The sequence below is a fragment of the Pelmatolapia mariae genome, linkage group LG14 (genome assembly GCF_036321145.2).
Source record: "Pelmatolapia mariae isolate MD_Pm_ZW linkage group LG14, Pm_UMD_F_2, whole genome shotgun sequence".
NCBI classification, from domain to species: domain Eukaryota; kingdom Metazoa; phylum Chordata; class Actinopteri; order Cichliformes; family Cichlidae; genus Pelmatolapia; species Pelmatolapia mariae.
Genome location: NC_086239.1, coordinates 14,467,463 through 14,755,820, shown reverse-complemented (window position 1 = coordinate 14,755,820; position 288,358 = coordinate 14,467,463). Strand labels below are relative to the sequence as shown.

Below are 288,358 nucleotides of genomic sequence, written 5' to 3'. Positions count from 1 at the left end.
ACACAAATCCCCTTTGGGGTTGGATCAGGAGGGACGTCCAGCTCAAAAACTGCAAAATCAAACATGCAGAGCTACCCGGTGTGGTAACCTGTTATGAAAGGGGAGCGGTCAAAAGTAGCTTTTAATAATAGCAAACAGCTACTGTATATACCAGGGAAAGGTAATGGTAAAGTAAGGGCATCTTTCACACAAAATGAACACTCCCTATGCATGTATTGTAACTCAAGCTGCCCTGTTGAATATCTCAGTGAATGTTAATAATTGGCTATAAATGCATTTGTGTAGAAGTAAGTGTAAAGATGAATTTGAAAATAAAAAAATACATGGCACACTTGAAAAAACAAAGTATTTTATTCAGGTAATTATCAAATATATATTGAATTAATCTGATTTAATTTCTGTGCTGCGGTGTCTGCCTCTCTCCTCTGCTAACTGTTTTACTGTGTATGTTTCTTCGCTGTGCTCGGCTTCTTCTTTTAGAACACACACACACACACACACACACACACACACACACACACACACACACACACACACACACACACACACACACACACACACACACACACACAGTGAATCAGAGAGCAGGTTGTAGCTGGATGTTTTTTGTCGGTTCTTTTGTGCTTAAGCTTGTCTTTTCCTTTATCTTGTAGCTGTTTAGGATCTGCTCCTGTACACACTTATTTTCTTTTGCCTGGTGCCCTCACTGTTCTCTACTTATTTAATTCCTTCAGCTTTTAGATGTTTTTCATGCTTGTTGATGCATGCTTTCTTGTTTTTCATGCTTCCCCAGACTTGTTTTGCTCTCTGTTTTGCTATGCCGCCCGGAAATAGATGCAGGTTGCATTTAAATGTGAGCGCAGCATGATGCTACGTAAATACAGAGCAAGGACGACAGGAGGGAAGGGCGAAGAGAGGAAGACAACAATAACAAAAAACGAAAGGAAAGAAAGCGAATTGTTTTCTTGTCTTAATCCTGTGTTATTTCCCCTGGCAGCATACTATTGAGTAAGACGTCTGTGCTTCAGGTTAATTATTACTCGGTGCAGGGAAAAACAAAAACCTTCATTACAAGTCTTCTTGGTTTGTCTTGATTATATACTTTTGGTGCATGTTGACTTCTACTAACGCGCCATCTTTTCTAACCTCGTTTTTTCTTTTCTCTCTGGGAGTTCTTAAACTTCTCGCCCCGCATAATCGGTTATCTTGCCAAGTATCGGTTGTGCAGAATGAAAAACAAGAGTCCTGCCACAGTGAACGATTGCACTATAATTGGAGTGAGCACAGGGTGATGATGAATAACCTTAATGACAGTCCTAATCTCAGTTTTTGTTGGCCCCGACTGCCGTTGGCTCTCACAGTCAGCAGCGTTGGAGCTAATTGCACCATTAAAAATGCAGTAGCTTGAATGTGATCAGAAGGGCTTTAGTATGTGAGCTTGTTAGTTTGTCCCCGGAGTCGTCAGGGAGGGGTGATGAGCCGTCAGCAGGTAAGAAAGACTTGAGGAGGCGGGCGGCCTTGTGAGGGTTTAATATATTTATTTATTTATTTTCGATTAGGTCATGACAGAAACTGGAACGACATGAAGAAGAAGCTTCTTTCAAGGCTGCTGTTTCTCTCAAATGTTGCCTTTTTATTTTCTTAGTCTTTTAGTTTTTGACTGGTTTTAGTTTTCAATCTTTTATTCATCATCTTTTCTGGCATTGTCTTTTCATGTAGCTCGGCTAAAAATATTTTGCCAAGCTCTAGATGTTTGACATCAATCTTCTGATAATGTTCTGACTATGTTATCGTCATATTCTGTTGAGAAAAGGTTAAAAAAAATCTTATTTTTGAGATTTCTTTTGGTTTACTTTCTAAAGTCTTTATATGTTTGACATGTCCCTGTCCATCTGCTGTGTTATTCTGGTTTTACTGCACTGTATGTGCCTGAATCTTAGGGGTCACCAGTTTCCATCTCTTCCTGTCCTCTGCTTCTTCCTCATTTACACCACCCACCTGCGAGCCACGGCCACATCATAGTTTTCTTTGGCTTTACTTTTATCCGCTTGTTCTGCAGCTCTGTGTTAGTCCTTGTTTTAATATTTACCAAACCTCTCCTCTGCATAAGTCCAAGCCAGCACAATCTCACCTCTCTACTTTTCCCCTGAACTCTCTGATCTAAGTTGTGTCTCTGTGATATATTGAGTCCTAATAATCCTGTCCATCTTTCCATCTGCCTCCAGCTCCACCTCCTCTCTTTCCATCTGCAACATTATCTCCAACCTATATGCAGCGAGGGCTTAATGTAACTGAACAATGATTTTTGTAATGTAAACCACCACAGTGGGTTTAAACCAGTGCAGACTTTAAGCTTTAAATCAGCTGATTTGACAAAAGTATCCCAATTAACTTTTTCAGAATTACAGCCATTTTTATACATTGTCCTTCATTTTCAGAGGCTCAAAAGTAATTGGACATGGCCAGATGTGGCCCGTTCTGTTCTTATTTCATGACAAATCAGGTAGAGTAAAGATCTGGAGATGTTTGCAAGTGTTGGTAGCTGTTCACCTTGATATCACTTGCTACTCTCCAATTCTACAATCGCAAGAGGCCTTCATGAGGATGCAATCACTTAAAAGAAGGCCAGTTTAGACTTTGCCAGCAAACATCTAAAAGAGTCTGAACAGCTCTGGAAATAACAAAAATATTTGGGCAGATGAAACCAAGATGAACTTTTTCCAGAAGGGTGGGAAGAAAAAGTTAATAAACTGAAGAAAACCACATCATCTGTCAAACATGGTAGAGGAAATGTTATAACTAGGGCATGTGTGACTTACATGCCCTAATAACCGGGTGATTATTTATTTATTTATTTAGTATTTACTGATGATATGACTGCTGATAGAAGCAGCAGGATGAATTATGAAGTGCAGTCTTGAATTGTTTTATTTAAAATCCACTAGCAGTGCAATAAAGTGGCAAAATTACAAAATAGTGTCTTTGTACTCTTGCACTCTTCTCTCACTACAAATCACAAGCATCTATAAATATTACTGATGATGTTTCTCAGCCAGCAACACCGAAATGCAAACGCATGCAAGTTGTTCACTGTCACTCCAGCTGACTGATACGTGTAATAACTGCATTTATCTACAGAGATTGTTCGAGCCATGACCTATGTGATAAACCAAGGCATGGCCATGTACTGGGGGACGTCTCGGTGGACGGCCATGGAGATCATGGTAAGCAGCAAACAGCTTTGAGTATAAGAAATGAAGAAGAATGAAAATGTCCAAATAAATGTTTCCTTTACACATTTGGTAACCGACTACAGATTGTATATAAATGGTGGATATAGTATCAGGGCGTGAACAGTCAAGCCAATGCAGATGTGCCTTTCCAGTGACCAGCATATTCACAGTATTGAAAATGAATGAGTAATTACAGAGCTGATAATTGGAGGGAAGTAGGGGGGAGAAAGTAGTGACTGTAAAAGACTGAGAGTGAAAAGAGGCTTTTTCAGTAAGTGGCACAGGCACAGCGGCTTCTTCTGGCTTTTGTTTTGTTTTCCTGTCAGAGATAATCCACTTCCTGTTTCAACCACTGGTGCATTAATGAATATATACATGAGGCAGAGAGTTATGAAGTGAACACATGCCTGAAGTGACACTCAAGGACGTAGCATCCATCCCCTCTTATCTCTCTTGGTCTCTTTATCACCCTCCTCCTCCCTCTAAGCACACTGCAATGTGTTGACATTCTCCCTCTCTGGCTGTGAAAAAGAAGCAGATATCTTTATAAAGAACAACAGGCCCAAATGAACACTGTGTAATTTAGATAGCATCGCTAATGAAGGTGGCTTTGATTCTCAGCAGTACAGCACGCACACGCAGTTACACGCATGGACGCGCACACAGGCTGGAGGCACATGTCATGGGTTGCAGCGCAGAAGGGCAACTGGTAATTTGTAAGTTGAGTGATGGCAGTGATATTATCCGTGCATCACACAGAATACACTCCCACTTCGACTGTGCTCTCATCCTGACATGTTTTGCACAGCAGGAAACCCACTAAATTAAAGGGTATTTAAAGAAGCAACAATGGCACTGTTTTTCTCTGAGTAGGTGTGTGTGTGTGTGTGTGACTCCTCTGGCATTTGCCTTTAAAGAATCCGTGGAGAAAATAGATAAGGAAATTTGAACATGGTGCCTCCGAGTTGTGATATGAAATATTGATTCGCTGACTTACTGAGAGGCATGCATTTGAATTTGTGCCACGCTCCCACAAGCTGATTAACAACCCTCCCTCTCTCATTTCTTCCCCGAGTTTATCCCAAACCTGCGTGCTTACGTACCAAGTAGCTATATAGCTATAAAATAACAATCTTTTGAACAATATATAAAAGTAAATCCACATGAAACATCGTGATGAGCATCTTTTCTCTGTCTTTATCTCTAGGAGGCTTACTCTGTGGCGAGACAGTTTAATCTGATCCCGCCAGTGTGCGAGCAGGCTGAGTATCATCTTTTCCAGAGGGAGAAAGTAGAAGTGCAACTGCCCGAACTTTACCATAAGATAGGCAAGTGTTTTCTGCGTGTTTGACAACAGCTTGATCAGTCACATGCATCCTTGTGTCACTTCCCTATCCACTCCATCCAACAACCTTTCTGACCAAGTTGCTGTCCTTCTCTGTTGCTCATTTCCACTGCGCTTTAATCACCCTCTCACATTTTCACTTTTTCTGACGCTCTTCTCACACATTACATCTCACTAAAACTCCTCTTCAACTCTCCTGCTGTGTCCATGGTTACAGGAGTCGGTGCGATGACGTGGTCACCGCTGGCATGCGGCATCATCACAGGAAAATATGAAAATGGCATTCCTGAGTCATCCAGGGCCTCCATGAAGGTAAGCGTGAGGGTTCGTCAAAACAAAGCGACAGTGAGAATCAGATTCAATGCAGTGATTCATGACTTGCGCACTTCAGGTGGTGTCGATATCTAAGACGTGAGAGATGAGATCTGGGGAGGGTTTATGGAGGTTTGATTTGGACACGCTGAAACTTAAGGACGTGCATGTGTAATGTTTTTGGTTTAGATGTAACCAGACAAAGTTGTTTCCACTTGCATCTTCACACTAAAGTTAAATATAGTCATGCTTTATTTTTCCAAGCTCATGTTTTGCATCTTTGAGTGCATCTGTGTCCCTGACTTGAGTTGAACAAACAGATCAATACAAGTTGACTTTAATTAATTAAATAAATGATGAAATTAAGGCATGTCTGTAGCACTGTGACTACACCTCTGTGTGTCAATAAATTAAATTATACATCAGCTCTGGAGTCTCCAGGCTCTCAGGCTACACCCTGCGTCTCTTCACTCATTCAGTCTGTGTCTTCTCTGCGCTGTCAGTCCTATCAGTGGTTGAAGGAGAAAATAACAAGTGAGGATGGAAGGAAGCAACAAGCCAAGCTGAAGGAGCTCAACCACATCGCAGAGAAGCTGGGATGTACCCTGCCTCAGCTGGCTGTGGGTAAGACTTCCCTGTCTTTTAGCAAATACAGCAGAAGCAGCTTAAAGCAAAGCTTTTAAACCATAAATGCACAGACCTGTCAGACAGGAGCTGGTTTATGTAAGACGGGCACATTTTTCATCACCTTCGTTGGGTATTTGTTGTCTTTCGTGTTTGATATTTCCTCCAGCTTCCAGTCGACACACCAACGCAAAACTTTTCTGATGCACTTGTGCTTGCACTGCATCCCTGTGGATGTTCAAATAGCTGGGTGTGTTGTGCACTCCCCATGTAATAAATAGATGTCCAGGTTATGTGCAAGAGTGCTGGAACTTCTGGTTTGTTTAAAGACAATAATCAGAAAGTAATAATAAGACGTGTGCCGCTGAATAGTCACTGACTGAGTATCTTCTGCTTTTCTGCAGCTTGGTGTCTAAGAAATGAAGGGGTGAGCTCGGTCCTTCTGGGAACATCCAATCCTGAGCAGCTCACTGAAAACCTCGGGGCCATACAGGTCAGAACAAGCAGACACACATTGCTGTTACCTGTGTTTCTTCACCTGCATCATCTGCTGTCTTCCACTTATATTGATTTCTAGATCAAAAAAGTTGTCCCAAGTCTGTACCTATAATGACTTCAGACTTTCTTCACATTATTCTGCATGTCTTCCTTCCTTCCCTCCTCTCAGGCTTACTCAGCACATCTCTTTCTTTCTTAGGTCCTTCCCAAGATGACCTCCCATGTGGTGTCAGAGATCGACCACATCCTAGGCAACAGACCGTACAGTAAGAAGGACTACCGCTCTTAGACCAGGCAGGTGGACTTCCAAGAGGTCAGCTGTACCTACCTACCTAACCATACTGCTACCTTGGACCCTCCATTCAGTGTTCATGTCCATGGTTCTCTCCTCGGGCCCCACTCAGCTCCAGCCCGCCTCAGCCTGGAACAGACAGCCTTGCTAAATCCAGCGTTGCATACTGTACCTTTGTCTGTTTGAGCCTTGTCCTGATCAGATCAGCTCTACCAGGCTCATCTCAGGTGCCCAGCTCAGCTACGTCATGCTTGAGAAACTCAGCTTTTTGCAGCCTGAAACATAAAACATGATCCACTTCAGTAGTTCTAAACTTTGTGCTCCTCCCAAATCAAAGTGTTGCCACGTGCAGGTAGAACTATGCAGATCTTAAAGTAGAACGTGTAAAAGTTTAGATTCAGGCTTATATTTGAGATCCCACCACATCCCAGTTCAGCTCCATCCAGGGATAGATATACAACTGACCTGATATTTGGATTAAAATTGTATGAAACTACAACTGCAGCGCCTCATTTTTAAAATATATCCAACTTTACACTCACATCCAGTTAGCAGACAAACCAAAAGAAGCAAAGCGGGCGTATTTAAAGTGCCTTCCCGAAGGGCACCTTGATAGTAGCTGCTAAATGAGACGCCTGTGTTACTTATTTATTGGGCTCAGGCCTTCAGGTCTTGAGCCCACCCATTGAAAGCCAAGACCTCCACTCACAAGTAACATAATTTGAGCACAAAATTCATATTGGGCCCATATTTTATTTATGAGTACCACTGTACCACGGCTGAATACATGAATGCAAGAAATCAGAGGTATCTCAGGAAAGTGGACAGTTGTATTGTGAACCCCACCCACCCCCACCCCACTCAGTGCTTTCATTAAATCGCTATGCAGAGCAACGAACAGAATTACCATAAGAGTGTAAAACTCCAACCTCCTGTGTTGGAGGTAAGCAGCAACCAGGTGACTTGCGCATAATACAGAGTTTTATTAACATGAATGAAGCCTCAACAGACCCGATCCCTATTAGCCTGAATTAGCTTTCAAATACCTACCAAGTATATTCTGTCCCGTATTTAGAATAGTTAAGTATTCAGTGGATTATAAAGGCTGCAAATCGTGAGCGTATTTACCACCAGATGCATGTTTCCCTGCTATAGTGTGCCTCTTTCTTCTTTTCAACAAAGCACATAATTAAAGACTAGAAGAGGGTTTGATCAAAAAATCCTGCAAGCTTGTCCCCCCAGCCCCCCAGGTGTGACAGAGTACTGCGGGACTTTGAGTACTCGTACATATTGGACTCTGTTTGAGGAGAGAGTGAAGCATGTCGCCCCCGTGTGTTCTCTCTGAGGAACTGCTGAAGAATCCCACAGAAGAGAAATAAAGCGGACTGCTTTTCTGCCTGTGAACTGAACCTGCATCGCTAGATCGCTCCAGCAAACCTTGAGGATTTTGGACTTAAGCTTACGGTGAATCTATGAAATAAAAGATAAACTCGCCCCTGGTCTTGTCATGTTTAGAACGACTGCTTGTTTAAATGGCACAATGGGGCACAGACTCAAGGTATTTGGGATGTGGCAAAGATTACAGTATTTATTCTAGAGTAGTTAATATATATAAACTTTATTTTGACATTTTGAAATACTGCTTTTGTTTGAAGATGCTAAATGTACATAAGATGTTAAGAAATACTGTGTAACATAAGGAGAAACCCATCGAGGAGCCTCTCGTGCAGACGAGGACTTCACCGCAGTGTATGGCTCACACATAGCAGACGTGTAAATAGAGTCACTTTCCTGCTCCTCTGCAGTATCGCTGCATCAGTTGCAACGTTTAGGCCGCTCTCCAGCCCGTCCTGCTCCTTCCATCCTGACAAAAATGTACTTTTGTCTCCTCAAAGACAAAGAAAGTCAGAACTATTTATAAGGATTAAGATTTAAATTTGTATTTCTCTTTTGGATTCTGCGTCAATAAGAGAATCGTTCTAAAAATGAGCTTCTCTAATGAGACGTGACAAATGTGATTAAAGGTTTCTTAAAGGACTTGAACACTGATCGACCCTTCGGATTTCATGGCTGTCACCTTGACGCATTATTTTTGTTCTCTTTCATGTGGAAAACAAGCCATCTCTTAGATCAGCAGAAATGTTGGCCAGGTTCCGACTGAGTCACTGTCTTGTCCTTGGTGTGCATCTGTTGACTTGCACCACAAATACCACCTATATATGTATCAATCAAGGGAAATCTCATTAGATTACAAGCGCCTACAGTTATCCAGAGCACGCTGTTACCTGTTTTTGGATGAAACACTAAAATCTGTTTGGCTCACAGCTTATTTAAGAAGTCTGGCCTTGGAGGAAAACTAGAGTTGGATCCAAAATGCCTTGAAATCAAGAAAAAACATCATATTTTGCTTATTTCTTATTCTCTATGTGGACACAGCACCATCTTTTCCTACGCAGAATCTATATTTGCTTTATTCACTTATTTGTAGCTTTTGGTGGCAAACACGTGCCACTGAGACACAAAGGTAAACGTTTAAGTTTGCGTGCAAGTCAACAGCTTTCCCATCAGTTTGAGTCTGTTGGACTGTGGCCACCTGGCAGAGTGCCTTGAATTCCTTCGACAGGAATAAATTCAGGGATGTCTTTCACTACAAGTTGGTAAATGGCGTTTGGCTTCTGGCCTACAAGATATGTAAGATTTTAAAACAAATGTATGCAGATGATATTATTTGATTGCCTGTCTCCTGTGTCACTTTAATAGAAAGTTGTAAGCATCAAGCACACAAGGACAGTGTAGCTACAAAAAAGGAAAATGCTGTCTTTAAATTGTTATTATTCTCTATTGAATGATGCGCTTACTGAGCTCCATCGTGCTCCTTAATTTCCCAGGAGCTGATTCTTTAAACTGGTAGCTTCTCCGTAAATGGGACTCGCTTTCAGAGGAATGCAAAACCTACATATTATCAGCTCCACAAACTTCGGGAACAAGCAGTGCAACAGTCCTACAGATATTAGGAAAAGTAATGCAAGATGGGCATTAACCTTCTTGTTGTCTGAGAGAACAGTGACTTGTCTTCGTGGTCTCCTCAATTTCTTACAGACTTAGAAACAACTCTAAAATGCAACAAGCAAGTCATCTGTGGCTTGTTGAAATCCTGTAATGTGCCACATCAACTGTTACCCAAGGTTTCTGGTTTTGGTTTGAGTCCTACCTGATAATCATATCTGAAAACTCAGAGGTCACTGATTCTACGTGTTGTTGGGTGGATGAAAAACACTTGAGAGACATTGAGTTTGGTTCTTGTTGTGTCATTGTATTGTTTCCCCTCCTGATCAGTGGTTTCTCTGTAAATACTCCATATGAAAGTGTGATTAGAAATAAAAGCATTGCCAATGGAAATGGTGTCTAAGCCAATCAATGGACTGTATAATTCAAACAGATTAATAATCACGCGAAATCCTGTTGTTTTCTTAAATTAGCTGTAGAAAAGCAGACTGAACAACACACAAATCAAATGACACAGATGACAAGTAAACAGACTTGCTTTATTTGTTACAAAAACAACAGAAGACAGATCTGTAGAAACACCTCTGGAGATAATTTGATCACGAATTTCATGAAGATGAAATGTCATATTCCGCTTGTAAACCCCGTTCCTAACATGAGTGTACACTTCTTTAGCCCATTTCCTACCCTCCAACCCAATCCCCACCCTTTCTTCCTTTACTTGGAGCCGGTGGAAAGCAAAGCAATGAGTCCTGAAGAGGCACTGATGGACAGAATGTAGTTGCTGGGAAAAGGTGGGTTAAGGTAAAAACTGGTAAGAAAAGTTTGCAGATATGAAGCATACAGTGTTACTTTGGACAGGGAGTTTTCTTTAGTTTTAGTCATAATTTAAACATCAAATTTCTTTTAGTTAACTAAATATTGTAAGATTATCGTAGACTAAAATATAAAGTATAAAAATGTTAGTTTGTAAAGTTGGGCGGGTAGACGGTGTGGACACTCAAAGTTGTAAATGTGGTAACTTAATGTAGGATTTTCAATGTTTAATGTTTCAACCTCTGACCTTATTGCACGAGGAGATTACTTCTGATGGGATCAATTCCAAACTCGTCCTGCCTTTCTACACAACGTGATCAATTCTCAAATCAAATCATTTTATTTGTTGAAAAAAGTGTCAGCACACTTCATCATAGGTTTTGCTCGTTGTGCATTAGTTTTAATAGTTATCGTCATTTACGATCACTATGGCAAAACTAACACTGGTAGCATAAGCCTGAAATAAATGTGCTACAACAAAACGTCTCATACATTTCCAACTTAAATATATTTATGAACTACATACCACCACATACAGACGTGAAAGGATACACGGTGGGGTTGAAGTTCTTGAGCAGGAAGAAAGAGGCGATGATGACGAGAACCAGGAAGAGTGTGTTGTTGTAGAAGATGGAGAAGGTGGTGGCCTCGTAGTCAGCGACCTCGTTCTTCTTCCACAGAATTCTGGACAGGAGATAAAAACCAAATGTCGTCCTTGTTATCTACATGTACCAGGCTAACGCAGACTTTGTTAGAGACAGTGTGTGAACAGAAACAAGGTGGCTGATGTCAAACATGGACTTATACTCAATTTGTGCTCACTGGATTGGTCCATTTAAATGCAAACAGCGACAATGCCACAGCTCCATCAGCATTTATACCAGCGCTGAGGGTGTGAGTACGCCCTGCTGTATTCTCCTGAAGTGTCGCCATTCAGACAAGACCTTTTGCCAGAAAGAGTCTTCTTTTCAAAATGTTGGAACATCTCCCTTTATATAATCTCTGACTCTCTGATCTTCAGTACTGATTTATCATCATACTTTTGACTTTTGATGTACGGTGACGTTCACAAGGGCGAGACCAGTGAAGATAAATGGGTCATTAATGCGACCAGAAGAGACTGGACCTGAGTTTAGCACCTAACGCTGGCAGAAGAGGGTGTTGTTGTGGTATGTTGACATGAGATTATAGTGTAACTATTATGAATATAATACAGACTAAAATACTGTAAACCTGTAAGCTCACATATTAGTGATCTGTCCCACTCTCACCACAAAAGCTGACTGCTGCTTTCATACATTTATTACAGTTATAAAGACTTTCTGCCTGTGTAATTCATTTGCCAGAAAAAATAAAAGTTAAAGATAAAGTTGGTAAAGTTTATAATTTATAATTTCACTTTTAAGATTACTGACACAAACCAGAAATACTCACATCAGTCTGCAGCTTTCCCAGAGACAAAAAAAGGTGTCGCACCACTGAATGAGGTATGTAAAACTATCAGTACAGGCTCAGAGTCAGATTTCTATATAACCTACTTCCACTTGGTTTGAAACACCACCTAAATTGGTGGCCCCTCCACACAGATAAGCAAACGCAAGTGTGTACAGAGCGTGTAGTTGCTGAATTTGAATTGGGCTCACGTGTGCACTACGTTTTACCTCTCGTCTTTCTCCTTGCGGGACATCTTGCGGTTGTCAGCCTCAGACAACTTCCTGGTTACCTCCTTTGAAACAGCATCCTCACGTTTCTGTGCGACCCTGGAGCGTGATGAGTGGAAGATCACAAGCATTAAGACTTTAATCAAATTCAAAACACAACAGCAACTCCCAGTAGATTCAGTTTCTAATAAGAAGTAACAAAATACTTTCTGAACTCAGTCTGTCGATTCTTAATCTGTTTCAAAGTTTCCCCAATGAATAACATCACATCTGTCAATCAAGTTGATCGAATTAAAAAAGCTCTAACTCTGCAGAGACAGTTTGATTCCCTATTTGTGTTCAAACTACTGATGATTATATGTTTGTGTTCTTGTCCCCGTGTAACTGAAGTTAAAAGGTATGAATAAAGTATAATATGAGGCCCATTTAACCAAACATATTAGCAGCATATTAGCACGTGTGGTGGATTTGCCCTTCTTACTTGTGTTTGAGCACAAACTTGACGTTCTTGTAGGCAAAAGCAACCAAGTAGGTGCTGACCAGAGTCATCACAGCATACAGAACTGCAGACTGGACCAGGTCCATATGCCAGATCCTCCAAAACAGCCCTAAAGAGGGGGAAACAAGCACAAAAAGCTGATCAAACTAATTATCTGGGACTGGAGTTTTTCAAGTAAAATCTCCCTAAGCTTTTTTGTGTTTTGATTCATTTGTTACTGCACTTCTCAGCGCACTCCGTGTCACAGCGTTATTACGAGGTCACGTTAGCATTCCTGATCAATATTATTAACTGTCCTATGTGCTATATCTCTGAACATTACGTGAGCTTAAATATGTAAAGTAGCGGCTCTGAAAAGCTCGTTTTTATGAACAGTTTCTCATTTTTCCTCCTCCACTCACTCAGTGTTAGCTAAATTAGCGGTTAGCAGCAGCTAGCTTCCTCAGTCTATGCTGTACTCACAGATGGGGATGGCAGAAACGATGAGTGCATTTCCATAAAACAGAGCTGTGGACTTTGCCGACAAGTTTCTGCTGAAGTCCTGAAGGAGAAGATCTTCTTCTGACTGCTGCTTGTTGCTGCTTTTGGGAGCCATGAATGCTCACTGAACGGCCTGCCTGCTGCTCAGCTCCGGGTAGAAGAAGACTGACACGTCGGTGAATGGAGAAGAAGAGGAAAAGAGAGACGCGTCAGCACTCAGTCTTCTTCTTCTTCTTTGTTTGGATGACGACGGAGACACTGTGGCTTATTGCTGCCCTCCACAGGGCGATAAGGACACAGCACTTGTGCCGTTGCACAGTAGCCTACTTTAACGATATTTTTGTGCACCTTAATATAATGGGCATTTTGACATGAAGAATTAGGTAAACACGTCTGTTTCTGATCACATTAATGAGGGCTGTTTCATGTAGGACCACAAGCCTAACTAAATCTCCAAAAGTTGATTCTGTTCATCTGGACGTAGCGTTTTGTGGGAGAAACGTTCTTCAGTCTCAGCTGACTGCAGGTTTCCCCAAATCTTATAAACAGTACATTTGCATAATGACTGAAACCAGCCCGCTGAAGGAACATTGGGCTGGGAGGTCAGTTTCTTGATCAATAATTATGCAAATTCTCATGACCATTGATCAACAACCACTGACCAAAACCCACTGATCAAAGACCACTGATCAATGGTCATGAGTACCATTCACAGAGAGTTGGGGAATGGCTGCAATCACAGCATTGCAAGATGGCGAAAGATGTACCCTTAGGCCCCCTCCTCGATTCAGAGATGGTCTTTCCCTTTTCACGTAAATGGCCTCCTTGACTCCGCGCTCAAACCAGCGTTCCTCCCTGTCCAGGATGTGTACATCCTCATCATTGAAAGAGTGTCCACTGGCCTGTAGGTGTAAATAGACTGCAGAGTCCTGGCCTGACGAGGTAGCTCTTCTGTGTTGTGCCATCCGCTTCGCCAGAGGTTGTTTGGTTTCCCCGATGTATAAATCCTGGCAATCCTCCTGGCACTTAACAGCGTACACTATGTTACTCTGTTTGTGTCGGGGGACCCGATCCTTGGGGTGGACCAATTTTTGGCGCAGCGTGTTTTGGGGTTTAAAAGCCACAGAGACCCGGTGTTTAGAAAAAATGCGTCTCAACTGCTCCGATACTCCTGACACATATGGGATCACTACAGGTTTTCGCCTGGGCAGCGGTTAATTAATTATTAATTATTTAATTAATTAATTATCGCATTAATTAAAATTGGAATTAATTAATTAATTACATATTTATGACGTATTTAATTAATTAATTATTGACACATTTAATTAATTATTTCATGATGTACTTATTTATTACATTTTAGCAGTCTTGGCCCTAGGGGGGCCTAGACTGCGTCTGGACTTCTTTAAGTTTACGTGAAGACGTTAAAGAAGTCGAGAAGCTTCGCTATGATGACCTGGATGACTGAGAACCTTCACAGACGTGTGATAGACCCGCTGGGCTCGCAAGCGCTCGCTGCAAACAAAGCGTGGATCCCGGTGTCCGGTACACAACTATAATAGCCCCTGCCGACTGTCACCTTGCGGAGGTTAAACAGAGACTTCACTTACATATATCTATCGAGTCTTTATTTCCTGATGTTTGTATGTGCCATACTTGTTTCAGTCGCCAATTCTGAATTATAGCTAATGTCAAAAACATGTTTAAGGAGGAGATAAAGGAAAAAAAATCCAGTTGACATCTGATCTTTGTGCTTTTTGTTCAATAATCAGCGTGACCTGTGTATAAACGCATACACTTTATTAAAAGAGATCACGTCAGTGTTTCCGTCATGTAGTCAGCAGCGGTTTTTGATACGGGCGACACGGGCAGTTGCCCGGGGCGGCATCGTGGTGGGGGGCGGCATCACGGGCATCGGCAAAAGAAAAAAAAGTTGCTCGTACTCATGCTGCCCCTACGTCAGCCAGCGCATATTGGGAATGGCATAGGCACCGATCGGTTTTCTATCGCCCATTTGCTGGGAGTAAGGGCGCCCTCCGTTTGCGAGGTGCGCCTGCTGCTTGCGGCACAGGGAGGAGAGGGCGGGGCGGCGGGGGATTCTCTGGCTGGCTGGAGCAGCATCTAATAACCAACTCGCAAAATAAAACAAAATAAAAACAAAACAACAAACACGAAAACAGCAGACATTTTGACACAGACTTATAATTTGCACCGATGTTTTTTCGAAATTCTATCCGCGAAAAGTGAGCGCGAGAGCCCTCGGTGCTGAAGTCAAAGTAAACTTTATTGTCATCTCCGCTACATACAGTCCAGAGACGAGACGACGAGGCTCCAGTTACAGCAGTGCAAGTAAACAAACAATAAATATAAGAAGAGTAAGAAAATAAATATACACTTTAGGACCAGGGGTAAAGGGATAAATAACAATTTAAAATGTATAATTTACAGTTTGATGATTTAAAGTCTCACACACAACCCGTCGAAAAGGGAGGGGGGGGCGGCTGCTTCCAAATAGAGCACATTTCATTCATAATGATGTAAATCCAAGCCCATTATGTATTCATTATTTGAATCCTGGGTTGTGCGAAATCCCAGAAATTCACCCTAGACAAAGCGAGTCTGTGAACTAAGGTGTAGGTCTATTAGGTTATGTTGTGGCGATCCTCTATATGGGGGATTTGTGTTCATACTGGAGTGCAAAATTAAAACCAATGGAAGATGGACAAGAAAAGTTCAAAGCCATCAGGTGCTCAGTTTAGAAAAAAAATAGAAAAGAAGAGGAGGAGAAACGAGCAAAAGATACAGGTAAGCAGATGTGTCATTGGATAATGGCAGGGCATCCTGAAACAATCAGAATCAGAATACTTTATTAATCCCTAAGGAAATAATGTGGATTACAGTTGCTCCAAAAAGAAATGGTAAAAATAGTAACAGTAACAGACTAAACTCCAAACAATACATTATGTTACAGATTTTAACATCAATTAGTCAATGTCAATTGTTGACGCCAGAGGGAGTGTCCGCCCAGGGCGCCAAACAGGCTAGGACCGCCACTGCATGTAGTAACCATTAGGTTGCTTGTTAGACACTATGAAACACGTACACACCTTACGCTGTTCGACTAATATTTTTATTGTGAATATTGATCATGAGGGTTAACTGGAAGCTCACTTTGCTGCCTCAGAGCCCTGTACACCACGGAGTGAGGTCAGCATATCCAGGTTATCTTCAGTGCTCTAGCACACACTCTGCTCACCTGTCAGCTGTTTAACACTTGTTGCTTATTCAGGAAACACGCCCACGTTACCTGGTGATAGTCACAGTCTAACGTGGGCAGCTGCAGCTCGATATAACACAATGTCGGCGCATTGTTCTGCACAATTTAAGTAAATGTAGATTTTTTTCCCCTGAGCTCAGGGCTGCAGGAGCTTGTGTTTCCCTCAGAGTGACTGACCTGAAAGACGACAAACGGGACTTAAACGGAAAGCGATGGACACCTAGAAAACTACAGAGCACTTTATCAATGGCTGATAGCCAGTCGCCGGCAAACCTCCACTGAGTTTTAGCTCTCAGTGGTTAAACACTGGACTTAATTCACTCAGGTTCTGTCTGTCGGGTCATGTTTACTTCACTGTTTTATTTACCACTGAGCAAATCGGTTTGGCGCAGATTAAAGTTATGTTTCATAACTGCATAGTTTTACTGATAACTTGTTGTTTTGTTGTTGGTCTTCATGTTTCTTCTTTCATCCATTTCTTTACGCGTTTCAACATCCAGGACTGTGACTACTTTAAATCCTTCTCTCTCACTTCTCAGCTCCTCCCACCCTCAGTACTCCCTCTGGGTCTCCCCGCAGATGGCAGGGAGTCAACGTCACCGAGAGTTGCAGCCGGAGGGTGAAGGCTTGTCCACCTTGCCAGTCCGCCGCAGCAGTGGCAGTCCTAGCCTGTTTGGCGCCCTGGGCGAACACTCTCTCTGCCCCCCCCCCCCCCCCCCCCCACACACACACACACATACACATATATGAAGAGAGAGAGAGTATGCATAGTATTCAAACGGCTACTAAACAGACATCATAATTCGTCATACAATGAGAACAGGACAAAACAACAATTGACACTGACTAATTAATATTATATTATTGTATATATTGTTTGGAGTTTAGTCTGTTACTGTTACTATTTTTAATATTTCTTTTTGGAGCAACTGTAACCCACATTATTTCCTTAGGGATTAAGAAAGTATTCTGATTCTGATTGTTTCAGGATGACCTGCCATTATCCAATGACACATCTGCTTACCTGTATCTTTTGCTCGTTTCTCCTTGTAGGAGCCATAATTAAATGTATTGAATTTTAATGATCACTGGGTTTTCATTTGTTTGGTTGCTATGGTGATGTGTAACGGGAGTAACGTGGGTGCTAGCGGTGACATTAAGAGGGCGTTGTCAGTCTGTCTTTCACTGGTTTGATTTTGACAGAGAGCAGGGCTGGGTAGCCGTAGTTTTTGTTGACCGCAGCACAACGAGTTTCTCCTTGTTGCATTAGAGCCTGTGATGTTTTAAGAGTTTGAATCGCGAGCCGATCACATTGCTCTGTAAACTTTTCAAGCACTTTAATAAACAAGCAAGCAATTCCACCTCTCGCATTATTGCGTAAAGTAGACAGCACGTCAGGCAAATAGGCAGGCTCAATCCCCGGCCTCTAGCGACTGTGGAAGTCGCTACACTCCTCTTCTTTTCTCTTTTTTTAAAACTTTAAAAACTGGTTGTGTGTGAGACTTTAAATCAACAAAATATACATTTAAATTGTTATTGATCCCTTTAACCCTAGTCCTAAAGTGCATATTTATTTTTTTACTCTTAAATATTTATTGTTCGTTTACGTGCACTGCTGTAACTGGAGCCTCGTCGTCTCGTCTCTCTATATACTGGACTGTATGTAGCGGAGATGACAATAAAGTTTACTTTGACTTCAGCAGCGAGCAGGCACATCGAGGGCTCTCGCGCTCACTTTTCCCGTATAGAATTTTAAAAAAACATCGGTGCAAATTATAAGCCTGTATCAAAATGTCTGGTGTTTTCGTGTTTGTTGGTTTGTTTTTATTTTGCGAGTTGGTTATTAGATGCTGCTCCAGCCAGCCAGAGAATCCCCGCAGCCCCCTTCCTCTCCTCCCTTTGCTGCAAACGGAGGGCGCCCTTACTCCCAGCAAATGGGCGATAGAAAACCGATCGGTGCCTATGCCATTCCCAATATGCACTGCCATGATGTCGGGGCAGCATGAGTACGAGCAATTTTTTTTTTTGCCGATGCCCGTGATGCCGCCCTCCACCACGATGCCGCCCCGGGCAACCGCCCATGTCGCCTGTATCTAAAACCGCTACTGCGCCGCAGAGACATGGCGTCTCAGTCCTCAAACCGGATAGGCCACCTGCAGCAGGAGAAAGAGATGCTGAGGGAGGAGGTCAAAGCTCAGAATGTGATCAGCCGTTTGGTAATCATAAAACTTTATTGATCCCCGCTGCCACGGAAAATAGTCACAAACACACCGCCTACAGGAGCTGGTGTGGATCCTCCACAAAGCGCTGTAGAAGCGAACCTGCGCCGAGTTTTTGGCAGAGGAGGGCGAGCAGGAATGTCTGTAACTGCTGCGACACCGCGAGCGACAGGCGGCCCACTAAATGACCAGCCCAGATGATGGATGTGTCATGTGATTCAGTGGAAAACTGAGAATTATAGCCAAAAGAAAAAAGTGGAACGCTTGAGGAAGATCACAGAGCAAAGCGCTCATTGAGCGAGAGCGGTAGGCAGGTTGGCATTCTGCACGATTTAGTTAGGTCTCTTCAGAGGTGTGTGTGTGTGTGTGGGGGGGGGGGGGGTTTCAATATTTTCTATTTTTTTTAATTTTGTGCCTCTCGTTTGAACCGTCCTCCTGCCTGTGACCAAGATATGACCACTAAAATCAACTCACTGCAGATTTCTGAATCTGAGACAAATCTTAAGAAAACACTATTAAAAATGTCCCTTTAAGTCCAAATGCATTCTCAAAACGTTCATGTTTAATGAGCTATCAGCTGCTTGCGAAGTCTAAAACATACAATTTCACTCAGTTTTCTGCTGTTGCCGCAGGTTTAAATAGCATTTCGTTATCATTCAAGCAGCTTTTAGCTTCCCGTAGTCTGCTGCTCCTGTGCTGGCATCCTCACACCGTGAGTAGATGATTTTATTTTCCAAATATCTGAACTTTTACATTTTCACTTCATTCAAAGCCACCCAGGACTGCATTGGGACCTCTGGTGGGCCTAATCCGGCCCCTGGGCTGCATGTTTGACTCTGTCAGGGTTTTATTTTAATTGTGTTTTATGTGTGGCGTGCATCGTGACCATATAGCTCAGTCAACTGCTCCACACTGTGGTCACGTATCATATCTCAGGCAGTAAATGGTAAATGGCCTGTATTTTATATAGCGCCTTACTAGTCCCTAAGGACCCCAAAGCGCTTTACATATCCAGTCATCCACCCTGATTTGATGTTACAATTAAAAAAGTGTATCTGTTTTTATCTGAAGAGTATGTGAATATCTGGTTTCAACTGTATATTTGATGATGTTGGTGTTTGGTTTGATTGTCAGCACAGAGAGGGAGAGAGAGGAACAGAGAGGGAGATGGAGAATGAGGACAGAACAGAGATGGAACAAGAGCAGGTGAGACAGACCTGTTAGTCAAATGGTTGTTTGCCAAAAGTATCACCGTATCATAGGTACTCGTGTATCTAGTACCTAGTGTTTCTTTTTAGGTTTGTTATTTTTCTAAGTCTATATTTATTAAGTTATGCAGGCTTGTTTGCACAACAAGGCTAAATAATTATATAAACTTTTCTCAATCTAAATAGTGTACTTTGGTAGAATTAAAAAATAAGTGTAGTGCAGGTCTATGATGATTTTTAGTGCGACTATCATCTAGTTCTGATTCTGGTTCTGTTTTGGTTAAATCCTAAGTAGTCCTGATTTCGAACTGTTGTAGTCCTGTTTTAATTCCGGAGCAGTTCTGGGTTTGGTTGAATTGGGGTTTAGTCCTCGTGTCTTGATACAGCCCTGATTTTGTTCTGCCTTGCTGCTTAATTAAAAAAACTAGTTTAAGGTGTCCTGCATATGTGATATATATTTTTCCCATACCCCCCCCGTCCCACGTGTATCAAATGTCTGCCTCCGCCTCTGCTGCAAACACTTCACAGTGAAACTGTGAAAAATAATATATGAAATCCCCCAAAACCGATTCTGTTCAGTAGCGTTTTCAGTGGGAGAAACGTTTTGTCACTCATCCAAGTGTCTTCTTCATTCTCAGCTGACTGCACGTTTCCCCAACCTTATAAACAGTACCTTTGCACAATGAAACTAGCCCACTGAATGAACAATGGACTGTGAGGTCACTTTCTTGATCAATAATATGCAAATTGTCATGATGCCATTAATCAACAACCGCTGATCAAAGACCGTTGATCAGTGGCCATGAGTACCCTCACAGAAAGTTGGGGAATGGATGCAATCACAGCATTGTAATATGCTCCCTTCTTGATTCAGTTGTTAATACGCTTTAAGCTCTTAAGATATTCTGATGGCCTATAAGAGGTACTTTTTCCTAATCTGCTCTTGCAGTGAGCAGTGTATGCTCATGATTAACTAATGATTAGCACACATTTCACATCATACTAAAGTGAACACAGTGAGACTGCCTCTACCTTCTTTGAATGTATATGAAGTCCTGTTACAAACCTTTTTCATAGCATTATATATATATATAACAGCATAGTAATATAGCAGTGTATTACTATACTAATACTTCCTCCCCTCTGAGAGTCACTACCATATTGTGGTGGAAGTGTGTGTGTGCTCCAGGACTCCCAGGAGCTATATTGTTCTGGGTGAAAGGCCAGATAAAGAAAGCTCCTATGATGACCAAAAGATCAAGGGACCAGTTTATCTTGCCCACAACAGAGCCCAGCGCTGATGTGGAGGGTGTGAATCTAGTGGCTGGTGGCCAGATGCTTAGCCCAAAGCAGCTACATGGGTCCCTCCTCCTATGGGCCCAACACCCAGGGGTGGATTGAGTGACTATTTATCATGAGGTCTGGCAGCTACCTGGAGGCGAATGGACCCTAGTAAAATAAATTATTGTTTCTATTTGGATGTACGCACTTAGTATATAATTCTTGTTTTGTGTACATATATAAACAAAACATCCATTTCTGTACCACTGTTTTTTTGCCTCATGACATCGAGACAAATTTGTAATTCTTTGTGTTTATACTTCGAATAAACGTAATTCTGATTGTGAATTTTTTGGTATGTGTGTCAATTCTGTGACAGTCATCATCAGCCAGCAAATAGCTGATTACAAAATAAAAGAATTAGGCTCTCTATCCTGCTACACCGCATCACAGTGCAGTCACATCAGCATGCCGTGCAGCACACTTTAATATAGTAACAGTTTGTTTTCTAACAGTAAACAGGTCAACAACCCGTTGCTTTAACTACCCTACTTCTCATTTGCAGCATCTCTGCAGCATCTGTCATTTAGAAACATATGCTGTCACATCACCAATCTCATTTGTGATGACATGAAAAATAATTCTTGAGCAATGTCATTCTAAAGCTCCAGTCAAGAGTTCAGCTGCTTGGAATATTTTAAAAGTTCCCCACTAGAGGGCGATATCTATCACTCTATACTCCGTGTGTGTCATTTAAGGTGGCCAAATCTCCAGTCGTTGGTGTAACAGTTGATCTGCAGGTCTCAGATTACTGGGATTTTTATAAACACCCACAGAGAGTAAGACTGTGGCTCACAGTCGCTGCGTTGCCAGAGTATTTCTCACCCTTAAAAATCAGATATTTCAGACTTTATGGAAAAGTACGAGCTGACACTTTTTGAAGGCAATGAGGATAAGTGGATTATAATGCCTTTAAAAGCACCACATCACTTAAATTCTCAGTTTCCATGTATAGGTTAGTAAAATAGGCCTTCTCTTTATTCTACAGGCACATTACTTCACCTCTTGCACATATTTGCAACTCCTCCTCTACACATATTTCTGACACGGAGGCCATAGTCCATGCTGTTCACTTGAGTGTGACCATACAGTCACAGATGCACGGCACATTAGTACACCATGAGCCTTTAACCCCTCTCCTCTTTGTCTCATCATCCAAGCCTGTCACTTCCCAGCCCCTGCAGACATTTTAGGACTGCAGAAAAAACCGGACAGATAGTCTGCTGCTGCAGCCAGCACAGTGCTTAACCCCCCGCTGAGCTATTTTCTTTCTTTCTATGTGTTTGGACAGAGGAAACAGCACGCATGTTTGACTGAGTGCGTGCATTGAGCGGGGGTTGTTGCGTGTGTGTGTGTGCTTGGACGCAATGCAGACAGGCAGGTTTGCGTGATGTCCCTGTCTTTAAATGGGGATAGAGCTTAGGGATTAACCGTGCACTTCAGGGGTGCAGGAGAGAGGCAAAGAGGAGGAGCGGGAGGCAGGCCGTGATGCCAAAAGCCCTGCCAACACAATGCCAGACAAGGCTGTTGATCTCGCTCTCTTTCTCTCTGCCTGTCCTGTGTAAGTGCACATGTTTCTGCTAGATTACCCTGGCTTTGGTGACACCATAGACATAACCGCTACAGCACAGTGGCACATGCAGGACTCCTCCAAGGCAGCTGGCCTGGCAGTGCTGCAGTTGTAGCTCCTTTCTTGTTCTTCCTTAAGGAGAGTTTATGACAGCTCAGCTATCAGCAGTGACAAATTCTTTTTGAGTTATCTTTTCTCACTCGCCTGAAGCTTATAGCTCTAGGAGCATCTGCATTTCTAAAATCTTTATGTAAGCATGAGGTGATGATACCGTGTGGAAATATCAGCGTTGTGTCACCAGCTTTCCAAAGAAATGAGATCAGTATTATAGTCTAAGTGTGTACTTTATCCATGAAGCCAGGTTTCATATATCTTATTGATTATCAGACATGAATGCAGTTAGTTTCACAAAAATACAGTCTAAACTCACTGAACATGAATAATGCATTTTAAAACAAAAGTGGTCACAGAACTAAGTCGCTTTCCACAGCTTTGCACATTATGGAAGTCCCCTGCCACCGCAAGAAATATCGCCCAAATGGTATAAAGTGTGAGTGAGCTGCCGTGTTGTCAGACGACATCCTCTGACTTCAAATGGATGAAAGAGGAACAGCATTTATTAATGTTTCATCACAGACATGTGGCTCTGAAGTGATGGAGTTAGAGGACTCAGAGATGCGGCTTTTAGATTTTGTTTTCCTTTCCTTCAAACTGTTTGGTTTCTAAATAAAGAAAGAGAGAACTCGACAGAGCATTTTTATTCTGTGGATTACAGCTGAAAAGGAGCTGTTTCCATGTACATCATTACTTCTACGGTGTCTCAGAAAAGTGTGAGTATATATTTTAGTTTTAATTCGCTGTCATGTACCACATTTGAGCAAATGTGCTTTGCCAAACAATAAACTGAAAATACTTGAGGCTGAATTGAAAAAGCCAAAAAACAAACAAGAAATCCAGTTGAAAGTCAAATGGAAAAGGCCACAAGCGTTTTCCAACAATGGAATTAAAGAGCAAACTCAGTCCATAGGGTATAGCTGTAAACAGTGGAATTGCCCAAGGGTGGACCTTGGGCAATTCGCCCTAGGAGTGGCATCAGACAAAAAAACTTCTATACTACCAAGGAAGGTCAACAAAGCCATGCTCTCTTAGCCTTAGCTGGCTTGAAAGATCTGGCATTCTGCTCCAGGTGCTTTGTGCATCCACATAAAAGGGGGCATTTCACACGTCCCATCACTTTTATTCTTCTCAAAATGATCCCCGTGAGTGACACCCACTGCGATTAGAGAAATCTATAAAGAACACAAAAACATAACAGCAATTGTTGCTTCTTATATACAGCTGATTATTGGAGCTCTGACAACTTTAGGCTGACAGCTTACTGTCCCATTCCCTAATTAAGAAATGTGGAAATCGCTTTAGTTTGTCAGCAGATTAAGGTGAATTACTTTTATTGATTAAATACATATTCTTGTTGTGTGTCCTGTGCTCTAGTAGCTGCAGTTCCAGCAGTGTAAAAGAGACTAAAAAGAGCAGATTAGAATCAAGCATTAAAAACATGTGCACATTTTCTGCACCACCAGAGAATTGCACGCAAATTCCAGTGACAATGTGATGCACTGTTTGAGCTGCTGTCACTTTACATGCTAGATGTTAATAAGGCACAGCTTAACAAGTTGTGCACACAAAGTATTCCACCAGCAAAGAATCTGTTATACACTTAAAAACCTCCTGTAAATAAAAGACTTTGTGAAAACACTCCAATCCATGCTGATTTTAATCCAAGCTGACCAACATAAGGTACCATGGTGATTTAGCCCGGTAAAAAAAAACAAAACAGAGAGCCACTTGCATGACACAGAAAACCCTGACTTTAAGCTGGACATAGATCATTAACCCAATAATCCCACAGTAGACCTCCTCAGCCTGTAAACATGTTTGTTTCTGGGATAAGTTGGTATTTTAACATCAGAGTCTATGGGGGACTGACTTTTAGAGCCAGCCTCGACCCAGCTGAAAAACTGTTTTGGGCGCTTCATCATTGCTTTTATTTGTCTTTTAACCTCCGGGCTAAGTTGCTGCTTGGGCAGGATCTTTATTGAGTAAAATTATTTGCAGCCCTGACAACGAAATTTCAGAGGAGTAGACATACAAGAAAAAACTTCAAAAGCGCTGCCATGACTAGAACTAGGATGTTATTTTACATTTTTCTTTTATTTAAGTTTGGGTAGAGACGTTTGTTGAAATTGCTGGCTCAAAAGGAATCACTGGGTTTCTCAAAGTGCCCTGAGGTGACTTTTATTGTGCCATTTAGATAAAACTGAACTGGAAATACAGAGTTATCAAAGATCTCTACGCATGTGCTTCATCTGTTAGACAACAGGGGCAGCTGTCCCTCCCCCATCACCCCACCCCCACAGTTGTCCACCAGCTGCAGGTTGTGGAGACGTCACCAAGCCTCTGGCACCGCATTTCCTTCAACATGCCACGTCGCTGTGACAGGCCCTTAATGGTGAGATTTTAAGTTGTTTCTTAAGGCACGGAGACAGTGGCAGCAACATCAGCATCCACTCACCCTCCCTTCCTCCCAGATACACCCAGCAGCCCTTTGACTCCAACTCCCCCACCCGTAATGTCTCTCCCATTCGCAGACATTTACTCAGATGGTTGCGTGTGTTGCTCCTCTCCTCCCTCCTTCGTGTCCTGTGATTTATGTTTCCCCTTCGGCTCAAAGGCACGGAGGAAAATGTGATATGGTGGTGTAGGGAAGGTGGAGGGGAAAGGCTGCGGGTGTGGGGTGGGGATTCCTCAGAGAGAGATTAAGGGAGGAAAAGGAGTGAAATACTTGTCTTTTCAAAGGATGCCAGACATGTGTTTACACTTTCTGCCCACTTTCACCATAAATAGTTTCCTCACACTCAGGGTTGCACTCTCACATGTGAATCTGCATGACTCTGTGTTTATGTGTGTGTGTGTGTGTGCATCTGTTGTTTCTTGCATGATTTTGATTGGTGGTCCTCAAAATTAGTCTCTTATGCAGTTGATTATACATTAACGAGCACTTGCTCTGGAAAAATGACATAACTTTCTTCAAAAATCTCTTGATATCTGCCAATTATGTGAGGATTTTCTTTTGTTTCCACACAGTTACGGCCTGTTTTAAAAATCATTTCTGCATAAAGTACCATTTGTCATTACTGAGGCCCAGTTCTGGGAAATCCATTGAAACTTGAGGCTGATTGGTGTATCCATTTTTTCAAAATCATTTTTCTTGCATTATGTTTATAAGTTTACGAGATGATAATGACAGCGATGCTGTGTGAATCATGTTGTAGGTGTGGAAGTGCAGCTTCGGTCAGACAGACATTATTTATCGGGTCAGCTAGACCCAGGCGCTGCGATTCATAACTATTCGGATCGCGATGACCCAGGCTTAGCTTCCCCTGGCAGAGTTATGGTGACCCTCCAGGCAGAGCTCAGTCCCAAAACAAACGCTTGCACAGTTCCAACCCTTCACTCCAGTAAACCCCAGATTTCACAGCGTATTCACAGAGAAAGCAGATAGATAAGATTGATGTGTTGCAATGTGTGGATGCGCACAGAGAAAGTACGGCGTGGCCCGGCAGTCGTCTGTTTGTAGTGTTTGCTGTTAATGAACTAAGTGGGAATTTATATCCTTAAACAAATCAAAAGAGGAGGTTTTGCACAGGACATTGTGTGCATCATGCGTGTGTATGTGTGTGTGCGTTAGTACTTTGCCAATGTGGAGAGACAAGGAGGCTAACCTGCTGCCAACTCAGTTTTTCTTAGAAGCAAAGAGAGAGCAGAAGATGTTGACATTCTGGCAGTGGAGGGGAGCTGCTGTTCCATCTGCATCTGAAAGGTCACTGCGGTGGGTTTTAGAGCACGATTTGTGTGTGGATGCGTGCACGTGTGTGTGCGCCAGTGTGCCTGCCAAAAGCAATGTGTTTAATGTGTGTGTCTTTCTCATCAATTCTGTGTGAAAGAGCAGAGGAGAGCTATAAACAAAGATGCTGGAAGTGTTGGGCATAGCACAAACAGAATAGTAGGAATCCAACCCCCTACCTCTCTGACACACACACACACACACACACACACACACACACACACACACACACACACACACACACACACACACACGCACACACATATCCTTGCTTTGAAGATGTTTATAGGAAGTATGTGGGAACAGGCTGGCAGCAAAAATTAGACATTTTACAGTAAAAAAAGAAAAAGAAAAAAAGACACAACTGAGTAAAAGAGACAGTTCCTCTGGACTGTGGCGCTGCTTATCCAGTATGGTTAGATCGTAGCTCTAGAGCTTTCTGCCTTTTCTAGAATAATGGAATTAATTGGGACTTGCCTTGCCAAGACACTGTACTTTAAAGAGATCCACACACCTTGTTATGGGATGCTTTCCAGATGGGATTGCATGGTGGATCAAAAGCTGACGGTACTTCTTTTTTTTGTTGTTGTTCAGATGGGCATCTCAGGTCCTGTCAGGTTGTCAGGCTGGATTTTTCCCAGTGTTTTAAGGACATGACTTTTAGGTACTACTCATCTGCTGTAGATCATGTCACTTCTTCTTTTGTCCTCCATTTATCTGGTTTCGAAGGATAGACAACACACCATGCTGAGATATCCCAAGTTTCCAGCTAACAGCTTTGTAAATACCCTTGTTGGTGCAAAAATACTGTTTTATTCCTATTATAGATTTAACAAAAGCAATCAGAACAAATGATTTTTTTTAACAAAGTCCCTAAAGATACAATTTAAAATTGTAGGGACTTTTGATTCTCTGATACATTGTCTGTTATGTGTAGACACAACACTGGTTCATCCCAGTTAGATATGTTTTCATGCTTGAATGATTCATAGGTCTGTGTTAGGCGACTTAACAAAGAGACAAACAAAAAGGAAAAAGAAACATTTTCTGCACATGGTTACACATAAGGATCGGAGTGCAAATGCAGGGGAAAGGAGCCAATGTCCAAAGAAAAACTCAGGAAGACCATTCGAGTCTGGTTCGAGGTGGTTTGAGGCTTTGGCACATGATTGTCATGATTTGTGGAAAGAGCTGCGATTTTGAGTTTTTTAAATCTTAAATTTGATTTTGGTTTAAACTGCCCCTTCAAGTTCAGCTGAAACATGCCTCCACATGTAAATGCACAACAGAAATCTAATAATAAAATAAAATTATTTATAGTCAAGTCGTAGATGTGCTGAAATGTACTTTGGTTCTTTCTTTCATTGATTCTTTCATTCTTCTTGTAATTAATGACAGTCTTTGGCTCTTTGGCTTTTAAAAGTTTCAATATGTTCACCACCTGAAAGCTAACTGCTAATTTGCCTGTCTGCCCTCTGGTGACGGGCAGATTGTGTACTCTGGGTTTAAGCAGAGTTTTTTAGTGAAAATAGATTCCTGCTGTGGCTGAAAAGGATCAATGAGATCGGGGAGGATGAACTCTGCATGCTGCTGTACCAAAACAATGTGCTTAAAGATCCTAAAGCACTCTATAAAGGCCGCTCAACTTTTTAACCTGGTATTATTTTGTTTTGCTGAGCTATTATATTCTTAATTTGTCATTTGCCACACATAGATGCCATCTAACTATGTGAAGCACGTTTGGACAGCTGCTGACAATGACCAGAGAACCTAACTCTCCGCACTTGAAGACATTTGTGCTGTCTGTGGAAAAGTAACACAGTTGTGAGGGCAACTGGTGGGGAGCTGTATCAAATGACCGGAGGGGTTGGGGCTTATAAGCATAAAGGATGCTTCAGGCCCATGTTGGAAATAAAGTATTTCAACTGTCACCTGACAAGACGTTTGGACAGTCAGTCCACTGTTGTGAAAGCAGCTGCGACGAGCGATGGCCAAAATATGATCTGGTATGTAGTCAGCTCATAACTTTGCAGCCTGCAGTACTTCACCGAAAGCAGTTTCATATTTATACCGAACACAGATTCCATCTTGATCATTTAACAACAAAAGGGCTTTTCGCAGCCTTAGAGATAGTACGTGAATAAAGAAAGCTCAGCTGCTAGTGCCAAGATGTTTTAAGATCTGTAAACAGCAAATATATCTCGAGAGACGCATGTGTGGAGGGTGAAAAGCCTCACACTTGGTGCTCTTGGCTTTAAGTCTCTTTCAAGTCGGGTGTCAGATGTGTTGTTTACGATGCTCATGAAATAGATATCAAGATGCCAGAAAAGTGTGGAAAGTATGCAGCGTGGTGTCATTACAGCGGTATGTCTGTTGTTTGCAGATGATTCTCATAAGACTGTGAAATAAGCTGGAGTGATTGGTTCATCTCCAAAGTTCCCGATCAGGTTTAGAGTGTGGAACCAAAGCAAAGGAGTGGTGGCTACAATAAAAAAGGCCTGTAAACTGTTTAGACCTGTAAAAGGTGGACTGTACACTTTTACCAAGCAGAGAGTTCACCTTTGTGAGCAACATATTAAAAAGGGGCAACCTCAGACAAGGCCCAGACTAGAGTCTCTTGATATTGTCCTGAGTTCATCACTAAAACCAGCTTACGACTAAGTGACGGCTGGTTGGTCTTGTCTACTTCCAAAGACATGAGAAATGTTTGAATAAAGGTTTAAATCAGGAATGGGTAAACCTTGATTTATTTAACTTGTGGTGTGCACTGCAGGCTATGGTGTGCACAAGCCCGTGCACAAAGCACCATATGTCGAGTGATCAGACATGTAGCTGGAGAACATATGTGAGATAACAGGATTCTTCTTGGATACACTGTGTGTCTAAACGACTTCATATAAAAGCCAGGATCAAAGCTGCAGGATCGCTGCTGCAGACTGTCTGTCTGATTCAACTACAGTTACCGACCATTTCAAAATCTGTTAAAGGCCCATTTTTTTCCCTCAAGTTTGTGTCCCGGCCCGTCACTTCTTAGAAATTGTTTGTAAATATTTTTTTGTTTCCTGTCTCTTGTTTTATGTATGTATTATGTCTATTATGAATTATCGAGGTGGGTGTAGCTCAAGAGGTAAAGCAGGCCATCTACTAATCTAGAAGCCTGGTGGTTAAATCCCTGGCTCCTCCAGCCTGCCTGCCACAATATCCTTGAACAAGTGCAATATATTGAACCCTGGGCTGTTCCCAATACATTCATCAGAGTCTCGCTGTTCGATGGAAATCATTTAGAAAAAAAGTGAATGGGTGAACAAGGCATGTTGTGTAAAGCACTGCTCAAAATAGAGTAGAAAAGCATTTTTTTTAGCATCATACTTGTAAATGCTTCAGTCTCACACAACAAATATTCCTTAGTAGCACTAATTTGTGGACATTTTTATCTGACCTAAGCCTCCACATTGTTTTTAGCACATAAGAAGCTGTATGTTTTTTGGCCTGACAGACTTTAACAAGTTGTCATGCTTTCTATACTGGGCTATATTGGCTTTGTGTTTATGCAGCAGGCAGCAGTCATGTGAAAAAAAAGGAGTTTTCACAGCACTCTATGCAGTCCTGTAAAAAAAAAAAAACTAAGTGCATCCTGGGTAAGTAGCAAGGATGTGTTACTAATCAATCGCATTTGATTAGCTGGTCATCAGAAAGTGTGAGCACCTCTGTTAAAATGATTGGGAAAGAAATGTTTGAGAAAATATGTCATGTAAGATGCATACAATACAATGCATATAAGTTTCTATAATCTCTCGATAAACAAATTTTTTAAAAAAAGGAAAAAAAAAGTGTGAGCACCTCTATGAAAGCAGAGGTCTTGGCAGTGTGCTTGTCTAGCGCGATAAGGTGTGCGTAAACATGATGTCACGATCTTCCAAGGAGTGAATATTCCCGCAGATTCATCCAAATGGTTGCTTAGAGAAGAGCTGAGCTCTCGCCAAGAGCTGCATCTGATACGCTACAGAACTCAGTTACCATGTTAAATTGCATAAAGCTACAATCAGAAAAAGACTGAACAATTATGGCATCTTCTTTTTATAAAGAAGCGGCTTCTTAATAAAAAGAAAAGCTTAGCATGCTCAAGTTTTCAAAGTTGCATCTGAGCAAACCACAAGACTTGAATAATCCTTTTGACATAGGAGACCAAAATGGAGTTTTGTGTCTTTTCATTTTTAATTTCCATCTTATTTCAGTCTTAAAACTTTAGATAACTTGTTGCAGGATTGTACAGAATTTAACCATAATGCACAGCACCAAGTTTGGAGAAAACCAAACAACTCATCAGCACAAACACCTCATGCCAACTGTCAAGCAGGGGTGATGACTTGGGTTTGTTTTGCAACCACAAGAAGTGTTCCCCTGCAGTCTCTGAGTCAATCATGAACTCCTCTAAACACCAAAGTATTTTAGGGTCAGATGTGAGGTTGTATGACTGGCAATGATGCCAAGCACAGCAACTCTACAACAGAAATGCTGAAAAAGAAAAGAATTAAGGTTTTACAATGATCCCAAGTCCAGACCTCAACCTGATTGAAATGCAGAACCATAAGAGAGCTGTGAATAAATGAATGCCTGCAAACCTCAATGAACTGAAGCAGCATTGTAAAGAAGAGTGGGACAAAACTCCTCCACAACAATGTGAGAGGCTGATAAAGTCATGCAGAAAATGATTACTTCAAGTTATTCCTGCTGAAAGTGTTTCTACAAGCTATTGAAACATGGAGTGTTTTTTTAAACTCCCAGTGTACATGGAGCATAAAAAACGACGTACCTTATTTTTTAAATAATATTTTAGATCATGACACTTTGTTAAACTTGCTAGACTATAACATGAAGGATCTGAGCATAATTGTTTTAAAGCAGACATTAGCTTTTTGTAAAATAAACCCATTAAAAATGTTTCTAATTTGTTTCTTCTTCTCTCAGGTTCAAACCTTTTGCCAGGGTTGCACAGCTAGCTCTGCATCCGCCTGTTTGTCCATCCAGTCTGCCTGCGTTTCTGTCCATGCAAGATCAAAGACATTCCCTCCAAATGAAATCCAGGTCCTGTTACATGCAACTGGCGTGCACCGTTTGCATTCACATTTGTGAGGTCTGCATATTAAACACCACTGGTAGCTAACGTTCGTGTCGAAAAGGAAGAGTGTGCCGAGGCTACTAATGGCATGGTAATAAAAAACACATTTGCATGATACGGCATGTGTGTATCTATCATGCAAAAATATGGAAGTACTTTTCTGGTGTAATCACATGTTCAGGATTGACATATTTGCACAGGATCGTACAAATGCGTGAGTATTTGTGTGCGACTACTTGAGGCAGCGCCCAGGTCTCGTGAGGAAAAGTGCTGTGCATGTGAATGTGTAGGAAGAGCGTATAAACAAGCTAGTGAATCAGATGCTCAGTGAGGAGTGGAAGAGGTGAATGTTGTGTGAGGACTTGTGAGCGTGTGTTTACGTGTGTGAACCGCAATGCTAATGAAATCTGAAATCCCTCCAAGTCACCTCTGTCCTCCACCTCCTGCACTGAATCCAGTCCGCCCCATCTCTCTCTCTTTCGCACACATTAACAGACATGCTTGCGCGGCTCGTGTTAACACGGGACTGTTAGTGTGGAAAGAGGTCGGTCACGTCTCCTTTTTGTTTTCTCCATCCTGTGACGCAATGGCTCTCCCTGGGCATGTTGATAATACAGCTGGCAGTCAGGGAGCCTCCAAGCACACACAAATACACACACACACATGCATTCATGCATGCATGCAGACAAAGGCACGCTAAGCAGGAGGCCATGAAGCTGCTGGCGTGAAGGACAGACACCAGCGTCTGATATTAGAAAAGTAGGGAGCCTTGCTGACATGCACTGGGAGCCATTGTCAGGATAACAATGGCTTGTTTTACTATTAGTGTCTGTGTGGATAGGTTTAGGCAATATAATGTGACAGTATCATGTTCCAGAGTCTGCATATGTGAAGGTATATTTTTTTAATAATTGGTCATTAGCCAAATCTATCCCGAGAAATTGTCTGTCGTAGGCTTGACATAACTGTCTAGCCTCGGATTATTGCGCAGCAGCATTGGGCAGCAGTGACAGCTACAGTTTCTATTTTATTTTTCTAATCAAAATAAAAACACTGGAGCGAAAAAGTAAGGTAGAAACTGTAAACAATCTGTTCTAGAGCAAGTTTCATTGTTAGCTTGTATGGCTATCAAGACCAAGAGAGCAGACACATTATTTTGTGTGTCTACAAATTATGCTAAAAATACCCAGAACATGACTACATACAACCACTGGATGGCAAGGCATCACTTATTAGGCTAACATGAGTAACGCTATAATTAGCTGCTGTATTTTGAGATGTTAACAAACTGATACTCTTACTCATTCCTTTGTCCCATGTGGAAGCATCCAAGGTTATTATTAGCTAAAACTAAACTAAAAACTAGATGTGGAAAAACATTTCAGTAACTAAAGTAAAAATAAAAACCTTAAGAATTAAATGAATTCATCAAAACTCACTGAAACAATTTTGTGAACATGGAATATGTTATTATAATTTATATATTTCTGTACAGAAACTGCTTTCAAAAATATCTCGGTTTTTATACTTGATTTTCCTCAATCTGACGTTTACCCTCGATAAAATAATAATTACAAAGACTAAAAATAAGTCTGAAACTAATAAAAATTTAACTAAAACTAAACATTTTCAGATGTTTCATTTCAAACTAAACTGAATTAAAAACAAAACTGAAAATTAAGATAAAAACGAAACATAAAACGAAACCCTATAATATAATAAATGATATAATAATCTGCTCCAGATGAATGTTATCATCGTCTTGGTGTTTTCAAACGAACGTGGGAGGCTAGTGGCAGGACTGAATGTGAAACCACACGTTCCTTGGCTCACCAATGAGCAAAATTTACAAAAAACATATTACTGTTTCGTTTAGTATGAACTGAAAGCAACTGAGTCCATAAACTCGTAGGACAAGTGTTTACAGAGCTAAAACCAGAGGGACATTTTTTCATAGGATCATAAGTGTTTTTGGTAGCCATGTTGGTTTCATGTTTCAGACATGGAAGCTATGTCCAACTTTAATGCTTTGCATCAGGGATGCCAAATTTTCAATTCATTTTATATTGTGGACCAACCAATTTTTGTTTTTCTCTGTCAGTGTACAGACATGTATCTAAACTATGGATGTTCCTGACGACTAATTTTTTAGTTGATTGACTGTGTAAAAAAAATGTGACTAAACGCATCATTATAAATGATTCACGCTGTTTGAAATTTCTGAAGTCAGGTCAGGCAGGGACAGCAGCAAGGAAGCCCAAACCTCCCTCTCACCACCTCCTCCAGCTTTTCCCAGGAAACATCAAGTCTTTTCCAGGCCAGCCGATAGATATAATCTCTCCAGTCTGGCCGGCCAGAACATTTTACCAAGGAGCCTTAGCTGTCTCTTTTCCCACATGACTGAACTCCTCACCCTATCGCTAAAGGAGAGTCCATCAACCTTTCAGAGAAACCTAATTTCCGCCACTTGTATCGCTAACTCGTTCTCATAGTGTTAACATAACGATCAGACCAAGATTAACAAATTTATGACGTTTCTCAACAATGATGCGCCATCTGGTGGCAGATGGCTGCATAACATTTAGGACACAATAATTTACCAGCATTGGGCATGAAATAAAATTTTAACAATTAGATTAGATGACTAGTAAGTCTGATACAGACTAGTGGCAACAGCAACGATTAGTGAGATGTCTTAGTAAGAAGTGCAATATTAACAATATTTTCTATATCAAAGTTTACAGAAATGGTTCTGGCAGCTGATCGCCCAGACTGATGTATAAAACATAGTTTTGATTAATTGATTATCTTTCTTTTCAACACTGTGAACCCACTATAAAAACTAGAAATTTCTATATTAGATACTGAAAAACAGGAACTGCTCTGTCATTAATTGTTTATATATTACTTAACTAGTTTGATTTTATATGAATGGGAATGGGGGAGGTCTTAATCAGTAGGAAAAGCTTTAAAACGTGTGAAAATATGTTTAAAAGTTCAAAATCTATGCCTTCCTATACATTTTCCAAAGCCTTCCAATGGGCTGGACTGGAGTCTTTGCCAGGCCAATTCTGGGTCCCAGGCCTTATGTCTGACATCCCTGCTGTGTATGAACAGGCTACTTTAAATTACAGTAATAAAGCATGAATAAAATGTGCCTTTCTTGTCAAAGTTAGCATGCTGAGCAGGTAAACAGGATTAGTCTGGGGTAGCATTGCAATTACACAAGCGCTAGCAAATGGATGGGTAATGCTAAGTGGCAGCATGTGTGACCATCTCTCTTAAAATATCCAGTTTTAGTCACAGCCTTTAAACACGATATTATGTAAGTAGCTATCATGTAAATTGCTAAGACACTCAGATGACACAACAGTTGCCTGAGTCAGAAACCTGGAGGAGGCCAACCGCTGTTATTTTTAGCTAATGTTTTAGCTCAGTTAGCTAGCTTAACTTGACATCTTTCCTTTGTTTTTATCACTGTTGCGTTTCATTTTTTTTCCATTGTCTCACATTACAAGTCTTTTGTTATGTCGTACCTTACATTGTTGCTTTTTTTAAATGATTTTAGTATTTTTATTCTTTACCCTGCTGCTGTAACACGCAGTGTTTGAATTTTATCTGACAAAAGCGATAGCCATTAGCAAGAAATTTGTTCTTGAAAATTATTAAGAACTTCAGGCATATCAATACTGTGCAAGTAGAGAAAGCCTGGTGAACAAATTAAGTAACTGAGTGCAGATTTGTCATCTCTCAGTTTACAACACAAATACTGGTTCGTGAATATTAGAAAAATCAGGAGCCCAGTAATAATAATTTATATTTCAGGCCTTTAAATATTAGTCAGGTTCGTTTCCTGTGAACTGATCCAGTGTATTTACTGTAGATGACTGGTGTGAGATGGTTGTCTGAGATAAATCCTTTTTCTCAAGAAAGCTTAAAACCTTTTGCATGTGGTGGCTTTTTTTTCCACACGTAGCTGCACAGACGCTCACATGTGCGCAGGCACGTGTACACAAATGCACACACGCACACACATATGCAGTATACGTGCATCTGTGTTCCAGATGGGTCAGCACTCCTCTGGTGAATCATACAAGCTCTATGACTTAACCATTGCACAAAGACAGTAGTAAGGAGCACATTTTCCATATTACCACCTCCTCCCTTTTGCTTCTTTCCTTCCCACCACTATCTGTGTTTTAGTTTTGCTCTCTAATGTTTGCCCCCCTCTATCTGCCTGACTGTTTAATACTTTCTTTGTCTTCCTCCCTATCTTTCTCTGGTTTCTATTAGTCTCCTCAGTGTTTTTTTTCTATCCCACTGTGCACTGTGTTTATCTTTCCAGTGATGTGTCATCCTTTTACTTCAACAGCCAAAACTTTTGGGTACTTTATTTCTAATTTGTCCTTTTTTCCCCTCAGTGATGTTAAGACAGTTTTCATTTACTGTAATCCCCTTCTCTTGTCTGAAGTTGGAGCCAAGGTATGGGAGCATCAGTAAACATCTACCCTGTTAGTGCAAAAAGGGAAGAAAATGCACTTATTAGTTGGTTTAAACGTAAACTTTTTGAAACAGTAATAAGCACATTAATTCCTATTTGCATGCAAAGGTTGTTGTTTTACATGACGGATCAGGAAATGTCCTTAACCCTCTCAAGCATTCTTTCAGTAGATCTCATGCGGGGCAGCTGAGCAATTTTCAATATCTGCTAAAAGACATTTCTAAGGACAGCATAGTCGTCCCAAAATCTGAGCACAGATGAGCTTTCTCGAGTGTTCTTAGAAAGTTCAGGCCCTTTTGTTCTTTCTTGATGACCCTCCATGAGCTGATGTAATAATGAGAAATCGTCCATTACCCTCAGGAAAGTGAAGCTTCTATAGGCCACAACATGTTCTCCTCAACTGAGAAAGACAGTCCTCATATTGTAGTGGTCAAAGTCTGCCAGCGCATATACAAAGCATCTTCCAGATAGGATGTTCATCCGTTGGGTAGCATCTGGTGATATACAGACAGAAGCTACAATGTCCGTTGTAAACTCCCTGGAGTTGTGGAAGGATTTGGACGTTGTCATCTGAATTTTCAATGAAGTATAGCAGTGACTAGCAATAACAGTAACACAGCACACCAAGGTTAACTTACATACTAGAGCCCTACCAGTTATTGGCCGATGTTAGCTGTTTACATTGGCATTTATAGCAGCTGATAAAATGGGAGAAACACCCTTAAACCTGCTCTGCAACATATCTGTTAGCAGCATGTTTGTAATACATACAATAATCTGTACTGGTCTTAAAAACTCTGTATCTGTCAGGCTCTGCCATATATATTTACACTGCCTGGTAGAAACTTTCTATATGCTCATTTTGTTGTTGTTTCTCATTTTTGTTTTGATTTCTTGAAAGTTTTGCTTTTCCAGCCAGCTGCTGATGTGTCATCTTTTGTGTGAGCTATGTTTAAATCAAATTCCACCAGTTCTTGATGTCCACCGGGATTTTCCAGCTGTATGAAGTATTCCCATTGGTGATCCAACAGAAAATGATTTTATCAACCAGGTAATTTAAATGAATCTTTCTTCTAATCTTGGGAGGATATTCTTTATAGAAACTGTTGGACATTTGTTTATATAGTACATTTCATTACATGTAAACTCAATGGGCATTGCATAAGAAATCAGCTTGCCTTGATTTTATCATACTCATGTAAAGAAAGTGAATAGGCATTTTTTCCAAAACTTCTTCCATTTCATCTGCACAGGTGTACGTGTCTGTATGTGAACAAAGAGAATTAAAAAGGCCATCACAATACCTGCACAGATATGTGCACTGTTGTTGGAAAAGCTGGATTTAGATACAAAAGTCTAGACATTCATATGATGTTTCTGTTCTGTGTCCTGTGTACTGTTTGTTTGTATATGTGTCTTTTTGCTGCTGTTACAACCAAATTTCCCCTTGTGGGACAATTAAAGGATTATTCTATTCTATTCTATTCTATTCGATTTTTGTCTGGTATTTGGACATTTTACATGTAAAATAATTCTAATAAAGTTATGTCCTGTAAATGCATAAACATGCATATGTAGTATTGATCTTGACAGTGTCAGATATGGGATAATGTTCTTAGATCAGACATTAGAAGAGCCATCTGTGTAATGTTATGCTCGTGTTTAGTCTGCTGCAGCAAATGAGTGTGAGATATCTGTAATGAGAAACCCCATGCACATGAATGTTATAGGAAATGGGATTTGTTCCAGACAGAATATCATTATGAATATCTATAATTTCAACTGTGAACAGGTAACATTTGACTGATGATACCTGAATAGGAAGAATTGTATTACAGCAATGTGCAAAATCCGTCTAGTCCATTTTAAAAATGTTAACAGCTTGCACAGACTCCAACCTCTGATTTCCTGTTACGACAGACATTGTTCACACAGAGATCGAGTCATAATGTCACTAAGAAGACACCTTTCTTAAGCCCTCTTTGCTTTTTCAGTATAAGGCATGATGTTTAAAACAGAAGAATCTGTGTCTATAGCCTGTTCCACCATGTTGGCTTTAGTTCTCACACAGAGCTTGATTTTGCTCCTTAAATATGTGCTACTTAAATCTAGACTGAAAATGCACTCCCATTTTGTCGCTACCTTTCACAGAAAACTTTGAACAGGCAGTGTGAAAAAAAAGTAGAAGATGGGGCCAACCCCTGAGGCCTTCAGGCTGGGAGGACTGAGCGGCCTCATAGCCACGTTTCAGCTAAACGTTTGTAAGGCATTTTTTAAAAGCTGATCCTTCCTTAACAGTAACTGAGTCACCTAAATCAGGTTTTGTTTTTTTTTTTTCATTTTCCTTCTTCCTGCCCTGGCATGCAGTGTGTGTATGAAAACAGCAGTCCAGGAGGTGGAGCTAAAGTCTTCATATTTTATTATTGTTTTTGTTTTTTTTATTAGGAGACAAATTAGTTTTGTCATATTATTCACAAAGTGGATTTGGTAGTTAGTGACTTCCTGTGAAGAGACTGTTACAAGGTCTGCTTCCTTTAAAGGAAAGGGTTAGACACAGAGCACCTCCTCTAGAGACCTGGTAGGGATTGAGCTTGTTGCTCAAGGACACTTCAGCAGGGAGTGTGCTTATCCTCAGAAAGGCATGAACTGTGGACAGAGGACAACTTGTTGTTCATTACACCACCTGTTGCAAACACTTCCTGGACTTTTTCGCACAAAAAGATTGTTTCTGTGTTTTTCCTGTGTACTTTTCAACTCATCCTCTCACTACTCCTCTCCTCTCGTGCCACACTGCCCTCTTGCCAGGAAATGAGGCGATTGATTCAGTTTTAAAACCTGCCGCAAAACAAAGGCAACTGCTGCACACATGCTTCCTGTGTAAAATGCACAGGGGATAAAGTTCAGGCCCTGTATGACTCAGTTGTCCTCCAGCGAACACCCACATCCACCAGTGGACTTTCAATTATAGTGCTCCCTTAAAAAAAAGCCCCCCCCCAAACAACCCAAACATGTACACACATGCACGTACGACACACACCAACCTTTCACCTTTTACTCAATTACCCGCAGCTCATCTCTTACACTTATTGCTGGTACTTGTTGCATAACTGTTAACTGTGGTTAACGTGCAAGCTCGAACACACACAGCACAATGTACAGAACATAGCGCGTGCGTGTTTGTGTGTGTGCGCGCTGTGGAGCTCGCTCGGAGCCAGAGGGGAAGCAATAACTGAATACTCCGTCCTGGCAACAAGCTGTTTTCCTGTCAACACTGCTGTATCTGTGCATCAGTGTATGAGCGTCTAACTGACCATTCTGCCAAACTGTTTTTCCACTCAGGAAATGGTGGAGTGTCATTCCTCTATCATCCTCCACCACCCCTCCGGTGAATTTTAACACAAGCCGAGAGCTATCTACCTCTCTTATTCATGTGTTTTTCCCCCCACTGCTTCTCTTTTTATTCCTCTGATGTCTTTGTGTAGCTGTCATTGGGGTAATGGAGAGCCGGTGAGGGAGGAGGAAAAGGAAACATAATATGACAGTAAAAGCAGAAGGTAGGAGTGCAGATTAGTAAGAGAGTGAGGAAACAGGAGAAAGGTTAGAACTGAGAAAAGAAATCCTTTTTTTTTTTTTTCATCTCTGTAACTGGGCAGTGAGTGGGCATTTAAATGGGATGTTGTAGAACAAAGATCAAGGATGCTAAAAAAAAAAAAAAAAGCTCCAATTTCAGAGCCTGCAGTGCTTATCCCATCTTATATAATGATATCATCATAAGCAAATGCGCAATAGGCTCTTTGGATCGATTTATAGATCCACCTTGGGAGCTCAAATGTGTCCAGTCATGTTCGCTGTAATTTAATCATAGATTATGGGATATGTTGTTGTGAAAAGCCGATGTTATGGCATTATCCAAAAGAGTCCAAAGTAGAAGATTTCTTAGATGAGACTATGAGTAGGAAGATGAGTAGGTCAGGAAAATCACTGGGAATGACTCTTTGGGGTGTTTGTGCTAAATTACATGGCAGTCTGGCCAGTAGGCTTTTCATTTCTTTCTCGGGAACAACATTTCTCAGGAACGCAGGGATAGACAGATGGACCAAATGATTAATACTGAAACCCTGAGTCTAGCAGTCACATAAATAAACATTGAGATTCTGAGGAACATCATAAACATGTCTGAGGGAGAAAAAAAGACCAAAAGCTTCCTCTTTTCTAACTGATTTCATGTCATATAGATAAGCAAATATATTCATTTTACAGTTAGTGGTTACTACTACAAGTAGAATGTGGCGAATACCGCAGTTAAGCCAACTACGACCATATATAGTGTTGAAAAAGATGCAAGAAAAGCAGTTGTAGCCACTTCCTAAACAGAATTTGATGTGTATGTTCTCATTTTCTGACTGTTGTCTGAAGCCTCTGGTTTCGGTGGTTGAATCCTATATGCCGGGGGTGGCGCCAGGCGGTCACTGTGTCAAAAAAATGGCACTGCTTGATCTGACACAGTCCTTGTTTAACGGGTGCAGTAGTGTTTCAGGCACAGGCATGGCGGAGACTACTGCCAGTGAGACAGACATCAGGACAGATTCAGAGAGAGGTTGGTATTAATGTCCAAAGCTGTTATTTTAAGCTGCGTTTGACCCAGTCTGCAGATGAGTCTGTGCAGGCGATGATCACATTTAAGGGAAGTGGGAAAATCAAATGCTGACTGCGATCCTGTGAGCTGGTAACGATAATATATATAAAGACATAGGGAGAAGGCTTAATGAAGGGAAGAAGTCGTGCACAAGCATTTGAGAATCGAGTAAATAAAGTGATAAATTTTAATAACTCTGCCTCGAAGGTGATCAGATAACATTCGCTATTCGCAACTCAAGTGGTATGGCAGTGAGTAATATACAAAACAAGTACAGCTAAGCTTAGGACTAAAGCAGAGGCAGAGAATGAAAAGCAAAACTTCCCTCCACCCCACGCTGAAACAGTCACGTGCACAAGAGCCAGTAACACTACAGCAGGCCCAGGGACTGATTAGAGGGAGACGGCGTCCAGAGGCTTCGGCTTGTGAAACTGAAGGTGGGGTCTAGCAGAGAAAGGAAAACGGGAGTCACACCATTCTGCCACGGTGTGACTCACACATCACACACAGGGTTAAAGGTAAGCATGGGATATTTACTGAACTGTGAAAAGGGAAAGGTAACACGAGCTCTCGTAAACAGAAACTCAGAGTAATCATTACCCATCTCTGGGTTTCAAAACATGCAGAGCCACAAGAAAGACAAACACCATCATAAAGGGTAACCGCACGTTCTGAAAAACATGCTGTTACTGCAAATAATGTGTCTGATATTTAACTTAAGAAGAGGCAGGGGTCCTTCTCTCCTGTGCGAGGAAGAAGTAGAAGAGGAAGACAAGGGAACTATCTGTGGCATTCAACCCCTCCAGACCTGCTGGGCTGGTTTCTGGGTCATTAAAATTCCTCCTCTCCTCACTTCTCCTCTCCGAAGCCACAGTTTGTGCCCCAAGCGACATGTTGGCTCATGTCCACCTGCTCGGCCTTGCCTTCAACTCCTCTACCTCTCTCTTTCTCTCTCTCTGTTATCTCACTGCTGCAGACCACACTGCTTTGTCTGTGAGTCAGGAAGACGTTTCTCCAGAAATTTTCTTTGGCTTTCTCTCTGGCTGTCTTGTGCTTCCGTCTCTGTCACTCTTTCTCCCCTTGCTTTTTCTTTTCTGTACCCCGACGTGATCACAACAAATCCACCTAGACGGCACAGATCTAGAAAGTCATCCCTCATCTTTGTCTTCTTTCACTTCCTTCCAAATTCCCCCCTCCTTACCTCACCTTTCTCTCCTCGGTGCCTGCTCCCTCTCTCTCCAGCGAAGCGTGTAAGGCGGTATTCTCTGGAGTGTCACTTCTGCTCAAATCTGAGATGATGAAGCAAACAAAGTAAACGTCAGACCTGCCCAGACTCCTTACCACTAGTCTAAGTATCCCCTGCAACAACAACCGCCACAAAAACAGCCATGACCTGACTAAAATATGTCATGGTAACTTGAGCTTCCCAGCACTTCCAAATGTCACCTACACGGGAAAGAACATGACGACAACAAGTCTTGCAGAAACAGCGATGACTCGACTAGAGAGGCTTTACGTGATTAAATTAAATTGGAAAACATTCTGTGTGTCTGATGCTGACTGAGGACTGCTGTTTATCTGTCATAAAACAGGCTCGTTGTCCCTGCATACCAAGTGCAGATACCAAAGTAGCTACGCTTTTTAATCCAAGTCAAATGGGCCGCCCTATATAAGATACTTTGTTGTAGTTGCCTTTAAGCTATTTGAAGTTTCCATATAGAGAACTAAACAGAATATTAGCGGATGTCTTAATTTTGAATGCATCATGGTGTTTGCGACAGTATGGACCTATATACTCTTATACTCTCATACTTTTTTTATCCTCTTGCATGTAAGGAAGCAAAAGCTAGGCATGCTTGTATACACTGGCTGCAAAGACTACTTAAGATTAACTTAAAAAAACAAAAAAAACAAAAAAACAGAGAAACCCAACAATCGTATGACCCCCCCTATGAAAATGCGCTTTGGTGACAGAGGGAGGAAAAACTCCCTTTTAATAGGAAGAAGCCTCCAGCAGAACCAGGCTTAGGGAGGGGCGGCCATCTGCTGCAACCAGCTGGGGTGATGGGAAGAAAACAGAACGAAGACACACAGGGGAAGAGAGCCAGAGATTAATAGCAACTAACGGTCGCAGCAGATGGCCACCCCTCCCTGAGCCTGGTTCTGCCGGAGGTTTCTTCCTGTTAAAAGGGAGTTTTTCCTTCCCACTGTCGCCAAAGTGCTTGTTCATAGGGGGTCATATGATTGTTGGGCTTCTCTCTGTATCTACTGTACAATACAAAGCGCCTTGAGGCGACTTTTGTTGTGATTTGGCGCTATATAAATAAAATTGAATTGAATTGAATTAATAATTGAATGCAGAGAGGTGTATAAGCACATAGTGAGTGAAAAAGGTGAGTGAAGAAGAAACACCAAGCAGCTTAGGCCTATTGCAGCCTAACTAAGGGAGAATTCAGAGTCACCAGATCCAAAACTAACTCTAAGCTTTATAAAGAGGAAAGTTTTAAGCATAGTCTTAAAAGTTGAGATAGTGTCTGTCTCCCGAATTCAAACTGAAAGCTGGGTCAACAGAGGCCTAGAGGCTGACAGCACTGCCTCACATTCTACTTTTAAATACTCTAGGAACCACAAGTCCAAGAGCAAAGTGCTCTAATGGGGTGATATGATACTATCAGTTCGTTAAGATAAGATGCGGCCTGATTATTCAAGACCTTGTATGTGATTAGCAGGAATTTAAATTTGATTCTGGATTTAACAGGAAGCCGATAAAGAGAAGTCAGTATGGGAGAACTATATTGATTTTTTCTAGTCCTTGTCATTGATCTCCCTGCACTAGTTTGGGATCACCTGAAGGCTTTTGGGGGTGTTTTGATACATCCTGATAATAGTGAATTACAATAATCCAGTCTAGAAGTAATAAAGACATAGGGAGAAGTTTTTCAGCGTCATATGTGCGAGTGTGTGTCTTTTATCATGTCTTCCTCCCATCATAACAAACCGGTGGTGGCAGATTGCTGCCCCTCCCCTGCCAGAGGTGTCTTCCTGTTAAAAGGGAGTTTTTCCTTCCCATCATTGCCAAGTGCTTGCTCATAGTTGGTTATCTGATTGTTTTTGGTTTCTCTGTAATTTTGTAGGGTATTTATTTTACAGCATAAAATGACTTGGGGTGACTGTTGTTGTGATTTGGCGCTATATAAATAAAACTGAATTGAAATGAATTGATGGCTGAGACACCACTATGAACACTGTTTCCGTTTACTTGTTTCCTGTAAATAGACACATTTTCAGAAACAGAATCCATCATGATTAGCATGTCCCTACAACAGATTTTTGGTAAGCTATTTCAGCTGCTTCTTTATTCACAGTGTGTCACCACAGCCAGTAACTGCACATGTTTATTTTGGCAGATTTCTTTTACACAACATGCTATTCCTGATGCAACACCTAAGGGATTTGTGTCCCCTCCTGGGATCAAGCTGGGGATCTTTTTGCTTGTTAGGTGAAGGTGTAAACTGCTACACTGTGGAGCTACTACCCTACACTGTATTTTACATGACTTTAATCATTTAAGGAAATTTCAGAGGAGAATAATTTTCTTCACAGTCAAACAGTAATTATTTTCTCTGGCTCTAGAGTAGCCGCTCCAAGTCTGACCCAAAAATAACCCTGATAATGCCACAATGACGTTGTTTGTATTATCAGGGTCTGGAGTTTATGAGTGAGCTCATTCAGTCATTACAACAGACACTCTGTGTTTCACCAAATAGTGAGCAAGCAAACGGGAATCGTCATTAACTGACACAAAATTCAGTTTTGTATCTATAAGATACATATACATTATTTCATTGTAGGGCTGTTACGTGACAGTGTGATGAATGGTGAACCAAAACCTGTGAAACAAAGTGGATCCTGAAATGCAATGTAAACCACCTGGTGGAAATTTCGGAGATGAAAGAAAACTATATGGACAAAAGTACTGGGTTACCTACAGCTTATCAGCCATGGAAACCCATGCAGTGAACCTCCCAGCATACAGTTTATGACCTGATGTTAATGCCAGAGGAGCTTTGAAACTCTGCAGTTACAGAGTCAGCAGTGTTGGCCCTATATGTGCCTCAGCACTTGCTTACAGTTGATACAGCACCACCCTCAAATTCAGCGAGCGCTTTAGAGCGACCCATCCTTTCACAAATGTTTGTAAAGGCAGACTGCAAGGTGAGGTGTTTAGTCTTGTATACCTGTGCCAATGAGACTGAAGATATTTGCCCATGTGGTGTATGTGAGCTATCTTTGAGTCAGCTGCTGGAATTTCTGTCATTTTTTTTTTTTTTAAATCTGTCTCTTCTTGCCGACTTCCATTTATGAAATACTAAGAAGTCCAGCAGTTGAGGGAGAATGGCATTTATCACTTGCCACCTGTGTTTACTGAAAATAGTTTTAAATGTAATGACTCACTTTCCGTGCCAGTCCTTCCATGATATGTTGGCACTTTGACCAGCAAGCCAAAGACCGAAACGTTCAATAAAGCTCAGCTTTATAACAATATGTGGACTCTGTGCGGCAAGGTGTTGGCCTCAGGCAACAAACCACATTCGTTGTCATTACACTTTCTCTTATTTTTTAATTCATAAATGTATTTATTTAATAACACAAGGCACCTCAGTTTTCAGTCAAATGAGGAGTAAAATAGGGTTTGACCTTTAACCTGGGGGTGGAGCAATCCTTTCAAAAACCAAATCCGCATGGGACACACAGTGCTAGCTAGTGCTAAAAAAAAAAAAAATCTGTTTGCATGTACATGCATATCTGAAGAAGGGTTGGTTGGTTGTTTTGTATGCATCTGGGCAACTTTTCTAAGGGGAATAATGGTTAACCAATGCCTCTAAACTCTGGTCCTTGAGACTAATTGTTTAAGGCTTTCAGGTTTTTGCTATACCCAGCTGATCATTTAAATCAAGTGTGTTGGAGCAGAGATTGAGGTCTCATTTTGAGAGCATTGACTGGTGGGATGTATAACCAATCAAACCAAGCACTAATAGGAACTTGCACTTCACTTACAGGAAATGGGAACAAAAAGTTTTATGGGAGGAAGACATGTCATTGGACAGTTGCAGATCAGTGGTCAGTTAAGGGCCACGTATGATATGTGAAGGTAGGAAATAGTGTGTGCATGCAAATTATGATGTGTGTACACATGTGTACTGTGTGTGCTATTCGCTTGGAGAGAGCTTTGTGAAGGGAGATGTAAGGTACCAAGATGCAACGGTGCTGCAAAAGTCAGATGACAGAAATGTGATATCTGCATGTGATGTATGAAGTTCCACAGAGTCAACGGTCATTGTCAGATCCACTCAGATACACAGAAACACGTGGGATTGGACCTACGGGCTAACCCATGAGCATGAACACACACAGTTATTTGAGTGATTGTGTTTATATGAAAATTAACTTGATACTTGTTAAAAGTAAAAAAAGGATAAACAGCTTTTTTTCTCCTGTACAAACAGAAAACCGTGACATTTTGGTACCTTTATAGGACATTGTTGCTCCGAGGAAGTGAACCAATTCCTGCTGAGTGGGGGTGGGTGGGGGGCTAATTTATCGATTAGTCCCCAAAAAGTAGGTGAAAATATTTTTTTTCTCCCAAAAAATAAAATTCACCCATAGAGCGCTAAGTAAAATTGAATATGTGACTGATCGCTGTATTTTTATGGCAGTCACATTGCTTTCTAACATTGTGTATCTATCACTAAACTATTCTGTAACTGCCAAAGAAAAAAATGTTCCTTCCTTCCTTACTTGAGTGTTCTTCCTAAAGTGTAATCATAAAAGCCGCCCACCACTCTACACTTTGATGAATGGCACACTGTTTTTTTGGGAAATAACCTAAGACCTGCTGACCCACACATTACCACACACACAGTACTCCCTCCTGGGCTAATCTCCTACACTGCTCCCCGACCCTCCAGCTCCATCCCCGGGAGCCAGAGCTTGCCTTTGATCAACACACATTGTCAAAGCGCACTAGGTGACCTGTGTGTGTGTGTGTGTGTGTGTGTGTGTGTGTGTGTGTGTGTGTGTGTGTGTGTGTGTGTGTGTGTGCGTGTGTGTGTGCGTGCGTGCATCTGTTTGAGGGAGAAATACTTCAGACCGGTGGGGCTGGGAGGTCCTAACCTGAAGTGCCGGATATTGTTCCGCTACTTCCTGCCCTTAAGCCTTGACCCGGAGAACCCGAGCCAAAGGGCCTTTTGTTTGGCTGACCCTCAACCTCTCCTGTGCTCCTCCCTGAACAGCTCATGTCCTCCTTCTTTCTTCTTGTCTTCCCTACCCCCTCTCTCTCTCTCCTTGAACCTCAAACATACACTAATGCCGAACTCTTGGAATCGATCATCAAAGAGACCATCAGAGCGCCCTCATACAAACACACACACATACATTCCTGTTATGTTGCCATAGCAGCAGAGAGCCCTGATAGCCTGGTGCTTTGAACCTGTGTGCGAGTAGGTCATTCTCACCTTTAGGGGTCCACTGAGACAGATTGGATATGACACTGAGAAAGGTTAATGTATGGTTAGAAGCCTCAAATGTCTCAGGAGAAGATATCATGTATTATACACCGTCATGATCAGCACTGAGAGAATAGACACAGCGATGTGGGAAAAACACATGGACACATTAGCATGGCAACCACCTGCCATTTCACTGAGTCCGTGTTGACCAGATCTGAGGCAGATTGAGCCACCATGCACGCATAAATGAAGTCTTTTGTTATCCCGTGGAGAGTCTACAGCTCACTGACGTAAGAAAGGTAATACATTCATGGTGATAGACTTGCATGCGTAGAGGAATGTAAGCACAAGATGCACACACATAAAAACATTAAAGCTAGATGGTATTTTAGGAGCTTAGTCCACTTAAACTAACATGCTTGCCATAGCTGTGCTATTTTGGGTTACATACAGCTGCCAGACAGAAAGAGAGAGCAAGGAAGACATTTACAGGTAGCCTGACTGGTTAGATCACAAAGAGAGGGATGTCTTTGTGTTTTGTAGCTCAACGTGAGAGGATAATGCGAGTTAACGTAACACAATTAGCATGCAGAACAATCTTGATCCCCGTTGAAAGACGGTTCAAAAGATGAGAGAAATTTCCTTCATGCTTCAGCAGGGAAGGAAACCTTGTGATAGGTCACAGCAGCACGGGGTTTCCCTCAGCATCTTTGGTCATTAGTTGCCCCATTCAGCCTCTCCCAGTTACATCATCTGGTAAATGGACTGCTTCTTATATAGTGCTTTTCTACTCTACTGGAGCACTCAGAGATCTTTATACAACACAGCATTTTTTCTGTGCTTAAGTGCTTCCTCTCCAACATTCACACACATTCATCTATCGGAAAGCAACCCAGTGTTCAATATTTTGCCCAGACTGCAGACTGGAGCAGCAAAGACCTGAACTACCAGCCCTCCAATTAGTAGATGACCTGCTCTACCTGCTGAGCTACAGCCGCTCTCTACTCAGAAAAACGCACACATCTCTGACAAATGATCATGTATCGAAGCCTTCCTGCAAATAAGATATTATCAGTGCATCCTTTGAACACGAGAGGAAAACCAAGAAGCAATATTTTAGCGCGGATCAGCTGTGCGTGTGGGTGGATGCAGGCTGCAGGTAGCTCGCTGGTGACACTACTCTCTTACAGGCTGGTTGCATTTAAAAATCATCAGTTCACTTTGTTTGACAGGTTGCTGACTAGATATAGTTCACGGAGCAGGCAGACACAAGGTAGGTGTTTCAAAGCACAGATGATAAAAATGTATTCATTTCAGGTGGAAGTATCATGTGGGCATTATTTTTTTCTATTGCTTAGACCTGTAATAACCCCACTGTGACTTTTACACACCTTTCATTTTCTTTTTGGCACTAAACACAATTTGCCATCTGCTGTGTTGTGTCTTTGGCTGGATTAAAAGACTAGCTAATAAAAAATAGGTTACACTATACACAATATATGTAGAAGTACTGATAGGATATTCCAAGTATTTTTAAGTGCAGTTAAAAACCCACCCACAAACTCTGTCTGTCACAAGAAAACAATTAGTCATATGAAAAGGTCACAACAAAGATCAGGTAGTATCAGACACGCAAAACCAGTTTCAGTCTGAAAGAATGGCATAAGCTGAGTCACCGAATCAAAAAAATAAGGCACCTGTTTTGGGCGTTGGAGGTCAGAAATATGTGGAACTTTACTCATATAGAGCACAAACAGTCCTGAGTTCCTCCTCTCTGTCACATCAGAGAAACTTGGGTGTAGGAATTATTCAGATCCCCGAGAATAAAGCCAGAACAGCTCATTAAGAGTCCTGCGTTGAGGAGCTTTGTTTCAGCAAAAGTAATGAGCAGCAGAACTGGAATAACTCATTATGCAGACGCGTAAAATCACTAAAAAGTGATCCATTGTGATTCACATGAAAGACACCGAATTACTGCCCGTAATCACAGCGATTACAAAGTGAGACTTTCATCGTTGTTTACGGCTCCCATTGGTTCCACTGCCAGTCAAATTGCCTCAATAAAATGGATTTCTGCGTTTCCATGACACGAAACAGGCGTGTCGAGGCTGAGACGCTGGCCCCAGTGTTAACTGATCTGCCTCCAGTAATCGTGTTGTGTGCAGGCATGTGAACAGATAAGACTAAGGGTGGAGGGTGAAACATCACCTTTACCCTATTTGTACGTAGAATCGCTTTTACCCTACACTTTATTTTAGACCAAGTGTTTAGCCACCACAGGTTTTAAAACAAATTCAGGTCTGTGTTGTTGCTCCTGACAGACTCCAAACTGCAGCTATGACCTTTCACCTCATTTTTCAGGGAGCCGAGTGTATTTATTTTACGTGTATTTATCCGCGGGGACTGATCAAGAGTCAAAGCAAGAACAATTTCACTTCAAGTCAGAAAGACACTGTACACGTAAACGTAGCCAAATCAGTATTTTTCCTATACTTTCAGTACTCTGTGTTACATTGTGTTATTCTTTTAATCCATGATTATATAACATGCCTGCAATGTTTCTTTAGGCTATTGAGTTATTTCTTAAGAGCATTGCTTCCCAGATGTATTAAACGACCCTCCCTGTGTTTGTTGTTGCATTTGTTCAGTTCACTCGCTGACTTTCTTGAGACAACAAGCAAGACAGATTAGGCAAGCAGGTATCTCCTTTATAGGGCGTCCTCAGAGGCAAGTCGGTACTTGAACAATAGGACGTCGTTGCGCATGTCAGCCAAGGAGGAATGCTCAAGATCTGTCGGTATGCAGCCAGGCAATTATTCTCATATACGTCAGTTGTTAAGTGCCTTCAGAGACAAGCCTATAATTTCCCAATTACTAACCCTCATTGGAATTATTTCGACGCATCGGTGTTTGTCCTGAAGCTGTTGATCTCTTTTTGAACCACAACCTGTGGGACATACACATAACCTCATGGAAAAATCAATAATTCAACAACTTTCCAGGAAGGGTTGACCTTTGACATTTAAGTTCAGGAAGTTAATAAAGGAAGAAGATGAAAGATAAGCAGGTTTGAATGTTGTTGAATGAGTTATTAATAGTTAATTTCAAAAAGAGCTCCTAAAGCGGATATGATGCTTCATTTACTGTTATTTAGAGCAATTTAAAAAACAGACGTGCGAGACGTAATGTTCCACCTCACTGTTACTGTCAGTGAGGCGAAACATGGCGGAGCATTTAGATTTATGGAAAATGATCACCCTCTCCATTGTTTGCATTCTGACACGCAGAGATACGTTGGCAGTTTGAATTTTGTGGTTATTAAATAGCTCCTATTGAGAAATGCACCCTTTAGAAACCAAAGACGGTTTGGCTGAGCAAGCTGGAAGGATGAAACTGAGGCAGGAAGGCAGTGTCACACAGCAGGTTCCTAAAAAACTACTTCTGGTAAAACAGCACAGAGAGGGAAGCTGACTGAATGCAAAGTCAGTAAACATTACACTCCCTTATGGAAACATGACAGATTAGCCACACAGGGCGGCCAAATTTTTCCTGCAATACTTAAAGGGAAACAATATATTCTAGGTAATCATAAAAAAAGTGACTCACCCTCCATATGTGGGTGAATTACATATGCCTCAGCAGGTTTCACACTTAGTCTCATGCGAAAGAAGACAGGATGATAAAATATTTACATAAGACAGGCCTGACAAAATATTGACTTAGCAAATTTCTTGTATGTAAAATTGATTACCATTCCAGTCTATTTAAGTTATGAAATGAGTAGGCTGTATTCTCTCAGGCAGTGTTCTTAAAGCACGTAATCTTTACTGACTGTGTCCTTTATGCAGCTGTCATGTGGCTGCTTCTTCTTCATTTTCATATGTGGCAGCATTGTGCATCTTTACTGTATTACTTTTTTTGGCAATCCGTCCCCCACATATCAGGAACACGTTAAACCCAGGTTCACTGTGTCTCAGTGTGTTTATATGATACTACTTCACGTCCTTTACTTTCTAATCTTTTGGACTTCTTGTGTATTTTCACTGTTCCTCTGTCTAGTTTTAAGATCATCTCTAACAGTCATTACACTGCTGTAAGTTGTCACATTTGCATGTTTCACATCATCAAACAATATTAAACAGAGATGACCCGAGCGATTAAACACTTTATTTGGAAAACTGAGTTCAGTTTCACTAACCACATCAAGGCCTGATTACTAGCAGACCTGTTGAATCAAGAACTCTCTGAACCAGAATCAGATAAAGTGAAAAAAATTAGCACATCATGCCCTGATAAAAAAAAAGAAAGAAAAAGAAATGAGAAACAAATTAATTGAAATCTATCACTTTGGAAAATGTTACAAAGGTATGTTTAAGGCTTTGGGTCTCCAGTGAACCATGGTGAGAACCATTATACACAAATAAAGAAAAATCAGAACAGTGGTGAACCTCTCCAAGAGAGTCTGGCTGACCAAAATCACTCCAAGAGCGCATCAACAACTCTTCCAGAAGGTCACAAAAGAACTCAGAACAACATCTAAAGACCTGCAGGCCTCATTTGTCTCAGTTTCTGTTATGTAAAATTGATTACTATTCTAGTGCATGTAAGTTATGAAATGAGTAGGCTGTGTTCTCTCAGCTAGTGTTGTTAAAGCATGTAATCTTTACTGACTGTGTCCTTTATAAAGCCATCATGTGGCTTCTTCTTCTTCAATTTCTGTTGATCTCTTCTTAAACCACAAGATTTCCATCATCTAAAGACCTTAAGACTTCACTTACCTCAGTTAAGGTCAGAGTTCAAGATTTAATAATAAGAAAGAGACTGGACAAAAATGGTATCCATGGGAGAGGTCCGAGGAGAAATTCACCGCTGACCAAAAAGAACACAAGGGGAACCATCATGTTTGCCAACAAACATACTGATGGTTCCCAAGACTTTTGGAAAAATACTCTGTGGATGGATGAGACACAAACTGAAGTTTCTGGAAGGTTGAGTCCCATTTCATCTGTTGTAAAACTGTATCATATCATCAGTCACACATGGTTCTGGTAGTGTGATGGTCTGGGGCTGCCACAGTTGAAGGAACTATGAATTCTGCTCTCCAGAAAACCCTGAAAGAGAATCTCTGGTCATCAGTTCACACCTTGAAACTCAAGTACACTTGGGTTATTTAGCAGGACAATGATCCAAAACACAGCAACACAGCAGTCCATCTCTGAATAATTTTTTTAAAGAGGGGAAGGGGGGAGGGGGGTGAGTGGCCCATTAAGATGCTTTGGCACTTACTGAAACGGGCTGTTCATGCTCAAAAACCCTCCAATGAGTCTGAGCAATTCTACAAAGATAAGTGGGCCAAAAAGATGTGAAAGACTCATTGCCAGTTATCACAGACGCTTGCATGCAGTTCTTGCTGTGAAAGTTATTGCTGACACAGCCAGTTATTAGGTTTATGGGGCCAGGTTAGTTTGGATACCTTTTTTCTCTTAATAAATTTGTTTGTTGATCTAAAACATGTAAGGGTGATAAATGTGAAGAAAAGACACACACACACACACACACAGTAAGAGAGAATGAAATCAGTGAAATCAGCAAGAGGGAGAATACTATTTCACAGCTGTGGTAATTAAAACAACCGCAAAATAAGTAGAAATAGAAATTTTTTGGTTTGTGGGTTTAGAATATAGCTCCAAAACTCACTACAGCAACCTACCAAAGCACTTTTCATATAGTATATAGTTTTTTACCTAAACCATTAATCTACTGGTTTTACTTGGAATGGATACATCTAAATTATTTAATTATTTTTCCATCAAAGAGCTGCAATTAACTTTAACAGTATGTTAACGCTTGTTTGTTTTTAGAAACCTACTTCCGGGGTCGCTGAGGTTTCCCCACACTCTCATGCAGCGTTTCCTGCCCCGCCTCCGTTCGAGCCGAAGCCCAGCCTTCCTTTGAGGAGACCCCGCCTCTGACAGGTTACGGGGGCGGGGCCAGGTTGTGCAAAGATGGGAGAGAGGGCAGTCAGTTAGAGCGTCTCTCGCCACAGCTGTGCGTTCCTCTCTTCTGTTCTCAGTCGCCTTTTCCTATCCGGCAGAAGGATACAAAGAAAGGGAGACACCATGAAATAGAGACGTAGTATGAACGCGTCGGGGGCAACAGAAGGACGAGAGCAACCGAACCGGACAACAGTCTAGCCCCGGACACGGATACTATTATCCCCGGAGCTTCGCCGATGAGTGCACTGGATTTTACCCACCAAAGAGCGTCGAGACCGGGGGGGAGTGGGGCGGACATTATCGCGCAGGTAGGGTTTTGTCGCCTCGGTGTGAGAGAAGCGGGTCGCTGGGGCTGTCCTGTGGGGAAGCTGGGCATGCTGCAGTGCTTCTCTGTGTGGTTCTCTCACACGGACAGCCCGCAGAGCCCCGGGTCTGCTGACCAAGTGTTTCTGCTTAAAGAACGACGAGAGCTGCCGTTTGTGTAGCGGAGCGCTGAAACAAGTCTCCGGGGTGTCCCGCTTGTCTTTTGTCGCTGCTCGGCGTTTGCGGTGCCGTGTGTGTCTCTGTTTGTGTATATATGGGACTGTGTGTGTGTATTTGTCAGCTGTAAAGCGTACGTGCAAAGTTGCTCGAGCAGCGACGTGTGAGCGGCACGTAGACGGCAGGGGCCGCGTATCGGACTCCCGTGATCAAAATACACCGTCCCGGGAGAGGGAGGTTTTGTTACATTGATGATTTTATCGCTCCCGTTCGGATACGCAGCTGTAATTGCAGGAATGACGTTAGCAGCACACCAAAGAAAGGCACAAGAAGAAAGAGGAGGAGGAAAAAGCATAAGACACTGCAATTATATGTTCTCGTTTTTTATGATTAATCTGAGGCTGGAGCCCAAGTTCCCTGCAGTAGGATTAGGTAATATTTTTCCGCTTCAGTTGGCCTGCTGACTGCACTAAGCTGCTTCACTAACGAGACTCTGTATAACAGGCTGTTTCTGTAATATTCCTATAAGGACTGGGGTTTATAATGACCGCAGATGATGATGATGGTGGTGGTGTAACATGTGCTGGGTCATTCTGGGACCAGAGCAGTTTTGGTCTGCGGAGGGAGGGGGTGAACTGGTTTCGTTTCGGTATATAGAGGGTGAGGGTTTTCCTTTCCAGGAAAGGAAAGATGAGTTTATGATATGGGCTAATACCTCGTCCGAGCGACACAGACTATTAATCATTTCTTTATGCGCTAGGATGACTTCACCTTGGAAACTAGGCTTAAAGGATTATAGGTGTTGTCTTTGATGACTACCTCTTTCTCTTCTCTTTCTCCTTCTCCCAGGACTGACGGGCTTTCACAGAAGCTCATGGACAAAACTTTGCACATTCTCCAGAAATCCGCAGATGGTGTGCCGACCGGGATCACCCTGGATGTGAGTTTGAATATGGACGAAGGGGAAGATTTCACGGAGCAACAGATCGTGGGGCTCTCGGACAAAATACCTCTGGTTAAACCTTATTTCAAGAAGAAACAAAGGAAATTGGATGCCAAATGCCTCCACCGAGCCCTGGAGGATCCTATACTGACTACTTTGCTGAGCACAGATACGCTGGTCTCCGGGGATGGGGTGTTTGTTCCCCGGAACCAGCCGGGGCGGACTCCGGGGAATTTGTGCGCAGCGGCTGTAGTGAAACAGAACTGCATGGGCCAGGTGTGCCTCAAAGACCGGGGCACCGCTGACAATGCCACCGCTGGGGCCGGTGTGCCTGGGTTGATCACCCAGGACGTTGATGTGGAAATAGCCGATACTACTACGGAGCTGGATGAGACTGTTCGGCGAGGGGAGCGACCTAAGATCAGCGATTCTTCCCCCGACTGCTTCCAGCTGAAACCGGGCCTCAGGGAGTCTGGTAGCGCGGTGACAATAACAGCTCCCAGCAGGGATATACCTCCCATAGTTGCACCCCAGGTTCCTCCACACCAGGAGGGGGCAATCAAAAGCAACGACCTCCTAACCTCTGGGGCAACAAATCTTCCAGTCAAAGACTGCACTGGAATCTCGGACCCCCTCCTCCTGCAGCCTGACAAAGGAGTGCTATTTCAGGACAAAAGTGAAGAGGCCTCACTGGATCTGGTTTTTGAGCTGCTCACTCAGCTCCAGTATCACACACACCAGTCAGACTCAGTGGACATTTGTGTGGATTTCCTCCAGGGACTGTGCGTTTATGGCAATGACTGTGCCCACCACCACACCGTCCTGCCCTACCACTGGCAGATCCGCAAGAGCAGCAGCCAGGCCTGGCAGAGCATAGCAGATGACTCCCAGGAACAGCTGGAGAGACTGTACTGCAACCCTGACAATGAGCAAGTCAGGCTAAAGTATCAGTAAGTATCCCACTGTAGTGTTTACTGCAACCTGTACTCTGTGTTAATCAGTAGCATATGTGCTGCAAACTCCCTGGTTAGATACAGGACCCCTGCTACAGAGGGAAGCAGCATCAAAGTATTTCTTTTTTGGTTTTGTTTTTGTTTGTTTTTTTTGGGGGGGGGGGTTGGATCTTTGCCATCTGTGGGTGATGGGACAATTCACTTTGCATTCAGTCAATTGAAAGTAGGAAGTGAAACCACAATTCATGCCCCAAGAGTATCACCCTTCAGCATTTCTCTTTATTCCTGACAATTGTTTTCATATATATTACATTATTTCCGATATAAGTGGACAATTAAACCGTTTCAAGGTTTAACCCAAATCCTCATTCTGTATAAGCGGGGCTGAAATTAGAGAATACTGCCACCACCCCAGTCCATTTGGTGTTGAACATACTGCTGAAAGGACTGTGTGTTAGATCGATGGGTATTTGTGACATAGCAACAATGGTGCAGTAATCTGATAGGCTGCATGCAAGTGATAGTCTAAGCCACTTCTGGTTCAGAGTGTTGGAAACTGTAGACCTGAGTTTCCTCTTTGGTTTTGCCACCGGTGACAAACTGAAAACACTGCACAGCTGTTCTATACATGCGTGGATGATGGACTGCAGACAAGTGACTGCTCCTCCCAATGCTGACTGTTGCTTTCACAGCTTTATAATGCACATGGTCCGTGTGTCCTTCTAGTTAATGTGTCACCTGCATCTACTGTATCTCTTTATTTGAACAGCTATCATGCCCTTGTGTAGGCACGGCCCTGATATCGGTTATCTATTTCCTGCACTTCCCTTCTTCCAAACCCAGATCTGTGATTGGCCAGAAAGCCGTCAAAAGCGAGGCTTTTTCTTTTATTTCTTTTTTTTTTTTTTTATAGCACTCGTTGCAGAAAGCCGTGAACTTGCGTGACCCCCAGCTGCCTTGTGCGGTCAGTGACACAGACGCACTTGGCAGCTTCTCTTCTTCCCTCGGTCATAAGCGTGCACGTCACTGTGTACACTCGCACCCACACTCACACACGCACTGCTTGGCACGCAAACACTCTCACGAATAAACTGCACGGGGAAGCAAAGTGACTCGCAGTGCTCTCACGCTCGCCTTTTAGCAGACGGAGATAAACGTCTTTTTCTCCCTCACTCACACACACAAGATACACAAGCACTTGGCAAGCCCCATTGGGGTGACATAAAGGAGCATCTACTGCTTCCTGTGAAACTGTACTGTATGCAAGTACATTCACACTCTCACACACACAAAGAGTACTTGTACACAGGTTTGACCCTAAGCTTTCAATCTCTTCTGCAGTGTTCGCGAGTTAGAGGCCTCCCCACATTTTCATGTCATTATGTGGCTCTAATTACAAGTGCACTTTATGTCAGTATAGTGTAATCTTAAGGCATTAACCCTATCCACACCCCCACTCACATTTAAAGCCCTTTAAGCACCTATGTGTTTTTCTTTCTTTTTTATGCTTTTGTGGACGCTGCTCTCTCTCTCTCTCACACACACACACACACACACACACACACACACACACACACACACACACACACACACACACACACACACACACACACACACACACACACACACACACACAGGTTTTGAGGTGTACACCAACTTTTGTGTGTGTGTGTCTGTGTGTTTGACTTGTTGACTCATGTTTTCAGCTGAAACTATGCAAAGAGCATATTGCTCCACAAACAGGATATGCACCTGGTGGTGTCAACCCAGATTCTTCAGAGGCCTTTTGAGTGTGTCTCATACAGTAAGACAGGACCATCTGGCTCACTCGACTGAAACTGCAGTGGAAACCAGAAACGCCAGAAATTTTTTACCAGCACATTTTCAATGTGTATATGTGGAAGTTCTGTATCATATGGATAATCCTGTAATGACTGTTTTTTTTTTTTTTTTGTTTTGTTTTGTTTTGTTTTGTTTTTTTCCTTTACATAAAAAAAATACTTTGAGGCATTTCAGTCAGTTTTCTTTTTTTAGTCTGACTCTGGTGTATCTTCTGATACCTGGAGTTTTGTTAAAAGCTAATTCATTAATATATCTTTACATTTTTAAGTGAATATACCCAAGTAGCAAAGGATACATTTTTAGTGTGGCTAAAAAGGAATTCTCCAACCCTGACCCTTAAAACAGGTTTGACTGTTTGTGGATGGTTGAATGAAAACACAACGTAAAACATTTTCACATGATCCCAGATATGTCCTTTTCTTGCGTCTTTAGCTTTTTATCTGCAGGAAGTAAACAGTGGCCAGTTTTTGTTTTTTGGGGGTTTTTTTTGTTTGTTTTGATTTTTTTCTTTTTCTAAGCTGGGCCATTGTAGATTTTATTTACACCACAGGTAAGGACCGTAAATAAGCTCGTCTCTGGCAGATTCGATTATGTGCACTATGGGCAAACTTTAATATCGGTCGGGGGCTCTGAAAGCGGAGCAGCCTGCCGAGTGATGACACACAAACTAGAGGAAAGTCGGTTAGCCGTGCAGCGTCGACACAAATCAGCTCATTCAGCCAACTGCTCAAAGCTTTGTGTAGCGCTGGGTGTGTGTGAGAGCTCTTTTGATCGTCTTTCTTTAGAGATGCAACCCAGCTTGTCTTTTCATGCACGCAAGCAGCCACACGCACACACAGGGTGGAAGGCGTCACCGTGGTTACGGCAGCCAAATGATAACATCGTTAGCAGTATAAAGAGGAGCAGATGACTTAACAAGCTCTGCCGTCGGTATGGAGACGCAGGCCCATTCGGCCTTTGGCCGCGCGTGTGTGTGGCAGGAAAGAAAATGCACGACTGCTTTTGTATATCTCCATCTGATTATGTTTTGCATGGCCTACTACAGGGCGTGTGCGTGTGTGTGATCCATAACACAGGTTAATCCCATCCATATGATAAGCAGGAATGGAAGTCCGGTTAATCCGTCTTAGTCATGAACTCAGCAGTGAGGAGGAATGTCACAGTCATCGCTTCTAAAACTTATACTGTAATAATCCTGCACCGTACAGTTGTTCATTTGTGCTGCCCTGTGTGTGTGAGAGAGAGTGAGGAGTAGTGTTCACTTTTACAAGCTGATTGTGTGACAACTGTTACTTACAACAAAATACAAACTCTTTTTCCTGTAATATCTGTTTAAGGAGGAACTTTAGCACTTGACATCTTGCAGTAAAGGGCACAGTGTGTGTGTGTGTGTGTGTGTGTGTGTGTGTGTGTGTGTGTGTGTGTGTGTGTGTGTGTGTGTGTGTACCATGAAGACAGGCCTCTTTATTGTTAACCAGGTGATAAAAGCTTTGCTTGTCATTAAATGGCATAAAGAGTCACTGAGCGCCAAGGACAGAGCAACCTGACACCAAGGTGTGTGTGTCTTTGTGTGTGAGTGTGTCTTTGTGTTTCTATCACAGGGGATTCTGTGTTACCTTGATGTGTTTCATGAATCTCAGAAAATCAAGGATGATTGTGTCTAAGTGAGCCGTGTTTGTTTGTGAGAGTAGAGGCAGTGTCAAGATAGTCAGACTGGATGTGTGTGTTTGTGTGGATATAATGTGTCAGACAGATCACGCCATGAATCAGAGGGGCGAGGTCTGTGTCGCTCTGCCTCTCATTACTCAAGAGTCTGCCTCCATTTTTTTTTTTTTTTTTTTATTCCAGCTCCACCTCCTTTTATTTTATTTAATTCTTTTTTGTTCATAATAATTCCACACCAGATTTAATTTTTTTGTGTTCTACATTTCCTTGATGTGCCCATTTTCTTCCCTTTTATTCCTCTGTCTCGCTCCTTTTCTTTATTCCTTACTTTTCCCTGAAGGGCCCCAAAGAGGTGGGAGAGATGTCCCAGTGCTCTCAAGCAGAATCCTTTTCCCCGTGATTTCAAACCGTTTTTCTTTCTCTGGTCTTCTCCTCCCTCAAGTGTTAATTAAGTGTTGATTTAAATTCCAAACTCATTTGCTTATCTTCCTCCTTTTTCATCTCCTTTTTTTAAAGCCTCACATTCTTTATAGGCTGGGCACTTTTAATATTTTCAAAAGAGAGGCTTAAAGGACTGAAAGAGGACACCCTGAGCTATGAGCTCAATTATGTGGACAGATACACTCATACTGGAAAAATCCAGGACGTGCAGGTGACGCGAGTGTGCACTTCTTCCTGTTCTGTGTGTGCGTGTGTGTGACTTTGTTGTGTGTTCACTGCCTGTAAAGCTAAAAAACAGGAACAAATGAAGCCTATTTAAATAGATAACCGGAGAGTGAATACAAGGAAATAACACTAGCACATGACATCAAGGTTCTGTGTGTGTGTGTGTGTGTGTGTAAAAGAAGTGTTCGTCAGCAGATTTGCTTGACTGACTGACTTATCTGGGCGTGACTGGATGAAGTTTTGCGTGTACGTACATGAATCTGTCCAAAGAATGTGTGTGTGTGCGCGTACATAGACGAGTGTTCCTCCAGTGTGTGACGTTCACAATAGCATGACTGATGTTGGAATGTGGGTCCTTCGGTGTGTAGTCATGAGAAAGTTTGAAGGTGTGTGTGCTATAGGCATATTGGGGGGAGGGGAGTTTTCTTAACCTTTATTCATGCAGGGAAATATTTTCCTTAGGAGCCACTGTCCTTTTTCCACCGCCTTGCCTGCTTGTAGTGTTGGGAGCTGCTCGGTACAAGTTCCTTTCCTTTTGGGTGCACCTTGGGAGAAAAGTGGGAGAAGCCCCGCATTTCCAGCATGGTCTTTGACTCTGCTAGAGTGGGCGTGCTTTGGGTCACTATCCAACTCTTGATTGGCCTTCTCACCAAATCTCAGTTCACTTAATTTAACTGCTGGAATTTTATTTTTAAAGCGGCACAAACTAGATGGGGAGGAAGGGGCTATGTGAAAGGATTTGGAAATAATCAACTCCGGAGACTCCAGTATTTGTCTGAATGTGCAGCGGCGAGGGAGAGAGTAGGATGTGTGAGAGCTAGATACAGAGGCTACATCCTTTTTTTAAAATTTCCAATCAGTGTTTTATGTTGAAATGACAAGGTTGAAAAAGCAAGGCTGAGGTGGTTTGTGGAGATGGTGGATATATTGGTCGGAGGAGGAAAATAAGACCTCACGGGAGGTTCATGGATGTAGTGAAGTAGGACACATGACATGACACATGGTTGGAAGGGGTAGAGTGAGATGGAGGCAGAACTGGGTCAGAGGCTTTTCAAACAGTCTTTTTAGAGGTCCTAGTAGACCAGGGTAGTGCAGACCTGAGGCGTAAATATAACAAGCATGTTTTTAAATGAAAACATATCAGTAGCGACACTGTGGTAATGAGTGAGGTAGGATGGAAAGCTCAAGTTAATTTTCTCATAACGCTTGTGCATGGTTTGTTAGTCAGCCACACACACGTGTCATCATTACATACCGTCACAGGCGGAAAACATTCTGTTCCGATACCGTGAAAGCATGTCACAGGAGAGCGCACAGGTGCAGGACAGGGTGAAACTGAAGATCAATATCAGTGAAAATCAGATTTATTTATTTTTGTATCATCACTCCCTTGCACCTTTTTTCATTGTTGTTCTGTTTTTCTCTTCCATTTCTGCCTTTCATTTTCACATTAATACAGCTATTCAGTTTTTTTGTTTTGTTTTTTTTCCCCATTTTAAACTGAAATGCGTCTCCGTTAGTTGAGAAGAATTCAGAAAGTCGCAGGGATTATCTGCACCTTCTCTCTTTGTGTTTCTGGTAATCAGGTGATCTGATTATCAGTGACTCACTCTTCAGTTACTGTTTTGTTTCTGCACGTGCTCTCTAAATGAACTCTCATTTCACTTCCTATTCCAGAGATGTGTTCGCGGTATGACTTTGCAGAAATACAGATGTAAATTTAGGGTATGTAACTACCATTTGAGTCAGTGTTTATGCGAGTTTTCAGAAAACGAGACGGGGCTTCTCATTATCACCTTCCTGTGAGACACCGGTGTGTGTGTGCCAGTAACCCCAGCGGCCAGTAACTGCACTTAGTGGATGAAACTGAAGACTTGTTTTCTCTTCGGCCATTGTAATACGAGGTTTCACCGCTTCAGGCTGTTGAACTTATAAGGAGGTTTCAGCGCTACTGCTGCTGCTCCACTTCTGTTTTTCAGTGGGAAACCTCTAAACTGTGTAGTGTACTTTATTTAAAGTAACTCCCACACACACACACACACACACACACACACAGTCTAACATTTTCATGTTATATTCACTTAGCTTCTCACTAATAATCAATGAGACAATTAACATCATCATGCAATGTGCCCGCTTCTATGGCTGTAGTGTCATGTGCATGTTTAGTGTGTTAAATATATGTATAGATAGTGTATATGTGTGTGTGTGTGTGTGTGTCCTTGCCATAGCATGCCAGTGTGTTTGGCCACATTTATGTAAGTGGTGTGTCTGACCCAGAAAGGATTTGCCGGAGGCTCGAGGGAGGACTAATGCAGCACGACTGATGCACATGCACACACTCAGACATGCACGCAACAGGGTTTTGACCTGCGTGTGTTGAGACAGAGAGGGGTTAAGGCGAGGTTGTGTGGACGTGAAAAGATTATGTGTTTCCCCGATTTATTTTTTGGCAGATGGTAACTCTGTGTTTAGATATTCTACTGTACTATGCTGAAGTGCATTCACTGACCACCTACAGCTACTAGATCATTATTCTGCAGGTTAACTTGATTGTTTGCTACTCGAAATAGCAAGGCTTTAGAGCAGGGGCTGGATTATTATCATTATTATCATCATGTCTAGATTATTGTAATTCATTGTTCACTTGTCAAAGCAAAAACTCCCCGAATCGTCTGCAGCTGCACTAACTCCCCACTGAATGCAGAATTCATTTTAAGACTGTGGTTCTGACTTTTAGAGCTCTAGATGGACAAGCACCAGCTTACGTCAGTGAACTTTTACATTCTTACGTCCACAGCAGGTCCCTGAGGTCATGTGATCAGGGCCTGCTGGCTGCGTATCATACGAGGCTGAAAAGGACACAGCTTTTTCAACATCGGCTCTCAGACTCTGTAGCTCTCTCAGAGGGAGAGAGCTACAGAGTCTGAGAGCCTTAGATCTGTGGACTCGGTGATCTCTTTTTAAAAAAACACAGAACAAAACAACTAAAAACTCACATTTTTAAATTTGTGTTTGGTTAACTCTTTTTCTTTTTTTTCTTTTTTTCTTCTTTTTTTTAAATGTTCTGGTATTTTCTTTGTTGATGTTTACTGATGTTTTGATTTGGGAGGGCTAACCTGTCTTTTTATATAATATAAACATTGCCAGGTAGCTATTTGGTTACTTACTGTAAAGATTTGAGAGCAATGTCAACCATCGTTGTACATAATGAGAGAGCTGTTCCATGAGCTGGTTCCATGGGGAAGTCAAAGTAAAGTTAATCCTAGTACCTTGCTCAAGGGCACTTTGAAGCACAGTTGTCATGTATGGCTTTCTGTTTTTCATTTGTAAGTCATTTACTTTAAATTTGCACCCTATGCAGCTCAGTATAAGTGACTAAGTAGAGGTTTGGTCATCCTGCTCCAGGGCACACGGATTAAGTTAACGTTCCATCAACAGCTTCGTGCTTTGTAGCACAGCTTCTAATGGAAATATAAACTGTGACCATTTAACAACAAGGTCATCACTCCACAGCCCTGCGTGCTAGCCGTCCGGGTTAATGTGCATTGCTGACTGCAGCGCTTAGCTACGTAGTTATTCTAATGACTTCAAACCTTGTGTTGCAGGGGTCGAGTGTTTGCCCTAGACTTTGGGACGATGCGAGTGTGCGACCTCGAGTTTGACTGCGTCCGACGACTGAGCACCCCCCCCAGCCCTCTACCCCTGCCTGCGATGAACCCAAACCCCACCCCCAGCTGTCACACAGTGTGGAAGTACTACTGCAGAGACAATTTTGGCTGGAGGGAATACTCCGAGGTGAGCCATTCGGTGCATTTATATGTGTGTGTTCGAGTGCATTCAGGCTCTGCGAACAGGATGCCAGACACATTAGCTTCGCCCACATTAATCAGTTGTCCAGTGATGGGGTGGATTTAGAAAAAAAGCTCTCATGTACACAAACTACTTGCTTTTGTAACACAGCTTTTTATCCATGTGTGACCTTTTATTTATCATCTTTACAATGGCCACATTTGATTTACAGGTAAACTGGAAAAATGCAGAAGTTACCTGCAGAAAATGGTAAACAAATGTGTTTTCCCTCCCTTTCCTTCTGCTCCACAGCCTGTGGTTAAGCTTATAGAGGAGGCGAGTTCGAGAGGTCTTAAGGAGGTGAGGTTCATTACGCTCCAGAACCAGTATATCCTCAACATCAGGGAGGGCTTCCAGCAGAACGCAGTCTTCGGGTTCCGACGTCAGATCAAGAAGCGGCCCATGTTCATGTCCTCCGTGATTCTCACACCACACCTACAGTAAGTAAACACGGCTAATATTAGATCTAACTACAGCTTTGCTTTTGTGGTTAAGAGGTGAGCACTAATAGAGCTATAGCTGGATCCAGAGGTTGAGGTTTTGGCCATGGTGAAGACATGGCTCGAGTAGATAAACAACGACACAGCTGAGATGTCTCCACAGTGACTTAGTGGATTTGCTCTCAGAGCATCGCTTGCAGTAATGTAAGCAGAGACTCGTTTTTGTGAACATGTTACTGTATTCATAGGAACTGTATTGTACTCTGCGCTGGCATTAGGCTTAGTTTAGATTGGGCGGAGTGATACACCCAGTATGGTGGCTGTTCTGAACTACCTAATGTGACGGTTGTTGTGATGCAGACTTTAAATAAAGGACTGCTTCTGAGGCCAAAGCTGTTAATCACATAATGACTATTGCCAAGGTACACCCAGCCTTATAGTAAGTAATGCCAGAAAACGACTTTTTCCAGAGCTTAGTATTGGTACTAATTAATAGTAGCAGTTCTCATTTGAAAGGTAGCAGTCATTAACTAGATTAATAGCTTTGCTTTTCTGTTTTTCCCTGCTGGCTTCCCTTTGTACTTTCCAACAGAGCTGTCTAAATCGTTTAGCACTTAGATCAGAGAACATTTAGTATTTTGCACATGAAGCAACACTGACTTTTAGAACAAAGTTCTGCGTTCAACACAAAAAAAGTCTCTGGCAACATGTGCAAAGTAACTCGCACACAAAGTTGGTTCTTGAGTATCTGACACGCCATCTTCTTGTGGCTCTCTGTGTTCTCTGAGCATCCTGAATTTGTAGTTTGGAGACGCTGCAGGCACACAGAGGTCGGTACATGATGTTAATGTCACAGTCAGCGTTGAATACTGAACACTGTATTCACATTTTATCTTTTCTGCTGCACATTGGCAGCCTGAGCTGAACTCAAACCCCATCTTTACCACTTACCACGGCTCAGATTTTTGGCACGTCAAACAGAGTCACTGGGACACGGGGAGATGTCCTGTGCAGAGCGAAGCAGATGGACAGGAAAATGAGATAAAGGAGGCGAACGAGAACAGACGAGACAGAAGACGAGAGACGGGGGAGAGGCAGAAATCAAGGAAAGGGTGAAAAGAAGCAAAACATTAGCGCTCCAGATCCAACGAACCTTTCCTAATGCGTTTCTTTCCCCTCTTTTTTTTTTTAAAAAAAAATCTTTCTTTAGCTCAGTCAACTTCCTGTCCTTATAGCAGTGAAGTGATCTGGCTCGCAGCGCTCGCAGCACTCGGGTCTTATTTTTGAAACAAGTGATACCAGATTGGAAACAAGTGGAGTCATTTCACCCCATTTGCAGAATCTTTCACTTCCTTTGCCGAGCAGGCTGCTGTAGCGGTGTCCTGCCAGTTTCCCACACAGAGCGAACGCTAGAACGAGCTGTTCCTACCGGGGCCCTGACAGTCAGGGGAAGACAAAATGGAGAGCAGGAGATGGAGGGAGAAAAGGAGAGAAGGAAAAGAGAGAGAGAGAGAGAGAGAGAGGAGGGAGATGGAGAGCACAGCTGAGGAAGTGAATGAGGTCTAAATGGTTTCCAGACTGGGTGCACAGCAGAGTGGAGTTGGTGAGTGAAGGAGTGTGAAATGTTCCTGTGGGGAGCTGGAATTTGGATTGAGGGATTTGTTATGGGACGTTGTCATCCATTTGGGGTGTGTGTGTGAGCTTCAGTTAATTACTTTATCTGATCACAGTCACACAATGGGCACAAAAAAAAGCTTCCAGCCAGGCGATCCAATAAAATGGGAATTTTATTTGTGTAAAGGAATGGCTGTCAGTCCGTCCCGTGTCCTTTCGAGTGACCCGAAACTGTGTGTGTGTGTGTGTGTGTGTGTGTGTGTGTGTGTGTGTGTGTGTGTGTGTGTGTGTGTGTGTGTGTATCTATCTATCAGGAACAATCTGTGCTTGGGCTTGGAGGTTGAGGTCATTAGCTTGATTGGCACTCTCCCCCCTCACTCCCCTCCCCACCGCTCTCCCCCCGCCTTCCTTCTGTCATCTCTTTCTGCTCTGCCGGTGTTATTTTCAGCTATCTCCTCCCCTCTCTCCCTCCCTTGTTATCTGCCCCTAATCTTCCTCCTTTTCTTTTTTCCTCACTCTTTTCTCTCCCCCAAGTCCATCATTCTCGTGTTATCTGTCCCTTTTCATTTCACACTTGTTTTCTGCAGCAGGCTGTCTGTGATCTCTTCAAAGCGCACGGGGAATAGAGACATCGATTTCAGGGAGGAGGGGGGAGAGATCGAGACCGGACAGACAAGATAAGCGAGAGAGAGAGAGAGAAAGGAGATGAGAAAAACTGTCGCACCGACTTAGAGTCACTCTGATCACAGTCTCCTGACAACACGCACACACGCGCGCGCACACACACACTCACTTTCTTATGGCTGATAGCACTAACAGCATTTACACTTGGAGGGCGATAACTTGACAGCCAAACTACTGTTGCCGACTCAAATGCCAGACGTAATAGTTTTCTTTTTTTGTCACTTTTTGACAGCTCCACAATGGGCATTTTATTTTTCCCCCCCTTGTGTCTTGTTCTCGCTCCTGTCTCTGCTTCACTTCGCCTCCCTGTTGTCTTGTTTGGTGTCTGGGTTTCATTTTCGCACAGTCCTGTTGTTTTGTTTGGTCGGTGATGGCTGACGGCTGCTGAGGAGCTGCTCCGCTCCCCTGTGTGGTGATGTCATTGTTGACAGTCAGTGGCAGATGATTTTTAGAGAGCGCGCTCGTGGAAATGCTAGTTCTTTGCGGCGGGCAGTTTTGTTTCACTCTTGGGGATTTTTGGGTGTGTGTGTGTGGGGGGGGTATTGATTGGAGGCATATGGGAGCGCAGCTATAGGAAGGTGGAGAGATGGGGAGTGTGCTGGGGTGCCATTAGGTGATGGTTTGGTTGCTGTAAATTCCTCCAAAGCTGCTCTCACTGACCTTCAGCAGGCATGGATAAAGGCAGATGAAAAGAGATGAGGTTTCAATAAAGGGCAGCAACTATCATCCCTCTGTGAAGCACACTTGATCAGAGTAATCGGTGCTTCTGATCCAGTCACAGTTGTCTGGTCTTTCTGAGCATCATGTGGAGGCCTTTTCATAATGCGGATTCTCAACTATGAGCAGTTTATTGGTATTTTTTGTTGTTGTTTTTGTATTTGTTATTGTCGTCTGCCATTCTTCTTCTTCTTCTCCTTCTCCTCCTCCTCGCTGGCTTGTCTTGTGCTGTTTTTTTTTTTTTGTTTTTTTGTAAACAGACCATACTTCAAAACAATTGAAGTTGGTGAGAGCCCCTCCTCTGTCACATGTTCCTCAGTGGCTTAGGGGCTAAGTTACGTCTCACTCACCTGTCCCTTGTATGTTGAAGGTCGAGGGTTCAAGTACAGCGTGGGATGTTTTTCAGGATGACACTTTTTTATCTATATTATGTAATGCTCATCAACACACTTTACAGGAATCATTTTTATTTTTTATTCTTTTTAACTGTAAATATTTTCCCAAGCATAAAATTATTGCATACTGCAGAGGGACAGCTTTACTACAGCAAGGTAAATGTCCCTGAACAGTGAGGGTGACTACACTTTGAAGACAAAACCAGTATGACAGAAGTTATTATGATCACTCAGAGTAATCCCATTATGTACCAGGTAGCTGCTATCTCAGGTACAGTACACTTGTGGCCCATGTGTTTATGAGCCATCTCTCTTCAACTCTGTTAGCCAACCCCTTTATCTCTGGCTTTTTAGCTGCACCGAAGTCAAGCTACAGATTGAGTCCACTCATAGCAACAATCCCACCACAGTTTCTCCAGAAATTGCGTAGTCTAGTTATTTATAAGATTGCATGCGAGTAAGATCATCTCACTGCCCTCTAATTAGTCCTAACTTACATAATACTTCCTAGTAACATTTTTAATGACTTTATATTGCATGTAAAATGAAATGAATCATACTTTATTCAAGGTGACAGAATTAGCATACAGCTTCAGCTGCTTTCTTATATGTGATTGGTCGGTAGTACTCAGGCTACAAACCGAAAACGTCCCTTTGCCTGCAGATCTGAGTATAGAAATTCGAGCTGCATTGAATATTTTTCATATAAACCTCATCACAACTTTCCAGAGCCATAACTGATGTGTATAAATGTTTGTTTTGTCTGATCAAGCAACTTGCAAATTCATAAAATGTCTTTTATCCCATTCAGTTTGATAATCAAACAGCCTATTGTCAGTAGCTTGGTTTGTCCTGAATATAAATATATATGTCTATATAATGTGCCCTAAATGTGCCCTAATATGCCCTAAATATGCTATTAACATAGGAAATAAGTAACCATTAATGATATTTCTTACACTACTGTCAGAAATCTAACGCTTTCTTTTCTTTCTTTCGTTTTAGGACTTTGAGCGGCCTCTCTCTATCTCCTCTCCCCTGTTCGTCGTCCTCTTCCTCGTCCTGCTCATCATCCTCTTCCTCCTCCTCATTATCATCATCCTCCTCCTCTTTGTCCATGGACCTTCCTGCGTCATATCCCCTCTCGCCAACTACCACCAACCCACCCAGCCTTTTTCCTGAAACGTGGTTGCCGATGACCATGAGCCAGGACTTCCTTCGGGTGCCGGTTTCCCGCGAAGACCGCAGCTACAGGACGGTGTACAGCCTGTTCCACAAGACTGTTTCGGAGACCAAGTTCAGGATCATCAAGATCCTACGTGTGCAGAACCCCTTCCTATGGGAGAAGTATAAGAGGTGAGAGGAGAAGCAGATTATTATAGAGATGTCTTTTAATCACGTATAATTCCTACAAACTTTAACCATAACACCAGGAAACTTTTCTGTCAGTAAGTGTGCTGGCAGGGTTGCATGTATTAATTTCTTTTGCATGTAGCTTTTTTTTTTTTTTCATGCTTTGTGGGAAAGCTGTGGCATCCGAATTTGATGCATATGTGGTTGTGTTGTTGAGCACAGCTCTGCTGAAATAATCAACATCTACGATGTCATGAGAAAGGCACGAGTTTCAAAACTTGTTTTGACAGTCGAGAGATTTGACCTCACTTGAGGACATAAAATAAGTATTGATGTTAAAAGCAACGATCTGTGTTTTATATAATGAATCCATAGTGTTGCTGAAGTTGCACCAGAGTACGGTGGTAGTTTCACATACTTTGCTGTCGCGGTGCAGACTGGATGTTAATCCTTTTTATTCAGATATCTGTTATTGAAGTCTAAAACATTTAAGACTGAAACGATAATCAAAAAAAGGTTTAATGTACACAGAGAAGATAAAAAATGTTAAGAGTGGGGAGGTAAGAAAGAAAGAAAGAAAGAAAGAAAGAAAATAGGCCAAATGGGAGCAGCTGTGTGGGACTTCGTGAGAACGAGTCAGCAGTGGTGTGTGAAAACAGCAGATGGAGAGATGTTTGGTGATGATGATGTTCCTGTCTTCAACACACAAGGCTAACCGCTGTGATTAGTGCAGGGCAAGGCCTATCAGCTGTGACAGTTATACTCTCCCACACGGGTACCACACGGTTTCAAAATGACTGAAGGTGTGTGTTTCTGTGCGTGCGTGTCACTGAATTTGAAAGTGTTGCCCCCCTCTGAATGTCGGTAGATTTCCTCTTCCCACACTCTGGTTATGACAGGAAACCCATAACTGCTTGTTTGCTTGTCTGTTTGTGCGTGTGTGTGTATTTGCATGCAAATGACTTGTGAAATGTTCATGTGAAAAGAGAGCGTTTATCACCTCTTTTCTAAATTTGGAAATTAAGTGTGTGTATGTGTGTGTGTGTGTGTGTGTGTGCACGCACGCGCTTGGATGTGTGTCACTAACAAGCTGAGAGATCATGGGAGGTCATGCCAGGGTCACAGCCTTTCTGGCCTGAAACACTTTCAAAACGAGCAGCGCGTTACAGCGTCACTGTACCGATCGTTGTGCAAGAACCAGATTCAGGGCTGCGTTTTTCCACAGTTTCAGTGCAAACAAGGTTGTGGTCACAGTTAGTGTAAAGTCGTATTTTCTCATCAATACAGTCTGTGTGTTATTTTCTGAAATGAATGAATCGCTGACGAATCCCCTTTCGCCTCCTCTGCTCCGACAGGAAGAAGGAGTACATGTCGCGGCGCATGTCGGAGAGGGACCGGCAGCTGAGCGAGCGTCACCTCTTCCACGGCACCTCGGCCGATGTGGTGGAGGGCATCTGCAAGCACAACTTCGACCCCCGAGTATGTGGCAAACACGCCACCATGTTCGGCCAGGGATCCTACTTTGCCCGTAAAGCTGTCTACTCGCACAACTTCTCCAAACGCTCGCCGAAAGGAGTCCACTGCATGTTCCTGGCCAAAGTCCTCACTGGAAGGTAGGTGTGTGCGTGCATGCGTGTGTGGACACTGATAAGAAAACATCTCCAGTTATGGGTGGAGTTTTATTTATCTGGAGGGGAAAAAATAACACGTCATTTAGGTTAAATTGCTGGGAATATATTGGCTTAATCGTGTGATTTATGTGCCTCTAAAGCAATGGCCCCCACTTATACCACTCACAGTGCTTTGCTTTGTTTAATTGTTCCCCCTTTACATCTTAGCTAGATGTAAATCTGCTTTGGTTTAAAGGAGGTCGGAAAGAACATAGTTTGGTAAATGCTAAATCAAGGCCTTATGTGTCCTGGGTTTATCGCTGGCTTGCGCGGTTTAGCGTCCCTAATGAACCGTTTGCAGTGTTTGACAAGTATGTTCCCTCCAGTGCACGGCTCTGCATAAACAACTTTTCCTTTTTGACCCCCGTCTCTCGCAAACGCTCGAGTACTTCTACATTTCGATTTACAGAACACATCGGCATCAATTTGGATCGTGAGAAACCGGAGGTTCTTTTCCATAAACCATCTTTCATGTCATACTATCGTCATGCTACACCCATTCCTTTTAAAATGCAAGTCAAATGTAGAGCCACACATGTAAAACAGCTGATTTGGCTGTGCCCATCGTACGTTGCAGGCTTTGTTTTGCTGCAGCAGAGAGTGTGTGGTGCACCCGGTGGATTGTGTGGCGGTTTAGGAACAACACTCTGTCTGTAAACCTGGGTCCAATCTGTTCCACGGCATAAGCGTCAGACCCGAACAGCAACACAGACTCCACGTCTCTACCCGCTGCCTTTGTCTTATTTATGATCCCCGAATAAGCAGCACAGAGACTGATGGATGACGGGTCTTTGGGGATTGACATGAATATTTAAGCGAGGAAAAACAACCCGCCTACAGTGCACAGTTTCATTTCATACAGTCGCTACATGCTATATTATATAAAGTGTGGCGAAAGATACGGCAGTCTTGTTATCTTGACATTTTGAAGATTTCTGTGTGGTAAATTATTATCTTGTAACTCCAGAGTCCCAGCTCCTTAACTGAGCTTTTCTGTTGTCCTCTTTGTTTTCACACAGGTATACTGTAGGAAATCCCTCCATGCGACGGCCTCCACCTATCAACCCACGTGACGCCTCTAGCGACCTCTACGACTCCTGCGTGGACAACTGGATGGACCCCCAGATCTTTGTCATCTTCAATGATGACCAGAGCTACCCTTACTTCATCATTCACTATGAGGAGGTGCCCAGTACAGTCGCTGTCTGAGCCCAAGATTGCAACGCGGTGTCTGTATTTGCAAACACTTAATGTGCAGAGTCTGTTCAGGTTGTAGATGAGTGGATGTCTGCCACTTTAAAATAACAATTAAGACCAATTAAAAAGAAAGTATATGTCCACTTTGGTTTAACAGACTCTATTGTAATCGGTTTGTTACACTAAATTTAATCCAACGGAAGGTGAAACCAGTCGAAACAGACTAAAAAATGTTTGCAAATACTCGGCATTCCCGGTCTGTAGTCAGCTGGATCCACCTAGCCTGGACTGCATCAAGGAATAACAGACCGGATTCATCTGGACAAAACTGGACTAGCAAAGGACACACCTGTTTTAATCTAGTGTTCAGAGGTGGATGACAACTGAAAACAGCTGCAACAGACTTGAGTGGACTCGTATAGCACACTTTGTCTGCTGTGGACAGGAGCCCAAGTGATTATCGTCACTTTGGAATAAGAGGAAATGTACTTATTTGGAGCAGATGCAGGTAAAACCAAATCTAGCCCCGCACCCCCACACTTAGCCTAGCCTGGCTGCCCCTCCTTGAACCTGCTTCTGATGGAGGTCCCTTCCTGTTAAAAGGGAGTTCTTCCACCCCGCTGTTGCCAAGTGCTTGCTGACGAGAGCCTGTTGGGTTTCTCTCTGTAATACTGTGGGGTCCTTACCTTACATTATAAAGCGCCTTTGGGATGACTGTTGTTCTGAACCTGCGCTTATATAAATAAATAAATTTAATTGGGTAATTTTGACTTGTACATGATCGTGGTTCCCACTGGACAAACGCTGTAGTAGACAGTTGGCGTCCTCTCAGTACTGTGAATGACCACCTGGCCACATTATTATTTTGAGGAAGCGGCAACAGACCAATCGGAGGCTTCCACAGAGAAGCTGTTGGAAACCCTGACCCTCCTGTTAAAGTGTTTACCCAGCCTCCGGCCCATTTTCAAGTATATGTGCTGCGTGTATGAATCTTTTAAGTTTAATGGACATTTATTTTGTGGCCTCTTCTTACCAGAGGTGGATGTGAGTTTCAGAGGGACTTTCCGCATACTGTTAACCTCATGGCAGAGGATTCACGTGAAGCTAGTGCTGCTCCCGGATGCCGTTTTAGCTGTTGTGCCCACCGCTTAGGCTCCTTTGAGGGGCTGAGGCGTGTACGTCATGCTGAGACATAATGCTGCTGCAACGGCGGCAGCGCTGTAGCGTTCTGTCAACAAACCCCCTTGAAACTCATCTCTCTCGGATCGCTCTGTCGCTCAGAGACGGTAGAATTTCTTTTTGTTTTTGAGACAAGGTGTACAGGCGTTCTTTGTTTATATTTGAACTGTGTGCCTTTTGTTCATAAAAATGTTTATTTATGTTAGTTTAATGTAACATTGGTTAAATAAAAGAATCTAAAAGAGAAAACAACTGACCGGTCAACCTGTGCTTTATTCAAATCGCATCATTCTTTAGTAACTTGTGCTAATGGTGTTTTTATTGGATATTTCTGTATATAACAAAATCTGTATAATTCTAAGAAACTTCAAAACATCAGTTTTAACAAGCGCTCCAACACCCCTGACAGAAATGTAGCCCCAAACCATGACAGAGCCTCCACCGTGTTTTACAGATGGCTGTATCGCTGTCCTGACCTCCGCCCTACATACTGAGGATAAAACCCCAAAGTTTCACATTTAAAGGCATCATTGCATCACATCTTTTGCCACTGATTTTCAGTCCAGTTCTTGTGTAAATTGAGAAACCTCAGCTTTTTAACTCAGTTTCCCTTCCTTAAGAAGGGCTTCTTGACAGCCGTCCTTCCACTGAGATCATTTCTGATGAGGCTTCAATGAACAGCAGATGGATCATCTGAAGGGCCAGATGCATCGCACAGGACCTGTGTCGGGTCTTTGTTTGACATGACATTCAGATTCTGCTCATCTCCTGTAGCTGGTGCCAAGTTTTCAGCTAATAGCTTTTTGGTGCAAGAATACTTTACTTTATTCCTGTCAATATAATTCCTGTCAAACTTTGTTTGGCGTTTTTCATAGATTCAACTAAAGAAATTGGGGAGAAATTATATGTTTGTGTGACAGCTGCTAGTAACAAAGTGTCTCAAGATATCATTTCAAACTGGTTCTTTGCGAAGTTACACCTAACTCAACATTCTTCTAAAAATAGTCAGGTACAAGATCTGGACTGAAAATAAGTGACAAAGCAGCCAAAGAAAAACTCTGAAAGACCTGCAGAAAGCCTGGAGAAACTGTTGCTCAAGACTACTTTAAAAGATGACTCAGTCTGGCTCCTTGGCACATAAATTTAACAAAATAAGGGGTGTTATTCCCAGTATTGTAATATAGGTTTAAATCCTGCTGTATATATAAAATATATATATGAAAATTCTTTCTGCCACAGTAGTTTCTTGCTGACAAATGTCTACACGGCTCTTCTGGGAGCGATGGGAACATCGCTCGATCAGCTCAGAAGCCGACTGCTGACACTTTCAGCAAACTCAGATCTATTCTAAAGTCTAAAGAAAATAAAATAAGATACAAAGACAGTCAAGTGCAGTTGCTGGATTTATTATAAATACACTAAATTCCAGTAAACAAAGTGTGGCTCATGAATAGTGCGCTGTATCTTAAGTCAGAATGCATTGCTTTACATCCACGATGCTTCAGCTTCTTTTCAGTTCAAGGACTTCTTTTCAGTGAAGTCAACAATAATCCTTCTAACTGCCATGGAGAAACACTGGCTTGATGTATTGAGACAAAAGCATTTGTTTTATCTTCTAAAGATACAACATGGCCTGTGCAGCTTTTATTCTGTTATATTTATACTGTTGTATGCTGGTGGATGCACTTTTAAACATGGCAACAATTTGAAGTAATCCCTATGAGCCACAAGCTAACTGTTTAGTTTCAGACTATTATTTTTCTACTGTCGGCTCGATAAAATATGAATGTAGTTATGTTCATCTGGTCCACAGCATCCACATCTATTTGCTTTTCAAACCTGCCAATGAGGGGCAGCCAATCACAAAAGAGGAGGAGCTGCAACAGCTTGCTTCAGTTAGACAAGTAGCAAAGGCTCTGCACAAAGGTGCCCTATAAGATCAATAAGGTTTATTTTGAACTTGGAACCACAGCTAATCTAGCAAATAAAAATATGGAGCTGGAAGTGAACATAATTAGTCCTCCTTAAGGGCACATCTACTTGAGATTGTAGCTGAAGCAGGCTGCCAAGTGTTTTCTATTATGCAACTGGTCAGAAGTCTGCATTAAAGTTTAACCAACAGAGTGTATGAACTCCAGGTGAAAAATTTAATTGGCCACTATCATTAAATTATAGATGAACATTTAATTGTGTAGTTGTAAATCATTTATTATAAACTGCCTCTGCGGTTTATAATAAAGTAAGTCAGAGTTTTCAGCGTGCTCAATGGTGGATTTTTTTTCAGCCTATTCTTATCCTACAGTTTGTTAGCGTGGCATCAATCTTGTCATCTAACTGTTAACAAGAAAGCAAATGAGCCTATTTTACCCAGAAATGTCAACAAATGCTTTAAAGAACACATGCTCTATGAAATACAACGTGGAGATTTAGTTGTAGTATCAATACCTGTTTTTTTCAGGTAGTCTGCATTTCAAAGGGGAATTTTTGTTCTTGCCTTGGTGCAGTGGTAATTAACTCGGAAAACAAAAATCTCCCATGCTCAGGTCTCTCTGTCTCCACCTTCCCTGGATCTCCTTCCCCTCATCCCCACAAGTGTATTATCTAAGCACCATGTCTAATGCAGTCCAGAAGGAGGTTGGCAGAGGCGAGGATCAATCCCAAAATCCTAGAAATCACTCACAGAATATCTCTCCATATCTATTTATCTCATCTGTTGGTGTTTCGGGCTTGTTTGTGAGTTGTATTTGTTTCCAGTGCTACCATTTAGGCCATTGGTGGACATTTATACTGTATATATATCCAGTATCTTTCTGTTCAGCACATTAAACCTGAAGAGTGTTTGAAAGTGTGTGTTTCAACATATAGCAAACACAATCAGTGCTGGTATTTTGCCAGTCAGGATCTAGATACGGTCTCTGGGTAATATGGGGCAGGACGGTGGTGCAGAGGTCAGCACTGTTGTATCAGAAGTCCTGGGTTTGAATCCAGCATCCTCCCAGGCCCTTTCTGTGAGGAGTTTGCATATTCTCCGCACATCTGTGTGGGTTCTCTCTGAGTACTCCGGCTTCCTCCCAGAGTCCAAAGACATGCAATTAGTGGGGTCAGGTTATTTGGTGATTCTATATTGACCATAGAAGTGACTGTGAGTGTAAATGGTTGTGTGTCTCTTTGCGTTAGACTGGCAATCAATCCAAATACCAATAGTATTGATACCAATGCTGGTGTTAATATTGAATCAATACTAGCTGAAGTTCAGTACGTTGCTCCCTGTCATCAGAAAGGAGACATTTTTTCATGTTTTGTGTTCAGCAGAAGTTGATCCAAAGTTCTTTAGAGACAGACACAAGTAATTCCATCCATAATCTGCCTTTATAGGTTCAAAGTATCAGCTTCCGTATTGGTATGAGCAATACTATTTACTTTGTATCAGATCAGTTCTGAAATTTGCAGTATTGCACACCACTACTTGTGACCTTTCACCCAGTGGCAGCTGGGATAGGCACCAGCCCCAAACCCTAGGTGACCCTGAACTAGTAAAAGAAAATAGATAGATTTAGATCAGGTGGCACCGTGCTGTATCAGTTAGCCTCACAACAAGAAGGTCCTGGGTTTGAATCCAGGCAGGGTCTTTGTATGGAGTGTGCATGTTCTCTCTGGATACTCCGGCTTTCCTCCCTCAGTCCGGAAAAATGCATGGGGTTAGGTTAATTGGTGCCAGATTGGCAACCTGTCCACGATGCACCCTGCCCCTCTGTGTGACAGCTGGGATAGGCTCCCATCTATCTGTCAGTAACATTTGGTATGCAGTAATTGACAGGCTATCTGCAAGCGTCCCAGCTATCCTGATGTGGCTATCCTCATCTATCAGCAGCAACCTTTAACTTTCATCTGCTTTGTCTCTCTCTCTAAGTGCATCCTTCTGTGCCGGGCCTGCACTCGGGTTCGGGCCGCTCATGTAAGACTGTCATGCTGGGCTTCACTTTTTTGGCAGAAGAGAGATCAATTGGAGAGACTGAGTGAAAGGAGGGGACGTGGAGAGACAGAGGTATATAGAGAGAGAGGTGGGGGGAGGAAGAGAAGGACTTCTTTTACGCGCTCTCTTCGAGCCTCCTCGCTGAGCTGCTTGCCTGCTTTTCTCATGTGCATGCGAGATCGCGCAGGTTGCCCTCCATTTGCCCCCATCTCCCACTCTCTCTACGTGTCTTTCCTCTCCCACTCTTAATCTCCCTTACCGCCTTTTGCACTCTCAACACTTTTTTTTTTTTACCCCCTATCTCCTTCTGTTCCCTCTCATCGCCTCTTAACAGCTTCATATCTTTTTGCTCTCTCATCTTAATGATTCTACCCCTTTCCTCTCGCTCTGTCTCTGTATCTCTGTGAGTCATGCAGTGGGCACTGCCTGGGTTTGTTTGCCTGACTGCCCTCTAGGAATTGCTGCTGGCACACAGAGAGCACTACTCTGTAGACCTGCTGGCTGCTGGGGTTAGGAGAGGAGAGACGAAAGGAGGGGGAGGGGGAGGAGGAGTGCAGGAGGAGATGAAGATAGGGGATGAGAGGAGAGACGAGATGAGAGAGACAAGGGATGTGTGAGGGCAGAATAAAAAAAAGTGGAAGAGGGACAGAGGAGAGATGAGGCTGCGGAAACACAAACAGGACTCGGTGTGTGTGAGAGAAAGATAAAGTATAGCCATCATAAGAACAACGACAGAACTTTGAATTATTCAAAGGAGTGTGTTGCTTCATGCTGTGTGTGTGTTTATGTCTTAATGTTGCTTGCTCATTTAAAGTAAGACTCTGAATGGAGACCAGGCTTCTAAAACAGATCCAAATCAATTTGGATGGATTTATAATTCATTTGGGTCTCATTGTACATTAGCTTCAAATGTGCACCTACACACACACACACACACACACACAAGCAGACATACACAAAGACACACACACATGCATCAGTTTGATTCCAGCTCATTAAATTTTCCAGTCTAAATTATTCAGTGGGCAAAAAGGGCTTTTCTTTGTAAAGAAATGAGACAGTAAACACTCCCAAACTGATTTGTAACATGTAGCAGTGCGCATGTAAAATTGCCTTTGCTGGTTTTACAGTCGGGGCTTGCATTTCACTCGTTGTGTTATTTTATCATCTTATAGATGACAGTGTAACCAAGACAAGCAGCAGAACAATGGCACGTTTGATCTGCTGCGGGCTGTGTAACAAAGCAGGCAGTTATTTCTTCGTGTGAGATGCAGTTTCAGACGTAACATCTGCATTTGACTCAAGAATTTTAGAGCTGAAACTGTGTATTTTGTTTTCTCACAGCACTCAATAACTGTCACAGCCATTTTTTATTCTATTCAGTTTTATTTATATAGTGCCATATTACAAGAACAGTTGTCTCTGGTAGCTTTATACTGTAAAGGCCGTACAGTAATACAGAGCAAATAAAGAAAACCCAAACAGTCAGATGATGATATGAGCACGAGCTTTGGTGACAGTGGAAAGGAAAATCTCCCTTCCCATGATGCACTGACTGTTCTTCACTCACCTTTTTTTGTTCACTCACTATGTGTTTATACACCCCTCTACATTTAATCACTAGTTATTATTAATCTCTGGCTCTCTTTCACAACGTGTCTTTGTCCTGTCTTCGTCCGGCAGATGGGTGCCCCTCCCTGAGTCTGGTTCTGCCGGAGGTTTCTTCCTGTTAAAAGGGAGTTTTTCCTTGCCAATGTTGCCAGAACTCCATCACTCTCCTTCTTGGTCAAATTGCCTTTGCACAGCCTGGAGGTGTTTTGGGGTCATTGTCCTGTTGAAAAATAAATGATGGTCCAACTAAACACAAACTGGATGGGATGGCATGTCACCGCAGGATGCTGTGGTAACCATAGTATGCCTTCAATATGCCTTCAATTTTGAATAAATTCCCAACAGGTCACCAGCAAAGCACCCCTACACCATCACAGGTCCATGCTTCAAGAAGGTGGAAACCATGCATGTAGAGACCATCCGTTCACCTTTTCTGCGTCGCACAAAGACACGGTGGGTGGAACCAAAGATCTCAAATTTGGACTAATCAGACCAAAGCACAGATTCCCACTGGTCTATTCCTTGTGTTTCTTGGCCCAAACAAATCTCTCTGTTTGTTGTTTTTCCTTAGTAGTGGTTTCTTAGCAGCTATTTAACCATAAAGGTCTGATTCACACAGTCTCCTCTGAACAGTTGATGTAGAGATGTGTCTGCTACTGGGGCTCTGTGTGGTATTTTTCCTGGGTTCTAATCTGAGGTGATGTTAACTTGTGATTTCTGAGGCTGGTGACTCAGATGAATTTATCCTCAGCAGCAGAGGTGACTCTTGGTCTTCCAGTTTCTCCCACGCTACATTCAGATGAACAGAATCAGCTTTTGGGGATTTACTTACCTGGATGATTGAGCATGCTTCCAGTTTTGTCGTAGCGCTTGATGGTTTTTAACATGTTTTTCTGAAAACATTCAAAGTTTTAGCAATTTTCTGGACTGACTAACCTTCAGTTCTTAAAGTAATGATGGCCTGTCGTATCTTTTTACTTATCTGATTGGTTCTTGCCATAATATGAATTCTAACAGTTGATAAATAGGGCTGCCAGCTTTGTACCAACCTGACTTCTGCACAACACAACTGATGGTTCCAATCTGTGAAGTGAAAACCATTTCAAGTGACTACATCATGAAGCTCATTGAGAGAAGGCCAAGGCTTTGCAGCAGTGTCAACAAAGCAAAGGGTGGCTACTTTCAGGAATATAAAATATGATATATTTAGAGTTATCTATCTTTTTTTTTCTTTGCTACATAATTCCATATATGTCGCTTCATATATTTGATATCTTCAGTGTGTACTTACAATGTAGAAAGTAGTAAAATTAAAGAAAAAACACTGAATGACAAAAGTGTGTCCAGACTTTTGACAGGAGGTCTAAAATGATCAGTGATCGAGTCACTGGTGAGGTCAAAACAACACTCGGGTGGGTAAAGCGTTACTATGCCTATATAAGAGTCCCTCTGTCTCTTGTCTGGCTTTCTGGTATCCACAGCAAAAACCATGGACCTGTAACCTCATACTTCTGGCTTAAGCTTTGTTATATTGCTCTAATATCTCAGTCATCCACACACATGCTGCCATGCGTGCAGACACGCAGCGATGCTTCTTTCACACAGACTGTATGTATTTGGAAAAGTCTACTTTTCGCGTCGTATTAGCGCAATATCTCATAACTCTTCTTTCACACGCATGCTGCACAAACATGCTGACATGCGTGCACATATGTATGCACACAGATCTGCAGACGCACAGACGTGCACGCTCTCACTTCCTGCTTTAAGCCCAGGTTCATATTGCTCCAGCGATGCCCAGCTGCAACCAATGAACATTCCAGCTTTCCAGCTTTTTTTTTTCTTCCTCTCCCTCCCTCTCTATCATTTCAAATTTCACTTCTAAGCCTTTAAGAGAGCGAGCAGCCAAATATGGTCGGGCCTGTGTCATGAACTTTGTGCGACCTTCGAGAGCGGCGTAGAGATTGTGACCTTTAAGGCCCAGCCTGAGGCTGAGCTTTAGGCAGCATTTTACACGACCGCAGAAAGAATTTGGGTGTGCATGTGCATATGTATGCTGTCGTGGTTAAATCAGACGGGGAGCTCATTGACTCAGTAATCATTTCTGTCTTTTTAGTGCCTCTTTTTCTCTGTTTTAAGCGTTTTTATAATTATCTCCACCACTTGTTTTCTTTGCTCATTTTTTCTCTGCTACGTTACTTCCTTTTAGTGTACAGCATTTAGTAAGTGGAGCTGCTATGCAAACCATCTTCTCTCATAAGACTGAAGATGAAACTTTCACAAAGACCCAAAAACAAAACAAGAAGTAGCAGTAAACACTTTTGATTATGCTGAGAAGTGGCCTTTTAGGTATATGTATAGCATGTCAGCCGTCTTTCCTGTGCGAATTGACGATGATGCACAAAAGGACCAAACAAATGCAAAAAAAAGCCACCTGACCTAAATAAAATTGCTGCCTCTTCAGCTTCTTCACTGTTAATCAGAGCAGATACAACATCAAGGCTTGCTCCTTTTCTGTCCGACTCTATCTGCCTTTTCCCTTTTTCTTCTTTTATCATCCTCCGCCGTATCTCACTGGCTCCACCAGTCCTGCTGTCAGCTCCCGTTTATCTAATTGGGGTTCAGTCCAGCGAGGAGGAGGGGCAGGAGGCGACACGGAGAGATGTGGGCTCCAGGAACAAGCCCTTTTTAGGAACCCGAGCAGGCGGAAAGACTCACATGAAAGTGAACTAATTTTGCGCCGAAGCTCTGAAGTGCACTTGTCAGAGAGCTTGGACACGGAGGACAAAGACTGACTACAGCTTGGTTCATAGTTTACACAGATCAATCAAGTTGCTATTGTTAATTTCCTCACTATAAATATACTATTTTATGATTTTGTATGCTCGTTACAATCATAGAGAGCAACTAAATGTGCTCTCTTTAGAGTGTTTTGCTAAAAATGTTCTAAGGTTAAACAGGTAGAGTGGGTAAAGTATCTATCCTCACTACATTATCCTTGCTTTGCTCACTCACAGAGGCCTCTACTCTCCCTCTCTCTCTCTCGCCGGTATGCTTTAGCGTTAAAATGTAAGGAACATGACAAACAATTTATTTGTTGATACTATTCGGTATAATGCTATTAATGCTTTTATGGTTGAGGGGAAATTATTTGGAGTTATACCACATTTACAGTATTATGCCTTTCTTTTGCTCAGCCAAAGCGCGCCTGACATGAACAACTACTAACTGTAAAACATACATGTTTTTCATTAATTGTGCATGATTTTCTTCCTTTACCAAGGAGGGACTTTAGATGAGCTATTACCACTGCCATGCTAGCTCTGAATGGAACAGAGCTCCTCGCTACTGTCTGGGACATTGTGCCCTATTTCACTGAAATAACGCCAGTTGTGTAATGGGTCAGACATGCAGTGGATCCGTTGAAATACCAGTTTAAACCCTGTAAATCAAGGAAAACTATACAGGAGAGCAACAGTCCATTTACAGGCTGTAACTGTGTGCAACCAAGTGTGTTGTTACGATGTGTTTTAGCGACTTTTTTGCCTTCATAAATTGTGCTTCTATGAAAAACTTACAATGAAACAATTATTGAAACGTTAAATGCAATGGGCCTCAGGTATAGTCCGCATTAGTTTAATTTTGGGCGTTTACTGTATTTTAATAAGTTATACTGTTTCTAAAAGTGGTGCAAATTTTGCAACAATGTATATGATGAAAAGGTTGTTTCCTTCAAAGACATCCTGTTTGGTTACGCCACAAAACTTTGAAGAGGCGATTGAAAACACAGAAAAAAAGGTCAGTGCCACTCCCAAGAACACGTCAGTCTTTTGTCTCTGCAGCAGTGCATGCGTCTTTATATTTATATATGTCTATATGAAAATCAGGTAGATTCTGCTCTCTTATTAGGAGAACGTATCCAAGACCCAGTTCTCACACAAGGTTGCATGCCTAAGGATGTTCATTTATGACCATGTGGGTCTGTCTGCCTCTTTCTGTCGAAGGTTCAAAAGGTTAATCGTGCCATATGGAGCGTGCGTGCGTGCATGCATGCACGTGTGCCTATGTACGCCAGCATGCACGCAAACCAAGTTCGTCTGTGCCGAGTTCAAAAGGTTATTCATGTCACAGTGCTGTGGATCCTGCCTTAATTATTGAGGCTTAACAAGCACATGTTAAAACATCGCGATTCTCCCCTCACAAACAGTCGTGGCTCAGACATGAGAGCAAGTAAAAGAGCTTGTTTGTCCGAGCTGAATTATTCACCAGTTCATGTGTCCGATGTGAACCCGGAGTGGGCCTATGTCGTGTTATTACTGGGCATTTTACTGTCTGTTTTGTGTACTTTGTATAGATCTTTATAACTGCCAGAGAGGTACCTTATTGGACCAATTCCCTCAGAAACATGAAAACAACCCCTAATGTACAGTTAGATTAATCACAAACTGTCTGCGTGGATGACATACTGCTGTAATAAAGGCAAAGGCGTATGTAGATATGAAAGCATCATCACTTTACATTGAAGGATTGTGTTTAAAAAGGTTGCACAGGAACAAACATACCCACTCGTTTATTAGTCAGCCACCAAAAAACAAAAACATTAATATTATTACATCTTCTTTCAGAGAGGTGTTATATTTCTCATGCTGAGCTCACTTCCAGTGTATGATTACATGATTTTTATCAGCAACTGTTCATATCATGATTAATGGAGCACCTGATTACTGTATAGTCTGCTTAACAGTGATTCACCAACCTGCAGGACAAGTCTGAGACTCAGACAGACTTAAGAAGGAGCCTTGGCAGTATTAACATTTCAAATCTGTCCAGTTCTTCTTTTAGGAAGTGACCATATTAGGTATGATTAGATATAATGATATCGTCAAAGTATTTTGTCCTCACTGGACTATATCCACTGAATAATCTTAAAGAGAATCAATCTAGACATATCCTAAAAGGTGTGTGACACCCAAAACCTTATTACTGATTTTCCCTGCATTTGTGCCAAACTCACTTCAGGTTAAAATAGTTGTAGGTGTTTCACCCCTTCTTGTGTCTTCTGTGTGGCACATTAGGCATCTGAAAAGGCCTTTAAAGTTCCCATTACCTGAGAAAAGTGAGTCCACATTTTACCAATTACACTTCTGAAGATATAACCATCCAAATGTGAGGGAAAGTATCCAAAAGAGACCTGCCCAGTCCTCGTTTTCATCAAAATGAAAAGATTACTTGGCAGCTGAGTGTTGGTGTTTGTGTGTGTGTGTGTGTGTGTGTGTGTGTGTGTGTGTGTGTGTGTGTGTGTGTGTGTGTGTGTGTGTGTGTGTGTGTGTGTGTGTGTGTGTGTGTGTGTGTGTGTGTTTTTGTGGGGAACAAAAGTAGTTTTAGACACTGATATGAAGACATTTTAGCATGTGTGTGCTTAAGATCAGGGCCTCAAAGGTCTAGGTGATGGTTAAGATCAGGGTTGGGGTTAGGCATTTACACGTGATGGTTAAGTTTAAAGTAAGCAGCTGTGCAAAACACCTAGTCCTCATAAACATAGCTATTTAAACGTGTGTGTGTGTGTGTGTGTGTGTGTGTGTGTGTGTGTGTGTGTGTGTGTGTGTGTGTGTGTGTGTGTGTGTGTGTGTGTGTGTGCGTATGAGTGGGCACTGCAGATACACACAATCCAAATGTTCACAGCTGGCAAAACCTCAGCTCTGTGAGCCTCACGCACTGTGCCAGTGCCCATTCCCATGGCAACATTATCAAAAGTTCAGCAGCCATGTGGCAGCTGTCGTATGTGTTCCAGCAAAAATGGCTATTCAGATGTTGATTTGAATAAATATGCTCATCCTATCCATTCAAACTAGGGTAGAGCTGTGGCTGAGAACACAGTGTGCAGCGAGGAACAATGTGGATCAGAAGAGTGCAGACCGGGGAATTTCAGTTAGGGAGGGAGGGAGGCAGCAAGAGCAAGAGCCGGCTTCGGCTCACTCCCAGTGTATACAGGTGGAATTAATGGGAAGCTACAGGAAAAGACTGAATGTGTCTGCACCTTCCTAAGGCCTCAAGGATTACGGCTTGTGTGTACACGCTTACACACACACACGCCAGTCGACTGAGTTTTGCATCTGTCATTCACTCAGACGTGTGCACTCCTTTAATAATTGAAGTACACACTGACTTAACTTAGTGGTTGCCAAACAAGGGCAGGTTATGAATCAGCATACCCATCCCATTTTCATGTTCAGTGCTGCAATGTTTGTTAATAGGATGGGCTGGGACTCTAGCTGCTCCAGACATGATAGATGAACTTGCATTTGTCGTTCATTCATTCAAGTCTGCGACTAAGACTAAAGGTATTAGTGCCTATTTTATGTCTCGGTTCCTCATATGAAAGACTGATTGTGTTCATGTTGACAATTTTACTTTAAGGACATTAAAAACAATAACTGCTTTTTTGACATGTTGCTGTTTCCTTGATATCCTAACAGGAAGCTATCTGTCCAGTTTATTTATATAGCGCCAAATCACAAGAGCAGTCACCTCAAGATGCTTTACCTTGTAAAATAAAGACCCTACAATAATACAGAGGAAATCCCAACATTTAGATGACCTCTAAACAAGCACTTGGTGACAATGGGAAGGAAAAACTCCTTTTTAACAGGAAGAAACCTCTTGGAGAAGACCATGTATCCAACATTTGAGCTCATTATTCATCAGACTTTAAAGCTTAGACCTAAACGTCACAGCGTCTCGTGGAAGATAACCGTGACAATTCAAGTTTGGTGAGCTCACTGCTGTTTAACAAGGGAAATATGTTTTCTATGTGAGCGCTAAGTTATGATTTGTTCTTGGTTTTAATTTGTCTTCACCTTTGCCTCTCACTGCAGATACTTGCGTGATTGCTGCCTCTGTGATTGCTCACCCTACCCTAACGTCTTCCCTCTTGGCGTGTTTTCCCCCTCGCTCTTTGCTCGTATTTATACCGTGTATAAAAGACTGCAGCTGTATTTCTCCCATGTGCCTGACCTCGTCTTTTTTTCAGTATTTCTTTTTTCTTTCTTTCTTTCTTTGTCGGATTGACCTCCTGTTTCTGATCTGGGTGCTGTAAAACTCCTGTGGTAGTTCAGCTTATCGTCTGTGTGCAGGAATAATTAGACGGCACAGAAAATCCATCATGTGGATGATAAATTGAACCAGAGACATTTTGATGTGACCCATCTGTTAAGAAGGATGATCAAAACCCAGCGTTCATTATTCCTTGTCGGAGTGTTTCCTTTAAATGTCCATTACACATGGATTAGTGTGAATTCATAAGTTCTTTAGTTTCTTGTCCCAGCTGCTGCTGTACTCTGTTATCAAGTGGCTCGGTGATGGAGAAGAGGATGCAAGCAGGAAAGAAAGAAAGAAAGTAAGTCACCATTTCCTGTTCTAGGGAGTGTGCTGGAGGAAGAGTGGGCACTTGTGTGGGCGGAGGGACGGGTGGTGGGTGCGTGTTTGAGCTTTGCGAGGCGTGCGTACGTGCAGCATGGTGTGTGAGCCTCGATGGAGGTGGGGATGAAAGAACAGGATGCACAGCCCTTGAGGAATGTGTGCAGCCTGGTGGCAGGTCTGCAAAACTCATCCCTCCCCGCTCCTTCCTCGCCTTCTCGCAGTCTCCTCTCCGTTGTCCCTTCCCTCTCTGTCCGGGACATCAGTCACACAGGGGGAGATCTGTAAACTCAGATAGTGAGGAAAATTAGAGGAGAGAGGATGAGAATGAAAGAGCTTGTGAGTGGCAGAGTGAAGAGAAAGGACCCTTGGGATAGGGGACTTGGCTTTGAAAGGGGAGAGAGAGAAGTGGAAGCAAATGCAATGAAAGGGACAAAATACATTATCCCAAAGCCCCTGCAGTGACTCAGGGTGGGCGATTCCACAGTTTAGTAAGTCACGTCTTGCTGCCACAGCGTGAGTCACGTATACCCTGGGATATCCGGGGAGCTCTGAATGACTGCAGCTTGCAGCTCACGATTCGTGACGTGTCGACCTTTCGGCTTGGCTCTCCTCACAGTGCGCAAACACAAAAATCCCTGAAAGTGTAAAAGTCATGTAAATTCTCCTTAACAGAAACCACAGCCATTAAACATCTGACTGTAGGTTACACTTGCACCTTTACCTCCTATATCGCTTCCGCTCCTATGTGCCAGGCCCGATCCTCTTTTTATTTTTTTTCCTTCCAAGTAGCCTCGGGCATGTTCTCTTCCCATTCATTTCATCCACATTCTTTTCCCATGTAAAATCTCGGCGCTTTGTCTTTTTGCTCTTGTACACCCCATCCCCTTCTCTGCACTGCCACCCCCTTCTCAAAAAAGCAGCTGCTCTCCATTTGTCCTGATTATCCTGGAGACCAGAACAGAACACACCATGTAGCAGAAAGGCGCAGAGTGCATTTTATTCGCTGTGCTGCACGCTGCTTAGCTCTGGATGGCTAACTAGCCACAGCAGGCCTGCATTCCAGGCCTCTGCTGTCAGCCTGCGAACTCTGTACCATCTGCAGCTCGTGACTAAATTGGCTCACCTTTCACAGATCCAACCACGGATTGCGGCTGGTTTTTCAGCTAAATTACCTACTGACCAACGGAATAGCAAACTTATAATGACTGCTTAAAGCAGGGATGTTAGTCATTTTACATCGTGGGACACATACGGCACACTTTGATCTTAAGTTTGTTGGACCGGACCAATGAAATGATGTGATAAATGTGTGAAATTATAGAAAAACGTCTGGTAGTTCATTGCTCAGACTGTCTTTTGATTATAAAATATAAATTTTTAATTTCTTTAATTCACACAAAATTCAAGAAACTGTGGACTCACTGATAAAAAAAAATGCATGACTAAAAATAAACAGACAGTTTTATAGCAGATGGGAAAAAAAACTTTTTTTAAGGCAGGTTTCTCAGAGCTTTCATGTTTGCTTTGTACTGTCGGCTTTGTGGTCATCCCAAAGAGAAGAGATCATATGTGTGTCCTCGTTAATTTGCATGGATGTAATGTCTTTGACATCTTGATTAGTGATGGTGATGACTCTCAAAGCGGAACCAATGAAAACCCAATGAGAATCGATAATAGATATCGATAATAGAATCGCTAAATTCTTATAAATTCATATTTCTAACATTTGACCGATCCAGGTTGTACCCGGCTTGTTGACTTACCTGGAGGAGGCTCTAAATATGAGTATTGTTTTTGGTATGCCGTGATAGTATAATCAATATAGTTGGGTCTGAGGCTCAAACAAAGTACAAGAATAGAATTTGCATTAAGATCTGTCGTTGAATTTATTTTTCTACTTTCAGCATTTTCTCCTGGCAATAAAGACTGTGATAGTGGACAATATTTTGCATTCAGGCCTTTCTCTTTAAATTATTTGGAGTCTCCATTTCTTGGCTCAGCTGGGCTTAGGCAACAAAACTGCTTGATTAGGTTTAGGTCTTACAGTAGCCTGAGGTAAATTAGACCCTTTTAAAATGTTAACCACCTCTTACTAATTCTATCAATGCTTTAATAGAAAGTACTAAAGACAGTCTTCTCCCATGAGCCACGCCTTCACAACAGTGCTGACCTTAAATGACATTAGATCCAGGTGCAGTGCTCTCTGATTGGTGCAGGGAAATGGAAACTGTTTAGAGTGGAAGCAGTGCCAAGCTGGCGATATAAACGGAGATGACATTTCTGTCTGATTTGAGATAAGCAAGTTGGAAGACAAGTTTGTACTGTGCACATGGGCTTTTTTTAGTACTGAAAGAGTAAAAAAAAAATGATATGCATAACGCAGGATGCATCGTTCAACCAGGACGATCAGCTCAGGTGAACGTGAGTTTGTAAACACAGGAAAATCTGTGTCACACTGATGTAGTTCATATTCAAACTTCAATGGAAAACTTCACTGCCCTACAAAAATAGTAACAATATACATTCAAGAGTGTTTCGTTACACAAAACAGGCTGTTTGGCATCACTTTATGTTCAGCTACTAAATGTCTCTAATGTAAATGTAGCAGATGGACATAAGTGCCCATGAAAACACGATTTATTTCAGGTTAAAATAATCAATGGAAGACCTTAAAATTTCCACAGTGTGTGTAGTTAGTGTGATCAATGCTGTGAGTGCAGTCTAAGACGTAGCAGTTTAGTGAAAGAAAACAAACCAACAGGGTGTTCATGGAGAAAAGCCACACAGCAACTAAGCTCTAAGGGCTTTTGTAGAGCTGCGGCGCACTGGGCACAGGTGTTGCCAGTGCTGCTGATTGGAAACAAGCCACGCCTACTCTTCCCAGATGCCTGCGGAAAAAAACTGCCATACAAACAGAATGAAAGGCGGGCAGGGTGGAGTGTGTTGTCACACTTTGAACAAAAAAAAGTGTGTTACTGTAACTCACAGAGGCTACGGTGTAGATGTGTCATTTGTCTGTAGTGTGTTTGGTAAATGTTTGTTGTTATCTTTCCTTCGGTATCCCCGGCAACAAGCCTTGGGGGCGTCATGGTCCCCAATCATCTGAAATTGTTTTGGCAGTCACAATGTCCTGCTTGATTAAACTGCACATATGTGTGTGCAGACACACACACACACAGTTTGACAAGGTGCTGAAGGGGGGCTGCAGGGTATTGGTGGCTCAGAGCTATGGGGTCTGGTACTCTGGTAAATATCCTACACACACACTAAACAACGGAGATGGCGAAAGAGAAACACCAGACCTCGAGGAACAGATCCTCGTATTCACAGGGGCTGGTGGGTTTACCTGTTCTGCTCTGTTTCTGTTCCAAACTCAGTACATTTGTGTTGTGGAGGACACTGGGTGTTTCGGGTCGTTTTCACTGACTCAATCTTTAAGCTGTTTGAACTTACTAGCCAGCTAATGTTTACTGCCAAACACAGCTGCTCGCTGAGATAGGGACTGTGAACCACAGTGGAAAGTAGCGTAAATGGTAGGATTGATATCTTGGTTAGTATCTAATCTAGTTATATTGCTGGACTGCGTGACAATGAAACTGAATGAAAACAGCTTTTCATGTTACATTCATGGAAACTCTGCTTAGGGAAATGCATCTGAAAGCAAGGGCTCAACATTTTTGGAATTAAGCCCATTTCCATTCCTAATATTAATACCACTCCCACACCTGCGCAGTAGATGTAAGGCTCAAACCAAATCATTTATGCTTATCTAAGTTTAAAGACTGGAAACAGTTAGCTGACTAGTTTCCAGAATGGAAATAATGTCTTAGTCTAATGTCTTAGTATTTGCGGACAATAGCCAATACTTAGGGTAGCTGGGACAAGATTTCTTATTCTGTGTGCATATATTTATTTATCAATGCTGATCATTTTTTAACAATCTATGAAAAAAAAAAAGATACATTTTATCAGATGATACCTGATAGGTTTAAGAATACACCTGCTATCCCTCTTAAATGTTTAACTGTTAGCCTGTTGTTAGATATATTTAGAACACCAAAGCAATGAAGTATGATTGGTCTGTACTATTTGGCCTAAAAGTGGACTACAAACATAAACAGTACCAAAAACAGATTGTATCCAGATACCTGTTGGCCTGGCTGTGTGTTAAGGCATCACGAGTGCATTAAATTTGCCAGGAAAGCAACAGAAACTCATAACCAACCAGTCGGGAGTAATGCTGCAACTTATGATTCCTAAATGTTTGTGTTTGCAGAGATTCAGTAGTTTAAAATTTTAATAATATCATCACTTAGCAACAAATTAGGAATGAAAACAGAAATGTAAAAATAAAATATGTAGCTATATTTTACATTTTTAGCCCTTGAGTCACCTTAAATTCCACAACGGAGCCCGATACAAGTTGATGAGTAATTCAAGCTCACTTCTGTCTGATGTCAGTGATACTGAGGTGAGCTGTTGACGATTTCAAAAACTCGTACGTCAGTAAGTGCTGCTGTTTTTGCCACTGTTAGCTGCTGTTAGCTACTATTACTGAAACTTTCCCTGAAGTTAATCTCAGACACTTGTGTCAGCTGCCCAGATATGAGAGAGTCACTTGTCTGATATGCTAAAAATCAATAACTGCCACAATATTTGGAAGAAATATGCATGTTTAAGTACGTTTTTGTGTATTAAGACATTTGCAGAAAACAAACATAAAATATTTAATGCCATCAAGCAATATCGAGCCGGTCCTGATATAAAAAAAAATGGTAAATAGCCTGTACTTGTATAGCGCTTTACTTAGTCCCTAAAGACCCCAAAGCGCTTTACACTACATTCAGTCATCCACCCATTCACACACACATTCACACACTGGTGATGGCAAGCTACATTGTAGCCACAGCCACCCTGGGGCGCACTGACAGAGGCGATATGATATGTCTAAAGATGGAAGAAAGAGAGATTCTGGGTTCATGCGGTTCACACCAGCAAGCAGCAGCAGGGACAATCTGGTTTAAACCTGTATCATGGCCACTTTCATTTCAGGATGTCTGTGGGCAGTTTGAGTTCTTGCTGGCCAAACCATTATCAAGGCAAAGCATGCAATTGACCCGTCGATCCACTGTGTCCATTCCATGCTATGTCTCTCAAAAGTGTCTCACCATGTATCATAGCGTATCACAAGTGTACCATATCATTGTATATTCAGTACCAGTGTGTGTTTTGCGCTGCAAATGCCCTTGTTGCCAAATGACATGTTCTGGTCCGATCTGTTTATCTGCGCCCAAAAACCTGATCCGAGCATATTCCAAAAAAGTAAATGCTGCAAATTCATTCTGCAAAAAGAGAATGGCTACATCAGGAATATTTTTAACGCATGAATTTTACACGGCCTTTAGAGCCCGGACTTATGGAGATGTGAGGCCTGAGGTCAGCAGGAAGAAGGTGAGGTAGAGGAGAGAGAGCAGCGGTGGTGGAGGCAGATTTAGAAGAGGAAGAGGACAAAGACATAATGAGAAATAGACGATGAAATGTCCAAATCTTAAAGCTAGAGCTATTTGTGAAAACTAACAAATACCTGACACTTTACAACAATATTCAGCTATATTTAGGTGTTTATAATGTTCATCAGATTTCACCTTTCTTTCAAAATTCTCTGGATTTTGAATAGATTTCTACTGGGGTATAGAGGGTTATCCTAAGCTAAGCTAACCAGGGGCTGGCTGCATTCTTCTACTCAACGAACAGATAAAAGAGCGGTGTTTATCTTCTCATCCAACTCTTGGCAAGAAAGTGGCTAAAGCTGGATACAAGACGTGACCTCGAAGCTGACCCTCACAGATGAGACATGTTTCTCTCTTCCCTCCCTGTAGACATATCAACACGATCGGCCTACATTTGCTGCTTGACAGGTGAGAGCAGGTGGGAGAGCCGTGGGTGTTGTTAACTCGGAGGTGAAAAGAAAGGCCCGGACTGATGTCGTTCTCCGTCCTCCCTCTGTTCTGATTTCTGCTCCTGCGTTGGTGTGAGTCTGCTCTCGGCTCCAAGGGCAAACAAAAAGGGAAACGGCAGCAGGTTGTCACGGCAACACAGGAGCTACTCATACACACAGGTGAAGTGTTTGCGTGTGTGTGTGGCTAGCTGAGACGTGTGGTAAATACGTCACCATTCTTCTGTTTGCAGCGTGAGGAAGAGCGTCAGTGAGCTGGAGCTGAGGAACCTTTCACGACTTCAGCTGATGAGTGGGCATCTAAAGATGGGAGCATGTCACGAGCTTTATTTATAGTGGGCTGTATCTTTAGTAGCTGGTGGCCTATTTTAACACAGACAGTGATCTATAAGTCTCAGCATGCACCACAACATGCAAAAAATAGAACTTAGAGATTGTACTATTAAATCAACCTTGTTCCTGAAAAGCATGAATGACGTACAACATAGAAATTAAAACAGGTTGTATTTATTTGCAAAGCATTTAAATATTACACTAATGGAAAATATTGCAAAGACAAACATATTAAAGTGGTGAAAGTGAGAAATTTTATCTGTGTTTATGCCGAAACTATAAAAGGCAGATGGGGTGTTGTCATCGCCTGCTGTGGTTTTGAATGCAGTATCTCGAGAACAAGGCAACATAGGATTTTCAAATTCATCCTATAGATGCATCTACCAAAAATCACAGGATCAAATCCTGGGGATCTGGACTTCAAGGTCAGAGGTCATCAAATTTATACCAAAGGCACATCTACTAGGCGGCTGGGGCATAGCAGTGGCAACTGCCAGTATTTTTTGCATTTGCTGTCAGGAACGTGCAGGCTGCTGATGGTGACGTAATGATGTGGGGGATATTTTAAAAAGCCTCTAGCACCTAGAGAGCTGAATCGGTCTATAGCGTTTTGTCAAACTCGGGGACCACAATGCTGGTTTTTGTGTAGCCATTTCCCTCATTTTTTTTTTTTTTTTTTTTTTGGTCTGTCCCATTTGGTTCTTTAGCCGTCAGAATTGTTGTCTGAAGACCAACAAGGATACCAAATGGATTTATTTTGCCAAATGGATCATCATGGCATTGACGTATTGGTCCATTTGATCAACCTTTGTTGTTATTATTTATTTTATTTTCGGTTGTTACAGATGGGACAGACATGACTGGGGGATAGGAAAGAGAGGAAGGAAAAGAAAAACAGAAGGGAAGAGGGACAGTGAGAAAGGGTACTTACAAAGACAAGGAGAAAAAGAAAAAAAAAATCTCCTGGATCACCTGTTGAGAGAAAAAGAAGAGAAAACAAGCAAAAAAAAACAAAGCAACATACTAAACACAACACCATCCCGTTAATCTAGCTAAGTGTGAACAGCAGTAAATACTAAATATTGAATGTTGTTGTGCAGCACACAGGACAGACAGCGCACAATGTGCTTTGAAGTAGCAGCTAAGAAAGGTGTAGTTTATGTCAACGAACAGTGAACACCCGTGTGCACACCTGTGTGGATCAGCGCGCTTGTATACAAAAGGTTTCTCCATGTAACGGTCTGCTAGAGGGTGTGGGGGGCCATAGCCCCGTCCCCCAGGGCATGAAGCAGGCATGGAGAAGATCCAGGCTTCAGACATCCAGAGGCCCCAGAGTGCGAGAGCCCAAGGTGGACCACCGGAGAGCTGAATCGGTCTATAGCGTTTTGTCAAACTCGGGGACCACAATGCTGGTTTTTGTGTAGCCATTTCCCTCATTGCAGAATTTCAAAGATGGCGGTTTTGATTTTTGTGAAGGAGTCGCTCTCATGACTCGTCAAGTGATGCCATTGACTGGTCAATTGGTGGCATGCAGTCTGTTGATGTCCCATTGACTCAGCTCGCTTGGAACCGCCAGGCAGGTCCTACCTGATACAAGATGCTACCACCAAATGAAAAACCCTAAAAACCAAGTCCAGCCAAGTAGAGACTAGTGAAAAAGGGCTATCAGTGCCTGAGTGTTGTTATACAGCTTATCTGGGTACTGTTGCTGACCATGTAAATCCCTTTACGATCACAGTGTACCCATCATCTGATGGATGATTACAGTAGCATAATGCTAATAATTTCACATTTGACTCGTGAACATGACAGTGAGTTCACTGTACTCGGATGGCCTCTACAGTCACCATCATCTCAATCCCACATTTGGGATTTGGTGGAACTAGGGTGACCGCAGCTGAACAAACTAAATGTGGGAAAAACACAGTGTTTGTGTGAGAGCAAGTGGGACAGAATAACAATGCTGGGAGGTTGTCCAGTATGTTATATTTGAATGCAACTTTCCCAACTCTCTAAGTTAAGTAAATACAGTAGGAATAAAAAGAAACTGAAGTTTGTTCTTATGGTCTCATGTTATTATCTTTATATACTCCTGTATTCTCTGTTGTTTAATTTGCTCTTCTGTCTGGTAACAGCCTTTGAGTTTCAGTAAGGATGCACCCATAGATTGGCAAACCTTTTTTGAGGCATATCTGACAACCTTAGCAATTTTTAGTCAGTTATGACGCATGCTTACTGTGCTTCTTCACACCATATATTCTCTAATGTGAATCTCAAAAATACCTCCAGCCCCCCAAAAACAAAGAAAAAACCCCCACTATTTCTTAGAAAACACGGCCACTTCATCTTCTTTCTTGTAGTTTCCATATTCATATTCATCAATATGTGCAAAGCTTATGACTTTTTGGTAACTATGTGCTAGTAATATCTGTTTGAATGTTTTCCTGTGATTATTTTCATGTTCGCTTGAAATAAAATATCTTCCTCTGCCGGTACTTCTGCATGTGTGTACATTCTACGTTTTGGAGAGGCAAAGCATGAAATGGACACGGTGGACTGGCGTGTCTATTACACGCCTTGGGGTGATATCGCGTTGAAATGTGGGACATTGCCTAAAGATGTGGAATAGAGAGACAAGATGCAAAAAATGCCCATTTAAGGAGGGATATCTGATTACCTTTGGTGGAACGGGAGATTTGCATCACAGGTGTGCAGCCAGCCAATCAGCATGATCTGCACTCATTATGGCAATATGGATCAAAATCTCAGAGAATGTTTCCAGTACCTGTTTTTATTCGGAGCAACACATCCTGCCATCAACGCAATGGCTTTTCATTTCAGGGAAGTGTTTCTTGTGTCAGGAAGACAATCACTGCCGAACACACATGTTCTAAAAGCATGGCACTGTAGAAAAAGTCCAGCTCAGTCTGGAAATCTCAAACTGCTGAGCATCTAAAATGCTCTATCATGTAAGAATCTGCTTGTTAAGTAATGAAATATCAACCCTATTAGTTTATATATCTTCAACTAAAAACACAACTTCCAAATGGTCAGAATCAACTTTCTCAACATTAACCCTGTTTGTGGCTCAAGCATCTATTCTGTTGATTGAGGCTGTCGCCTTTTGTATTTGTAATGCTTTGTGTTTTCTTTTACCTAATAGAAACAAGTCACCCAGAAATAATCAGTGCTCACCCTCAGCCTCTCTGCTAAACATCTTTAAGCTAAACTCACAGTGTAACTACAACCCATGTGCACACAGTGTCCCTGACACCAGATATTTGGAGCTTAGGAAAAGATCACTGTGGAAATTAAGGTTTGGATCAGGACTTTTTCCTAGCAAGTAATCCCAACTAGGCAGCATATTAATGACTAACTTTATGCTGTGCTGTTGTTTGTTCATCTCAGATTTTTTGGCTGAAGTTGGGTCCATTTACGGCCTCTTGTTTCTGCCTATCAGGACTCTCATCATGAACTTTACTTGAGAACAGTATAAACTTCATCTTACATCTGTTTTGTGCTAATGCATTTATATTAGCCTAACCATACTGCTATGGCTAGCCACCAGGTAGCACATCAATATATTTCAATTACCTTCCAGACATTACTGCTATTCCGTTTTGCTTTCTTTTTTCTTTTTTTATCATTTTTTTTAAATTGTTTGTCTATGTCCAAAGTGATTGCAGAGACATATGTTTTAGTTTAGTTTCTTTAGAAACATCTTTACGTAGAAACTAGCGTGCTAACGTCTTGCTAACGTCTAGCTTGGCTAAACCATTAAACTTTCCTTTTTTGTGGCCACCTGGACGTTAAACTTTATTGTAACCTGGACGGGAAAGCCAGTTTTCGTTTTATTAACACTGAAAGAATTTTTACAGTTTTCAACTCTCAGTTGATTTTGGGAACTGAAGGAGCGTTTGGACCCAGAAATGGCTAATGGTGTCAGACTTACCAGAATTGCAACAGATTTTGCTTTTGACACCACAACAGTACGTTTTCTCAGTTCCCTAATGCTTTAGGAGTAACATTAAAAGAGGTCCTGGTGCAGTACAGTGTCCCAACCTTTTTGAAAGCTGTTGCTGACATAATGTAAATTATTGTGAATTATATATAGGCTTCAGATGATTTGGAAATCATTTTATTCTGTTTTTAATTACATTTATGCTCCCTGTTTGTTCATGCAGAATACTAGTATGTGTTATTCCATAAATGCTTCTCCTGCTTCCCATTAAGACAACAAGACATTTATCATTAGGATGCTCCTCCTCTTAACCACTCACGAATGTGGCTTTGATAATCTGCCATCTCTCTAGTTTCTTCTTTCTGTCTCGCTTTCTCATGTGTCATTCATGTGTCATTCTCCCCAAGAGCCCAGAGATAGTTTTAATGGCTGGGCGTGTCCATGCTTCACATGCAAATGTGGGTAAAGTAACGACCAGGCAAAATTAAGAGAAAAAAAAATTTCAAAACAAATGCCTAATTAGTAGCTGGGGATTCGAATGGAGCCAAAAGCACCGCAGCCAATATAGCAAACACTTTTGAGAGGGGGAGTAAAGGGGGGTGATGTAAATGTCAGGTTTTAAAGATGTGTTAATGTGCACTTTCTGGTACAGAGAAAGCATTCATTGGCTGGCTTAGGGGGCTTTGTGTGTGGAAGCAAATGCTCACATCAATGTGTGCCGTGTCAGCTCCTTCTTATGTGTGTCTAGCAGTATGTGTTAATTAAAAACGAAACGCAGAAAGCATTACCAAAGGGGAAAAGGATGTGGAATGGCTTAAATGCAAACACCTTGCTTAGCCATGCAAAAGATCAGACTGACACTGTCAAGTTCAGCTTTCACTGGTAGAATTCATGATCAAAGGATTATAATCTGATCCTGGATCGCAGCCTGGCATGAATTAAAGATTAATTTGCCGAACGTTAAATACAAAGAATGGATTGGCGAGGTATAGCTGTGCAAACATACAGAAACAGAGAGATGTGCTTAAACTCAGCCCGGAACAGCTTCTTACACTTTCCAGCGCTGTGCCGAGAACGGAAATTCTATGCCTGCATGCTGGTAGCCCCACCAAAGTCAGTAACAAAACAATATGAGTAGCAAAATTAAAATGGGTGTTTTTTTCTCCTTTTTTTTTTTTTTTTTTTTTTTTTTTTACATAAGCAGGGGGCAAATAACTGAATGCCTTCCAAGATCCCAGTCCTAATAAACTCTCCTCCGGTCCCTGCCAAGTCTAATTTGTTCTCTGCTTGTGTTTCTGTGCAGCAGGATCTTGATTAAGACACACACACCCCTCCACAGGGCCGGACCAACTTCTTATCTTACAGCACGGAAGTGAGGAAGGAACTGTCAACACTGACATAATGGGTGGGCCACTTGCGACGTGAGTCAGCCATGATTTGATTTAAGCACTTTTCCATTAGCTGTGAGGTTTAAAGACTTTGTTTTATTTATGTATCTGGAGAATAGACATTACAACACTGATACAAATTTAGCTAGTGAGAGAGGGATGGTATTAAAACTACTTCTGTCTTAAGACTGTACAAAGGACTGTGAATGTGGGCATCGATTGCAGTGTCACCCACTGGTTTGTGTTGGACCATTTTCATTTGGTCATCGCCATCTCAGCCAGAAGTGGATATCTGGATAATTCTATTCAATCAAATCAAATTTTATTTATATAACACCAAATCACAGCAACAGTCACTTTAACTCACTTTATTTGTTAAGGTAATGAGCAAACTTCAACTATCAGCAAGCACTTGGCGACAGTGGGAAGGAATATGACGATTTTTTACAGAAATAAAAGTGCAGGAGAACCAGGCTCAGGGAGGGGCAGACATCTGCCGTGACCGGCTGTGGGTGAGGGGAGGGAGACAGGACAAAAGACAGACTGTGGAAGAGATAAGAGTGTGTAACTGGTGTGTGTCACTGATTTGAGACACATGCCTCTATTTGAGGTCTTATATCTACCATTAGCATGCTGATCAGACAAACTGAATTCATTCAATAAAAACATAACAATGTGTGGAAAAAGTAAATAGACTTTCAGTAGCTATGAGAGGAATTGGTGCTTTTTGAATGGGAGCATATTGCAGGCAGAGTGGGGAAACAGCCTGCTCAGTCCACTGGTAAAACAAAATGTTTTATACTTCAGCAGATTAAATAAAGAAGATAAAGTGTTAATCAGCGAGCTTCCCCTTGTTTTGAGTCTTTATCTTACACTAAACTAACTTCCCCTGGCTTTAACTGTGGCATGTGAGAATATTATCAGGCTTCTCATCAGTGGCTGAAGACTTCAAGAGAATGGGTCAGGTGTAATCGAGTGATGAAGGAGAAATAAGAGGTAGGAGGATGTGGGCAGAAGGATGTAAAACGTGTGGAGGATGAGAAGTGCTCCTCTGCTGCACGCCTCTTCCTTTCAGCAGGGGTGGTCCTCCTGGTTAGATAACCCCGGGCAGACAGCCGTGGATGATAGAGATCAGATTGAGATGACAGACTGGAGTGTTGCCTAGATACACACACAGATGCACACAAAGTAATGAGGTGAAAGTTAAAAAGTGTGCTCTATTAATGTTTTTTGAGTAAAATTGAGGAAATTAGTTTTCTTTTCTGTCCTCCAGTGCCGGAGACTTTACCCACTTTTATTGCTTTCCACTGCGAGTTGAGGAAACATAAGCAAATCAAGAAAAACACTTTTTAATGCTGTCACAATCGCAGCACCAATGCCAAAGGATACATTGTGTCTATGGATAAGGCACCATCAGCTATGACAAAATGAATCTCAAATTATAGAAGTTCTTTTGTCCTTTTTTGCATAATCTGGCTTTTCTCCAAGGGGAAGCTGACTCATCTCTGGCATAAAATCCAGTGGAGTGCTGCTGTGTTTGGTGTCCTTGAAGTTTCTCCCATCTCTGTATCTCAGTCAGAGTAACCATCCATCCATCCATCTTAATCATCTCTTACTAAATGGGCTAGTTGTTGCTTTTGGGTGGTTGATCAGTAAAAGTGTTGGTTGTTTTTCATTTTTTGCCAATAATGTGCTCATGGTGACCCTTCAGTCCCGATCTAATTGACTTTTACTGCAACTCCACTCAAAAATGTCCAAAAGAAAAGCGAGGCAGATGAGTTAAATTTCAAGTAACGCAGCAAAGTTATATAAATGTGATTTTCTTCTTTAATGAATTTGTAAAAATGTTCTGAAGAAACATAAACTTGTTGGTTATGTGGCAATCCCTTATGAGAGGATATTGCTAGTTAACTAACCATGGTGATCTATCTGGATACATGGTGGTGTTTTTCAATATATCTGTAGTTTTACGTGCTCCACCTGTTGTAAAATTGGTCAATTTATGTTTTGTGTTTGTTTTGTTTTTTACAACTTCCTTTCCTTTTCATGCTGTACATTTATTTATAGACATATAAAGTAGATAGAAACCAAAATGAATGGTTCATATTATAGAACATTCAGGTGTAATTTTGTAGAACAGACGTTGTTTTCCTTGTTCTTTGCTGACTAGGAAAAGAACATTCTGGTGCCCCTCAGGGCTCCATCTTGGGACCCTTTCTTTTCTGCCTGGCCATGTTGCATATTTGGTTCAAGTAACACCAGACGCTTGAATTCACAAATCCCGTGGATTTGTGGATTTTTGTCTAGCTTTTAGCATACCCATGACTTAAGAATGGATCTCTGCTTTTCAAACTGTGTATAAAGAATAATAATGTGAAGCTCACTGTAGATGTTATGATTTGAAAACAATGACATATCTCAATCTGTGAAGATTTACTTCATATTCGTTTAAAAACCACATTTATTTATGTCAAAACAGTACTCCATCTGTTAAAATGTACGTTAGGTCTGTGAATGACAGGTTCCTTTAATCTAAATAGTCATCACAGGCCTAACATCTTTTCATTGCTTCACTGATACTTGAACTTTGTATGCCTCAGGGGTTTGTGAGCTGACACGAGTGACAACAGACTAAAATAATGTATTGTTCCGACTGGAATTTAGAAGCCATTTAAAAATGTTAAGTAGTAAAAAATACATGGTATTTAACTCAAGAAGGATAGCTACACATTTGTAGTGTAGTGTAATGTGTGAGTGTGTAGTGTGAGTGCCTCTCTCTCCCAGAGGTCATTGTCTCTGGGCTCCGAGGGCTCGGACTCGGTTCTCAGTGTGTCTTCACTAATCTGCGTTAATTGTGTCTCGCCGCCAGCTCACTCACAGCCACATATACATGCATACACTCCTCATCTCCCCTACTTGCTCTCTCTTCTCCCCTGCTCTCTTTGACTCTCTGTTTTCTCAGGAGACCATAATCGTAGCCGCCTCAGGGTTGCTGGCTGTGCATGTGTGTTACACGGTGTTACCCACGCTGCTGAGAAAGAGCTCCAAGGACTCCCTTTACAGCTACAGCGCAAACAAAAAACGCCTTCGTGACTTGCAGCAAAAGGGTTTTCCAAAGCAAGAGTCACCTGCCGCACTCATCACACACTTCTCCCCGTTCTACAATTGTGACGCATATCTTCCTTGTGTTTCATCTGTCATCACACGTCAGAGTCTGCAGTGATGCAAGAGCTCAGCGGGCATCCTGAATCCACACTACTTGAACAGGCTCGTAGCGGTTTAGTTTAAAGGTATGGCTGGTCTTCGATTTAACCTTGAGATCTTTTTTTTCTTCTTCTTTTGTAGTAAGCATTTGGCAACAGTGGGAAGGAAAAACTCCCTTTTAACAGGAAAAACCTCCAGCAGAATTAGGCTCAGGGAGGGAGGGGCAGCCATCTGCTGACCAGTTGGGGGTCAGGGGAGGGATAAAATCTTACATTGCCAAAGCACACTCCATCCATACATCCTTCCATCCATTTTCTGTGGCTTATCTGAGTACTGCCTGTCCTCACTGTCTTCATGAAACATAGCCTTATGCCACTCCCTTGGCCCAAAAATGACTTGACAACACATGAAACACTTATTTTTGGTTAAGCTTCAAAATAAGCATTTTTCACAGCACAGTAAATCTAAAGTAGTAACAGTACCACACGGGCAAAAACTGTAATCACAAAGCACGTTAGTGCACATTTATATGGAGCTTTTCCCACAGCTGCAATGCACAGTAAACAACAGTTATGTGACACACACACACACACGACAACCTCAAAAGAAAACTGTCAGCACCGTGGTTCGTTCTTGTGGTAGATTTAAAAATGTCCACTGCAGACTTGTAAGCAGTCATAGGTAGATATGGCAATCACCTTAAATATGAACCTTAGGTTGGCTATTTTTTAAGTGCACTAGAATAGATGCTGTTTGTATCGGCGTGGGCGCTGCATTGCACTCTGTTCATTGTCACTCGCTAGAAACGTCTACTCCAGAAAATAATCTCCTACAGACATGACAATTTTTATAAAAAGAAACTTTATTTCCTTTTGTCTTTTCAAGCTTATTAAGAAAATCAATTTAACATGCGTTTTTAAAGACTGTAGCTAATGGTTATAAAATATGCAGTAGCTGTTGGAATTACACAAGAAAATGAAAGGAAATATCAATCTGAATGACCGAATGGGAGCAGGAAGCAAATGAAACAGGCGTAAAAACGAACCTTTTGTTTAAGCAAACAATCCAAAAATAATTAACTTGATTAAGATCCAGTGTTTAGCTGTCCCCGCCTGCACCCTCTAAAATAACACGTCTATTTTAAATCTCAGGCATCACGACTAAGTGTTTTAAATGACAATTGTGGTCAGTAGTCATTATAATTGCAGTGATGTATGTCAAAGTAAACTCTGTTTAACCCCACGACGGCGTTCATTTATTCAGAAGGCAGGCTGGCCTTACAGGACGAACCTGTTCCTGCCGAAAGGAACTCCGTGGAGTGTTTTGGCCCGTGTGTCACTCTGTGCAAACCCCACTGAGCTCATTAAACTGTTAATATCTGTCTTCCTCCTCACGAAACCTCAAACCTCACAAGATACTGTGCACCACCCTGGACACACACACACACACATATACAGAAGCACTCACTCCTACGCACATACAAAGCCCAGCAAAGCTTTTTCTGGATAAATGCTTGCCTGGCTGCTTGCTTCAATGCACACACACTCACACACAGAGACGCACACATGCGCGGCTGCAGCACAGGCGCTCTTATTTAAACTGATGTGAGTGCTGTCACGACATCCGACCAGTCCTATTTGTTCCACAGAAGCCTTGGCGTGAGAGAGCAGGGTCACCCTACTGGCTCGCATGCAAATCCATTCAGCACACACGCAGACACACACACACACGCACACAGTAAGACGGTCACTTAATAGACCCATAGATAAGCAAAAAGACAGAGAGAAAGACAGGCAAGCTACCAGAAATTCAAGCAGAAAGGGACCAGTAGAGAACCCATTAGGCTGAGAAAGAGCAAGAAACACGCGGGAAGGGCCAAAGACAGACAGACACAGAGGCAAATCAGAATCACACACAGTGAAACTGGTAGATATATAGCTGGACAGATATGTCTACAGCAAACAATGGCTGAGGTAGTCCTTAAAAGATATCCCAAGCTGCTTCTCTCACTGGTGGCTTCAAATGGTAGGATGAGGTACTGCAAGCATCTTTATTAGACTCCTGTGACTTTCAGGAAACTGCCTCGTGCCTCGTGATCGGTGCAGGTCGAGTTGGGTAAAAGGTTCAGCCATTTTTCTCAAAGATATGCTCATGCATGTGGTAGGATGTGTGCCAGTGATGAACCATATCTGAAAGCAAAAGTGTTTATTGTTCTAAGTGGCCAAAAACTCACTGGAGGTGACTTGTGACTAATATAAATATGGGTAAACGGACACTCATCTTTGGTCAATCTCTCACAAAAGGTGTTCACAGTGTTGTCATTTAAATGTTTGAATAAGTGAAAAAGGACAGTTTTATAATAAAGTTCATATCCTTGTACCAAAGCGGAACATGGGAGCCATGGAACCTGAACAGTTTGCCATATGGACAGACACATAGAGCGATACCTGCATTTAAATTTAGATGGAGGTGACTCGTTATGTCACGTATGGATTGCAAATGGTGCCAAGTGCAAAGATGTTGGAGTCAATTATGGAATAAATAAGTGATGGATTACTAATTACTATATATACAGTATATACATGAGGTTTGACTATAAATATATATAAATATAGGGTATAAGGATTTGTGCAACAGAACAGTATAAGGAGCATGCTTTGATTCAACATATGATGTAAAATTTCCATACCTCTCTGAGTTTTAAAGACTGTGTGTGTGTGTGTGTGTGTGTGTGTGTGTGTGTGTGTGTGTGTGTGTGTGTGTGTGTGTGTGTGTGTGTGTGTGAGAGAGAGAGAGAGAGAGAGAGAGAGAGAGACTCTAGGTCTATATCTGGGCCAGAATCTGTCAGGGTTTTGGGATTTTAAGGGACATCATCACCAAATATGAAACTGGTGTACATATTTGGTGTACATATTAGCTGAGTTATAAACAACAAGACAACCAAATGTTAGCCTCTGACTGACAATGGAAGTCAAAGCATCAACTGCCTTAGCTTACAGTAACACCACAGCTAAGACAAGACTATACCCATCTAACAAAGAAGGTGATTTGTTTTCTCTATTACTTTTTGGTAATGTTTTAGTATGACATTCGCCCACTCAGAGTGGGCTTGCTAAAGGAAGATTATTTAAATCAAAACTGGGCTATAACTGCGATTTTCTTTCCGGCTGTCCTATGTGGGGATCTGAAGCCTGATTTGCGCAGGAGCACTTGAATATTTTAAACAACAGGTCTTGCTGCTGTGTGCGTTTGGGGGGGGGGGGGTTAACAAATAAGTGTTCTGCAGATCTTTCGTGAATCACACATGGGGGTTTTCTTCTCTTACTCAAAGAGGAAACAAGTGAGTGGATGGTTGACAAAAATGGGCAGGAGAGCCAGCCACAATGACGCAAGATAACAGGTGGACATGTCTTACGTTTACACGGAGCTGACAATGCGTGATTAAGAGGAACAAAAAAACAAAAAAAACAAGCAAAGCTGCTCACGTCTCCACTGAAAAAAAGTGTGTGGGATGGGAATTTTTGGCTTATCTCACAAAAGTTATATCCCAAAACATGAAAATAAAAGCCTGTGGTTATGTCTGTGGCACATTTGGCCATTTGGCAAGGTCTTTTGGTGAGTTCCACCTGCGTATTTGGCCTCGACATTTAATTTAATTTAATTTATTTATTTATTTGTTGCTGCCTAGCCTAAATATGTCAGGCGTGACAATATTAGTCATTTCGTGCCAAAAAAAGAAGAGTGGGTCATATTCACCCCTCCTCCCTTCTTTACTTGCACGCACAGATAGACGCACACACACGCACTTTCTCCTGTCGCCCCTCCCCCTCCCCTCTCCTTCCTCCCTCACTACACACACACACACACACGTACGCACGCAAGCAGACACTCAGCATGCTTCATTATACACTTGCCCACACAGCATAGCGTGCCGGAAACAGACTCAATAGACGCCAAGCTCCCGGTCCCTGCAGGCTCAGAGCCCCTAAAAACACTGGAAGCACCTTACCGAATTAGGTTAATTTGCCGCAGAGACCGCCTCAAATGCGGTTCAAGGGTAAGCCAGGCAGTTATGACAGGGAATGATTATTAGTCTTATTGTTAATATATTATAAATTACAGCTCTGGCCAGTTAACTTTGGCTGGGTTCAATTAGCAGATCAGCTCCTGTAGATGGACAGTTATGGCAGAGTTTAAATACACGTGAAGCAATAACTCGTGACGTGACAAAGGACTCAGCTGTGGTCACTTTGTGCTCTTGTGCTTATTTTCATGCCCTTGCCATGGGGGGTATTTGGGGATATGGTCAGTAGCAGAGACAAAGAGGAGGGGCGTCTTCTGTCTCCCCATTTTTGTTACGGTAGGGTGAGAGGTTTATTGTCTCTGCTTGAGTACATCCTTTCCCGCTTTTGTCACGATCACCACTCGCCCCCCCCCCCCCCCCCCCCGCCCACTTTCTTTCTGCTGCCGAGGCGGATAAACAGGCACGGAAGGGAGGTAGGCTAGACTTGAGTGGGCGAATGCAATTTGCATCAGAGCGACTGAGTCTGCACGATTCATTGATGGGTCCATAAATAGTGCGGCACGCATCCCAAATAAAATCAGACCAGGGATCTCACCCTGCCTCACGCTCTCAATCTCTATTGGGAGATTCACAATTTTCCATCAGTCACGGGGAAAAAATACAAAGATGATAGCAATGATGTCACAGGAAAAGGCGCAAATGTAGGTCCAATGACATTTGTTAACCATTTACTACTATGAAACAATGTGTCCTGTAAAAGCCGACCCCCTGCGGGAATGTCTGGCCGCTATTTCGCATTAGTTCTGAGGCAATGAATTACATGCACACATCCCAAACAGCGCATGGAGTGTGTGACCTGTGCATGCGAGCAGGAAAAGCTCGGATAATGTGACTTCACGGCACTGTGCGTGTCGCTGTTTTACACACAATAACTCAAATATGTCCTTTAAAAGTGACCCATTACATCTATGGTCTCAGATTAGGCCTACATGAGGGGATCAACGCCAGTGTCGCCTTCCTGTGTGGTGCTAATGAGTGAAGGCAGCTTCGTGTGCTAACTAGGTTAAAGTTTGTAATTGAATCACACAGAGTATCAGTAGTTTTGCTTTATTTTTCTTTCTTTTTGCCAAACTTGCCCATGTGAAACATGACACAGCTGATCTGTTTATGCATTTAACATTTGTGTAGTTTTTATTGTAGTCATACTTGCTTTAGTAATAAACTTGTGTATTATGCTGATATTATTTTATATGAAAATATACCCATGTATACATAATAAGTATGGTTATGGGTAAAACTAACTAAAAGTATCCCATGTGCCTTCAGCACACTCCAGCTGCCCAAAACATGGATGAAGCAGTTGTCTTAAATGTTGCTCAAGAGGTTAAAACAAAGCTGCTATAGCAACAAAGCAAACGGTTTCACAAATAAGTAACCGCTTCAAACGTGGTAGTGCGTGTCAAATGAAACAAAGGTCTCCAAGGTGGCTGCTTTTATTTTGGTAGACGATAGAGTATCCGGTGCTCGCGCTGGCTAACGTCGTGGTGATCTTTGGACGTTCTACGTGTAGTTACGTCGTAGCCATAGCAACAGCCAGCGCGTGGCTCGCGCGGGTTAAGCTTGTTAATACCTTGTTGTCATTTTTACCTATTTTTCAGGCCAGATAATGGGTAGGTAGCAGTTTGTTCTTTACTTCTTTACATAGTCGACACATAAAAAAGTAACAAGGCTGTACATTCGTTTAACCCCAGTGAACTAGACCGAAAAAGAAGCGCACTGATTTGTTTCTAGTGTTAAGAGTTTATTTTTTTCTTTTTTATATTAGCCTTAGTTAATTATTCTCTTTGACTCATGTCCTTCTGTTTTTTTAAATTACACTTTGTGACATACTGAAATTAAAAAGTAGCTGGCTGCATTCTGTACACAGCGGCTAAACACATCGCTAAGCTGATCCAGCGTTTAGATATGTGTCTGCCTTCATTAGTAATGCATACTCAGTGCTGTCCAGTTTTTAATATTTTATTCAGATTCATTATATTATAGACGTTTCTTCGCGCCAGCTGCTGCAGGAATACAACATGGCGTTGTGGGGTTTTTTTTGGGGGGGGGGGGGGGGGGGGCGTCGTGGGAAAGCTGCAGAATAAGTTTTAGGTCTACGAGAACCTCGGAAATCTCATTCAAAACCTTCTTACACCTCTGCAGATTTGGATGTTTTTCAATCATGTACACATGCAGTTTGACGCTGTATTTACCAGACAGCACGGGCATATATTTGTCATATATTGTACAACTATTGCAGACTTCATGCTGCTATACTTCTTAAGCAGACAGTAGTCTTGGTGGATTATTAAAACACAGTTATATAATCTCACCGTGCATCCTTCATGATGATGATGGCTGAAGGCATATCTTCTTTCGCAGTAAAATCATTTTTTTTAATGGCCCTTGATGCTTGTCTTTGTGTTATTTAAGCCCCCTGTGAGCCCTGGTGACTTTTTGTGTTGTTGTGTATGTTTCCTCTCACGATTCAAGGCTTACACCCGTGCTGAATAGATGAGTTTATGAACAGCTTGCCTCTCTCACATTAGATTGATTAATAGTCCAATCAGGGCTAAAGCAGGCAAAATGTCACAGGGGAACGGTTGTCATGCAAAATCGGCCCTTTATATCTGTGTCCACGAAAAAGGGTAGGCTGGCTTAATGCTGTCACAGGGCGTCACTAATTTATCTGTGTTGTGTGAGCCAGTGATTGAGGATCTCTGCTGTGTTTTAAATGCAAAGCCTAAAGCCAGTAGGGGGGCAATCAGGATATTAGCGTGCGTGAGCATGAAGCCTGGTCTTTGATTGGGTTGGGTTTATGTGTCTGCATTGCCGTGAGAGTGTGAAAGACACAGAGGGAGTACTCGTGCTTGTTTACATGCGAATGCTTGAAGGTTTTAGCGGGTGCATTGGGGCCAAACTGTCTGCCTTTGCATGACTTCATGGATTACTTGCAGTTGTTGATGTTTGTCTGTCTGTTTGCATTGTGCTGCTGGCCAAATCCTTTGTGTCTGTGCTGTACGTTTTCCCATACGTCTTCTCATTCAATATCTGCCAAAACGCAAAGTGCATTTAATGTGTGGCACATAGCAGGTCATCTGATGGGAGTGACCTCTGTGTCTGAGTTAGCCAGAGGTATCTAATTTGAGGTCAAGTGTTGGATTGGTGTGTTCCGTTCCCCTCACTAATGGCAAGCCGATAGATAAATGCCCTAAAAGCGTGCACTCGCACATAGACAGAGGCCCGGTTACGCTTGTGTTGCTGTTCTCCTCATGCGACCTTCTGCATCCATTCTCGCATGACTGACTTTATCTCAGTGGCGTCTATTACACAACAGGGAAAAGACCTTATCTGGGACTGTAGCAATTACACAAACTGAGAGCACAAGGCAGACAAATAATTGTTCTCTTGCATTACACCTATATATCACCTTTATCCTTAATAAACCATGACACACAGCACAGAAAGTTATTAGAGCCTTGCTTTTTTGCAAAGTCCCCAGGCTTGAAAATTGAAACAGTTTGCAGTCGAGGACAGGCAAGTGTTTGGTTGTGAAGTCAAAATACCTCCAGCAGCAAAAAGCTGCTACAGTCTCTTAGCTTAATGCTGTAATCTGAACTGATTAATCTACTGAATAGAGTGTACCACAAATGGGTTTAATATGGTGGACATCACGCTAAGGGATTTGCCCTTACATTAACCTCAGAGGCAAAGTGCTATTCATCAGTTTAAAAGTACCACCCACTTTTATGCTGAAAACAGCAGCCAAAATGCAGAAGCAGTGTGTGAAAAACTAACTACACCCCATGATTCAGTGACTTTTAGAACCACTTTTAGCAGCAATACCTTAAAATAATTTTTTTCTGTATGATTTTCTCACTTTCTCACAGCGTTGTGCAGAAATTTTGGTCCACTTTTCTTTATAACATTGCTTCAGTTAATTGTCTTGTTCATCTGAGGTTGTACTCACCTAATTTTAAGACCTGATTTTTATGCCCCAATACATAAAAAAACAGAAGTGAAAGAAGGTGTACTTTCTTTTCATTTTGCCTGCAATAGCTCCATAAAAAAACTCCAAAAAACTATCTTTCAATTAAAAGCTTTACTTGACCAACAAAATTGCTCACAAACAATTTGTTAAATCTATTAGTCATCCAGAAATGTATTTTTATGTACCAATTTGTTGCTGTTCTCTGTTGAATCGCAGCTTGCATTGATTATTTTGGGCTGCTGGTCAAAAGAAGCAATTTCAAAATGCCATCTATCCGATGTTATATAAATGGTTTGATTACTTTATTCACTTGAAAGTGAAAGACTAACTAAGCTAATTCTGCTTGTTTCTAGGAGACCAGGAGGTGGAGGAGAAAGAAATAAGCGCGGACCTTCACAGTCCTCTGATCTACCCTTTGCCTGAAGAGATTCAAAAGGTAGGCACTACTTTGAAAGTTCCTGGAGGCCCTTCCTGATTATTTTGGTTAGAATTATATCTGAACACACAGATTCTAGTCTTAACAAAGCAAAATTAAGTCATTTTCATTCTATACATGTGTTTAGTTGGGACCGTACTGTACCTTTTAAAGCACCATGTTAATGAAACACCATCTTGAAACCACATATGTTGTTAACAAACGTGCTTCTTTTTACAACTCAGAAATGTAAATGTGTTGAAATTACATTTGTTGCAATGTGAGGTGTGCTTCGTCGCTGCACCCTCTCCATATGCTGCACTAATCCATATAATTTGAATAAGAAATGGAACAATGGTTCCTCTTGTAATCTTCCATCTGTTTTAACGTAAAGCTCGCTCTCAGTAACACGGCAACGCAGCGTGTTGCTTTGTCTCCTTGTCAATGTGAGGTGGCGGTTGCATTTTCCCATATGATATGCCATATGGTATGAATATTAATGATCAGGGAATCTTGCTTGTTTTTCCTTTTTAACCACGAATCACATTACAGTGGGGGAAATAATTATTTGACCCGCTGCTGAATTTGTGAATTCTGCAGGGGAAAGAAATGAAAGAAATCTCTTCCAAAGAAATCAAGAGTTTCTAAATTCTATGGCAGTTTCATTTTATTGGAGGGATGACAGAATATCAGACAAAGATTTGGAAAAAAAAACCCAAACATAAACGTTATAAAGTGATTAGCATGTCATTTAGACAAAAGTGTATTTTCCTTGTTGTTGGTCACCAGGTTTGCACATGTCTCAGGAGGGGTTTTAGGTTTCTTGGCTACTGCTTGGCAACTCGAAACCTCAGCTCCTTCCACAGATTTTCTATAGGATTGAGGTCTGGAGACTGCTAGGCCACTCCATGACCTTAATGTGCTTCTTCTTTAGCCACTCCTTTGTTGCCTCGGATCATTGTCATACCGGAAGACACATCCACGACATGTCTTCAGTGTTTTGGTTGAGGGAAGGAGGATTTCAACCAAGATTTTATGTACACGGCCCCATCCATTGGCCCAGATGCAGGGAGGTCGTCCTGTACCCGTAGCAGAAAAACAGCCTCAAAGCATAACGTTTCCACCTCCGTGCTTGACTGTGGGGATGGTGTTCTTTTGGTCACACTCAGGATTTCTCTTCTTTCTCCCAAGCCTTTTCTGATCCTATAACCTCATCATTTAGATGTTCACTGGCAAACTTAAAACAGGCCTGTACTTGTGCCTTATTTAGTAGGGGACCTTGTGGGGACTGCATGATTTCAGTCCATTACAGCGTAGTGTCTTACCAATGGTGTCCTTGATGACCCAGCTCCCAGCTGCCTTCAGATCATTAACAAACTCCTCCTGTGCAGTTTTGGTCTGCTCCACCACCTTTCTCATAATCATCTTCACACCACAATAGTGCCCAGCAGACTGTTCACAAAGCTGAGGGATCTGGGACTCAACAGCCGTCTGTGTGCATGGGTGTTGGACTTCCTCACTGGCAGAACTCAGGTGGTTAGGGTGGGTAGATGCGTCTCTAACAGCATCACCATCAACACAGGAGCACCACAGGGATGTGTCCACTGCTCTACTCCCTCTACACTTCAGACTGTGTGGCCACCCACGGCTCCAACACCATTGTGAAGTTTGCTGACGACACAGTGGTGTTGGGCGCCATCTCCAACAACGATGAGGTGGCCTACATGGATGAAGTGAAGAATCTGGCATCATGATGCCAGGACAACCATCTCCAGCTGAACGTTGGCAAGACCAAGGAGCTGGTGGTGGACTTCAGAAGGAGTCAGCAAAGAGACTACAAGCCCATTATCATCAATGGAGCTCCAGTGGAGAGGGTGCAGTCCTTCAAGTATCTCGGTGTCCACATCTCCTCAGACCTGACATGGTCTGCCCATATTCAGGTGCAGACCAAAAAGGCTAGGCAGCGCCTGTACCACCTACGACAACTGAGGAAGTTCAGGGTCTCTCCAGAGATCCTCAGGATTTTCTATACAGGCACTGTGGAGAGCATCCTCACACAGAACATCACATCCTGGTTTGGGAACAGCTGTGTTAAGGACCAAAAAGCCCTTCAGAGATTGAGCCGTACAGCAGAACGCTGCTGCAGGATTGCTCTCCCCCCGCTTCAGGACACCTACACCAGGAGATGCCGGACTAGAGCAGCGCAGATACTGAAGGACCCGTCCCATCCTGGCAACAAACTGTTCCAACTTCTGCAATCCGGTAGAAGGTTCCGCCTCATCCTGGCAAGGACAGAGAGACTCAAGAGGAGCTTCTATCCCCAAGCCATCCGGGCCCTAAACCAAACATTTCACTGTGTGTTATACTTGTATAACTATGCATGTGATGAATAAAGAACCTTGAACCTTGAACCTTGAACACCATGAGGCAAGTCTTGTATGAAGCCAAATTTTCCAGTGACAATAGTATCGTTAGTATCCTTGCAGCCAGCAGGTGGTTAACAATGATGGGGACCTTTGAAACTGTCTTTCTGTATCTGTAGATCTCAAAAGTCTACGGAGCTTGACAATACATCCTTGTCTTTGTCTGTCTGCGTGTGTACTATACCCTTGCTTTCGCTGCTTAGGGTTGGGCGTATAATCTTAAGACACTATCATGATTTTGATTAAAACTGTATTCCTGGCATATAAGGTTTTTCTTTTTCCCATTTGCATTCCTATCCATTGAATGCATTAATTATCACTTCATCAAACAGATTCTGATGTGACTCATCATGCGAACGGTTTAGTTAGGTGATGGTGGGGTACGTGGGATGTTGCGCCTCTGCTCTTTCTCTCTGAAATAACTGAGACACTCAGTTTTTTTAGGTAATACTTCCACAGTAAACTTAACAGTGCAGTTTCAGATTTGGGGATGTGGACTATTTTTGTTAATGTTGTTAATAATATGAAACTTTAAACACACACACACTGAAACTGAAAAGGTGCCATATGATATGCTTCATCCCTGTTTGTGAGATAATAAGAAAAACACTCTTGTTGCAATAAATCTGGATTATCTTTCACTATGCTACATTTGTCATTTATGACCCATTTATGTAGGCTGATCCAGTGTAGCAAGCGCAAAGTAGTAAAAAGTCCCTGTGTGTGTGTGCGCTTCTCTCTGCTGTTTCTTTGCTTCCTCTTTGCTGTTGCACTTCCTCTGTCTGCTGCTGTCTAGTAATTACTGGAATATGCTATGGCTTAGAACAATACACTCCCTGGTTTAATGTAATGGTGGCCATTCCATCCCCGAGTGCATAAAAAGGTCCCATAGTCTCCCCCAGCAGACTCCCATAAACACCTTCATTCATTCACATCCCCCGTCTGTCTCTCTGCTTGCTGAGTGTCAAATGGGAATCCATTCTGTTATTGATTTCTGTGGCAGGTACCTACCATCCATTTCTGTCCTTCTGTGTGTATGATTTGTCATAGGGGGCATGTCATAACCAGACATGGAGCAAAGGCCTGAAAGAAAGGGGCATTAACATAATCTAATGAATGACTGGAGAAGGAGACTCATTTTTGCCCCTTTGATTTAGTCAGGGTCTGCTTTCCTCCTTTCCTGTGTTCCTGCCTCTGTCATGTACTCAGATTCCAATAGATCTGTGAAATAGAGGACATTCTGGGCTTAGCCCCCCACCCCGCACACCCCCCAATGGGTGCACTTCAGTACCATTTATTGGAGGAGGCTTAGGCAGCCAGGGTCGAGCGAAGAGCACAAAAACCACAGAGGCCGTGTGTGTTGCATGAGCAAAGCTGTGGGCAGCACCATGTGTACTGGTTGGCGTGGGAGGCAAAGAGGAGGTGGTGTACTAACAGGAACATTTAAGTGCTGTTAATCCTGGTGTGCTGGGAGAGGGCTGCCTGTGAGCTTTAATGGTGGGCTGCTGTTTTACACACACACACACACACACACACACACACACACACACACACACACACACACACACACACACACACACACACACACACCTACATCATGCCTCTCACCCACGCACTCAGGCACTGAAACAAATACTTTCACTTAACTTTCATGCCAACAGTGTGTTTATTGTGAGGGATGCAGGTGATAAAATGCAGCCACAGGTTCACAGTCATTAAAAAAAAGCCTCACATTTCAGGACAGGACATAGTGCAACATCACCAACTATCAATACAGTTTTCATGCACATGTAGGCTTTCTCCTGCTCTCTTATTTTATTATTTATTATCCTATAGCTTGCGTTCAAGCGATCTTTTGTTGCTTAATGTTCCATTTGCCAGAACTGAACTGGGAAAGAGGGCTTTTATTTATGCTGCCCCATCCACATGGAACACGATGCAAAAAGATTGGAAGATAGCAGATCTTATCTCATTAAATGCCTTTAAGTCTAGATTGAGAGAGCCAGAGAAAATTGTTGTTTAAAATGTAATTGTTATTTTACAATATGTATGTAACTTTGTAATTTTTAATGTGTTGTCGCCTCTTGGCCAGGACTCCCTTGAAAAAGAGGTTCTTAATCTCAATGGGATTATTTTTCCTGGTTAAATAAAGGTTATAATAATAATAAAAAAAAATTTTTTATTTAAGCTGTTCATTCTTTTAACTTTGGGCTTTCCTCTGTATTGATTATTTTAGTGAGCCTCATTGAGTACCTTGGCAACAGTACCAGCTATCCTTAAAACAAATCAGAACCTTTGTTGACCGATTTATGTCTCCGCGGTTGGCAGTTTTTTTCAAGAGAAACTAAAATTTGGTATTTGTACTTTCACTCAAACATGCTGAGAACGCATGCTGCTGCTTTGCAGTTTCACCCTGTGTCATGTGAACGCAGTCACACTTCCCTTCAGTCTCTTTCTTTGTCTTTCTCAAGGACACATCAGTAATCATTATTCATGGAGCAGATAACACTGCCCCCCTTTTTCCATTGCTGGTCATAGAATTGAAAATCAATTCACACCTAACTGTCTAAGCTGATGGTCAGACTGCTGTTGGCATGTTGCTACAGGTACCAGTGAAAACATTATTCAATTTGAGGACTCAGATGGTAAAGCTCTAAAATGCAATGGTATCATCCTTTTAGTCTGTCATAAGATAAAAATATATACATTTCTGACCAAAATTATATTTTTTGCAAATTAAAAAACCCCCCAAAAAAGTAAAAAACAAATAAGCAAACTACCATGCCTTACTGTGCAGTTCTTTAAATGACTGCTTGAGGCTGACACTATAAACTATGATAGAGGAAAACAATGATTATATGTTATATAAATGCATATAATCATGCATTTATATAGCAAAATGGTTATGCCACAGTCGCACTGAACAAACAGTGGCTGGAGATCACAACAAGGCCAAAATTAGTGTCACTGTGTGCAATGAATTTTGTGATACTTACCTATGAAGTGTTTTTGCCAACTTATTACTGTGATGCCTGTATATAAGTTGGGAAAAATGCATACATGTTGCTGCTTGCAATTACGCATCTCCCTGCTTTCCTGGGTGTTCGGCTGCTAGTCTGTTCTTCACATCTTCCCTGCCACCAGCGTCTAGACCCCGGGAAGTCCTGTCCTAAATCCTATCACCGCTTGGAGTCTAATCGCCTAATACATTAATTGATTTCTCTATCTCAATAAGACATGTTCATTTCTTCCAAATGATTAACCCTCATCGAATTATTTACATTCAGAGTCCAGCTGGAACCTGATTTGAAATAGAAATTCAGAAAGTCCCCCGCAAATAGTGACATCATTGCTGCAGGATGGCAGTTTAACTCTATAATGACATAGGTGCTTACTATTATATAGAACTGTAACTAGAATGCAACTATTTGGTAGCCAGTTGACTTGAGTCCCTGTTGCAAAGAAATGTGTCGTAGATGAGTTCTGCTCTTCATCGCAGACTGACTCAGATTGATTACAACATGTTGGCAATCTGTCTGTGTTTATAAATTTAAAGCAATTATTTGCAAACCTTCACAAATCTGTCTGAGAGTGATTGCAATCAGTCTGAGACAGATTGTTGCTGTTTAGAGACAGGTTGCCTCCCACAAGACAATCACCTATCAATTGAAAATCAGCACCCAGAGGCTAAGAGTGTTGTACGATGAACTTGTGGGGGACCAGCTGCTTACAGCCACTAATTAAAATCAGTTGTGAATTTTAAAAAATTCAGTTCAATCACTAATCATCAATTTTCTTGTTTTATCTTATTTTTAGTTTAGTGTGCCATTAACTAGCTTCATTGACTAACTTCTTCATGACCAATGATGTTTTTTTAAATAAGTTGCTTTTTTAAAATTGTATTAAGACTTAAAGTTATAAGGGGGAACTCTGATTGAGAGGTGGATGGTGACATATGCAGCTATAGTTGGTAGCTATCTGTAAGCTAATTTGAGCCACTGAACCGGACCTCTGAACAGCATTTGCCACATTTTTGTTGTTATTATCTCTTAAATGTCATGGATTGTCATGTGGTTAAATGCCACAGACTGTGCCCAAGTCTTATTAAAGTAAATTCTAGTATAAGTATTAATTACAGCTAACAGATCTGTACCATGCACCCATATTATGAATGGTTGTTGTGTTAGCTGATGACTCAGCACTTTACTCTCTTGTCTAATTGCAGTTGCTTCTTGACTGCAGCCAAAATGCTTAAAACTGGGTTAAAAATGGCATATGGGTATTTTATACACAGTCTATATTTTTATTGGGCCCTTTTGCTTCAGGATCTTCTCCTTTGCTAACACAGTGACACAGCATAATTCTTTGTCCTGTACTGCCCCCAAAACTCACAACAAAGTCTTTTCACTCTCTCCTTGCTTGTCAGGACTTTTCTTTATTCTCCAAGATGCCAAAGTGACACTTTAACTTAGAAGAGTGCTCCTTGTTTCTTGGCATAGTTTTCAGACACATTTGGCCTAGAAGGACGAGCTGTTTTCAGCGCAGCATCCGGCAGAGTACACCACAGTCTTTTTATGCAACAGCAGAGCACCTCTTGTTCTCCATTAGCTGCTTACACCACCTATTTACTTCTCTGAGACGACCTCAAACACACACAGTGTAACAGGACAAGACGTTCATCTTCTGAAGAGAGGGAAGCATAGTGAGAAAGAGATACAGAGAGGAAGCAAAAAAAAAAAAAAACAATTAGAGAAGGAAGGGACATTACTTTGTGTTAACTTCAGAAATGTTGTGGTCTGTGAAGAGCCGTGAAGCAAAATCAGGACGAGCCGTTCACTTTATGTGAGCAAGTGAGATGAGCGAAAGATGGTCTTTTTGTCTTTTCATCAGAGGAAGTCAGTGCAGAGAGTGACATCAGAAAGATGCAAAGTTCAAAACTCTTTCACTCATATATATATATATATATATAGAGAGAGAGAGAGACCCACATATCTGCATGTATGTTGATTCCTTTCAAAGCACAACACACACTTTCTCAACAAAACAGGAGATCCTAAACAAAACATTGTTGCTTAAAAGTGCAAAGCTAGAGACACATCATTATATCCGGGTACAGAGCAAAGATCAAATGTAAACACAAAAGTAACTTAGGCAGTTTTTCTCCTGGAAAATGTAATTATAAAATAACTGCTTTAAACTTTTTTTTTGAATGATAACTAAAGTAACTTAACCCTATAACTCTTATCACATAGTAATACCAAAAAGTAATACCTGGGATGTTGTATTTTGGGTCAAGCATCACCGGCTGCTAGTACCTCCTCCTCTGTAGCCTGGTTTTACTCATTGGTGGTTGCTGAAGTAGCTCCTTTTTAGGTGCTAAATAATGGGAAGCTGAAATGTGGCTCCTGCTCCCAGATATGCCCTGGGCTGTCATCTTGTTGCATGCAACATAAATGTGGGTCGTCATAGCAATGATATCACCAAATGACATTTTTATATCACATACAAATTTATGTGCCATATCGTGATGTATGCCACAGTCCTATTGCAAAGATGGGAGGGTCCTGTGGCTGCAACGCAACCCCAAATCACCAACCCTCCAACACCAGGCTTGATAGTTGTTATGAGGTGTTTATGCTGATATGGATTATGTCCAAACATAGTCCTGTGCATTAAAGCCAAATATCTCCACTTTTGTCTTGTCCATCCAAAGGACATTGTTCCAGGAGTCTTGTGTGAGAAGTGCAAATGAACCATACTTGTTCAGTTTTTTTCTAATTCTGCCTTCACGAACTTTCACATTTAACACACTAATTGACATCTGTAGAGTCTGAGATGTAGCTTTTGGGTTTTTTACATTTTCTCTGGGCATTGCACGGTCTAATCTTGGGGGTGAATTTGCTGGGTCATCGTCGGCTGCTGGGAAGATTGAAAAGTGTCTTGACTGTTTTCCACTTAGAATGTCGGGCTTCAGATTGTTTAGAGATGGACTTGTAACCCTTCCCAGATTGATGGGGAACAGCAATTGCCTCTCTAGGTTCTCTGCCTTTTCTTGTTAGCATTGTGTTAACACACGCATGAATGCTTCAGGCCAGCAAAGTGATCAATCAAGTGCATTTGATTAGCAGCAGCCAGCTTCTGCTTACTCTCTTAATTCCTATGTAATCAGTGAGGGTTTACTTAGTTATTCACATGACTGGATAGAGTCATGTGAATAGCTTTGTTTTTCATATGACTATTCATAAATAAGACAGTAACAGTGTTTTTTTACACATTAATGTACAAGTAAATGTAAAAATGATGGTATTTTTTTCTTATTTTAATCATTTGGGACAAAGTGTTTTCCTCAATCACTCTTTCACTCTTTATTTTTTTGTTTAATGTTTTCCTGCATTCACATTGTGTAATTGATGAAACCCCTGTTTCCCATGTAGGATTACTAGTCTGCAGATACAGATCTGCTGATGTCATTAACTGTAATCAGAGTCCATGTTGTGACCACACGCCCTCTGCGTTGATAGGAGAGAAAATAAGATCACCGTTATTACGTGGCAGCTTTATCTTTATTACATATTGGAAGACTGAGTATTAGCAAACCTGAAAAGAAGTTTCTCCATGGTCTCTACCTACTCCACTTTTGCATGAGTGCATTTTTTTCTTCTTTGTTTTTTTGGCCCACACACTGAAATAAAGCTTGTGTATATATTATTAATGTCTTAATCTTGGTCTGCAAGTGCTATTACAGGAAAAACTGTTAAGATTGGGCCGTGATGCTTAGATTTTAGGCAATGAAAAATACAAGTTCTTATCTTCTTAATTCTAAAAGTGCAAATTTGCTACATTTAATTGTTTTTTATGGCCTGAGTAATGAAAATTTTAACATCCAAGTGCTTTCATCCAACATCTTTCTCTGGGTTTATTGTTATAGATGCCCAGGTTCAGATCAAAGTCATAAAGCCTCTGCCTTGTCCTATCCTTTGACTGTCCTGCTGAGGGCTTTCAGCTGCTCTTGTTCTGCTTCCACTCAGCCATCCATATTTAATGTGAGCATGGCAAAGTATTCCAGACAAAAAGGAGGAGAGGAGACACAGTCCCCATGTCTGAGTAAATTACACCATGCTACACATCTCTCCTTTTTTGCTTCCTTCTCTGTCTGTCTTTTCTTTTTCACTTATCCTCCCCTCGAATAAATGGTAGTTTCAACCCCAAAACACTCCTCCCTCAATAATATTTCAGGAGGTCGTTGGGTAATGGTAGCACATGTGTTGTCTGTTCGCTCTAATCATTATTAACCCCCCACCCCCCCCCACCCCAATAACAAAATTCCTCCTTCTTTCTCCTTCTGGCTGTTTTTTTGTTCCTGTTCCACCCTCACCTCTCATGCCCCCTTTTCAGTCTGTTTTTGTAAATCTAGGAGAAGACAGAAAGATTAAGACAGAAAGACAGAGGGGGGAGAGGGAAATGTTTCATCAGTTCAATGCTTATCTGCTGTAATGACTGAGAGACAGCAGGGGGATTATTGTGCAATATTGTCACGGGTGTTGTCAGGGTACCTGGTAATACAAAGTGACAATATTGCATGATAACCTGCAGTTCATTACGAGGTCACTGCTGCTATTAGGAAGGAGTTGGTCGTGAAGGATGCACACACATTATTGTACATTATTAATTGTTGTATATGTTTGTATTTGCTTGTGTCTTTATTCCTGTGTGGTAAAACACCCCAACTTCCTTGGAGGTCAAGTCACGATGTCAAGTTGCATCTGAGCATAGGGGTGACAGGATTTTGCACCGATTTTTCAACAGAGAAGTTTTCTCATATAAAAAATTATTTTCTCTTTGTTTGCCGACTGTTTTCGCCACTTACAGTTAATTAATAGCGCGTTTTCTGGGTGCTTTCAACTAAATCATTATGGCAGATCCCATTAACTGAGGGATTTTCTCGTGAACATTCATTAACTTCGACATTCTGCTTTTCTCAGAAGATGATGGTGATCCAGCCAAGCTCAGAACCTCTCTGTCTCAGTCATTCACGCGCATAGATTTTCTTTTTCGGATTCAGCGAAGTGCTAAACGCTGCAGACAAAACACTTGTTTTCACTGGCTGGAGAAGGTGAAATGAGGCTGCATTTGCTGCGCTCCGCTGACTGCCATCGGGTCAGACAGACAGTCATTCAGCCCAGTTTAAACTGCAAATGAAGGACACAAAATTAGGATAAGTAGGAAGACGACACGGGTTCACCGACAAGCTGCACGTCAACAAAAAAAAATTGAAAACAGACACAGATACACAGGAAGGGCAGACACACACAGCTCAGTCGGCGTTACCTCCTTTAGCCCCTCTCCGCTGACTGTGCCCTGCCATGTTGTGCCGAGCCGTGTGTTGTGATGTGTGGCCTAGTGGGGCTAACGGAAGCACATGTGTTGTCTGCTAACTCTGATTAACGTAACAGACTACAATGCCTCTTCTCTCTCTGGCTCGTTTTGCTCTCTGGCTTGCCCGGCTGTCCTGTCTCAATCTCCTGTGTCTGGACTGTGTCTGGGTTTCAAAACTCTCAGAAGACAAACCAAATCATCAGATCCTCTTGGCTTGATTGTACTGGTGTCATATAATTACAGTGCACTGTAGTTTATAGTGTAAGCAATCAAAAGGTTAAATCATACAATAGTTATAAAGTGCAGGGCCTAGGACAGTTTTTGGAGAGTTATTATCACTCTCAGGAGATTTCCTGTCTCACAATCAGCTCTTGAAAGGCTCAACTTGTTGTAAAGGCAACAGGTCTGTATTTGCAACAATGTAATATTTATTCAGGAAAAAAGCAGGAAAAAAGTGGAGTTCCCACTCCAGGTCAGGAATGAGTGGTTGCCCCCAGGTGGAGGAGTTTAACTGTTTCACAAGTGAGGGGAGAGTGCCGGACGGATTGGTGCTTCATTGACAGTGATGTGGACACTGTTCTGTGTTCCTGCACCTTGAAAAGAGCCAACTGAGGTGATTCTGGCATCTAATCAGGATGCCTTCTGGGCTTAGGTGAGATGTTTTGGGTGTGTCCTACCAGAATGGGGCCCCAGGATTGACCCAGGATTGAATCATTCAGCTGTTTTGGGAACACCTTGATCCAATGGCCAAGGTGGAGGAGGCTTAACTTTTCTAGAAGTGCTAGAAGATGGATGGAAAGCCACCTAGCTACACTGAAAGCTAAGCACTGAGTCACTTCAAAAACAAGCAGAGTGATTAACTCCCACATCCAAAGTCTTCAAACAGGCACACAAGCAGAGCAAAATGAACACAGCTAGACCTCTGCCCGCTGTCTGCTCCTCGAGCTATGGGTTTTGTTGTGTGCTGTGCCATGCCATGCCGTGCTGTGCCTCACCCAGTGTTTGTATGTGATGTGATGCGTGGCCGAGCGCCGGTCGAGAGGAGCCATAGGTGATTCTTTCCCTGCCACTGCCCTTTCCCTGCCTCCACCCAATGGAACACGTGAGATAGTCAGCTAGGCGGACAGGAAAAGGAGGGTCAGGAAGGAGAAGACATGCAATCCTAGACAGCATCCCCCTGTGAGCCCCACTATATTATCTTTCCTCTGTATTTATTTTTACAACCTGAGAAGTACCCCTCCAACACACATTTCAAACCTCTCTTTCCTTCCTTTGTCTCCTCTACTGACTTTTCCCTGATGCATTTGTGACCGTTGCTGATCATTTCAACCTCTCTTGCCTATGTACACACATCTGTGTGTGTAGGGGTGAGTGACTGTGGATTCCTCAATGTTAATCTTCCATATAGGCACACACAATCCAGATACTGACCCCTAATCTTTGACCCTATTTAGTGAGGGGATTCAGCATTCCTGATTTGCTGTGGTGCACATTTTGCTGAAGTGATCACAGTTATCCTGTGATGGAATATTTTTATCCTGATGGGAATGGTCTCATCCAGGTTTACAGTGTCCTCGTGTAAGGGACACAAGGGCGTTACTGATTGCTTTTGAAAGTATGAAAATGATGGGAATCATGTGCTATGGCCTTTGAGGTCACCAGGTCTTTGATTTATTTTAATTTGTCCCTTGCTGTGCTTTCATTCATCCACTCTGCAGATCCGCACCCCCCCTCTTCCCTGGTCCTTCTGGTCACTCTCTTTTCTCCTCTGCTATTCACAGCTCCCAACCCCCTTTTGTGCATTTTCCTCTATGCCTTGTGACTGCTACCACCCCTCCCTTCTTGCTTTTCCACACACATACAAACACACACACACGCACACCCACATAAGCTGAAATAGAAGAAGATATTCATTCACAGAGGCATGCACATGAGTGCGATGGTCAAGGAAGTAGGAAATATTCATGCACATGCCCACATTTACGCTCACACACTCACTTAAAAATACGCACGCACTCCTCATGTGATGTGTGCGGTGCGCCACGGGGTCCAGATGAGTGGAATCTCAGTGTTGGCTCTCGCTACACTGAGCGCCACAGGGGGTCTTTATCGTCGCGAAAATCAACAAAGCTGCAGTCACGAAGTGCCGTCTTGATCCCACTCGCACACAATCAGGAACACGCATGCACACCAGTGATGGACAAACAAAAAAATAAAAAGGAAAAAAAGAATAATCCGAAACACAGAAAAAAACAAAACAAAAAAGCGTGCTCACACGCACGAAAAAAGTGACATAGCTCTGAACCCCCCCCAGACATTCTCATATTGTCATGCGAAAAAAGAAGAGCACAGCAGGGCAGTGTTTTCTTTAAAGTACACACATTCCACAAGCACCCTCATAATGTCACCGCCCAAAAGAGAAAATAATTTTAAAAAATTAGTTATAAAACCCCCCAAAAAAAACCCCACGGGTAAGTCCCTTAACTACTTAATCCCTTCTTTAAATGCTTGCGTGATCTGCCATGTCTGTGATTTCACAGACGGACAGAGGCAGAAGCACGATGAAGTGCCAGATTAGCAGATAGCAGAGAGAAAGCATTTGTTAGATTGAAAGAGCGAGAGAGAGAATTGGAAAGCGAAAGCATTTTGAAGGATACAGGTACACTTGCCTTTGTTTTTTTCCTCTAAATCCACCGCCCTTCATCATATCACTTGATTAAATCTAATCCTAATGCCCCTAATCCCCTTGAAACCCCCCCCCCCCAGCCCACCCTCCAAAAAATGCTTAAGTGCCTTGTACCCCAAAATGACATTTCTAAAATGACATCTCTTTCAGTATTCTCTGATTTCTGCCCCTTTATGTATGTGCATGTGGGTTATATTTTACCTTCCAAAATTACACAACAGGGTACGTGGCTTTCAAGTACCGAGGATTAGTGGAAAATAAACTGTTTAGTCTGTCTGTCTGTGAATATCTGCAGTGGCCTGCTACAAATCTCTGTTTCTGTGCACTATGAGCAACCTGCACGCTGCACCAAAAGTGTTGGCCTTACTTGACAAATATAAAAATAGGAAAAAACATGATTTTCTTTTTTTTTTTTTGGTCAGATTTTGGCTAAGATGATATGGAATGGTATTAGTGTCTGTCTAAGTACTATGAAATTGCAGTACGACAGCCAAAGTTATGTTTAAGGTTTAAGAAGACCAAAACAAGCTCGTCTAAGCCTTTTGAAGAGTCCGTTGTCTGTTGCTTAAGAGACAGATTACATTCTAGGTTTCCTAAAAACTAAATTTCAAAATACATGAAAAAGGTATGTTTTTTGTGTTAATTATTGTGGAACGTAAAAATCAGAGTAATCTAGTGATCGTTAAAATGTGTTCAAAATTTAAAACTGACGATCATTCATCTCATAAATCATGACTGTCGCATCAATATCAAAATTTGCAGTATTTCACAGCGCTATTATGTGTGACCGCAGACAGAGGTACATACTGCTGTGTATGTGTGCTCAGTGCATGGGGCTTTTTTTGTGTGTAAGTAGCTGCATGCCTGTTGGGCCAGTTTTGGTCACGGAAAGCATGCTTGGGTGTGTGAATGAACATGAGGGGGTATGCTGTGTCCATGTGTGCGTATCTGATGTCTGCATGTGTGTACGTGCGCAACATGAAGGGTCCGTGTTCGTGGCAGTGACCCACTTCTGGTGTTTTGACGAGCCAGATGGGTCACGGCAGCTGTAGCTTAGGAAGCAGAGTTGGCCTAGGGAGATGAGCAGGAAGAGAGGGAGGGAAAGGACAGTTGCTTGGGAGGAGGAAGAAAGAGGCAAGGACAAAGTGGAAGGAAAACTGGAATAAAATGTCAGGAAAAGGAATGCCGGAGTGGCTGTAAAAGGAGAAAGGAGTTGTGAAATATTTGATCTTTTTATTAACAAGATATGCAGTGAAAAAGTAAAATTATTAGCAAGACAGAAGAAGGGAAAAGAAGGGGGGTTTTTCCTTCCCACTGTTGCCAAGTGCTTGCTCATCGGGGTCACATGATTGTGTTATTGTAAGATTTTTACCTTACAATATAAAACACCTTAAGGCCACTATTTTTGTGATTTGGTGCCATATAAATAAAACTGAATTGAATTGAATTTATGTTTCTCCTGTCTGCATGATTACAATGACATTTGCACAGAAACACACGCATGCAGACAGTCAAAAAGTCATCACGTACATTAATTATGCTTCTTGTCCTGGAAAGACACTAACCACACACACAGAACGACCCACACCCTGTCGTTTCCACTGGAACCCCAGCCCAACTAAGTGTTTCACACCAGGGGAGAAGTAATAGCACCATGTTTAATTGATGGAATATAGAGGAATTCTGGTGATAACAGGGACTGTAAACGTGTTGCAAGTCACATAACACAGGCTACAGTCTTCATACCTAATAGCTGTGGAGACAACCCGTACATTCAGTTAAAGTATAAGTGATCAGTCAGTAGTTATTGACTGAGGACTGAGACAGACACACAAACACATACATAGCTACTGCGCTGCCAATGCACCCTGAGGCAGTAATGCATGGTTTGCATAATTTTGAACGTTATGTAGGCTGACTAACAATCTCTCTTGGAGCAGATATGTATTAAACATACATATAAAACACAGGGTTCATTGCCTGAGTAATTAAACCAATGTGGTAGAAGTTTAAGAGCCTTATGTGGTCTGAAATCTAATGTTTTAAACCACTTTGGCAACAGTCCAGCATGCTAATGGAGTCAATCAAGGGACAGAATGAAAGGGAGATAAGAGCGAGAGAGAGAGGGAGCTGTGTTGTGTGCGCTGGAGGACAAAGAGGTCTGGTGTGTAGAAGAGAAGCATCGGCTGCTGGCATGAAACATTCAAAGGGCAACACGACCTTTCTCCCCTTCCCCCTCACTCCCTCACTTTTCCCTTTCTTTTTCTGTCACTCTGCAGTTTTAATGTGTCGCCTTTCTTTCTTTCTCTCTTCCTGTCAGGTGTTTCTCCAGGCGTCCGTGCCCATGCCCGGCGTAGTAGTCATGTGCGAGCGTGTGGAGAGGTTAGGTTTTTTTTTGCCATTTGAGCACTAAGTGAACGTGTCAGTGCCCAGGGCAAGGGGTCTCCCCGCGGGCCTGAACTCAGTCACGGGAGCACACAACCCACTGGTGGTGCAGACATTCTGCCCTCAGGGTGTGTATAAATGTGTGCGTGTGTGTGTGTGGTTGTTAATGGCGAGCGATTGTGTAAGTTTCCTGTTGGCCTGTAAATGCTTATATGACTAAATTTGCCTTTGTATGTGCCGGTCTATCTCTGCATCCTTTGTGTATACCATGTACATGTTTGTGCTTGTATCAGGGTCGGTTTTAACGTGTCCGTTTGTTTTGTCAATGTCTGCCTCCGCCTTTCATCTGCCTCCGTGCGTGCAGAATGTGTTTTAGACTGTTTGAGCAGTGTGAGAAAGCGTCTGTGTGTGTGTTTGTATACGTGTGTGTGTGTGTCTGAAACCATGGAGGAGGCACAATTCAGCCCTCAGGTCACTTAAACAGTGTGTATTGCCCCCTTGTTGTCTGTCTTCATGGCTACGTCATCATGGCTGGCATAAAGAACTCTCTCACCACACCCACCCTCCCACATGCACGCTCAAACGCACACAAATTTACATGCATAAGCATTTTCCAACAAAATATAAACCGTACTCTCTCTCACACACACACACACACACACACACACACACACACACACACACACTTAGTAGTCTTTGCTGTATCTATGCCTGCAGGAACCACAAGGACATCTGCACAGTAAACACTAAACCCCCCTGAGTCTCAGTCCCAAATATTGCTCACAGTTGCACGCTCTAACTCTCCCCGGATCTCCCTGTCTCTCTCGCTCTAACAAATACACTCACAAATAGATAATAGGCCTGATTCTCCAGAGTGCATTCTGTGGCAATATAATGTAATAGGTTGTCATCTTGTGGAGCTTTTTCTCCATCCACCCACACAATACACTCCCCCCCCCCTCTCTTTCTTTTCTGCCTTCTTTGTTTCTTTTTCCCCCCGTCAGCCTGTTTGTAGACCTTGATCAGGCCAAACATCCAACAATAGGAACTCTAAAATAACATTTAGTGAGCCCATTAAGGGCACTCCTTAGTAATTTCAAGCATTCAAAAGCACAGGGGATCGTGTGAAGCTAAGACGTGAACATACTTTGCTTAAAATATTTAGGAGTGGGAATTAACAAGTGTGTGTATAGCAACGTAATACTGTTAGATGGTGAATATTGCAAACATTATACCAACTATATGTCAGCTGATTTAAGTTTCTGGATCAGCTTCAGTAGCAACAGTAGAGCTGTACCCTCAGCCTTCAGGATTGCTGTGTTATTAATCGCTGAGCATAATGAGCGCATACAAAGTGATCTTCTAATTGTCTGTCTGTGTGTCGTGGCTGCTGAAAGACCGACTCCCGCTGTCTTGATGACATGAGGCAGATGCAATCTGCACCTTTACCTGATATGGATTGACAAGGTGCTAACACAGAGCAGGAGCACTCTGATAGGTGGGCACAGAAAGAGAAAGTTGATTGTGGTGGCTGCAGAGACAGAGAAACAGGGCCTATCTTGATTAACCTGTCACCTGTCAATCATTTGTCATGTGACAAGCACTTTGCCACGATGGTGTGTGTTTTCTTTCAATCATGCCGATTACCCTCGTATTCCCTTTGACTTCTGTCTTAACTGTAAAGAAGAAAGAAACACAAGGCACAGAGGAAGCAAGAGATAACAGGACTGGAGATCATTTAATTAAACCCTTCTCAGTGTCTTTCAGGACTTTGAAGCAATGGCTTCCATTCTTTTGATCTCTGTCCTATTGACTGTCTTTTCATGTTTAGTATCTTTGCATGTCTTTAGACGTGTTTGTAGATCATCTCAAAGGACAAGTAATGGAATTTCTAGACACTATTTGAAAGCTGTCTATAGTCATGTGAAGAAGACAGTTTTTGGCAGGACTTTGCAGCTTTTTAACTTTGTACAGTCCCGTTAAAAACTAAGCACACTTTTAAGCTTGTAGAAGCTTCTTTATTGGCAAAAACTTTTTATCAGCTTCTCACATCATTTTGAAGGACCAGTCTTCTTTAAAATGCAGCTTTAGTTCAATGAGGTTTCTGCATATTTGTTGATGCACAGCTCTCTTAAGGTCCTACGAAGGTATTTTAATCAGGTTGATGCCTGGACTTTGGACCATTGCAACACCTTGTTTCTTTTCTTTTTCAGTCATTTTGCTGTAGATTTTCTGCTGTGCTTGGGATATTTGTCTTGATGCATCACCCAGTTTCAGGCCAGTCTTTAGCTCTTGGACAGATGTCATCATATTTGACTCTAAAATACTTTGGTCTACAGAGGAGTTCATGGTTGCATCAATGACTGCAAGGTTTCGAGGTCCTGTGGCTGCAAAACAAGCCCAAATCATCATCCCTCCACCTCTTAACAGTTGGTGTGAGGCCATATTTTATGAACACCTTTGTGAACTTTAACATTTAACTTGCTAACTGAGGTCTGTAGAGTCTGCAGTGTAGCTCTTGGGTTTTTGCAATTTCTATGAGCATTCCAGGGTCTGAACTTGGGGTGAATTCGCTGTGGTGTTCACTACTAAGAAGATTGCAGGATTATGTTAACAAACACTCGAATACACCAGAGCAACAAATTACCAAAACCTCTGCTTCTACAGAGGTCCTCACATTTGCTTCTATGTACCCTCTTTATTCCTGTGCAAGAAGTAAGGTTGTACTTAATGTTTCACACAACCTTATAGAGCCCAGTGAAAGCTCTCTTTATCACATGCTCAGAAGTTATTCTCAAAGTAAATTAGTGTGTATTTATTATGGAAATAATGTAAATGATGATTTTTTATATATATATAACTATATAATATCAAAAACCAAATGTTTCAAATGTCCTGTTTCACCCCTTAAATGTTTATTACTTTACTTTTTTTTTCTCCTTTCCTCTGTCATGCTCTGGAAAGGAGGAGTTGAATAAAATGAGTCTGAAATAAAATAACCACTGCCATGTACTACCATGGATTGTGGGTCTTGTGTTAAAATTGGGGAAAGGTCACTGGGTTCTTAAAACAAATGGGTTAGTTCACTTGTGAAGCAAGAATCTCCACAGTAATCCCTGTGAACGATAGATTTCTAAATGTGTCATTGCAATCACAAAACCACTAAAATATCATAAATAAATGTGAACACCAAATTTCATGGTCATTACTTTTAGATAGTGAAAGTGCTCTCAAACTAATAGATCGTCAAATGGGTAAAAGCAATTACTTAACCTTTGAGACTTGACCAAAATAATCTGTTTTGTATGCTGTTGTACTCTCAAGCATGCCATCTTTGTCTGCAAGTTTATTTCATCTTGTTTACATCATGTAGCAATTTATTTGGAGCTTTCTGACACGGGAGCTGACAGCATGCCATCCAAATATCTGTTGCCTCGCTGTAACATGTCATCATAAAGATGAAAGCTCAAGGGATACAATCTTATCCCTCATAAGCCTGAAAAAAGCTTGGAGAGAGTACATTGACATGTACAGAGAAAGCAGGAATTATTTAGGAGAGAGGACAGACATCGGTGAAGACAATATCTGAAGGAGGGATCAGAGTATCTGTGCATCCACGACTTTGAACTGCTGACAGATAGAGTAAAAATACATTTTTGATACAGTGGTTAAAGCAGATTTTGATCAATAACAGGACCTGCAGTTCACAGTCTGAATGTGTTAGACTCTTTGAATGGTTAGCTAGCTTTAGTTTCCCCATACATGATTTAACCCATTAAAATCATATTCTAAACTCATCCTTAGTTTGATATCGGACAAAAAAATGATAGATTGTCAATTTATTTGCATAATATATGCTATATACAGGGTGTATCAAAAAGAATCATCTGGTTTAATCTCGCAGTTGTTAACGATTGACATGGGTAGAAAGAGGAGATTCATGAGTTTCAGTGGTTCCTGGTAATTTCAGTGACTGTAGACACGCCCCCAGAACTATAGGATTAGTTTGACTGTCGGTATGGGCATTGAGTACTTATGATCAAAAGTTTTGTATATAAATTTTATATTCAACCATATATTTTGAAATTTACGCCATCTTCCATGTCCATTACTTTAAAAAGTGTAGTGTGAAGTAAAAACGACTTGTAGACTTATAAAACTTGACTTACAAAGCAAGAGGAAGCCAGTTCACCTTCACTTAAGAGAAGGACAGCCATCCATTTTCTTAATTGTTTATTCAATTCAGGGATGTGAGGGGACAAACCCAGCTGTAATAGGGCAACAGACAGCACATGAATTCTACTTTCTCCCATATCTGTTAGATATAATAATGATATACCTAAAGGGCAATTAAATAATGTGATCCTGCAGAATTTACTGTCCATTTAGTGTGAAAGTGATCAGTGATGCAGCTAGTTGTACCAACTGTTGTTACTTCCTTTGCTTTAAAACATTTCTTTTAGACATGCCACCAAAGTGGTTTGGTCATGCTTTCGTGCTGCTATCAATTAGATTCAAAGCACAATCAATCCTTCTGATCACGTCTTTGTTTTTTAAGTTAGTGTTAATACTCTAAATAGATAACAACTTGTTTCAAATTAAGAGTCAGCTATAGAGAGGTGCGGGTGTGAAAACGTTTTGTAAATAGTTGCACTTCATTTAGTATTTCCAACACCTTGTTTGTTTTTGCCCTCAGATGGAGCGCACTGAGACGGTGTGCTGCTACTGCGGCGTAAGCTACCTCATTTTCCACGAGTTTCACCAGCTCCGCACCCAGCTGGCTCAGTTAGAAGCTGAGCTCCAGGACCTGAGAGAGACTGCCCACAAAGAGAAGGCCCAGCGTGAAGCACTGGAGCTGGGCCGGTTGGAGTGGGAGAAGGCACTTCGGCTGGAGATGCAGAGACAAGCAGAAGTCAGAGAGAGAAACACACGAGAAGAGCTAGAAGAGAGGAACCAAAATGCAGTGAGAGCTCTGAGAGATGAGTTTGAAGCAAAATCTGAGAGTACAAGGAAAGAGGTGGAAGAGGAGTGTCGGAAAATATATAAAGAAAAAGAGAGTCGCGTTAGAGGAAAGCTGGAGAGGAGGAGCGACGAGAGAGAGAAAGTTCTGCGTGACGCACTTCAAAAGGCCAATAAAAATTCAGACGAGCTGAGAAAAGAACTCCAACAGCTGGAAGAGAGGTGAGGTTTGGAGGTGTCTGTACTTCCCATCACTGGTGTGAAATGATCGCCGTTGCCAGGTTTCGTGTGGGCAATTATCCCGTGAGTCATGTTATTCACACAAAAACACAAAAACTCGACTCTCAGGCACATCAGCTACCCCGCAGGCCCACACGAATATGTACATCTTGAAATATATTTTGCTCTGTAATTATAACTTCTGCAGTCATCTTCCACACTGTCATCATAGCCCAGTGCCTGTTTTGGGCGCTGTTACAATGTGAGGATAATGAGCCAAAAGGAAAGTGAGCTTTTTTTAAAACTTGTGTTAAGTAAAAACATACCGCCTTTCTCTTTGGATCAGCAATGATGCAAGGGAGGGCAGAGGCTATTTCTGGATCAGGATGTGTGGAGGTGTTTGTTGGACAAAAGATATCCCTGCAGGTTTTGGAGCTTTGCAGTGTTGCTGCTTGACTGACAACTTTTATCTAATTACCCCGTGAGCACTGATGAAATTCCTCCTTTTTTCTGTAGTAGAAGAAAAGCAGTTTGCTCTAAAGCATGCTCTACCAGTGCAAAATGCTTACAGGTGGCTGTCCAAGACCCTCAGATTTAAAGAGGAAAGATGATATTCAGTACTCACTGTCATGCGTTGGCACTGAACACTCACACGGAAGGAAGTTGATAGACAGTTTTCTCCATTAAAACCAGCTTTCTCGGCCCATCATTTATTGCTGTGCCTCTACCCGCCTACACATGTACTGTATCAGCTGCATGCAACAGGCTCCGGCATGTTTCCAGAGGGCTGTTGACAGCTATTCTGGGAAATGTAAGTGCACACCAGTAGTGGAGTTGCTTATGCTGCTCATAAATGTATAGCAGAGGGATCATAGTTTGCAATTATTATAAAGACATACTGTATATTCATTTTAGCTAATATTAATCCCTAGTGCGTATGTATGTGTGTGTCTGTGCTGCAGAATCATGAAGACGATGGTAAATTTGCTGTTGCCATTTAATTTTTTTTTCCATTTAGTATGCTCAAGTTCAGGAAAAGTTGACATCATGGAGTTAGGGAAAGTCGGTTTTTGTGTGTGTTTGCACTTATCCGTAATATGGTGCACACACTCACTCACACACAAACAAACAAACAGGTGGTTAAGACTCCTGCTGGCTTACTTACATCAGCCTTCACATTTTTGGTAATCAAATAGCAGGCGTCCGCGAACAAACAACCATCAAAGGCTTGCTTACGTTGCTGCGTTTATGGGAAATATGTAGGAAATGCTTTTAATGTTGTGACTCATGAGAAAGCTACGAACAGCCCAAACCATTAGAAGTCTGTGCTGTTAAAAAACAAAACAAAAAAAATGACACGGTTCTAAAGCAACTCGCCCTGTAAGTGACTGACACACACACACCTGCACGTACACCTTGCAAACCACAAATTACAGGTTTACACCATTAAATTTGAGAGGATGTTGTGGATCAACAGAGTTAAAGGGTCATTCATTAAAACACACGCTGACAATAAAAAAATTCTACCATTAGCTCAGTTGGAAGCCATTCAAATAAAGGCCCTCCCACCGAGGAGTTTTCCCTTGATTGACATTTTTCTCTTTCTTGGCCTGTTTGGGTGAGACATCTTGTACCTATTACTCGAGCATGAGTTTTGATGACTTCATGTAGTTCTTGGTAATAATGCTGTAGCGTTGCTCCACCCACCTTCTGCATGATCAGATGCAGAAAGTGGAAATGTGTGGTTGTTCTGCAAGAGCCTCTTTCGAGCCAAGATCTACTTTTAAAGTCTCCCAGTATCTGTCAGCCCAAACCACGTTTTTCATGTGTACACAACACACAAGATAGTTCTTTAAATGAGAAAAGTGGAAACCTGTTTATCTCCTAGTCAGTAGGAGCTGACTGGAAGCCTTAGGCAAGCCATGAGGTGGCTTGGTCATGAGGTCACACACACAGCATCAATAGGATGATCTATATTACTACAGTCACACCAGAGGAAACAGTGAGACAGCAGCCTGATGAAAGTCATTGTGACTGTGCGCAATGAATTTGCAAACTTGCTGCATTTGAAATGCTTGCATCAAAGGTGGGGGCAAGATTTGCGACCACTTTCAGTTAGTTGCCGTATTTAAAGTTAATGTGTCAAGATGGTGAAGTTGGCAATTACATGTAATCTGTGATAATACCCAGTTAACTGTGATAAATCCATGAAAGTTGCAAATCTGTTGCCGTCTACAACAGATTTGTAGATGGAAAGTCTGTAACATTAAACAGAAGTTTAAAATTGACTATATACATTCATTGTTCAGCCAGAATCTCATAGACCTCAAACAGAAACTCCTCCACGAATAGTTGCTGCAGGATGGCAATTTAGGGCTGACTCCGATTGATTGCAGTGTCTCAGCTGTCTGTCAACAATCACCTTGAAAAGTTTTGATCGCAGGACCAGTTGGACACAGCTACATGTGATCATTTGCAGAATAGAAAAAAAAATGAGTACCATCACCTGGCAACCAAAGGTTTATCCTAGTAACAAGGAGGTTATCATGCTGTTTTTGCTCTAGTGTGACTGAACCACAAAGTGGTGTCAAGTTTATTTTCTGAAGGGGGATGGTATTGTTCCTGAACTCTCCATTCAAAAAGGTGTTGCCCTAGATTTGATGTTATTGTCATTTAGCAGCGTAAGAATCTCTGTGTCAGCAGCAGAGATAACAAAATGGAAAAGTGATATTACTTTGGAAGCAATGCAACCTACAGTTTCACCAAATGACAAACAAACACACCTAGCTGGTCACAGTGTTGGATGAAAAGTCAGTAAAGCACTTATCAGATTCTGACTAAATGATGTCAGAGCTCTGCCTGCATGTGAAGAAAGTTTCCAAGATCACACCGTTCCAGCCTTCTTGACATCAGATGTAGCTTGCTTTTAATCTTGTTGACTAAACCAATCACTGTGATTACATATTTATCATTGCCCTGCAGCTCTAAATTAAACTCCTTGAGCAGGTCATTGAGATCTGTCAGGAACACTAAATCCAAAAGCTACTGCTGAATATTCTACATGTTTGGAAAGCTTCAGAAGATTTAGGATTTCAGGCAGTAATTCGGTGAATCTTGCCAAAAATTTAACTCTGCTTAGCCGCCTAATGCCTGTGTGCTGCAAAATAACCTTCTCTGGATGGCTCCTGGCCTGAATGGAATATATAATCTTTGCTACAACATCCATCATCTCTGTCATATTTAAAATGTTTACCCTAAAGTGTTTACTCGTGAATTATACAATGATAATTAGGGAAGTCTGGAAAAGATTCACTTTGTTTATACAAAGCATTGAACCCACCAGTGCAACCTGGCATCACTGATGGAGATTAGCTTAAACTGTAGAGAAAAACCACTCGATGGATTTCTCCTCAGCATCCTTTGCCTTTCCCTCATTGGTTTGTAACACTTTCTCAAGATAGTTGTGTGTCTTTGGAACCACGATTTCCCTTTTGTTGTCAAAGTAACAGAAGAGCATGTTTATTCTACATTCTTTTAAACAGCTTTAACATCCTTGAAAGCCTTTTTGTCCTTTTGGAAAAATGTGACTGATGCAATAAAATGTCATCATGTCAGCCTGACCCTTGGCAGTGGGTCTGGTAAAAACTGAGTGTTGCTTACGAAGCTTTCAATTCTTATACTTTTGGAGTGCATAGAGTTGTTTTGCACTTTTTTAGAAATGCCAAACCTACTTTCCTTCCTTTGCTATGCCAAGCTGGCATTGCATATAAAACACATGAGCTTTGAAAGTTTTACATTTATTTTTTTGGATTCCATATTTGTTTGTCTACTTAGCTACCTAAATAGTTGACTGTGGACATCAATCAACCTGTCAAATTTAACACAGTGAATGAACTAAAGTGTACACACAGAAAACCACTAATAACTTTTTATCTTGTAGTTCTGGGTGGAGTACACTGTTCATGAAATCTGAGAATCAATACCGTATTTTTTGGACTATAAGGCGCACTAGTCAGGAGCCTCGCGGAGTAATCTGGGTCCAAAACTCCATCCGCTTCAGGTCCCAAAGTCACTGCGACATCACTGAGAGTTAAAAACTGTCTAAATTATTTCATCTTTAATAAAATGATCAGCGTTGCTGCTTTACCAGGTGTAACAATTAAGTTTAACATCCAGGCATCCATGAAAACAGAATTTATTAAATTTCACAGAGTTAGAAGTTAGCAGGAAGTTAGCTCGCTAGTTTCCACCTAAACATGATATACCATGTTCTGACTGAGAGACTTATGAAAAAATTAAAATGTACAGCTCTGCTATCACTTCCAACATAAATGAAGGCAGAAAACTAAACAGCACTGACGTTTGTAGGGTTACTGAAGTTGCACTAGCTGTTAAATAAAGCGACCCAGCTATGTTAGTATAACATAAACACAGTGAAGCTGGAGGATGAATGCTAACCTTTTTCCACTTGCGAGGGTTCCCGATGGTTAGGGACAAATGCAAACACATGGCAGGATGCTGTAAACGGACCAAACTTCAGTCAGGAGAACAACTGAGATAATCCATCCACAATACGAGGTTAGTCATTAATATACTGCAACAACATGGGAATAGAGCAGCTGCGAGAGAATTCAACATTAATGAATCAATGGTACGGAAGTGGAGGAAGCAAGAAGAATGAGTTGAGTAAAATTTATCTTATCTGACTGTTTTGTTTCGCTTAATGCGCCTTATAATCCAGCGCGCCTTATGTATGAAAACAGACCCGTTCATTGACAGTGCACCTTATAATCCGCTGCGCCTTATGAAAATACGGTACTTGTACCAGTACTGACCAGTAGAGCACCTTTGGGATGTGAAGAAACGGGAGATTCTCATCATGGATGTGCAGCTGACAAATCTGCTATCATGTCGATATGGACCAAAATGGCTGATTTCTAGGACCTTGCTAAATTTGTGCCACAAAGAACTGAGGCAGTTCTGGAGGCAAAAGAGGGTTAAACTCAGTACTAGCACAGTGTACATAACAAAATGCCCAGTGAGTGTAGGCTGAACTGATTGGGACCAAAGCACACTGGGAATTTATTATACTGAACGATTTCATTGTAAACATTCAGATCAAATAATGGATAGTGACTCTATATACTGTAGTACTGTGAAGTGTAAACAGAGTGTAGTACATGAGTGAAGTACATGTTCTCCCTGGTACTCTGGCTTCCGCCCACAGTTCAAATACATGCTTGTTAGGTTAACTGGTCATTCTAAATTGGCCTTAGGTGAATGTGAATGCTTGATTTACTGCTCACTACCTATTAAGTACCCACTGGGAACATTGTAAATACTATCTGGCAAAAACAATAATTAGTATATTAGAATAATATAAGGAAATACCAAGAAATTACAATATACAGTCGGAATGCCAAAGTCTGGTTTAAGCTTCCAATATGGGTTGGTTAATGATGGATATTTTACTGTAATTTACAGTGTGTGTGTGTGTGTGTGTGTGTGTGTGTGTGTGTGTGTGTGTGTGTGTGTGTGTGTACACCAAAGCCGTTGTGCTCATATGGCGAGCTGGGTTTTAGGGTGTCCGTATGTTGTTATTTGTGTGATAGACTGGTGAGCCAATCCCCAATCTGGTGTAAAGCTGATTATCTCTCTCTCTCATACGCCGTCTCTTCATGGAGCCAAAAACACATGTACACAACACACACAAACAAAAACACACACAGTTGGAGTCTAAGGGCCAAGGGCAGGTCAGGACGTCAAAGTTCAGACAGAGGTAATGACACAGTGAGAGGCCAGCATGGGCCGACAGCAAGGGAGTCTCTTTCTTTTTATACAGATATGAATGAATGTTTCATGCCAGGAGGGTACTGCCTCTGTTTTAATATTGTTTTTCTTCTTGAGCCAGAACATAGACACGATCAGACCTCCCTGTACTGGCCTTCCTACTCCCACATACACACAAACTGAAACCAAACCCTCACACAGGTTTTTCTTTGCTTCTTTTGATAATCTGTTAGTTGTCTGATCTTGTGTTGATCTGACAGGATAGGAGATTTCTGTGTGTGTGTGTGTGTGTGTGTGTGAGAGAGAGAGAGAGTGAGTGCACATTCAGTGGGAGAACCTGACTGGTAACGTTACAAAAATAACCAAAAAAAAAACAAAAAACACACCCTTCACACAAGCTAAACCTAACCGAAAATGTCACCTGTCTGACCTCGATTGTTTTTTAACGATACGTGCGTTTGAATGCGTGCGTGTGTCTGTGTAACAAGCGCGTGACAGAAAAAAGAAAGGTGAGAAAAACCGTCATGTGTGCAGTGCAATTAAACCTGGTTTTAAAATGTCACCTGCTACGCGAGTTCAAGCGCAAACAAGCTGGAGATGTTTTGGTGTTGATGAGTAAAGATTAAAAAGACAGAAAGGGAAAGAGATAAGTGCCGTTTTTAGGTCATATTAGAAACCAGAAAAGCGCGTCATATCCAGCTTTCGCCCAACGATGTCTCACATCGTCTGTGGACTTCTACTTTTCATGTTCCTACAATCTACTTCTATCATTCAGACGAAGACTGCAGCATTTTTATCTCTTGTCCTTGGGACCACATGCTGAGGCAATGTTCCACATTTTTATTGGCTCTAGTTTAAAAAAATAAACACATTTCGGTCTCACAATAAAAAGCAGCTCAAAGAGATCTACAGATGCATCACCACCAAAACCCAAAGCTGATTACATCAAAAGTTTTTTAGCAGTTAAAAAAGCAGTTAAAAAAAAGGAATACATGACTGGAACAAGACTGCATAAAGCCCTAAAAACAAACTTCAGCTTCCGTTACGCACGATGTGCTTACTTAGTGACTGAGTTGGGGAAACTGCTACCGTGCATCGTTTGTGTTTGTCTTTGTTTAGTTTAGTTGTGCTTGCCACACAAGCATACTCTTTGCCCCACATTTAGTGTGTTAAAGCTCACCTTAAGCACCTTATTTCATTTGTAAGGTTTTATTAGGACACGATAATGAAAAGATCATCTGGAACTACAGTCTCAGATGATCAACAACAAGTGAGATTTATTATTTTTAATTAATCGGCCCCAAAATGCAGAGTCAATGGAGTCAGTCAGTTACCTTTAGCAGCAATAACGACGTAATTCTTTTCTGTGTGACTCAATCGGTGTCTTACATTGTTGTGGTGAGTGTTTTGTTTCGGACAGCTTTTCTTCATTGAAATTTTGTTAATGCGATGCTCTGCTGGGTTGCTGGAAACCCTTCCACAAAAGCTATACTGGTCTTTTTCCAGTTGTACCTTCAAGAACTTTAACATTTAGCGTGCTAGCTGAGCATTGTAGAGTCTGAGATGTAGCTCTTGGGTTGTTGCAGTTTCTCTGAGCATTGCACGGTCTGACTTTGAGATTAGTTTGCTGGGACCTCAATTCCTAGTAACTGTCTAGAGTGTTTTCCACTTGTGGATAATCTCTCAATGTAGAACGATTTATACTTCCATATGTTTGGAAATGGCCTTGTAACACTTCCCAGATTGTTAGGCAAAACGTCTGCTTTCATAGAGGTGCTCACAAATGCTGATGATCAGTTAATCAAGATACATTTGATTAACATAGCTTTGCTATTAATTCTTGTGGAAGCGTTTCTTTTTAAGAGCTATTAAAAACCAGTTGATTTTTCACTATGTCCTGATATGTAGAGCCTTAGAATTGAAAGAGTGTGTACTTTCTCTAATTCAGATTACATACCTAAGGCAGGAGCTGATTGCAGCTTTATTAATGTTCAAAATTGAACCTTTAAGGGCAGTCTTACAGTCCAGTACACATCCTTGATAGGCAGGAATGCTGAGCGGGCAGTCAAGGAGGCTATGTACGTGAAAAGACAATGACCATCTCTGAATCGAGGAGGGGGGCTAAGGGTACATCTTCACCATCTTACAATGCTGTGATTGCAGCCATTCCCCAATTCTCTGTGAATGGCACTCATGGCCCCTGATTAATGATCAGTAGTCGTTGATCAATGGGCTTTGATCAGTGGTTGTTGATCAGTGGTCATGACAATTTGCATATTAATGATCAAGAAACTGACCTCACAGCCCATTGTTCCTTCAGTGGTGCTAGATTCAGTCATTATGCAATGTACAGTTTATAAGATTGGGGAAACCTGCAGTCAGCTGAGAATGACGAAGTCATTTGGATGAGTGACAAAACGTTTCTCCCACGGAAAACGCTACGTTGAGATGAACAGAATCTTTTAGGCATTTCCTTACCTGGATGACTGAGCATGCATCAAGACTTATAGTTGTTTCATATGATTTTTAAAGCAGATGCAAACCTGTTTATGTAACAGAGTTAATTCTTGTTAAAGTTTAGATAAAAGTCACCATCTGGTGCCTGACTTCTGCGCAAAGCAACTGCAGTTCTACAAAAGAAACATTTACACTCTGTGATTGTTTGCCTAAAAAAATCTAGCATTTTTAAGTCTGTTTGTACAGGGGGTTATGAAGAGAGGTTGGACCCAGTCAGGTGGTACACTAGTTTGTGTCACTTTGCTGATCTGAAAGAGTTAAGAGAACATAAGGGAACTGAAAAGTTCATCGCCGGATTTGAGGCAAAAATAGATTTGAGGATGGCTCATACAAAGGGGTTCCCTCATACAAAGGGGTTCCCTTTGTATGAGTCACTGATGAATAGTTATGGACGGACAAAGGTTACCTCACTGAAGACAGGTTAATACTGCTTGTGTGCGAGCTCATGGCATTGAAAGGACTGTCTGGGGGTTTTTTATGCTCTGCTTGCTTCTTCCTGGCTGACTTGTCTCATTCTTGATTCAAATGCAGTGTTTTGATGTGAGTCTGTGTATACGTCAGTGCCCAACAGCGTGTACAATGCATTTACCTTCACCTGAGCCCGCGTGTATGCGGACAAGCCTGCATATACTTGTATGTACCTGCAATTGAGAGAATAATTACACTTCCACTCAGTAACAAAAATTAGACTTGGCAGTTATGAAGAATGAATCATAAACATGTGGGAGACGTGCACGCACATGCACACACACATATTCTATCTCACACATACACTCACTCTCTCTCTCTCGCTCTCTCTCTCACACACACACACACACACATATATACACACACACACACTCCTGGGGCTGGATTACAATAATGATAAGACGACTTGCAGGTGGCAGAATGGGAGTGAAGGGGAGACAAATGATGGATGGCAAATAAAAAAGGGATCCATTTGTAACAAGGAAGTATTTTGTGGGAAATTAGTTATGTGCTCACTCATGTGGTTTTATTTCAATTCCTTGTTTCCAGTGGCAACCACAGAAACAATACACAAATCCACCGTTTGCCCACACATATGTGTTAGGTAATATGCCGAGCCGTAATGTACAGAGTCAAGAAGCGCTCGCAGCCAGCATGTGAGGTATTAGCAGCGATCCAAGCTGAGGTTCACATTACCACATCAAACAGTCTCTCTGTGTCTCTGCTTTGTCTGTGCTGTGTACATATTAGTTACACATTAGAGCTCTCAACTTTAGAGGACCTTTGTGCGGCTCTAACGTGGGCTTCAATTTATTGTGGGGCTCATGACAACACGATAAACAAAAAACAACTATATTACTGTGCGTTTCGTTGTGTCAGCGGCGCAGCCTCCTTCGCACAGACACACAATATGACAAGTTTATCTGGTAATCAACAAATCCTTGTTGAAGCAGTAGCATAGCAACACACACACACACACACACGCACACACACACACACACACACACACACACACACACACACACACACACACACACACACACACACAAGTGAAACAAAGGGATGCTGAAATATACAAGCTGGAAAAACAAATGCATTTTCATTTCCTATGAGTTAATTCTATTAGCTTCAAAATGATGTACTTGATTTGTGATTTCTACTTGTGTGTTTGTGCGTGTGTGAGAGACTGTGTGTGTGACTCAATGTGTGAGTGCATATGAGAGTGTTTTGATGATAGCAATCACTGTTATGGCGTCCTTGACATGGTTACCAGATAAACGGAAAGCAAAATATATACGGACAGGTGTTCACACACATACATACACACAGGCTTTTCCAGTAAGGGATTATGGTTAGCTGATAAAGTATTGACAGAAGCTGATTGACAGACCTTATTAAAGAGCTGTTAGTTATTACTCAAGCATTTACCTGGCTGCTGACAGGACACTATTGTGCTTTTTAGCTTTAAAAACATGGAAAAGCTGAAAATGAATTGTGTGTGTGACTTTGTGTGTGTTACACTCCTTTTTTGCTCAAAGTAAAATGGCTTTGTGCTTTGAATGTCCTGCCATGCTGTTGATCAAAACAGTCTTTCAACTCACAAAAACACACAGCCACACACACACAGACACGCAAACGCACACAGTGGGTGAACAGATGACACTTTGATATGGGAAAGCTTTTATGTCACTTTCAGTGATGACAGAAAATACCACTTACGCAAATAAAGTAAATATGAGGCCAAATCCACGCTGACATGCACTCATTTCACCTCGGCCGCTGTCAAAAGGCCTGCAGCGCTAAGTTCTGGAAAATTCATTTGAAAATTATGGCTCTAATCTGATTAACTCTTGTGGTTAAACAGGGGATCACACCAGATTATTTTGTCTTTTTTTTATTCCGTTGTGAGGACATCAGTGATGATTAGCTTGAAAACAAAGGTTACGCTTGTAGAAAAAGGACAGCAGATAAAACAGCAAATGTAATAATCACACAATTCACCCGTCAAACAAAAGAGGCAGTGAAAAATGATAAAGTCTGGCCTAAAGGCCATAGATATCGCAATTACACTTTTCACTGAAATCAGGGTTCAAAAGACAAAGTGACTGTGAACATTTTGTACAGTCAGCCTGCTGGATTATAAGTTTAGCTTTGTGATGCTGCCCTTCAAACAAACCTCCAAAAACACAGAGGAGCGCAAACTTGTAAACTGTCTGACACATACACGCCCCAAAATGGAAAACATTTGATTTGGTTGGACACGGTAACGCTGCGGCTGAGATCAGCATTGTTGATGTGTGTGGCTGACTGACTGTGTTTGGCGTGTCCTGTGAGTGTGCGTGACACGTCTCGATGATGCGCTTGATTTAGTCTGCCGGTTTGGGGTACTCTAATCCGCCACGCACTCACTGGTACTACCTAGATATTCCACTGACAGCTACTGCCTTGGGAACAGGAGCTGGAGCTCACGCATGCAAAGTACTCACAAATTTGTACACAGAATACACACAGGCAAAATTTGGACACACACACACACACACTTCTTGAGGCACCGTTCATTCTGATCTCGCTTTGGGACTACTGGGGACAGATGGGTGAACAGTGGGAATCTGGGCTGCCATCACTCCAAGAGCAAAGGCACGCAGGCATAAATACACACATTTTATATAGAAAGGATCACAGACTTGGTCAGAAAGTGGCACACATACAAACAGACAGGCTAAAATGCTCAAGGAAACAGCTAACTCACACGATCTCACATACACACCCAACACGCTGGCTAAGCCACAGTCACACGCATACTTATTTACTTGTAAACACTGTCTCAGAATTAAACACTGCTTCTTCTTCTTCTTCAAACACGCACACACACACACACACACACACACACACACTGGAAGAAACATGCATAGCTTCATCTATTCTCACACATCGAGAGAACAGTTAGCTTTTATTTGAAGAATTTTAAGCAGATATGTTACACAAGAGAACCAGAGCTGGTTTAATTGTGCGAGGAAAACATGAGCTTTCAGTTAGGTGATAACTGATTGCCTTTTTGATCAGAATCAGAATCAGCTTTATTGGCCAAGTAAGTGTGTATACAAGGAATTGGGCTCTGATTTTGTTGAGCTAAACACAATAAACAAACGTTCTCGTGTGTTTGCTGTCACAGGGGTGTTATCCTGGGCCAATCTGTACAATATGTACAGCACATAGGCACAAGCACATGTAGGGCTAACAATTCACGGGTCATGTAAATTACTTACAGAGTTTGATATATTTCAGATCAGTCTCCACCACAGATATCAGACAGTCCACATACAGCATACCTCACAACATATAGACATTTTAATAAGGAGAGATCATTAGAAAGAACTGAACATGATTTTTTTTATGTACAGAATTCAGTTTGAGGTATTTGCCGGTTAGACTCCGGTGGCTCGTCGGAGGAGAATGGAATTCTGGCGTTGATACAGATTAGTCTAGACGAGAGAGGAATTTATATATGTATGCAAGTGTGTGTGTGTGTGTATATATATATATATATATATATATATATATATATATATATGTATTAGGGGTGCAACAATACACAAAATTCACGGTTCGGTTCGATACTTTGGTGTCAAGGTTCGATATTTTTTCGATACAAAAAAATGTTCATGCCTTTTTAATTTGTCATTTATTAAAATTATAAATATATATTTTACCTCAAAAGTACAGTTTTTAAATGTAATGTTGCTGAAACAACAAAATAATAATAAAAAAAAAATCTATCTGATCGAGAAATCACTCATCTTTGGAAAAGAGAGTTTATTACAGAGAAATGGCTCTTTCCAAAATAAAAGCTATACTATACGCTTCTTCTGGGCTATATTCTCAGCAGCATATTAAACATATCAGGTCCCCATAAGGAGAATCATGTGCTAATGGCTGTCTAAATGACTGGGGTAAAGTTTGTAGCATGCGTGCTTGTTGTTTTTGTCTGCTTCCACTTGTCTTTGCACTAAGATGATGTCGGCGTAAATGTGCAGTCATATTCGTTGTGTTCCCACTAGTGCTGTCTTTTGTCCATGACGCGCTTACCATCAGGGTCATACTTCACATGAAAACCAAAATAGTTCCAAACGCCAGATCTGAATGAGGGTGGGGGAGGTTCAATTTCGGCTAGCGTTGAGGCAGTTGCCATGTTGCAACGAGCTTAGCTTCTGTCTCGCTATCTTGCTCAGTGGATCTGCGCTCGACAGTGCAGCCTAGGTGGAGTAGTCGAACGCAGATCCACTGAGCTCTCAACACAGACAGCATCGTCAGAAGAAAAGTTGATAAAATAAATTACAATTATGTATTGTTCGATACATATGCATACCGAAAGCACTGTATCGAACGGTTCAATACCGATACGAGTATTGTTGCACCCCTAATATACATATATATATATATATATATGTATGTATATATATATATATATATATATATATATGTATATATATATATATATATATATATATATATATATATATGTATATATATATATATGTATATATTTTTTTTTCTTCTATGTGTTACTCCATTTCACCACTTAGAGAACCATGAGTATTGATGTTTCTTTGTCATCTAGTTCCCCTCATAAAGAAAATTTTCCTACCAAAGCACAAAAGCATGGAAGAGGATTAGGGCCTATTATTACTGTATTATGCATTACTCAACTATAAGTGTATAATTCAAATGTTGTCCAAATAAATTGGGTGGGGTTCGCCTTTCATGATGCACTGCTCAAAGTTTGACCCTGCGTGCCTGTATATTATCAATAGCACTCACTCTTTCCCATTACCACACCCATAGCTTGGTAATAAACAATAAAGCAAGTAAAGGTCATTATATTACTGTAAAACACATACTGGGCAGTATGTATTCACTTATTTTTACTTCTAATAGCGGTAAATGTCCCCTAAACAAAGATAATGTTGATGTATAAATTCATCTCTTCCCAGAGATTTTCTTTGCACAGGGTCTCTAAACAGCTTACTTCGCCTTTGTTTCTAGAGTAGAAAAATCCCCTGCCGAGTTCATAACATGTCACTCAAATTGCACTTCTTGATTAAGCTTCATGATTATTGTCTGTCTGGTTTTGTCTAGTCTGCCATGCATAACTCTGAGTGCTTATTATGTTTATTCTTCCTGCTCTCAGTGGTTATTTGCGGTGTTTTAGGAAAGAACGGGATGTTTTGTTCCTGCTTCCTAACTGTCCAGGTCACACAGTCTTACTCATTATGGGTCTCTGATTGGGGTTGATTACAGAAACATGTCAGATTTGATTGCTTCTGTCTGGGAAATGTACGATGAGAGACGTGTTCACGAGTAGTCGAGAACATATCATAACCTTTAGCTTCCTTGTGTCTTTTTTTAACCAAACTGTGGAAACATTACTGATAACAGAGCAGATTTTTTTGTTGGTTTGTTTTTTTCCTTTTTTAATGTGTAAATACAAAGTTGTTCAAGTGTAGCCGTTGTTAGACGTGTAAAACTATTCATTCCACTCAGCACAGTGCCTTCACTGAGTACCTGCTTCAGCTAAAGAACGGGTATCCACATATGCACATACTTTGGCAAGTTCTTGCAAATGTTACGTTTGCACATTTCATCTTACACTTTGATAGATATCTATGCATGTGTATAGGTATGCAGTATAAGTGGAGGTATAAGCGGCGCCCTGCAGCAAATGCTTTTAGCCTTGGCTAATATCTGTCTGCAGCAGCTTATTGTTCAGTAAAATGTGTTAGCATTTTACCTTAATACTGTGAAATAGAAGACTTTACATAATGTAAAATGACAGGGACATATTTTTGATCAGTAAACACTCAGCCTCTTACTCAGTAAAATAAACAAGTCCCAACAGCTGTGTCATACCTCACAGGACTGTCGCTAATAATCCAAAAATTATTAGATGGCAGCTTACAAACTTGTGCGTGACAGCTCACCTGTAGAAAAGTACACAATGTCATCTACTCTCATGTCCTGATTGATCCCATCTCCATGTCATCAGTAATTTATAGTTGTAAGCCATCAATGAAGTGGCTCTTTTCACTTTAAAAAGAGATGGATGCTGCCTTTGTTTGACGCTGTTACTGTCTATCACAGCCGCTCATCCATCCATTCTCACAGGCCACACTGGGAGTGTTGCCACGGCTAAAATAGAGAGACAGACAACCACAAACTCACATCCTAGCACAGGCCAGCTCCACCTACAGAGACACAGGACACTGACCAAGAGGTAAACCAAAGCTGCTGGAAGTTTATGCATGAAAGGCACTTGTAGTCAGTCATTTTTAAAGAATTCTTGGGATGTAATTAGATGAATCACCATGATCACACCAAAAACACACCTGGAGCTGTGGCTAGAAGTTCCTCACGGGATAATATTTCATCCAATCCAACTGTCCCTTGGTCGTATTTCTGTATATGATATGGCCTACTTTCACTTCACTGTTAATGGCTCTGTCACAATTTGAGTAAAAGTAGGACAGGAACCTGCTTGTGAGTACCTGCGACTTTTTGCTGTTGGAGACCAACAAGTAGTAGTTGCAGATTGAGGTTGCAACACCCTCAACCTCTGGACAAGCACTTTTGATTGCAAGGCTATTGCACAGGTTGTCTGGTGGGAGGCAATCGGTCTGCTTACTATTGTGACACACAATACCATACCTACAGAGGCAGATTTCTAACATATCAGATTGCACTCAGTTTGAGTCAGTGTGTACCACTGAGCACAATTCATGTGCAATTCCTCTTTTTAATAAGGTACTTGATTCAACTAGATGACAACTGGTTGTGTTTTGTTTATATTTTTATATAAAATGAAGCTTGCCAATCGCCTATGACATTTTGCAGTTAAATCATCATCCTGCAGCAACTTTGTTACTATTGTGAAGGAATTTTTGTTTAAGTCTACGAGGCTCTGAGTGTAAGAAGATAATCTGAGTTTCAGTTTACATGTGAATTTCTGTGTATGTTAACACCAACAGAATTGCAATTTTTTTACTTATCTCAGTTAACCATGAATCATCAACAAGTTACATATAATTGCGAACTTGACCCCATACAGTTACAAACTGATAGCAGACTGGCATTTTATTGTAATTTTATTGCGATCTTGGTGCACAAAGTCTTTTTGAAGACAGCAATAATACACCAATAAGTTCATTGCACATAGTAACAATAATTGTTGCCATCGATCGCTACTTTTCAGGGAAGTCTTATTAAAATGACAGATTTTCTGTAATTCTGTACTTCTTCTTCTTCCTCTACAGACTGGCGATAACAGCTGCCAAGAAAGAGGAGGCAGAGCAGATATTTGGGAAAGAGAAGCAACAAGTTGAAATTCACAGGTAAATTTATGACCAGGAAAAAGTAAAATGGCATGCGCATGGGGGAATATGGTTATGTGTTAAGTATTTTGTAAAGAAGCCAAAAACAGCTTGAAAGTTTCATTTTCATCCTGCCAAAGCAAGAAGAACAAGATGAGAAATGTTGGCGTGCGCCACCCTGCTTGGCTGTTTAGTTCTGGACAAGATACATGACAGGGAAGTCCAGGGCAGATGGGAAACAACTGTGTGAGATGATAGCGGGAGGACAATAAAATAGAGAGTGGGAAAACAGAAGAGAGAAGGTTAATTCAGTTGACCCAGTGGTTAATTCCAGGAAATAGAAAAAGAGGATGGAAAAGACATGAGCAGCTAATGACAGGACAGAAGCAGATGAAAGAGGTGAAGAGGTAGAGAGTGGGAGAAAGGATATGAGAAACACCGAAAGCTGCTAAATGAGTAAACCAGTATGGGGAACGAACACGTGCAGTCTCTTTCTCTGAGTCTCAATTTTTCCACTGTTTTAGGACTTATCACCAATGACAGATCTGGCCCATATCTGTTCCTCCATTCGGTCCTGTCAGCTTCATGATTTATATCATCTGACATTATAAAACTGTCTCTCGTGACAAGCAGTGCCCGTACTCCCCTCACCCTGCACGCACACATGCACACTCTGAGGCACTGCAGACCAGCTCAAGGTCTGCCCTCTCGTCCCGTCTTGTCTCGTTTCGTCAGAGACTCTGTTCATTTTTTTATCACCTTAAACCACAAACCCCAAATAAGCAAAAACAACCACTCAGCTCTGCAGAGCTCTCAAAAACGGTCCCATCATATTGCTCGTAAAACCCAGCCATGCTCATAATGTTAGCTTGTTACTGTGTATGTCTACCTGTGTGCGCCTCCATGTGTGTTCCTGTGTCTGGATTGTGTGCTTCCACATCTATGAGTATGCAGGAAAATAGGAAACTGTTCGGCGTCCTCTCACCCACATGTTCCTTCAAAAGTGGGCTCGGAATAACAGAATGTTCTATTCCATTGCTCTAGTTTTCCATGCTTTACATTGGTCTGTGTGTCTGCCTGAGTTTGTGTGCGCGTGTGTGTGTTTGTATCCGTATGCAGATGTGAGTGAGGGCTAGTGATCTTTCATGTTTCTCAAAGTGCTTTTCGTCTGAACATATTTCTTTAAGAGTGAGAGAGATTTTGGTGAGGAAGAAGGCAGAACACCAAAAGACACTTTGTTTTTTTGTGGTTTTTATCCTTAGTTGCCTGCTGTCATTTAATTAGCTTCTGATTTTTGAAACTTTTACGTTTCTCCATTATTTTCCTACTAATTTATTACCTGCCCTACATTGCCTACATCTGTAGTGACAAAGCGAGACCGAAGAATTTAAGCAATGTTCAGTCCGTGAGTCAAAATTTAGGAGAAATCTATTTGCGTGTGCACTCTGCCTCGATTTCCTCCTTTGTGTATATATATTGTCTGCATCTCCTTCTATTCTTTGTCGTGTCCTCACTTGTTATGGGTGTAGCTTCTGTCTTTCTAGTTTCCAGACAGACTGCCAGCCCTGTTATACTTTTGCTTTTGTTTTCATGATATTTTACCAGCAAAAAAGCTGCGATTCTAAGTTTATCTCTGTCTGCTGAATCCTGCACTCTGGGTCCACTTTCTGCCTGCCACACGCTCCATTTCACATGACACTTTAAGATAAACGTAGCTCTTTTTTCACATAAATTATTGTTTTATCCTATCAAATTAACAATGCCCACATGTGCCCACATGTGCTGCCTAGCTCCTAGTGGGAGCTAGGCAGCACCGGCCAGGTTAACATTTATGATGGTGGGAGCTTTATTGACCTCTCAAAGTTCCTCGTAAAGTGTCATTAGCAGTGTGCCAACTAGAGGGGGTGAAAATGGTACTATTGTTTTTGATGCTGCTGCAACTGAGTGTCTTGTATAATAGTAATTTTTAGTATTGATTAGTATCTTTTTTTTTTTTATCCCTACCGGTCAGCCTAAATTGTATCTCCCTGGAGCAAGTGTAGAAGGTTTCTAGTAACCGATAGCATACAGTATTGTTAGGAATATCAGATGAATGAGAGAAGAAGATTTAGCTAAGATCTCTTACTGAACTGGAACAGACAAAGTTGCTAATAATGGACTAACATCACTTTAACTTTGCCTCTAAGACATCACCCCAACGTTCAAAGGCATCTGTATAGCTGTTTTAAACACTCAGACTCTAAAAAGGAAACTAGAATTTCTTAGTTTCAACATTTCTTTTGCTGTTTTATACTATTTTCAATTAAAATTAATGTTTACATAATGTGTAATTAATATTTTCTTTTACAGTTTTCTTTAAAAAATATTACATCTGGTTTTCACAGTATGTTATTTGTTTCACACCAGAACAACGCCACACTTTGCTTCTCTCTTTATCACATTGATAAACTCCAGTGGAGTAACAGCCTTAGTATTTGTAATGGACAGAGAGAAAGAATTTCCACTCTTAATTTGCAATACAAAACAATGATCTTTCCAGGCGGCACCATTAAAAGTTAATGTGTGATTCACACACAGCGCCCATATCTTTATACAGGCCGCTCTATTTAGAGGTTCAGATATTATAACCAAATGTGTCAAAGCAATGAAGTATTGTCAATTCATTTTAGAAAAAATCAAAGGCTTTTCTGGAAATTGTAAAGTCTAAACTATTTCAAGCTGTCAGTTTGTGTGTGTTTGTGTGTTTCAGAGGTGCTTGTGTGAGGCAGCATCAGGCCCTGCGAGCTACTCTGTCTTTGCTCCGCTCCTCTGGCAGCGGGCTCACAGATGTACGGGGTTTCCTCAGCCAACTGACAAGGGCCTGGCAGGCCTTCAGGTCTCAGATAATGCAGCACAACACACAGGTGTACTCAGGTAATACAGACTGTCCATGCACACACACAACACACACACACACACACACACACACACACTAGTTCAAAGGAGTGTAAGAGAAACAAAGGTTTATATGTATGAGAGTCATTTACAGCACAGTAAAGCAGAGCATGTGTTTTTGTAGAGTGCTAAAGTGGACATGAAAGAGGCAGAAAGAGTTGAGCAAATAATCTCTCAACAGGAATAAATATTAGTTTAACTGTGCCGTGGACTCTTTTAGTTCTGAGAGCAGCTCCCACAATGAATGGATCGCAATATGTGTGCGTGTCTGTGTGTTTATAGTTAATACACAAACTCTAACAATCTTTAAAGAGAGGTTAGACAGGAAGAAATGTGTGTGCACGTCTTTATGGGTTCATGTGCCTAAAGTCTGTAAACCGATGAACCTCCTACGATAAAATTTAAATAGATGTAAGCAAGTGAAGCAAGACTGCAGGCAAGCATGTGTTTGTGCGTTTTGTGTGTGTTCTGCACTGACAGTAAATGCCTGAAGGAGAGTTAACCTCCGGCTCACCTCATGGGTGGGTCGTTTTCTCTGAGCTGCACGTTCCAAACAGCTGCGAAGTGTAAGCGTGTATGTGTGTGTTTATAGCGGAGAGAAAAAAGAGAGAAGGGGTTTGATGCAGGAAGTCAAAGAAAGTGGTCTACTGTCTGTATTGATGTCGTGTGAGTGTGTTTACTCAGTGACGTGTTCGTGAAAACAGCTGCTGCACGAACCAACGGATATAATAAACTACACACTGAAGAATGCACGCACTGAGACACAAACACCCCCATGTGGGCCCATATACACAGTACATATGTTCAATGAAAGCAAATCTTCTGTAAAACAAATATAGAAACCTAATGTCGACGAGGCATTCTGTATTTGTTTTTCTCATCTTTAAAACCAATTCGGCATCTGGGTTTCTGAATATACCAATGCTGCAATTTTATACTTTGTACACAGGCTTACAGACGGGCCAGCCCCGCCCAGGGAAACTTTGATTGCTAGGCAAAGAAATGCGTATTTACTAGCTGGTTTCTGGAGGTTGTTGAATGTAATCATGTGAAATCAGCTGCAAAGAAGGTGCTGCTCCAAAAACTTCCTTGTGTTTGTTTTGGTCGAAAGCATATTACTGCATAGTCCGCAATAGTTTGGATGGAAGTTTGGATGGAAGACGCCAACTTGAAAATTAGCCACCAAGCAGTAGAGTGAAACTACTACATTTGCCTTCAAAGTAAAGTTGCTCCTTTTGAAACGTGTTGGTTGCCTTTTACTTTAAAGGCAAACATTCATCCACTTCAGGGCCACTTTTCATAGTTTCACTACTGCTTGGCGAGAAGTGTGTTCTTCTACAAAAAGTACGAGCAGCCTGCTAGTAAAGCAGGAAGCGCTGTATACCACTTTAAAAGCAATTTACAGCACATAGTGACTGCCAGCAATTCCAGCAACTACTCCCTTCCCTCACCCCCAACCAATGATAGCAGATGGCTCCCCCTCCCTGAGTCTTGTACTGCCGGATGGTTCTTCCTGTAAAAAGGGAGGTTTTTCTTCCCACTGTCACCAAGTGCTTTCTCATAAGGGGTCATCTGATTGTTGGTGTTTTCTCTTAACTTATCAAATAAAGTGGCTTGAGGCAACTGTTGTGGTGATTTGGTGCTATATAAATAAAACTGAATTGAAAGTAGTTGCTGTACCAGTAATTGGCAACACTATTTCTCCAAGCAGCCAGTAGTTGTCAGGGGATGCCCAACTGGTCTCTAGACCTGTATGACTGCGACTTCAGCAATCGATTTCACAGACAGCCAGCAACAAATCACCAACTGGTATGGGGGGGGTAGACATTTTTCCTTAAAACCAACCTCGGGGGTTGCTGACTGGTCTTAAGGCCTGTGTGAATGGGGCCTAAAGCTGCAGTTTGTAGTCACCATGAGCCCCCTCTTACCTTACATAATCTAATCCTAATAGTTATACATATGCGTGTCGGTTCAGTTTAGTGACTAAAGTTCACCAGTTGCTGTATGTTTTGGTTTTGTGTAGTTTAAATTTAACACTAGTATTGTGTCTTTTGTGTCTTGTTACGAAAGCGCAAAATAGGTTACCATGCTGCACATTATAGTCAAGCTGATAATGTGCATAAGAAAGGCTTTTAACATCTTTGTCTGCAACGTTTGATTGACAAGCAAAAATCCCGTAATTATTCAGCTAGTTCCAAGAGCTGGCTCGTTCCAACAACCAGCTGGTTAATCAGTGACATGTTTTTAGCTCTACTGTGATACAATTACTGTAATTTCAAAACTGAACCACAAACCCTTTGCCAGTCACCTGAATGCGACTGCAAACTGATATGGGCGTTTGTCGGCTTTTAAACTGTGCTACTTGTCTGTCAGCATTCTGTGGTTAGCGCCGAACAGCAGACGAGCGGAGCAGGTGAGGTGGGGAAGAAGGAGCAGAGGGAAACATAAGGAGGTTGCCCAATGTGAATAGATAAATGTGGTTTATGGTTAGGTGGAGGAGATGAGGGAGGAGAAGCCTTGAGGGGTGTGGAATTTTACAGAGAAAGCAAGACAGAGACACACGGTGAGATTGGAGGAAGATGAAGACACGATTAATCCAAGTTTACTTTTGTGCAAATGTCAGCAGTTGACTTGTATGACTTGACAGTTAGAGGCGATGGACCCAGAGGTTTGAATGTGTGGGATTTTGGTGGAAACAGACTCGAGTGTCATGTGACTAAGCGTGACTAAAGCCACACAAATGTGCGTGCGTGCTTGTGAGCATGTGTGCGGGTGTGTGTGACCGATCCGTGAACCACATATATCTGCCAACACCGTGGGCCATCCCAACACTCTATAGTATCTATTTCCCTGGGAGCCAACTTTCTACATGTGTGAGTTGATACTGATAGGAGGAATATAAAAACATCAAATATATGTTCACACGGTTTAGCAAATACTGCCCCCACATCTGTCTGTTTCCATTTCTCAGTCGCTCCAAAGCATTTTAATGTAAACATGGATAAGAATTGTATTAGCTTTAAAGGGTATAATCAGCTAAAAGTTTATGAATTCCTGTAGGGAGGTACTCAGGTATAGCTGGTTTCTAAAAGAGAACTGCAATGCAGTAATAAGCCGTTATTACTGAGCAATTTTCGCTTCATAGCACTTACTTTCTCTGAGAACGTGTAGTGCGTTCCTTGGTGTTCTAGTTAGGTAAAAATAATTTCGAGGTAGGAACAGTAAACTCCTTCAGGGGTCTGCTGTGCAGCACTTACATCAGATTTTTTCCCCTGAAGCTGCTGTGGTTCAGAAGGTGGCATGCTTTTATTATGCATAATAAACTAGGCAGACACTCAAAAATGCATGTGGTACACTTGAGAATGTGATGTTATAGTAATGTAGACTCCAGTGTGTAAAAATTTCAGTGTGTGCATGTGTAACTGTAAAGGTAGCTCCAATTTTGCAGGATCTTAATGTTGCCTTGGCTCCTGTAGTGTAGGTTACTGTAACCTAGCTACGTTATGGGAGTCGGCTAGAGTTATTAGTGGCGTTGCTTGTTTCAGTCCATCCACAGCTTTAGCCTTAGGCTGCAGCAGTTGCTGCATGTTTGCAAAAGCAGTTGTAAACTGCTGTTTATGTAAATCACATGTAAAAGATGTTGATGCTTTGCCAAAGATAATCTGTAGTTTGACACATCCTTCATGTGAACCCCCCCCCCCCCTTTTATCTCCCTCTGAAGGGAGCGGGCATGCAATCGGTTTCATTTGGTTGCTTGTCTGCCTGTTTGTTAGCAGTCGAGCATTTTAAGATATCATTTGTCAAATTGCTGATTTAATTTTGGTGAAAATCGCTTCCAGGTCAAGATCACACCAAATGTCTAAATCAGTTAAAACTTACTATATTACCCACATTTTTTATGGATTGTTTTCAAAGTTCACAACAATATACTCGGCCTTGGGAGACTAATTTCAAAAAACCATAATCAAGTAATATGTCATGTGGCATGGAGAGATCTGTGCAACGTGCATACGATGCCCTACGACCCACAAAGCAAACTGAAATCATCATATTGCCATAAAAACATCATAAATAAAACATTAAAGTTTTAATTTAGCCCCTGCACTCTCTCAGTGATTTACCACATCAGTTTGTTCTGCAGTTAGATTAGTCAGACTGTAGCTTTGTTTTTTGTCCTGTAACATATTTTTTCCCTCCATGGAGTAAATCTTATTCTTGGTGTTTTTAGAGTGCTTTGAGTTCATAGCGTTGTGTTTGTGGTCATAAGAGTTCTTATATTTTCTGGATTGACTTTCTGATCTCCCCTGGTATAGGGTTTGAATTATTTGCAGAGCTGTACTCACTCAAAGAAAATCTTGGTCAGCTGAAATGTCCCAACAGTTCAACCAATGCGTTTTTCACAGGGAGGCGTTACCTCAACATTAAAGCTACCGCAGTGTGTGGTGCGCACTCTACCTCCAAGCCATATTACAGCAAATGAACAATAATTAGGCATAAAAAGCCAGTATACGCTCACTGAATGATTTGACCTCATCACTTTATACTTAAATATTAGCAGCAGACTCCGAAGTGACCCGTGTCCATCTGCCAATATTGATGCAATTTTCTGAAATTAGAAACATATCAGCTGTTGATCTGAACAGGACAGTTGAGCGTAATGTTAACAGGCCTCATGTCCCAGGGGGGAAAACAAAATCATGATATCATCTTTCCATTTAAATCAGAAGAGGCTTCAGATCCATCTTGGTCTAAGCTGCTGCTGCTCACAGAAGCTGGAGCTGGTGAAGCTGGAGCTGGATGCAAATGTCATCTAAACCTATAATTAAACCAAACATATTGACATATGCCAATTCCATCGTGTTGACACTCAAGCCTCAAGCCCTAAACACAGCCTAACAAAGACAAGTTAGTTCACTGCTCTTGGATGCTCTTCCTTGTTGGTTGTCGAGCTGTTATATGCAAACCGCCGCAAAGTTTCCAGTTGACTACTTGGCCATCTTACTTAACAGAATGGAGCCACATTAACGACCTCTTTGACATTGTTGTTTGCAGCCAAGCAAATGTCGAGAACACATAAACACTAAATACACTGGACCTGGCAGTTTGCGTTAGGGTTGGGCGAGTCCAAAGTTGCTGAGGACTGTGGAGTTCTCACATGTTGTCTCGTCCTCCCTTTGCCAAAAATAACAAATCAGTCGTGAATGGCTATTGATCTAGTGCTTTTCTCCCTATAAACAAAACATCAATGATCGTCCAATCTGGAATGATGTGGTCAGATGAGAACATATCAACCAAACAATCGATCCAGCCCAACATAACTGGTCAATATGTCAAAGGGAAGAAGTTGTTTATTAAAGTATTGGCACTCAAAAGCAGTCATGTACTGCTCTGTGGTGTATTACAGAGTAAATAAAATGTTCTGTGACTGCAGCACAGCACAAAGTACTACCCCAGTGACAATACCGCGAGGCTGTTCTAAAATGTCTGTGGCCAGCTGCTAGTAAGTTGCTGTAATTTTTACAGCCACCTTGTTACACTGTGTGTGTCTTTTTGTTAGCAGCGAGGACACAATAGAAGGGCTGCGGAGAAAGTCAGACCAGCTGGTTCGCTGTCATCGCAAAACCTTTCTGCTCCATCAAGTATTTATACAGCTATTGCTGTGTGGACACGACTGCTGCTGCAGTGTTTATTTGCGAGTCTTTCTGTGCGAGCCTTTTGCCGGGGCTCGTGTTTCTGTGTGTTCGCGGCTTTTCACGCACGCACTGCTTGCCTTTGCTGTGTGTGTGCGCGCACGAGTCCTTCTGAGCGTGTAGCTGTGCTGCTTTACCCTGGCAGACCTTGTCATGTCACAGTGACCAGAAAGCAATTATCGGTGTATTGCCAGTTGGAGAAGGACCTCCTACACTCCCCTTTTCCTGCTGAAAGAGCGAGCGAAAGAAAGGGGGTATGGAAGTTAGAGCCAAGATAAGAAACAAAGAGAAAAGGGTGAGAGGGAGAAAACTGAGGCACAGAAAGAGAGGAAGCTGGATGAAAAAAAAAGACTGAGAGAAGAGAGACAGTGAAGGGAAGAGTGAAAAGAGAGAAAACAAGAGAGGGAGAGAGCAAAGAAAACAAAGACGCGGAGCAGGAGAATGTCAGGCTGACATTGCTGGATCGGTTTGAGAGCTCTCCAGGCCTGCAGCCACGATGCCCTGCCGTAACAACGCATTATGTGGCAACGCAACAAAAATGCTATAAAGCTCCACTTCTCCGCCATGATTTCAAAACATCATAAATAACTTGAACTCAATTATGTTTCTACACATTTCTTCACACTGCAGCAGTTATTACAACCTGCAGGAGTTGCTTTTTCATTTTTAAATTTTTGAATATGTAGTACTTATGTAATGTAATACTAAATTTCCTAATATTAAATTAGGTTTGCTTTAAAGGTGACTCTCATTGTTAACAATAAATAGCCACATACCACAAAAGAAGTAACAATATAAGCTTTTTTTTTATCATAGTTATCTGACAAATATTACAATTCATGTTTCTAGACAACCATAAAATTTCAGTTTATGCTTTTATTTCCACTGGGATTGATTATTGCAGAGCCACAGAACCTAACAGTAGTTCATGCTAATAGTCCTCAGGGTTTAACTTGGTGAATAAAGCATTAAAAATCTACAGTTAAGTCCCAAAGTTTTTTTACAGTAACACTTCTTTTTGTAGTTTTGGGCTCAGAATAAATGGACAATTGACTGACAAGCAGTTTGTATTAGTTTAGACAACCTAACGTTATTTTTAATATAAAGATCATTTTTGACAGTTTTATTGAAGTCTTTTACAGTCAATTACTGCTTAAAGTCTTGAACTCATGATCACCAAATGCTGTGTTTCCTCCCTTGAGATGCTCTGCCAGGCCTTTACTTCAGCCGCCTCCAGTTACTGCTTGTTTGGGTGTCTCTCTGCGTTCAGTTTTGTCTTCGGTAATTCAAAAACATGCGCTATCGGGAGATAAAATGACTGACTTGGCCAATGAAGAATATCCCGTCTTTGCCTCGAGAAATTCTCGGGTTGCTTTTGTGGCACGCTTTGGATCATTATCCATTTGCACCGTGAAACTGAGTCTGATCAGTTTTGTAGTATTTCTCTGAATATGAGCTGAATATGAGTATAGCTCTATACACTTTACAGTTCATCCTGCTGCTTCTATCAGCAGAACCATCATCGATAAACACCGGTGGCCCACTTCCACTGGCAGCTGTACATGCCCGTGCTTGCTGATTATGCAATTTATGATTGCAAGCCTTTGTCATTTTATACATATTTAGCTGAAGACGAGGGCTGGTATGCAAATATTTACACTTATGACAGCTACATGCACAGGGTTTTTCCAGTGAAAACAGTGGCATGTTATTCACTATTCAGACTCGAAGCATTAGTGCTTTTCTCTTGCATGAGAGCCAATCTTGCATGGAGAAAGAAAGTCCAGCGCTGCAGTGTTACAAGCTGTTGGCCTGACATAAAGTCTAAATATCTCAGTCAGCCATTTCCTCCATGTCCGTTTTTAATACATGTATTCAGTGGCCTGGAAACCTGCAGAATAATGATTCCCCCCCATACCTGTGCAGCACACATCTAGATTAAGCCTTTGTTTAAAGATCCTTTCAAGATTCACGTTTCTCTGCTATTTTATTCTTGTTTTATTTTTTTAATCTAGTGATTTGGTTTTGTCTACATGCTGTATCGAACCACCAAGGATGCAGTGAAGGAAAGAAGCAGCAGCAATACAGCAGCTACTTTGCGTCAGACACACAACAACACAGGCTACCCTACCGTCTCACTGTTTCACCTCCCGAGTCCCAGCTTTCCTGTCAACACATTCCCGTCCTTCGGCTCTCCCTCTCTTCCTCGTGTTCAGCTCATGTCTATGACTTTTTATTTTAACCAACCCTCGTGTATTTCTCACATCAGCTCTTGTTTATGATACACTACAAGCTTTATTTTGTGTTCTTCCTCCTCCACTTGTGTTTTTTCCTCATTATTACAAATGTCACATTTGCACAGTGTTTTATTTGATGTGAGCCGTCCTCCTTTGCCCAAGTCCAATGAACCATCTGATAGAAAACACGGCCCACTCCGTCGCTCTCATATACCTCCGGATTGTTTTTATGCAGGATGACTTTTGTAAGCTTTTACCGCATCTTCATCGGATGAAGTAAGCGTTTGTGTGTCTGTCTGTGTAAACAGCACTGAGTGAGGAGTTGAAGAATTCCAGCGTGGCGCTTCAGAACATGAGAGAAGAGAAAGAGTGCCTAAGTCAGCAGCTGATGTAAGTGTCTGCAGTATGTGGTAAAACAAACAAAACACACACACACACACGTACGCAAACACGTGCACCGATGTGGACGCAGGTGATCCGTGGTATTTGAAATATGCCGGGTAAAGAGCAGGTCACTGCAAGGCTTTTACTCTACACATAACTTCCCTCAGCCAAGTGCAGCCTCACTGACTCCACCCAGACCAGGAAATGCTCACTCTCTGCATACCAGGCTTGTCAGGTTGCAACACCAGAGGATTTTACTGTAAAGACTAAAACAAAGGTCTGCTCAGAGGTTAAATACACGATATGTAGAAAATAGCTTTCTCAGGAGTGACTGTTTTTTTTGTTTTTTGTAGTCCATCCAGATCCTGGGTGTTGGTGTTTTATTTTAGTAACACAATCCATAGACATCTTTGACACAATGCTGTAGTTGTTACATTCTGACACTTTAAAATATGTCATATTGTGCATTTTATTTTATTTTTTTATCGCCATCACATATTTCTGTCTGTTTGCATACACCTACCTCAATTCCTCCACTTTCCTTTTGGGAAGCACTTTATTAATTGTGACTGTAGTTTTTAGTTTGTCTTTTTTTAATAAATAAAAAAAATGCAACATTTTAATCAGACAAATAGCTAAAGCTGTACGTAATGTTATTATGTGGTGCTGTTGGAGGAGCTTTTTGATGAGCAGATGAGAACGAGTTGTGATTTTATGACTCAGGATGATAGTTGGCTCATATGCCTCTTTAGGCTTTCAAAAGTTGTTTTCTTTAAGGTGGATGAGGAACTGGGTCCAAATGTGCCAAACCCAGAGAAACTATGCAGTTCCTGCCAGTCTTCAGGTTTTGACAACTCTTGGGTTTATTGCTCTTCAGAGGAGTGTGAGTAGGATTGTTAATTTAGGTGAGATATATCATGTTCATCATTTTACAGACAAAGTAAAGCAATTTATTGCATTCGCGTTGTAAAAAAGAGCACCTCGGGATGATAAAATAGTGTTTATAACATGACAGCAAAGTCATTTTGTCAGGGTGGAAATCTTTTGTGGTGCTCAAATAGTTTTGAGAAATAAAGCATCAGCTTAACCCACATAGCAAAATTGGTATGGCCCGGATCTGGCCCACATACCGCAAAGAATAACGGCCCTTTGGTGGCCCAGATCAGGCCTACACATGGGCCAGCAGTGCGTCTGCAACTGGCCTTGTGCCAGAACAGTTTCAGCTCTGGCCCCGGATGTCAGCCTAATGTGTACCTTAATCAAGCCATGTAATAACAACATGTGCCAGAACATAACGAAACTCTGTTCAGACAGTGAATGGACTGATTTTTATATAGCGCTTTTCTACTCTCAAAGTGCTCTATACAACATGCATACATTCACCCAGTCACACACTTTCTCTAAACTGAGTACTTCCTAACTACATTCATGCACATTCACACTCTTGACATGCAGACTGGAGGGATCGAACCACTAACCTTCTAATCAGTAGGTGACCTGCTCTACCTCCTGAGCTACAGCCACCCACTGGCAAAGATGAGTAAATCCTCACTAGGTTTCGGATAAAGTGTACACTCACAAACCTGTCAAACCTGCATTTGAAACATTGGCTACCATAGCAGTATAGTATTGCAACATGGCATTTGGGTCTTCTAACTAAAATATGAAAATAGGGACATAAATAGTGCCATCATTGCCAGACCTGGCCCACATCTGGTTGACATACACCCTGCCATGACACCAGTCAGTCAGAAGTGCCAACTTGATGCCGGATCTGGGGAAGAATAGTTTTCTATGGGCCTGGGCCACATAAACCAAACCATAATCGGGCCAGATATGGCATGCCATCACAGAGACAGTGCCATCTATGCCAGGCCTGGCCCATATCTGGATGACATACCACTTACCATGCCAGAAGTCAGCCAGCAGTGCCGGCTTGATACCAGATCTGGGCCAGACCTGCTTGCTATGTGGGAACTGAAGGATTGTGAATAGCTGTGGTTGTTATATTGTGCGTTGGTTCAATTGATGTTCCTAACGAAAGGTGGCTGTGTTTACAAGCATCTAAGTCTAGATTATGAAATCAGGTAGAAAAGGTGTGCCCGAGTTTTTTTGTTTGGCATCTTTTCCAGTTATATCAGGCAAAACATTTTCCCGCTCCGTTAATTCTGTTGCAGTGTTATGAATGATATCTGTCTGCGATTTCCATAAAGCTGCCCGTGTGTGGTGGAGAGCGGTACAGACCTGCAGCAGCATGTTTTCCTTTTGCAGATTCACCTGTGCTTCTGGGATCATGTTCAATAAAATCTTGTATAAGAACCTCCTCGCCTCCCTGAGAGCACTGGAAATGGGTCATGGAAGGGGCTTTCTTTCAGTGTGACAGAAACCAGAGACATCCCAACAAGGCAACAAAGGAGTGGCTAAAGAAGAAGCACGTAAGGTCATGGAGTGGCCTAGCCAGTCTCCTGACCTCAGTCCTATAGAAGATCTGTGGAGGGAGTTGAAGATTTCAGTTGTCAGCCAAGAAACCTAAAGGTTTTAGAGAGTTTCTGTGAGGAGTGGGCTAAAAGATGTGTGCAAACCTGGAGACCAACTACAAGAAACATCTTATCGCTGTGCTCGTCAACAAGGGTTTCTCCACCAAGGATGAAGTCATGTTTTGCTTTGAGAACAATACTTATTTCACACAATAATATGGAAATTTATAACATTTATATAATGCGTTTTTCTGGATTTTTGGTTAATATTGTGTCTCTCTCTATTACATTGAAAGTAAAATTATAGATTAACAGTAGAGGAGCTTGTTTCAGACAGGGGCTAGACTGAGGGGCTGGGACCAGTGTGGGAGAAATAAGGATTATTTTGAACTATAAATCTTGCAAAGCAACTCTCCAAAGTCCCAGGATATGGCACTAAAAACGAGCACAATATGTCTGCTTTAATTACATGTTTTATTAAAATTCAGTCTGTTTACTAAAACGACCAGTCCACCGAATTTCACCTTGGCTAATGTTTTCCTGCTCATGAGTATTTAGCTCTTGGATAAAGGAACAGTTGCCGGCCATCTTGCTGTCGTCAGGGTTTCCACTTCTGCCACTGAGTTGACAGCCTCAGTCATTCTGTTGCTGTTTATTCGTGTTTGTTCTGTTCGTGATTCCAGATCTGAGATAACCATGTTTCAGTTTCACATTCAGCGAAATGGCACTTCTTCTTTGCAGGTGTATTATTGCCATGTTTGACAAGTTCTGCCATAAGCCACAGGTGTATAAATAGAACATACACACATCCAGCTGTGTAAATTGGACAACAAAAAGAAACATTTGCATCCCTTTGTAAAACTTCACAGAGCATTTTGCTTCCTGCCTTTAGCCTTAAAGATAAAGATACGCAACAAAATGGAGCAGGATGTTCGGTTAAAATGAAGAATTTCTCAAACCCTCATTAGTCCCACGAGGATGTGTTCAGGAACATTGGTGATTCTCAGTCTTTTTCTTCCCAGCAGGAGGATGACATTTATTGCTGTGGTAAAATGTCTTTTTACAGCTGTTTGATAAGCTGTGACTTGGCAGCGACATTTCATCAAGCATGAATAGTGTTTTCACATGCACACTTTAACTGCTCACTGCAGGTCAAATTTTCCCATCCATTACCTTTTTTAACCCTCGAAAAATTATTCACTAATGTTTCTTCTTTTTCCCGTTGTGACAAAAATCCGTTCTGTGTTTTTGGGGCATGTTTGTGCTGCTGTCTTCAGTTACACAAGCTTATCAGGTGGGTGGTGGAGTGGAATTCATGTGTGTGCTCATTTCTTTACATTTCGCTAGCTCTTTAAAGCTCAAACCATGAAATAATTGCCATAAAATTCTGATTTTTCAATGGAGCGTTTAGTGAGGACTAGACTGTAAATGAGTGAAGAAGTAACCAAGATTTAAGTAACTCGATGAGGCTTGATAAGAGGCTTTCAGAATTGGAAACTTGATTCTGGAAGGTCTTCTGTCTTAAACAATTGGTTAGATTAGCTTTGTTGCAGAGGCATTGTATCAAGATACCAAAATGTCAGAAAAAATACCACCCACGACAAAGAGATCACCCCAGTGTTCCTCAGTGTGATGATTTTGAAGCCCTCAGAAGAGCATTTCAGCGTTGTATCAAAGAAAAACAACACCTGGAGAAAAGGTTAAATAAACAATGCAAGAGGAGAAAACTCACGTGGAGGACGATCACAGAGAAATGCAGTGCAAACTCCAAAACATGGAGGCAATAAACCAAGAGACGCAGTGCAAGCTCCAAGATATGGAGAAAAAATGAGGGCCTGCGAGTGATGTTTAGTGAAGCGCTCCAGAGAAATACAAAACTGCTAAAAGAGAAAGAAGAGCAGGAAGCTAAATACAAAGACCTGCTGTTCAAGCTTCAAGAAAAACACAAAGAGATACAGTGCAAGCTCCAGAACAAGAAGAAAAAAAATGAAGGGCTTCAAGTGATATTTAATAAGGCGCTCCGAAGAACAACTGCTGAAAGACAAGGAACAATTGGAAGAAACACAAAGAGAAATGCAACATGTTCTCCAAGACTTCATGAAGAAAAATACAGAATTACCATTATTTTACAAAACAAAAAACAAAAACAATGAAATTGAGGATAAGAAACAAGAACAGGAGAAAAGATGCACAGAAATGCAGAGTAAAATCCAAGCAATGGTGAGCAAAAATACCAGTTTGAAAGGACTATATAACAAAGCACAGTACATAAACACTGAAATGCAAGAGGAGAAGTGACGACAAGAGAAAAAACATAAACTATCCAGTCTACACTTCAAGAACTGCAGAGGAGACATCAAGAGTTGCTGGGCATCCAAGACAAAGTACAACAAACAAACCACGACATGCATGAGGAAAAGAAAGTTCAAGAAGAAAAATATAAAGAGCTGCAAGAGAAACAGTAAGAACTCCAAGAAAAGCATGAAAAAAATCACAAAGAATTAAAGGGCTGGAGAAAATTTGAGTTACAACACGAAGAAATTATTATTGAGATGACAAATATCCTAGCACAGAACAAAAGTCTACAGAAAAAGTGCCTGAAAAACAAGAAGCACTTCAGGTTTTCCAGAAGAAGGACTCTGCTGCTTCTTCACTTCATCCTGGACAAGAGTAACCTCATCTTCCTCCAACAGGGGCAAACTTTACAATAAATGATGCAAATAAATTCACTGTGCTTCAGGATTTATTCAATGCTAATCGAGTTTAGAAACATTACTGATGGTACTCAATGTAATATATGCAGAATGATTGAGATTGTGGAATTAATTCATAATTATTCTGTAGCATGTGGGTCTGTGAAACACGTATCATGTGCATAAGAAAACCCCAAACACACAAAAAGGAAGGATCATCTTCAGAAAGCCTGGAGAACTATTGCTCATCGCGGTTCAAGACTTTTGCACGGTACTGTACACAGCAGTGTGAATATAATTCAAGGTTAACATTCACTGATTTCACTGGTGCGTATTTAGAATTAAAAACCTGCTTAGATACTGGTCTCCAGTTACAAGTCTGTTTGCAATCAGTCGCAAAGAATATTATATTTCTTCAGTGAAACTGAAGAAAGCAAACAGTTTACTGTGGTGCACAAATAATAGTTTTCCTGTGTTTCTTTCCATGTCCGTGTCCTCTTCTCTTCGACTGCTTTTGCATGAAACAGGTCGTTCTCATTCTGTACTTTTGTGTTTTATTTTTAAGATAATTCCATCTGACCCGCTGCCCTCTTTCTTGCCATAAAAACTGCTCACACCTCTGCATGCTTGCATGTACCCAACCTTCATTTGACTTTGTGGCCACGCATGTGGAACGTGCACATCCATCTAACACAGGGATCAATGCAGAGACAGAGAGGACGGAGGGGAGGTTTGCAGTCTGACGCGACCTGACATATGGAGATACTATGCTACAGGGAGAATCAGCCTTAAGGCCATGTTGCATGATGAGTTAGGTGAGGAGGATCAGGCAAATATGTTCAAGCCTAAGACTTTATTGCATGACAAAGGGTGTGTATGGAGATGATGACAGAGAAACAGGGGCTGACATGTAGGTATCTGAGCAGTTCCTCACTGTTGTCAATTACAACGGTAGCTGTAGGCCAGTTTGGCACGCCAAGTGTCTGAACATGTTTTGTAAATTTGCTCGAATATTTATCAAAACTGGGTATATTTATTTTTGTATCTTGGTATCATATTTCCTGCTTTAATCTTTTTTTACCTGGAAACCAAATGAAGTGCTTCTCGAATAAAAGTACAAAGTGCATTAAGTGTAATATTGAGTAAATGTTAAGTCAGTTAATTCAGGAATGATTTTGTTAGTCTTGATAAAAATTCATCTTGCTTTACTTAAAAAAGTGCCAAAGTTTTTTAAGTAACCCAAACAAATTAAATTCATTCCTAAATAATGTTATTATTACAAATCTGCCAATTTTGTTATTAAGTAAGTAAGTATTATAAGAAAGTGCAATAGAGAATATTTTTCTGTTTTATTAACAACTCATCCCGATGCATAAATATAACAGCTGATTTTAACTGCTGTGTGGTTTGCATGTTCTAAACAAGTTGTTAAACACTGCATGGGTGTGCCACAGATTTGTGCTCCACTTGAACGAATGTCCCTGGTTAGAAAAAGCAATGAGCACAAGGGAGTGATTACTCTGTTTCGTGTGTGGCAGACACTCAGCCGAGGTCCAGACTGAGGTCCAGATGGGACGTCTGAGTCGACCCTCGTTTCGCTGTCCGCTTGACGCTGACTAAAATGCCCACAGTCGCTGTTTTGTGGGAGTTTATGGGCGTCTCTGTGCATCCTGAATCCTTTTAGTCTCAACTTGTATCTTCACGTCTCCAGAGCATGTTGGACCCTCGATTCACTCTTGATATTTAAGAGCAAAAAAAAAATAAAAATCTGTGCGTAAAAGCCATCGCCATGACAACTCCCCAACCTTGACGCACACCTCAATCAGACATCCACACCTGTTGTGCTTCTGTGGCACTATCTGGTTGCTTTGGAAACACACATATCTGAGGACAGTCCACAGCTGTGGAATTTTTTTGATCCTGCTGTGCATTCTGACCAGCCAAGGGCAGCTTGTTCTCTCATTTACAAACAAAGTGACTTACAGACTTTTTAGGATATTTTTACAACCTTCCTTTCATCCAAAAATAACGCTAATTTATAATACACTGTGCATGCAAACTCTGCTCCTTGTGTGGATTAACTTTTATTAATCTGATTTACGACTCACGCTACTGGCTATGTATCATCTGTCAGCATTTGTCAGTGCATCACAGAGAGCTTCACAAACCTCCGCCTGTAACTCTGGATGACTCGTTTGGAAGAGGTGTTGGGAAGAGTCCTGCTGCTTTCTGATTGGCAGGAGACACCGAGCTCGTCCTTTCATCAGAGGACGAACACATGGATCATCCAACGCAGACGCAGGCCCGGTTAAAAGGATGGATTAGTTGGAAGAGAGGGTTAGATGAAAGATGGGATAGGACGCACGGAGCACGAGAGGAAAGATGAAAGAGTGGTTGGTGAAATGAGTGAAGGTCAAGAGAGAAAGAGCAAAGGATTGATGTGATTGATGTGAAACAGCTTGTTTTCATAAGGATGATGCACGCTGGCTGCCCTGTGTATGTGTGTGCCTCCATGTGTGTGCATTAAAGCCAGTGTGTGTGCATTATGTCACATGTCTGTGTGGTTATTGGCAGTAGTATAGCGACTGCTCTCAGGATGCCCCGTTTCCCACGAGTTCTTTGTGTCCATGACACAGAAACAGATTTTTTTCTGTCTTTTTTTTCCACCCTCACCACACTCTGCTGTTTACCTCATGCTAGATAAAAATCAGCCACAGCCCTTTGAGAAAGAAGACTTTTTTTTCTTTCCTCTTCCCTTTTCAAATTCAAAAGAAATCTCACTCTTTTGTAAGCACGCACCACAAAAATAAATGCATTTCCCTAACGTTGCAAGTGTCTGCTTTCCTGTGACTGGTTGCCAAGAACAACACCACTCTGAGTCAGCATTTCAGTTTTGGTGTTGCGATTCACCACATCCTCCACTGACTGCCACCTGTCCTGCTTCAGGCCCGATCGGCAGCAAACCATGCGCAGTTTTCGTCACTCCAATGTTTTCCTCGTCTGCTTCACTTTTACGAGGCGTTCCTGAACTGTGTGACACATCTAATTACGTAGGGAAAAAAATGTGGCCACGAAGGACGGGCAAAGATTAATGTGATTCCTTTTACCATCAGTCATCCAGCTGAAGCCTGCAAACATGTGACGGCTCTGATGTGAATGCTACGTGCCGTCAGGCTGTGATTGTGCATGCCACATCTGCTGTGGTTACCTTGATTAAATCTTGCACAACCAGGAAGCTTTTTCACCTCGTTTTAAGTTCGTGCAGGGTTTACCAATAGCGACATAACTCGGTCCACTCAGTGGGAAAGACAATTAAGGGATTTTGTTGTTTTTATTCTGAACCCACGTCCCCTCCCCTGGAGGAACTTTCCTGGAACCCTCATGTTGTGATTGTAACCTGCTTCTGACACATCTACTGATAATATGTGATAATAGATTCTTCTGAGTCTGACTTTGTTTCCATGTGCACACTGTGTGCACCACATGCCTGTAGCCACAAATGTGCCCAAAGTCCTCCAGCGCTCTCACGGAGCACTGTGCACTTGACTGCACTTTGAAGCCTGCAAAGTCACAAAGAAAACACCACCAACCACCGTTTTACTTTGTCTTACTCTCTCTCTCTCACTCTCTCAGTCATCCTTCTCTCCCTTTAAGGCCCTTTTCACCTCAGAGGAAAAAGAGTCAGGAAAAGGAGACCGGGAGATAAAGAATAGAAAGAACGGAAACAGCAGTTGAGAGTAAGATATTGTGAGATAGATATCATGAAGATATCATGTCATCTCTGACCTTGAAAACACAAAGGGAGGGAGGGAGGGAGGGAGAGAGGGACAAGGCATAGTGGTTTGTAAAGTATGAATTGTATTATGCTGTAGCTGAACAGAAAGAATGCAGGAGGTCTGTTCCAAATCATCGGTAGATGCCCGGGAGGAAAAGAAGGTTAAGAAAAAAAAAAGAGCAAGCGAGAGAGAGAATGGGATGGAGATGTGTGTGTGTGATAGAAGGTACAAAGAGAGGGAGGCTGATAACTGGAGCCAGACAGCTGCGAGTGTTACTCTCATTATGTGTCTGTATTTGTGCTTCTGTCTGTGACTAACGTTCGCATACTTTCACTGACTGCTATCACATTCACACGTTACGTGTCACCCTGAACTCATCTCTCCGGCATGGATTTAATGTGGTTGTCTGGCATTAGCTGCCATTACTGTGTTGCCTTTTCTTTTTTTTCTTTTTTTTTTATAGTTTTAGACGTACACCTCAGGGGGAAAGCTGCCATTTTTGCAGGGTCAGAGCTGTTAGTCCCCAAGCATTGGCTTGACAAATAATCGGAAAGGTCAGGCTAAAGCCACACTTTTAAAACTTTGCTGAAATTACAGTTGGTTTAGGCCTGCGCATTCTGATTCAGGTGTTTGTGCGAAGCATTTAGACATATTTCATGTTGCTTTTAGAGCTTGTACTGTTACTAAAAAGCAGTCAAATCTCTCATGAAATGCAGATTACAGAAATTATAGAGTGAGGAGCTGCTCTGGCTGTGAATCCACTTTTGTTGAAATGTACAAATAATTCCAAAGTGTTTGTCAGGGGAAAAAAAAACAAAATCTGTCTGACTGGAAGTGAAAACAGGCCGTCTCCCTCTGAGCTCAGACATGCAGGCCTTCTCAGTCTATATCCCCGTTGCGTGTGTTTGCAAGGTCACAGGGCTAGACGGCCGAAAACATACTGGCACGCACACATACACACAAACACATTAACTGATCATGCCGCCAGAGAGGGGATTAGACTGAGAAGCCGGCAGGGTTAGGGGGGTTAGGGGGGTTAGAGTAAAGTATGTGTGTGTCTGTGTATGTGTATGCACGGAAGGTAGGAGTATCACACACTGTCATGGCACGCACTATTAGAATTAAAACCGATTTACTTTCTCGAGAAGAGGCAGCAGCTGCTCATAGAACAAGAGGTGATCTAAAAAACACCATCTAAATTTTTTTTTACAATAGAATCTCAACAAAGCAACTCAATTTAGTTGCAAACTGACAGACAGCAGCACTTTTTTGAGCTCGAAGAGTTACAGTATTCTTGAACTTTTGCTGATCCCAGAGGGAGGATTCATTGTTAAGCTTGGCTTCTTCCACATGGAGATTCAAGTCAAGGAGTGCGCAGAATAGCAGCTGTATTGATTTGGCATCTTGCTCAAGTACTCTACAGTGACACTCGAGATTGTAAAAAACATACCCAGGGAATATGGATTTCCTTCTGGCTGAATGTGAACTGTGGGTATGGGAGTTAATGCTTGCTATATTAGATCTATGCTCATAAATTGGTCATAAATGTATTTACTCAACAAATGGTTTAAATGATCACCTGTGCCATGTGCTTTTTGTCCAGGGAGCAGAAGAGACGGAGTGAGGAGCAGCTGTCCCAGCTAGAAGACTCTGAAAAGGAACACAGAGGAAAGCTTCTCAGGTTTGCTCCTCTTTCTGTTTCTCCACGCTCCGTGCCGATAAATTCTCAGTCACTCCAACTTTCCCACAACCACAACTCTCATCCCACTCATTCTTCCCCAATTATTCTCTTCCTGTGCTCCATCTCCTTCCTCCCAAAGAGAGGTGGCTGTATAACTGTTGGCTCTTGGATCATTTGTGGAGATCTTAGGCTCCATAAAGTGCCGGCAACACAGCCAAAGCTCGTGTGAGGCTGGCACTACAGATGGAAGCACTTCTTAGCTGGCGTGGAATCACGTTTCACACACACACACGCATCCGTAGACATACTGTACTGTAGCTATGCCGAGGTAAAACGGTAGTCCGTCACACTAACACACAGGCAGACACATGTGTGTCACACTCACACAACCCACATGTGTATACCCACAAGGCCTCTCATCTTTCCATGCAGGCGATAAATGTAGGGTGTGTATTTTTTTCACATGGTATTTGCTGGTATTCCCGTTCTAAGATGCTGGCAGCCTGATGCGTTCAATTACACCGTCGATTTATTTCCCCTCCCACACTGAAGCCTCTGATCTAACCCTCTGGCTCCTATACGGCTCAACATAAAGCGGCGCTCCGCTGGGGGAGGTGGAAGCTATTTTAGAAGGATGAGAGATTGAAGAAACATCCCCCCATACCTGAAAATGTAACAGGAGACAGCAATTTACTAAACTGGCCAAAAAATGGAGACCATAGGTACCAAAAGACAATGTTTATCTGGTCAAAACACTTTGGCTTCTGCAGGGAAACCGATGAGTGCATGCTTTCTAACGCTGCAGGTACTGATTTCGAAATTGAACTTCAATCTGTGAATCTGTCCAGTTACGCTTGCTTCAGGTGGTTTGAAATAGGTTTATTTCAATGTCCCTGCAATTTTCTTTAATATGTTCCTTTAAAGCAGATAAAAGCGAGAACAGACAAGAGAATCCATATCTTTCTGTGTTTGACACCACTTTAGAGCTCTGTTTCTCTTTGTCAACCCATCTCATTCTCTGTTTTCTCAAAAACACTTGATCCTGCTTGTCTGCCTCCTAATAAAGCATTGAGACCTATGACCAACGTAGATAATGCACCTGCCCATTCATTATTTTTCTCCTGTGTTTTTTCATGAATGAACAGTCAAGTAAATTTGGTACTCTGGACCAGAGATGGATACGGTAATCTGATTACTTTTTCAAGTAACCAGTAAAGCAATGGATTACTGTTGCAAAAAAGTAATTAGATTACTGTTACTCTCCCGTAAGCATGCTGCGTTACTGCGTTGCTAAACCGTGATTTTGTTTGTGAGAATGTCTCATGACAATGACGTACGAGCGTGCGACGTCCGTGGCAGCAACAGACGTGTGTAGAACAACAATGGATAATCTGGAGTGTGGGAGAGAGAACGGCCATGCAGTGCTTAAAGCGTGAAAGTACTGACATTACTCTGAGTTTGATTCTGTGAAAGGTGACAAAAGCATTAGTGTCTGCTTTTTAACTGTGTGCGGGAAGAAAACTTCTTTTTACAGCGAAAAATTTAACTTCAAATCTGAGCGAGCACCGAGCACGCTGCTACGGGAATGTGAAATTCACAGAGAGACACCCGGATTCCCTCACTGACATGACCGCTCCTGCTAAACAGGTGAAGATAGATTTAACAGCGACAGGACTTAGTGCTGTTGAATCTTTGATTTTATTTATTTTTTGCTGTGTTTTACTTGCATCTATTTGAAAGAGCGAGTGTAAACACAAAAAAGTATTTTATTTTATATGCTGGAGTATGCAGAAAATAGGTTTAAATGGTAAACAAATTTCCTCCAGTCAGAGAATGTTGCATATAATTGAATTTTTGCTTGATGCAATGTGCATAAAGTTAAAAGATTAAAACTAATAAAACAAGTTTTATAAAGAGACCAGTTACTCTTTATACTCTTTATAAAGAGTAACTGGATTACTTTCTTGGAGAAGTAATCAGTAATTAGTAACTAATTACTATTTTCAAGTAACTTGACCAACACTGCTCGGGACAAACTTTTAGGAAACATAAAAACTTTGAGCATCATTTTCTAATTGGTGCATGGAAACGTTCTTACCCTGCACAAAGGACAAGGAAGACGTGATCTATCAGCCCCGAATAGAAACTCCTCATATGAAATTGAAAAAAAAACCTGACTCTCCAGCACCCATAGCACAGTGCCAAGAAATTAGACTCTGAGTGATGACATCTGGCAATGATTGAAGTCCTTTTTAATGGAAGATAATAACATTTAAGATATGATAAGAGGTAATGGAATATGTACGTTTGCAGTTATGTGGGCATTGCACCAGTCTATTGAGCTGAAGACAGAGCTGAGTGTAAACATGAAGCTCGTCGATCTACGTCCCCACCTTCACCCATGGTCACGAGCCAAAAGAATGGGATCGTGGATACAAGTGGCGCAAATGAGCTTCCTCCATAGCGTGGCTATGCTTTCCCTCAGCTGTAGTATTTATTTTCTTTACATGCCTGCTTTTGTAGTCATGAACACAGTGTTTTAGACAGCTGTATATAATGTCCAAAAGGCAATAATAATAATTATATTGATTATTGTTGTTATTAGTAGCAGTAGTAGTAGTAGGCTTAGACTTGTGTTTAAATTCCAGCCGCTGGTATTTGTTCGTACGCACCGTCAGGTAACTTATAAATTTGTTCCTAAAGTACGAACAAATTCATGGCCAAAAATATTGATAAATCATAGATTTGTGTATACACACTGTTAGTAAATGAGGCCCAATGAACTTTAAAAGTCCCTCTTTTTTCTCACCTGCTGGATTCCTGACTTTTGGAAGTCTGATAAGGTTGGAGAATGAACGGCTTCTCTCTTATCTAACAGACTGTCCTTGGTGCTTACACAGACCGGTTGACCTGTCAGTACAGAGCTGAAAAGCAAACCTTGCCATGTGTGCACGCTCATCTTATGTGTCTTTTTCATAGGTTACAGGTGGAGCTGGAGGAGAAACATGAGAGGTTGTTGTCATGCCAACAGAGATGTGATGCCATGCAGAAGCAGCTGTTGTCTCGCAGTCAGAGAGAGGAGCAGATGAACTGGAAGTACTTTGCAGCTGCAGAGGAAGTGACACAACTAAGGAGAGCTCTGGAGAATACAGAGCAGGAAACAAGAGAGCTGAAGAAAGAAAGGTGATGACTGTGACTTCTGTTCTATTCTATTGTATTCTATTCTATTCTGTAGTTCATCATTTTGCAGCATAGGTGCTAACTTTGATCTATAAAAGTGCTGCCAGTGAAACAAACAGCAGTAATTCAATCTTATCAGAGTTTGTAACAGAGACACAGTGTGGAGAAAAAGCAACCAATTTTAGGAGTTACAGATACACAAAAAAGTAAGACAATTGTGGGACAGGGGTGTGCCGTGGGAAGGAGACATGGGGCCCCATAGCTCGGGTGGTATACTGTAGCATTTTTCATCTTCACACCTATAAAGTTTCATGACTCACACAGACACAGATTCACAAGGTGAAAATGATATCACCCTCTCTGTGGCTGCTGGTGAAATGTCGTGAAACAAAAGCCCTTTATTTTTTTCTTGCTGCAGACAACTTAACCACCTCCACCGACCTCCAGCGACCCATGAAAGGACACGCAGTTCTCTGGTCTTTCTCACCCTTTTCACATTACAGACTTTTGCTACACATCTGCAGCATCTGTCTTATCACCACTCCTTCTGTGCTTCCACTTAGAGCGCTACCTGGGTCCAGCTTTATCCCCTGTTGACGCACACCCACAGGCACACATTCCTCTCTACAGTATGTGCTGCACATTATCCCCCTTCCAGCACTTTTATTGCCTGATTTGAGCAGAAACACTCGTCATAGTTCTGTACTCAGCGTCCTCTTTAGAGCAAGTATCATTCACCCAAACACACATGTATCCATCTATCCAACTCATTTATTTTATCTAACATTCACATGGATGCCTCGAAAGCAACTCGAGGTTCACTCTGGCCCAAGGAGAGATTGACCATCTGATTGGTAGATAGCCTGCTGTACCATCTGAGCCACAGGCTGTGCTTGCTAGTTTACTATGTAATAATCCTTTGTCTGCTTGTAAGGATTCAAATCATCTTTAATATATATCACTTTTCTATTCCTACTGACCGCTCAGAGCAGCCTACACTACATGTAGTAGTACAGTAGAGGAACTATAGGCACTTTATTTATGCTTTATGGTATATGCAAAGCCATTTAGTGAGCATATGTGAAAAAGGACTAAAAAACGAGATTGAAAGTAAAAGTGGCAGCTGTGTAATAAAGACAGCCAAATTACTGCTACTACTCAGTCGCAGCAGCAAGGATAATTCACCCCCATTATCTCTACGTTAACTCGGAACGGCAGCTCTTTAAATAGCTGCCGATGAAAAGCAGTTGTGAAGTGACAGTGAAAGGGCAATCTTAGCAGCCGGCAGGCAAAATTTTCCCCAGGCCAGAGTAAGATTGAGGGGGTGGTGAAATTGCAGGGATGGACAAGAAGGTCAGTACAGAGGGACGGTGAAGAGAGCAGAAGGAGGCAGGAAAAAAGAGAACAAATTATGGAGAAAGTGAGGATAGAAAGTAGGAAAGGAGAGTGAAAGAGAGAGGGAGGTAGGAGGCTAGGAGTGTTTCAGGGAGGAGGGATGGAGACCGTGACTGTGGTTTCGGTGGTTACTTCACACACTGTCTGGCTTTCGCATGCACACAGCATGGGTCACAGGGGCCGCACACAATCTACACACTCACTCATACACTCACACACACACGAAACTTGACAGCGTGCCCTTGATTCAGTCTAACTGACACAAAGTTTAAAACAGAGAGACGGAGCGGAGAGGGAAAGTGGAGGGAGAAGGAGGAAAGAAAAAGTGGCAGAAAGCGGGTTCAGAGTGAAAGATTTAAAAGTCAAGAGAGGTCAGGAGTATCCGTGTGCTTCCTCATCCATAAATGGGTGAGGGCTTGTTTCAAGTGGTTTCAAGCTGCAGAGTTTTCGTGACAAATATGAACTCGAGAGCAAACTCTTTCTAGCCCCACAGAGAAGCGGTTTTAACGCCTCTGGCTTTTTTTTATATAGGCTAATAAAAGAATAGAGGAGATTTATTTCAACCACACATCTAAGATATCGCCTTCATCTGTGTTTACCCTTCTCTCTCGCTGTCGTTTTTTTTTTTTTAAGCTCGTCTCTTGGTGTACTCTTGATCTTCGAACTGTTTTCTTGGGTGGAAAGTATTATATCATCCTTGTCTGGTTTTTGACATTTATTATGGCTCTCCCTCCTTTTTTTTTATTAACAGTTCATAAATTGCTATTGCTGTAAATTTATGTCAAATTTTTCTTTACAAGGCAGCCCATTTGTGCTTTGAAAGCTTGAAAGCTTTGAAAGTGTGTGTGAGTGTGGGAAGATTCTCGCCTTTGAAATCTTCATCATCTTTCCAGGTGGAGAGTGGTGTCCCTGAGGATGTATTATGTCAGCAGAGATCTGTGTTAGCTGTTGATCCACTTTGTTTATTCACAAGCACGCAAAAAAAAGGAAAAAAAAGGTGGAAATTGCCTTTGTGATGTGCGGACAGTTCAATTTCTTTGTCTGTGTGTGCACACAGATTTTATCAGCAGAAGTAGGCAAATAGAGTGTGCCTTTTGATGAGGCAGCACCCACTGCACACAGCCGCTCACACACACACGCACACACACACACACACACACACACACACACACACACACACACACACACACACATACACTCTGCACAAAAACACATTTGCCTGTCCTTAAAAGCAGCCTGGCGTGTGAGTGAATGAGAGAGTGTTCCCGGATTTTCCCATCATTCCTCCCTGTAATCCCCCCAGACCTCCTTCTGAGGGCTGAACTTGCACGCTCACGCTTCGAAGGGGGTCACACATGCCAACACACACACACACACACACACACGCACGCACTCACTGCAAATTTAAAATGTCTGATACACTGCATAGCTGCGGGGGTCTACTTATTTGATAATCAGAGGGGAATTATATCTGACAGTGAAACACATGCACACGCTGCTGAAAACACTCACATAAAGACATACACAAATATTGTATGCATCAGCAGTTTCTTACATATTAAGTCTTCAGCTTCATGAAACTGTCAGATCCTCACTTGGAGGGTTCTTCTTCTTCACCAGCTGAACTGAAAAACATCTGCAGGCTCTGTGCTTTAGAAAACACACATACTCAGAACAGGCAAAAAAAAAAGTCCTTTTCTCAATATACTGAGTATGCAATGAAATGTACTTCTCTAAACAGTTGCATGTGAGCACCATGGACAAATGACACCAATCCTTGCTTCTCAGTCAGTTATCAGTCAGCGAACATTTAAACTGACTCCAGGAATATGCTTTGATTAGATTAACGATATTTAAGCTGTTTGAAATATGACCACCTTGTCAGTGCTGCCCAGAGCGCTGCAGCGACGCTGAAACGACCAAATATAACTTAATCTGCACTTGGGTTCCTAATTTATTGGACAAACACACAGTTTTTCTCTCTGTTCAATTAAGATGTGACTGAATGCTGACCTTTAGCATTTTTATGCACAGTCCTTTCATTTTTCATGCAGAGGCTTAAAAATAATTGAATTCTAGGACCAATTTTCATCACCAAATGCTGTGTTTCCTACCTTGAGATGCTCTTCTAGACTTTTACTGCAGCAACCTTCAGTGGCTGCTCTCTTAATTCAGTTTTGTATTTAATAACTGAAAAGCTTCTTTATTGAGGGGAGATCAGGTGACTGACTTGGCCATTGGCCTGTCTTTGCCTTGAGAAACTCTTGGGTTGCTTTTGCAGCATGATTTGAGTCATTATTCATTTATACCGTGAAGTGCTGCCCAGTCAGTTTTGCAGCATTTGGCTGAACCTGAGCAGAGAGTACAGCCCTGTACACTTCACACTTTCTTCTGCTCTTTCTATCAGCACTCATATCACCAATAAACACTGGTGACCCGGTTCAGACTCTTTTAGATGTTTAGTAAAGTCTAATCTGACTTTTTTGTTATTGAGTGTAATCAGTGGTTTGTACTTGTAAATTTCTCTTTCCTGTAAACTCTGACAGTGACATTCCTGCCTCCTTGTGCATCGTATTGACTTTGCTAGAAGTTGTGAAGTTGTTTTTCTTAGTCATGGAAATAATTTTGTCATCATCCACTTTAGTCTTCTGGTCTTTTAGGCCTTTTGGTGATGCTGAGCTGCTCAGAGAATTCATTCTTTTTAAAAAATGAACCTGATTGTTGTTTTTTCCTAAAGTTTCTGTCTGACAGGTTTATTTTGTTTTTTCAGCCTAATGATAGCCTCCCTCACTTGCACTGACATCTCTTTGGTTCTCGGTGAAATGCTCTAAAATACTAATTCAACACTTTGAATTATCTAAAGATATTTTATCTGCATCATTCATCATGAAATACCAAGGCCATGAAACTGTCAGATGTCCAGTTACCTTTGACCCTTTGACAGTGGGGCACTGTGTATAAAAGATGACTGTAATTCCTAAACACTCTGAGCATTTTTGTAAACCGCACTTCAGCCACACTCCTTATTGTTTGATTTAATATCCACTGTGGTGGTGTACAGAGGCAAAACAGCAAAACTCTGTTTTTGTCCAACAAATAATGGACCTGACTGTAATTAGCTCTCACCATTGCTTCGACAACAAAGGCTTTCTTGTTCTTCACACTCAAACAGGCACAACTATTGATCGAAGATTTATATGATTACATTTATGTAATTATTGACCCAAACCAAGAGGCTGTTGAGCTCTGGGTTCTTCTTAGGAATTAAAGTGCTTCAGTGGGTGTTGTATGTGGATTACAAATATCATATATCGTATTCTTAACATTTGTGACTTTACGCAGTTCAGTTCAATAAGGAGAAATCATTAGAAGGAACTGAACGTGATTTATTGATATACAGAATTCAGTTGTGCTGTTTGGTGATTACACTCCAATGGCCCATCACAGCAGAATGAAATCCCCTACACACACACACACACACACACACACACACACACACACACACACACACACACACACACACACACCCAAGAGTCTGCATCTATTTTTATGCTTCATTGTGTGTGTGTGTGTGTGTGTGTGTGTGTGTGTGTGTGTGTGTGTGTGTGTGTGTGTGTGTGTGTGTGGTGAGTAGGCTGATGCGATTAGCCAGACCCAGTGGAGTGAATAATATTGTGTCTGGCCCGAGCAGAAAGAGATGGAATATAGCTGTTGCTCTTTATTATTATACTGTAGTTCGTCTACTCCACAATCAGATATGCACAGAGTCATCTGTGTGCGTGCTTCTACACACAGCCATCGTACAAGACTTTTCTTTGCCCGATGATGCCGCTTACATGCATGAGACACTTTGTTAATCTTTGTTACGCATGCATGAGTTCTCATGCCACTTTGTGTGTGTGTGTGTGTGTGTGTTTGAGTGTGTGTGAATGTGCGGCAGCATGCTTGATGTTATTGATATGATTTATGTTTTATGCCATTTTGACCAGTGTTTTGAATTTTCGTGCATTTTTGATCATTCTGTGTTATTTTTGAGTTCTCTATGGTTCCTAGGTTATTCCGGTCAGTATGGTTTATTAGATTTCCCCTCGTGTCTCCCTCTGTGTATCTGTGAGTTCTTGTGCCTCGTTTCCCCTCGTGTTTTATTCCATGTTTCCCCAGCCCGTCATGTCTGTGTCTCCCTCCTGCTCCTCCGTGTTCTCTCTCCCCCTCCAGCCTGCATCTCAGTGTACTTCCTGTTTTACTTTGATAGTCTCCCATCAGTGTAGGTCGTGTTGTGTTTGGTCCTGCCCCGTCTAGTTATGATTATTCATGTCAGCTGCGTTCCTTGTGTGCTCCCACGTCCCGCATTATCTTTCTGTATGTTTATGTCCGCGTCTCCCTCAGTCCTTTGTCGCATCCTCCCTCTTGGCTGTGTTTCCTTGTGTGCCTCCCCGTGTGATTAGTTATGTATTTTCCCTGTTTAGTTTTGTACCGTTTTGCCTTTTTTCCCAGCAATAAAGCTGTGTTTTTGAGTTCACGTTCCGCTCCTGTGAGTTTTGCATTTGGGTTCTCACCTTCCTGCACACAGCTAGTTCATGACAATTCAATATTCATATGTGTCTACAGGATCACTGCTTTTTGTTTGGTATTAGTTTCTAAGCCTTAATGTTGCCCCAGGTTCTCTCAGAGAGCCTTTTCTACAAATTACTCTGTATAAACATTTGCAAGAAAAAAAAAGAAGGCAAAAAAAAAGCTCAGCTTGTCTCACTGTGGCCTTGAATTTATGCTCCTTCACATCTTATCAGGCAGACCAGCTGCTGAAGTGACATATAATATTTGGACACAAGATCAACAAATCAATGAGGTTTACCCTTTCTAGCTGTCTCCGCTTTATCTCCCACACTTTCTTTCTTTCTTTCTTTCTTAGACTTCACACACACAGTTTTTGAGCTTTTATGTCTGTAGCATGTCTGTGGTATGTGGGCTGTAGATGGTTTATGTGTGTATTTTGTTTTTTCATTTACACAGTGAGCGGGGGGAGTCTTTGTTAAAGTCAAAAGCAGCCAGGGACTGTGAGTGCATTATTTGGTCTCAGACAGTTGGTCAAATTTTTGTCACTACAGTCTGGTTTTACAAACAGATGGCTGCTATTTCTGCTGTATCGAGTAAGGAAGGAAGTTATCTTGTCCTAGGGCTTCAGATGTTGCAGTTGAACTGATGATATGTTGTCTCCCCCACAGTGGATGCTTGTTTAATGTTGCCCTATTTACATAAAAGGGAGAAAAATTGTATCACATGTGCAGTAGATCGTTTTTATTGCAAGGCAGGATATTTTTAATGAGTGAACTGTGCGTGTTTGCAGGGATGTTATGCTAGAATCTCATGGCAGAGCCCTGAATATGATGAAGGAAGACTTCACTCAGCAGCTGGCCACAAAGGTAAGTCTTTATCAGTATGAACAATAATCCTTTAAATACTGATACACAGCAATAAAGAATATGTTCAGCAGGTATGCACTAAGCCAGTTTGTGTAGTCATCCAGTTTTTGGGGTTTTTTTAAGCAGATTTTTATTTATTCCACCATTTATTTTCCAAAAATGCCCCATTTGTCTCCTTTCAAATGCTTGCACTGCACAGCGCCCTGAGCAGCCTGGCATCTTAAGATCATTTTGACGTGGTCAAGCATTTACATGAACACGGTGCAGCTGAATTATGTGGAAGAAAGATTAATACCAGTCCTGTAAAATAAACACCATCCTAGACGCATTGTCAGCAGCGGATGACTAGCGGTGTAATTTGTGCAATGCATTGTATTAATTTTGTATGATGAAATGAGTGCATCAGTTTACCGATGTCAGACATTCAGTTCCCGAGTGCTGAAGTAAACAGACGTTTAGGAGAGCGTCCAAGCTGTTGTCACAGTTCAGAGGAGTCTAATAGGGAGAATCCTGACTCACACAATGTGGACAACATTACGAGACACCAGGACCACCAGTCTGTTTAACACCAGATAAATTGAACACACAAACACGCACGCACACAAAACCAATCTGCCTTTTATTAGTCAAACAGTGCACTGTCTGCCTGTCTGGCGGCAAAAGTCACTGAGGTTTAGCTGTGTGTCACAACAAAGAGGGCATTTCACCAGAAAAAAGAAGGAAATTAAGCTGCTTTCTGTCTCGTTTCTTTCTTTTTTGCTTATGCTGATTAATGTTTATATGAGAAAATACGGATGCACAGTTAATACCACTGCAACTTTGCTCGAGAGCCATCACAAGCAAAGAAGCATGTTTGACTTGACGTATACACATCTCCATCACTACCTCAGGTCTTCTACACCCTTTAAACACATTTAACCCCAGAAATCGCATCACAGAAATCTTAGTCTTGAAGAAATCTGCTTGCAGCAATCAGAGAGAAACAGTATGACAGAACTGACTAAACAGGTTGCCTTACTCTAAAGTTATATTAAAAGCGATTTATAATGCTGCTGAAGTGTTCTCTCTGTTCAGTCCATAAAGACTCCGCCCTCCCGTCAGCCATTTCTCTCGTTAGAGCCATCTGTCTGTCTGTCAGAGGCACATCTGTTAAGAAGCTGAACGGAGAGTGCACGGACAATCTGTTTTCGCTAGGCTGACTAACAGCAGAAAATTACTAGACAAAAATAGTTTTCACGTAGGCTCGGCAGGAAGAAATCAGCGTTGTTGTTATGTATTGATTAACCGATCTTACAGCAAAGGCCTGCGGTGAAACCAAAAAGCTTGTAAAGTTGCAGGTTGCCTTTGAAGAGCCTTGTTCAGTCATTACAGAGCATGTTGAAAAGGTGTTTATTCAGAAAACCACTCAAGATAGACAATTGGCAATTGACTGGTAAGCAGTTTCAAGGCAAGGTGAGGCCTGTTCCCTGGTTATTTTATGAAAAATAAAGCAGGTATAATATCTATACTTGACTCAAAGTGTTACATTTTTTAATAGCTTTTCAGCTAACCCTGTCAGAGAGAGAAAAAGCTTTACAAGGGACTAAATCAACAATCTGGTTCATTCTTAAAATGAATTAATGCACTGAGCAGCTCAGCAACATCAAGAAGGCCAGAAAGACCACAGAAGATGACTAAAGTGCATGATGACAGAATTATTTCCGTTATTAAGAAAAACAGCTGCAAACCAAATCAAGAACACACCTAAAAGAGGTAGTAGTGTCATTGCCACCGTCTACAATCGAGAGACACCCTGTGAATGAAAATACAGCGAGTTTACAGCAAGGTGCAAACCACTGGTTAGACTTAAGAGCAAAAGGGCCAGATTAGACTTTACTAGAAAACATCTGAAAGAGCCTGCACAGCTCTGGAAAACATTCTTTGTACCGATGAAACCAAGATGAGGTCGGACAGCAAAGAATGGAGAAGAAGAAAAACATCGTATCATCTGTCAAACATGATGGAGTCATGTTATGTGCCCCTGCCAGTGGAACTGGGTCACTAGTGTTTATTGATAATGCGAGTGCTAATAAAATAATTTCTGAAGTATACAGGGCCATACTCTCCACTCAGATTCAACCAAATGCTGCAAAACTGACAGACAGTGCTTCACAGTACAAGTAATATGATGACTCAAAGCATACTGTGAAAACAACCCACGAGTTTCTCAACATAAGGAAATGGTTTCTGATCTTAACCCATCAAGCGTGGCTTGTAAGTTACTCGGCGTGGCTGCAGTACAGTCCTGACATCAGGACATCAGGACACAGTCATTGACTGGCCAAAGATTAACCTTCCAAGTATTAAAAACAATCCCTATATTTAAAACTATATTACTTTGTCTAATTAATTTTGAACCCTTGAACATGGGGGGCTGTGTATAAAAATGTCTTAATAAATTAATAAAGTCTTAATGCAAATTCCCAAACCCCTAGAATTAAAGCTAAAAGCCTCCACTTCAATCATATATAGATTATTTGACTTTAATCTACTGTGGTGTACAAACCACCAGCTGTATCTAGGCTGTCAATTTAAAATTAGTAATTTAAAATAATTACAGAATTGCTTTAGGCATTGTACTCCTAAGCCTCAACAAGTGCCGGGCACAAATATAACACTGGAACACACACACCACAAATACACATAGATGTGAAGACATTGACACATACTTTATTTGGACTAAAATACTTACAAAGACACACAAACACACACATCCATACGGGTTATTGTTCATTCTTGGCTTCCTGATTTCACATGAATTTATACCCATGAAAAGGAAGCGGCCACTATGGTGCGCTTTTTAAATACAAACGACAGCTGTGTACATACACACACACATACATACACTCGCTCACAAAAGGATATACACATACAAACCATCCATGCTCTTCACACGTACATTCAGCCAGCAAAGAGGAAGTGGTGTTTTCTCATTTCATCCAACACACGCAATCTTAGTCTCTCATACAGTTCAACAAACCAAAACCATAATATGCATGCACGCACAAGGTCAAATACACACATTTTCACACGCCAATCTGCCCTTTTTTTTCTCTCTGACACCCACAGCCACTATTTTTCTTGCACTTGAAGGCAAAAATGCACACAGACACATGCACCAGATAAACACATACAAAATCACAATGGTCCCAGTCCCTGGCGCTGGTGCACACTTTGTCTGATCTCTTTGCTGGTGGAAAGAAAACAAGGTGGCCTTGGCCAAGCCGGGCTAAAAATATGTCGCATGCAACTTTGGCCCCCGCTCTCAAAGCTGGTGTTTTATGTCCCAACAGTTCTTTTTTGGACTGCAACAGCATTGTGACAAGGCCAGTCACACTGCTATCATTGTAACACTGTAACAAAGCGTTCCTCTCACATAGTGTGAAAGGAGTTAGGACATTGTTTCTGTTTTGAGCTTGCATCACCACTGAACTGCAACACAGCATGGAACAATACAGCGTTTGTCAAAGTGTTTTATAAGATATTAGAAATTTAGTAGTAAAGAGGCAAATAAGAATCAAGGGAAACCACAGAGGAATTAAACACAACTTTGTGTGGGGTTTGCTGGCCAGACATCTTGATGTTGTATAAATATTTTTTACCCAGCTGTTTGATAACACCACTTTTATTATTTTCTGTGTGTCTCGAGCTTTTTCTTTCTTTTTTTTTTTTTGCACTGACAAAGCTGACAAAGCCTTGCGTGACGTTCCTCCTTCCTGTTTATATGATGAAGAACGCCACACTTGGTCTGAATCAGAGACCGGCCTGAGGATGTTCTTTGTCTCAATGACAAAGTCTCTTTCTGTTTTAATTAGCTTTGCTCTTGTGCAAGTGCAGTGCTGTTGTCATTATTGTATGCAAGAATAAACATATGTAGGCTGGTCTTGTGTAAATGTTTTTTGTGTGTGTGTTTGGCTTTAATTCTGTAGCTGACTGCTGCCCTAGAAGAGCAAAGATCCCAGAGTTCATTGCACCTGAGGGAGCAGATGGAGAAGCTTCGCCGGGAGATGGACCTAGAGCTGACAGTGGACAGGGAGAAGAGCCAGTTCATGCTTCTACAGTGTCAGCAAGACAGGTCCCAGCTTCAGCAGAAGGTGCATAGGTGTTAGGTGAACATGAGCGTTGTACACATCAAATTCCATTACATAAATAGGAGCAAAATGCATGCAGTTCTTAAAGCCTTTGTTCACAATATCAAGCTTTTGTGGTTGTCCTTTTCAATTTTGCCCCCCTTTATATCTCATCTTTCATTCACTGTATTATGAGAAAGAAATCAGAACAGATGGCACGCAGACAGATTATTCTGAAGTTGCAGATAAGAGGACAGAGCATGTGCTTTGCCGAGTACATCCATCGTTCTTGTGTTCTCTTTTGTAATTTGCCATCTGTCAACTTTTTCCTTTCTCTTTTGGCCATTTTACTTCCCTGTGTGTCTGTCTTTGTTTGTTTTCTCTCTGCGACTTTGTGGCCTCTAGAAATGTAAGACCAGGATCTGCTTGCACCAGCTTTTTGTAAAACTTTCAGTTTCTGGGTAAAGTTCTTCCTGAGTTCTTTGTGAGTAGTAACTCTTTTCAAAGTAGGGAATTTAGTACTCACTATGCGTGAAATTCAAGTTTTCACAGGACTTGGTAGCTTGTAGAACAAATTTTAGCAATAATAACTTGAAGTAATCTGTATGACTTCATCAGTGTCTCACGTCATTGTGGAGGAATTTTGGCCCAGTCTTCTTTTCAGTTCTTTGAGGTTTGCTGGCATTTGTTTATGCACAGCTCTCTTAAGGTCCCGCACCAGCATTTCAGTCAGGCTGAGGCCTGGACTTTGACTGGGCCATTGCAACACTTTGATTATTTTCTTTTTCAGTCATCCTGTTGTAGAGTTGCTGCTGTCCATGGGATCGTTGTCCTGTTTATGACCCAGTTTCAGCCAAACTTTAGCTCCTCTAACATTTGACTCTAGAATACTTTGGTGTACAGAGGAGTTTGTGATTGACTAAGACTGCAGGGGACCAGTTCCTGTGGTTGCAAAACAAGCACAAGTTGTCACGTCTCCACTACTCTTCTTGATAGTTGATATGAGGTGTTTGTGCTGATATGTTCGCTCTGTGTTTGTTTTTCTCCAAACGAGGTGCTGTGCATTATGGCCAAACATCTCCACTTTGTTCTCATATGTCCAAAGGACATTGTTGACATTCAAGTCTCGAGATTTGTTTGGATGAACTTTGTAAAAGTAAGCGGTGGTGCCATGCTCTTTTTTAGAGAGAAGAGGCTTTCTCCTGGCAATACTTCCAAACAGGCCATGGTTGTTCATCTGTTCAAGTGCATTTGATTATTGGCACCTGGCTGTTACTTTCCCTCTTAGGTCCCAGTCAGTCAAGCCTAAAAACCGGTTGGTGAGCCCTGGGGCTCTCCATTCACTGAGAAATAATGTGTATTCCCTAACCAGTCAGCAAGTGGTTGTTGGAAGTTGCTGACTTTGACGTGGTGAAAACGTCCTTGCAGCTGCTTTGGTCACTAGCAGATTATCTGCTGACTTGTCTGCAAACACACGCCAACTACTTACCCTAGCAAGAGTTAAACTTGAAGAAGTGTGACACAAACCAGAAACAGAGAAACTTGGTGTGCCTTTTGAAATTTGTTGTTTGCAGATTTAAGGCACAACTTTTACTTTGAAAGTGAATGACTGCTTGGTCAGTAGTTGGCGAGTATTAGCAGACACTCTCCCGCGCAAACTTTGGGCGAGTGCAGTAAGCTGCTGGTAATTGCAAGAATGTTTTCAGTGGAGTGGTATTTACCTCTTTGCAACCAATTTTACCTAGTGACTGCCAGGAACGTCCAACAACCACTCATCAGCTTATCACTGACTGATCTCTAGGCCTTTGTGGATGAGGCTTTTGCAATTGATTTCACACCAACTGCTGGTAAACACTTACAAACAATCTGAGAATATGGTTTTTGTTTACCAAGGTCTCTAGGCCTGTGTGACTCAGGCTGTAAATCATATGAAAAGAATTAAGGGTATACTTCGTTTTTCACACAGTGCTTCTGAATTTTGTCTTATTTTTGTAAATAAATACTGATGTGGTGTAATAGATCATGTGTTGTTGTGTTGTTGTCTGAGGTTTTGTATTTAAATTTACCTCATTTTAAGGACCTGATAGCTTATGTAAAACCTTAGAAAGATGGTGTACTTTCTTTTTGACATGGCCTTAATTTCAAGAAAATATTTGCAGACATTTGAGCATTAATTAGTAGTTAATTCGTAATCTAGTCAAGTTATAGTAACAATGTGACTAAACTAATGTTTCAAAATAGTGGTAACTTTTTTCTAGTGTGGGCTAAAAAGAAGCAAATTAACCACTAAATTTGGGAACTTGTCGAAGTTCCTCTAGCTGTTTATGAGGCTTGCATAACAATAAGGAGTAAAAATAAAGAGTCTTAAACCATTTCTGTATTGGGACTGTATCAGTTCCTTAATAGCTTGTAGGACGTCTTCATTGAATAGCTCGCTTCAGTTCATGCCACAGCTTGCATGTCATTTTCATGCAAGTCTCAGTTAGTCTTTGAAAACATGAGTTTTCTTCATTCTGACGTTGATTTACTTTTGTGATGGTTGTTATAGGTGATTGACTGCAGAACACTCACCTGTTGTGTTACGTCACCCTTTTTTTTCCTTCCTGGTGGCCCTCTATTAATACCATCTGTACCACGCCGAACAGTGAAATTTATGGAGATGGATGTACTGCTTGTCCACATATTTTAGAAAAAGTATCAAAAATGCAATTCCAACCTCTATGTAGCATTGGACATAGGCACAAACATATCCAACAGTGTGTGCTGCAGCCCCTGTGAGTCAATCACAAGTAGGAACCAGGTCTGTCTGAATTGTTGATGAGTTGTTTTTAGACCAAGAAGACAGTGTACAATGTTAAACTGTATTACAGAATATCTAGGGCACACTGAGGAAGTGTAAATCCACCTCTTAATTAATTAAAAAAAAAACAATTTTTCCATATAAAGCTTGATACCTGACTGTTAATGTTGGAAAGGAAAGATTCTGTTGATTTTCTGTGTCAGATTTTAAATCCAGATGTTGGATATGTGATAACAGTAGATGATGACGTGCGGGTTAGCAGGCTTCCCACACCCAAAAATATATATCCGCCCACATTTAAACTGCTGATGGTAGGAGACAACAATAAAAGAGAAAGCAATACACAAACCAGTGTCAAGATCACAAATTTGACAAGCAGTGAATATGCCCAGTGTAGTAAAATGCTAAATTCCCCCCTCAAGCCCTTCAGCTCCTACTGTGTCTGTCACTGCTAATTCCCTTCCTGCCCACTTCTGGAACAAAGTCTAGACGAGGTCAAAGAAAACATGTTGTCCCCAATATATGAAGCAGAAATGCTTGAAGCTTTTGCATTTTTATGTCACCTCGATTTCCCCATAATCCCTGAAAGACATTTTAATGAGTCCGTTTGAAATCCACAAAATGCCAGACAGCATCATTTAAACAGACCCACATCTCAAAACCCTCCTGTCCTGCTTAAACAGTCTTTTGTTTACTATAAGTAACTGTTTTTTATTCATGGATTAAAACATGTCTTGTTTTGCAGTTGGAGAAGAGTGAAATGAAACTGCGGGAACTGCAAGAGGTACTGCAGCAAGAGTGGAGGAGCAGGGAGGACAAGAGGAGAACCCAATGTGAGGAGAGGAGGAGAAAAGAGGAGGAGATACACCGACAGGCGATGGCGAATCTGGTCCAGGCTAAAGCAGCGATAAAGCTGATGACTGAGAAGAATGCTGAACTACAAGAAGAGGTGTGTGCATGGTTTGTCTAACCATGGATGGAACCGTGGAAGGTTTCTCAGTATTTTGGTCTTCAGATGAATATAAAACAGAAAGTGTGCATTTGCGAACAAAGACATTTGCCTTAGCTTCACTTGTTCGTGTGCAATCCCTATTCACACAGGGCCGGATCGCATTAATTAAGCGCATATTTACATTAGCTTGATCACAGCCAGAGGCAGTGAGTGAGAAAGTTTAAGATGAAGAGAGAGCGAGAGAAGCGAGAGACAGACAGAGTTCATATTTGCTTTGGCAGCAGAGCGCGCAGTGTTGGATTTCTGTGCCAGTACGCTTCAAAATGGAGTCGAATTAAATTGCGAAGCAGCACATAAAGAGATGGAAGCAGCGCAAAGAGGAAGCAGGATGGGGCGTGCATATAAAAAGTTCAAATGGAGGAATGAATAAAAGAAGGCCACTGTGTGTGCATGTGTTTGAGGGAATGAATGAAAGATAGCGCGGGAGCAAACTTTATGAACAAGAACAAAGACGGGACAGGAAGGAGAGCTTCCTGTAGTGATGAGCTTGACTTTGCCAAACATTCTGTGTGTGTGTGTGTGTGTGTGTGTGTGTGTGTGTTCACACATGGGGGCCATTCTTGAGAGGAGCAGCGTGTTTGTGTGTGCTTGTTTATTCTTCGACTTTATTTTTTTATATGTTTTTGGTAGCTTTTGTGTCTGTGTGTTATTCGTTCTGTCTGTAAACACCATAGCTGAGAGTTTTGAGTGAATTCTGATGAAACTTTGTGGGGGTGGGGTCCTGTTAACAGTCTACTAAAATTTGGCCTGAATCCACCAAGGTCTTAAAGGTCAACTTCATGATTTACTGGCCAGAATTGACAAAAAGCCATACAGCCTCAATAACATTGATTCTTGCAGTGTGGTCTGTATTGTCATAGATAGTAATGTATACAGATTTAAAATATTTGATATCTGACCTCCAAGGTTCATAGATCGATCTGATGGTCAAAGTGATAATAAAGCCATATAGAGATTTTTAAAATTATGTTTCTTGACCTCTGACCTCTTCTTCAAGGTCAAATAAGGTCAAACTTTCATACTTTTAAAAATCTGCTGCCTTCTTTTGTATTGGCAACATTTAGGAAATGATACTGGTACATGGGTATTCTAAATATCACATTATAGCTGACCTCTGACCTCAATTTTTCACTCCAGAAATATACTGCAGTGTAATATTATATAACAAGCTCATGTTATTCATGTCTAGTTATTTACAAATCAATGCATATTATCCATTACCTACTCCTACATAACGTATGTGTAATCAAAGTAAACATCTATCATGCGGCCCTTATCTGATTTTTAATGCACAACAAACTTTTTAAATTAAGTTTGAAAAGAACAAAGAAAACAAAATGAATCCATAATACATTAGTTTCCTTAAAAGTAAATGCTGCCCAGAGATTTAGCTGCCTTGGTTAAAGTTTGTGCTCTCAGAGCGCTTTTTTTAATATTTCTTTAGCAATATGCTTTTTGGAAATTTAGTTTCAGAAGCCTGTAATTAAAATGTGTACCAGGTATGTAAGAACTTTTAAATCATTTGTGGCGAGCCGGCCAGAGATAAAATCCAAAACCCTAAAGTTTGATTTCAGACAAAGGTCATACACACAGTCAAAGGGGGAGGCAAAAGAGAGTCCAAAAAAACGGTGTAAAAGTAAGCGATGAAGAAGCCAAGCAGGAACACAGGGAAGCCTTTGAAAGTTAAAAAAAGAAAACGAAAAAGGGAATACAATCTGGGAAATGCCTGGAAAGCTATGCTGTGTAAAGTACAAGTTCTGGCAACTGTAAAGTGAACAGTGGTTTGTGTATATACTGAAGAGACTGATTGGCTAATTGAACACAGGCAGCATGTAAAAAGCAGAAATATCGAGCAAAGGGCAGAAGTAAACCAACAGACGAATACAATTCTCCAAATTAAAATGGAACAACCAAAAAAAGAACCAGAAACGGGGGAATTTTCTGTCCTTTCACATTACTAGAAGTAATTAGAGCCACAGTTAGTATTTACATTTAGGTCCATATATATTTGGACCTAACTGAACATAGTTTACTGAAATCTATTCCAATTATAGTTATATATTGGACATGGACATAATTTGTAGACTGTCAGCTTTCCTTTGACTGTATCCACATTTAAATTAGATCAAGGTTTTAGGAGTTTCAGCTCCTTAACATGTGTCGCCCTCTTTTTAAAGGGACCAAAAGGTAATTGATTCAAAGGCTATTTCATGGACAGCTGTGGGCAATTCCTTCACTGTATCACTATCAATTAAGCAAATAAAAGACCTGGAGTTGATTTGAGGTGTCGGGCTTTCATCAGGAACATTTTGCTTTGAACAGACAACATGAAGTCAAAGGAGCTGAAAGCTATCCTTAAGCTGCAAAAACAGAAAAAAAATGATCTGAGAAATTGCTACAATAATAGGGGTGGCAAAATCTATAGTTTGGTACTTCCTGAGAAAGAAAGAAAGAGGGTTCACTGTAATCTGCAAGCCACTCATAAGCCTCAAGAATAGAAAGGCTAGATCGGTCTTTGAACTTTCAACCTCTACCAGAATGAGGTAAGAAAACAGTGTGGAGAAGGCGTGGAACAGCTCGTGATCCAAAGCATACCACATCATCTGTAAAACCGCGGAGGCAGTGTGATGGCTTGGGCGTGCATGTATGCCAGTGGCAGTGGGACACTAGTGTTTATTGATGATGTGACACAGGACAGAAGCAGCCGAATGAATTCGGAGGTGTTCAGAGACATACTGTCTGCTCAATTCCAGCTAAATGCAGTCAGATTGGACAGTGTTTCATAATACAGATGGACAATGACACAATATATACAGCCAAAGCAACCTAGGAGTTTATTAAAGCAAAGAGGTTGTATTCTAGTATGGCCAAGTCAGTCACCTGATCTTAACCCAACTGAGCATGCATTTCACTTGTTGAAGACTAAACTTTGGACAGAAAGGCCCACAAACAAACAGCAACTGAAAGCCACTGCAGTAAAGGCCTGGCAGAGCATTAAAAAGGAGGAAACCCAACATGTGGTGATGTCCATGAGTTCAAGACTTCAGGCTGTCATTGCCAGCAAAGGGTTTTCAATCAAATATTAGAAATAAACATTTCATTTTCACTTATTTAATTTGTCCAATTACTTTACTTCCCCTGAAATGAAGGTATTGCGTTAAAAAAATGCTTTAGTTTCTCAAAGTTTTTATCTTTTTGCTCAACCCACTGAATTAAAGCTACATCTGAGTTGTTTCATTTAAAATTCATTCTAATGTGCAAAACCAAAATTATTTTAAAAAGTATCTGTCCAAGGTAAGTCCAGCTTTAAACTTTTAATCTTCAGTTGAAACACATTGTAAAGACATCCCAATATATGAGCTGCAATAGTTTAACCAACAGTGAAATAATAAATTATGAAGAAAAAGTGCTTTAGGATCATTTATGTTGCATTTTTATTTGAACTGTTTACTGTACACAGCCACATAAAAGCATCACCGGCTGTTAAAAATCTTTGTGTGTATTTTTTAAGTTGTTTCTGTTAAAAGAAATGTTCAGTTTGAACTTCAAAGTAAAAGCAAGACTCACAGAAGACTCATCAGACGAGACCCATCCATCCCTAATCTACAAAGGTCATTAAAGTCAAGTCATCTTCTTCTCATCACTGCTTAATCACCTTGGTTTCCTCTGCATGAATGTCTCATTCATGCAGCTGAGCTTTGTATCGCTACAATCTGTCAGCCCTCTTAACGACCCTCCCCCTTTCTGTCCGCCCACCGTCTCATCAGCGGCCTCCCGTTCAGAGCGCCTGTCCAAATAGGTTAAGCCAGTTCAAGGTGTCCTGATGCCAATTTCACAGCTGACATGCTCTTTTAATGTCATTCATGGACCTTCAGCACAGCGGCTTCTCCCCCCATCACCACCACCACCACCCCGTCTTTCTGTTCTTTGTCACCATATTTGACTGTGCCGTGACTTTAGGTAGTGAAGATCAATCAGTACAACTCTTCTAGATCATCTTTCCTATTCAAATGCGAGCTTTCACCGCCCTTTCCTCTATGAAAAATGGTCACTGGATTTTGATTATGAACTTATGTCATTATGCCATTTCGTTGTTTAGATACTGTTGCAGCGTCTTGGCAACTTCCTTCAAATGATCTCTCACCAGCAGTCACATCAGGTCCAGAATGTGTTGAACTGAGCCTGTCAATTGTCGATTAAGCTTTCTTATTAAAGTTTATTGAGGTTCAGCAAAAAAGGTCTCCTTTGTCTGCAGGGTCAGCAGACAAAGAAGCAAAAGCCATAAACATATACACCAACAGCAGAAAAATCAGACAAAGAGGGACTAACTTTGGTTCTTGTGGTTCTCCAGTGTATTCTGGAGGTTTTGCAGGTTAACAGGGAGAATACATGCTCATAATTCATTAGTACAGCCATGATTCAGTTTTTCATTTCTAAGGACATACTGTCCTGAAGAAGGAGAAGAAGAAGAAGAAGAAATCCAAAAAGGCAAAATGATTTTAGTGTGGTGTTTATAATTACCTGAACCACGAAGTCTAAAAGCTTGTTAGAAGTTACATTTTTATTTTTATTAAACATTACATTGCATCACATGCTTTTATTTATTCTATTTCTGTTTCTGTTGCTCTGCACAGACCTCTTCCTGAAAGAGGCGGGTGTAGCTGCAGCTCCAGTTTGATTTAAAGTTGCAGATGCTGAAACCGAGCTCAAAACTGTGCAGGCGTGGAAGAAATAATGAGCTGTGTGTTATTTTAAGCTGAAACATACACACTCTGGGGACATGTGGTACTTGCATTAACTGGTTAAAAAGGGGTATAATGTGGAGCCTTTAGTAACTGTAAAAAAAGTGGTATTCAAACAATAGCATTGCAGATGCTGTGGCCTCTTTAGCGTGTCACTCTGTGGCTGGAGCAGTATGGAGATCAAGCCGGCAATAACTGCATAATGTTCTCCTATTCAGCTTGAATCTCTTCCCTCTCGCTGCTTTGCTTTGTTTCTTTCTTTCTTGCCCGTCCACCGAACTCTGTCTCTATTCCTTTATGTTGTCTGTCTCTGTCTCAGTCACTCTCAGTCCCTGCCCGGACTCTCCTTGTCTCCCTCCTGTCTGTCTGTGGCTTTGTTGCAGCTGACCAGGACAAGAGGGAAAGGTCACACTGTGTCTGGGGGATCAAATGGCTAACCTTTAACCCCCCCACTAACCACTGAAGTCACACAACAGAGAGAACACACACCACATGCAACGTTGCGTGTGCAAACATGCACTCCACAGTAGATCTGCATCACTACATATAGTATGTATATGCTGATGAGGGTCTTAAACTGTATTTTATGTGCATTTGAGTGTGTGTGTGTGTTGCCAGTGGAATGTGGTTTACTGTGTAAGATTAAAAGCAGGGGCTCTGTAAGTTTGCGTGTGACTTCTTTCTAATAGCCCTGTAATCCTGCTCTCACTAGGAGCCCCTAATGATTGCAGCTAGACTGGCATGCATGACATCACACACACGCACACACGCACATTTACATGATCTAACACATGCCTGCATATAAACATACAGGATGGAGACCCACATGCACACACTTAGGAAGTGGCCCAACGTGTGCAAACAGTTTCACACACACACACTCTCACAATAATAGCATGAGCTGCGACACAGCACACGAAGCTGGAAAAGTGTGTCACAGGCATCTGTTAACACGTGTACATATGCTGACAATTATAGACACGCACACAGATAATTATATATAAAATATGAATGTGAAAAGCGGGTATAAACGCATTTACTGTATGTCCTCCATAATGGGCCTGTCTGAGAAGCAGATGTGGATGTACACCCTGGGGCCAGAGCAGTATTTACACACAGAGACAATCTCGCAGTCACACACACACACACACACACACACACACTTTAAAAACACACGCAAAACTCACATTAAAGCATTTTTTGGCATGTTTTTAAAAATGATGGCTTTGTGAGTGTTTGATGTATAGTGTGGCTAGTGAGAATATTAAAGGCTTAAAATTTACATCCGATGCTTACTAAGACAAATCTGAAAGCAACATATTTCATTTTATTTTGGATTAAATTCATTCATCTTCAGGGTGCCTAAATCATCGGTTTTATCTGACACGCCTGTGAAAGCGTTAGCGTTTAAGAGTCCAGACACAAACACAGGAGCAGCGCTGTTAGGAGTTTTCCTGTAAATTCAACTCAGATTGGAATAAATGACACTCAGACAGGTTTTACAAATTAACGTGCACGGGAGAGAACTGGACAGGCGCTGTTCCTTCGCTTGACCTCAGTTGCTCTCGTCCGCTCTCCCGTAACACTGCTCTTTTATTGTGGTTACATGAATATGCATAGGGTCATTAACATATGACATCTTATAGGTATACATGTGAACAAAGAATACCTTGTGTGTGTGTGTGTGTGTGGTCATAAAATGACTTCCTAACCCTGCTGGCCTGGAAGTCCAGCAGTTCATCTAAACAAAATGCACTTAGAGTAAAACAGACATAGATACGTTTATCCTACCATAAAACAATAAGACAAGGTGCGACCTCTCCCATGCTCCCAGGATGTGGGTGTGAAAGTCAGGGAGCTCTGGAATGCACACAAAGCTTGCACAACGTAACTTCTCTAATGAAAAGAGCAAACACATCTATAAAACCTTAAACAAAATGTACTTCTAAACATAAACATAATAAAATCTTTCAACAAGCGCATTTATGCTTAGCCTAGCTCCGAGATGTAGTTGATTGGCCCATTTTGGTTCTTCACATTTGTTTCAGTTGTTAGTGCTGTTAGCAAACTGATGAACCTCATGACACTGATAAAAGTAACAAAAACAAGTAAAAGATTTAACTATTTTTTTCAAACATATGTAAATTTATAATCAGTACCTCCCGATGGCTTAATTTATCAGACTTTAGGTGGATATTAGTGTGTCTCTGTTTTTATTATTCCTTGTATGAATGCTCTTGAGCAACTGCACATCTACCAAATACCACACAGTCAGCTAGCTGTCTGTGCACTGCCCTGGTTTTGTAAATATTGGAAGAAGAGCACTGTCTTGCAGCCAGTCTGCGACAGGGGTATTCCTGCTTACACACAGGCCTGGGGAGAAGGTAGAAATGGCAAACAAAACACTGCATCTAAGAGTGAAAGTGAATGTGGCGCATGCTAACATGCTAAACAACACAATATAAACACTTTGCAAGGAGAAATAAACAGACCAGATGGCCAGTAGAGCAAAATCTGAAAAAGAAGGATGGCTCACTAAACCTTTAAAGTGTTATTTTCTTCATGCAAGTCAAGTAGCCTTTTTTTTAGCCTTAAAATTCATAATTAGAGTGTAATAAATCCATTATGGAAGCTGTGCAGTCTATACATCACCCCGCTGTTGTGCTAAAAGCATGTGGGAGTGATTGCTGTAAGATTTGTGTGGTGTTAATTGCTTTGAGTCCACACAGACTGCTTACAAAGATCCGCCTTTTAGTATCTGTTAAATTTTGGTGTTTAGGTTTGTCACTTCACCATTTTTGGGCTGCAAGCAACACGTGTGTGTTATCAAACAGCAGATGGCCATAATGATGCAAACCATTGAAATGGCACATGCTTGTAATTAAATGAGCCAATAAGCAGTCTTTATTGCCATGTGCCATATTGGTGGGAAATGCATGTAAAATTAGGACAAAGCTATGAAGGGCTTTCAGAGAATGCCTGTTTAATTTTTAAATGTTTGCCTGTGAGATAAACCCAGCCCTTTACTTCCTGTTCCTGGGGCCCTGGTGCGTTGTGCACCCTGTGTAGTAAAAAGGTGAATTTTGCACTGGTTTGTCTCATGTTCACACGCCATAGCTCAAAAAAGCAAACGTGCACGTAGGGTTGACACAATAAACAGTCCTTCCAGAGTTTGCACATTAGTCAGGTAGAAGCCGGATGTCTAATGCAGCTTGGGATATTTGGTGAGGAGGTGGATGCAGTAAGCATGTTTTACAGAAAAATAAAACTTGCAAAGGGCCCTGGTTAATCACTTTATCCATATTTGCCATTTATGGTCACAAACAGTCACAACCCCTCCTTTAAACTGTAAATATTTAGCCATTTTTGTCAGTCATGCAGAGATTTGACAAATGAAGTACAGAGTGTATTTTATTTGTTAAATCTCTGCATGACTGAGTCAGCTTTGAACTACTGCTTTGAACTTGAGCTAAGCTTGGTTCAAAGCTGATTAGCTCATAAAAAATAGGTTAATATTAATATGTGTGCATGAGAAACTGAAACAGAGGTGAATTGTTCCTTCTTTATTTGAAAATAAAACAAAAGCTGTTAATGAGGTCCTCTGAACGATTCATTTTTTGTTCATATCCAGGTAACGTTACTCGAGGATACAGTAAGGCGGGAGTGTCAGGAGAGGGAAGAGCTAACTGCTGCGCTGTCTCAGGCTCGCCAGGAGATTTTCAGGCTGCGATCCCAGGCATCTCATCAGGACACCTTAAAGCTTTCACTTCCAGACCACTTGGAGAGACACACATCCACAGGGAACAAAAATGTACACGAACACGGTCAAGCCCGGGCACCGCTCACTCGCTCTTTGGCCTCCCCAAGCAGACTCCGGTCTTTGCCCGCCTGCACAGACAAAGGCAGAGGCCAGGGCACGGATGGAGAAGAACCTGGAGGGGGAAATTTGGAGTCCTGGAGCAGTGGGAGAGTGCTAGGTGGAGAAAAACAGAAAGAGGTGACACTGCCCAAACTGAAAACAAGCTGCACAGTGAGTGAAGTCAAACGTAAGGTCAATTTAGTGATGGGGAGGAAGGAGACGCTCTGAAAAGCAAGCCAAACAGGCCTGTATGTGTGTCAAACAGTTACTGAACAAAGCAGATATCAATAGTAGTTTAATTATGTTTTTACATTAATTTTAATAGCATCTTATTGTTCTTTTAAACTAATTATCTAACTGCCTACTTTAAAAGTTGCACACACACACACACTCAGATAAGGCACTGCGCCTGAGTCCTTGTTTGCACACTAGTAAACTCTCAGTACACACACTCAGCAACAGATATGCACTTGTTTTCTCACAACCTGACTCACGCAGACTCACTGGCACGCACAGGATTTCACAAACAACGCACACTCAAACACACACACACACAGCTTTAAGGAGCATGACAGCATGTCCCTTGCCACCCGTGGACACAAACAAAAGGCAGGCAAACACAAAAGAAACTGTATGGTAAGCATCCCCAGACACACAAACACACACACACACACACACCAATACACACGCACACAACAACAATTACCCAGCCTTCTCCCCTGAGGCTTTGTGTGTTATTGACATCATTCACTCTGTGGAAGGTCTTTCCATCCCTTCCTCCTCCTCTCTTTTCCTCTTCCCCTACATTTGGGATAAATTGGCATGATGGGAGAGATGTGTGAAGTGTGTGTGTGTGTGTGTGTGTGTGCGTGTGTGTGTCTGTGTGTTTGTGGCATGGAACTAATTTCCCTGCTTACTGGCACACATGCACACAAGCCTTCGCTCACCCCGTGTCCCTCTTTCCAATCCATCTGCGAGACAATGCACACGTGCACTTCATTCACTTAAAAAAGGTGGGGGGGAAAAATTATTATATCCTGCCAACATTTCCTGTTTGCCAGAACACACACATATGGTTTATCTGCTAAAAACCTTTGTCGGCGTGGAGAGGATGTTCTCAAATGCAGCACAAACAAAGACTATGTGCCAGTAAAACCTGCACATATGTTCTTCAAAGGGTTAATAAGACATTTACCACAACACGTAACCGGGGAAAGTTTACCTCAAGTTGACTGTCATCATTGTAGTAATAAATTTGCTACTGGTTAATTGCATTTTTCAATTAGGTTGTCACTTACTTCAGAGGCTTCCACTTGCTGTAAGCTTTGGTGATTCTATTGACTTCCTTCTAATAAAAACAACAAGATACTGGTTCTTAGTGTGATTTAAGTGCATTTTTTTGTGCTTTGTAACAAGCATAGTGTTGGCTTCCTGTGTTTCAGTGTGTGGCCTTGTGTGTGTTTTATACACTGCATGTGACTTTGCCGTGTGTGAGTTTTCAGAGAGTGATTATTTATATCCTAACTCTACCATCACTCACCTTAAGTCACAGAAAGTTCTTACTTGTATAATTGTGTCCATATTGTACTGTCCATTCAGGTGTAAGAGGAAGACTTGGCTTACTTCTTCAAATTTGAGCTACATTTCTTCTTCTACTTCTTCTTTTGTTCTATATTAGTTTTTTTTATACATAACTGCTTGTGTAAGTGAGAAAATAGGCTTCACAGTGGAATCTTGACCTTGATCTGGGATTGTTGTTAACAAAACAATCCCAGATTAAGCTCTGTGTACTCACTTATCGCAAATCTTCTTGCCTTATCACATGACCTTCATCACATGGAGTTTGTTCAGCTGTTATGGAATTGTAGAATTTTACTCTCTAATATTGTGAGCGGTTCTCATGCACGTGGGCTCCAAGGTTCACCTTAGCAGTTCTGACTGAAATAGCAGAAATGCTAAGGGGAACCTGGATAATTCAAAATTGAATTAATCTTTTAATCAACAAATTATCATGAACTATGTGTAAATGATGTGTAAAAAGTGCAAAATCAAACATTTTATTTTTAATCTCACAGGAACATTTTAATTAAATAAAGAGGAAATTCAAGTTGCCAGCTAACACTTGCGAGCTTGATTAGCAGCTGCTAACTAACATAGGAACAATATGCTGGTGTTCACTCGCTAAAACCACAGTGATGACTTCTTTAATTTTTTGATAGTACAGTTACCCAGCAGCCCATTATTTGCCAAATTATTGCATTAAAAACACCACACCATCAGGATTACAAGTTCAGTGATGTGAATTCGCTCATGTGACATCTAGCAGATAGCTAACTGTTACACTGTTAGCTGTCTCAGTGTGGCCGTGCCCCTAATAATGCAAACTTTAAGCATTAATATCCTTTAAATGTGTGAATGATTAAAAGAAATCAGAGCCATTGAATGGAAGACTTGCGCCATCTCCATTCACTTCAATGGACTTTTTTTTTTTTTTACAGGAAGGGCAGGGTCTTGCAATAGCTATGAAAGTTAGCAACATATGCTAGCCATGCTACAGAGATATAGCAGCACAGAAGTTTAAGATGCATTTTTAAAGGTAAGAAGTTAAAAAAACAACCTTGTATGTTATCAGCACATATTTAAACATCCAGGAACTATTTGAGGGCTACATGACCCGACACAACTCTGACTTACTCAGGGGCTCTGATAGAAATAAAGGGGGTTTTCTATGTAGACCAAACCTATTCTTGTGTCAGTATATATGATATATTAGACTTCTGATTGGCCATCATTTCTAATTAAAGCTACATAACTACCTGCTGCTCTTGACAGCACATAAGATTGTTTTTTGCATTCTGATGGAGACAGAGATTTAAAAATAGTATTCATGTGGATGTGAAATGTCAGTTTGAAAAAACACCTGTGCATGTGTGGGTGTAGCCTGAGATGTTTTTGGAGTCGCTGGTTTTTGGGCCTTATTCACTGCCGCTTGAGGCTAGCTAATCATGACAAACAATATGATTAGAAATCTGTTTAGTATATGACAGAAAACTACTATGTGATTTACAATAAATCAAGGGTCATTTTCTCAAGTGTATGGAGGTTTGGTTACCAAACCCCGTGAGCCCATTTCACAGTGTACATTTTCATTTGCCAAAACAGAAAAAATAACGTTGGATTTAATAACGTCAAATAAAGGCTGGTAGTACACAGTACACGCTGCCTCTGTGATAGTGATTTCCTGTGGCACTGAATAAAATAGAGCCATCATTATCGTTATTACTTGCACTGTGGTTTTCCTGCTTTGCAGAGACAAAATGTCCACCATGAAAGACATCTGTTCCAAACATGTGCTGCTCAAATTCTGACTTTTGACCTTTGTTTTATCTCTGTTATGCATCTTACCTTCATGACCGGCATATCTGCTGACTATATGAGGAGCTAACCCCTTTTTTTAGAGATGTTAAAATGCTCTCCCCACCCCTCGTCTGTACCTGCCATACTCACGCTATCTGCTGTGACTGCACACAGTTTCTCTCTTTCTTTCACCCTCAACACAAACACCCATCTCTCTCGCTCTCCCTGTACCTCTGACATACACACACACACACACACACACACATAAATCTGCCTCCATGTCAATATTCTTTTAATCTCTTCGGCCTTCTTTTGGTATTCAACCCTTGTGACCCTGATGCTCAAAAGCAATTCCTTCTTCACTTTATTTTTGATCCAGTCAGCTCTCTCTCTTCTAGTCCCGTCTGTTCTCATACTGGGGACTATTTCTTTGCTCGTGCCCTTGCTTTGTAGCCCTTGACCTGGTGTCCTTCCTGGTGTGTGTGTTTGAAAACGACCCATGGGGCGTGTGTGTGGAAAAAAAGATGGTCTGAGTAGATACAACTGAAGTCCTTCTTGTAACATCACTGATATGACTCCTTGAAACTCCTTCTAGATCTCGATGCAGGCCCACAGCATAAAGTTGGCACAAACGACGCTCTTAAACTCTCAGATTTGTCCTTACACACAAACATTTGTACATACACTCACTTAAGTCACACACACACACTGGGAGTGTGATCTCCTCAAGGTAATTATCATAGCAGGGCAGGCATGCACACGTGTCTCTGGGGAATCTGTGCAAGTTCCTCGTAAACACACACACGCTCCAGGGAGTGGCGTGTGTGTATAACTAAGCCCTTGTTCGTCACTGGGCGTCCCTGAACGCCTTTGTCCTACGTCGATATGGTCGTTTCGGAATTCGGCCGTCCCGTGAGCCCTCCCACACCCCATAATTAGTGTCACCAAGGCAACCAGAGAAAGAATGCTTGTATTCTTGTCGTGGTGGCAACTGCGTAAGCGCTGGGGGCCGGAGGTGCTAGTTGAAGGTGTTGGGGGTGGGAGGGTGGGGGGTGAGGGACCTCAGTCTGTCACTTCATGCGGTGTGTGACATGGGTAAATATTTATGACTGTCCTGTGGATGCTTCACAGACCCGCAGGCAGGTTGTGATACCGTGGATGGATCAAACTTTAAGCCTGGGCGATAATTTCCTTGTCAGTTCAGCTAACGTCTGCATTTTTTTTTTCTCTGAGTTGAACATGTAACCTGTTACCTGGTATAGGTGCCCTGTGTGAAAATGTAATTGCTCCCTAAACCTACTGACTGGTTGCGCCACCCTTGGCAGCAAGAGCTGCAGTCAAGCGTTTGTGATAATGGACAATGAGTCTTTTATGAGGCTGTGGAGGAATTTTGGCCCACTCTTCTTTGCAGTATCCATGGTTCCATTAATTATGGCAAGCAACAAAGCAGCCTCAGACATCACACTACCACCACCATGTTTGACTACTGGTATGTCATGAAATGCTGTGTTAGTGACTATGTCAGATGTAACAGGACTCAAACCATCCAAAAAGTTTGGCTTTTGTCTCATCAGTCCACAGAATATTTTCCCAAAAGTCTTGGGGATCATCAAGATATTTTTTTGACAAAGAATTCTTTTATGGGCGTTGTTTTTGCCCAATCTCTTTCTTATTCTCGTTAGCTGGGTATCGGTCTGCCAGGATCTCCACCCTTGGTCACCGCCTGGCACACATTGCACCCGACCCCTATGGTGCCCCCTGCGGGTGGTGGGCCTACAGGAATGTGAGTCCATGTCCCTTCTTTGAGCTGTAACCAGCAGGGCCCCATGGCCTAAGGCCCAGTCACCAGGCACTTGACCTCAGGCACCCTCCCCAAGCCTGGCTCCTTGTCATTTGTGAGCTGTGGTGAGGCCAGCTGCTGCTGAACTTCATCGGTAACAAGCGGATGAGCAGTCAGGTTGCAGCCTTCATTTCTACCTGGTCGTGTTTCTACAGTAGAATAACTGTTGCAATCACTTTGAAGTGTATTTGTGCTGAATTTCATCTTTGTTATGTGTTGTTGGCTTTGTGTTCATACCTAAATGCTAAGAAAAAGATGTGTCCTCATTAGGATAGGGATTTGTGTTGGTGTTTGGGATTGTAGCCTCAGGTGTTCGACTGTTAAATAATAATTTTGATACAGTGTGTTTCAGGTCATTTTAGAGAGTAAGATGAAAGTAATGTAATGAGTGGTATAATGAATGATTTTCTCCTTGGAGTAATTAAGTAATGTACTGCATTACTTCTAATAAAATTGTTATGTCTAATGTGTGTAATACATTACTTTTTTTGAGTAATGACTCAACACTGATCACAACATTAGACCACACAACATACAATTAATTTGCATAAATGTAATGTGGCGCTTAGTAATGGTGGTAACTCTCAGAGCGGAGCTAGTGAGAACCCAATAAGAATCGCTAAGAGAACTGATAAGGAATTGAATCAATAAGTCAAACGGATCATAGAATCAGAATGGCTAAGTTCTTATCAATTCCCATCCCTAGCCAATATTCCTTAACATCGAAAGGAGCCAGTTCAGGTGGTTCGGGCATCTGACAGGGGTACCTCCTGGGAGCCTTCTGGGTGAGGTGTTCCCGGCATGTCCCATCAGAAGAATGCCCCGGAGCAGACCCAGGTCAACTGAAGAGATTATATCTCTTGGCTGGCCTGGGAACGCCTTGGTGTTCCCCTGGATAACCCTGAGGTGGGTAGGGAGAGGTAGGTCTGGGCTTCTCTACTTAGGCTGTTGTTCCCACCACCTGGCCTGAATAAGCGGAAGAAAATGGATGGATGGATCTTTCTTATTGTGATTCATGAACTCTGACCTTAATTGTAACAAGTGAGGCCTACGGGTCTTTAGATATTGTTCTGGGTTCTTTTGTGACCTCCTGGATGAGTTGATGCCCTTTTGGAATAATTTTGGTAGGGTGGCCACTCCTGGGAAGGTCCGCCACTGTTCCAGTCTTTCTCCATTTTTGGATAACGGCTTAGAAATAGCTTTGTAACCCTTTTCATACTGATAGATGTCAGTGATTTTGTGTTTCAGCTGTTCTTGAACTTGTTTAGATCATGGCATGATGCATTTCTCTTTTAGCCTGCTTCACATTGTCAGACAGGTTAAGTGATTTCTTGATTCAACAGGTCTGGCAGTTATCAGGCCTGGGTGTGGCTCAGGAAATTTAACTCAGTTTTCTAAAAAATAAAACTTGTTTAATTACAGTTAATCCATGATGATTTAACAAGAGGGAGCAGGGAGCTTTTCACACAGGGCAGGGTAGGTTTTAATGGCTTCCCCCCCCAGCTTACTAAAACAAATCATTGATTAAGAACTGCACTTTATATTCACTCCATTTATTTTTGACTAACTTTTGGTAGATTAGACAAGTAGTAGTTTTATTTTCATCAAATGCTCACATTAAACAGTCTGACAGCCTGGACAAGACGGCACCACGATGATTACAACCTCAAAAACTAACAGTACAAACTAAAAACAGCTACTACACACTTCAAACAAGTGAACACAATGTTTTGCTCATTTGGAATGAAAGATCAATAAAACTCCTACAGGAATAAAAAATAAAAAAGCTACATTGAAAGTCTCTGTGTCATATACTGGCAGAGAACCACAGGTAAACCAGCAAAGACATGTTTGTGAGTAAAGATGAAACATTTTATGACATTTACTCTGGTCATCAGTTAACTGTAGTGCCTGTGGGTTTGTTGAAGGAGAAAGGGGACAAGATGAGCATGATGAGCATGCAAGTCCTCACAGAACAAACTGAATGACCTGAGGAGCCACAGAGCTTCTCTTGTAGCAACTGGTGGGTCTCTACTTTCCTCTGCTGACTGTTTTTGGTAACTACAAGGCTTCAGGCAATAAAATCCTGTGAGCTGAGCTGTCACTGAACAAAGTGTTCCCTGCATTAAATACTGTGTTGTTGCCATCTTTGACATGATCAAAGTCCTTCTGGAAGTAAGTGCCACTTCACAGCAATTTTGGTAACACTACTGGTCAATTTTTTGAGGATTTATTTTGAAATTGTATCTTACTTTAATGGATATAAAACCTGCATGCAGAATCGCAAAGTCAAAACTGCTCCCCAGGCATGTCTTAAAATTAAGTTTAACAGTTATCACAATTCATTCTACCTAATTTTTTAGTTTTTTGAAGATGAAATATAACAACCCCCGTAGTCTGTGACTAGTTCATACAAACAATTACTTATTTATTAATCGAAATATTTAAACTGGTCTTTTTAAAATACATTTCGCTAATATTTTCTTCCTTTATTTTAAATTGGCGGATGGATATGTTCTAGCGGTAATAGTGACAAGTCCGGACTTTCCCGTAAATCACATCACAGAAACCGTTGGTGGCGACCAGTGGCGATGTGTTCTCTTCTGCTGCCTTTGGGTGACGTCGGAAATTTAGCAGGCATTACCGGCAGTGACGTTTAATGAGTAATACGCAGAAAACTGTCACTAGTAGTGCTACAGTGAATGTTAATATAGTGCCAGTAATAAAACTGATTTGATTCATGCGTCAAGTACATTTTGTTTTCGGGATTAAATTGTTTATGGTATTTATCTGAAGTATTTTGACACAGGATTTTTAAGGTGAAATTGAAGCAAAGAGTTGACTGTAGCTTAAAACGGAAAGCAATGAAACATTATATACCAGGTGAAATGTTTTGCTTATTATTAAAATATTTGTAACTTATATTTAGAATATTTAAATACATTCAGGTTACGTGCACTTGTACAATTTAACGAGTCAACGTTGCGAGACTATTTACCACCGCGGATGTACACAGCGTTTCCATCTGAACCGCATGTTGACGTCACGCACTTCGCCAGTCACCCTGCTCCGCTGTTACCGTGTGGAGGCTGTGTTCGCTGTAGCTGCTAATCGTTGTTTTTCAGGTGAAGATGGCCGCAGGTCCTCTCTCTGTATCTTCCAATGCCTCCACTAACAATGATGGGATTCTCATTGGCGACAAATTTTACTCAGAAGTGTACCTTACAATCGACAACTCGCTTGTACCGGAGGAAAGGCTCTCAACGACGCCGTCGATGTTCGACGGCCTCGACCTGAACACAGAGGCCGACCTTCGTATTCTTGGCTGTGAGCTGATTCAGTCAGCGGGTATTCTCCTCCGGTTGCCACAGGTAAGCGCTCTTGACTGCAGTACATTAGTGCTGGGTGTTTGATAATAATAGGCGAAAGTTGATGTGGCTTGTAGTTTCTGCGGCCTAGTTGTCAGCAGTGTGCTAAATGTTAGCTCTTGACGTTGGCGTGGTGGAATTAAAATGGCGGCGATCCATTGTGCAAGGTTAGGCCAGTTTACACAAGACGAAGTACAATTATCATGCTCTTTTTTTTCGTCCCCGTTCGACAGGTCGCAATGGCAACAGCTCAAGTACTTTTCCATCGTTTTTTCTACTCCAAGTCCTTCGTCAAGCACAGTTTCGAGGTAAGTGTGTTAAGAGTTTCCGGAGTGTTGCCGGGCCGCTGGTCGGCCGGTATTGTTAGCATAGCATAGCATTGCATAACGTTGTACCTACGTTAGTGGCAGCCATATTGTCGAGTCTAACTCCAGCAGTTAAAGAAGTCAACGATAAAGTGGGACCTCCTATTAGTGTGAAACTGAGCACAGACTCGAAGTACACAATAGCACTGCATTAAAACACTTGCACTATTGTAGTGTCAGCATTTGTTTTAGTACATCATTACGTTTGTAGAGTGGATTGATAGGATAGGGTATGTAAAAAGTACACATCACCCCCCACAACAAAACAGGATATGTTTATATTGTTGCCTTTTTTGGTCTCGTATTTGTTCTGATAACTTGAGCTCAGCTTCCTGTAGTAAACATTCCTGTTTGCTCATCATTTTATTTTCCAGATTGTTGCCATGGCTTGCATCAACTTGGCCTCCAAGATAGAAGAAGCACCACGGCGAATACGAGATGTCATTAATGTTTTCCATCACCTGAAGCAGCTCAGAGGAAAAAAGTAAGCACTCCAAATGAATCCAATGTTCTCCTCTTGAAAATAATTATTTAATATGTAAAAAATGTGGCATTGCAGTGGTTTTTTTTCTGTTTTTGTTTTCTTATTTTTGTATTATGTAATGTTTGATGCTGATCTGTGTTTTTGCTGTGAAAGTGCCCTTTTGTTTATCCATGTACTCTAAACCATTTTAAAACTTTTCAGTTTCCGCTTCACTGGTAGTTTTGCAGTGTAATTGTCTACATTTAACAGCAGTTTGACATTGCACTGAAATTAATGCCTCAAACAACTGGCTTCAAAAATTCAAGTCTATTATTTGTAAGACACAGTCACAGACAAAGCAGCTGTACCTGTGTCTTCATACAAATCTGTTGATGTCAATATTACAGATTTTGGCATTAACTTGACTTCTTTTTTCCCTTGCAACCAACTAACAGCGACCAGCTACATTTACCAAAGCCTGGGTGATGTGGAATGGTACGTAAGATGAAGCTGTCGGCATGAACCATGATGCGAGGGGGGTCTCCCTCCTCCCCCAGGCCCACCCCACCCCCCTCCTGCGGGAGACTCCCGTGGTCTGAGCCACCGCGGGGCACTGGGATCGGGGATGACAGGTTGGCCGAAGGTCCTTGGCCCCCGGGGCGCCTTGAGGACTCCTGTGGTTCAGTCTTAAGCTTTGGGTATCTGTCCGTCATTCTGCGGACCCTTGGGTAATGTAGTTTTCTTCTCTGACTGCTCCTCACCATGCATTTTAATTGTGCTTAAAGAGCAACACCCCATCCACCACCAGCTGCAACCATGGCTTTTAAAGAAGTATCATCTCGTGTGTTAGAATGATTAGTTGGTTACTGTGAGTCTGTCGGTTTTTGTTGAGTGAGGGTCAGTGCATGTACTTTAGCTTTAACAGTTTGCAATTATATGCTGTTAATTTGATTTTGCATTTCTTAAGTGTAGCTGTGAGGTGTACATATAAAAGAGGTATAATGTTAGGTTGGGATTTGTGCTTGTTGTATTGTCTTTAGTCCTCAGAGGTTATTTTTGTTTTTGCTTTTTTTCCATGCATGTGGTTTGTAGTGTAACATTCACATTAGAGTATATTTGAGACATTAGAATGGCAGACATGGCACTTTAAATTGAAGTTTACTGGTTTGTCAGGGGTCATGCTATATAATGAATGACTCTCACAAATCATTGTGGTTTAATTCCATTTCAGATTTTAATTCATCTTGTGAGCACGATGACAGGCAACTTGAGCAGACGTTAGTGTATCAGTTTTGTTGGTTCGTTTTTTTTTTTTTGTTGTTGTTTTTTTTGTTTGTTTGTTTTTGTGGATTTTCTTTCCACAAGTTTGTCTTCATCAGTGGAATGTTTTGTGGGTCAGTACAGTATGTGAAGTGTCACTTGACCAAAACAATCCCTGCTCTGAATGTTTTCCTTCCAAGTCTGGATTATCTGCATCCAGACGGTGGTTCTGGCCCATGGTTTTGGTCAATTAATTTGCAGTATACTGACATACAGTATAAGAATATAGATGAGAATGAGTTGTGATGGAGTGCAGTAATGGTGGCTTTCCATTTCTATTTTAAATTGGCGTTAAGCTTGAGGTTCAACACGTCTGTAGTGAATTAGTGATGTTAGTACCAAGTTGATATTTCTGTTAAGGCTGTGGCACAGGGTGTGTTTTGGGGTTGAGGGCTGTCTTTGAATCTCACAAGCTTTCACTGGAACCACAGGAGTCCACAAACCCCAGCAAACTGTCAGGCATGCAAACAGTTAACTGTTGCTTTGAGTTGGTTGAAATGGGAAAAACGAAGGGGCGCAGGAATTCAGAAGGGCACTGTCTTTTTTTTTCTTTTTTACATTTTGTTTTGTTTTTTTGTTTTAAATGCAAGAGGGAAACGATATTTTATTTTGATTCCTTTGCAAACTAGGACTCCAAGTCCATTGATACTTGATCAGAACTACATAAATACCAAAAATCAAGTCATCAAAGCGGAAAGGCGGGTCCTGAAGGAGCTTGGATTTTGTGTGCATGTCAAGCACCCTCACAAGGTGAGTTTCTTTTCTTTCTTTTTTATTTATTTATTTATTTTGGGGGGTAATAACATTTTAAATTTAATAAGCAGCTAATGCAGCTGTACAGGGGACAGGGTTAGAATATTATTCTTACTTAACAGAACAGGTTTGATCTTGGAGACGCTCCTGGGGCTATTGAGCAGGGTTCTTTTTTTAACTTCAGTGTATGATTACAGATCGTTGTCCTGTACCTTCAAGTCCTGGAATGCGAGAAGAACCAGACATTGGTGCAGACAGCCTGGTAAGTTAATTAATAGTTTTTCACAGACAACCCCCCCACAGCAGCAACCTGTGTCATGTCTGCGAGAAGTGCTACCAGACCTGGGCTAAAGATTAAGTTGAACGAGTTTCAAATGGTTGAATTTCTGAAGAGCACTTGATTTATCTGCCAGGAACTTGGGACTGACCCGTATGTGGACCACCTGTCAGATAAGTAATATTCAAGTGCCTACCAATTTACAGGCACGCATTTGAAAAACATTCAACAGCCATTTTGCCCAGGTCTGACAACGACATTTCCCCACTCCATTTGAACCCTTCCACTTCTTTTTTTATTTATTTATTTATTTATTTTCTCCTTTTCCCCGATGGAGCAATTTGTGTTATTACAAATTTACTACTTGTCTCACTCTCTTATCTGCCCTTACATGGCTTACTATAAAGTCTTTTTTTTTCTTTTCTTTTTTTAAATTTGCGGTGCCCAGGGGACTTGGTTTAACTTTGTCCTTTCTCTCTACTCTTTGATTAAAGGGTAGTCCATGCTGGTAAGTCACATAAAGAACCTCTGAACTCTGCCTCCTCCAACCACATGACCTCAGGAAGCTCCCCCCATTGGCTGGCTGCCCCTCTCCAGACAGCCAGTCCCAATGCCGAGATTCACTGAAGGGGGCGGGCGGGACTTTACCCAACAGCCAGCATCGTCTTGTTTTCTCTTGGGTGTCCAAAAGGATTTGTATTTTTTGGTCTTGCTATAAAGGTTTTCATCTGTAATAAGTATTTTTGCCAAGTAGCTACAGATAGATGTATATTCTAACTTTTTTCGTTTACTTGCATTTATCAGTGAAGTAAACTTAGCCAGAAGAGACTTCTTTTTAAAACAAAAAGAAAAAAAAAATTAGTTTACCTGCCTATTTTTTTTTTTTTTTATATATACATATATATATTTACAGTAGGTATTGTGTCTTGTCCCCAACTGACGTGGTGTCCAGACATGTGTCTGTCTTACAGGCTGATCGAGTTCTCAGGTTTTGCCTCCATGGACCTGTCTCACCCACGCAGCACTCAGAATCCAACATCCATGTGTTATCTATAGCAGAGTTGGCATGCTAGTTTTGTTCTAGGCAGTTTGGACTGAAGACACTTTATCTGAATGGCAGGTTTTCAGCATTTGCAGCAAACATTAACTGGAGAAGTCCAAAATTTTATGTATGGTTGGAAATTGGTATTGACAAGGTAATCCCAGTGCCACTGCAATGCAGAGGAAGTTTGACTGTGTTAGCTGTAGAATTTTCTTTTCTTTCACTTAATGGTGGGTTTCTTGTGTGATCTTTCTGGGATTAGTTTTTGGGTACTGTAATGAGTCTCAGCGCCAGGTTTCTGTTATCACACTTCTGTTTTTGTCTTTGTGACATCTATTTCTTAAGGACATAGATGTGGGACTACCCCGTAACTTGCCTGATTCACAACCTGGCCATCCTGCCATTCCTAATACTCTCCTAATGTCTAATCTCATTTATTCATTGTCCTAGACAACCCTCTGACACATAATCTGTTTTTAGCTAATCATCACCTGATGTCTTCTAGAGAAGACCTCTAATGACACATACTAGAAGGGAGTTGCACTCAGTTGGACTTTGTGGTCATTTCAGCTTGCATTGTACAGTTTTTACCTAAAGTGGGAAATGTTCTTTTGCTGAACCACTGATTCCAAGAACCACCAGTTGCATGCTACATGACATGCTGTGCTACCCAGTTCCCCTGAGATTTGTGGCAGTTGCATCTTAGATAAATATTCTACATCTGCGAGCCTGCATGTTCCCCACCTTGTATGGCATGTGCCCTTGTCTTAATCGTCATTAGAGCGTAACCTTGTTGCCCTCTGGGCACAATTAGATGAGGTGGAGTTGGCAGGTTATCCGTAGATAATTTTTTTTTTTCACAATCTGTGTCTTCATGCTTTATCTGTGATGTGATGCACTCACATGGATGCCCCAGAGAGAAACGGACAAAGTTAAACCTGAGTTTATATCTCACTTGAGCACTGTGTCAAATCCAACAGTCCAGGGGTCCAGTTAATAGTGCTTGTTCAAAGAAAATTTAAAAAGTCAAATCCCTGGTTAGGAGCTTGTACTGTAGAGAAATGTTGCAGATTATTAACCTGCAGTATTGGGTTGTAGTCAATGGGTGTAATATTGAAAGACAGATTTAAGGTTTTGTGTGGAGAAGATGCTATGTTTTTGTTTGTTCTTTTGTCTCCATAGGAACTACATGAATGATAGCCTGAGGACAGATGTGTTTGTGAGGTTTCAAGCTGAGACGATTGCCTGCGCTTGCATATACCTTGCTGCCCGAGCACTGCAGGTGAGAGGAAATAGTGCAGATCTGAAACTTTTTTCCTGTTGATAGTCACACATTGGAACATCAAAATCTAATAAGAGCAATTTGATAAATAACTCTGCCTTTCTTTTTCAGATACCGCTGCCAACCAGACCCCATTGGTTCCTGCTGTTTGGAGCCACGGAAGAAGAGATCAAAGATATCTGCATCACCACCCTGAAACTTTACACCAGGAAGAAGGTAAATATGAGTGCAGCGCTTTCCTAGCTCTGTATGAGACTATGCTTTGCATTAACTATAATCCATCCACAATGAGTGTGTTTTGTCACTATTGCTAAATAGATTACGCTCAAGTCCTGAATGATAAAACACGTCTAGAACACACTGAAGCGTGGTGCGTCTTTAGTTGATTTTAAAAAGCATAATTGGGTGAAATCTAGGTCAGACCCCTTTGAACTCAGTGCCGTAACCTGATGTGCACCTCCCTACAAATGTAACTACATGTTGGGTCAACGCAGCAACTATTGTGATTGGCCTGTTCTAATTCCTCTGTGGTTTTTACAGCTACTTTTCCCCCCTAGTTCTTAAATTTATTAATGAGAGAATTTAGAATCATGATTCCAGTATGAGGAATAATAATCATAGCATCGAGATGAGGACTCTCAAACGTGAACAAATTCCTGGAGGGAGATTTCTGAAACCATCAGGATTCATGTGAGGGAATGTACAAACAAGTGAAAAAACTAGAGGGATGATGTCAGCCGCGTAATGTAGATTACATCATAGGCTCTAGAAAGATTCCCTGCAAGAGTCTAAATCAGGCCTTGCACGAGCTATAAAAAAGTAAAAGTTAAAAAGTGCAGCTGTATTTAAAGTTTTCTGTTTTTATCAGACAGTTCCTGAACTGTCCCTTTAAGTACTCAGATACACACAAAGCAGTGCTTAACATTAAAGGACCTTTCATCCTTGCTCGACATGCTCCTGATTCTTCATTGAATGCTGGTAGTCCAGAAGCAGGACATCATCAGTTACCTGAATGACTCACATAGCACTATAATGCAGTAACATAATTGTTGATAAACCATCAATTTATCTGCTAACACAGTTACATTAGGCTGCGCACATTCCTTCTGGGCATCTAAAATGTAATTATAGCAGAAATCAGCCAAGCCTTTTAATGTATGTGAATGGAGACTAAAGCAGACAACGTACCCATTAGACTTTAGCTGTGACGTGAAGCAGGCAGAGGCTTCACTGTGACTGAGAGCTTTTCTTTGTTCAGACAGTGTAGAGTCTAAAAATTCAGATTAAAACCAAATTGTACAGCTCAGCTGGCTGATCCAGCAGCTGTAGATGGGAGAGGGATGATTGCTGGGAGGCAAAACTTTATTTGTCAGTTTGTTTTCCATTTGTTCAAAACTGAGCTTGAGATTCTCAAATTATTTTCTGACTTAAAAAAAAAATTACATGAAGTTAAAAAATGTTTTCACTTTAGGTAGGCCTAAAAACAGTTGAAAAAAATCACTAGTAGTAGAGTTATTCACAGGCTGATATCATTTTTCTGCAATCTCATCAACATATTGTGCAAGATTACATCGATCCAAGGTTAAAATAAACTAGTGTACACTCCTGCACTGTATGGCTCAGGGGAAGCTGCCTGAATGAAAGTAAGAGCTCTTGGCAGACTTTGCATAAACTTTTTTTTTTTGCTTCCCTTAGCCTAACTATGAGCAGCTGGAGAAGGAGGTGGAGCGAAGGAAAGTGTTCTTGGCAGAGGCTAGGATAAAGGCTAAGGGTCTGAATCCTGACGGTACTCCTGCACTATCCACGCTGGGTGGCTTCTCACCTGCTTCCAAACCGTCCTCCCCTGTGGTCAAGGTGGAAGAGAAGTCCCCGAACCCCCAGACTGTCAAACCAGTTAAAAAGGAACCAGACAACCGTACCCAGGTCAACAAGAGTCCACATAATGGGTAAGAAACGCATTTTGATATCAATATTTTGCTGTTATTTGTAACGAGGTAATAGTTGTGATCTATTACTTGCCTGATAGTCTGTTTTTAAGTTCAAGTTCAAAATGTTTGTCTTCAGGTTAAGGAAGGAGGTAAAGATTGGAAGGAACAGTCGGAGTGGAAGTCGTTCTCGTTCAAGAACGCGTTCGCGGTCAAGATCACGCTCCTTTCGCAGACAGTAAGCTCTACAGTTTTGTGTTTTAACCTGTGTGAATGTGTAGCTCTACCTTCCTCATGTTTAAAAAGATCTGATTTTCATTGTCTGGCTGTTTCTCAGTCCATTTTTTTCCCCCCTGTTGTTTCCGCAGTTACAACAGCAGACGCAGCCACTCAGGGACCTACAGTTCTCGTTCACATTCTCGCTCTCACAGCCGTAGCCCATCACCACAGCGGCATCCGCCCTCGCCACTCCTCCCCCACCTTAAATCCAAGTCCAGTCACCACAGTAATAGCGACTCCAAGCCCAGTGGTCGTCACAGCAACAGCGGAGGTGGAGGCTCCGGTCATAAAAGGAAGCGCTCGCGCTCTCGGTCGCGGTCCCGCAGTCCAGTCAAAGTAGAAAGGGACCGTGACAGAGAGAGGGAACGCGAGAGAGACAGAGACCGCAGCTCCTTCGACCTGTCGTCAAAGAAACACAAACATGACCGAGGAGGTGGCCATCGAGACCGGAGGGACAGGGAGCGATCTCGATCCTACGACAGGGACAGAGAGAGGGAGCGTAGCCACAAGAGCAAACACCACAGCAGTAGTGGGCACTCGGGACACAGCCGCCACCGTCGCTAAGACCCGAACTGACCCACTCTGGCTCTGGGGCTGATGGTCACATGAGTACTTTGAGTATATGCAAATCAAATTAGATGCGCCCTCAGAACATTGACTGACAGATTGGTGTTTAAATTAAATATTTGTACAGAAGGAAGGTAAAACAGAAGTTAACCAAGCATCCACGTAACAGAAGAGATCTTTGTACCTTGCTTTATTGAAGACCAAAAATTTTCAAAAAACATGTCGAAGCTGCCGTGACTGAAAACACGTTTAATTGGATTTGCTGTTTTGTATACCAGCAGGTGTCCTTCCTACTGAATTTGCTGGGTTTCTCAAACACACCCGGCGTCAGACCATCAGCGTACACAAGTTGATTTTAAATTTTCTAATTTTGTTGAAGTCACAAAACATCTGCCAGCATTATGATTCATCTCAGTGGAAACAGTGGAGCCAGATAAGTCACCACGTGTCTAAGTGTCTTTGATGGAATCGGGTTGCTTTGAGTCTCATACAGAGCAGCAGATCTGTAGCTAACATTTATCTTGGGTGGTTGATGGTTTTGCATCTACATGCAGACTGCAGCTGTGACCACCACCATGAGGTGCTCTACGATTACCTTTAAACATCTTCCCAGACTGGCAAAGGCAAGGTTGTAGTGTGACATCAGCTCCAGACCCAACCATATATCCTGACAAACCATCTAGCCTACCCAACCCAGCCCCCTCTTTTCTTTTTCTTTTTTTCTCCCCTCTTTTTTTATTTTTACATATAATGTTATGGACATTTGGGGGGGGACTTATTTACAGTGTAAAGACGGATTGATGACCACTGACAATATGTGAATGCTTTGATTTATAAAAGCAAATGGCTCAGTGGACGTACTGAAGAATAAATGTAAAATAAACATTCAGGAAAGATCAAAATGTTTGCACAGTCTTTGTTTTCTTTTTTTATTGAACAGATATGTTGCTGATGCTGTATTTTGTACAGTTTCAAAAGAATACTGTCTATTTGACTTTTTCTTTTTTCTTTTTTTTTTTTTTTTGACCTCCCAGCAGGGAATGCAGACTTGCTGCAAAAAGATTTTAGGGTTGTCCGTTTTGTTACACTGGTTTTTAGTCTGCACGTGTTCATGTCCAGTTTTTATTCAGTAATAAATGAGCTATGCCACTGAACTGTACACTCCTTTATTGAATTTGTGCCTGGTGTAAAAAACAAAGAAACATTGGTTGTAGTGGCAGGAGCAGTTGTTTGATTTGTATTGTTGCTTTAAGTGGAGACAGTGAAGTACCAGCTGATCGGAGGGCTAAACTGAAGCTATGATCCTAAATGCATGAACTCAAACAGCTGGGAATACATCCGATGCAAACGGTTTAATCCTGCTATTTTGAGTTGGAGGCATGGTACACATGAAAGTTACAAAATAAGAAACGGGGAGGAAAAGTGACATTTATGGCAGCCAGGGGGTGCTGTAGGCCTTAAGTTTCAGTGTTATACAGCTCATTGAAATATTCTAAAACACTGATTAAGAGATTTAATGTAAGAAGGCCAAACGAGTTTAATTGTAGTCACAGCTGATACTTCAAACTCGAACAAAAAAGGATTCCAGAAGATTTTGCTACGTATGTTTGCTGTACTTGCCATGATCGAGCAAAGTTTAAATAATGCATGCGAAAAAAGTGAGTGGACAATTTCATATCCTGTTGAAATCCACATTTAAGTTAAGAACAATAGAACACCCACTGAGTAGCAGTGCTTTGGCTTTTCTGTCTGAAACCGCTCTCAGAGGCTGCAGCAGCTGCCCACATCGGTTTTGCCGTTGTCTGCCTCTGTGTCATCACTCAGATCGCTGGTCCATCTTCCCCTCTATGTGATTAAGCACTTCATCACGTTACAGTCACACAGTAAGTGATTACATGCGTGAGAAACCACAGATCCCCGCAGAAAACAAAAGATTGATTTTATAAACCATGCAGCATCGAGCATATTGATAATCACATTTAGGTTTTGAGATACTTTGACTTTACTTCAATGGGACTTCCAGAGGAACTAAGCAGTAAATCTGCTGCTTTTGTAAAGAAAGTGCAAGTAAAATAAAATATTTAGGGTCTGTTTTTAAACAGGATTAATGATGGATCATTGTAGAGAGTAAGCAGGTGGTATGCAGTCACCATCAATGGTTTTAAATACATTTTTTCCTGCTAGGACAGGAGCTCCCTGCATGTGTTATCAATCACATTATGGTGATTTGTAAAACGTGCAGGTATTCGTTGAAGCGATATCTGATGGAGACTACTGAGTATTTCAGAATTCCTGATGATGGACGTTAGTGGTGCTCCATGAAGACGGATAGTGAGAAAGGCACAGTATTTTTCCACCAGCTCTGCAGAAAAATCTCTATGAAGTGAGATAAGGTGTTGGAGGTCACTTACAGGACTGACATGATATTCTCTGTGATTCACAGATAGTGCAGTTACATGCTGTACTCCAAGCAAAGAGGCTTCAGATCAGTAGTCACTGTGGTTACTTATGTGGTTATAGTACGAATAAACAACTGAAAGAGTGCATCACAAGCTGAGCCCGGCTGTCAGAAAGCCGGAAAATGTTGCAGTTTAACTGAGCTTGATCTGAATCTGATTATTACATGTAACTGCTACCAGCTCTGACATGCACTGTGCTGTGTCAGATCCTACAGCCAAGCTGCCAAGTGCTCCCTAACGCTTCACACTGAGTCATCTCCAAAGCTCGCGATTGAGGTGGTCCAGTTTTGTTCCTGCATGAGAAATATGTCTCGAGGAATGAAGATTATGGAATAACTTTGGTAATTATCCTATTTTCTCCCCACGTGTTTCTTTCTGCACCAGGGTCTTATTAAACTTACAGCATCTTTAAAGTGAGAGCCCGAATGTAATTTACACTGATAATGTAATGACATCCTGGAGTTTGGACGGTGTTTCTGTAAAGGAAACCTTTAACTTCTTTCCTGACTGAAGAGCAAAAAAAACAAACAAAAAACAAACAAAAATTCAGGGGTGGGTTCAGTTATTGTAAAGATTTATTACACCGCTCTGTCTGATAGGCAGGCATGCAGAAGGTGCAGCAGGCAAAATATGACAATCACAACAATAACTGTTGAATTTTCAAATAAAATACAGCATTCATTTGTTTGCAGTGTTAATTCAGAGTAATATAAAACAAGAGAAGAGGAAGACGAGGAGGAGACAAAGTAAAATCTGGCATTTGTAGTTTCAGTCATCTTTCCAGACACGATAAAAGTGTTAAATGCCTGTAAAAATAAATACTGACATTATATAAAAACAATCAAATGCAATCGAACAACATGCTAAAGGTTAAAAGCAAGAAAAAACAACAGCAAACATCTATGATTCGCCACACGAGGCTGATATTAATGCTAATGTTTTTATACATTCACTGGAATACTTATAATCATCTTCACAGTTTGTGTGATTGTTAAAATCTACAGCAGTTTCCATCCTGCTTCTAACTGTGTACACATAATCTCACTGTGCTAGATAGATAGATAGATAGATAGATAGATAGATAGATAGATAGATAGACAGATAGATAGATAGATAGATAGACAGATAGATAGATAGATAGATAGATAGATAGATAGATAGATAGATAGATAGACAGATAGATAGATAGATAGATAGATAGATAGATAGATAGATAGATAGATAGATAGATAGAATAACTGGCCCCAGTGGAAACTAAGCCACCATGGCAGCACTGACAGCTGATATCGCTACTTTAACACAACTCTGGCATTCATGTTGTAACACATTCACTTTAAACACTCACAAATCAACACTGTTCAACTAAAAAGAGCAAGAGCTTTATGAAACCTTTACAATACAGCAGGTCAGCAGAGGTGCTGAATATAATTATGATATCTAATAGCATAACAATTTGTCTCAGATGTGGTCAGGAAAAACTTTTAAATAGCACCAAATCACAACAGCCGCCTCAAGACACTTTATACTGTAAGGTATAAAGCAACCCTACAATAATAGAGAGAAAACCCCAACAATCAGACAACCCCTTATTGAGCAAGCTCTTGGCGACGATGGGAAGGAAAAACTCCCTTTTAACAGGAAGAACGCCCCAACAGGACCAGGCTCAAAGAAGGCCAGGCATCTGCAGCTACAGATGGGACAAAAAGGCAAACTATTGGTGTGAAAGCCAGAGTTTAATAATTATTAGTGGTTAAATGTGAAGATAGTGGTCAGAAACAAGATGTTAGGATGTATCCATCCTGATTGTCTGCACTTCAGCAATCGGAAACAGTAGGTTTCATTCATCTAGGACCAAGAATATCCAATTCCTTTCTGTCCACAGTTTCTTGAGATGCTGCCGTACCCCAATGAATATAAATATTCATTTTTATAAAAACTTAAGTGCAGTCATGGGGGAATACCCCACTGGCTTTAGGGCCCAAAGTCATGTGTGTAAGTAGGTCATAAGGAAGGAAGGAAGGAATAAAAATGTGAGGGAGAGACATGATGTAAATAATATGATTTGTAAGCAGATGCAGGTCAGCTCTGCTGTGCGTGTGGTGGTGGGGGTAACAGGGACAGCTAAAAGTACAAACAGGGGTAACCTGACCTGGTGGGAAAGGCTGTGTTATGGCTGCATTTACACAGCTGACAGGGTTTTAGCCGAAGGACCGACGAGAGAGAGCTCGTCTGTCAAACGACTTCAAATTAAGACCACCTTAAGCAGCTTTAATGTTACATATAACTTTAAAAAAAAGTGCTATGGCAGCATTCACCTGTGGGTAGAGAGAGTGAATACCTGTCTGTCAGAGTTCAATTGGATTATAGAAAGGTGGTGCACACTATCAGTTAGAGCCAATTTAAACACTCAGATCTTCACTCTTTCTTCATCCATCTGTCTCAATTTTCAGGGAGAAAAATAAAAATCTAATGACACATTTCCCCAAAAAATAAAATAATAAAATCACACAAGCTTTTAAACCCAAACCCGAGGAACAGGCCTGTTCTAAAGTAAGCCAGCTCACCTCCACTCCCCCTCTCGCAGAGTCATCGAAAATCAGTGTGACTGAACTGGCAACCTTTCTAAATCCACAAGGAAACCACTCATTTGCTTCAGTGATTTCTTAGAAACCTGTGATCCAAACTCCACTATTAGGCAACAGCTGTGCTGACGCTGCTCCTGGTAAAACACTGGAGTGGATTGCTGCAGACCTCTCTCATTTGAAAAAGCCTGAAATAGTGCCGTCCGTTCGGTTACCATGATTGCAAAAGAACAGAAAGTGACCCCTGCGTGGGGTCTTAAGGGACTTGCCTCATAAGCCACTTTGGTACAAGGGCAGAAAAGAAAAACAGCGTCACAAATTTAAGTCTGGTTTGTGAGGAGGACTGTTCCTGGCATGGTTTTATTTTAAAAAAAAATACATTCTTGTTTAACAAAACTAACAGACTTCTGTTTAGTAAAGGAACAAAAGACTCTTAAACAAAAGACTCAACCAGTCCCAACAGAGGCCTGTTTAAGCTAGGAAAAACCCCGGTTAGTGATGAAAAATACAGAATACAGCAGGATACATGACACAAAATGAGTTAAACATATCCTATTATTGGCCCTGTTTGACATTTGAGGAAATATGCTGTCCCCGGCTGCCACCCCCTTACCAGGAGCTAGTCATAGCCAGACTAGTCAAATTCCAGTCTTTACACTAAGCTTTAGCTTCATTTCACTTGACTCACACAGCTACATGAAAGCAGCCTGAATCATCTCTTCCAGTTCTTGGCAGGAAGGTGACTGCATATATCCCAAAGTGCTGAACTATTCCTTTAAGATCACTCACTCTCTCTTTCACACACACACACACACACACACACACACACACACACACACACACACACACACACACACACACACACACACACACACACAATATTCCAGTATCCAATGCGCTCCCCATCTGCTGTCCATTAGGCTCGTTTTTCATCCTTCCTGCTTTCCAGAGGAACTGTTCAGTCTCATAATTGCTAAAACTCCTTATGAGGTCTTTGCTTTGATGAAGTCTTTATTGTTGAATAGTACTCTGGACTCTAAATGCGTCATTAAACGGAGAAATCCCAACTTCCCACTGATGCCAGCTTCGTTTGCTTGTAGAAGCAAAGCATGGGTGACATGTAAGACAAACATTTGCTATCGCTGATGGCGGCCTACGTGTCGAGAAGCATGGCACACGGGCGGGTTGGTTTAATGTAAAGGTAAATACAGGGAGTTGTGTTTTTAATACGTAACCATCCTTCATTAGTCTTTTATTGCTGGTTTAATGTCTAAAAATCCTTTTTCTTATTTGCACTCCATCATTACTACGACTGAAGACAGAGCTGGTGGTGCTATTGACTTGTAAATGAATGCTTACAAGAAACAAATATCCTAGATGTGGAAGTCAGCGTATGTTTGGCTGCGCGTTTGCGTCCCCGCCGGCGTCTCGGTGGGTGCTGCTCTCACAGGTAGGTGGTGGTCTCTCTGTTCTCCCTCTCTTTGGCCTGAGCCACAGCCACGTTGATGCACTGCAGCCACTCTTCAGCGTGTTTCTCATCCTGAGCCTTCAGCACGTACGTTTTACTGTCGGTGAAGATCTCGAAGGCGCGCGGGAGACCCCGGTCCCGACGCTTCTTGGCTACCACCTGCAAACAGAACAAGTGGGTGGGGAAGATTAATAGAGAAGATGACTTAATCATCTAGCTCATGAGGAGGAGAGCTGCTGTCTTTTTAAAAAAAATGTGTTTTGGCTTCATGTTGGTTTCTTCTTTCATATTTATAGTAGCTTATTTATCCGTGTCAAGCTGATCTGCTTAGGTCTGAATCCTGGGAAGAGTTTAGACCTTTAGGTTAGATGATATAATAGCTTCAAACTGACAGAGGTGTAAGTAACGCTGATGGTGATCAGTGGTGAGGATATGGGTAAGTGATGGAAGGGCTCTGAGGGATGATGACAGTCACCTTGACGCTTTGCACCTTGCTCAGCTCAATCGGGATGTCATCCAGCTCATCCTTCTGTGGGGAGGACACACAGTGACTTTAAATACTTTACTTGGAGATAAATAAAATACAGGGTGTATCACAAAGAATCAGAAACTGATTTCAAAGTGCTTTAATTCATCTGTAACGATCAAACACATCCTGCTAGTAAGAGGAGATTCGCGAGGTTGTCGGTAGGTAGAAGTGGCCAGCTCTCCTCCCCCTCCCATCAAGTCTCAGTCAATATGGCGACTGTGCAACAGAAAGCATTCTGCTCCTGACAGCTGTGCAGCGTGATTTATATTCTGCCAAGTATTGTCAAATGTTCGATGTCTACTTAAACACAAATATTGCCCTTTAAAGTCGGCTCGGAAATGTGTGAAGAAAACCACACAGAGGTAGCCTCTTAATTTTCTGGAGCAACAGTTTTTCCTAGTGTTGCTTCCAGGACCCACTACCTCAGAATAATTACAGTTCACTGGAATTTCTACAGTCCTCCCACTCCTCAGTCCCCTCCTTTCTGTATTTTACCCACCTACCGTAAGGGCCATTTTGAATTGTATGAGCTGGTAAGTGTGTGTTTGTGTGCATATTGCAACACAGCCATGTCTTCTTACCCCCATATTTGGTTAAGCGGTTACAACCACTTAACCAAATATGGGTGCAGACTCATGGCAAGTTACCACATCCTTTCTTTAGTGTGTGTGTGTGTGTGTGTGTGTGTGTGTGTGTGTGTGTGTGTGTGTGTGTGTGTGTGTGTGTGTGTGTGTGAGCTGAAAAGCTATTGGGGTCGACATGTTCACCGGCTGTGTTCTCTGCTGGGGATTCAAACAGACATTTGATTGATCTGAGCCATATGAAGGAATTTAAAATCAACTAAATCTGGAAAAAAGTTCACATCTGACCCCCTCAGAATCAGCAGATTTTAAACATTGCATTAGGTTTACTCTATTTCAGGAAGCCATGTATCTTCATGCTATAAATATATGTAGTACATAGGTGTAGTGTTAAGTTAAGAAGACAGCCACGTGACATTTTCCTGTTTTTCCAGATTAGGAAATGCTGCTGCCTGTGAGCTGTAAGCATGAATGAAACTTACTTCACTATTTTTTTCTCTATATCAGCAGAAATGTCGTTGTTGCAAAATTGAGGCTGTACCTAAATTTTACCTACATTTTCATCTCGCAGCTGTTTTTGGAGATATAGAGATGTTAATTTGTGCAACAACGTCAGCGTTCACATGATCAGTCTGGCTTACAGAGAGGCTCGGGATCAGTGGATGATCAGAGTACCAGATGACACACGAGGAACTGGAGGTTCTGTTCTAAAAGGTTGATGTGGACTTCATATAAAACACGACTGATGAACTTTGGCTGCAGAAAAGACGGCAAAAGGTAAACTGGATGAGGTGTGAGATACACGAACCTATGTGCTTAACCTCCACACATCCCAGCTGTTGGGCCATGAATGCATTTTAGGATGTGACAGAGCATGCACACTTCAAATCCACTATAACCAATTTCTTTCTTCCGTCTGCTTCCTTTTCATTGCCACAGATTTCCTGATGCAATTTATGCCTTCCCCCCAGTTTCAAAATAGGGGTTTTTCATGTGTCAACCACAACACTGTGGAGCCACAGACTCACACATAACCTATATGTAAAAATGTTGGGGGTTTTTTTCTTGTCCTTTTACTTGTGCACCAGAGTACGATGCATGTCTGACAGTCAAAGTTGCCTGATCGTTCAGTACAAAGGAAATATTTTTTGGTTCTCGTCAGGAAAAAACGTCTTTCACAACATGCCAACCACCTCCAGAACCTGCTGGCAGAGACAGACAGGGCTCTGAGAACAAAGACACAAAACCTTCCCAATCTGCGGTGGCTGCAAAACAGCAGACTCCATTACCATCTGGATGCGAGCACAAAGACTTTTGTTTAAAGTTAGGAAAAAAACAAAAAGAAGCGGGAGAGAGATGAATATTCCCCTGTTTCCATAAACTCCTCTATGCCGTCCTCTAATTTGGAGAGCTGCTATTTTAGACACGACAAGTCCAGATGACACTCGATCCCTATAACAGTTTCTCCTGTGCAGATGACTGCCATAAACTGTGTTTGATAAAGCAAGGAGGGAGAGATCACGTTTACTCAGATGAGAGTCAGCATTTCACGTTCAAGGCTCTTTCTCCTTGAGCTACTTGTGCATAACCATTTCTGCAAGTAAGTCATGTTTTTGTAGCATCACACTTTGGCTTTGCGAGTCCCGCCCCTCCCCCAAGAGTCCTTAGCAGGGCCAAGATTTGTTATAGCTGGATTCATCAGATGCTCCTGCTGAGGTGCCATTTCCACTGTTTCATACAGTTTCATCATGATTTAAATCACACGAGACATAGTAAGATTACTGACAGCTTTATAAGTGAGAGGATGGGGACCATACGTAGGCGTATGTTTATGTGTTAGGGTTCATTTTCAGTGTCTACCTACCGATTTGCCTCTCCGGAAAAGGAGCTGATTTCCCGCCAAGGTGAAGTAGCGGGTTTTCCAGCGCTTAATGAACTTCCAGCGAACCTGCTTCTCTTTCAGCTTCCCCTCGATCAAAGGCTGTCCCTCCTGGTTTACGACTATAGATAGCACACACAAACACACGACAAATGTAAAGAAAGAAAAAAATGAATTAACTAATTAACAAGATATTAGTGGATTTTGCTTTTGTTCATATACTTTGCAATAAACCTAACAGGTCGGTCACTCTGATGTCCTCACAAGCTGGTAAAGCAGAATGAATGCTTCGATCAGGTAAACAAGAGCACCAAGTTCGTGACCTATGCTGTCAGCAGGTAAGAGAGGTTAGAGAAAGCTTGTCCCTCTAATAAGTCACGCAGAGGTCGGTAGGGGTTACCAGCCAGCTGCTACAGCTGATGGAGTCTACACATTCAAGCTGAATGTGTAGATCACGTTTACCGTCTTTTTTCATATTTTGTCAGGGAAATGGGATTTGGGTGTGCAAACATACATGGAACTGCATTATATAAGGCATAAACACAGTGTACAATTCTAACAAGCTTGAAAGTCAATATTTGGTGTGACTACGTTTATTCTTCAGCAAAGCCTGAACTCTCTTAGGTGTGGTTTCTTGTAATATCTTTAAGCAGTCTTCACAGATAGTTCTTTAGACTTCCTGAAGGACATTCAAAGCTTTTCTTTAGACGTTGGCTGCTTTTTGTTCTGTGAAGATGATCCCACACTGCTTCAGCAATGTTGAGGTCCGGGCTCTGGGGAGGCCTGTTTATGACTGATGGTGTTTTTCTATTAAGGTATGTTTTTATCACATTGTCAGTACGTTTGGGATCATTATCATGCTGAAAAATGAAGCTGTTACCAATCAAACATTTTCTAGATGGTATTAGACAGTGGATCAGAATCTGATGGTGCTTTTCAGCATTCTTAATTTCAAGAGTTTCGACACGATCCCAAACACCACTGGCTGAAATGCAGCCGCCACCCATGATAGAGCCCCCACCACTAATCACGAGTTCAGCTTCCCACTATTAAATGAGCATTATAATAGTGCAACAGGAAGTGCTCCCGAATCAAGTGCATTCAAATCCCAATCACAACCGTTCCCTGCATCGTGCAGTTTTCCTGCAAGTTTCCAGGAAGTTAAATTGGAAGTGACACATAACAGATATTGTGTTGCTGTGAGAAAATGACCCGGGAGGTTAAAGACCATTTCAATCCCTACCTGACTAAGTCAGACATCAGTGTCATAACGCACTGCATAATGTCTCTAAATGTTCACGCCTGCAGCGCATGTGTGCAAACAGTTCCTGTGTACTCTAAGCGCTGCGCTCCGTGGGCATGTTTTGGCATGTTCAGGTTTGGCGCCAGTTTAGAGAGAAAGAGGAGCGAACAGAGCGGCCCTTTGTATCCGCCATATTGTGGTTAAAAACAGATTAGGCAATCTGATCAGTGTTTGGAGTGTGGCCTCCATGCTGAGCAGATGACTCCCAAAGGGGTTTGAAACCAAACCAAACACACCACGAAAGGTCATGGCAACCCCAAATCAGAAGAGGGGAGAGCAGAAAGAGGGGCTTCTTTGCTGCTTTTCTGTTTCTACATTATTTCCTTTCCTTTTATGGACAACAGAGAAACCAAAGAAACACTTGACAGCATTTTAAACACATTATTTCAGGCGTGATAACTTTTTACTGGTATTTAATAGTATGTTTTGACAATTTATAAACAAAATAATGAAAATGATTTATGACAGCACAACAATATAGAAACACATTGTTACGCAGGGCTGTGGAACACAGATTACTGCAGTCCTGCCACTGTGGGCTACTAGGCTGAGTGCTTCATCTAACAAACATTTAGATTTTAAAAAAGTCCTTTGATGCATAAATCCTCGTGTCTCATCGCTTCGCTTTGATGTAGACACCTGGAATGGTAACCTTTGTTGTCCGCCCCCAGGCGTGCGCAGTGGCTTTCAGTCTTTCATCGGAGACACGCTGATGTCAAACGAGCACAGACACAGCTAATAAAACACACACACACACACATACACTAACTCATAAGCAAATACAAAAGGTCCACAGTAATGTGCAGAAATGGGAAGGTTTTGCATGGAGCTGTTGTTTAGTTTGCTTTCCATGTGTGGTCAGATCACCCATTTTAGTGCCAAACCTGACAAGACCCCCTCTGCATATGGCTCTTGATCAATCTCTGCAATGTTATGGGAGTGACAGGATTTCAAAAATGGGAAATGAGTCATGTCTCCAACCCAAATGATTTCCAGAAACATCTCCTACAAACAACCCTAATTTCTCCCTCAGGCCTAGACATATATATTAAAAGAAACCCTCTACAAGCTCTGGAGTTAACTTTTATAACATGTAACTGCATGATACTTTGATGGTTTGCTGTTCTTGGCTTCACGACCACACGATCAACTCAACATTAGGTGTGAGTAGAGCAGGGACACGTATCCTGAACTACACAAACGCAAAATCTCAAATTACTCACTGTGATGTTAGCAATTCAGTCTCCATGTAAGTGACCCTATTAGAAGGCTTTAAATTATTATATATTATTACAAACTTATTTAATAATAATTTAAAGTTGTATCACCAACCACAAATGTCTTCTTATGGTTTAAATATAATTTCCATGGAAAATGATATCACTAGTGATTCCTGGAAATTCGAGCAAGGGTGAGTTAAAAAAAAAAAAGAGAGAGAAAAGAAAACAACAACAATGGTGCAAGTAGAGACAAAGCTTTCAGCACGTTCTATTCTCGTGAACCACCCAGGCATTACACAAACTGTAAACACAGAGGTGGTTACAGAGTCCAGAGACAAACGCTACGTGGCACACAGAGAAAAATAAAGATTTCACAGGACTCAGTGCGGTCAAGTGAAAAATGTCCTGTGATTCGGTAGCTTGTAGAACCACTTTTAGGAACGATGACTTGAGTAATCGTTTTCTGTAAGAGTTTATCAGTCTCTCGCATTGTTGTGGAGCAATTTTGGCCCACTTTTCTTTACGGCATCGCTTCAGTTTATTGAAGTCTGGGTGCATTGGCAGCTCTCTTACGGGAGCTTTATACTTTGGTGTTAAATCTAGATTATACCCCAAATCCCCCTACAACGTGACCTGCACCATAATCTGATGTGCACCTGCCTACAAATGTATCTACGTGTCATGTGGACATTGCAATTGCTCTTTTGAGTACCATCGATTCCTCCCTTGCATTTCCAGCTACATTTTCGCCACAGTTTTTGAATGGATTGGTAGAAGAAGAAGAATCATTTAGTCAAAATAAGGACTATTCCTAAGGTCATGTCTCCAGGCCATGTCCCATGATTTTCTTACATCTCAGGGATGTAAGAAAATCCCTGGAAAAGATGCACAAAGAAGTGGATTTTTTTTTTTTTTTTAAAGTCAACAACAAAGCTGAGCCCAGGATTTTTATTTGTTTCTATCGGTCATGGTTATGTCAGTCGTGATCATTAACATGTAAAATTCAAGCATGAATGCTAGCAGTGATGGCACCTTGGTGGCAGTTATAGATAGGTTAATGCACAGAGTCACTGCAGAAGTTCGATTCAGCTATTATTGTCCCAGCATTTCAGTTGGGTTGACGTCTGCACTTTGACTTGATTCTTTTCTTTCTCAGTCATTCTGTTGTAGATTTGCTGACGTCCTTGGAATCACTGCACGATTGCATGACGCATCAAAGCTTTATCTGTCAGACAGATGGCCTCACATTTGAGTTTAGAATACTTTGGTACACAGAGGAGTTCGTGGTCGATTCAATGACTGCAAGGTGCCCGGGTCCCGTGGCTACAGAACATCATCACCTCTCCACCACAGTGTATGACAGTTGTTGTGAGGTTTTTGTGCTGACATGATGTGTTTGGTTTTTCCAAACATGTTGCTGTGTGTAACTGTCAAACATCTCCACTTTGATCTCATCTGTCTAAAGAACTCTGGTCCAGAAGTCTCCCAGCCTCCTAATGATACTGTCATGAACTGTAATATTTAACAGCGAACTGAGGCCTGTAGAGTCTGAGATGTAGCTCTTGGGTTTTTGCAATTTTTCTGATCACTATATGGTCGAATTTTACCCTTTTAATTCCTGTGGAAGCAGTAAGTGTGTACTTAGTTATTCACAGGACTGCGTATAACATAATGTAGTATATACATGCACCACTAGCACCGTTTCCAAATAAGGCTTCACCAAACCTAATGCCATATCCTACTTACAAGTGTCCCGTTACACATAGATCGTACTTCATTTTGTTCTGATGTGCCATTGTCATTGATTCTGTTGCCAAATCCGATTGATGGTTTCAAAACTGCTTCCAGAAAAAACCTCGGTGACTGACTCAACCTTTACTGGAAACCTCAGGGACCACATTAAAAAAGAGCGAGATTAAATTCCAAAAATATATCCTGATGTAGTAAAGTTTTAAATAAGAGAAGAAATATAAGGTGGAAAGTGTTGCAGTGGAGCTGTATAAATGATGCCACAACATGTACAAAGGCCATGACAGCCACATATGTATTAGCTAACATGCTTCCCTAATCTTGCCCTATGATGTCACCAGAACCTCCAATTGCACCCTTGAGAAATGCTGCCTTAATTTGACAAACTTTCACTAAGCCTCAAAACTCCATTTATAGCAATGACACTCAAAATTTCACCGTGTGACGAACGTCTCTCTTTTCCAGAAAATGAGATGAGAATTTCTGTCTTCACTGATTGAATGTGGGAGGATGACACTTAGATGGGGCTTTCCATATTTTTGAAAGAAGTCGATTTGTCTTCCCGAGATTACCAAATGTGCTCAAATCCACACGTGGAGAGAAAACTGATGTAATCACGATATATTTTTATTCCCCTTTCTCTTCTGCTGCTTGCCGGTTAAGTGAGTGCAACAGCATGTTGTCCAAGTGAAAATACTGAACAGCCCAGGGAGCGCAGGATAAGAGGACACACTTGGTATGTGCCGTATTCAGGCATGTCCACACATACAAACACACACACACTGAACTGGTCATTAATGCACACTTCAAAGACATTCCAGTAGGTGAACTCAACAGTGTATCATAAAGTATTATGGAGTTGTACCAACCACTGGCTGCACTCCATAATAAGTTGAAGTGAAAAGCTCTTTTCCTTTTTAGCTTTAAAAAATGAAACAAGTTATGTGTGTGTGTGTTTGTGTGTGTGTAACCTCTGAGTCTACTCTGGCCAAGTCAGCAAGTTTTTTTAATTTATTTATTTTTTAATCATTGTAGCACAACCATATAAAGTATTATAAAGTCAAATCTTGGCTGTATTGCTATATGAACAGCATGCATACATGTAAATATGTGAACTGACGTGGAAAAAAAAGCCATCTAAAAGTAAAATATTCCAGTTGTTTCAGGGAGATGAGCTGAGTGTATTTCTGTCATTTACTGTAACTTCAGCTAAAAAACTGGACAGCTTTCAGTTGGACAACCAAGTTCCCAGCGGATGGTTCTGAGTTTTCGTCTTGGCCTTGAACACGGATTGCAGTCTTGTTTTATGACCACGTTCCTTTAGGTGAAAACATGTTCATGTGCCATGAACTGTACTACCATGACTAAAGCCGCAAAATACATTTCCTGTAAATCCAGTCTGGTTGCATAAATGCAATCATTTCCAGTACACAACAAGTGCAATAAATCTTGCATTTGTTGCATACTGAATGAAGCAATTCAGGTCATTTTCTGCTAAAATGACCTGAATTGGGCAACAGTTTTGCTTTTCAAAAAAACTATTTCAGTAACTACATATTACAACCCTATATTGAAAAAAAATGGTAACACTGCATTAAGTGTAAACAACAGAATACAATAATTTCTTAATTACTTCATTACTAAAAATTCTATATTTACCTAAAAGTCAGAGAATAAATATCAAAAAAGCCACTTTGAATTTGTTGCCAGTGACATGCTTTGAACATACTAGGTACTGAAGCACATGGCATGCAACGTGGACATCTATGAAGGCACCATCACTGGTGAATGATATGATGCATACAGGTTTAGGAGCGGGAAATTCTGCCAATCAGATTGCACCTTCTTTTGGGAATTCCTTTCCGAATTCTGCAAGACAGATCAAAACTCCATGCTTTGTGTATTCCAACAACAGTGCTCTGGATTAAAAGATTTGTGGTATTAAACTGGAAAAGAAATATAAGGCAAAGAATGTCCTAAACTGTTGAGCTGATGTCCTACACCAAAGCAAGACTAGCATAACTCACTTCCAAACCCAGGGCACACTCCTGTCTAAAGTTTATTTAAATGTGTTGCTGGCATCAAACTCAAAATGAGGATCTAGTTTTGTTTTGTTTTTAATGCTATTCTCATTATACATGCTCCCCCTAGGCTTAATCTTTGAAAAATATAACATTTCTCATCACACCTATGCCGACGATATAAAAATATATTTTCAGTTAGATCATGACGACATTGCTCCATCGTTGCACTGCTTCCTCGAGTGCATGAGAGAAGTCAGAGAATGGCTTTCGGGCAACTCCCTTATCCTGAATAAAAAGAAAACGGAAATTGTGGTGTTTGGCAACCATATCCCCCGGGGCCTATTAGCTGATACCCTTGGTTCCTTTGCCACTTCTCTCTCTGACTCGGTTAGTGACCTAGGTGTCCTGCTGGATAGCTCTTTTAAATTTAACAAACAAGTGTCCTCAGTAATCAAATCTAGTTTTTACCAACTGCGCCTTATTGCTAAGGCTAAGCACTATGTCCCTCATAAAGATCTTGAAAAGCTCATTCATGCTTTTGTGACTTCTAGATTGGATTACTGTAATTCTCTCTACTTTGGTCTTCACTCCGCTCTCCTTCATAGACTCCAGCTTGTCCAAAATGCTGCGGCTCACCTCCTGACTGGCACTAGAAAGCATGCCTCTAGCACCCCCGTTCTTGCTGATTTGCATTGGTTACCCATAAAATATCATATCGAATTTAAAATATTGTTGCTCACCTTTAAAATTATGAATAATTTAGCCCCTCGTTATCTTGTCGATCTCCTTAGTCCATATGTCCCTGGGTTAGCCCTCAGGTCTTCAGCCCAACTACTCTTGGCTCAGCCTAGATCTAGACTTAAATCTAGGGGTGACCGTGCTTTTGCCCTGGTTGCACCTAACCTGTGGAACAACCTTCCCTTCGCTATCCGCGCGTCAGACTCCATTTTATCTTTTAAATCCCGTTTAAAAACTCACTTATTTAACATAGCTTTTCCATCTAGTTAGTGTCCCTATTTTATATGTGGCTCAATTTTTTATCTATGTACTTTATCTTTTAGCTATATCTGTTCTTAGTAACTTTGTTCTTATATTTCCTCTTATTCCTGTATAATTAGTGCCCTCAACCTGACGACATATGTGGTACTTTGTTAATAGTCTTTTATTTAATCATGTCTTAATTTTGCTGTTATTGTAAAGCACTTTGGTGTACCGCTGGTTTTTTAAATGTGCTATACAAATAAAGTTGTATTGTATCGTATTTAAAACCCCAGATTTCTCAGTTTTGGCATTTTACATGTTGTCACAGAGTTTGGTTTCAGTTTCAATTGTTTTAAAGGATTTTTAAGATGACTGGGGGTCTGTTTGATGGCTTCTTCAAAAAACTGTCATTAGTTAAGGGTTACTTGTGTATCCATGTTTGTTGTAACGGTAAGATATCTTGTATCAGGCTTACTGACACTGATTTCAGCTGTTCAGGTACCTGACTGTCTGAGCCTGACTTTGGTACAGATGTATTGTACATGTTCTGATTTTTATCTGTTGTGTGTTTTAATCAGAGCCAGGTGCCATAATAATGTGCTGGGTTAACTGAATTGTTAAATACAAAAGAGTCATTTGGGAAGATTTGTACTCATCAGGTAGATGTGATACTGCTTTGACAACAGGCTAAATTATCTGAAATAAATGCAAGGTGCAAAAAATCTGTAAAGGTGGTGTCAATCATCCACCCATCCATCCATCCATCCTCTTTCGCTTATCCTTTTCAGGATCCCAGGGGTGCTGGAGCCTATCCCAGCTGTCTTAGGGCGAGAGGCAGGGTTCCCCCTGGAGAGGTCGCCAATCTGCTGCAGGGCTTGGTGTCAGTCATTTTATTTAAAAAATGTACTTGTATTCAACATAATATCCTCTTTCTATAAGGACTGTTAGAAAACAGAAACTATAACATCTGTCCAAGTCTGATCAAGACAGCCATGCATAGAAGAAACAGTATGGTGTAGCCCAAAAGTCTTGAGACACCCCTCACTTCTTTATATTTTGTCAGGGAAATGTGGAACAGGTGCAGCGATTTATTGAATCATGTGCAAACATTCATCAAAATACAGACTGAAAGACAAAAAACAGAGTCCATACAATTCAAACAGGACTGAAAGTATGTATGAGCACCTTTACTCTTCAACACAGTCTGAACTTTTCTTTAAGCAGTCTTCAGGAATATTTCTCCAGGCTCCTTGAAGGACATTCAAAGCTCTTCTTTGGATGTTGGCTGCATTTATGTTCTCTGTCGACATGAGAATAATGTGCATGCTTCAGTAATGTTGAGGTCCAGGCTCTAGGGAGGCCGATCCATGACTGATAATGTGCCATTGTATGTTTTCAACTCAATTCAATTCATATAGTGCCAACAGTCACCTCAAGGTCCTTTATATTGGAACATAAAGACCCTACAATCATATACAGATATGCTTTTACTACATTGGCTGTGCATTTGGGATCACTGTTGTGCTGGAAAATGAAGCTCTTAGATATCAGATGTTTTCCAGCTGGTATCGTATGGTGGATCAAAATCTGATGGTACTTTTCCGCATTCATAATTCTATCAGTTTCGATAAGATATCAATGAGGATTTGAACCAAGAATTTAAAATCTGGATTCATCAGACTTGCTGCTACTGATTTTCAGTCCAGTTCTTGTCTAATTTGCTGTACTTCAGACTTTTCTCCCTTTTTCCTCACAGCCACCCTGCCACTGAGACCAATTCTGGTGGTCTTTGTTGGATTTTTTTCCCCCTATTTCTTAAGGACATAAAGACATTTAACAGTATCTTAATATCTTATGGACACTGAAGATACTTCTGCTACTATCTGCTATAGATAATTTTTTAGGCCTTCTACCTCTTGTTCTGTCCTCTACTTCTCTGGTTTCCTTAGTTTTTGTAAGGACACCCTGAACACCCTGAAAATACTATTTTGACAGACATAAAACACTATTTTATGTCTGCTAAATCGTGCAGAGGTGGCAAAGTACAGACTCTCTTTACTTAGAAAGTCCAGATATTTGTTTAAAAATGTAGGAAGTAAAAGTAAAAAGTTGTCCAATAAATTCTACTTCAGTACAGCAGCAAAGTGTTTGTACTTGGTCACTTGTTATCATTGGCATTTTTTGTAGATTCAACTTAATAAATGAGGACATGTGTTATATGTTCTTGTGACAGGCCGCTAGTAACAAAGTGCCTAAAGATACAATTTGAAAATGGGTCGTTGCTAAGTTATCTGTTATGTGTAGACAACACTGCTTCATCCTTTGAGTTTTTTTATGATGATTCATAGGGCAGTGCTAAGTGGTTAAAAAAAAACCCATTTCTCTGCAAATGCTACAACGACTGGACTGGATAAGAGTGAAAAAGCAGCCAATGTCCTAAGAAAAAGTTCGAAACACATGGAGAACAGCTGCTCAAGAGCACTTGAAAAATGAGAACAAACTCTGGCAAAATACAAAGACGTTGGGAGTGGCTCTGGACTTTTGCACAGTACTGCAGGCACACACAGACACACACAGAGCCCCACGGGGACACAGGGTATCACCGTTCCCCTTCTAAATCCTCCTGTAATGAAGAGAAACTGGCACGAGTCTAAAAAGGTAACCATCCATTCCTTGCAGTCATTCAGCCAGGTCAGTGAATGCACCGGTTAGCAGCGGAGCTCAAAGAATGGAGTTCAATTGGCTTCTGTATTGTTTATATCAAGGAGTCTTGAAATGAGCCATATAAATGTCAATACCACTTAAATGTATGAAGATCATTTGTTTAAACAGACTTCTCATTAATCTCATCTGATTTCTGATTATTATAAAGAGCCAAATCCAAGTGGACTGTGATCTGTGTGTTATTCCAAGTATCCACAGCTGGCCTGACCATTAGGGTTAGCCAATCTAGACCATTAGTCCATCTATTTCAGATTTTGCCATACACACAGACAGAGGCAGCGTCTTTAGTTCTACCTGCCTTTTATAAGAATTTTCTCATTAGATAAAGCAAAAGAAAACCTCACAAAACTTGAATATGGCTTTCTGCTGATTCTCTAATTATTTATTTTACGCTACAATACAACAGTAAAAGTCCTAGTGATCTCTCACTAGGACTTTTACTTTGTGCCATGTATGCATGGCACAAAGTAAAAGTTCCTCAGTATTTTTAATAACTGATATTTAAACATCTACAAAAATGCGAAGAAATGTTTAGCTTTAAACATGTTTTATGCTTTGTCCGATTGTTACCCGCACCAGATTCGTGGCTCCTACCCGTTTAGCCTGGTTCATAGCTCGTTACTTGCTTTCATATCTGGGCCAACTTGGACTTCATTCCATTAAGATGAAGTGAATACAGTTCACTTAAGCACATTCTGTGCGCTGCAGCTACATCTATCGCCACGCTCTCACAGACGGATGAGGCTACATACCACTGATGTTACTCTCACTCACTCGCGCACACATGGAGCATCTTACAGTTAAACTTTATTACACGACTACTATTACGTGACTAGATTACATGCCTCGCTCCTGGAGGGATCTCTGCTTGAGCACTCCAGGAGAGGTTAGCAATGGTCCCGAATCTCTTTCATTAAATCCTGATCGTAGAATGAGTTTAGCTTTAAACTGGCTTCTCTTTATTTGATTTTGGGACTATCTGGTAGTATTTATGCAGAAATGTAGAAAACTATGAATGGTTTATACATTTTTAAGCACTGCAATTTTCAAACCAAAGGTGATTTAAGATTTGATCTTTATTCCAAGTCTTACTTCATCAGCACAAAGCACTCACTGAAAGAGGTCACCAGTCCAAAGTAAAGTAATCACATCTGAGTCATGGTGGAAGTGACTGACTGCTTATAGTGACTTTAAAAACACTTAAATCAGGGTGGCAGCTGTTTTGTAAGAGCTGCTCTCTGCTCCACTTTCCTTCACTTTTCCGGGGAAAGGTCATGTGCCTCGAAGGCATTCTGAGGGAAAACATCCCATGGAGCTCCCCAGAGAGAGAAAACTGTGCCCAAGAGAGCTGGTGAGATGACATGAAATGAGAAAGCAATCTTTTAAAATCCCACTTTAGTTGTTGTTCATTCCTCTGTTTGGAGAAGACAGAAAAGGATGGGAGTAATTCAGGGGAAACCGCAGGAGGACAAAGTGTGTGAGGCAAAGTGTGTAATTTCGATGTTTGACGATATGCAAGAGCGGAAATGTACACTGAAGTGTTTATAAAGGTAGAGGGCTTCAATTTTCAGATAGTAAGAGCTCATTTCTTCATTCCTTCTATTCTCAGTGCCCGTCTTAGCGTGCATATATGTGTGTGCGTGTACCTGTAGCTTTCTCAGGGTTGTTACACATGAAGCAGAGCCAGCCTCCTTCCTCCTCACTGTATCCAAACAAGTCGAAGAAGCGCACCTCTTCTAGCTGGATCTGAAGGTTGTCCAGGTCCTGAAGGCAAACGGAAAGGAAACAAATACATGGAACAGCTGAGCATCTCAAATACTAAACTGTCCTATTTAAACTTTCTATCTGCTGTGATCAATAGTGACTGCATATTTGTCCAAAAACATAAAAAAACATAAAAAAACAGACAAAGAGTTCACGCTGTTAGTGACTCATTGTAACCCCACAGCTGCTGTTCGCCTCCATCCAAAGCAGCAGACAGTGCACAAGAGAGATTAAGAACAGGATGCGGGCAGGGTGGAGTGGGTGGAGAGGAGTGTGATGGATGATTTGTAACATAGAGATAGCAGCAAGTGAGAAAGGGTAGGTTTACAAGATGGCATGCTATGATGCATTGTTTGAGGTGGTGGCAATACCAAAAAGACAGGAGGCAGAGCTGTAGGTGCAGATGTTCATACTGGGAGTGACCAGGATGGATAAGATAAGGAATGAGTACGTCAGCGGGACAGCTCAGCTCAGCTCCCATTTCTCTATGTAATGAGAAATATCACGGAGAGATCAGGCATCTGTGCTAAAGCAGAAGAATTTAACATTAGAAAAAACTGAGTGGTGTCCAAGATGGAAGGAAGAAACACTTTTTCTTCCTTCCATCACTGGAAGCTTTGGAATCTGCATGAAAAAGGAAAAAAACACATACAAAAATTAGGCTCGGGCTGAATTAATTCAGGTGAAGAAGAAAAAGAAGAAAGCAGGCAAAGGATGAGGACCAGCTGAGGACCATAAGATGACTTAGCCAAAACAGGAAGGTGAAAGTTATGACATCATTCTTAGATTTATAGTCTACATAGTATTTATTAATGCATTTAATTAAGGCAAGTCCCACAATTACCGTTTCCATTTCTTTTTCACTTTTCTTTGTTTTTCTCACTGTTGTATAAATACATTTTTACACTCTCTCGTATTATAAGACCCCTTGTGATTGAGCTTGCAGTGAAAGAAAGTCAGGCACAGGTTAAAGTCCCGAAAAAAAGTTTTTTTATTTAACGCAAAAACAAAGGTGGTTAAATTATACAAAAAAAAAATCAAAATCTTGGGCCCATAAAAGAGGTCAAAGTAACAGAACTCTACTCAAAGTTAACAACAAACAATACTGGCAACTCAAACAAACTGACCTCCCTAAATGAGACAAAGGGGAAACTTAAATAGTGGCTGATCAGCCCACAAAAACACAATAAGGGGTAAAACACACAAAACCTAACTGAAACTAACATAACGGACTCCATTTCCCCCCCATGATCCAGAGCTATGGAATGAGCCAATTTGCAGTTCTCCATCTAGGCTTGCTCCGCCCCCTTTTCACCTCTTGGCTCATCAATCAGGGGACCGGAGCAGCTGTAACTGAGGTAACTCAAAAAACAAAGAGATTAAATCATACATAACAGTGTAAACTAAAATGTGCGCACTTATTTTAGAATACAGTGTTGTGTGGATATGTGAATTAATTCTAAACCAAAACCAGTTATTTATTATCCTGTAAATTAAACCCACTGTGTGGCTGTAACTGCAGCCATCACATCCCTATTAGACGCCTGTGGCAATTGAACTTTAACTTTATTGTAGACTGTACTATTTTCATCCTTTATCATGCTGCTATAAAACAACAATTTCTTTTGTGGGATCAATCAAGTATCTACTTATCTAACTATCTGTCATAAATGATAAATATATTATTTTTAATAAAAAAGAATAAAAAACATTTCGTTAAAAGATGTGTTTAAGTGGGTTAAAACAAATGAGCCTTCATCATGATCAAGTTCATGGAAGAATTCTTGCACTGATTGCTGCACTTTTCCGGAGCTTTTCCTGAGCTGCTGGCGTAGCTGCGGATTGCTGTTTTTATTATACTCATCACTTTGTGGTTTACATGCAACACACAGACCCTTGCACGAAATGCACTAAAAGACCTTTCAAACAGTTTACAGAATTACCGAATGACAGCAACATCAGAAAGAAGGAACACGAGAACCTCGAGAAATACCAAGGGCTCACAGAAGAACTCGAGAAGATGTGGAAGGTGAAGGCAACAGTGGTCCCAGTGGTAACCGGAGCACTCGGTGCAGTCACCCCCAGGCTGGGAAGAGTGGCTCCAGCGGATCCCAGGAACAACATTTGAGATCTCTGTCTAGAAGAGTGCAGTCCTAGGAACAGCTAAGACACTGCGCAGGAACCTCAAGCTCCCAGGCCTCTGGGAGAGCACCCGAGCTTGAAGGATAGACCACCTGCAGGGGCGAGCGGGGAATTTTTATATATATCTATGTTTTATTTAGACTATACTAACATTCCTGAGGTTGTTAAACAGCTCAGGGCATCAGCAAATACAAAATCACACATGCATAAGGGATTCTTAACTCTAAGAAGTAGCTACTTAACAAAAATCCTGAAAATATCAACTTTGCATCTGTGTCAGAAGAACAAACAATGGAAGACTAGACCCCCACCAGAAATCCCACAAGACCTCCTGCACATGGTAAGAGTTATACTTCACTTTGAATTCACACAAACACACTTCAGTGACACTTGACATATTTCTTTTTTTCTTCCTTGGAGAAATACATGAAAATGATCGATCACTACCATCATTTTTTTTTTTTTTTTACATATACCGTACATTTACCATAAATTTACATTATCTTTAACTAAAACCATGTTTCTGCAGTGCTGTTATGTGGTTTCCCAGATCTCTTTTATCATGATTGCACAGTTTAAATACCCCAGAAACAAACCTACCATATACACGCGGCTTCAGGATTTCTCTAAAAAAACAGCTCTTGTACACTGATCATCAGTAAAACTTCTGACTTCAGCAAGCAAGCTAACAAATGCAGATGGATTTAAATAACTATAAGAAAAAACTGAACATAGCTACACTGTGCTGAGCTACTAGTGTGTTTTAATTTATCCCCTTGATGTTAAAAAGGAAAGATGTCACATCTGATTTGTTATGTTATTACTACTTAAATGACTAAAAATGAAGGGGATTTGCCTGCAGATACAGATAAACCCAGACCATATGTGGCTTGGGAGAGACCGAACATCTGTGGGTTTACGCCAACATTAATATACTCATAACGTGCAGTAGACCGAGTGGTCTTCAGGAGATGTAAGCTTGAAAATGAACAAATGGAGAAAAAGATTTGCGAAAGAAAAGCAGGAGCAAAAGACAAGAAAGTTAGTGAAAGGATAAAAAAGACGAGGAGATGAGAGTCGAATAGTATGACAAATACTTTACCCGACTGTTTTCACAATATACTGTTTTATACTTGTACTACGCTGCAGAGGTACCAAATATGTTAGAAAATACAGTGCACATTTTTCCCCCACACGTAGTTCCACTGTGTTTCATAATTACGCTAATAAGTTCCTAATATGTTGCTATCTGGAAATATAGGAGAGCGTTTATTGTTTTAACTGATTATAATATGTTAGCAGGATTTAGCTAAAGTATCTAATGTTGGCCATCTGCAGCTCCAGGCAGTATTTCCAGGAAATGTCAGTAAGCTGCACCTCTGGGCTTCAAACTGGCTCCAATGTAAACCCACAGTGGGTGTCACGACTTTTTACAGCCATCTTTAAATAGCGTCAAAGGTGGGGTTATCTACCAAATGTTAATATAGTTAAAGAACCACTCCACCCGTTTTAAAAGGAGTGCTTATCAGGCTGTGGTAGCATTTGATTATATATTAAAAATAAAAAGTTTAGCAAGTAGCAGTTGATGCTTTTGAGATGAGAATCATCAGTAGGAATTTCTCAACTATCTCCAATGTCAAAACTTTACATGCACCTTCATGCATTACAATTACAAATCAAATCTTGCTCTATCAGCAGTCACATCATCAATAAACACTAGTGACCTGCTTCTACTGGCAGCCTGTTTTCTCTTCCCATCATTCACCATTTGTCTTGGTTTTGTCTGTCAAAATAATGTCTTTCAGATCTGTGCGGGCTTTTTAAAAATGTTTTCTGTCTAATTTGGCCTTCTTGTTCTTGAGTGTAATCAGTGGTTTGCAGCTTGTTGTAAATCCACTGTTTTCACATTCATGAAGGCATCTCTTAATTATAGACCTTGACACTCTTACCTCCCCGAGAGTGTTCTTGACTTGGTTTGATGTTGTGAAGCTGTTTTTCCATGGGAATAATCCTGTCAGCCACTTCGGTTGTGTTTTGTGGTACTTGAGGCATTTTTTGGTGTTGCTGAGCTGCTCAGTGGATTTATTGTTTTTAGATTTAGTCAGTCTGAATTTTTTTGTTCTCTCTCTCTTACACTGACAGGTTTATTTTGTTTTTTCGGCCTAATGATGGCCTGCCTCACTTGCACTGACATCTCTCTTTGGGCCTCATATTTAAAATTATAGTTAAAATCTATTAAACACTTTGAATCATATAAAATATCCTGAACAGTAAATGCAAAAAAACCCCCAACATATTGTAAAATTCCTTGAATTGAAGTTGGAAGTCTGCACTTCAATCACAAATTGGTGATGCACAAAGACAAACCACCTTTGTCCAGCAAATTATGGACCTGACCTGACCTGACGGTGTTGTTCTGTGGATGGATGAGAAACCAGAATGACTCGTGAATCGTGTCGTAGTTTAGACTCACCCGAATCTCGTCTTTGTTGGCTTTACAAGTGAAAAAGAAAAAGCAGAAACAGCTTTTCTACGGACATTCAAGGAGCCAATTACTGAAATAGCTTTAACATCGTTTACCGATGACACAGCAAACCTCTGAAAAGCAGCAAGTGGAGACAGAAGCAGAGAGAAGATAAAAGGACCGGCTGTGAGTCAGAGGTTGAGCAACAGTGTGTAACAGTGAATGCAAACCCGACATCTGCTGCAAAATACAAGAAGAAATGAATGACCAACAAAGAAAAATGAGTAAGATCAGATGTATTTGCTTCCAGAGCCCATTACAATAAAGCCTTAAACTCCAGCGTATGTGTGTCTAATCAAATTATCGCAACTGAAAGGCCGTAATGCACGGAACAAACATCCAGTATATGTTTTCAAATGTGAGCTTTGACGCTGCTGAGGCTAGAGAGATGAATTTGCAGCTGGGCAACAGCTTGACGTGGACAAACACGGCCATGTTTGATTCATCAAGCCCCGAAAGGTGGATTCAATAAAGAGATGAAGAAACAATGGCTGGATTATGTGAGTCTGAATGTAATCTGTCTGTCCTCGCAGAGCTTTCAATAAACCCCCTTTGTGCACCTCTCTCTATCATTCCTCTCTCTCCTTTCATCATGTTGTTTAAGTTTACAATTATATTTTCATCAAGATGCGAGATTGCCAGTGCACATGGCTGACGGCAACTGCAACAATGCTCAATGTACCAAATCTGCAAAACACGTCCTTGAGGTTGTTTTTGCCATTTAAAATCTTATCTTATTCATTTTTTAACATAAATCCAGATATTCTAATAAACTGGGGAATGATAAAAGATTTTTTAAGAAGCCAAACTGTTATTAAGTCCAGAAATGGAGGAAAAAAATGTGGTTGATGAGGTCGTAGGAATATATTTGAAATTTCCGCGGAGAAAGCTGAATGAGACTGAAGCAGGAAGGAGGAGGAGGAGGGAGGGGAGTGTACGTCTGGAGAAAGGTGAGTGGATAAGAAGAGGGAGTGTTGGGAAGGGGGAGTGGAGGAGAGGCGGACTGAAGCAATAAACAGGGACGTGCTTTATTTCTGTCCCTGCGGACTTTCATCTGCGGCTCTGTCTGGCAGGCCGGGGTCCTGACTATAAAACTCCTTTCACACGGGCACACGCAGAGGTCAGCTGTCTCCTCTACCCTTGTTTCGTCCCCGAGCATCTTTATCTAATCACAGCCTCGGCCCCATCTTTATCTTCGAGTACCCCGCCTTCCTCCCTCCATCAAACGTTATCTTCACCACAGTTGTATCAACAAACCCTCGCGCGCTGGGCAAACTGAGTGAAACAATACTTTTCAAGCACCTCCTTCCTCAGACTCCCACTTTGCTCTGTCTCCTTTTGTATCTTGTGCCATGTCTTCCTCTCACTATGTAAGATAATCCCCACTCCCTAAGTTTTCTCCTCGGCAAAGTTTACTCCTTGCTAACCGCCCCTTCAGTTCCTCTCAGTTTCCTTTTCTCTTCATCTGCATCCCATCTGACCATCTTTGCTCCTCCCCACCCTTTCTGCTCCTCATTTCCTTCACTTTTATCCTTTTACATCTTTATTCTTTTAACCTTTTACTATTTTCCAACTTTATGTATCTGTAACTTTTAAAACAAGTGTTATTAACTTGTTTAAGGTTTTTGTTTTTTCCCCCTCTTGCCCTTACCTCCCTCCATCCCTCCCATTTTTGCTTCCACCAGCTTTTCTCTGTGTCATAAAACTACTAACCCGAAATGTCAGAAGCTAAACACAAGCCCCTCTTAAATCACAGAAGCCTCATAAAGCCCTACAGTCTCCCTTTAAATCTTCCTGTCAGTACGGATGTAACTGGTAACCTTTTCTGTCTCACACATATAACAGCTTTCCTTGTCTCGTGGCTCTTCTCCTTGCTGTCAAATCATGTGTGATGCTGTTTGGCTGCCAGTGACAGGAGAGAAGCTGTAGATCTCATTGAGGCGGAAAGAAAGCAAAGAGGCAGTGTGATGAATGTGGATGGAGAAAAGAGTAGTGGCTCTCTTTCTCCTCCTTACTCTTAAATTACACCTTTGTTTTTTTCTTCCACCTCAACACTAATTTTGCTTGTTTTGTGTTTCTGGATTAATTTCGGTGCCAAAATCGAAGCTGTCAGCATCAGCATGTTTTTACATTCTGCTAAGATAATTTAGTAGTGGTGAGCAAACTTGTTTAAATCTACAGTATTTGCCACTCCCCGTCAATGCTTTGCACTAAGTACATTTTAATGTGAAGGCAGTGATCTTAACCGTAACAATTAACAGTCCATTTACACAGTATAATTTCTTTCACAGACATTTGCACTTATGCACTGTTGGAATGTTGTGGTGAAACTTTGCAGACCCTTTTCTAAATTCCCAGGCCAACAAATACTGCTGTTTAATCAACGTCCACGGTGTTGTAGCTGTTCTTGGTGTTTAGTATCCTCGCCAAGAAGGCTTCAACATGCAGACTGGAGGAGTTGGGGACTGAGACACCAACCTTCTAATTGGCAGGCAATCCGATCTGCCTCCTGAGCCTCAACTAACTACTACCAAGATACGCAGTATACAGTAATGCACCAACTTTAGGCAGTGGTGATTATAATTGTCATTGCCACATATAAATCGTTCTAAAGCCCAGGAGTCACAGTCACTGGGTAAGCTGGTTTTCAGAGGGTGAATGCTGTGATCCATGACCTTTTCTAAAAACTTAACCATCTAATTTTTTCTATTGCTTTTTTAAATTTCCAACTAATAAAAACAAAACTACAAAGCGAGTGAAAAGGAAAGACTCAGTGTGTCGAAACAAAGAGCAAAGTACAAAGATCCATGTCAGGATACGCTGTGTGGAGTATGGTCAATGTTAGCGGAAATTAACCTACGGCGAAGGTTTAATGCTGGAACAATCAAAGAAAAACACAGTCCAGGCGCCATGAGGAAAAGCAAACTACAGTGGCTAGCACTAGGGAACACATTAGGGAATAATAAATACAAAAGGTAATGAAGCTACAGTGGAACAGGGAACAGATCAGGGATAACGTGACAAGCACAAGGGACAAAAGACTACAAAAGTAAAACAGGAAAAAACTGAACATACTAATTCAGCGGTCCCCAACCTTTTTTTGCGCCATGGATCCGTTTAATGTCAGACAATATTTTCATGGACCGGCCTTTAAGGTGTTCGGATAAATACAACAAAATAAAATGACACGACCAAGACAAAAAATGTTACAGCTACCATAAAATTAACACAGCATTTCAGTCAAATGTGGCGCTGGCAGTGTGATGATCTGGCGCTGACTTCCTGTAACTGATGGAACCATGAATTCTGCTCTCTACCAGAAAATCCAGAAGGAGAATGACTGACCATCAGTTCATGACCTGAAGCTCAATCACACAGGGGTTATGCAGCAGGACAATGATCCAAAACACACCAGCAAGTCCACCTCTGAATGGTTAAAACAAACAAAATGAAGGTTTTGGAGTGGCCTACTCAAAGTCCGGACTTAAATCAGATTGAGATGCTTTGGCATGACCTTAAACAGGCTGTTTATGTTGGAAAACCCTCCAGTGTGGCTGAATTAAAACAATTCTGCAAAGAAGAGCGGGCTAAAATTCCTCCACAGTGATGCAAAAGATGCATTGCCAGTTATCACAAACACTTGAGTGCAGCTTTTGCTGCTGTGAGTGGCACATCCAGTTACTAACGTTTAGAGGGCAGACAGGTTTGATTAAATAAATAAAATCATTATTTAAAACCTGCACTGTCTTTTTACTCGGCTTATTTTTGTCTAATGTTAAAATTTGACATGTAAGTGTGCAAAATATGCAAAAAAACTAAGAAAACAAGAAGAAGCCAAACACTTTTTCTCAGCACTGTAAGTGTACTTGTGTTTTTTTCTGTAAGGGCTCCATATGGGAACCACAGCTGGTTGCAACCACAACACACGTTTAGAGAAAGACAAAAAACAGCTGTATTTTCTTTGTGAGCCTAATTATTTCCTAATGAGCACTTAGCTTGTCACACATAAGAAGCGACAGCACGAAGAACACCACCCATTTCCACGTTCTCACCAAACCAGACGCACATATTCACCCCCCACACCATTCCCACCCACCCCCCCTCTCGTTCAATTGCTTTTTCTCAGTATTTCAAATCTGCAAACACACAAACAGACATGATAAAGATGAGAAGACAGGGCAAACGGAGGCCCTGTATACAAACACGTCCATTCAGTGCCTTCCATATCTAAACAAAGTGGGTGCTGACGCTTCCCTATCTTTATTTCTTTCTTTTACGCAAGCGATGACTTCATCTTCTCTGGTGGAAACAGATAGCTTTTATGAGGAAGCTGCATGATTGCGCACACACACACACACACACACACACACCCACACTGCGGTGGTCCAGTACCTTCTTGTGTGGGGTAGTCTGCTGTGTCATGGCCATAGAAAAGCTGTGAGCTCCTTTAAGCTGCGTCTTTTCCCAAAGAGAACCCAGTTTTTGGACACACTCGTCCCTGGTGCTGAGAGGTACGCTGGACTTACTCTAAGAGACAAAATACAAGAGCAGGAGAACAAAAACAAATTTAAAAACTGAGATATGGTTCAGATAAAGACACAAAAGACTGCACAAGAGCGTAAAACTATCCTAGTCAGTGAAGGTTCTTAATTATTCCCCAATACAAAATGTTTAAGACACAACATATTTCAGACCTTCAGGCAACCAAAGACCAATGACATCAGATGCACGTCTTACACTTACTAACACATTTGTGTGCTTTTACAGCGGGACATTTGGGTGCACCTGTAAATGTAACAACATGATGTGAATCCATAGATGTGGCTGTCGGCTGGTCAGGTTGAAGCAGGATTTGGCGTACAGACAGTAGTGACCCTTCAAAGGACAGGAGAACGAAAGCTTGGCCACACAACCTCGACTGGAATCTGCATCATGAAAAGAGCAAAAATGATAAAATATTAATATTTACCAAATCATTCAAAATGATTCTCCGCATTTGCATGTGGTCTTGTGTATTTTCTTCGCTGCCTCCGGCAAACTTTGCTCAACAAACTGACGATACCAGTAATAATGTGCTCGGTGACAAAACGGATCCAAATGAGAGGTTTTTGGCAGTTATTTTAGTTTTATGACAAGCATGTGAAATGTTGCAGTAAAACATGTCAAATTGAAAAAGTAACTGAATTTATTTATTTTAACTGGGCACTTGCCCAGAATAAAAAACAAACAAACTAGTATTGGTGTCTGCACCAACACTTGTCACACTACTACTGATATACTGCGAGATCTCTTACTTGGCTTCCCATGTGATTACTGACAACACTAACTAAACTAAAGTACTGTGCAAAAGTCCTGAGTCACCACTCATTTCTTTATTTTTGCTAGGAAGATGGAAAATTGACAGTCTTGGTATTGGGATCGGTCTGCCAGGGCCTCCACTCCTGGCTGCCACCCAGCACACAATGCAGGCGACCCCTACGGCACCTCCTGCAGGTGCTGCAGCTGCAGTGATGCAGACGCTGTACCGGTCCATCGTGGTGAAGAGCTAACTCTGAAGGGTGGCTGGCCTCTACCTTAGAGATCGGGTGAGAAGTTTAGCCATCCGGGAGGGGCTCAGAGTACAGCTGCTGCTCCTCCACATTGAAAGGAGCCAGTTGAAGTGGTTCGGGCATCTGAAAAGGATGCCTCCTGGGTGAGGTGTTCCGGGCATGTCCCACCGGGAGGAGGCCCCCGAGCAAACCCAGGACATGCTGGAGAGATTATATCACTCGTCCAGCTTCGGATTAGCGGAAGAAGATGGATGGATGGAAGAAGGAAATGGAGCTTGTACAATTCTAATGAGTTTAAAAGTCAATATTTGGTATGGACAGCTTTATTCTTCAACACAGCCTGAACTCCCTTACATTAGCTTTCTTATCATTTCTTTTTAGGAATAGTTTAAGATATTCAAAGCTCTTCCTTGGATGCTGGCTTTTCTGTTCTCTGTCAACATGGTCCCACACTGCTTCAATAGTGTTGGGGTCCAGACTCTGGGGAGGCCAATCCATGACATTGTGTGTTTGCTCTATCTAGGTATACTGTCACTTCACTGCCAATAAGATACGTTCCAGATGGTATTGCATGGTGGCTCAAAATCTGATTTACATTCATAATTCCACCAGTTTTGACAAGATCCCCAACACCACTGCATGACAGAGCCTCCATCATGTTTTACAGATGACTGTAGACACTCACTGTTGTATCTCTCTCCTGACCTTTTCTCTGCACAGTGACAAACCAGAAATTTCACATCTGGATTCATCACTCTATCAGACCTGTTGTCACAGATTTTCAGTCCAGTTCTTGTGTGAGTTGGCATACCTCAGCCTTTTCTCCCCATTTCCCTTCCTTAACACTGGCTTCTTGCTTCCACTGAGACATGTCTGACATTTCTGATGAGGCTTTAGCAAACTGTAGATAGATCAACTGAAAGGCCAGATTTTCTTTCAGATACTGCTCATCCTCTTCTGCCACTTGTTCTTTGTACTCCACTTATTCAGTTTCCCCAAATTATTTTAAGGACACACTTCATACTGCACTCAGATCTGCCAAGTTTTTAGCTAATAGCTCTTTGGGAATCATATTGTTGGTGCAAAGATAATATTTTGTGCTTTTTCATAACTTCAGTGACAAAGAGCCTAACGATTCAATTTAAAATTGGCTGTTTGTCTGATCAGGTACAAAATCTGGTGTGAAACACAAGCCAGAAACATTTGTTTTTCAGACACAAAGCCTGAAGGACTGATTAAAAATTAGTAAAAAAAAAAAAAAAACAACTTTTGCACAGTGCCGTACATGAGCTCCAGTTTAGAAAGTCCTGCATTATACTAATGTACCCAGCTTTCAAACAAAAGAAAGCGAACGACTAAGACTGACGATAACAACCCATCCCACCCAAAAGGCATCATCTACAAACCAAGAGCAGCTCACGATGAAATCAGCAGAAAAACTCCGAGCAGCAAAGAGCCTCCCTGTGAGTGCGGCATCGACAAAAAAGCATGTGGATGCAGCGTGTTTTTACTTTGTCCATGTGCACGTGCAGGCGTGCAGAATATATGTTTGGACTGAGCGCTCAAGCGCACTCTTCTGTGTAATCCTCATCCTGTGAGATGAAGGGTCAGCAGCTCATGGGAAGGTCAGCCAGGAGCGTGATGACATCATCCAGCTGAGACCACCCGTGACATCATAGGCTGTGAGCCTTTGGGTGGATTCTCATTGCCAGCAGGACCAAATACTAAGCCATCAAACTCAAAGTACACAACTGCTAGTTATATTTACATTCACCTTCAGATTTAATCAATTAGCCAGAGGCCAAAGGAGGAGTTTGTTATTTTCTGTCTTGTTTCCTGTTTTCATGTGTGTGTAATGTGTGGGTGCCGTTTGACTCCTGGCTGCCTCTCAGATAAAATGACATTAAGGCCAAAGGCGGAGCAATAACATCCTCACGTGTCAATCAAAATATCATCACCTCCTGTGCGGTATCGTGTACGCGTCTGGTTTTCTGTGTGTGTGTGTTTTGTCTGTCGTGAATATGGTGAAAAGAATAATGCCTCACTACAAGCTTGTGTCTGTGGTTGGCTCAGAGAAAGGGGCACACACTGGAACATCATGTCTAGTTGTTTACCTAAACTGCAGTAATATGTATATGATAACATGTATTGTTGAATGTGCTGTGTAGGCTCTGGGAGCTCTCGTTGTCCAGCTAAATGCGTTTCTTTCTAAATGTGCTCATTTTGTAAAACAAGTCTACATGATGCGTTTTTATTACTTACATCACATTAGGATTTATCATCTTAGGAGGGGCTGGGTCGAGTTAAAAAACGTTTGGATATGCAAAAGGTGATGACAAGAGCCGCTAAAAGATGGCATTGAAGGCTTAATCCAAGTGAACCGAATCGAATTGGAAAACTGAAAATAAGCAGAAACGATCTGAACTGAATGAAAATAAAGCGCCAAATCCCTAAATATGAGAAGAATGAGTGTGGAATCATGAAAATGGATTGGAAAGTTTCAGAAAATGGATTAGATAAGTTTAAGCGGTTTCTTGTTTCTTGCTTATTTGAACTGGTTGAACTTGTGTTTCGATTTTGCCTGAACTACAAGCACAAAAGTAGGAACGTGCTCATCATTCACGCTCACCAAAACTGCTCCCATGCATATGTGTGCTTCTTGCAAGCATCCTACATATGCATACCATTCATCTGTTTCTACTTAGCTTTGCAGATTTTGCCTGTGTGATTCTTTCTGGTTGCCTGTTTTTCCACACACTGCCGCTCCGGCCTGTCCCGTTTCCCACCGCCAGTCGCCTGACCCTCAGTGCCTCTCTGCTCACTTAAACATATTGCCCTAATCAACTCCCTCTGTATTTATAACCCTAGTTCACCGTGCCTTAGCTGCCAGATTGTCATTGGCTACCTGTACACCCCAAACAGAATAAAAATGCCTCTAAGAAACACCACAATCAGAATAAGCAGGCCCGAGAGGGTTGGAATAAACCCTTTTGTAAACTGATCACAAGACAAATTGATTACTGATTGCTTTCTGGCTGTGTTTCTTCAGCGCATGCCCTCCGTCTTGATGTAGGTGCTTGGAGATGTGCATGTCTCTTCTTTTTCCAATTACGGCAGCTTCCTATCTGAACTGTCACACTGTTCAGATGCTCCGATTTGGACATGGGTGCACGCACACACGAGTCCGTATTAGATCCAAAATCTTTAGCTGAACAACTGTTACTGCAGCCGATGATAATGCAAGGAAATCTGAAAGTACTGACACACACACACACACACACACACACACACACACACACGCACACACGCACACACACACACACACACACATGTCTGGTTTGCTATCCTCGTGGGGACATCCCATTGACATAATGCTTTCCCTAGCCCCTTACCCTAACCCTAACCATTAAAAATGAATGCCTAACCCTAACCCTTACCCTAAACCTAACCATAACCTAATTGTAACCCTGACAGTAAAACCGCATTTTGAGTGTGAAAATTGCTTTCAACCCCGAGGGGACCTGGATTTTGGTCCCCACGGTGCAGAAAGTCCCCACCAGGATAGTAAAAGTCAGATTTTGGTCCCCACCAGGATAGTACGAACCCGTACACACACACACGCACACACGCACACACACACACGCACACACACACACACACACACACACACACACACAGACACAGACACGCAGATACACACTGCTGGTTTGTTGTTATAATTGAATCATCAGCCTTTCTTCAAGGCCCGATTTAATGCTAACAACCATTTTCAGTTCCCATTAAAAATAATGATATTTTGATCCTATTACGTTGATGTGATTTTGAACCTGAACTGCAAAGATTGGATGTCATCCAAAAGTTTCCCTTGTTTCTGTTGTTCCTTTGTGGGCTGCATATACCGCAAGCCCAGATCAGCAGCTCAGCTGAAACACTGGCTATTTTTTCAGTGTGTAGTGTGTGTGTGTGTGCTGTTTCCCCTCTCACTCTTAATGTCATATAACCCCTAACAAGTCCCATTTATAAATGATTAATAGGAGATATTAGGCACGATTAGACATTAGGCACCTCACTAACTAGATTGATGTCATCTGGAGTTTTAGCCACTGCTAAATTATATGAGGCGGTCGAAAATTCCACAGGAAAATCACATGAACCTCATCACCTCACGGGCTGCTGATTCTCAGCGACTGGAAAGCCTTTAGCACACAAATAATCAGTCTACAGTATTTGTTCAGACAGCATAGAAATTTTGGGAAGACCAAAGAAAACGGCATTCATGGGCAGGGTAGGGGTGAGGGTGTGGGTAAATTACAGTCTGGATAGGATTAAAATCGGTAATCAGTGAGCGCACAACTAAAATCAAACTAGTGCTCCTGGAGAAACAAATCCCTCTCAATGTGGAGCTTTGGAGGCAAAAATCAACCCTCAGCTGAGCGTTGCATCTGTATCGGTGTGTTAGAGAGACACAGTGGGAATGAAAGACAGGAGAAGATGAGCTATATTCATACCACATCCCATTAATACCCATTAATCACCAAGTCTGATTGTAGTCTCATTCAGGTTCAGCAGGTTAAATAAACCCTGCCTTTGACAGTCTCCATGGAATCTGCATTTATTGATCAACTTCTGCTTAAATACTTGTGGATTAATACTGAAGACCAGCTTCTACCAGCATGCATTACCTTCTATCACACACTGCTCTGGGATGGGGATCTGCTGCACCATTACTTTACAGAACTCTCCGATCATCTCCATATTGTCTCTTAAATGGATGAAGAGTCTGTCAGCCTCCGCCCGCTCTCCTTTCTGTCCATCCTTCTCTCCGCTTTGATTTTTCTCCACCTCTTTAGCCGCTCTGTCTAGCGGAGTGACGCCGACCAGAGACCCATCTGTCAATTTCTTCTCAGCAGGTGAGACTTCGTGGTTTTCTGAATGCTGATTAGTCAAAGTGTTGGAAAAGGCGCTATCTGTGCTGAGCTCCACCCCTTCACCGTCCTCCCCTTCGTCTGAGTTGATTGACCGAGAACGCACGGCATGGAGAGCCAGGCTCTTTGACCTAGGAGAGAGAGCATGAAGCAATAACAGTTAAAGCGATAAAAATGTTTCTGGTACCTCTTCATCAATATTTGTTGACTGTTCTACTTTTTTCTACTTTGAGAAATGATGTAATATCCTTAAGTCACAAAGAAATAACAACTTCCAGAGTAGTAGGACATCTCACCAAGCGAGCATTTTGTACTACAAAGATGATAATGAAAGGGATCTTTTGTGCCAGGTTTCTTAGAACCTTGGAAAGATATATATATATATGTATATGTATATATATATATATATATATATATCTCAATTCAAAGCATGGCAAAAACTTAAAATGAGACTGAAACTGGAACTAAATTCTATGAGTGGATAGCACTATAGGGCTCCCAAAGTACTACTGAGCAATGAAGAATTTATTAAAGAAACAGAGAAACAAGTTTTTATAACAAGTAGTATTAAAAAAAATCTAAAAACAAAACAAAACACAGCAACATAACCCCCCCCCCCCCCCCCCACCCCCCAAACATAAAATGTCAAAATTTTAGAGGACAATATACAGAGGAATTAAAGACATATGCATGTTTTTGTGAAAACACAGCTAATGTTTAAGTTCTTTCTATGCCAGCACACAGTGTCTGCTGGCTCAGCTGATACCATCCCATTGGTATATCTCATAAAGGAAGCCCTATTGTAATTGCTTTAGCCTGCAGATGCAGTTGCTGCTGCAAGCCACTTTGCAACCCACCTATAACAAAGTCTTTAACTTTTGAGGCAGTGATGTAACCTGTTCACTGTTTTATATGTAAATTTGTGTCATTTTGATTTCATAAAATAAACAACATTTCCAAGTGTGGCAGTGTTTAAATTCTTCAACAAACACACATATAGAAATGTCTTCTTGGCTCAAGGCATCTCTTCAAATCCACCAGATTCTTCATAAAAATATGTTTTTTCTATCCAGTCAGATTTCAGAGGACACTGAGCAGAAGCATGTTCTTGTTACATACTAACTGACCTGTTGAATCTCATCTCACGCCTCTCCTCCCTGACTGTTTGGCTTAGGCTGTAGCGTCGCTGCGGGGCAGGAGAGTCCTCCCCTGCCGCCTCCTCCTCCTCGTCTTCCACCGTGTCTCCCACTTTCTCCTCAAAGGCCTGGATCTTCACCTGCAGCTGCTGCTCTGGTGCACCTCCTCCTCCTCCATCTGATTGGAATGCCTCATCCACCCTGAATGCACACATAGAGCCAGAGTTCGCATTATAGTTGCTATACGTGTGACCTGAAGCTGACAATGTCACAAGTTTCTCCCCTCTGGCAAACTTTGGCTTAGTTTGGTGCTTTCTCGCATTTATTGGTTCAAATTGTGTCTGAACCCTCTTTCGCTCTTTTCTGTCTTTCGTTCCTTACTTGTGTTTTTATACAAATATCCTTCAAAAATTTCTACTTGTTTGAAAGACGGCTTCCTTCCCACTCCCCCCTGCTCTTTCACTAATAAACCGCCTTTCCTCCCTCCAATCCTTTTTCCCTTCTATCTTTCTTCCAAAAGACCCCAAGCAAAGTCTTTCGAAGCCTCAAACTCTGCACACAATGTTCTTATTTAGAAGAGAGCTGTGTGTGTGTCATTTCCACAGGGCAGCCAGATGACTCTTGGCCAGCGTATGCACGGTATGGCGTGTTCACTTCTTGTGCACGCAGATTGTTTTGAAGACAAAACCAAAAAGAAAAATATTTTAATGACCTTAAATGACAGTGCGCTGTAACAGACCCAGATTTGATTTTAGTGTCACAATCAAAGTAACACAGCTCAATGTGTCGAGTCAGTATTTGTATTCTCTTTATGACTCAGTCTCTGACACAAAAAAAATCCCCCACTCGCCCTGTGGCGCGGCCTTCATCCTTCAAGCTCGGGTGCTCTATCAAAGGCCTGGGAGCTTGAGGGCCCTGTGCAGTATCTTAGCTGCTCCTAGAACTGCGCTTTTCTGGACAGAGATGCCAGATGTTGTTCCTGGGATCTGCTGGAGCCACTCGCCCAGTTTGGGGGTCACTGTCCCGAGACCACTGCTGCCTTTACCCTCTACATCTTCTCGAGTTGTTCTCGCAGCTCTTGGTATTTCTTGAGCTTCTCATGGTCCTTCTTCCTGACATTGTTATCACTTGGTATATCTACATCCGTCACCACGGTCGCCTTTCTCTACTTGTCCACCACAGCTATGTTTGGTTGGTTAACCATCACTAGTTTGTCCGTCTGTATCTGGAAGTCCCACGGGATCTTAGCTCAGTCATTCTCAACCACCCTGGGGGTCCTCTGCTATCAACAGAATAGCAGAATATGTATTTTCAGACTGTTCTCTGTAAACCCTGGATATGATTGTTTTGGAAAGTCCCATCAGATCAGCAGTTTCTGAAATCCTCAGACCAAACCATCTGCACCAAAAAACCATGCCACATTCAAAGTCATATAAATTCTTCCTCATTCTGATGCTCGGTTTGAACTTCAGCAGGCCATATTGACCATGTCCACATGCCAAAATGCACTGAGCTGCTGCCATGTGGGTGGCTGATTAGATTTTTTTTATATATTAACAGGCAGTTGACCAGGTGAACCTAATAAACTGGCCAGTGAGTGCACAAATCCCTTTTTAAATAAAAGAAAGAAACAGAGCATTGTAGTTGCTTAGTCTGCACAAACTCGAATTTTATTAAAGTGACACCTGAGCAAATGCAAAACATAACAAGAATATAATCAGCAACACTTGAATATCAATCTCTAGCTACTCTCCATACTAGCTGCTGCAATCCAGAGAGGCTGTAGAGACACTATTTAAGATTTTAGGTGACCACCGCTAAGAGATTTCATGCAGCCCATGTTAACAGGTGTTTCCTAACCTGCAGTGTGCCGTTGATTTCTCCTCCAGTCGTCTTCCCAGAAGCCTGGCTATAGCAGTGAAAGAGTTGCTCATCCTGTAGATGTCTTTACCGCAGCCGCCCAGTAAAGATGGGTAACGGTCGGTCAGCGCTCTGATCTCCAGTAGGAGGGTGTGGTGAAAGCTGTGCTCCATGCTGCCCAGAAGGGACACCAGGTAGACCAGCGAGCTGTGAGCATGAGTCTGGAGAAAGGAGACCACACATAATATCAGCCGAGGACTTTCAGGAAGATTTTTTACTGCTTAATGGTTTATTTTTCATTTAAAATGGGGCCAGTGTTGTGTTTTGCAGCAGTTTGGGAATATTGTTGAGTTACATGTGTTTTGGTGAAGAAAGCATGAATTTTAGCTATGGTAATTCAACACACATGAGTTTTCCTCTTCCCGTCTGTTTGGGAGGGTTTGGTGTAACTTCTTTTGTTACTAAATCATAGCAAACAATAATAAATACAAACACATGCAGGCTGGCTCCCAGCAAACTTTTTAAAATACAAACTTGTTCTTTTCCCAAATGTAATATCGTTCCAACTGAACTGCCGTAATAACCACATTTCATCATTCCCAGCATGTTTCTGTACAAATGAAATCCAGCACATATACAGTCTTGTGACTGTTGACAGAGTAATACTTAACCAGGAATATGACCTGTGCAATACCCCCTCAACAGACGCCCCATGCCTCTCTTGTATATATATATTTCTGTATACAAAATTGTGTAACGTATACTTTAATGTAATCAGCTTTATTTAACAGGAGCAGCCGCATTTTAAACAGAGCGCAGAAATCGGCGTGGCAGCAGATGATCAAAGGTGAGTGAGAGCTCTCTTGCGGTGTTTTAGGGCAGAACTAAAGCCAAAAAATCCCCATCTGTGGTCAAAAACCTTTTTTTAAACACTTGCGTCTTATAAAACTCACAATGCAGAACTAAAAACTGAAAACACTCTCCTTCCTTCTCGAATTCTCAGATAAGAAGTGATTGATTGATGGCGGGCAGAGCCAACCTCTGTTTCCAGCCCTCTAGAACACCTTGTAACGAGGAGAGAACAACGCAGTTACAGCATCGTTCAGGCATGCCTCACAAGCACTCTCTGTAGGATACTTCGTTTCTATTATGTGGATCCCAAAACTACCACAAAAGGAAGAACTCGACTTTTTTTAAAAATTTAAACCTAACAACATGCCAAGCAGGTATTTAGGAGTTTCCACGACTCTGCACAAAAATGACTCAGGAACGTGGCTGGAGCTCAGGCTTTGGCTACTTCTGAACTAAAGTTCAGGCTTTTACTGTCCAGATGATTTTACTTTTTAAGGACTTACTAAAATTCTTCCAAATATTGCAGCATACGCAGAGGCTCGCATCATTTTCACTTTGGAACTGAGAGTAATAGCATAAAATTTAAAATTTAAAAATCTGCCGGACATATGAAGATCTCTTCAATCGTCAAATTACGTTTAATTATTTGGAGACAGCACTTGGCCTTGATTTCGTATCCTGAACACATTACGGCTTTAAAAGCTAAACCCTTTTGTAAAGCTCTGCCAAAAAGGACAATAACAGGAAGGTCTTAAAAAAGAACTACTAGCTGTTTTTAATTATGAGCTTCCATGTTTTCCAGAAAATGATGGCAGGGGGGAGCAGATCTTCTTCCAAACTGCCAATCTGCAGAAGACTGACACAGATCTAGAGATTTATGGTTTTTCAGCCTCGTGTCTGAACAAATAAATTTCCAAATGCCTCCCCTGGGAAACAAACTGTGGCCCATTCTGTTTCAGTCACTGACAATAATTTGAGCCAAGCTCCTCTGGCAATAGCACCTGCGCTGGTGTGTACAAAACATTAAATACCAGGGGATTCGAACCAAAAGAGAAAAAGCAAAGAAAGAAAACATTGCATTGGTACAGTGACAAGCCAAATCCTCTCGCCGCTTACCAACCAGTTATTTTCTTTTCTTTTCCTTTCTTCCCTTGCTTCTTTGCATTAGCTTCAATTGGAGCTGCAGTCTGGCACACAGTCACTCTACAGTCTCTTCATTTATTAAATAAAAACAACAGCAAACGAATATGATTATATTTATCTTTCAGGTATATAGAATTTGTGTAATACTGCCTAAAATCAACTGACAATCTTAATCATAATCATCTCAAAGAGTTTAAGTTAGTGTGGAGACCAATAAGCACTTTGAAGAAGTTTGTTAATTCACAGAGTCAGACGCAGCATGCAAAGGTGGAGCGGGGTAGGGTGTGGGTGGGTTGCAAAGTGGCTTGGAGAGGCAGCTACAACTGTTGCAGGCTAAAGAAACTGAAATGATGCACATTATCCGAGATTTGCCAGCTGGAGCCCCACAGTCACCATCAGATATGAGCAGGGACAGTGATCAGCTGCTGGGTGAGTTTGACTTTGTGGCCTCCCTGATGTAAGCTAAGTTTACAAGTTTAAAGCTAAGTTAATCAAACAAATATATATATCTTTTATTGTTCTGTCAAATTGAATTTATATATATATAGCACCAATCTATAACATCAGCTGTCTCAGAGAGAAATTCTCTAACCATCAGATGAAGCCCTACAAGCAAGCACTTGGTGATAGTGGGAAGAAAGAACTCCATGTTAACACCAAGATATCTCTAGTAGAACCAGGCACAGGGAGAAGTGAGAACTGCACACACTGGTTTCTCAGCACTGCTTTGAGACAGGATGTTGCTAATACTACGCACATTACAGTTCATTTACTCTAGTTTGAATCAGTTGATGAGTTTGTGAATTTGTAGCTTTTTCTCAATGGTTTGGGTTTTTTCCCCACAGAAAATCTCCAAGTGAACCAAAATACGTAGCTTATAGCTTATAGGTCAGACGTAAATACAGGAAGAAGGTTGTTCTGTTCTGCATAACATGGAGAATTTGCTAACCTGTACTGACCGTTTGGTATGCACATCTATGGTACGCTGCTGCACCCCAGAAAACAAAGCATACTTGGCTAAGGGAAGGTGTTTAGCTCAAATTTGCAGCATATACAGTAGCTGGTTGTTGGTTCAGATCACGTTCACACCATAAACAAGGCCACCTCCTCCAAAAGGTCTCGTGAATCGAAGGGTAAAAAAGTACCAGAGTTCAGTTTAAACGGACTAAACACCAAAGGTGTGAAAACAACCTTTGTTCATCACCAAGCCCTATCTTGTGATCCTATATAGCAGTCGCAATTATACTGTCTAAATTTCTTTCCAAATAATAACAAACTGGGTATTTTAAATGCAGAGGATTAGCACTAAATGCAGAACGACTTCAGAGTTGAATGAAGACCTCATCAGTCAAATGCACTCAAGCAGATTCTGGAGAAACTGCAGTGGGATTGTTGCTAATGCCAGATTTGGCCTGATGCTTTCTGCTACCATGTTTTATGCAAACAGATTAGTGTTCCTACAACAACAAAGATTTTCTTGCAGGAAACCCCCTCCAAAACTTTAAACATATCTACAAGTGGATGGTGGCCCATGATGGTCCAAACTGATTGTTGCTCCTCAATTGGTCACACCTGCATTTAGCTAAGCAGCAGTTAAAGTTAGCATGATGATGACATTCCTTGTAACTGAAGGAAAATGACTCTTATCATTGTGGTTTAAAAACTGTGAGTGCCGCATGAAGCTGACGCACAGCTTTTTGTGTTCCTAGTGTTAAAAACGCACTTGTGGGAGCGAGATAGAAGAATAGGTAGTTGCTGTTTCACTCCAGTAATCTTTGATGAAATTATAATGGATCTTTATGGGACAAGTAGATGACACTTCTCTGCCTCTGATGCCTACAGATTAAAGAGTGCAAGTCAGCTTGCTTTGAAAAAGAGATGATTCAGAAAAAGATGAAATGATGCCTGTAGAGTGAAAAGTATGAGCTCAGCAGTAGGTTAGAGAGAAAAGTTTAAGAAAAACAAAATCTGCCTCTCCCACTCCAACAGTTAATTAGTCAACTTTGAACACCCCCCCCCCCCCCCGTCCCCCCGTCCCTGAAACAGTAAGACACACATTTGAGAAAACTAATGGCAGTAGTCACAAAGCGGTCATCTGGCTGTTTCAACAGTGTTTCTACCACACACTGAGTCGGACTAGTTTGATTAGTTTTATTTCTGTATAGCAACGTATAGCAAGACTGTTTGCTTTGCAACAATTCCATCAGTTTCTTTTTTCAGATTTTCCTGCAGGACTGCTTGACTAAAAAGCAGTCCACAGCAGTCCACAGTGTGCAAGGGTTTCTTTCACCAGTGACATATTCTGATCCAACACGCAATAAGTCCAGAAACACAATATAGACTAACTCCCTTCAGGTGGCTGAGGGAAGCCAGAGAAAGACTTGTGCAATCAAGAACAAATGCATCCCAGTGTGAAAGGTTGTGTGTATGTGTGTGTGCGTGCTTGCAGGGCACAAACACGAACCCACAGGAGGGTCTCTCCACTGCCATCATCAGGAGGCCTCAGCAGGGGCATTTCCCAGAAAACACTGGTTATTTTCCAAATGGTTCCAATGTGAAGAAAGGCAGGACACCGAGGTCCAACAATCTGTGTATCTGAACGTGTATGAGTATTTGTGAGTGTGTTAAAACTGTGCTGGCTGGTTTTTTGACAAGAAGATTGAGGAGGAAGGGAACTTTCAGAGGGAAACTTTGCCCTGGAGTAATAGAAAGCCTATTATGGGTTCCAGCTTTGAGATTTCTGTGTACGTCCGTTTCTGTTTCTGCGTGTGTGTTTGTATATGAGTATGGGTGGAGGGGGAACACTTCATGTAGAGACAGTCATAATGGTTTTTTGTTTTTTTTTGCTAATTTCCCCTAAATTGTTGTTAAACTGCCTAAAATGCACCCAGAGGAAAAGAGAAAAAGAAAGTGGGAGCTCTCACCTGTCTTGCTGTCAGTCTACCCCCCCCCCCCCAAACACACACACAGACATCACACACTGACTATAAAGTGGGTCTTTATCACATGTATGATTACACAGTGCTGCAAAAATACTTAACAGGGTTAGAACAAGACAAGCAGTAGAGCTGTAAACCTACAAGAGGGTCTACACTGAACGCTTTTAGATGACGATGACATGATAATAATAATAATAACAGTAATTTTTGTTGTCATTTTAAACCCTCAAAGAATGCAACATAAGACAACACAACTTATAAAGCCATGTTAGGGGCTCTGTGAGAGCGTGCTGTGTAAGCATGCTGATCATAAGCAGGAATCTTTTTCTTTCTTTTTCTGTATTAATTCATTATATTATTATTTTTGTGTTACTGTTAAATAACCCAAATCCTTAGACCTGGTGGTGGATCTGAGCGTTATACAATTTAAACTGATGAGGAAATTTGTATTTTTATAATGTTTTTTAAAAAAAATTAATCGATTATTTTCATCTTCGACATACGTGAATGTCTAAACTCATTCATTCAAACCCATTAAATAGTCATTGGACAAATATAACACTGAAATTGGGGCTTAATATTGCTTTATCAAAGACAGACTTCATCGTCAAGACGATCTTTTATTGTTGTCCATCAGTCTATATATCATTGCATTTTGCTCTGTTTAAAAGGATATTTGTTGTTTAACCTGTGATCACCATCTCGAGTGTTTGAGGCCACAATCAAAGTCAAGTAATTGCTGAAATACCACATTTTTAACTCAAGAAACTATCAAGACGCTATTAATGCAAACTGAGTAACATCTGATGGCAGCCATATGTGTAACCCATAGGTTAAAGGATGCACATGGAACAAATTGTGTCTCTTTCAAAACAAATTTTGATATTCTTAATCTCTACAAATGTGAACTTATTGGATGTAACAGGAGCTGTCATGCTGCATTAGCAGTATTCAAAGCCATGAAAGCTTTTAAATCTGTGCAAAAGTTAATACAGACACAAATAACGTGTGTCTGTTTTTGGTTTTAAACAGAGGGGTGTCACGCTCTTCGTGTCATGTGATTCATTGAGTCAGCCAGTCCATGAATTGCCAACTCATGGTGGCGGAGGGGTTTGCATGTTTGAATGATCCTGAGATCTGTGTTGTCAGGGGCAATTTTGCCCTGGTAGGGTCTTTCGAGGCCAGAGAAAGTGAAACGTTGTTTACTCCAGGACAGGGTTGCTCGGGGTTCACCTTGGAGGTGGGCCAGTGGGAAGGGCTCACTGCAAAGAGCTTTGTGACCAGGTTATGGGTTAAATGAGCCACATGGGCCCAGCCCTCCAGTGAGGCCACCGGGAGCACGAGCGGCTAGTTCACAGGGAGGTACTATGTGGATTTGGTGGCAGTCAGAGGCAGGGAACTGGCTCTATAGACACGAAATATCACCTCTGTGGTGGGGAAGGAGAACAAGCTTGTTAGTCAGCCCCACCTGGGTTCACTCGTGATGCGAGGCATCCAGTTAGGGTGGGTATACTTGTATTCCCAACCTGGTGTGGTGCATGTTTGTCCCAGAGGATGAAAGGCTTATGGTGAACTAGCAAGTCAGGAGGGGGGTGTAGTTTACTAAGGATATAGTGAGGCAACAGAAGAAACACTCAGAGGATCTGCCGATCCCCTCTGACACGCCTCATCAGACGAAAAGGGGTCTTGGGAAAAGGAGATGACTTGCTCATTGCTGTTGCTGAGGTTGCCAAGGTGCTTAAACTCCCTTGTGGTCGGCCCCTTGGGTTGATGAGGCTAGCCCTGAGTTAAGGCTCTGAATTTTACTGGTCCCTCATGGTTTATATGCCTCTGTGAAACTACATGGGAGTCAGGGACAGCTACCTTTGAACTGGATAACTGAGGTCGTCCTCCTTTTCAACCAAATTGACAGCTTGATTCACATTGATACAATAACTCAGACTTGTTCATAGAGCTGGGCGAAAGAACGATAATGATATGTATTGCGAAATAACTTTTTCTCGATAGAAAAATTAAACTATTGCGATAGGCCTCATCTCTCTTGTCCTCTTAAAAAAAAAAGAAAAGAACAGCCAATCCAAATTAAGTAGCGCAGAGCCGAACCAATCACAGCCGCAGCGTCACGTCACGTGACTTGTTACGTACAGCACAAGTGGCAAAGGCGCACATGTGTATTTGTTTTTGCAGCTGGGCTGCCCAGGTAATGAAGGAAATGAGTTTGCCGACTAGAGAAAAATCAACCGAGAGCGTGAGCGAAGGTTACCGAAGAAAAAACCGATGATGGTTCCCATGCCGGAGAGCTTGTCGAAGGGAAGGGCCATAGAAGTTCCGTAGTGTGAAGGTATTTCGGTTATTTCAAGTCTGACAAAAAACAGAGTAGCGCACTGTAAATTGTGCCGAAAGCAAGTCTGGAAATACAATAAACCGGTGCATGCTCAGTCTCTGACTGAAAGCGCTAATTCGTCATTCGGCTTTTGTCAGACTAAAGTAACTGTTAAAGCTGTTTGAAAAGCTAAGCTATACAACAAGGAGAGATTGAGAATTTCCTTTTAGTTCTCAGTTTATTTGATATTGACAAAAGTTAGTCAATTTTGTCTGTTCTTCTGTAAAACAAACTAAGATTTATTTTTTAGAATTAATATTTTGTTTCTAAGTGGAACTGACAATTTAGTAGTTTGTTTTGTTTGTTCTATTTTGAAACTTAAACGCTTTAGCGGCTGCCTTTTGTGTAGTTTGCAATATTTGCCTTTATTTATCTGAAAACTGAAGTCTCATGTTCCTTAAGTACATCTACCCTGTTGAACTTATTATGGGAAATAAATATTTTAATTAAAACAAGCTGCAGATTATTTCACATTTTACTTGTGAGCAACGGCACATTTGAATCTTACAAATATAGTTATTTGGCTTATATCGTGACATATATCGTTATCGCCTGAAATGAAAAAAACATATCGTGATATGAAAAAATCTTATATCGCCCAGCTCTACTTGTTCATGGTGGGGGTTAGACTTTGCAAGGTCTGTCTTTTGTCACCAAATCTGCTGATAATTTTTGTGGATGAAAGGATATGGTGAGGTAGGCAATTTTAAAAACAAAATTTCACACATGCTGAGCTAAGATTTCAAAATACATTTTCCAGTATAGCCGATTTTCCCTTTTCAGCACACAAAGGACCAACTGTTTTCTGAGGTTAATGTTCCCTAAAATTGTGTTATGTTTGCAACAATAGGCTAAGGCTTAGAACATTGCTCCTTCACTGTTGCTTCAAATTAGATCTTCACCTGCCAGAATAACAGACTCTGACCTTTCTAAGCTCTAAGAGGTTTCGGCACGTGTTGGGAAAGACAATTCCACCGAACACTGATGTATGCAGGTGTCAGACGGCGGTCCAAACCTCCGGATCTGCCCGGCCTACCCGGTCTGTGTGTGTTTTATACTTGGCAGAGCATGAGAGAACAAGTCATATGAGTGCCCATTCTTTCCTACCCATTAAAATAATCACTCCTGCCTGTTTACAGTAAGTGTGTGTTTCAATGACCTCTACTTGTTTCTATTATTTCCTTCAGACTTGCTCCTCTTTATATCCTCAGTTGGGTTAATTGAGGTAATATGCTTGAACGAACAGTAAATATGAATTTATGTCATGCAGTTAAAGTGTTTAAAATGTAACCACTTATTCCATTCACACAATGATGCAAAGTGATGGCCTAACCATATCTGGTGTGTAAAAGCCTTTACAGTTAAGCCTCTTCAACTTGAATTTCATTTTGTACAAGACAGTCAAAAAATGGTAACTCTGGTGCGGAGGGCAGGTTTAGTGTGTTATGCTAGAGTGGCCAAAAAGCTTCCACATTTTCAGTGTGCTGCTGCTTATCAAAAACAGAGAGCATACTCCTGAGCTTCCAGAGAGGTGCAGATCATGCACAAATCATCTGCTTTGACCTCCAGTGGTCAAAAGATCATTTCCAGGAAGCAATCTAAAAATAGCTGCAACTGGAGCGGCCCAGAGGTGTACCAGAAGTTGAACTTGAAGGTGAGATCACCAAAATTTGAAATGAGGTAAGGCTCTTTTTTGAGTGTGTGTGTGTGTTCTTTTTTGGTTTTTTTTACCTCACTGATGATGCCCACAGCACCGTGGATTTTGGCCACATGAGCCAGGAAAGTAGGGAACTGCTGTCCCAAGATCCTGAGCGGTGGCAGAAAGCTGACCAGCGAGGAAGGACTTGCTTGAGACACATCGACAAGTGCTCCTAAAAGAGCCTCGGTGAGAGACTGGTTCCCTAGGTAACCGACCAATGTGGGAACCTGAGGGCTCAACATCTGCATGGATGAGGAAAAAAAAGAAAGAAGCAGAGAATTAGAGAGGGGGAAGGAAAATAAAATAAAACCAGAGGATTATTCATGACAAATAACAACTACCAAAAGGAGCCTTGATCTTTCCAGTGAAGGCCGTAGGTGAGAGGAGTGACCTCGGAGTGAGATGAAGATACTCGTGACTAATAATAAACAAAAGCTTGGCTGTAGGGATGTCTGGAAAAACTGAGTGAATAAAAAGCTCCTGCTCATAATCTGTAAGGGTCACAGTAGACTGCACTAGACTGGAATGGTCTAACAATATCCACCATTGCCAGCTCTTTTAGTTGTTGTGAAAGATTATCAAGCCATATATGTCCTGTTAACAATTCTGTCTGACAAATGAAAAATACGTTTTGCAGTTCAAAAGTTCCACATGAGTGCCATTTTAATGCCGCATCACTTACGAAAAGTGAATATCAAGATGCCAAACATTTGGTAACTGCTGTGACGAACACAGCTACAATATTTTCCCGTGTGCCTATGTGGGGGGTTCACATTAGAATAACTCCAGATGGCTGCTTTTGTTTCTCAACTGAGGCTGCGTTTTACCACCATGTGCTCTGCTTGGTATGTGGTACTTCCCCGCCCACCCCCTCCTTCACGTTGAACATCAGCAGCTCTGGTCCAAAATATCCAGGATTAAGGGAATTCCTGCTGAGAAACGTGCACACCACATGCAAAGTCCCAATTCCCCCAGTGCTTTCTCTTTTTTTTCTCCAATGCATTTTCCACATGCATTCGTTTGCATACATTTGAGTCACAGACAGAAACGACATAATCACAGACATGCTGGATTTCGCAACTTCTTCACGAGTGTTCTTGTTTCTGGATACTGGATTACTTTCACATGGGCCATCAGTTCTGACTGTAATGCATTTACCTCATTTTAGTTTTTATTGATACTAGATATAGCATGTATATACTATGTTTAGGTGTCACTCGACTATGGATTCCTGAAACAGTCAGATCAAGGTCACTGAAGGTAATGAAAGCTTCAAGAAACCCAAAACACATTATAAAAAGCCATGACACAGACACTTAAATAAGCCTCAACAAGTTATCCTGCCTACCCAACCACGTTGTGCAGATGCAAGCACACAACTGAGGTTTCCACACGGTCTGAACTATGCGGTGGGAGGCATTTAAATGATGTAGAGCGCTGAACAAATTTATCATGCCACCTGTCATAAAAACAAGAAAATGGAAACATTTTAGAAGTCCGTCACAACTTTTTAATTTTTTTATTGTAATTTTCACCGTGTTGGCTGCAAAGCAGTGACACAATGACTGAAATTTTAATATAAATTGCCGGTGAAGTAATAGTGGTATGAGCAGCCATAACTTAACAGAAAAAATAATCCAAATGAAAGTGGATAGTTTGAATAGTTGGTTTCACCCACAGTAAATTGTTAATTCGTCAGCACAAAAACTCACAAGTGGATGTTGCTCGGCAACCATTTGAATAAGCCTGATCAGGTGTTGTTGCTCGGTGGATTCCAGCTGTGGCATCATGGCCGTGAGGTTGCCTAGGTGGTGGTGAATGGTGTCTGGTTGTTTGGGGTAGACTGAGGGCAGAACTCTCAACAGCATGTGGTTACCTGGCGGGGAAAGAGAAACACCGATGTTTTATTGAGCCCCAGAGACAACTTCAAAGCCTTGTATAAACAGATTCCACACAAAGTGGTCATTGTGTGAAAAAAAGGTCACTTCAAAAAAAACTTTATTTTACTGATTTATACATTTTCCAACCTAATAGGCAGCTGTTTCACTGAATGTACTGCCTATACATGTGGCACTGCACTGAGCACCTGGCCTCTTTTTTAACATTTCCATGCATTTAAAGCGTGCTCAATTTGTGTTTTATCTTCACTAATCCCACAAACCTGATAAGGATAGGTGGAAGAAAATGGATGGAAGGATCTTCTGTGGTTGGGTACCAGTACCCAAAATGTTCAGACCAGCTAAACACCATCAAATTACACACATATATCTTGACAACGAACGAGCAGCTAAGCATTAAGGGGTCAGCTGCTCCTTTGCTTTTCCTATCAATCAAAATGTTAAGAAACCTTCTTTCTCTTCCTGAAAAGTTGAGAGAGAAGCAAAAGGCATTCTTTTGTTTACTCAGGAAAATAACACTGTGACAAAGTTTCTTTAGTCCCTTTCTCGTCCCTTGCTGTTTGCAGCAGGATGACCCAAACAGGGTCATTACAGAGTTAGAGGAGGCTGTTAGCTCGGTCTGGTCAGTGTCGCATTGGCACATTTATTACAGGAGGTGAAAAAGGTCACTTTGGCAGATCCTGGGGGTCTTTTGCATTTTGTCATCTTCTCTGCAGAGATTTAGGTCTGACATGTCGCATCTGAGCCTGTTTTATGTGCTTATTTCTGTGTTTGGAGAAGCAAAGATGTTGAGATTGATCAAAAAAAAGAAAAAGCATATTGTTTAAAACCTTTCTTTTAAAGTTGCCTTTGGCAAAGCTCTAACGATATCCTCAGAAGACACACATCAGATCATGCAGTGATGCTGAGACAGCCAGTACTGACGCATGACTGGCAAAAAGGCATTTGCTGATCAGCAAAGAGCCCAAGAAAACCCACAGTATTACCCAACAGCCTTCGACTAACATATAAAACATCTTTAAATGATTCACATCAGTGAACAAAGACTCTTGTTTACAAATGGTAAACATTATGGGACATCTCAGGGTTCTGTACTACGGTTCTTGAGTATTACATAAAACCAAAAGCCCGGTCACGTTATGTTTAACTGTTGCAAACGATATAAATTGTATAAACTGCTTTAAAGGACTAGGATTTATAGTATTTGCAGAACAGATGGACCAAATGAAATGGTCAGATTGGAGGAATAACTACTGGAGGAGGGCTTTAAGAAGTACTTTAACACTCCTGAGCTTAGCTAGCCTTAGCACAAACACTGAACAAACAGTGGCACTACCCAAACATGACAAAATTAATCTACCAGCAACTTAAGTTCATTAAAGCTCAGGTAAGCAAATTAAGACTCTTGCACCTCCTCTGGGCCCCATCAGGAGGCTTTGGCCAATCACAGGCGGTGTCAGATCAAATCAGGTGAGATTTGCTGTTGGAGGTAAGATGTAAAGGAGCAGTGGCTTCAGCTGATTCCTCTTACCTGGCAGAGGTGTGTTTGAATGATGGGAGGGGCTTAGAACAGATGAGGCAGAGCCACAGGAAAATTACATATTACACTAAAACCAGTATTAACCTATAAATCACTGTAACCACAGGCTGTCTGCTCAAAAATGTTCAGCAGGAACAGACGAACAGAGAGGTCTGACTGTTCTGTGCAAATGGAAGATAATATTTATAAGACGGTCATTGGCTATATTTATGCTCACTTCTCTCGCTTTAAATGTTGCCTACAATGTCCACTAATGTACACTAATGCAGACTATCACGCACAGGCCCTGTACTTTAAACACAAATCACCATAAAAATAGACTGACACAGTTAGTGCACAGAAAGAGAGAGAGAGAGCTGGTAATAACCATAAAGCCGAGGTTGCAGCTTTTACGGGTCTTTTACAGGAATGTTAAAAGGCCGGAGGAGACAAGAGTCTGCCCAGAAACACAGAGAATTTACACAGCTTACGTATTTGAGCCCCTTATACTGTCAGACACACTTGCATTTATAAAAAGTCATTTGAAAAATAAAATGAGTGTTATTGTAAATTGTTGGATTTTTATGAAATATTTGGACAAGCAAACGTTCGTCTCCTGACAACAGATCTGTTTGAACGACATCAGAAGAAAAATGAGCCTTGTCAGTAATTGTTTCCAGTAAATAAGTATTTTTCTCCGGTGAATGCGAGTTCACACTTAGCATCAGAAGCTAGTGTTTCTAACTTTAGCAGAAATAACTTTTGGTAGGCATTTTTGCACAATTGTAGCATAGTCTCTGAAGCCCTGCTTCAGCATGTTGCAGGGGTTCAATAATTCAATAATCGGAAGGTTGGTGGTTTGATCGCTGGCTGCTCCAGTCTCCATGCCAAAGAATCCTTGGGCAAGGAGCTGAACCCCAAGTTACACTCCACATCAGAGTATGAATGTTAGATAGAAAGCACTTAGGTGTAGAAAAAGGTGATTGTGTGAATGAGACGTTATATAAATTGTGTTATGTCCTCAAGTAGATGAGAACCATTTAGATAATGGCTATTTCAAATCCCTTTAATGTTTCCATTTGATTCGAAGCCACAGGTTTTAGCTTTTTTGACTTGGACATTGATAACTCTTCATCTCTCTTAAAAAACAAAATCTTGATAGATTTTCTAGTATGCTTAGAATAACTATCCTGCTGAAAACAGGTCAACTTCCACTTTAACTTCGATTTATATGAGGCAAATTTCACAGCTGAGGCAGTAATTCCCACCATGCTTCACATCTTTGGACTGCAGTCTGCACCAAAGTTTTTCCAAAACAGTCATTTTTCTTTAAAGTTCTTTGTGGACAGCAAAGATTTTCTGGTGCGTTGCATTGAATATACTGTACTTAATGAGCCTCGTGTCATACTGGCTTATTTCCCACTGTACAGTTTACGGTGTGTGTGTGTGTGTGTGTGTGTGTGTGTGTGTGTGTGTGTGTGTGTGTGTGTGTTTGAGTGTTTGCATGTTTGCATACAATATCTGACCTTCATACCTTCATTCCAAACAACAGCTGACCTGACACTGTGACAAGCGCTCATGTACTGACCTTTGTTTTTTGTCTTTAGCACACAAAGGCAACAGTTTTCTCTGACATTTTCACTGTGAAGTGTCATGTTTTCTAAATGTCACATCAGAATTACAAAACATGTCCCTCAAAAATGTCCAAATCTACAGAGACATTCAACTTTGACAGCCAATGTTATTATGCATATTCTTTCTTGGGCCTTACTAAAATATAATACAGACAGTATTTAAGTACTACTAAGTACTACTAAAACAAGGGCACCCCAAATACCTTTATTTTATTTTTTTTTAAAGCTCCAGAGCTTCAGTTGTAGTCGGCAGAGACATCAGAAGATCTTGATGTCTCTGGTGTCTCTGCAGTCAGAGAGGACACAACACTGCAGCGTTACAGCTACATGTGACAGACTCGAAAAACGTTGCCTGGTTTGATGAGTGTCAGTTTCTGCTTCGACACTAAGATGGTAAAACTGGCGTAAACATCACGACGACCCTTTGCGGCGCTTAAACACCACCAAAGCCTCCTGTCGTATTGTTGCTTACCATGTCTATCCTTTTCTGACCACATCTTCTGACGGCTGATTCCAGTAGGATAACACACCATGTCACAAAGCTCAGAACATCTCAGACTGGTTTTTCTTGAACATGACAATGAGTTCACTGTACTCAAATGACCTCCACAGTGATCAGCGCAACAGAAAATTCAATAGAGCACGTTTGGGATAGGGTGAAACGGGGATTCTCATCATGGATGTGCAGCCAATGAATCTGCAGCAACTGTGTGATGCTGTCATATCAATAAGGTCCAAAATAAGGTCCAGCACCTTGGTGAATCTGTGCCATCAAGAATTAAGACAGCCATTAGTACTGGGTACCTAAGACATTGGTTGGAAAGTGCATATGGATGGACAGGGCTCCATCAAACTCACGTTCATAAGAGCAGCTGCTTACTGTCTGTGACACCACAGAAAACTGCTAGGTGCATTTTTTAGAGGAAAAAGCATTTAACAGGGGTATGAAAAAGTGCTAAATTTAGTTACAAAGTTTCTAAATTGGCATCAATAAGGTTAAATAATGTGTCATGCTCACTGCTTCAAGAGAGAGGGATGTCAGGTGCACAACTTCATATACAGAAAAATATCTAAATTAAAACTGAAAATTAAGCGGTGGTCTGGAGAGGTGTAAAGAAACTTGGATACAGAACAAAACAACAGCACAGAAACCCTTTAGAGGAAACAATTTCAGTCTGGTCTTAAGCAAATTCAGGAGCAGTTTGTTTGTGGCTGTGACGCGACCTGACCTCAGTCTGACTCAAAGCCTGAGCTAAATGGCCCTTGCAGCAAACTGTTTTATTTTCGGGGACACGTCAGACCATGCAAACTGAAACAGCTTGGGTAGTTGTAGCGGAGGCTTGTAAGAGAGTTTTCTCACAACTATGGATTCCTTAGTAGAAACTTTCCTCCGCTGTTTACTTTCTGTCCCCGGGATACATCTAGCCGGTGAGGAAAGTAAACATTCTCACGTGTTTTTGCTGTGATGTTTTTTGGTTCTTTGGATTTTTCTCTGTGTGAAAATGAGCAAAATCATCAAGAAAATGTTATAAGTTTACAAACACGCAAACTCAGATGTGAATTATGCTGAAGAAAACAATTTTACTAAAAAAACAATTCCCTGACACTTCAAGACCAAAACCTCAAGAAGATCAAGATGCATTCACATGAAAATGTGGGTTTAAATGAGCTGAAGATGCGCCAGAAGTTCTGTGTTACATTTAAAAAGCTAGAAGGAGGTTTTCAGTGTCAGCTGACCTGCCGATTTATCTTAAGTATTGTGGATGAGTACATTCTCCACACATTAAACAATGCACATAATCTGACAAAGAAAAAAAGAAAAGAAGAAAAACCCCAGAACTTTTACACCAGGGAGGTTACTGTACGGGAGAAAACTGCAGAGACCAACGCAAACGATATCCAGAGGGATATTTTTGGAGAGCTTTACGACTTTAACGTGTTTTCTGCAGCTTCCAAAGCACATTCCATGTACGCATGTCCTGCCTGTCATATTTCATGCTAATCGAACACTCTGAGGTGGGTGATGGGGGGTGAGAATCTGTCAAATCAAAATGCAAGAGAAATCAGATGAACTTCTCCCAGAAAGCTCATATATTTGAGAATGTGTATGTTTTTGTTGGATGAGCCAATACCACCCACCCCCATTACCCCCCAGCAGGGAAGGAATAAAAACACAGTTTAAAATATTCAAGCTCATATGACACATGACTGCACGGATGTCTGGAAGGGATTCAGTTACCCAAAAGTAAAGAAAAGACTGCGAAGGATTTTCATCACGTGTGCACAATGAATAAAAATGTTCCATGGATACAATTGTTTTTATATCTAAATCATAAATGCTGATAGATACTAGCACAGCTGATAGATCGATTCTCACTTTGAACTCTTTCTGTGGTATCGAGGATCTCCTCGGTGAAGCTTTCAGGCTGTTAAGACCCAAACTGCAACGTTTCTCGGCACTTCTTTCTGCTGAGTCAGCGCTTAATGAAGTGCAGCGGGAAACACGTTGAACACATCTGTGTGGCTGATATGAAATATTCCCTTGGTGTAAAAGCTATGTAACTAAGTCATACATAAACTATAAGTAAGTCATTTGTCACTGCAAGGATACAGCTCATGCACGAGCACACAGTGAAGTCATTTCTTTGCTCCTCTGTCAGACAAGCCTGTAAGATGTGTTTCCAGCTGGCTGAATTCCCACCTGAAGTGGCAGCTGTGAGGCAAAACATGGAAACATTTACAATACAAACACGCCCGCAACACAATAGAGCCTGTATGAATGCTTCTTTCTGAGTATAGAAGCATTCTGAAACATTATTTTTTTCTAAATTTTACTTAAGTTTAATGATGCATTTGTGGAAGTTGAAGTCATTTAGTGTCAAACTACAGCAGAAATGTTAAACGGGCGTCCTCAGGAGACGTGATACTGATCACTTTTGCGGTCTTTGTCCTGGTGGAAGAGAGGACCAGCTCTTTATCCTCTTGAGAGCGTGTGGGAGTTTGCCTGACCAGTCTGGATGTGCTATGTGACCACATCACCGAGTGTCCTATGAGGATGCAAGACTTCCTGTTCGGTCACTCTTGGGATAACCTCTCTGTCTTTTTGTGGATGATGTGGTTCTTCTAGCTTCATCATGAAATAACCTCTAGCTAGCACTGGATGACTTGGTAACTGAGTGTGAAGCAGCAGGAAGGAGAATCAGCACCTCCGAGCCTGAGGCCATGCTTCCTACGTTACTCTCCACACGAGCTGTGGTTAGTGACCGAAAGAATGAGATCAAGGATACCAGCAGCTGAAATGAGCTTCCTCTGTAGGGTGGCTGGTCTCTCCTGTAGAGAGAGCATAAGGAAGCTGAGTCATTAGTAAAGGGCTCAGAGTAGATGACTTCTGGGCGCCTCCTAGGTGAGGTGTTTCAGGCATGCCCCGGGGCAGACCCAAGACATGCTGGGGTGATTCATATCTCTCAGCTGGCTTGGGAATGCCTCAGTGTCCACCCTGGAAGTGCTGGAGTAAGTTGCAGATTTCAATAAGAATCCACATTTTAACCAGCTTATCTCTGCTCTTTTCCCTGTTTTGAGTTAGAAGAGACCCGCGCTGTCTTCTCATGCTCTCCAAGTTTTCACCTAAAATTATAGCAAATACACAGACACCCTTGAGAAGTGTGTTTACGCCGTCTTTATAGAAACAGTCATTTCACCATTTTAAAAAAAGTTATTGAGCACAATGTTGGGAAACAGTGTTTCACATGTACAACAAACAGTGATATCACACTGTACTCAACCTGAGCACACTTCAGCATAAATGAAAAAGAAGGGTGGAACTTAAAATTAAACGATCACCAGCGAACAGTCATTCGGACTGCATGATCACCGTCTGTGACATGAATTAGCAAATCATGGACAAGTATATGGGAAAGACGTCATCCAAAGTGTTCTAGAGGAAGCTTAAAAAACATGATAATGGACTCAACAGTTTCAGCCATCGAGTGGAAATACAGAACTAATGAAGAGGGCCAGCTTTCACTAATCCTTTCCCACGCACCTCTCTCTGCGTTTCAGCGCACGAAGAGGCTGTTCCACCCTGATAACAAGTGGCCAAGTGTGCGTTTCAGCGGGCAATTTAGGGAAAGCAAACTAACACAATGGAAGAGAGGAACGGGCAGACAGAAAGTCGGAGGGAGGGGACCAGGATGAGAGTGAGATTATCCTAAAATCCCGTGAGGAAGTCATTGTTTCCATCCTCTCAAAAATACACAAGCAAGCACAAACACACACACACGCACACCAGCATGAGTATCTTCTTCTATCACACGGATGCACAGACAGTATATAAACACAAGTACAGGCGCACAGAAGCAGCGAGGCTCACAAATAAATAAATAAATGGAGAGAAGCTGGAGAACAATAAACCCATTTAGAAACTTCTCCTGTCTGGGTTCCATTTAAACTTCACCCACTCACACCCACTCACAGCATCCCTGCATGGGGCAAATATCAGAAAGCTCTGTGTTCCCTGCCTCCTCCTCAACCCTCTCCTTCCCTCTCCCTTAGTCACAGAAGCTCCCGTTATATCTGATTATGACACACACACAACCTCCAACGACGCATTACTCATCGTCTCACTGCAGTGCTTTCAGACTCCCTTCTATACTTGCGAGAGCCAAATGTTTTCACAAGTACGGAGATTTAGAGAAACTTTCAGACGTTTCTTCACTCGCTCGGTGGATTTTCCCCATGTGTTTGATTGTTTATTTCGGCATCATGACCCTGATTAAGGGCCACAGGGCTTTAAATTTAAACTCACAATAGCAATTAGATTCAAAAACAGTTAAAAGCTTGGGTTTAGACTTAGACACTCATCAAATTAAATGCTCACATTGATGAAACTGAAAAGTTTCACTCTTTTAAAACCTGCCTGACTTGTCCATTATTACGTACGGGTTAAGGTCAGCAGGTCAGAGTTTATGTCCCTAAGTTCTCATTCTCAGAGAAATAGAAATGAGTACATGTGAGCCCAAGCAGCACCTTTCTCTCTATCTCCATACCAGTGGGCTTTCTGCCAAAGGATTGCTCAGCATTTACGAGGCAGAATGAGAGAAGAGGTGGAGAGTCAGGGAGGGAGGAGGGGCAACATACAGTATGGGACTGTGGGGCTTGAAAAAGAGCAAAGGACCATGCAGCTCATGAAGAACGTGAGACAGACAGAAAGCAGCAGGACAGGCAGAGAAAGCAGACACACGCAGCTTATCTGACTCTAATTGCCCCATACAACACACTCACACACACACTTAGAGGAAAAAGCAGAGAGAAAGACTTCAAAAAAGAAAAACAGCACACACATTTATTGACTTTCACAGGCAAACAGACATTTTCTCTCACACACACATTCAGGAGGAAGCAGCAGCAGCATGTTTCTGTGGAGGCTCCTTCGGGCAGCGAGCCTGCTGTCGATGTGTTTGTGTCTGCCTTCTGACTACGAGGATGCTATCGAGCTCAACTACGGTCCCTCCTACTACAATGAAATCGCAGAGGAAGAGACGCCAGCACGTAAGTGTGGAAATATGTGTGTATGTGCGACTGCTGGGCCTACACCTTTGTCAAATCAAGACTCTTGGATGTATCGACCGTATTAATTTCTGAAGCATGAAACTGAGTTTCTTTTTTTAGATTCATGTATGGATTGTGTGGAAAGTAAGATTGGGACGCTAGTTTGCACAAGACTTTTGTATTTTGATGTATTGTGCATCACAACAAAAAAAAAGGGAAGAAACTGTAGAATAAGATGAAAATGATAATCGAGGAGGGTGAAAGAAGTTCTGATGAAGAAGTGGGGAAAAAAAAGCAAATCTTTCACAGCTTGAGAAAAAAATGAAAACTGAAAATCCTCCACAAGTTGGTGTCTTTAAATAAATAAAGAAGGGAAAGAAGAGCAGAGATTAGAGATTAACATGTATGTGTTTTGTATAGTGTACAGGCAGCTGGCAGAGACAGAGTTTCTGTAGGAGTTTACAGCCACAATCAGCGGTCACCAACAGCAGAAACACTTTGGTATATCATTAGGAAATTCCTCTCTCAGCTGTCTTGGATGGCATTAAAGCGTGTGTGCGCGCATGCTCGCTTAGACCTGTATGTGTGGGATGAAAAGAGTGATGAATGAAAGGGAGAAAGTGAGGGTGAGTGTTTGTGATTTTTAAGTGTCCAACTGGCCCTCCGCAGCTCGAATTTTGCATTTGTTAGTTGTTTAAAACCTGGCAGGAAGTGTAATTGCGGCACTAGCAGTTAACAGGCAGAAAATAGTCTGTGATATGATTAAAGAGGTAAATATTATACTGGGCGAAACAAATGACTGAGAATAGTAAAACAAACAAACACAGTTTACAGCAGCAGAGGTGGGGGGGTTGTTTCGGACTTCCAGAGGGGGTGCAAGAAGGAGAAAATCACGTGAGTTTGTGTGCAGGTCTGTGAGAGGTCAAAAAGCTGGAAGGAGACACAGATCACTGCTTCTGACCTGCTCAAATCTCCGAATCTCTGAGAGGAATTTGAATTAATGAGGCCACATGACAGGGGTCATGACACGGTAAATTTCAAAATGAATGACAGGCTAGAAAAATAACATGTAGCAGATGAGTGGACCAATTTGTTGAGTTATACTTTGCTCAAACACACAGACACTGACTAGTTGTAAAAGGAGCCTACTACTGAGTACTGCCACTCAATATAGAAGCTTTTAAATGCTTATTTCCTGTTGAATACTGCTTAAATGTGCAGTGATTTGGAGATTATTTCATTTTAAAAATTTACTCAAGTTTACACAAGCTCAAGTTAGAGCTTTAACAAATGAAAACATACATAAAAATTCTTATTTATTTTCAATATTGTCAAGTTACTTACTGTCAGCAGATTAGAAATGTGATCCACAGAGCTGACAATGAGCCTTCTAAATAAAAAAGAGGCTAGTTTTAAGCTAATATTATGCTAACTAATTTTAAGCTTGAGTATCCTGAAAAGAAATAAATCATATTTTCCACTGATAATCATCTCGATTACATTCTCACATCGTATGAGAGTTTATTCGCTAAGTATCCAGTGTCCAACAATGTTTGAATCACTCTAAAGAAATTTTCACTAACGCCAGCTAACAGCAGCTATCAGAGACTAATAGCAGCTAACAGTGGCTAGCAATGGCAAAAACAGCAGTGCTTACCAACAGAAAAGTTCAGGATATCCTTAACAACACACCTCACTGTCACTGTTATCAAACAGAAGTGAGCTTTAATTACTTACTGACGCATATTGAAATCCTTTCACAAACTTTAACAGCCTCCTCCAGAGTAAATAGACATGGACACCCAGCATATTGACAGCTGAGGTAAACAGCAAACTCACAGCCTTCACTCTATGGATGAACAGCGGCTAGAGTGGTTTGTCCTACACTGGCTACCGTAGCTAGGATTTTGCACTTGAATCGGGAGGGGTAAGAAAACTGAATTCAGCTAAATGTAATCTGCAATCTACTGGCATCTAGTGGTGAGATTCTGCACATCGTACCTTTAAACAATTTTAAATATACATTTAGAGTAGATTATCGAAGTAACCACTGACATCTTTAAAAACTAGGCTCTATGCATCTATTTTCATTATTATTTTCACCCATTTACACTCTCTTCTACTAAAATCACTCAAAAAACAATCTCAGCTCCTTTGGATTGAGAAGCCCCAGGGTCCAAAGTGCATGACCCTTGTGTCTAATTGACTTTGAGCACTGAGAACAGGAAGCCAAAACAAACTGTGTAGCTCTGTAATAGTACCCCTCTGGAATATGTCTGCAGGTATAAACAGAGGTCAAAAAGGCTCAACAGTTAACCAGAACAGCGTGTCTGATACAGTGACCTACATATTCTTACTCCTGGATTGTTTTATCCCCTGGCTTTGTTTTGTCCCGCTTTTCCCTATGTTTCGGACTACTCGTGCTATCTCTCCCAATGTTGTCAGCAGGTCTTGACCTTCCTTTTCAAACCCCCCACACCGCCCATCTTTCTCCTCATTCACAGCAGAAAACCCGATAAGCTCACAGGAAAAGCTCTTGCTTTGTGAGCCATTTGTCAGATTTCATTCTCACCCTCTTTCTCCCAACAAATTGACATCCTCCTCCAACTATGTCCATTAATGCTTTTGTGGCAGTAAGCTATTCAAGCAGAATTAAATCCATTTCGTTTTTAAGATTGAAGTTGACCTTAAAGTTTCTGTTAAAGCTGGAAGAAAATTGGAAATGAATTTAAACATATCCTGCATGCACACTTTCAAGCTACATCTGCAACTCCATCAGGCAAATAACTGCAGAAAGTAAAAGCTCAATCTTTTTCAGCTAAACAGACACTTTTTCTAAATAAAGGTCTGATACGTTCGTGATCTTTTTTTCATATATTCAGCACTTTTCCTATGTTGATTACATACGTCTTTATATAACTGATAATGGAGTAACTGAATTCTGTATTCATATTTTTTTTTTCCTGTCTTATTGGCCTTACATATACAAATGCACAATTTAAGAACAAGACGTGCAATTTCTCTGGACCTGCTCAATGACAAAGTTAATACATCTTGACATGATTTCAATAGAGTTCCTGAGGAGTAAATCTTAGATTCTTTTTGCAGGAAAAGTCCATCTATCTGGACCTCTGGGGAGGTGCAGGAGATAGGGGTGTGGCTGGCTCTAGAAGCTGTAGAAACCTGAATGAGTTTATCGTCTGTTGGATGTTTAAATTTTTCTCTTTTTCTTCTTTTTACCATCCCTCTTTGCAGCCACACCAACTTCAGCCCCCTGCAGTTCTTCAGAACTGACCAAATGGGACAAGATGTTCTCCATGTTGGAGAACAGTCAAATGAGGGAGAACATGCTGCTTCAGTATGCCGATGATATCATCAAGGTGGAGATGGGGTCACTGCGCAGTGAAATGTTAAGGTCGGTTGGAAGACTGAGAAGTCATGCAATCAGCATCAGGTCACGATGGTTGAAGATGAGCAGCAGAGAAATGAGCGTTTGTGATTAAGCCAAAGACGATTCAAGGTCTGAGCAACTTAGACAGGACTAAAAATGTAATCAGATTTAATCTTTTCATCACTTTGCTTTGTTAAGCAAAGCGATGAAATGCCCATCGCCTCATTAATGCAGCTCTGCTTCAGAACAAAACCCTGAACTGATCTGGTTCAAATTAATTTAGCAGATTTCTAAGCAACTATAGCAAATTCCTTGTCTGCACATGTTTAAACCTCTTCAGCTGAAATGGTTCAAATCACTCATATTGATTCTGGGTTCTATATTGTCAGGTTTGTAGCTCAGTATGGTGGGTCCTGTGGGGCGGCGGTGGAGAATGCAGGAAGAAGGATGGAAATGCAGCTGGACAGCCGTCTCAGAGAGACTCTGGAGCCCCTCAAACTCAGACATCGGGATTCTCCTGCGGCTGCTGCAGGGAATTCCATTGGGAATTCCAACCAGCTGGAGACAATGCTACAAGAGCTCCTCTCTGCAGCACAAACACAAGCATCCAGACTTTCCAAGCTGGAGACCAGCTGCTTTAGCAGCCCAGGAGGGATGAATACCAAGGCAGGATTTCATCCTCTGAGGGGTGGAGAGCAGGGGCACCATGAGCAAGAAGTCACAACAACAGAGGCCACTTTAGATATGGTGCTGGCTGCACTCCAAGAAGTGAAGCTGGAGATGGAGGAAGCCCTGAGATCTTCGAGGCAAAGATTCTTGCCTGCAGGTATAACACTGACCTTACCATCAACCATCCCTATCTGTCTTAAACTGTGATTTCCTGTTATTTCTATTTGTGCTCATAGCTCTGAAACAACACCCCGCTTTATTTTTTTCTGTATCAATTCACTCTGGAAATAAGAGATTTAGCTAAAGCTGTTTGCACCGGGAGATACTTACAAGTATTTGTAGAAATTTACAAGTACGATTAGACTCAAGTAAAAACATGAAAAGACGATAACAAAGAAAGCCATGGGACAAAACTCCTCATGGGTAATGAACCCTTATTGTAAATTGTTAGCAGAGTTAACTGGCTTCCCTGAAATTAGCACTGACTAATAAAAATGTAAGATTAGACTCAGCAAATTTAACTAGGGAAACTTGCAGCAGAGCATCACTGATATCAGTACAACAACTTTATTTCCTAGAATAAATCAAATGAAAGCCACAAAAGGGCTAAATTATACTCTTCATCTTATGCGTGCACTTATACACAAAATTATAAATCTGGCCTAAACAGTGAACAGAGGGAGGTGTAATCATTAGCCAGTCGCTAAAACCACACCAAAAGAACCCTGGGAAAGTAAAACCAGATGGAAACCATCATGAGCGCACACAAACACACACTCGATGTGTTCAGAATGTATTTTTTCACTATTATATTCTGAGTGGCAGGAACCTGAAACGAGATCTCCGGTTTTAAGTAGGGAGCGTGTCTGCTAACTGGAGGGAGAAAAAAAGCGGGCTGGGGTAAGAACAACAGAGAGAACAGGAGAGAGAGAGAAAAATCTCGAGTTAAAAACTCAAAACTTAAAAATGCATGACAAAGAATGGGAAATGAGAGATGTTACGCTGTGTAATGTGCAAAATGTGCACAGTTCAGAACACATTTTCTCTCGCACACAATCAGAGCTGCAGAGTATCATGCTCATCCTGCCCAAACACCTCTGAGCTCTTCCTTTATGGAATAACTGTGAGCTTAAACAGGACTGTTTTATGCACACAGGATATACCGGGAACATTATGCAAACAACAGGAAATGATCCATAAACACAACTCAGAGTTTATATGCTTAAGCACCAGGCAGAGCAAACACAGACTTGTATATTAGGGTTATTAATGGGACTTACCAGATTGTTAGACAAAACTTTACCAGGATGTTTTCTTTGTTGCTCACAGCTGATTGTTGGGAGTATTTTTAAACAGTGTGTATTTAGTTACTTATTCCCCAACTCACAGACTTCTCTGGATTTATCAGGACCAAATTATAAAACCCAATCTTAATTTTCTACAAGTAGGACAGGCGATACAGAGACACTAAGTCTGTAAGCCAGTTAAATCATTATTGCACATAAACAGTGATGATTTAGTTTCAAAGCGATGAAAATCAGGAAATCATAAACGGTTAATTTTATGATTTCATATAAGCTAAATAACTATAAATGGCTATTTCTAAAAAACACTCGAATGCTAGACTGGATCTAGCCACCCTGCTACACCCCCACCCCCACCTCACACCAACTCCAATAATTCAAAGCTGACAATGCTGACAATGTGCAGTTACACTCCATTATGTAATGCAGACCAAATTGCCTAAAAGGCTTCAGTCAAAGAGGGTATACACATATGCCACACACAGGTTTTCTCTATTTCACATGCCAAAAAACTAACCAACAAAAGTTGGTTTGACATTACAGTGTCAAACAGTGAGAGAGTGACTTTGAGAGAGAGTGTGTTTGAATGAGTAAAAACAGAGAGGAATGGGGGGAAAAGGCGACGACACAAAGCATAAAAAAACCACGAACCAGATGACCCAGAGAGGTGTGTGTCTGTGCGTGAGGTGGTGGGACAGGAAAAAACTGCCAGTGATTCATGATCTCATCACCTGACCAGTAACTGAACTCTGACTGTGTCACATTCAATCACGCTCACGCTGCCACCTATTTCAAAACAGCCTTCACTTCATGAACACTTCATATACCGTGGTACAACTGCACAGTAGTAGCAGCCCCAGTAAAACCACAGGGGCCCAGTAACCTCAAGATAGTAATCTGACTTACTTAAAAAATCTAGCTTTAGATTTCAATTTATTCTTATTTTATATTTATCTCTTTAGGACTCAGTTAGTCTGTGTAGGAGATCAAGTCTTATGATGTAAAGTGGAACTCCGCAAGGGTAAATTTCAGGTCCATTTTCCCCCTTTGTTAAAATGCTCTGACTAGGAGTGTAAAAGTAACGTAAAAGGGCAGTCAGAAAGTGCCAATGCCCTCACACTGACCTTGGCCACTTTCCCAAACACTGAATATTTGTTTTAAATGTTGGCGGCAGCATTAAACATTAGAGCCTGATTGACTAAAGTTTAATTATGGTCATGTGACGAGATCATTATTCTCCTTTTTTCCCATCATACCAAGCCACACATGGACAGAGCCCTGAGGGTCATCTGTTTGTTGTGCTTCATTTCATGTTCTTTCCCCTCTTTTGCTCCGTTTCTGCTCCTTCAAACATGTTCTCCTGCAAACACTTTCAACCTACTTTTGTTGGGTAATTTTGTGGAACGCACCCTTGCAAAGGCCTCTGGGAATTTAAACCAATCCAGATCGGCACCAAATTGTAGCGGTTTCCTCGCTTCTCTGCCAAGTTCAGTCAAATTTGGCTTAAAATTCTGCGTGTAATCCTGCCAAAAGACAGACAAACAATAAAAATGTAATGCAGCTTGCTGAGCTACCATGGTCTTTTCACTGTCATCATAGGTTATGCCCAACAAAATCTTTTTTTCATGAGTAACAACAAGTAATAACAAATTGATGTCCAATTTTGGGCCGTCACAGTTAAATGAAAAAGAAAACTTTGTAATGATCATATTAAATTCTCCAAACTGAACCACTATTACCACTGCAGCCGGGGGTAAAATATCTAGAATTTATTGTAATTTGTAGATTTTACCACAAATTACAGGCATCCTTTCTTACAAAATTTAAAATTATACTATTTCTGTGCAAACAGGAGGATTTATTATTGCTGGATGAGTGCTTGAGTACTAAATATGGCATAACTTGCAATTGTCAGGTCATGACCCATTTTTTTTCAGTAGCCCTGATCATCTTATCTTCCTGTTGGCTAGGTTGTGAGATGGCCCTCCTCTTCCCAATGCGTTCCAGTCGAATCTACACCTCTATCATACCAGATGTCCCTGTCTCCCTGTCCTCCTTCACTGTCTGCATGTGGTTCAAACCAACCAGCATCTCCAACAAAACCGTGCTGTTCACCTATGGAAACCGCCGCAATCCGTATGAGATCCAGCTGCTGCTCAAGCGGAACGCTGCCCTCTTCACCATCGGAGGAGAAGCTCACCTGGTGGAGGCACGGGGAGTGGTGAACCCAGGGCGGTGGACCCACTTGTGTGGGGCTTGGTCCTCAGAGCAGGGTCTGGCCTCCCTATGGGCGGATGGCGTGAAGGTAGCGTCCACTCCCGGAGTGGCCGAAGGACACGTCTTACCCGACGGCGGCTCCCTCCAGCTGGGTCAGGAAAGGAACGGCTGCTGTCCTCCGTCCTTAAGCAGCGGGAGCAGCGTGGCAGGGTTTGAGGCGGGATTCGACTCTAAGCTGGCATTTGCGGGGAAGATGACGGCGGTGAACATGTGGGACAAAGTGCTGTCAGAGGACAAGATTTCCCAGCTGTCTTTGCGGGAAGGCCATGGCTGTGAGCAGAGCGGGAACATAGTGGCGTGGGGTGTAACGGAGATGGTGCCGCACGGAGGTGCTCAGTTCATCTAATAGTGCATACTCTTCACTATAATCATCATTTCCACAACATTGTAAGAGTTAAATGCTCAAAGTGAAAAGACTTACAACTGCTTTTATCATCTTTCTTCCTATAATTAAGCATTTTCATTGTTTTATACCAGAGACCACAATTTTCCTCCTCATCTCACTTTTTATTACTGTAACTGCTAACACTAAGTTCAAAACTGCAGTGAGAGACTTAAGTTTACTTTTTTCACCAAGCCTTTTGAACTGAGACAGTAATATACACACACAAAAAAAAAAAAACACACTGATGCACAGTCGTCTTAGAAAACGTGTAGTTTCGCCGAGAACGTGCTGCAAGCGGTTTTTACCAAAGATTTAATTAGAGTGCAAGAAAGACAAAGAGTCTATTGTGAAAGTGAACGGGTTCTGAGCCAGTAAAAAGAGTAATCACCAGACAGCCACGCAGCACAAGTAAAAGAGGGGTCTCTGACTATTACAAGTGATTATCTTGTATTGCACAACATGTGTTTTTAGAGTACCAAAGCATTTTTCATTTTTCTGTTGAGATGGCGAGTGCAGTTCATCAAAACATCCATGCAAAAAAAAAAAAAAAAAAAAAAAAAAAAAAAAAAATAGAAACCCAAACAGAGGAAAATGTTCTCCCTTTTTTTTTTTAGCATTTTAACTGGGGATATTAATGTAACAGAAAATATATTTGCTTTCCCACCTTTAAGTTTTGTGGGTACAATTAGCCATGTAATCCAACCCCATTACAATCAAAAGCACTGATGTGCTAATAATCTAAAAAAATACCTGTGACTGAAAACTGCTGTACTTGTTATCATTTTAAGCATGACTGACTGTTAACTACAAATGTGCTTTTTTAACTAGCTTACTATTTTTTTTTTTACTGCCATAAACTTTTCTTTGAAAGAATTTCCGAACATTATATTTCTAAATTTATACTCAGTGTTTACATTCATACGAGTTATGTAACTCCTGTTTTGCTTTTGTTTGTTTTTTTGTCAGTACATAGTTGCCATTTAAGTAGAACGTAAAGTTTTCTTTTGATCCTGCATAAAGTAAGAAGAGTAAAACTGTTGAATTTGCCATGTGAGGTTTGATAAAAGAAAGTGAGGATAATGTTTACACAGTCTTTTATGAACTAACTTGTCTTGTATTATACTGTAAATTGTTTTTATTATTGTGAAAATGTAAAACTGAATGTATTTTGTACATAAATATATTTTTCATAACAGGACTAGATTAAATAAGTGAGGTATGAATAAAAAAGTATCCACTGTCCTAAATGAGGAGTGTTTATGTATTTTTTCAAAATTTAAAATATTCAATTTTGACAAGATTTCCAACACCATTTCCAGCATTTCCTTCCTGTTTCCCTTCCGTAAGAACTACTTCTTGACAGCCGTCCTTCCACTGAGATGATGTCTGATTAGGCTTCAGCGAACAGTAGACGATCAGCTGAAGGGCAGATCCATCTCTGAGGGCCTGTGTCAGGTCTTTGCTGGATTTATTTCTATTTTTGTAAGTACATGGATTTCAGATACTGTTCATCTGCTATAGATAGTTTTTCTTAGATCTGCCACTTCCCCTTTAGTGTTCCACTTCTTCAGTTTCCTCAAACTTTTTATGCACACACTGCACAACGTGCTGAGATGTGCCAAAGTTAACAGCTGTTTGGGAATCTCTTTATGTCTGGTCACTGTTGGCATTTCCAGCTAAAGAAATGGGAACAAATTATATGTTTTTGTAACAAAGTTATTGAGGATACTGTTTAAATCTGGTTCTTTGCTATGTTGTTTGAATGAAACTCAATGCAGTTTTTTAAATTTATCTGGTGCAAAAATCACAACAAAAGTTGCGTCAAGTCATTTTATAGTGTACGGTAAACACACTGGTTCATCCCTTGAGTTAGGTGTCTTTTTATGCTTTTTAGGTCAGTGTGAAGCAGCTTGAAAAAATATTCCTCTGAAAAGTGTGAGGTACAAGGAAAAAACAGACAATTAAAATTTTAAAAGACTTCACAAAGCCCGGAGGAGTATCGCTCAAGACCACTTAAAAAAATTACAAGACAATCTGCCTCCTTGGAAGCAAAACATAAAGAAATAAGGGGCGGCCCAAAACCTTTGCAGAACACTCGATGTCACAACCACACTTTTGCAAATTATACCGTATATAATCTCTTGCTGATTAAAATTGATTCAGTGATGTCTGCAACTGTGGGGAAATTGCCTGCAGACTTTCTGCAGCTCACATATGCTTACAGTTTACTGCTGCACATCCTGCTTGGACCCGCTAATGAAATATGGACCCACAGTTTTTTCCCGCAGCTACAACCTCCGTGTAACTGTGACCTGTTACAGAATCACCTTCCACATTCACTCACATACATTTAACCGAGTCTTCACTCACTTCTCTCGCCCTGCCATGTATTAACCTTACAGTCCAAGGTAGAGCCAAAATGGACCTGCAGCTTTGATAGATAGACGACAGATTCCAAGCCTCTCTGTTAACTTAAGGTTTTACTCAGAGATTGAAAGAACCCTTGGCTCTAAACCCCTGTGGGGCCAAACGGTGAGTGCGTGTGAGACTGCTGTAGCTATAAAACCTTCACCCAGTATCCTGCTGTTGGTTTCCTGTAACTAGGAATCACACACACATGCTTATTAAGCACGGAACTCACTATTCTCCTATAAGACAGAAACTCAACACGCACCACCAAGGACAAGACAAAGGAGAAGAAGAAAATATTGCATGTGGCAACAGACGCACATGCATGCACAGCCATGCTCAACTGCACACGCATGTTGGCATCTAGGTTTCAGAACGAAGGTTCGCAGGCTTGTGGCTTGTTAAAGATGTCAACATGAGGTTTAAATGGTTACAGTACAGCAGATTTAGAAGGTGCTCAAACTTGGAAACTGCCATGGTTACATTAAAAAGTGCAGAATGAAAGATAAATGTGAACTTGCTACAAAGTTTTAAAAAAGCCTTCGAGCAGGACTTGCTCACTTTCATCTGGTTTCTCATTCCAGATTCAATATCAGTCGGTCGATCCCTGTCGAGCTGGATTACAGCCACCGGACTACTTAAGTGTACAGAACTTTCAAACTATCGTGTTTTCTGTCTCTTTTATTTCCCTTTTCTCTGCTTCTTTCTGAGCCCACAAAGAAGACTAGGTATTAGTGTGCACTTTCATGTCCAGTAGTGTAATAAAAGGTGATGACTTTGAGGGTGTCGTGTATCTAGTGGAAAGAAATGTTAGCACTATATTTTTAAAACAGCCATTACATACATGCGTCTCTGGAGGAGCCGGCAATCAGGAACTCGATATGTGTGGAGACTACAGAGTGCAAATGTTGAAGTGAAAAAGCATTACAGTGACACTGAGGTATTATTATTACCTTCCCTAATTTATCAGACTCATAAGTCTGACTGTGATGTAATACTCTGCGAGGGCCAACGACTCAAACGGCCAGAATCCAACTTGTTATTTTGTAATTGATTTGTCGGTCTAAAAACTAAGAAAACTTTGCAGTGCTACGTGTGACAACATAATGACCATATGTAAACCGTGTTAATCAAATAAAAAAGCAGAGTCAAACGAGGAAAAAGGGAGATGCCTCAAAGGACTCAAAGCCAAATGGCAAGAAACTGTAAGAGTCCGTGCAGCAGATTTATTCACCGTCACTGTCCTGACCTGGGATGAAAGGTGGAAAAATCCAAATGTGAGTAAACCACAGTTAAGTTTAATAGCACATTGCAACATGCTCCTGAGCATATTGTTTGTACCATAAATCCCTGTATTTTTCACTATTTTCAATTGCCTAACAGTGCATGTCTGTATTTGCAAGTTGTTGCTTTTATTCCATTCCTTTGTGCTTTAGCTGATTGGATGTGGTGAAAGCATTTTGTAGGGAAAAGTTGTTTATTTAGTCATCATTTAGCAGCAGTTACTTCAACCTTAAGACTTTTTGGCAGCTTCTCTTTTCTTCCCCCTCGTATTTCATATATCCAAATGAAAATAAAAAGACATCCCTTTTTTCTCTTTTTGTTAAGAACCAGTTACACATTCATGGACTATGGGTGCTAATTGTCTTGCATCTATAATCAAAGCCCAAATCTGGCAAAAACTCACCTGGAAAACCAGACAGTTAACAGATAATCTGTTTCATGTGCTGAGCTGCTGGCAGAAACGTGGGAGCATCGAGCACCACTGTGGTGGGCATCCCACTGTGGTACAGTGTGAGGTGATTAGTGTGTGTGTGTGTGTGTGTGTGTGTCAACATGTTCCCAGAGGCACTGACTGATTCACATAAAAAAACCATACCAGCACATCCAAATACATATACTCAGGCCCTCCCTGTATTATCCTATGATCATGTGTGTGTGTGTGTGTGTGTGTGTGAGTGAGAGAGCATGTGTGCCCCAGGGGTAAACAGATCTCCATTAAGCAGGGCTGACTATGGTAAATGGCCTGCATTTGTATAGCGCTTTACTCAGTCCCTAAGGACCCCAAAGCGCTTTACACTACATTCAGTCATTCACCCATTCACACACTGGCAATGGCAAGCTATGTAGCCACAGCTGCCCTGGGGCGCACTGACAGAGGCAAGGCTGCCGGACACTGGCGCCACCGGGCCCTTTGACCACCACCAGTAGGCAAACATGGGGTATCTTGCCCAAGGATATTTGGCATGCAGCCAGGAGGCAGCCTGGGATCGAACCACCGACCTTCTGATTAGTGGCTGACCTGCTCTGCCACCTGAGCTACAGCCACCCCACTATGGACCCTGGACCTTTAGGGACCTCACTAATGAGCAACATGTATGTTAAAAAGGGGTTAAAAGGGCTTCAAAAAAACATAGTGGGCGTAGCCTTCTTTAACCACCGACTGGAGGTCAGCTCAGTTACCCTCTCTGACCTGAGCTGTTAAGTAGGGAAGTTGAAGAAAACAGTAATGAGATCAGTGCCTGAGGACAATGTCACCTTATACTCCTCCCCAGTCCTCCCTTCCCTCACATTAGTTCTGCTTCCAGAGCACGTAGGTATTATCGGGCCTTCATGAGAGATATTTGAAAAGAATTAAATGAAAGCGGTTAACAGGCAAAAACAACCACCCTACATTAGATGTCTTGATCGAAAAAGAGAGAAAGTAGAAGCATTTAAAAAGACTTTCTGTAGCATCCACAGGGGCTACGGCAAGAAACACTGTGCAAACAAAAAAAGGTAGCAGTTCTCCTTCCTCCAGACTAATTCTTATACATCAAAGCTCCACGAGGGAAACAATGACGTATGTGAGATGCATTGTATGACCACATTATCCTCAGTGGTTAGCTACAACTGCAGATTACAATAATAATTCCATTTTCCACTCCAGTAAAAACAGCTGATCCTATTGTTTCAGGTCTACTAGGATCCCTCGTGGTACAAACGTGTTGTTCATACAAGCCAAGACAACGACTACATTAAAAGGCATTAAGTCCCCTGTTAGAAAATCCATTAAAATTTCAGTTCTTCTCCAAAGCTCTTTTTGCACTTCTGCTCTTACAGTCTCAAACCACCCACACACATACTCGATGTAGTTTCTCTATAAAATTAAGGTAACCAGTTTCCTTTCTTGTGTGCGAGCATTTGTATGTGTATCCTACCTCCCAGCACGCTGATTGTTATGGCCTCTGTTTGTTCAGCCAGCAGATCGGCCTTGGCTATAGCGGCCAGAGAGAGATAACTGGACATGTTCCTGCTCAGCTCCCTGTTGCCCCTCTGCAGGAACCGCACGGCCACCGGGACAGCCAGCACCATGACCGAAGGACAACTGTAGTTCTGCAGAGACGTGTTATAGGAGAGGAGACACTCTGTTAAAGACGACATTCTCACAGTAAGTATTTGTTTTCTAACATTTTAAGAGACATGCCAACGACTGGTCAAAGCAGCACACGTCCACAGATAAAATGCTTTTGTTTTTGTAAAGTGAGCATAATTGGTAATCACTGTAACTTTGAACAAGGGGACACAGAGCGAGCGCATTCACAGAGAAATCTGTCTGACTTGAATTAAGCTCACTTCTTAAAAGAAAGGGCAGCAAAGCAGGCTTAATTTTACAGTCCTGATATTTACTTCTCATTATCTATAAAGGAGAGTAACAAGATCAGATGCCTGTCCTTTGCTGTTTCTGATCTTTCTGAACAACATGTGTATGGTGTTAACGCTCATTAGAACAGACAGTACAGCCTAAAGATATCCTCATTAACAGCAAGCCACGCATCAAATATATTTAGTAACTTGAAACAAAGAGCGCCAGCAGTACTTTCCTCAACCCATGTGATAAGTGCCACAGAGATTAAAATGGGCTATAAGAATGGAGAACAGGGGGAGAGACTGCATTGTATTGAAAGACATATGCACAAGTTTGTGCTCTGAACACTCACGGACCGCGGGATCGGGATTCAAAATGTGCCAGCACCCTCCAGAGGACAGTTTGATACGAACTTCATGTTCACTGCGGCTCACATATATTTATTTAACACTTGTGAACCCACATCTAGAACATCTGTTTCACATTTGTTTCTATTCACACACCTAAGGCCTCTAAGTCTTTACTATATATACCTATTTTCAAGATTTATATTTTATGTCTATCATCAAAAACTGCTCAATCAATGACTTGGGGAGTGTAGTCTCTCTCTGTCATGCCTCTGGTTTTCCACATGGTGGCAGTGCAGGCACTGCAAAAACTATTTTACCCACCAATATAAACTGTCTAAACACCTTCACTTCATTTATTATCAGGCACCAAAATATAGAAAAATCACCATGAAATGCAGTGTTGGCACTGGAGCTGAGACATTTTAGAGTAAAACTGTTTTTAGTCTGTCTAAAGAGGGACAATCTGAACACTCAGTGTGAAGGCTGTCATGTTTGACAGCTACAGGCAGCAGGCATGAGGTGCCAGTAGTGTTCTTCTTTTGGCACATGAATTAATGTATTGATTTATTAATCTTTCCTGTCATCTTGTACTACACTTCAATGACAACGCACGTCAAAGCGCTCATATGAAATGAATCGTCTCTCCTTTTCTCTGAGGGAGTTTCCGTGGGAAAATAAGACAAGTGTCTATAATTCAAAATGACAGAGAGGGAAAGAGAGAACGGAAGGGGTCAGAGATAAAGGTGGTCGGAGGGCAAGATAAAGAGAGGACGGAAAGAAATGTGAAAAAATGACATGAAGAGAAACAGATTTTTAGAGATACAGAAAGAGAGAAAAGGAATGGCTGTCCTGATAAGTGCAGGAGCTTGGACATCAGAGCCAGAAGCTGCCGTCAGAGCTGTCAGAACTTTTAACCTCAGCTTTGTGCGTGTGTGTGTGTGTGTGTGTGTGTGTGTGTGTCTTTCCTGAGGAGTCAGTCTCATTATGGTGGTATTAACCACATTCCCTTTCCCAAGAAAAAAGTGGGAGGGAGAGAAAGAAGGTGGAGGGGAGTCACTCTGTTTTTATACCTTTCAGCACTGGAGGTCTGAAAATGGGGAAAATATGTGAGTTTTAAATGTACATTTTCATGCCTCCCCCCCAGCAGTGATTACATAAAGTATATTTGCTCTTAAAGGGAAACTTCCCCGCTGGAGATCATGTATTATTAATTTTTATTTTAACTCTTCTGCTTGTACCGTTTTGTGAGGGGTTTTTTTCCCCTCATGCACCAGCGTTGCCTTCATTTACTTGTTTTCCCCACAAAGCCTTTACACCCTCGTGTTTACCACCAATGCTTTAAAAAGCTTTAGCATAACATTGCTCACGTGCATTAAAAAACATGCAATCAGCCCCAAAACTATAACCTGTCAATGGTCACATGACAAAGAAGAAGACAAAAGAAGTACTTTTTTCTGTTTTTTTTGCATTTTTCTACTCAAATTTGATTATGCCCGTTTTCTGATAAGCTTGACAGTTTTAGTTCTTAGAGAAGAAAACTCTTACCAAACTCTTAATATAACAGCTATTGATGAAGTCTAATGTAGTGCATATTAATGCATCAGTAAAATATGTTATAGCCAAGTGCTCCCAATGGCCTTTTTCCATTCTGCAAGTCTGTGTATTTGTGTGTGAGTATCCTGCAGACACTCATAGTAGCAGGCACTTCTTAATGTGGTTGCAAGTTGCAACTGTACAAGCTATAGGTGTGTGGCTGAGATGAAAGGGAATGTTAGAGTACTGTGCAAAAGTCTGAGCCCACTCCTCATTTTTTAAAGTTTTGTTAGAAAAATTGAAAATATGTGCAATGACTTATTAAAACTCCTACAAACATATATGGAAATCCAGAATACAAGCCAAAAACAGAGTTGGAGCAATTTTAATGATGTTGAGAGTCAATATTTGTAGCGACCACCTTTATTATTCAACACAGCCTGAACTCTCTTAGGCAGCTTTCTTGTCATTTTTTTAAGTAGTCTTCAGGAAAAGTTCTCCAGATTTCTTAAAGGACATTCAAAGCTTTTCTATGGATGTTTTCCAGATGGTATTGAATGGTGAATCAAAATCTGACGGCACTTTTCTGTGTTCATAATTCCGTCAATTTTGACAAGATCTCTGACACCACTGACTGAAATGCAGCTGCAAACCATAACAGAGCCTCCACTGTGTTTTGCTGATGGTTGTAGACGCTCACTGTTGTATCTCTCTCCTGACCTCCTCTGCACATACTGACAATGATTTGAATCAGAAATTTTAGATTTGGATTCATCCCTCAATCAGACCTGTTGCCACTGATTTTCAGTCCAGTTGTTGTATAATCCAAAGAAAACTTTTGAAATACTTTCAGAAACACTAAAAAGCTATTGCTCAAGACCACTGACAACAAAGTCTGGCATCTCAGAAAGAAAATTTAAAAAAAAAGAGGGATGGCTTGGGACTTTTGCACAGTACTGTAAATTTTAAGTTTCATCCCATGAGCACTAAAAGTATCTTGGAGCTAAATACCCTAAGCACACATAATATCTTGAGAGGTTTGTGAGTATGTGTATCCTTTATGTGCTTCAGGTAAAACAAACAATGATGTGTGCATGCGAGCGTGTGCGTGTGTTTATACCTGCAGGATACAGCTGGTGATGTCAGAGGCTATCTTAGCATGCGGCGTGTCCTCTGTGTTTTCACCTTGCGGGGTGAGGTTATGCTCCAGACAGGACTCCCACAGTCCCACCAGAGCCGTGCTGTGTCGCTCGATGGAGCCCGTCTCCCTTATGGCTGTGGTGATGCGTGTTATGCAAATCTCCACCACTGCCTGGTCATTGTCATTGGTCAAATAGTCCTGTCAGCCAGCAACAGGATGCAAAATTAGGAATACAATGATAAAGTAAGGACAAAAGCAATGAATTATGCATAAGGGCATAAATAATTAATGGCATCTGCTTTGTAATTTTTGAATAAATACCAACTGTGTGTGTTGGTTGCACTGATCTAAACACGTCAACTTACCGGTGAGCAGGAGATTGCCTTAATCTGGTCTAGAGCTTGAGACAGACAGTCTTCAATGTCTGCGTCCTCCAGAGAGAACAGATCACCTGCTCTGGACAGATCCCTCTGGCCGAGCACTTGGCTAAACAGCTGGTGCATCCTTGTCCTGGTTTAGGACCTTGAGACGAGCCTGGGACCGCCTCCGCACAGTTTAAGATCACTTAACTGAGAAAGTCGCTGACATAATGTCTTGAATACCATAGCAACTTTTCCTTCACCTCCTGGTTTTAGAAAGATATTTAAATAGAAGACTCTTTTCTGCCAGGGATAGGAGAAAGCAAGTCTTTCTAAAATGTAATAAAGCTGAAATATATGAAGATTTTCAGGCACACACTTTTATACAGAAAGAAATATCGAATGCATCATATTAGGACTTGTTAGTTTTATAATTTTTGTTAAAATCCTCTCCGGCGCAGTCCAGAATCAG

General features: G+C 41.5%; 7 protein-coding genes across 10 annotated transcripts in view; 5 read left to right on the top strand and 2 right to left on the bottom strand.

The window, feature by feature from the left end:
* Window positions 1-9,685, top strand: part of kcnab1a (potassium voltage-gated channel subfamily A regulatory beta subunit 1a) — a 113,038-nt gene extending 103,353 nt beyond the window's left edge. For both annotated transcript variants that reach the window (XM_063492828.1, XM_063492829.1), the window contains exons 9-14: window positions 3,139-3,224; window positions 4,441-4,561; window positions 4,796-4,890; window positions 5,394-5,514; window positions 5,919-6,007; window positions 6,212-9,685. In XM_063492828.1, coding sequence (XP_063348898.1) covers window positions 3,139-3,224; window positions 4,441-4,561; window positions 4,796-4,890; window positions 5,394-5,514; window positions 5,919-6,007; window positions 6,212-6,301 — 602 coding nt within the window. In that variant the 3' untranslated portion in view covers window positions 6,302-9,685. The remainder of the gene's footprint in view (window positions 1-3,138; window positions 3,225-4,440; window positions 4,562-4,795; window positions 4,891-5,393; window positions 5,515-5,918; window positions 6,008-6,211) is intronic.
* A 143-nt stretch (window positions 9,686-9,828) lies between these two features.
* On the bottom strand, window positions 9,829-12,969 carry ssr3 (signal sequence receptor, gamma). The gene is made up of 5 exons (XM_063493231.1): window positions 12,749-12,969; window positions 12,269-12,395; window positions 11,788-11,886; window positions 10,679-10,810; window positions 9,829-10,094 (listed from the first exon to the last, which is right to left on the bottom strand). The coding sequence occupies exons 1-5, from the start codon at window positions 12,879-12,881 to the stop codon at window positions 10,028-10,030; spliced, it is 558 nt and encodes a 185-aa protein (XP_063349301.1). The 5' UTR covers window positions 12,882-12,969; the 3' UTR covers window positions 9,829-10,027.
* A 40,119-nt stretch (window positions 12,970-53,088) lies between these two features.
* Window positions 53,089-72,951, top strand: tiparp (TCDD-inducible poly(ADP-ribose) polymerase). Its single transcript, XM_063493346.1, has 7 exons — window positions 53,089-53,357; window positions 54,379-55,422; window positions 63,207-63,396; window positions 63,703-63,890; window positions 68,306-68,656; window positions 70,009-70,266; window positions 71,343-72,951. The coding sequence occupies exons 2-7, from the start codon at window positions 54,404-54,406 to the stop codon at window positions 71,530-71,532; spliced, it is 2,196 nt and encodes a 731-aa protein (XP_063349416.1). The 5' UTR covers window positions 53,089-53,357; window positions 54,379-54,403; the 3' UTR covers window positions 71,533-72,951.
* Window positions 72,952-100,538: 27,587 nt separating this feature from the next.
* Window positions 100,539-195,940, top strand: lekr1 (Leucine-, glutamate- and lysine-rich protein 1). Its single transcript, XM_063493441.1, has 12 exons — window positions 100,539-100,630; window positions 108,952-109,034; window positions 129,580-130,064; window positions 146,144-146,221; window positions 148,950-149,113; window positions 157,370-157,451; window positions 167,995-168,072; window positions 171,052-171,255; window positions 177,992-178,067; window positions 182,036-182,200; window positions 185,722-185,925; window positions 194,362-195,940. Exons 3-12 carry the CDS (start codon window positions 129,580-129,582, stop codon window positions 194,815-194,817), a joined length of 1,992 nt encoding a protein of 663 aa, XP_063349511.1. The 5' UTR covers window positions 100,539-100,630; window positions 108,952-109,034; the 3' UTR covers window positions 194,818-195,940.
* A 6,888-nt stretch (window positions 195,941-202,828) lies between these two features.
* On the top strand, window positions 202,829-212,586 carry ccnl1a (cyclin L1a). 2 transcript variants are annotated; one of them, XM_063492691.1, is made up of 10 exons: window positions 202,829-203,157; window positions 203,388-203,462; window positions 203,894-204,003; window positions 205,932-206,052; window positions 206,253-206,317; window positions 208,557-208,656; window positions 208,768-208,872; window positions 210,352-210,602; window positions 210,721-210,819; window positions 210,950-212,586. In XM_063492691.1, exons 1-10 carry the CDS (start codon window positions 202,918-202,920, stop codon window positions 211,422-211,424), a joined length of 1,641 nt encoding a protein of 546 aa, XP_063348761.1. In that variant the 5' UTR covers window positions 202,829-202,917; the 3' UTR covers window positions 211,425-212,586. The 2 variants fall into 2 exon arrangements, with proteins under 2 accessions (XP_063348761.1, XP_063348762.1); XM_063492692.1 differs by lacking the exons at window positions 202,829-203,157; window positions 203,388-203,462 and adding an exon at window positions 204,438-204,614 and having other exon boundaries at window positions 203,892-204,003.
* A 1,868-nt stretch (window positions 212,587-214,454) lies between these two features.
* Window positions 214,455-288,152, bottom strand: veph1 (ventricular zone expressed PH domain-containing 1). 2 transcript variants are annotated; one of them, XM_063493312.1, is made up of 14 exons: window positions 287,893-288,152; window positions 287,507-287,725; window positions 284,076-284,250; window positions 261,555-261,718; window positions 259,875-260,084; window positions 250,827-251,047; window positions 248,958-249,167; window positions 247,588-247,961; window positions 242,142-242,281; window positions 241,749-241,883; window positions 232,573-232,690; window positions 220,911-221,047; window positions 218,412-218,465; window positions 214,455-218,095 (listed from the first exon to the last, which is right to left on the bottom strand). In XM_063493312.1, the coding sequence occupies exons 1-14, from the start codon at window positions 288,028-288,030 to the stop codon at window positions 217,913-217,915; spliced, it is 2,478 nt and encodes an 825-aa protein (XP_063349382.1). In that variant the 5' UTR covers window positions 288,031-288,152; the 3' UTR covers window positions 214,455-217,912. The 2 variants fall into 2 exon arrangements, with proteins under 2 accessions (XP_063349382.1, XP_063349383.1); XM_063493313.1 differs by lacking the exons at window positions 214,455-218,095; window positions 218,412-218,465; window positions 220,911-221,047; window positions 232,573-232,690 and adding an exon at window positions 234,833-234,924.
* ptx3a (pentraxin 3, long a) lies at window positions 270,078-279,679 on the top strand. Its single transcript, XM_063493430.1, has 4 exons — window positions 270,078-270,440; window positions 273,696-273,855; window positions 274,221-274,657; window positions 277,775-279,679. Exons 1-4 carry the CDS (start codon window positions 270,302-270,304, stop codon window positions 278,425-278,427), a joined length of 1,389 nt encoding a protein of 462 aa, XP_063349500.1. The 5' UTR covers window positions 270,078-270,301; the 3' UTR covers window positions 278,428-279,679.
* Window positions 288,153-288,358: the final 206 nt, after the last annotated feature.

Coding starts and splice junctions, on each gene's coding strand:
- ssr3 (XM_063493231.1), bottom strand. CDS start 12,881: ATGGCTCCCAAAAGCAGCAACAAGCAGCAGTCAGAAGAAGATCTTCTC. Junction 11,887..12,268: donor AAGTTTGTGCTCAAACACAA/GTAAGAAGGGCA, acceptor ATCACGCTCCAG/GGTCGCACAGAAACGTGAGG. Junction 10,811..11,787: donor CGCAAGGAGAAAGACGAGAG/GTAAAACGTAGT, acceptor TCTCCTGTCCAG/AATTCTGTGGAAGAAGAACG.
- tiparp (XM_063493346.1), top strand. CDS start 54,404: ATGGACAAAACTTTGCACATTCTCCAGAAATCCGCAGATGGTGTGCCG. Junction 63,891..68,305: donor ATTCTCACACCACACCTACA/GTAAGTAAACAC, acceptor CTTTCGTTTTAG/GACTTTGAGCGGCCTCTCTC. Junction 68,657..70,008: donor CTATGGGAGAAGTATAAGAG/GTGAGAGGAGAA, acceptor CTGCTCCGACAG/GAAGAAGGAGTACATGTCGC.
- lekr1 (XM_063493441.1), top strand. CDS start 129,580: ATGGAGCGCACTGAGACGGTGTGCTGCTACTGCGGCGTAAGCTACCTC. Junction 149,114..157,369: donor CAACACACAGGTGTACTCAG/GTAATACAGACT, acceptor CTGTGTAAACAG/CACTGAGTGAGGAGTTGAAG. Junction 185,926..194,361: donor ATGCTGAACTACAAGAAGAG/GTGTGTGCATGG, acceptor GTTCATATCCAG/GTAACGTTACTCGAGGATAC.
- ccnl1a (XM_063492691.1), top strand. CDS start 202,918: ATGGCCGCAGGTCCTCTCTCTGTATCTTCCAATGCCTCCACTAACAAT. Junction 203,158..203,387: donor TTCTCCTCCGGTTGCCACAG/GTAAGCGCTCTT, acceptor CCCGTTCGACAG/GTCGCAATGGCAACAGCTCA. Junction 206,318..208,556: donor ACATTGGTGCAGACAGCCTG/GTAAGTTAATTA, acceptor TTGTCTCCATAG/GAACTACATGAATGATAGCC.
- ptx3a (XM_063493430.1), top strand. CDS start 270,302: ATGTTTCTGTGGAGGCTCCTTCGGGCAGCGAGCCTGCTGTCGATGTGT. Junction 270,441..273,695: donor AGAGGAAGAGACGCCAGCAC/GTAAGTGTGGAA, acceptor CCCTCTTTGCAG/CCACACCAACTTCAGCCCCC. Junction 273,856..274,220: donor CTGCGCAGTGAAATGTTAAG/GTCGGTTGGAAG, acceptor CTATATTGTCAG/GTTTGTAGCTCAGTATGGTG.
- veph1 (XM_063493312.1), bottom strand. CDS start 288,030: ATGCACCAGCTGTTTAGCCAAGTGCTCGGCCAGAGGGATCTGTCCAGA. Junction 284,251..287,506: donor TCACCAGCTGTATCCTGCAG/GTATAAACACAC, acceptor ACGTCTCTGCAG/AACTACAGTTGTCCTTCGGT. Junction 242,282..247,587: donor AGAGCAGTGTGTGATAGAAG/GTAATGCATGCT, acceptor TTCATGATGCAG/ATTCCAGTCGAGGTTGTGTG.